Source organism: Ascaphus truei, chromosome 6, assembly GCF_040206685.1.
Source record: "Ascaphus truei isolate aAscTru1 chromosome 6, aAscTru1.hap1, whole genome shotgun sequence".
Taxonomy (NCBI): Eukaryota; Metazoa; Chordata; class Amphibia; order Anura; family Ascaphidae; genus Ascaphus; species Ascaphus truei.
The window spans coordinates 110,419,386-110,695,603 of record NC_134488.1 but is presented as its reverse complement, the minus strand read 5'-3'; the positions used below and the strand labels follow the sequence as shown (position 1 = coordinate 110,695,603).

General features: G+C 44.1%; 2 protein-coding genes across 5 annotated transcripts; both read right to left on the bottom strand.

The window, feature by feature from the left end:
- Positions 1-36,668: 36,668 nt before the first annotated feature.
- Positions 36,669-198,808, bottom strand: SYT3 (synaptotagmin 3). 4 transcript variants are annotated; one of them, XM_075605774.1, is made up of 11 exons: positions 198,435-198,808; positions 174,009-174,230; positions 170,057-170,214; positions 168,245-168,420; positions 136,088-136,466; positions 124,065-124,614; positions 107,441-107,561; positions 93,926-94,097; positions 76,312-76,441; positions 70,677-70,806; positions 36,669-38,995 (listed from the first exon to the last, which is right to left on the bottom strand). In XM_075605774.1, exons 4-10 carry the CDS (start codon positions 168,396-168,398, stop codon positions 70,720-70,722), a joined length of 1,593 nt encoding a protein of 530 aa, XP_075461889.1. In that variant the 5' UTR covers positions 168,399-168,420; positions 170,057-170,214; positions 174,009-174,230; positions 198,435-198,808; the 3' UTR covers positions 36,669-38,995; positions 70,677-70,719. The 4 variants fall into 4 exon arrangements, with proteins under 4 accessions (XP_075461889.1, XP_075461891.1, XP_075461892.1 ...); XM_075605776.1 differs by lacking the exon at positions 198,435-198,808 and adding an exon at positions 198,209-198,292; XM_075605777.1 differs by lacking the exon at positions 198,435-198,808 and adding an exon at positions 197,921-198,105.
- Positions 87,761-90,895, bottom strand: LOC142496546 (uncharacterized). The gene is made up of 3 exons (XM_075603215.1): positions 90,657-90,895; positions 89,190-89,267; positions 87,761-88,826 (listed from the first exon to the last, which is right to left on the bottom strand). The coding sequence occupies exons 2-3, from the start codon at positions 89,236-89,238 to the stop codon at positions 87,787-87,789; spliced, it is 1,089 nt and encodes a 362-aa protein (XP_075459330.1). The 5' UTR covers positions 89,239-89,267; positions 90,657-90,895; the 3' UTR covers positions 87,761-87,786.
- Positions 198,809-276,218: the final 77,410 nt, after the last annotated feature.

Below are 276,218 nucleotides of genomic sequence, written 5' to 3'. Positions count from 1 at the left end.
AGGGGGTCCCCGGGCCTGAAATCAAAGCAGTTCTGCTCACGCACACTAGTATTACAATTTTAATAAAAACACTGTGATCGCCTGCGAGAGCTGTGCAGGAGAGGCAGGTCTCCCTGTGCAGCTCAGATTGGGACAAAATCACAGGGGAAGAACTTGGAAAAAATCTTAGCTGACTGCTGCTACGCTGAACAGTTTTGGCATTTTCCTACCTCACGGTTTGATAGGGTTTCAGATTCTTTCTGAATACTGTGATAACACAAATGACAAACCGTTCGGCGGGAACATGCCAAACCTTGTGATGCACTGTAGCAGCAAACTCATCGAAGCTACTAGAATAGACCCCTTAAACTTCAACAACTATCCACACATAATAACTCCTAACAACAACCACCAGGGGAATAAAGATTTAGCTATTTATACTATCTCCCTCCCCCATAATGACATCACTAAGCTGATAGAAGGGGCAGTGTCTGATGACTCCACAATGTAACCCCTTCTGTTAACCCCCCTAGAAGTCCGACTATGAGGGGGCTGCAGTCACTTACCAATTATCTGGGTCTTACTGATCAATAGGGAAAGTTTCCCAGTATTCCTGTCTATAACATGATGATGGAATGTCTGCTATAAGGTTGTGTGGTTGTGGTTTGTCTTGTCCCCTCTGTTATCTTACCACGGAGCACAGTATTAAATAGGCACAGAATGCACAGTGCATGACTAATGCAGCTTAAATTGAATTCTCACTCATGTTTATTTTCAGCCTAGCCACTGAGCGTCAGCTCTCTCCCTCAGGACAGAGAGACCAATATTAATATTTAAAATGCATTCAGGAGATTTGTGCCAGAAAATGAGAGACTGAAAGACACGTCTCAGACATTGAGGGGGAGAGCCTGGAAGCCGCATTATTGATCCACGGCACCTAAAGTTATTTATTTAGTATATTTTCATACCCACATGCAGTACCTGAGTAGGGCAGTACATACAGTACGGGAACAATGCACACATAATTAGTTACTGTCTCAATGAAGAAAAGGAAAATGCACCCCCTCGGTGCTGGACAATATACTACATTGCACAGCAAATAAAACCAATGTAGTAATGCAACTGCAACCAGGATTCATGGGAGGACGACATGTTACAGAATAATACATGGGATGATGAATGTAATGGATACCTTCAACACATCCGGAGAGCAAAGCCCCAGGGGTTTATCTGAACTATAACTGACTTTTTTTTTTGCATCGCATCAGCGATTAAGGGCCTCATGCAGTAAGCCCCGATAAGGCTTTTTCGGCATTTTTTCGCCATTTTTTGCCCTCCAGATTCAGTAAGCGCCGATAAGTGGGAATTATCTGCAAATTTTCATCCCGATAACAAATTACCGTGATCCGGCTGCCGATAAGCCACTTATCGTCACTTTTTGAACCCGGCTGAATTCAGGAAGCCCCGATCAGTTTTTCGGTGCTGATCGGCACTCCGGAATGGAGAGTTTATCGGGAATTCCTCCCGCCAACTAAAGTTGGCAAGTTGGTGGAGGAGAAGCATCGGCACGGGTGACACTTAGAAAAAATCAGCCCTTTTTCCTGTCTGTGATTGATGCCGGGGGTCTCCGGAGCTGATACCCGCACCGGAGGCCCCCGGCATGCGTCCGAGGCAGGAAAAAGGCATGTACAGCCCACTTCATTACCTTAGCGGCTAACCGCTAAGGCAATGAAGGGGTAAACCCACCGTGCCAGCTTTATTGTGGGTAGCGGGGGTGGGTGAAGGGGGTATTTGGCCCTGGGTGTGAGTTTAGGGCTTGCGGGGGGGTTGCGGGTGCACTTAACCCCTTCACGATCGTAGCAGTTAATACCGCTATGGTCATGAAGGGGTTAAGCCCTCCCGATACCCCCCCGCAAGCCCTAAACAACCACCGATGGGGCTAATACCCCCTTCACCCACCCCCACTACACACAATAAAAAATAATCACACACACCAGTCCCACATTAAATAAATAAATATAAATAAATAAATATCACTATATAAATAAATAAATATATATATATATAACCCCAACAACCCCTAACATACACATATATGCACATCAATGATACTATAGGCCGGCGGGGGCCCTCGGGTGTTACCCGCAGGCCTGCAGTACCAATTATGTGCCCCCCCAAATTAATTAAACACATACATACTTATAAAGAAATAACCCCCCCACCTAACATACAGTATAGTAATGGCCACAATTACTATTATCCACAAAGGGATAATAGTGAATGTGCCCATTTTAAATACATAAACAGCAATAAATACATTAAATACATATAGTACTCAACACCCATGTCCGGCTGCCACGATGAAGGCCATCCTCCTCTTCATCCTGCCCATGGCCCCCTCCGCTGCTGCAAAACAGACACAATAATGAAAACATCCAATGTAATGTCTGTCCCATAACCCCTTAATCACCATAGCGGTTATTAACCAATACAGTCATTAAGGGGTTAACCCACCCTCACCCACCACTCGGGACGCCTACATACCCTCCCACACTAACCCCCCACCCCGTGAGGCCTAACCACCCTCACCCAATACCCACAAGGGAGGCCTACCCACATACCGTTGGGGAACCCCCCCCCCCACCCCCAGTACCCACAATAAAAACAATACAGTGATACATAATAAACATCATTATATTTATTAAATACATTACCCACCCCCTGTGCCCCCCCCATAAATACAAGATTTATCCTTTTTCATACAGGGTTCATAACGCAGCCCCACGTGAGTCCCCGGTGGGCTGGCAGGGCACCTGACAGACCTACAGGGTACCAGCAGCCCTTTTCAAACAGGTTCTGGAGGCCTGCTGGTGGGTCCCGCCAGCACCATGGCCCCAAGGTGGTCTCCTTGGGTCACCGTGGGCCACAATTGGGTCCCCACGGTAGGCCCAAAGAAGTCTGGGAGCCCCGGGTCAGACCCACAGGTGTCTGCGGGGCCTCGGGTGGTTCCCACGGGGGTCTGGGGAACTCACGGGTGCTCACTACGGGTCCGCAGTGCCCCCACAGAAGTGGGACCACACATCTTCATCCCCGCACCTACGGGTCGGCGGTGCCCCCACAGAAGTGGGACCACACAGCTTCATCCCCGCAGACTATGGGTCCGTGGTGCCCCCACAGATGTGAGGCCACTGCTTCATCCCCGCATGTGTCACCCATGGAACCACCAGCCTGATACCCGTGGGATACCCGAGGAGACCCAAAGGTGGTCTCCAGAGGTCCCACGCAGAACCACGGAACAAACCCTGAATGTAAAAAAAATAAACCTGGCCTATACATTCAATACATACACACCCCCCCCCCAACACCTACAGTACAATAATGTGCAAAATATCTATTATCCAGATATGCCCATTATTAAAAACATTAACTAGCATATTCAAATAAATAAAGTACTACTGACCTCATCAATAAGAAGTCTCCGTCGCCAGCAACATCCTTGTCTTCCCCACAAAATACATAGCCAAAACAAAGCCAATACATTGCAATTACATTCAGATATCAATTAACCCCTTAAATACCTTATCAGATAATAACTGCAAAGGTAATTAAGGGGTTAAGCCACAATGGCCCGATACCCACCCTTCACCCATGAATTTGTACATTGGCTTCATCATGCAAATATATATATACAGAGTATATATATATACACACACATGATGAACCGATATACAAATAAATGTAGAAGGGTTATCAAACATGCTGTACTCAAATAACAATTCTCCATAAAGACACACTACAATACAATTCATTTCCTTTCATTATCCTAACTGAACTTACAATCACAATCATCAAATGCCAATCAAATACTTCTAATGCCAATCAACACATGGCATTTACATTGCATATATGATGCATACAATCTATGCAGCATATACATTCTGCAAATGAATGTTAACAATAAAATTGCAATCAAAATACAAAGACCTCCAAACAAGTATACTATTTTATCCAATCCAGAAACATAAATCAATTACCATTCATTAATTACATCCCTAAACAATTTATATTCCATCCCTAACAATTAAACAATTAAAAAAAAGCTGTGTGTGCTGTGCACGCGCATAGTAAGTGAAACTTCTTTGACTTTTGTCACAGAAATTGTGTTTGTGATGTTTTAATTAAAAATCAAAATACAATTTCTTTGACAAAATGCAAATAAATTTGGACTTAGAATGTGCGTGCTCGGCACACATCCCCTGTATTAGCTATTTGCACTAAGCGTGAATTCCTCGTGCGTGTGACTGTGTGTGCGTGTGACTGTGTGTGTGTGCGTGTGACTGTGTGTGTGTGCGTGTGACTGTGTGTGTGCGTGTGACTGTGTGTGTGTGCGTGTGACTGTGTGTGTGCGCGTGTGACTGTGTAGTGTGCGCGTGTGACTGTGTGTGTGCGTGTGTGCGTGTGTGATGTATGCGCACCCATCCTGCACCTTGCATATGCCCCTGCACCTTGCCCCTGCACCCTGCACCTCGCATATGCCCCTGCACCTCGCATCACCCCCTGCACCTCGCATATGCCCCTGCACCTTGCATCACCCCCTGCACCTCGCATCACCCCCCTGCACCTCGCATCACCCTCCTGCACCTCGCATCAAACCCCTGCACCTCGCATCAAACCCCTGCACCTCGCATCAACCCCCTGCACCTCGCATCAACCCCCTGCACCTCACATCACCTTACATCATCTCCCTGCACCTCACATCACCCTCCTGCACCTCACATCACCCCCCTTCACCCCCCTGCACCTCACATCACCTCCCTGCACCTTACATCACCCCCCTGCACCTCACATCACCTCCCTGCACCTTACATCACCCCCCTCCACCTCACATCACCCCCCCTGCATCTCACATCACCCCCCTTCACCTCCTCACATCACCCCCCTTCACCTCCTCACATCACCCCCCTTCACCTCCTCACATCACCCCCCTTCACCTCCTCACATCACCCCCCCTTCACCTCCTCACATCACCCCCCCTTCACCTCCTCACATCACCCCCCCTTCACCTCCTCACATCACCCCCCCTTCACCTCCTCACATCACCCCTCCTTCACCTCCTCACATCACCCCCCTTCACCTCCTCACATCACCCCCCTTCACCTCCTCACATCACCCCCCTTCACCTCCTCACATCACCCCCCTTCACCTCCTCACATCACCCCCCTTCACCTCCTCACATCACCCCCCTTCACCTCCTCACCTGCACCTCCCCTCACCCCCTGCACCTCCGATCAGCCCCTGCACCTGCGAGCACGGCGGCAGAGCAGTGTGGTAGGAGGAGGGATGGGCACAGGTTGTGTTGCCCCGCAGTGCCGGGGATCAGGGCAGGGAGGACGGCACATACGGCGAGGAGGCCCATGTGAGTGTGACACCCCCCCCCCCCCCCCCCGGGGAAGAACACCATGATGCCGGTGGGGGGGTATGGGGGGAGGAATAGAGGGGGTAATTGGGGGGAGAGGGGTGGGGGAAGGTTGAGACGCGGCCGCACCGGGTCCGCCGTATGCGTGGGAAGCGGCGCGCTCAAACCCCCCCGCTTCCCACTTTACCCGAGCAGGAGCCAGGAGCCAGGAGTCACTGGCGCCATCGCGCATGCGCGGCACTAGGCAGCGGGCGGGGAACGTTATGAGCGGCTGTGTGGGGGGTGCAGTGGCCATTAGGAGCGGCGCCGCCGCATCTGATTTGTGGAGCGGGTGTGATGTCAGTGTTGGGGTCGGGCTGAGCCAGAACACAGCCCAGCCTCAACTGCCAGCACTGACGTCACATCCGTTTCATTTCTGTCTCCACAATCCTTTTTTGCCCCATCACGAATGAGGTGCCACTAAGGAAGTTTCACTTCAAAAATTCAAGCCTTGAACATAACAATTTAGCCTGAGAAAAAATATATGTACCAACAAGAATACAAAATTGAAAACAAAGGCTAACCCTGACCTCAAGTACACCCTACAATATCAACAATTACATCTATCTAATTGTAAAATACTTTAAACACACAATAAAGCATAGCCGCATAGACAAATTAATTTAAAACACATCAAATCAAGCTTTTAAAACAACATCATTTCTTACCCTGTATGTATATATCTCTCTAGAGATACATACATACATACAGTAGCAAGAAATGATATACCACAAAAAAAAATACACATGTAAAAAAAGCTTTTAAAAAAATGAACAAGTTAAATAAAATACATTTCTTTAATTCACTTACCATTACTTGCCCCCACCGACTCCCGTTGAACTGGTTACTCACGTACAAAACCACCAGGCACAGGAACCCATAAAATAAAAAACCATAAAGAAATTAACATTAATCTAAAAATCCAAATCAATCCACGGGTCTTCTATTTGTAATCAATCTTCATCTGTATTATTCTTTCTACTACCTTCTTCCGGGGTCTTCTTCCCGTCTTCGGCCACGCCCTGGTCTTCTTTCTTCAGTAGGAGGTCCTTCCTCCTCGGCGTCTGGCTTCAAAATGAGACGACATAGGCTTTTAAAGGCCTATGACGTCACATTTTCGTCATGGTTCCCACGGCCCTGATTGGGCCGTGAATACCATGTGTTTTGGCCGAGAAAAAAGAAAAATTATGACGTCACTTAAAGGCAATGAAAGCACAGCCAATCAGAATGGCTTTGCTTCAATTGCCTTTAACATGACATCATGAAAAGAAACATGGCCGGCCTCACATGGTACAGTAGCCAATCAGAGCGTGGGAACTCCATCCCTACTCTGATTGACTCTAGTATACCATGTGACAGAGGCTTGGGGGAGAACGGATGTGACGTCATTGAAAGCCTGTCACATGGTACGGGAGCCAATCAGAGCGTGGGAAGTCTATCCCTACTCTGATTGGCTCTAGTACCATGTGACAGGCTTTCAATGACGTCACATCCTTTCTCCCCCAAGCCTGTCACATGGTATACTAGAGCCAATCAGAGTAGGGATACACTTCCCACGCTCTGATTGGCTACCGTACCATGTGAGGCCGGCCATGTTTCTTTTAATGACGTCATCTTAAAGGCAATTGAAGCAAAGCCATTCTGATTGGCTGTGCTTTCATTGCCTTTAAGTGACGTCATCAATTTTTTTTATTGGCCAAAACACATGGTTTTCGCGGCCCAATCAGGACCGTGGGAACCATGACGAAAATGTGACGTCATAGGCCTTTAAAAGCCTATGTCGTCTCATTTTGAAGCCAGACGCCGAGGAGGAAGGACCTCCTACAGAAGAAGGACAGGGCGTGGCCGCAGACGGGAAGAAGACCCCGGAAGAAGGTAGAAGAAAGAAGAATACAGATGAAGATGGATTACAAGTAGAAGACCCGTGGATTGATTTGGATTTTTAGTGTAATGTTTATTTTTTTATTGTTTTTTATTTTATGGGTTCCTGTGCCTGGTGGTTTTGTACGTGAGTAAGGTGCGCAACGGGAGTCGGTGGGGCCAAGTAATGGTAAGTGAACTAAAGAAATGTATTTTATTTAAATTGTTAATTTTTTTTAAAGCTTTTTTAACATGTGTTTTTTTTTTTGGTGGTATATCATTTCTTGCCACTGTATGTATGTATGTATGTCTAGAGAGATATATACATACAGGGTAAGAAATGATGTTGTTTTAAAAGCTTGATTTGATGTGTTTGTAAATAATTTGTCTATGCTGCTATGCTTTATTGTGTGTTTAAAGTATTTTTCAATTAGATTGATGTAATTGTTGATATTGTATTGTGTTCTTGAGGTCAGGGTTAGGCTTCATTTTGTATTTTGTATTCTTGTTGGTACATATATTTTTTCACAGGCTAAATTGTTATGTTAAAGGCTTGAAATTGTTAATTGTTTAATTGTTAGGGATGGAATGTAAATTGTTTAGGGATGTCATTAATGAATGGTAATTGATTTATGTTTACTGGATTGTATAAAATACTTTACTTGTTTGGAGGTCTTTGTATTTTGCTTGCAATTTTATTGTTAACATTCATTTGCAGAATGTATATGCTGCATAGATTGGATGCATCATATATACTATGTAAATGCAATGTGTTGATTGGCATTAGAGGTATTTGATTGGCATTTGATGATTGTGATTGTAAGATCAGTTAGGATTATGAAAGGAAATTAATTTTATTGTAGTGTGTCTTTATGGAGAATTGTTATTTGTAGTACAGTATGGTTTTGATAACCCTTCTACATTTATTTGTATATTGGTTCATCATGTGTATGTGTATATATATATATATATATATATATATATATATATATATATATATATATATATATATATATCTTTGTATATATATATATATATATATATCTGTCTGTATATATATATATTTGCATGATGAAGCCACTGTACAAATTCATGGGTGAAGGGTGGGTATCGGGCCATTGTGGCTTAACCCCTTAATTACCTTTGCGGTTATTATGCGATAAGGTGTTTAAGGGGTTAATTGATATCTGAATGCATTTACAATGTATTGGCTTTGTTTTGGCTATGTATTTTGTGGGCAAGACAAGGATGTTGCTGGCGACGGAGACTTCTTATTGATGAGGTCAGTAGTACTTTATTTATTTGAATATGCTAGTTAATGTTTTTAATATTGGGCAAATAATCTATTATCCATATCTGGATAATAGTTATTTTGCACATTATTGTACTGTAGGTGTTGGGGGGGGGGGCGGGGGTGTATGTATTGAATGTATAGGCCAGGTTTATTTTTTTTACATTCAGGGTTTGTTCCGTGGTTCTGCGTGGGACCTCTAGAGACCACCTGTGGGTCTCATCGGGTATCCCACGGGTATCAGGCTGGTGGTTCCACGGGTGACACATGCGGGGATGAAGCGGTGGCCTCACATCTGTGGGGGCACCGCGGACCCATAGTCTGCGGGGATGAAGCTGTGTGGTCCCACTTCTGTGGGGGCACCGCCGACCCGTAGGTGCGGGGATGAAGATGTGTGGTCCCACTTCTGTGGGGGCACCGCGGACCCATAGTGAGCACCCGTGAGTTCCCCAGACCCCCATGGAAACCACCTGAGGCCCCGCAGACACCTGTGGGTCTGACCCGGGGCTCCCAGACATCCTTGGGCCTACCGTGGGGACCCAATTGTGGCCCACGGTGACCCAAGGAGACCACCTGGGGGCCATGGTGCTGGCGGGACCCACCAGCAGGCCTCCAGAACCTGTTTGAAAAGGGCTGCTGGTACCCTGTAGGTCTGTCAGGTGCCCCGCCAGCCCACCGGGGACATGCGTGGGGCTGCGTTATGAACCCTGTATGTAAAAGGATAAATCTTGTATTTATGGGGGGCACAGGGGGTGGGTAATGTATTTAATAAATATAATGATGTTTATTATGTATCACTGTATTGTTTTTATTGTGGGTACTGGGGGTGGGGTGGTTCCCCAACGGTATGTGGGTAGGCCTCCCTTGTGGGTATTGGGTGAGGGTGGTTAGGCCTCACGGGGTGGGGGGTTAGTGTGGGAGGGTATGTAGGCATCCCGAGTGGTGGGTGAGGGTGGGTTAACCCCTTACTGACTGTAGCGGTTAATAACCGCTATGGTGATTAAGGGGTTAGGGGACATTACATTGGATGTTTTCATTATTGTGTCTGTTTTGCAGCAATGGAGGGGGCCATGGGCAGGATGAAGAGGAGGATGGCCTTCATCGTGGCAGCCGGACATGGGTGGTGAGTACTATATGTATTTAATGTATTTATTGTTTTTTATGTATTTTAAATACACAGGGGGTGTATATTGTTTATTGCAATGTTTATTGGGGGGCAAATGTCCCCAATAAACATGCAATTCTGGCTTAACCCCTTCATTGCCTTAGCGGCTATCCGCTATGGTAATGAAGCAGCATTTATGTATTTTTAATACTATTGTGCGGGAGCAGGGGGCCCCCTGAGCTGAACCGCATTAATTTGTGGCTCAGAGACCCCCTGCTTCCCGAGTTACAGGCCCCGGTTTGGGGCATCGGTTACAGTGTCGCCACCATATTTATAGCGGGCACGTCGCGAATGGGACGCTATAAAGATGGCGGCGACACTGCCACCCGATGACACATTCCGGGTCCTGTAACTCGGGAAGCAGGTACCCGCAAAGGTAAGGAACGTGTCTTTATTGATATGTGTGTTTTATTCATAGTGTAGATGTGCAGAGGGTCTCCGGAGCTGAACCGCTTTGGTTTTAGGTCTGGGGACCCCTTGCTTCCCGAGATACAGGCACCTTTATGGGGTGCCGGTATCCCTCTGCTTGGTTTACATGCCGCAGTCACGTGATCGGGACTTTTAAATGCAGAGGGATTCCGGCACCTCATAAAGGGGATCTCGGGGAGCAGGGGGTCCCCGGACCTGAAATCAATGCGGTTCTGCTCTGGAGACCCCCTGCACATGTACACTATCAGTAAAAGTTGTTTAAAAATACTTTATTTTTTGCCGATGTTTGTGCTAAGAGAGCGGCTTGTCTCTCTCTGCTGCAAATACCTATCGGCACAAAAGGTATATCGGAAGGCTTATCAGGAGCCAGGCTGTATCGGCACAGGCTCATCGGCAGCTTTGCTTTCGCAGTGATTCGGCAGGGATCGGAAGGATTCAGCCCTTACTGAATACTGCGAGGGCAAATCGCCAAAAAAAGGTCTATCCGCCACCTATCCGCCACACTTGCCGAAAAGATTTTATCGGGGCTTACTGCATCGAGCCCTAAATGTTAGTGTGTTGGTTTGTGCAGCTGTTAGCAGTAGACGTGAAAAATGATATCACTGTTAAATTTTATCTACATTTTGTCTTATGGATTCTTCCATAGGCCAATAAATGTGTGTTGCCAAATATTGTAGTAAGTAAGGGGGGGCCAAGCACACCAAAAAATATGAAAAAGGGATTTATTGATCCTTTTGCATGAATCCCGTTTTCATCTTTTTTTGGTGTGCTTGGCCCCCTTGCTTACGACGCTATTCCCTTATTAGGTTTTTTTTTTTTTGCCTGTAGCACCCATTTGTTGCATTTTTGTTTTCCCAGTACCCACTACTTAGGGGCACCCCAAGTTGTTCTGTCCGGAACTCTCTATCTATGTTGCCAAATATTAACAGACTACAGCGGCAAATTTAAATTGTCTGATTCTAAGGGGAAAAACACAAGCCAGTTACGACATAATTATTGGGATTATAAAGAAGCATTACACACATGATCCCAGTAAGCTCAAAAAAAAAAAACGATACATTTGGTCACTTTGGATGTAGCGCTGGACAGCTCTGTCTTTTGTGGATTATTGAAGAAGCACAGTAGTCTTGTTACACTGAACATTTCCCTATAAGGGAAGGACGATGACGCCCATGAGAATGATCTTTTAGTAGCCAGACTCCATCAGTGCACTATAGTTATGTGTTGTGGTGCAGACATATCCTTATAATAATAGTCAGCAATAACAAGCTAGTATATGCTGATTGTTACCAGTATTTAAGTGCAGATTGTGTGCATAAGCAAGATAAATGCCCTATAAAATCCTAGTGTATTACAATATCTCTTAACCTTTAAACACATAATGGTACTCAACAAAGTAACATATTGCTCCACTGTGTCCATTAAGTACTCTTTGTGGTATTGTAATTTCCCAGTACAAATCCATAAAACAATGTCCTCTGCTTTGTCTGCGATTTTAAGTTGCGCATTAACAACTGTATGAGGATGAGAAAAACACTCAATCCTTCATACAGACATATGAGCATATCGGTCCATCTGAACATATTTATGAATGGTAACACACTCCTGGTCAAACACACATACTGTAAAGTCCCTGCAAACATATATTCCTCTTCCCATACAGGAGACGTGGTTATTTTTTTGTAATTTCCTCCTCTGCACACACATAGGTTGTTTGTTACTAAGGACTCCCGGCTGAGAAACTGGAACAAAAATACCATGATATGCTGTAACAAAGAAAAGTAATACCATTGAATTGAGTTTAAATCTGGTGCAGTTCTTTTGCACTGGTTTTACAGACTGGAGAACATAGTAAATAACCATCTTATTATATATATATAATATGAGGGAAGCGTACGCTCCAAAATGTGGTATGTTATGACAAATAAAACTAAACAACCGAAAAACCCAAATGACAGATCAAAAACACATCTAAAAAAAGCAAAAGATGAAATATGTAAGTCCAATGTGGTCATGCAGTGTGAATGGCACAGCAGAATGTCAGATTAATATTGTGACAATCACAAAGTCTGTGTGGGAGTTAAACATCCATATAAAGTCTCATCTATTGAAGAGATATGGTTTAGCTCCGTATAGAAGTCTGGGTAACTGGGTATCCACAGGGAACGTAATATGTGGACATGGGAATCAGTAGTGCTGAAATGTATGTTCTTAGAGGACAGTCAATACCCGATATTTGTAATAAAACGGGACCTGCTCGGGAAAACCTCAGCATGTTATCTATTCAGAGACAGTGTATAAAGTCCCCATCTCCGAAGCACTTTAGAAAATCCCAGACCTTGTCCTCTGGATTACAGGAGTGGAATTCAGATCGCAGCAGATACTGGCATCCCTGACGTCGACCCTATGCATTTCGTCACAGGGCATGACTTCATCTGACCACAAAACCTTTTTCCACATGTCTGCAGTATAATCTATATGTTTTTTCTGAAACAAAAGTTGACTTTTTGGTCTAAATTCCGAGCGTTATGTCTAGCTCAAGCTCAACACCGCACAACACCCAGTTAACACCATCCCAACTGTCAAGCATAGTGGTGGAAACATCATGGTATGGGATCCTTCTCTTCAGCAGGGCCTGGGAAGCTTGTCAGGATAGAGGGGAGAATGGATGGTGCAAAGTACAGGCGAATCCTTGAGGAAAACCTGTTTGAGTTCAGCCAAGACTCCGAAACTGGGGAGGGAATTCCCATTTCAGCAGGGCAATGACCCGAAGCACAAAGCAAAAGCCACACTGGAGTAGTTGAACAAGAAGAGAATTAATGTTCTTGAGTGGCTCAATCAAAGTCCTGACTTTAATCCAATCGAACATTGATGGCAATACTTGAAGATTGCAGTCCATCGACGATCCCCATCAAACTTATCAGAACTGGATACATTTTCCAGTGAAAAATGGGCAAAAATGTCCCCATCCTACGGTGCAAAGCTAGTACAGACCTATCCCAAAAGACTCCGAGCAGTAATTGCTGCAAAAAGTTCTTATACCAAGTACTGACTTGCAGGGCTGAATACTTATGCAACCAGTATTTTTCACTTTTTCTTTCTTTTGCTAACATTTAACCTCCTCTTCATATACCAGTGTTCAGTTTAACCCCTATAGCTCTATAGCATTGAATAAAAATAGTTTGAAAAATGTGCATACAATATTTGTAATTCTACAACTTTTGAGATTATTGGTAAGGGGTGAATACATCTGCAAGCCACTGGGGGAAAAAGTACAAAAATGTAAAGTTAAAAAAAAATATATATATATATATATATATATATATATATATAAAGCAACTGTAAATATTACTGTATGTTCATTTGCATCTTAGACAGGTCTGCAACCCTGTCTTTCCCCATTTCACCCAGCATACAGCGCTTCCACTGCAGCAAGGGATTCTGGGAAATGACATGCAAATGAGCACTCAGTGCCACCTTTTGTCTCAAGCTCGTATTACCCAAGCAAATCCTCAAGCCAATGCATGCTGTTTTAAACACAGCTTTTAGACAGAGGCTGGGATGGGATGCAAAGCCATTAAACCCACTCACAGACATGTTTCAACCTTGATGGGTATCATCAGTGTGAGGTTGGTTATAATGGCTAAGCTGGTTTTGAGACTATAGACTAGGTAATCATCACAATTATTAAGGTTATGGTGGGTAAAAAAAGTGACAAAAACCCGCCACAGTAAAGCATAAAGCAACTGTAAATATTACTGTATGTTCATTTACATGTCTTAGACAGGTCTGCAAAACCAGCTAAGCCATTACAACCAACATCACACTGATGATACCCATCAAGGTTGAAACATGTCTGTGAGTGGGTTTAATGGCTTTGCATCTCATCCCAGCCTCTGTCTAAAAGCTGTGTTTAAAACAACATGCATTGGCTTGAGGATTTGCTTGTGTAATACGAGCTTGAGACAAAAGGTGGCACTGAGTGCTCATTTGCATGTCATTTCCCAGAATCCCTTGCTGCAGTGGAAGCGCTGTATGCTGGGCGATAATGGGGAAAGACAGGGTTGCAGACCTGTCTAAGACATGCAAATGAACATACAGTAATATTTACAGTTGCTTTATGCTTTACTGTGGAGGGTTTTTGTCACTTTTTTTACCCACCATAACCTTAATAATTATATATATGTCTGCAGGCCATATCCCTAAGACCTGGAAAACTGCCAGAGTTGTCCCAATCTTCAAAATTGGGGACAAAAACACTGTCTCAAACTACAGGCCAATCTCACTTCCCCCAATTCTATCCAAAGTCATGGAAAAATGTGTCCACTCCCAATGAAGCGATTTTTATACCAAAACAAATTTCCCTAGCCAATTCCAATCTGGCTTTCGTCCCAAACACTCCACCGTAACTACCCTGCTAAAAGTTTGCAATGAAATCCAGTGTGGAATGGAACGGGGACAACTCACTGGTGCAGTATTCCTAGATTTTGCAAAGACTTTTGACACAGTTGATCATGCTATCCTGCTTAACAAACTCCAGAGCTCTGGAATAGGGAACCATGCTTTAAACTGGTTTCAGTCCTACCTATCAGGAAGATCCCAACATGTGTCCATCTCAGGCTCTAACGCCAACCCCCTGGATATCACCTGTGGTGTCCCGCAAGGCTCTGTTCTGGGGCCCCTACTCTTCTCAGTGTTCATTAATGATCTTCCCACAGCTTGTAAGGAAGCCTCAATACAAATGTATGCAGATGACACAATCCTATATGCACACAGCCATAGCCTCTCTGACCTTCAACACATACTTCAGTCTGACTTTTTGAGACTCGAAAACTGGATTTCTCAAAACAAACTGTTTTTAAACACTGACAAGACTGTAACAATGGTATTTGGGACCAAGACTAAATTTGTAAAGCTTCCAGTGACTGAGCTCCTGATTAGAACCAACGCTAACACCACCCTAACACCTGTCACTAGTTTTAAATACCTGGGCTTATGGTTTGACTCCCACTTAACATTCGGGATGCACATTGATACCCTGACAACCAAGACCTATGCCAAACTAGGGGTACTTTACAGGAACAAATCCTCCCTAAGTCTCCTGGTCAGAAAGCGTATCGCACAGCAGATGCTAATGCCAATTATTGACTATGGAGACATAGTATATGGCTCGGCACCTCAAACCCACCTTAGCAAACTTGACACCCTCTATAATTCAATTTGTCGTTTTGTTCTCCAATGCAACTACAACACACATCACTGCGAAATGCTCAAAGAACTAGATTGGTCAACACTAGAGTCTAGGCGCAAAGTTCACCTTTCCTGTCTTGCCTTTAAATTCTTCATGGGCAAGCTACCCAGCTACCTGAACAAGCTCATCACCCCTACCACTTGCAGCACTTATCACCTGAGATCAGACTCCAAAAGACTGTTCATGATCCCAAGGCTCAACAAAGTATCCGGACGTTCCTCCTTCTCCTACCGTGCACCCCAAAACTGGAACAACCTACCAGAGACTCTCACATCCACCACCAGTCTAAATTCTTTCAAATCTAAGGCTGTCTCACATTTTAACCTGGTCTGTAACTGTTTCATACGCTCATAATATATATTTTCTTTAACTGTGCATGCAATGTCTTGTATATAATGTATACCCTGTTCATTTATGTAACTGTACTTGTAACCATGTATTATTTGTTTTACTCTGTGCCCAGGACATACTTGAAAACGAGAGGTAACTCTCAATGTATTACTTCCTGGTAAAATATTTTATAAAAAAATAAATATATATATATATATATATATATATATATATATATATATATATATAAAATCAAAAACAGATAGTCAATACCATTCTATGGCTAACAAAATGCTTTTTATTAGTGCGAGCTTTCGCGATACTGTGATCTCTTCTTCGGGCCATGTTACAATTGATTAAGCAAAGAAATTTACTTTCAAACAGGACAGCTAGGAATGTTATCCCTGTTGGTGAAGCCTAACCCTCCCCCTGTGCAGTATGTGATTTATGATTTAAGGTGTTAAATGGTCCCTGAATGTTTGCGATGTTAGGGTAAGCATGTACAATATTTATGTGTGTATGTTTGTAAATCTTAATTTATAAAGCGCCCACAGTGTATTCAGAGCTTTACAAAAGGTGTATGTAGAGGGGGAGTGTATAACAATGGTGTGGGTAGGTGTTGAAATGTAAGAGGGTGTTGCATTGCTGTGCATGTGTGTAGATACTATGTGGTCCCTATTGATATAAAGGGATCGAATTACATTGTACATTTGTATGTGTAAGAGGCAGATGTGCGCGCGCATTCATACAGTGCAGTATTCATAGGCATGGGTCTTAGCTCTCGTGGGAAAAGAGTTCTCTTGCGTAGTGGCTCATAGGCAACCGGTGAGTGTCCCAAATAGTTTAATAAATTTATATTCATGCAACAGTCTCTCTTTCGGTGTTCTGAGATTACCCTGATATAATATATAGACAGACAGTAAAGGTATCCTACAAAGCTCTTTATATACTAGACAGTAAAGGTATCCTACAAAGCAATTTTTTTAAACTATTTTTTTATTCTTTATGTGACATCCCAATTAATTTTGTACATGATACTATGGTAAACCTGTGTGCTACACTGTGGGCTTCTTTTTCTTGTTTCTCATATTATCTCTCGCCCAGTCGCACCGCTGACAGGGATAATTTACCCCTATTTTTGTCAGCTTTGTAGGATACCTTTACTGTCTAGTCCGAGTGTATGCGGTTTCAAACCTCTTTTCTATCTCTCGTTCTCTCTCTCTCTCTTTTATATTTGCCATGTTTATTATTTGATTTGGAATGATAATTGTAATGCAAAGTTCTAAAATCTGCAATGGTACTGGAGAAGTGTCTGTGATTTAGGTTCCTCTGTCTGTCTACTTAGTGCTCCTGTCCTCTGTCCTTATAGTTTGTTATTTCTGTTTGTCCTTTGCCTTTGCTTTGTGTTGTGTCCCTGGACTTCTCTTCCACAGCCTGTTCCTGATTATTGTTCCTGTTCTTGTCCTTGCAATTAAAGGCCCTTTCTAGTGTATCTGGCTTGTCCCTGTTTGTTCCCTAGTCTAAGTCCCTAGTCTCAGTTCCTGCTCCCCTGTCCTGCTCCGGCCTTCCTCTTGCCGAACCCCGCGTATGACCCCGATGTTCCCGCTTGCCGCCTGCCTCCGACCTTTGCCTGTGACCCCGACTACGCCTCTCGCTGCCTGCCTCCGACCTCTGCGTGTGACCCCGACATTCCTGTTTGCCGCCTGCCACCAACCTCAGCCCATGACCCCAACAATCTTTGCCTGCTCCCGCTGTTCTGGCCACCGAGGTCCTACTTGCTCCAGGAGTCTCCCCTTGACAGAAAGTAGCATTCACCTGTTTCTCCTTTGGGTCCTGCAGACTTGAACGCAATTCTGGCAGCTGGCTCTGCAGCATATTTTCTGCTTGTGTGCGCTGCTCTAGGGAGACACGTTCTTCTAGCAGCACTCTCTCTGCATTCTTAAAAAACCTTACAAAATCATATTGAGATTTATTAACTTAATAAATAGTTGATTGATTTGACTATGCATATAGTATGGATCCACATTTAGGTATGACGACACACACACACACACACACACACACACACACACACACACACACACACACACACACACACATATATATAACGAAAAGATAACAGCGCAGCTCCCATAGCGTAATATTGTAATTTAATAATTAAAATGTCGTGCAAGTGAATCACAGACACTTACCCTTCCAGGGAAGGAGCTAGTATTGGACTTATTGATTTATTATTCATCATTTGAGAACATTTCGAGTTTACTAGTAACTCGATCGCTTTTGGAGCAAGTACTTGGTTTTACATCACGGTTGATGCAGGAAGTCTGACTGTTGTGTCAGCATCCTGTTACATTGGAGGACACACACTCTCGCGAGATCTATTACCAGGGGGAGATCAGGTGCACGCGCACCCACCTGGCGTTCACGGCAGGAGTGTGCTGGACACTAACTCATCATTTCTCCACGGAGGCTCCACCGGGTGACTACGAAAGACTCTATATTTATGTCTTTATTTTATTTGCACATTGTAAGTGTCCGTGATTCACTTGCACGACATTTTAATTATTAAATTACAATATTACGCTATGGGAGCCGCGCTGTTTTCTTTTCGTTCTGCAGATTGAGAGGAAGGTGGTTTATCCTGAAGACTGGCAGCGACACCCAGTTGCTGTTTAAAGACACTTTTATTTTTATTTTTATCCATTCACCTATCTCTTGGGGCTTTTTTCCTTATCCCTTCACCCACCCCTTTCCCACATCCACCCTCCCCTTCCCTCCCACTTGTTTGTGTTGTATGTTTAATCATGTTTCAATTTTAGCTATCACATTTTTAGATATTGGTGTACTCCTTTGTGTGTATATACTACCACTGTGCATTTATCACCCTTTTTATTTTGTTGTTCCAGCTAGCGCAGCAGTGCCCCCTTTTTCTTTGTTTTATATATAGACTAGCTGAGAGCCCCGGCGTTGCCCGGGATGTTTGTGGTGTGGGTGTGGCATTTGGGTGGGGAGTGGTCCACGCGGCCCATGGCAGTGTGCGGTGGTACTGCTGCTGTGGCTGTACTGATGGTGATTGTATCGGTGTGCTGATTTGGGAGGGTTTGTTGCTGATGTGGGGGTGCGGATGTGGGTGTGCCGATGGGGAGGTGCGAAGGTGCCAATGTGTGGGTGCTGATGGTGTTGATGGGGGCTGGGAATGGTGGGGAGCCGAGAATGCCAGTGTGCTGGGGGGTGGGGGGGGGCATGGGATACCGGTGTGCTGATGTGGTGGTGCTGGGGATAGTGTATGTGTGTGTATACGTGTGTGTGTGTATATATACACACGTGTGTGTATACATGTGTGTATACATGTTTGTGTGTGTGTGTGTGTATACATGTTTGTTTGTATACATTGTGTATGTGTACGTGTGTGTGTGTATACATGTGTGTGTGTGTATACGTGTGTGTGTGTATACACGTGTGTGTGTGTATACACGTGTGTGTGTGTGTATACACGTGTGTGTGTGTGTATACACGTGTGTGTGTGTGTATACACGTGTGTGTGTATACACGTGTGTGTATACGTGTGTGTGTGTATACACGTGTGTGTGTATACACGTGTGTGTGTGTGTGTATACACGTGTGTGTGTGTGTGTGTGTGTGTATACACGTGTGTGTGTGTGTGTATACACGTGTGTGTGTGTGTGTATACACGTGTGTGTGTGTGTGTATACACGTGTGTGTGTATACACGTGTGTGTGTGTGTATACACGTGTGTGTGTGTGTGTATACACGTGTGTGTGTATACACGTGTGTGTGTATACACGTGTGTGTGTGTGTACACGTGTGTGTGTGTGTACACGTGTGTGTGTGTGTGTACACGTGTGTGTGTGTGTGTACACGTGTGTGTGTGTGTGTACACGTGTGTGTGTGTGTGTACATGTGTGTGTGTGTACACGTGTGTGTGTGTACACGTGTGTGTGTGTGTACACGTGCGTGTGTGTCTACGTATACATGTGTGTACGTGTCTGCGTGTGTCTGCGTGTCTACGTGTGCCTGCGTGTCTACGTGTGCCTGCGTGTCTACGTGTGCCTGCGTGTCTACGTGTGCCTGCGTGTCTACGTGTGCCTGCGTGTCTACGTGTGCCTGCGTGTCTACGTGTGCCTGCGTGTCTACGTGTGCCTGCGTGTCTACGTGTGCCTGCGTGTGTATGTGTACGTGTGTGTGTCTACGCGTGTGTGTCTACATGTGTGTGTATACATGTGCCTATGTGTGTGTGTATATACGTGTGTGTGTACGTGTGTATACGTGTGTGTACGTGTGTGTACGTGTAGGGCAGGGAGGGTGGGGGCGAAGGGCAGGGAGGGTGGGGGTGAGGGCAGGGAGGGTGGGGGCGAAGGGCAGGGAGGGTGGGGGCGAAGGGCAGGGAGGGTGGGGGCGAAGGGCAGGGAGGGTGGGGGCGAAGGGAAGGGAGGGTGGGGGCGAAGGGCAGGGAGCGAAGGGCAGGGAGGGTGGGGGCGAAGGGCGGGAGCGAAGGGCAGGGGTGAAGGGCAGGGACCGGGGGGGTGAAGGGCAGGGCCGGGGGGGGGGGGGCGAAGGGCAGGGCCGGGGGCGAAGGGCAGGGCCGGGGGCGAAGGGCAGGGCCGGGGGGGGGGGTGAAGTGCAGGGCCGGGGGGGGGGAGGGTGAAGGGCAGGGCCGGGGGGGGGGGGGGTGAAGGGCAGGGTCGGGGGGGGGGTGAAGGGCAGGGCCGGGGGGGGTGAAGGGCAGGGCCGGAGGGGGGGGGGGGTGAAGGGCAGGGCCGGAGGGGGGGGGGGGTGAAGGGCAGGGCCGGGGGGGGGGGTGAAGGGCAGGGCCGGAGGGGGGGGGGTGAAGGGCAGGGCCGGAGGGGGGGGGGTGAAGGGCAGGGCCGGGGGGGGGGGTGAAGGGCAGGGACGGGGGGGGGTGAAGGGCAGGGCCGGGGGGGGGGGTGAAGGGCAGGGCCGGGGAGTGGGGGGGGTGAAGGGCAGGGAGGGGGGGGGTGAAGGGCAGGGCCGGGGGGGGGTGAAGGGCAGGGCCGGGGGGGGGGTGAAGGGCAGGGCCAGGGGGGGGGTGAAGGGCAGGGCCGGGGGGGGGTGAAAGGCAGGGCCAGGGGGGCTGAAGGGCAGGGCCGGGGGGGTGAAGGGCAGGGCCGGGGGGGGGTGAAGGGCAGGGCCGGGGGGGGGTGAAGGGCAGGGGGGGGGGGTGAAGAACAGGGCCGGGGGGGAGGGTGAAGGGCAGGGCCGGGGGGGGCAGGGCCGGGGGGGGTGAAGGGCAGGGGGGGGGGTGAAGGGCAGGGCCGGAGGGGGGGGGGGTGAAGGGCAGGGCCGGGGGGGGGGGTGAAGGGCAGGGACGGGGGGGGGTGAAGGGCAGGGCCGGGGGGGGGGGGTGAAGGGCAGGGCCGGGGGGGGGTGAAGGGCAGGGCCGGGGTGGGGGGGGGGGTGAAGGGCAGGTCCGGGGGGGGGCAGGGCTGGGGGGGTGAAGGACAGGGCCGGGGGGGGGGGGTGAAGGGCAGGGCCGGGGGGGGGGTGAAGGGCAGGGCCGGGGGGGGGGTGAAGGGCAGGGCCGGGGGGGGGGGGTGAAGGGCCGGGGGGGGGTGAAGGGCAGGGGGGGGTGAAGGGCAGGGGGGGGCTGAAGGGCAGGGCCGGGTGAAGGGCCAGGGCGGGTGAAGGGCCAGGGGGGGGGTGAAGGGCCAGGGCGGGGGGGGTGTGAAGGGCCAGGGCGGGGGGAGGGGGGGTGAAGGGCCAGGGTGGGGGGGGGGGGGTGAAGGGCCGGCCCGGGTGAAGCGCCGGGCCGGGTGAAGCGCCAGGCCGGGTGGGGTGAAGCGCCGGGTGGGGTGAAGGGCCGGGCCGGGGGTGAAAGATCTCTTCCCGTGCGGTTACTTACCTCGCACCGGGCCGCGTTCCTCCTCGGGTTCCTCGGCGGTTCCCTCCGGCGATGCGGAGCTGAGACGCTCAGGTGAGGGGGTGTGTGGGCCGCGGCCCGTGCAGCTCCCGACAGAGACAGCTAGGCCTGAGAGCCGGAGCAGCGCGCGCGGGGATGGGGAGCTGGGGGCGCGGCCTCTAGGCCTGAAGGTGAGAGCGGCGACAGCGTGCTCTGGGGGGGGGGAGCACTGGGAGAGCGGGTGAGCACCGGGAGAGAGGGTGCTCTGGGGGGGGGGAGGGAGGGTGTTCTGGGGGGGGGGGAGGGGGGGGAGCACCGGGGGAGCGGGTGAGCACCGTGAGAGAGGGTGCTCTGGGGGGGGGGGGGGGGGGGAGGGGGGAGCACCGGGGGAGAGGGTGCTCCGGAGAGCGGGTGATGTTGAGGTCCCGCGGAGTGGTGATAGGGGGTAGTTCCGTTGTTGCGGGCCAGCGGGCCAGGAAAGGGGGGGGGGCGGACAGAGGGTGAGGAGGGGGGTGAGGGGCTCCGGAGCAGCATCGTGCGGTGGATGTTCGGGTGAGTGGGGGGGGGGGGTGAGGGGCTCCGGAGCAGCATCGTGCGGTGGATGGTGGGGTGGGGGGGTGAGGGGCTCCGGAGGAGCATCGTGCGGTGGATGTATGGGTGAGGGGGGTGGGGTAGTTTTGGGTGTGCTCCGGGGATGTTCGGGTGAGGGGGGGGGGGTGATGGAGCATCGTGCGTTGTATGTTCAGCAGCGTGCGTTTGCTGTTGGTGTGAGGGGGGGGGGTGATGGAGCATCGTGCGTTGTATGTTTGGGTGAGGGGGGTTGGTGATGGGCTGCAGTAGCGGGAGAGCTGTGGCGTGCGTTTGTAGTGTGCATGAGGTTGGGGGGGGGTGATGGTGGAGGGGGGTGCATGAGGTTGAGGGGGGTGGTGGTGGAGGGGGGTGCATGAGGTTGGGGGGGTGTTGGGGAGGGGGGTGTTTGTAAGAGGCAGTGCGGTGAGTGTTAGGTGCTAGAAGCATTCCCAAAGGTCACTGAGGGGTGGGACAATGTGGCAGTGGTGTTGGCCAAAGGCCAATGAGAGTCAGTGAGGGGTGGGACAGTGGGGTGAGGGGTGGGACAGTGTGGCAGTGGTGTTGGCCAAAGGCCAATGAGAGTCAGTGAGGGGTGGGACAGTGGGGTGAGGGGTGGGACAGTGTGGCAGTGGTGTTGGCCGAAGGCCAATGAGAGTCAGTGAGGGGTGGGACAGTGTGGTGAGGGGTGGGACAGTGTTGAGGTGGAGTGACAGGCCAAAGGTGCAATGCGATTGGCCCTAGGGACACAGGGCATGCAGACAAACATACAGACATTTCAGAAATATATAGTAGATATACACACCACACATACATATATACACACCACACATTATATATATATATATATATATATATATATATATATATATATATATATATATATATATATATACACAGCACACATACACCCACATATATACATATATACACACACACACACACACACCACACATATATACACACACACCACACATATATACACACACACACACACCCTGCAGCCCGTTTTTCACACACACACACACACACACACACACACACACACACACACACACACACACACACACACACACACACACACACACACACACACACACACACACACACACACACACACCCTGCAGCCCGTTTTTCACACACACACACACACACACACACACACACACAACACACACACACACACAACACACACACACCCTGCAGCCCGTTTTTCACACACACACACACACACACACACACACACACACACACACACACACACACACACACACACACACACACACACACACACCTTGGTGCTGTCTGGTGGCTCTGCAGTTGCAATGCCGGGCAGGCTGCAGCCCCATTGGATGGGAGCGGTCACGTGACCGCTCCTCTGCTTCCCCTCAGAGGTTTTTTTTTTTTTTTAAATGAGCTAGCAGCCCTTGTTTCCCGCTGCTGGCGGCCCTGATCGCGGCGCCCCTCTAGCCAAGCCGCGGCGCACCAGGGCGCCGCGGCGCACAGTTTGGGAAACACTGCTGTACCTGATTCGGCAGTCTGTGGTAGCAGACGTGAAGGTTTTGATAGCTGTGAAGCGTGGCCCCAGAGCAGGTTGAGGATTAGAGGATTAGGTGTTGCAAAAGCAAAGCGTGAGGGGTGGGACAGTGTGGAAGTAATAGGGCATTGGTGTTGGACGCAGGCCAATGAGAGGTGTGCGGGGGCGGGCATTGGACGCAGGCCAATGAGAGTCAGTGAGGGGTGGGACGCAGGCCAATGAGAGGTGTGCGGGGGCGGGCATTGGACGCAGGCCAATGAGAGTCAGTGAGGGGTGGGACACAGGCCAATGAGAGGTGTGCGGGGGCGGGCATTGGACGCAGGCCAATGAGAGTCAGTGAGGGGTGGGACAGTGTGGCATTGGTGTTGGACGTAGGCCAATGAGAGGTGTGCGGGGGCGGGCATGGCCTGAGCAGGAGTGACAGGCCCAAGGTCCAATGCGATTGACCCTTGGGACGCAGACATACAGTGATTTCACAAATATATAGTAGATATATATATATATATATATATATATATATATATAAAATTTATTTTCCTTTATGAACTGTGTAAATTGTATACTTATAAGTGTTTCAATGAATTGTTATCTTTTGAAGCATGAGGATTTTTATTGAATGTTGATACATAATATATTATCTGATTCTGGGATTTAGATTGGTATGTTTCTGTGATTATACACAGTCATTTATACTTTATATAGATATGTGGGAAATTGGGATTTCTGTGGATGTTCCCTTCTTTATGTGTACCAATGCAATTTTTTATCTATCTGGTTGATCTCACAATTTATAATATAATATATATATCTATCTATGACATTCATATATTGGTAACATAGGAGATTAATCAACTTTGCCTTCAGAGTAGCTGCTGTAGGTTTATACATTGACGTTGTGAGTATTTAATATGTTATTAATTAGATACATGTATATAGAATATGTCCTATAATCCTTTCTGTTACTCATGCCTGTGTCTGAAGAGGTAGAGTTTATTTTAGGATACCTGTTTTTAATCCTATTGCATTATAGAAATTGTTTATGTCTTTGTCTATGTTTGCTAAAGTTTTGAGCAGTTGAAGTTTATTATAATACATATCCACACACTGTTTGTCACCGCAACAACGGGTGATGTTCACGGGGGGTGGGGCTTGTGCTCGCATTCACATTGGGCGTGGGAGCTCAACTAAGGGCAGACTGGGAGTTCCTGAAGCTGCCCTCATGTAACCAGCAACAATTGGAGGCGCGGTTGATGTGATGTTAGTATGCAGTGTGTGGGATGCCGTGACTCCATGACATCACCATGGTTTTGGTACGAAACGGGGTATTTTGAATGTGTACTTAAGGTATGTGTTTTGGTTTTACTCACTGACTCTTTGATAAAGAGCAACGCGCATGAAACGCATAGGTGGTCTGTTATAACTCCTTTTTTTTTAAAGGACCTAATAAAATAACCTTTTTATATAATTCTTGGACCCACTCTCTTGGTTGTACTCTGCACCTTCTATTTTTGCATATGTCAGCGGGGAGTGCCTCTGATTGGCATCCCAGGGAGTTCACCACTCGGAGTTCAGAGAAGGCTACGTTTCCCTCTAGAATAGCAGCCTTGGCGAACATAGCCTGAATCCTGGGGCCAGGGATCTATTCACACACTGTCATCAGGTACTGGGCTCAAACCGGGCCTTGTGGACAGTGTCAGCACCCACGTTCAAGGGACCCGGTGTAAGGAATCCACACCTGAGTTAACTGGTTACCTTTGCCTTGCAGACCTGGGCAGTCCTGGAACACTCCCCCTGGTATCTACAGCAGCTGTGCATGCTATTTACTGCAGCTCCAGTCTGTGCTCTCTCATTGGAAGAATGCTCTTACACTCCCCCTTCTGAGATTGGCCTGCTGACCTTTAAATACTGCATTCCCACAATCCCTCTCTGCCGAGCATAATCCTTCTTGGATGTTACCTGTGTTTTGCCACAAGCCGCTGGCTTGTTATCCCTCGTTACTTATCTCTCTTGTTATTGTTCTAGTTCGTTGTACTCGTTCCAGTTTCCACCAGGCCTGCTGCTGCTACGCTGAGGCCTGAGTTCCTGGTTCACAGAGGCCTGTTTTTTGCCTGCCTGGATTCTAGTACCTGCTGCATTCACCCCCATGCGAGGTATTGTTTGGATGCCGTGGCCTGCTGCTCTCTCTCCCTTTGCAGAGGCCTGCTTGAACTTTTGCACTGAAGCACGGGGTTACCAGTGCTGCCTGGCAGTGTGCCCTCTCCGGTCAGTCTTCCTTCTCCTAGACCGGCACCATGGGCCGTGGACGCCACTCGCACAAACCCCATTCCCGACCTGCAGCGATTATGCTGAAGCAGTAGGACCAGCTTGATTTCCTGTTGCCGACTCCCTGCTTGGACTACGACTATCCGAATATCTCCTACCCCGACTCTGGCTAATCCAACAACTACGCTGTTCTCTCCAGCCCTGAACCCGGCCTGTTTGACTATGAACTTCGCACTCCAGACCAGTCTGCGTGGTCTAAGGTCGGTGAATATATAACCCCACCTCAGCCCCGCGGTCTGGCCTCGGTTTGTGGCGAGCACAACCGTAACAGTATGCTCGGCCACACAAACCCGAACTTCCCTGTGGTGAGGGTTGGTATGTTTCTATCTGAAATCGTGTCCCGGCTTGCGGACCAGTCCCAGTTTGAAAATCAGTACTTGTATGAAAGACTGCCCCCGCCTGAAAGTCACTTCATGTTTGAAGGTTTAACCCCTTCTCAAAGACAGCTCCGTAAAGAACTCCTTACCATGTCCCAGCGCCTTCGAGAGTCAAAATAAACCCTGGCCTCCCATCTTCATACCCTAAACTGGGGCACTGTAGATCCTATGGTACTGGTTCAGGCTCAAGATACGATTCATAAACTGTCCCAAGATTTGGACAATTCCATAAGAGTACAGAACCCTCTCCTCGCTGGCTACGCTCTTTTTAATCAATTCCCCTGTGTTCCCAGTCCTGTTGCTAAACCCTTAAGGGTACTGCCCTCTCCTGAGTATTGCCAGACTGATTTTGTGTCTCTAAAGCCAAAAGAGGTGTCTCTCACGGTCCCTAGTACTGATTGCACCTCCTATTGCTCTGACTCAAAGGATATTGTGACGATAGCTTATGACAGGTTGTAATTTACACCAAAAAACTGTGTTTGAACTGAACGAGGGTTAGATATAATAAAGTATATTTATTCCTTTGGATAGGTGAACTTACAATATAGTACAGTAACAGGCAAGAAGTACACTTACTTTGGGGATGGTGGATGAGAAGTATGTTGCATAGCAATTCTCTCGCAATCAGGTACAATCAAGATGATATCAGAAGACAATGGGGATAGGGATTACCACAGTTTATACACTGGCGACACACTTTATTGAAGTGTGGCCAGTTCCGCAAGCCGGGAGATTTCCCGGCTTGCAAGTGGCATCCCCTCGGCGTGCCGCGCGTCACCGATGCGCGGTCACGCGTCATCGGGTGCCTGCGCCCCCTGCACGCGCGTCCAGGGCTCCCCGAGGGAGCCCTGGTGTCCCGCGATGTGGGGGACGGCGGCAGGGGGTTCCGGGGGACCCGGCGGACCCGGAGAGGAGAGGGGGAAGCCGCGATCGGCGGGCCTCTCCTCCGCTGCTTCGGCGCGCGCCCCGCACCCTCCGGCGCGCGCCAGGTAACTGCTGCGGCCGAGAACGGGCAAATGCTCGAATAAACTCGGCCGCAGCAGTATATCTTTTGTAACCCTATCCTTAACATTAAGTACAGGTGATTGGTTTTCAATTATCTGTAGCCACTCTCTAACGTGGGAACACATTTTGATACATGCCCCCCTGCTAGTTGGCACATGCGCATTAGAACTCTGGGGTCTCATTTCTGTAGTCCCACATTTGCATCAGGAATGCCAGCCAGTATACTAAATGGAATTTCTGGCAGGATACTCTTTGTTGTAAGGTGTGAAATGGGACACTTACAGACTGATCTGGCTTGAGTCATCTCCGCCCTCCTGTAAACAGTGTAGGTGATAAACCCCTTTGAACAGCACTTAAATTCTAGACATTAGGGCACTTCCCTGGCCATCTGCTGCCTTATGGCTGAAGGAATTTCCTCTGGCTCCTGTCCATACCTTGGGACACAGTATTAAAGATAAAACACAAACATATTAAAATATCCGGTTCCGTTTGGTCCAGCGGGTCCAAACTTCCCAGTTCTCAATGCCGGAACTGGGACACCCTAGGGTCCAATTTGAGACTTGCTACGACCCTCGGAACCGGAGTTACACAAATACACCTTAAACCGTTTCCTATTTTAATACAATAAACTCTGCTGTAAATTAAATCACGGTTTTTCACTAAATCCCCATTGAAAACAACGGGCTTCGCCGCCATAGACTTTCAATAGCAAACCGCCGCCATTGGCGGCTATGGGAATCCGCCGCCATAGACTTTCAACGGGGCAACGCCGCCGTTTAAGTCAATGGGGTTTTCCGCCATAGCCGGTCAATGGAGATTGGCCGCCATTGGAGTCTATGGGAAAAGTCCCGAACTTTCAAGGGTGTCCATACGCCGCTGGGTTGGTCCAAGAGGGTCAAGGATGGTTCTGCAGCGATGCCGGAGCAGTGACTATAGGTACCCCAAACCCTGGCCCTCTGGACCCTCCAGAACCGGAGATATGGATTCCTAAATTTCAGCTTTTTACACTTAGTCGTTTTCTTGAGCTGTTTCTGCCGCCGCCATTGGAACCTATGGCGCTACCCGCTCTTCTCGGTTCGACCTTTATCGGGGGTCCAGGATTCGGGGACCCGGTTGTGGTCGAGTGGGGGGAGGTCTAGGAACTGGGGCAAAAATAATTTTATTTCTAGGTGCTCTAGAACTGTTTATTCCCACGCCACTTGTTGTTGAACTTGACTGCTAAGTGATCAAAGCTCTCTTATAGAAAAAGTATCCGCTTTGCGGTTTTGCGGTTTGGACGGCAGCCAACTCGTTCTTGGAAAACGCCGTAGAGGAATCTCCATTGAAGTCAATGGGCCCATTGACTTACAATGGGAAACCGCCGCTCCTCCTCTCGGACGCCACTTGCTGGTCTTCACAGGAAACAGGACCAAAACAGCAAGATTCGCCATTGAAACGCATGGAGCTCCAATGGCGGCCTATGGGACCCTGCAAAATGGTGCCTGAAAAGGCGGGAAAATTACACAAAGGGCAATAATCACTAAAGAACTATTAACCCTTGTACTCCCGGATGGATCCTAGTGTGTGTGTAATGCAGACACTGATTAAACCAGATATTACAATAAAGCATGGGAACAGGGGAATATACATTTTCATGTCATAACAAGGGTTAAATCACATTTCTGGACCTCAGCCCAGTTAACCCCTTGTCTCCCTGGTGAGGTCAGGGGATGGCCAAATGGGGTGCAACCCCTTTAATACCGGGCCACCCCCTTTCTCCCTCCACAGATATGTCTCCTTTAACCCCTGCCAGTCAGGCCTGTGAGGTTCCCGTGGAGTATACTTGTATTTCCCAAGCCAAAGCTCAAGTGCCTGAGAATGAACCCCTTCTACCCTCACTTTCTAACTCAGAATCTCCAATTCCTGCCCTTGAGGTTTTTCCTGCTTTAACCCCTGCTAGGCAGCTCTGCATGCTCCCCACGTCAGAGAAGGAACCCCTTCAACTTCCACTTTCTAAGTTAGAATCCCTAAGCTCTGTTCCCAAGGTCATTCCTGTATTAACCCCTGCAGGTCAGCCCAATGAGTCTCCTTTTGTAATTCCCTGTTGTTCACCAGCTCAGGCCACGTCCTTGGCTCCAGAGGAGGAACTCCTTGTGTCCTCAATTTCAGAGGCAAATCTCCCTCTTTTTGACTCCCAGGTACTATCCGCATTGACTCATGTAAATCCTTGCTGCTCCCAGGCTAATGCATCCTTTTTAGCATCAGAGAATGAATTCCCAAGTCTGAGAGCAGAGGTTGCACTGAATGACTACCCTAAGGTTGCAGAGTCCTTGGATATTCTTTGCTATAATCCCCCTGCTTCAGCTCAAGTTTCCGCTGCCGTGTCCCCTGAAACTTCTGCTAAAATACTGGTTCCAGTTAAATGTATTCAGGAACCGTGTTTTTCCCTAAGCCTGTTCGCAGAATCCCCACTCCCAGGTATTTCGCTGACCCCGTCTGTCACTCAGAGAGCTGAGATCCCTGCATCAGCACATAGTTCCCTTGTCATGGAATCTGTAGTCTTTTCTGATTTCCCAGACACTCCTTCCCAAGCATCACCTCTGTGATCCCAAGTATCTGTCGTCACCCCCTTATTAGTCAGAGACCACCCTGTCTACATTACAAATTCAGGTGTTTAAATCTGAGCTATTTTGTCTTCCTTCCCTTGCTAAACCTCAGTCCTTTAGCACTGCATCTAAATGTGCTCCAGAAACCGCTGGGTTATTCAGGGCTAAGATTAAAACTCCTGTGTTAAAGGGTACCTTCTCACACATGTCCAGCAGACCTAGAACTTCTGTGATTGCTTCTAAGTCACTTAACACTGTATCTGATTTTCTCACTAGTGAAATCCAGACACCCACATCACTAACTAGTAGTTTCATTATCAGAATTTTTGCACTAGTAAACATACCCATTTCTGATTTTGTCATGACAAGTACCCCTGTTGTTAGGGCCCTTGCAGTTTTGGATAAGACTCTTTTTTTCTTCTAAGGTTTCTGCTATTAAGAGTTTCCCCGGTTCCAACTTACCGCTTATTGTTTCTCTAACTCCCATCATTACTCCCCCACTACCCGTCACTGATTCCCAGGCACCAGCTCCAGACGCTAGTTCTCCTCCTACCAGTGCCCCTGCAGTGCTAGATGTTCCCGTAATAGATTCTGAGTCTCCAGCTCCGGATTCTATTCCTCTTCTCACTGCTGCTCTTGTAGTCTCTCAGGTCCCTGTTACTGAAGTACCGACTTCAGCTCCAGATGCTAGCTCCCCTCCCTCCGCTGCCCCTGCACTGCCTGATTCTCAAGTTCCAGATTTTAAAGCCCCAGAGCCTATTCCTACTCCCACTCCTATGACAAGTATGATGCCCTTGGAGTTCATTGCAGCACGTAGTCCGCCCCATGCGGTTGTTCTAATCTCGGCAAGGACCAGCATACCTTCCCCGGACTCTGATGCCATATCTGAAGTAACCCTTGCCACGCTCCAAATCCCCAGTGCGGGAGGGCAGTTTCTTTTCACTGACAATTCGGTGGTCCCTGAAGTACCCCAGAATGACTTTTAGTATGGGGTTTCTCTCCCTATTGTCTCTAGAACTTTACACGCTGCCATTGATTTTGTGATCTCCACTCCCCAGACAATACTATCTCTCACTGAGGGTTCTACAGTATTTGGGAGCTCCATTGCTGATTGCTTCTCTGCCGCTGCGAACTCATGGTTGTCTCTCTCGGAACCTTCTATAGTACCTATTGTTTTCCCTGTGTTGGAAATCCCCCGTTCGTACCCCAAGATTTCGGTCTCTAAACCTGGATTACCGCTCGACTTGTTATCTACCATACCTATACCTGGCACTGTACCCACCCACCCTATACCCCCGCTAAGCATTACCCGGAAAATCGTTGGAGGAAAGGATCCTCTCAAAATCCTACGTGCAGATTTCAGCAAAACTTAGCCTGTCCGGAGGGTCTCCCTGTTATACCTGATCAATTATTGGTGCCTCTAGGCCCGCACTTTGGTAAGACTTCTAGGGACCGGGCACCCAGCTGGGGTCCCTCTGACGTTTCTATTCTGGAAACGCCTACTTCTCCACAGCTCTGGATTTACAAGTCATTTCGCGTGGCGAGCCCCGTACCAAAAATGTCTGTGCCACCACTCTCATATCCTAGAACGGTGCTCGCCAATGAACTGCTCGTTTATGGATCCCCTTCCCGCCTAAAGCACTTTAGGAACAACTCAATATCCCCGAGACCAGGGATGGCCCTGTCTGGCCGCAGTTCTCACCGGGGGGTGGGGGTATGCTAAGGAGTGCCCACGAGTCTCTGGACCACGACTCTACCCCCAATCCTAGACAGTTCAGGAACAATTCCAGGTCCCCCAACTCTGAGTGGTCATATTCGCCCGGAGGTATCACCTGAAGGGGGGGGGGTACTGTAAGGAATCCACACCTGAGTTAACTGGTTACCTTTGCCTTGCAGACCTGGGCAGTCCTGGAACACCCCCCTGGTATGTATAGCAGCTGTGTAAGCTATTTACTGCAGCTCCAGCCTGATTCTCTCTCATTGGAAGAATGCTCTTACACTCCCCCTTCTGAGATTGGCCCGCTGACCTTTAAATACTGCATTCCCACAATCTCTCTCTGCCGAGCATAATCCTTCTTGGATGTTACCTGTGTTTTGCCACAAGCCGCTGGCTTGTTATCCCTCGTTACTTATCTCTCTTGTTATTGTTCTAGTTCGTTGTTCCAGTTTCCACCAGGCCTGCTGCTGCTACGCTGAGGCCTGAGTTCCTGGTTTACAGAGGCCTGTGTTTTGCCTGCCTGGATTCTACTACCTGCTGTATTCCCCCCCAGCAGAGGTATTGTTTGGATGCCGTGGCCTGCTGCTCTCTCTCCCTTTGCAGAGGCCTGCTTGAACTTTTGTGCTGAAGCACGGGGTTACCAGTGCTGCCTGGCAAGGTGCCCATTCCGGTCAGCGTTCCCTCTCCTAAACCGGCACCATGGGCCGTGGACGCCACTCACGCAAACCCCGTTCCCGACCTGCAACGATTACGACTAACCACCTGTGGCCAGTGGCATCCAATTTGGCAGCAGTCAGGATGTAGGTAAGCAGATTGTTTCCGTTCTTACCTCAAAGGATACCTTATAGAGGTAGTTATGCAGCTTGCCTACGATGACCTACTTTAAGGCTAGAAACTCCAGTTTATGGACCGGATAATTCTTCTCGCTCAGAGTTAGAATGCGACTCACGTTGGAGACAGGCTGAAGCTCGGTAGGATACTTCTGATGGAGTACTGCTCCCAGTCCATCAAAGCTGGCATCCATGTGCAACATGTACGGGTGATCCGGGTCAGCATAGGCCAAAATAGGAGCTTCGGTGAGCTTTTTTTTTTTTGGTTTTAGAAAGGCCTCCTCAAAGGAAGGAGTCCATTTCTCACGAACGGTGTTCTTGGATTCACGGCTTTCTGACGAGGATCCTCAGGATAGATCTTCAGCAAGTTATTCAAATTTTGGCAATACATGAATATCCTTCCACAAATCTCAGATAGTAGCCGCAGAACCTTAGGAAAGAGCGGAGCTCCATCACATTCTCAGGCCGAGGCCAGTTCACCACTGCTTCCACCTTGGCAGGGTCAGTTGCTACTCCATCTGTGGATACAATATGGCCCACATAGGTGACCGAGGTCCGGCAGAATTTGCACTTGTTGAGAGACAACTTCAAGCCACTCCAGGACCTTCAGGAGACGCTCCTCATGTTTCTACAGGGTACGACAGAAGACGATAATGTCATCCAGGTAAACCAGACACTCTCTGGAGATCATGTCCCTGATGGTCTTCTCCATCAACCGCTGGAACGTGGCGGGTGCTCCACAGATGCCTTGAGGCATCCGGGTGAACTAATAGAATCATAGCGGGAAGAAGAATGTGGTCTGGGCTCCTGGGAATTTGATAGTATCCAGAACACAGATCCAATACACTGAACCACTGACTGCCGGACAGTGCACTGAGGATCATCTCGATTTGGGGTAGCGGATATTAGTCAGGAACCGTGCGGTGATTCAAGGTGTGATAGTCAACATATAGACGCACAGAACCATTCTTCTTCTGCACCACCACAATGTGTGATGCATAGGGGCTGCAGGACTCAGTCACGATGCCAGTGGTCTCCATCTCTTTTAGGATGTCCCTAACATCGTCCACATATCTCGGAGCTCAATTGAATTGTGTGTTGAGCACTTTTGCTACAATCCACATCCATTTCACTGGTGGAGAATACCTCTGCGCTCAGCCAGTTTATCACCAAGCCGCTTCTTCCACTCTGGTGGTAAGGACGGTTGTCCAAAGTCGAATTGTAATTCAGACAGAGCTTTCCACACTGAAGTAGCGTTTACATGAACCAGAGGTTCTACGTGGGTGACAGGGTATATTCGGCCCAGTACTTGGCTGACATCCAACCGAACAGGGTGAGGCGAAATATTTTGGATAGACACGGTAAACCGCCGAGGAAGTGTAGATTTATTCTCCTTCACTTTGGGCACCAACTTCTATCCTCTTATCTTGTCCTCTGTGGATGTGGTTTCCAGTGAGAAGTACCAGTCTTTCGCAACATGAGCAGGGTAGCTGGGCCAAGCCATCATATGTCTCACTCCCCCTGGTGGAATCTCTGTCAACCCCTTCCCGTTCCTGAGCAGACATTCGGTAGCACTCGTCCTTGAAAGCTTGATGAATCTTCAGTGAAGACAATGGCAATTCCTCTGCCTCTTTCAGGAAGCCCTGATCAAGGATCGCACAACATCAGCATTGGTTCCTAGTATGATGGTGGAGTTCGGATGTTCCCTTAGTTCAGGACACACCAGCGCTTCCACTTCCATGGGATGAGTCATATTCATGTTAAGTTGCGTTATGTCCATCCGCACTCGAATCACTCCATCTATGGGGTATTCTTGACTACTGAGGCCCCATAATATAATTTTCTCCGCCGACTGCAGAGGCAGATGCTGGAGGTGAAGATCATAGAAAGATCAGTAGAATATCATTACTTGAGAGCCGGTGTCTAGCAGAGCGGATGCATAGATCCCCTCGATTAGTACCTGTACTATGGCCGCAGGGCCTACTCGACGATAGGCCTCATGCGAATGTAACTTTTCGGGGCTAGCCGAAGGATTGCTTTCTGTGGAGGTGGCCAGCCGCTCCACTGGGTGATGTGACGAACATCAGGGCAGTTGGAGTGGAGGTTGCCGACTGATTGCAGTCCCTCGCCAGGCGACCTTCTTTTTTGCAGGTATAACAGCGCATACCTCTGGTCGCTCCTGGGCTGGGATTAGGGACCGGGCTCCGGGGCACCTAGGGGGCATATGCGGGAGGCTCCTGAGGATATCTTCAGAACCCTCCATCTTGTTAGGCTTCTGGGACGAGGTTCCCTTTATCTCTCCCTTACAAGAATCCTTATGTTTCTTGGGAGTGTGTAGCCGTGTGTGAGCCTCATTCCCTAGAAGAGAACACCATAGCATGCGGGATATAGGATGGGTAGGGAGCGATCCTCTCAGGAACTGTTTGTGACGAAATCCATCCACATCAGAAACTGAAATGAATTGGTGGGAGAGTAGAGCCCAATATACTAGTTGTATGCGGTGGATGAATGCAGACAGCTCCTATCCTTCTTTCTGCCGCAGGGTGAATAATTTAGACCAAAGTTCACTTTCGTCATCCTCCATGCCATAGACCAAGTTAAGAAGTCTACTAATATCCGCATTCTGCTCCCAGTGCATTCTTACCATAATTGAGGCATTTTACTATCTGCTGCTTCTTGACAACTTCGGAACAGGACCACTGTTCCAGCACTTGCAGAGTGTTTTCCTTCCTGTCCTCAAACGATTCTTCCCCCGTGGGTGTTAGAGATACCCCGGAAAAGGCTATTAACTTGCAATAGTGCTGTGCCGGGGATGACTGGGCTAGGTTGTCAGCCAGTTGTTGTATCACTTCAGCGAGCACCTGGTCTCCTGGCGAACTGCGGCTGCTGCGGCCAGACCATCTGCTACGAATGGACTCTGGGCTAGCCTGGCTCCTACTGGGACTGCCTGGGGGCCGAGAAGGCTCAACCGCCGAGGGCACTTTTGGTGTAGAGCCAGAGTTAGAGTCCTCCGCTTTTACTATTAGTTCTGGGTATATGAGGGGACACCTGCAGGGTAGTGCTCCAGGGAGATGCAGCGCCGGTGGCCCTTCATTCCCCTGCAGATCACCGCCGGCGTTAACTAGCACTATGCTCCACAGAGACGTGGGGTCCCATTTTCAGCCTAAAGGTCGGGCAGTAGTTAACCCTGGGAACTGCCTCAGAGCTAGACACAAGTTGTGGGAGTGGACGTCGGCCAGGACATTCCCCGCGGCGACCACGTGGTGGAAAGGTACCTGGAAGTCTATCAACCACAACATGGCCGATGCAACTCCACTGCTTCTCCCAGGCTACGGAGCTAATCCCCCCCCCAGGAGGTAAGAAGCGGGAACCTTGCTACACAAGTTCATGTTGGTTTGTCCATTAGCTACTGTAATGATGGGCAGGTACTGTATGCAGGTTGAAATCAGAACTTTGTGAACTTCAAGGTTTGTTCAGAAGTTTGAGACCAACTTCGAAAAGAACTTTCAAGTTAGAGCTAAATTCTAATCAAGACCCAAAAAAGGGTCATCATTTGATTATTTTATTTACGACTAAAAACACATTTTTGATCAAATGTTACTGTTATTTTGAGGTTTTTTTTATTTACAGTAATGTTTAAAAAAATCTCAAACCAAATCCAATTTAGTTCCAGCAAAAACCATGAAATATTTTTAGAACCCTAACCAGAACACCAGTGAAAGTGTCCACCTTTAATTCTAAGTCCTACTGTATGTCAAACCCCATTCCCAAAATGCTACCCAATTCGTTGTGCCTTTGATCCTCGGAAACCGTGCATTGCAATGTACTTCATGTTATCACTTGGATGGCCGATTCAGGTTGCTGTTTTGGTTAACCAGTTTGCATTCATTTTTTAGAGATTCCCCCCAGCGTTGGGATGACGAGCCCCCCATATGCTGCACACTAGTTGCCTTAATTATGTCACTTGTAACAAAGGATTCATTCTGGCTTTCACAGAGGTACCTTAAATATATATCTCTCATACACTGTTCCAGTGAAGTACAAAATGTTACATAAACCAAAATAAACGTCTTTCTTTTTTAATTTCACATATTTTTCTTTTATTTAATTTTTTTTTTCTTTTTGCATTTTTTTGGTATGGCTTTACAGTCAGCGACTGTACAGAAATGAACATTTTTCTCACACACTATAAACAGACAAATGTTATTTTTTTTTTGTTCAACAAAATACATACGTGCATCTGGTTCAATTTTTTTTTTTGTTAATGTTTCATTTTGTGAGAGTCAACTTTATTTTCATTTTTTTTTTTACTCGGTAGACAGAAAGACAACAGGTGGGTTTCCCAAGGAGTGTTTCTGTTCCCCGCATAACTGTTACAATTTTTGAGCATGCTATGAAGTCCATGCAGTCCTTGGTGAATCCAATTAGAGAAAAGGAATGCGGAGAAAGATCACCGGCACCTGAGGCATGGCACAACCAGAAAGGAACTGACTAATATGTAGAGATCTTTTACCCCCCCTTTCAAGTTGCCAAAACTGTAAGCATGTGGTTCGTACTTATGAACAAGAGCTTCTATAAATAGTTATTACAACAAAATCCCATAATGGCAATTCAGGATTTCAGGTCTTCAGTTGATCATATCGGGACAGTATGATATATAAGTTTGACCACATTCAGACGTGCCCCATTGCTTTCAAGCTCAGGGTACTGAGAAAGCGGCGTCAAGTTCATTATAAAACTCAGTGCTGACTGTGTTCACAAGAAGACAAAGGGTAGAGAACATTCTGAGAAAGGAGACGCCCAAGGTTCTGCAGCCCCTATAGTCTGCCCAGAGGTGACACTTCCTTGAGGACAATGGTCAAGACACAATGAATGACACTGACGTGTGGCTATGATATGACTCATTCTCTTCAATGCATTGTTATTGTGATCAAAAGATCATTCTTTAATCAGACTTTACATTTTATCTACACAAAGACAATACCAGGTGCCTGGCCACTATGTAGTGGTCATTTATTTGTATGTGTGCACACTGAGTTTGCCTGCTCTGTTCCAAAGTTTGCATGTAGTGTAGTTGTTTCGGCATGGCTATATTTATTCCTTAGTCTTCAGATAATATACAAAGAGATATTGTTGTGAACCCTTTATTCTTGGCACATTGATAGTTTTAGAAGGAAATCTTGCAGGCAGCAATCTGCTTCTACCAGGAAAAATGTTGCACAGTTTTTACAAACACTGTAGCATAGCCCCACTATTCCTAAGCAGCGCCCAAGGTGTCCTTTCAACCTCTAAGCTATAAAGTTAATGGAAGTCTGGGGAAGGCAGGTGCTCTGATTATAAAGTATGCTTACTTTCTCGTGTTGTTTCTAGCTATAGTACCATTTAGCAGCCTATTCACTGCATCTGAGCTGCTAAACAGGAATTATGCATATCCTGCTCCATGTAAGAGCTGGAAGACAAAATCCTCCAAATGATTATGATAACCATCATAAACATATAACTGTTGGCCATATTCATAACCCTTGCTCACCTTAATAACAATGTTATATTTTCCTTAGTATAGGAAGGAGGGAACCACCAAATACCACTCAACTGAACATATTTATCAGTCACACACACAGAATGTACAGTATTACATGTATCAATAGAAAGACAGTCAACGGAAAAGTGCCTACATCTTGCTTCAAGAGAATGGGGTCTTATACGTTCAATTTTGAATTGTCACTAACTTCTCTATATACTGTAACAACTCAGCCCTCAACAACCCTTCTCCCCATAACGTCAGTGTTCTTGGTGGCGTAGATGAGTGTGATTTGTTCAGAACAGTCTTCCTTAATCTGTTCCATTTACAGTTGCAGTGTTCTCTCATCTCACTATCCCAATGATATGTGGTTTAAACATAGTCACCCAAGGGATGAAGGGATCATTCAATTATGACAGAGGCAGCAAGAACAAGGAGTGAGTCTAAAGACCAAGGTGGAATTACTTCTCAAGCCAAGCGCTGTCCTCTCTGCCCGGAGAGGTCAGATGAGGCCTGGAGAAAGGGCTTTTCCATAACATGCAAATCACTCAGATTCTAAAAATGTAGTGCTGTTCCATATACTCTTCTTCTTCCTACCCCATGCTGCTTTTAGTGCATTGCTGGAGTTTGATATGGTGACTGACAATTCAGCAGTATCCTCTCTGCACAAGGAGTGTCAGATAGGCCTTTTGCAGTTCACCCTGGCTCAGTGGGGTTATTCCAAAATGTACATGCGTACTGTATGGCTTTGAGGACATCAAAATGCTTCTTCTATCATCTAGTGCATTTTTACAGCCTTTCGTCACTCCATCTGTCTCAGGAGCCTTGTCACCACCCCATGAACAAAAGATACGGTGAAGAGGAAACAGATAAAGAGAAGCACATGGCTTGGAAACCTGAGGAGAGATAGAAAGGACATGGTATCATTAAACTTGTAGAGAAGTTACACAATTTTATATAATCTAACAACCAGCCTTATTGGACTACTTCACAATTCCTTTATTCCTCATGATTCCAAGCAGAAGAAAAAAAATTGCATTTAAAAAGCTATACATGAATCAAGACGTCTAATTAGAATTGTCATCAGACCCAATCTGTTGCTTTATCACCGTCAGAGCACTGCTTCTTTATGATACCTTTTTGCTAGCTACTGAGAATACCAATATACATGGTGAGGAAGAAGAATTTCTGTTGGGGCACTGGCTTTTGAAGTGACATTTTCTAGTTTAAAGTCTGTTATGAATTAGTTTGAAGAAAAAAACACGTTACAATATATCACGTACATGTGCACGTGACTTGTATATGTGAAAAGGGGTAATGCACACGGCTTTCCAGCTGACCCACTTTTCACCCCCGCAGGGTCCCTCAAATGAGTAATATCCCCCACAATGCAATATTACCATATAGCTACAATATATATCTTAAATCGCTTCCACCACCTCAGATACAAAAAAAGGTCTAAATCGCTAGGGTCCTTGGTCCCCGTTTACTGATCAAAATATATCATTAGCACACAAAAATCTATTGTGATAAACCGTGTTCGAAAATGGAATTACTCTTCAAAGCATGCAGAGTTCAATTAAAGCCCAAAGACAATGCTTATGAAGTTTTAGATTTAATATACAAAAATAGTGCAGTGCTTTGTTTTACAGGAAAAAATAATATTTCAAGAAATGTACAGTGCAATGTATGACAGTTTCATAAAAATAAACAGAAGTCCCTTACATACATCACCATATATTTGGGTTCCCTCAAAAGGTCTCGAGTGGAAAACTGGAGATTTCACATGTCATACAGTAGCATTGACACTCCCTTGGTTGAAAATCTGAATTCATATTCTAAATGCATAGTTTTTATCCTAAACGTCCTACATTGGAAACTGGACCCACATTCTGGGCCCGTCTTTAAACCCCCTCATCAATCTCTCATAGTAGTTACATAGTAGATGAGGTTCGAAAAAAGACATGCGTCCATCAAGTTCAACCCATGCTAAATTTAGATAGCTTAATAGCTGTATATTAAGAAACACAAAATACATTTTTGTCATGAATTTGAACATGCGTATATACATTAGTTAAACAAGCTTCATGGCACCCATTTTCCCCTATGTCAGGATCTGATTTACGCAGTAATTTTAGGAGGAGTAGGGAAGAAATTAGCCAACACAGATATCATGTACTGTACCAAACTTTACATCTGTATGTACGTATGTATGTCTATCTTTATTTATATAGCACCATACAGGTACATAGCGCTTTACAATAAATGTGATAACCCCCTGGATATCACTTGTGGTGTCCCGCAAGGCTCTGTTCTGGGGCCCCTACTCTTCTCAGTGTTCATTAATGACCTTCCCACAGCTTGTAAGGAAGCCTCAATACACATGTATGCAGATGACACAATCCTATATGCACACAGCCATAGCCTCTCTGACCTTCAACACATACTTCAGTCTGACTTTTTGAGACTCGAAAACTGGATTTCTCAAAACAAACTGTTTTTAAACACTGACAAGACTGTAACAATGGTATTTGGGACCAAGACTAAATTTGTAAAGCTTCCAGTGACTGAGCTCCTGATTAGAACCAACACTAACACCACCCTAACACCTAGTTTTAAATACCTGGGCTTATGGTTTGACTCCCACTTAACATTCGGGATGCACATTGATACCCTGACAACCAAGACCTATGCCAAACTAGGGGTACTTTACAGGAACAAATCTAAGTCTCCTGGTCAGAAAGCGTATCGCACAGCAGATGCTAATGCCAATTATTGACTATGGAGACATAGTATATGGCTCGGCTCCTCAAACCCACCTTAGCAAACTTGACACCCTCTACAATTCAATTTGTCGTTTTGTTCTCCAATGCAACTACAACACACATCACTGCGAAATGCTCAAAGAACTAGATTGGTCAACACTAGAGTATAGGCGCAAAGTTCGCCTTTCCTGTCTTGCCTTTAAGTTCTTCATGGGCAAGCTACCCAGCTATCTGAACAAGCTCCTCATCCCTACCACATGCAGCACTTATCACCTGAGATCAGACTCCAAAAGACTATTCATGGTCCCAAGGCTCAACAAAGTATCCGGACGTTCCTCCTTCTCCTTCCGTGCACCCCAAAACTGGAACATCCTACCAGAGACTCTCACATCCACCACCAGTTTAAGTTCTTTCAAATCTAAGGCTGTCTCACATTTTAACCTGGTCTGTAACTGTTTCATACGCTCATAATATATATTATCTTTAACTGTGCACGCAATGTCTTGTATATAATGTATACCCTGCTCATTTATGTAACTGTACTTGTAACCATGTATTATTTGTTTTACTCTGTGCCCAGGACATACTTGAAAACGAGAGGTAACTCTCAATGTATTACTTCCTGGTAAAATATTTTCTAAATAAATAAATAATATTATAACACAATGGGAATAAGCACTTCAGACAAAACAATAGGAAAAGGAGTCCCTGTCCAGAAGATCTTACAATCTATGTGGTAAGGAGAGAATTTAGAGACAGTTCGAGGGCATTCTGATAAGTGTGTCTGCAATGGGCCATGGTCAGTGCATATGAGCTGTATAGTCTCAGCCAGCGGAGCTACCCATATGCTTCGTTAAAGAAATGTGTTTTAAATAAGGTCGTAAAGGTGGAAAGAGGTGGTGCCAGTCGAATATTGAAAGGAAGGGTGTTCCAGAAGTTTGCGGCAGGGAGTGAGAAAGGTTTTAGATGGGAGAGGGCTTTAGATACAAGAGAGTTAGACAGAAGACATCCTTGGGCAGAACACAAGAGTCGGGATGGTGTATAGTGAGAAATTAGGGCTGAGATGAGTATATAGCCTTAAAAGAGAGGAGGAGAATATTGTACAGTAAGTAATACAGGATTTAATAGGAAGCCAGGAGAAATGGGATTTCAGCAGGAGAGACACTGAGAAAGATTTAGGAGAAAAGTGATTCTAGGAGCAGCATTTAGGATAGATTGTAGTGGAGACAGGTGAGAGGCAGAAAGGTTACAATAGTCGAGACGGGAGAGAATGAGGGCCTGTGTTAGAGTTTTAGCAGTAGAGCAACAGAGAAAAGGGTGTATCTTTGCAATGTTACGGAAGACAAAACTACAGGTTTTAGCTACATTGTGAATGTGAGGGAGGAGTCAAATGTGACACCTAGGCAGCGTACTTGTGATACTGCGTATATGATAGTGCTGCCCACAATAATGTAGAAGGGGCAACGTGTAAGGTCAGGGGTTGAAAAGCAAATTTGTGTGTCATCAGCATAGAGGTGATATTTGAACCCAAGAGATGTGATTAGGGCACCTAGAGAGAGTGTGTAAAGAGAAAAGAGAAGGGGTCCCAGGACAGAGCCCTGGGATACCCCCACAGAGAGATTGACAGAGGAGGAGAAGGAGTTAGGAAGAGAGACACTGAAAGTACGATGAGAGATGTAAGAGGAAATCCAGGTTAGAGCTCTGTTACGGATACCAAGAGTATGGAGAATGTGAAGGAAAAGAGAGTGGTCCACAGTATCAAGCACTACAATGAGGTCGAGTAGTATGAGAAGAGTGACTATCCTTTTGTGTCTTTGTCTGAACCCTAAACCCTCTGGATAAAGATATGAGAAGTGAAGCAATTTTGCAACAAAGAAAAGTTAATTCATAGACCGAATTTTTTGAGAAAATAACGAAGTAAACAAATAAATATTGATAGGAATTGCTTTCAATCTCTTTTTTGTATCTGGTGCTGCTTTTTAAAACAGTTTTGAATCCGGGCGACTGATAAATAATCAATTAACAGTTTGAAAAACATGCCAGGATCAACTGCTTTTCGACATACTGTGATAACTGACTGTAACAGGGCAAGCCTGTTTAGGATAGCTAGAGCTGTTGGGCGTTGGCCAGACAGTGGTTAATTCCTGCCTGGGGAAAAACAGGATTACAGTACTAACGAGCTCAGCTGAGTCTTGAAAGGGGTTTAAGGCAGCGATTATACAGCCGAACTGCAGGGCACATTAGCGACGTTGCAGAGAGATATGTGCACAAGCACATGCTACTGCGCGCACGGCTGCAATCTGTTTTTTGATTGGACGGCCGCGTCACGTGACGTGGTCGTCGCAATCAGAAAACAAATTTGCAAAATGCTTACAATGTTGCCCGCATTGCGGTAGCAAGCGGTGCTACAGTCGCGCTTGGTATAAGCGCTTTGCGGGTATGTATAATTCTTGTTTTGGCGGTGCGCTGCGCCACGCGTGTTTTTATGTATAATCCCGGCCTAAAGGACAGTGAACGGAACTGTTTGGCTGGCTCTCCCTGGTCTGTGTTCTGACCACATGTGCGTGTCCTTGATCTGTAGGGACACCAGGGTGTGCATGCCATATCCCTGTCCTTGAACGGGCAAAAGACGTCTATAGACATATATGGATTTTCATACGCTAGGGAAGATGAGCTTTGGCCTAGGATACCCTTATACTTTATAGTGTCCTGTATTTTGCTGCACCTTGGCTGAGGAAAATAACATGTTTTTTTGTTGATGCACTTTGGCGAAATAAAAGCCTACCTTTATTTTCCCAAAGCAAGCCTCCAGTCTCCACCTCTGAACGCATCGCCTACACTGACGTTATTACAATGGCCGTTTCTCCCTCTGGCGCAACTACAACATGCCAGCGGGAGAAAAGGCCATTGTTTTTATTTAGCCACATACGTAAAGGGGGCAGAGCTAATACACCACTAGCTGCAATAACAGCTCCTACATCTGTATGCTAACAAACATAGCCATTTCCATGCAAATATTTGACTCTGAACATACAGTACTAAACATTGCTTAGTGTTAATACCAGGGCATGTGTATTCATGAAAAAAATTATTACATGCAACTGCATTTTTCTATTTTCAGAATCTGGTGATATTTATTTTCACCGTTAAAGCATGACTTCCAGATTCCTTCACTTTCTGTGCCTTGGGCACGTATCACTGTATCATCTAAAGGTTAGCCCAAGGCTATCGACATTGGTACTACCTTACCATGCCCCAACAGGGGACTAAGACCATGTAAAAAAACAACTTTAGCTGGCAAGCAACATCCCGCATGCTGTGACAATAAAAATCAACCCCCAACATATACACCAGGCCTACACAACTCCAATCCTCGAGGGCCGCAAACAGGCCAGGTTTTCAGGATATCCCTACTTTAGCACAGCTGGCTCAATTAGTGGGTCTAATTGACTGAGACACTAATTGAAACAGCTGTGCTGATTTAGGGATATCCTGAAAACCTGGCCTGTTTGCGGCCCTCGAGGACTGGAGTTGTGCAGGCCTGATATACACATTATATCCCCTACTCTCTAAACAAGGGTGGGAGGGCATGAAACCTTTCCCTTGTGCTTGCTAAAATGGCTCACCCCTGTTCAGTGCAGCCTGTCTTTTTTCTCTACAGCTTATCCCACCCACCAACACGTGCCCAGCAACTGATTACTTGAAACATTGAACCTTTTAACCACCAATGCCGGGTGTTGTGCCTGTAGTCCTGGGCCCTTTTCTTTTTAGACTTAATTCTGATCCAGGGAATCTACAGTGTGACCCACACATTGTACGTTACAAACGCTGCTTGTGAACAAAGTGAATTCTTTAACAAAAGAGATTACAGCATAAATGCTTCCAATGCAGCTTGAACCCAGGCCAGATATTAAAGTTGGGCTGCGTCCACAGTAGATTCGACGGCGCGACTAATGTTACAAACAAATGGATGCCAACGTGCTTGTGCATAGATCGCACGTGCATGAGCGTGATGGGGCGACCAGTACTTTGCGCGACAAACTGGTTTGAATTTGCCATGCGATGGCCCGGTTGCGATGCGTGGCGTGGTTCAGCCGACGTCACAGGCACACCCCCGGCACGCCCTCACCACGCAAACCTGCAGGACACAGATTGCGGCAAGTACAGGTGTGCGCGAAGCCACATGCGCGCTCGCACCAGTACTACTGTATGTACGCGGCCTAACACTACCAGCTGCCCCACCAAAGCAGCTGGAATATAGACTATTGAAAGGCACATATTGCTCCTATTTATGGGGCTAGTTGTACTATAGGTGTGAGCTGTAATTGTTTATAGTTGACCCTTTCAGTGCTTGAAGACCAGTGATCCTGCAATGCCCTACAGGTAGGACATTTCTAATAGTAATAGAGACAGCTACATAAAATAACTGTGGGTAATACTCTGGGTAGCTAGATATGTCTGCTGCATTAGCTACTGTAAGACTGTTAATTAATATGCAAGCACTGCAGCAGTGACGGGGGTTAGGTGGCTGGGAATGTAGCAGTGTTTATTCATACATGAGAACTAATCAAGGCATTTGCAGCAGCAGAATTTCTAATTAGCAGTGCTCATTAAAGTCAACAGACAGGCCATTAATAAAGCATGGAACAGCTTTTTCAATCACTAGGATTTAAAAAAATTGTATTAATAATGCCTCACACTATTTGTGTTTAAGCAATGTCGGAGTCCACAATTTATTTCCACCTTTACTCCTGGTAGGGTGTATAATGTAATATGAATATAATGGTGATCCTGGGCTTTAACTTGCTTTGAAAAATGTCACATATGTTTATTATGGCAATAAGCCACTGCATGATTGTGAAAATGAGCAGGAGATCAAAACATTGACTCTGGCAGGATACCAATTTTAGGGTAATCTTGATTACAGAGCAACTTTTATAATGTGTGCAACGTAATTTTTGTATAGTAATTATATAGTCAATATTTACACTAATCCTATACAGAAAAATAATAAATCCTCGCCTTAAACAGAAACGGCTTATTACCCAAATGCAATCCCTATGGCACGTAAAAGTGAGAAACCCAAGACCACCAAAAGTGTCCATGAGATTGGAAATGACTACATACTGTACAGTACGGGTCTAAGGTTTTCAGACATCGCATGAGAATATGGGGGAGATTTACAAAGCTCCAATATGGGATACTGCACAGCAATGGCAGATAACACGGGTTCGCTGTGTGATAACCTATATCCCAGCATAAGGACCATATTTACTAAGCCGTGCTTAAGAGATAATAAGTAATAATCCCCAAAGAACAGGGCAGTCAGTATAAGTCAATAAATGTCCTGGCTGGAGGAGTTGAATCCAACCAGGGCATTATTGGCCAGTAATGTCATGTTATTCAAGGATTATTACTATTATAGTCTACATTTTTGTTTTTTTAATGCTTTTTTTCATCTTATATCATATCCATGCCCCCCATTACTCAACACTCAACCCACAAGTGGCGAATTGGCCATGAAAGTGTGGCGAATGAGAGTTTGCCAGCTCCCACAGTAAAATAAACTTTTTCCTGACGACGTGTACTGGTTTCTGGTCTCTGAATGAGTCAACAAAGTGAACCAGCCTATTTTGATCTGGTTTAATACTGATTGGCCGGCAAAGCCGGCCAATTCAGTTAAACAGCAATTCTACTTGTTGCCAAGTAGAACAAAGAAAAACCAGTCAAACAAATATATAAAGGGAACTAACAAGTGCACTGTGAAAAGTGCACTTATAAAGAAGGGTTAACTCAAAAGAACCCATGATGGGGGATACCGAGCAGAGCACCCCGCCTAACGCCCACTGGGAGGCAAACCCCCGAAACCGTCCCAGCGGACTCGGTGTACGTGAACTCTGCCCGAATACGGAGTTGCACCAGCGCCCGGAATACTGCCACAATGTTCGTTGGGACCCCCCTCTCCAAACACTGCTTCCTGGTCTTGTAAATGGCTACCTTAGCCACTGCTAGGAGCAGGTTGACTAGGAGATCCCTAGGCTTATTGTCTCGGGACACTGGGCACCCAAAAATAAAAAGATGAGGGGAAAACCCCAGCCAGAACTGCAGAAGAAGGCTCCTCAAGGTGGATAAGAGGGGCTGCAGTCTGCCGCAGCTCAGATAAATGTGGAATACGGACTCCCGCTCGCCACAGAAAGGACAGGCGGCGGGGAGTCCGTGAAGTGTGCCAAGTACTCTCCTGTGCTCAGTGCACCGTGGAGGACCCTCCAACTCAAATCCCCGGCGGGACGGGGAACCAAAGCTGAATAGAGCTCTCTCCACCGGGGTCTCTCGTCCTCGTTCGCAGGGAATACCCGCCTCCAGATGGTATCTGGGCGGGTGACAAGGGCGAGGTAGTGCACTATATGGAGCACCAGAGAATACAGGACTTTCCTCGGCATGCCGCGAAAACATGCCGGGGACATATCCCCCAACCTGCTGAGGTTGGGGGAGATGGGAGCCCGAGGGGGTTGCCGTGGTTTGGGTTCTATGCAAAGATCCGGAGAGCTGAAGTTGATAGGTTGACAATGCTCTCCGGTCTGGAAAACCCCCTCGATGAAGGTGCATGAGACAGGGTGGATTGCATCTTTAATCTACCGGATCAAACGACGAGGGACACAGGCAGTAAGCATACCCATACGGGGCGCAAGCACCTCTGCGCTTACCCAGTCTCGCCGCTCATAGTCCAGGAGATCCCCGACTCTTGTCACCTGCTCCAGGATTAGCCGGCGGCAAATAGAGGGTGAATCCAACATCCGAGCCCCCACTGCCGGATTATACAGCAGGGGCTCGGCGAGAAAATCAACCCCCACCGCCTGTTCCTTCCTGGTCGTGGAGACCAGTTTCCAGGCCTTTAATAAGTCCCGGTAGTATGCCGGCAGCTCCGAGAGGTTTCTTCCTAAACCCTCGGGCCTGATGATAAACAGTTGCCGGTCATACCTCATACTGCGCAGCTGGCAAAAGAAACTGGTCGCCAGCTGGCACCACTGCGGAGACGGATCCGCAAATAGGTATCTTTGCAGGTATTGGAGGCGGAAAGTGTGTAACTGGGAGCGGACACACACCACTCCCTGTCCACCCTCCTCCAAAGGAAGGCACGCAACCCCCACAGAGACCCAATGCTTCCCCATCCAGAGAAAATCCATCAATCTCCTCTGGATCTTGTTGATAAATTCGGGGGGGCGTACCCATGGCTATAAGCCGGTGCCAAAGCTGACTGGCCACCAGCTGGTTGATCACCAGGGTTCTTCCCCTAAGGGAAAGCATTCTCGACAGATACACCCATGACCCCAGACGAGCAATGACTCGTTCTTCAAGCTCACTGAAGTTTTCTGGGGCTGGGTCCTCCGCAGCAGACAGGTAGACTCCCAGATATTTGAGAGTATCGCTCCCCCACGAGACATTACGAAATGCAGGGGGCAAAGAGTCCACCTGTAAGGGACCCACCAAAATGCCGGAGCACTTGGACCAGTTGATCCGAGCAGAAGAGGCCACGGTGTAGACCTCTTGGCCAAGCTTGTGCCCGCTCCAGATCATCTATGTCCTGGGCCACGAGGAGCACGTCATCGGCATAAGCCGACAGGACTACCCGCATGCTGGGCTCCCGCAGCACCAGCCCGGTGAGCCTCCTCCTCAGTAGGCAGAGGAAGGGCTCGATGGCCAGCGCGTATAGTTGCCCAGACAGGGGACACCCCTGACGTACTCCCCGACCAAACACAAAAGGTGCCATCAGGGACCAATTAATTTTTACCAGACACTCTGCAGAGGCGTACAGCATCCGGAGAAAGCTCACAAATTGTGGGCCAAAGCCAAATTCCCTCAAGGTCTGCATGAGGTAACGGTGATCCACCCTGTCAAACGCCTTCTCCTGATCTAGGGACAGGAGGGCGAGTGACAGACCAGTCCTCTGCGCGTGGTGTAGCAGATCCCGGCCCAGAAAAATTTTGTCATGAATGCTCCAGCCCGGGACAGTATAGGACTGGTCGGGGTGAATCACCTCTGCCAGCACGGACTTGAGCCTCAGCGAGAGCGCTTTGGCTACGATCTTATAATCCGTGCTGAGCAGTGAGACCGGTCGCCAGTTAGAGATCTGGCGGAGATCCCCCTTCTTCGGCAGCAGAGACAGTATTGCCCGCCGACATGAAGGGGGCATCTCACCAGTCTCCAGGGCTTCGGCCAGGACCTCGGTGAAATCAGGTCCCAGCATCTCCCAAAAAAACGGAAGAACTCCACAGTCAGCCCATCTAGCCCCGGCGCTTTTCCGTGGGACATGAGATTAAGAGCTTCAGAGAGCTCGGCTAGAGTCAAAGGTAACTCAAGCCGCTCTCTTCCACCCTCGCCGACCGTGGGAACCCCCTCCCATAAGACCCTGCATGCATCCGGCTGGATGGACTCCGGAGAGAAAAGATCTACGTAAAACCTCCGGGTTCTGTCCCGGATGCTCTCCGAGTCAGTCAGAGGGGTACCGTCCTCTGCTATCAAGCAGGTGATATGTTTACGGTTTCCCCTCTTTTTCTCCAGCGCGTAGAAGAGGCGCGACCCGCGACCCTCCTCCCGAAGGAAGTGGATACGGGATCGCACATACGCCCCTTGAGCTCTCCGATCTTCCAAGTCCCGGAGAGCGCACTTCCTCTCCACGTACGCACACTGCAGGAATTGGTCTCCTGCCACAGACAGCCGCCTCTCGAGATCGAGCATCTCCTCCCTAAGGGTCTCGATCTCAGCATCGCGCCACCCGCTGGCACCTTTAGTGTGCTCTTGACAAACGAGGCGCAGATGAACCTTGCCCACGTCCCACCACTGCTCTAACGTGGCAAAGTCTGACCTGCAACCTCTCCAGGCCATCCAAAAGTCTCGGACCGACGTCGCAAACCCCTTGTCCTCCAACAACGTATTGTTGAAATGCCAATAGGCGGCCGAGGGCGCTGCTGATATTAGCGCCACCATCACGGACACACAATTGTGGTCCGAAAACGGCGCTAGCCTAATGGTACTGGACTGAGCTCGCGACAGGCTGTGGCTGGATATGTACAGCCTATCGATCCGGGACCAGGATATCCGTCCACCTCTAAACACTCTAACATAGGTGAACTCAGTGGATACCCCGGGATGTTGTTCTCGCCAGACGTCTACCAAGGAGTAGCGGGTGATGACCTCCCGCAAGGCCGACGCAGAACTATGGTGTGGCTCCAGACCATTCCGGTCCCTCAGAGCCTCGAGGGTGCAGTTAAAATCACCACCGAGCACCACGTGTTCGTCCGCGTCGACTGTCTCCAGATATTCGGACAATCTGACGAAGAACTGCCTTCTCAGGGGTCCGGTGGCAGGAGCATACACGTTCAAGAAATTAAACGTGTAGTCCTCGTACCGGACCCTGAGATGCAACAGGCGACCTGGAACAACAGTTTTGGCAAACAGCAGCTCAGGTTGAAAGGATTCGGAGAACAGGGTCACCACCCCACAAGATGTCGAATTGAGGTGGCTGAAAAAGACCTTGCCTCGCCACTCCAGATGCCAGCTGGCTTCAGCATCTGGAGTGGTATGGGTTTCCTGCAGGAAACTCACAGAGTACTTTCCCTTTTGTAAAAAGGAGAGTACCTGGAACCTGCGAAACCCGTCCTTACATCCATTTACGTTTAGCGTACCGATGCTCAAAGCCATTGGTAATCAAGAGCCTTGCTTCCCATAGGCGCTCAGGGTACTATACCCCGAGAAGCCTTACGTGCTATCGCAACACTTTGTTAAACTTTAGGACCCGAGCATGTTCGATAGTCCCGGAAAGTTTGGCCTTGTGGTTAGCCTTGATATATACTCTGAGAGAGTGGAGAATGACCGAAGCATCCTTCCACCTCTCAAGGGCCAACTGCACCTTCGTATGTCCGTGTCTACAGAGGGTATCATCCAGGAAACTATTTATCTCCCGGGCAGGGATAACGGGGATCGAGGAGTCCACCGACTCCATGGTGTCAGAGGACTCCCCTCTGAGCCCCAACTCCCCAGGCTCCTCTTGGCTGGAGAATTCAAGACCCCCGTCCTTCTCTGCGGGGGCCTCTCTCAGCCCTAGATTGGATGCCCTCCTTCGTGTTTCCACGAGGGGGTCCACTGTGCTCTCCACCTCCATCCCCGAGTCAGGATGTTCAGGGGCAGCTGGTGGTGACATGGCAGAGGCAGTAGACTCCCGAGAGTCCTCGGGGGCCACAGAAGCACATATGCCACGGGTGTTCGCATCACCTGCGGGAGAGCACTCACCAACCGCGGGAGGCCCCTCACCATCCGCGGGAGGGCCCCCACCATCCGCGGGAGGCCCCTCACCATCCGCGGGAGGGCCCTCACCATCCGCGGGAGGGCCCTCACCATCTGCGGGAGGGCCCTCACCATCCGCGGGAGGGCACTCACCCACCATGGGAGGGCACTCATTAGCAAGGACCTAAAAGGGAGGGTCTATCCCAGCATTCACTCCCAATAAAGTGCCTGCCCAAAACTCCGCACTAAGAGGGTTCAGGTCAGACAACTCCCAGATGTAATCGGAAGTGCTCACCAAAACACCCTCCAAACCCCCACCCACGGGGGTCAGTCCTAGCCCATCTCCTTCCTCAGGTGACGCAAACCGGGGCTTTTTTTCCTTAGTTGCGTCACCTGAAGGCGGTACAACCAGAAGGGGATCCCGGTCGACCCCCGGGTCCCCGAAGACTGGTATCTTTTTTGTGTCCGGCGGGGTAAATTCACCGAAGCACAAGTCTCCGGGGGATTCTCTCCAACCCAGAGGGGCGTTGGGAGGCTCCCCAACATCTATTTCTAGGGGTAAGGCCTCATGCTGTTGAGCACCTTGGCCTTCCACCCCAGAGATGTCGGGTACCTCCTCCTGCATTCCCTCCAGATCTTCGAGGGGGGGGCTATTCATTTATGAGATCCGGCTCATACTGGTCAATCCCAACCAGTGGGCCGGATGGAGCCAACTCATGTGGAACTGATGTTCCGTTCCCTTTAGGAGACATCCACGGGTGAACGTAATCCGGTTCACCCACCTCGACCTCCTCAAACGCCCTCTTGTGTTTATTTTTAAATTTGCTCTTCCTGGGGATTGATTCCCCAGGAGAGGGTGCCGCTGCCTCCCCAGCAGGAGCTCCCCCGCACCCTGTACGGTGCTTATAATGCGGGTAAGGTGTTCTTGGGGGGGGACAGCAACAACAGAGGGTGGCTGTTCCAGGGTGGCTTTTACATTCTCTCTCTGATCTTTAGGGAGAGGTTCAGATGTCACCGCCCGAGATGGGGCAGCGACATCTTCTGCGGTCCCAGGGGGACCTGGGCCCTCGAGGGCTTTACCTTCTCCCTCTGTTCTTTTGGGAGAGGTGCAGATGTCGGTCTCAGGGGGGACCTGGGCTCTCGAGGGCCCCGCTGTGGTAGGCACAGCGGTACCGGGTGTCTTGGCAGAGGGAGGGGCGGGTGCAGGAGCTGAGGTGGGATTTCTGTTCCCTTTGGGGCAACTTCTACGAGTGTGCCCCAGCTCCTTGCACAGATAACACCTAACCCCCTCCGTGCCATAGAAAAAAATATATTGAATGCCCTCGTAGGGCACCCTAAAGGAACCCTCCACAGATTCTGTGCTCCCCGGCAGCAGCAGTTGTACCTGCCGCCTAAATGAGAGCACATGCCTCAGCGCCCTATCCCTGCAGCCCAAAGGCAATTTTGTTATAGGAGACTTAATGTCTCCCAGGGTTTGCAGGTGTGGCCGCAAGAGGCTGTCTGGGATGAAGGGGGGCACATTTGAAAGGATGACCTTTGTGCCTAACCCCTCCATGGGTTCTATAGGGATGTAGATCCCCCCTACATTGATGCCTTTCTGCACAAGGGTGTGGGTGGCAGCCAGTGTACGGAGGAAGAAAATGCCCCTCCCATACATCTTGCTGGCCGCCACCACAGCAGAGGGACCCACAACGTCTGCCACAGCCCTTACATAAATCTCCATGTTCAGGCCAGGTGACATTGGGCATCTCACCCCAAGCTTCCTGCTCACACTGGGCGTGGCCCCAGCATTGTTGTTGCTGGGGTTGACGCCTGCAGCTGTTATCTGCGCCCATGTTTGAACTGGGGCCGCAGGGCCACGCTACTAACAGGCGCTGGGGGAGGCGTGGCCAGGGCACTGGAAGGACCAGGCCAAGGGCTGTGACTAAGATTATTGCTCCTAGGGGCCACAGTTTTTGGTGTCCTGTATCCGGGTGTGGTCCCCGTTGCCACACTAGTCCTACCTCCCTTAGGCATGATAATATTAAGCCTTTTAGTCAGGGGAGGAGGTAATGTTTAGAGAGAAAGGTGCAAAGAGGAACTGTCCTTTTAAGAACCAATTAACCTCTGCAAAGGGAGGGGGGGAAAAGACAGCTTTTAAACCCTGCTGTAGTTCTCTCTTTCCCCTTATTACTCTCTCTCTGTTGTAATAAGCCACACAATGTATAAGTCTTTAAAGAAAAGACACAGAGCTCTTAATTGCAGGTGAGAAAAGAGGAATCAGGCTTAAGAAAAAAAAGTGAAATTAGAAGTAAAACAACCAGTAAAACAACCAGTGTTTGGGAGAGGAGAGGGGTTGAGAACTACAGTTTCCATCCAGGCAAAATGCAGCTTTTGCTGGGTTGAAAAACACTGCAGTCCCTGGGTGAAAAACCAAAAAACGTTTTTTAAAACCCCCAAAACAACCTTTAAACCTCTTCAAAACACACAGTCCCCCACAGTTTCACTCCAAAATATAACAATAAGAAATAAAGTGAAATTGGAAGTAAAAACAGCCAGTAAAACTACCAGTGTTTGGGGAGGGGAGAGGGGTTGAAAGCTACAGTACCAGCCAGCCAAAGTGCAGCTTTTGCTGGGTTGAAAAACACTGCAGTCCCTGGGTGAAAAACTAAAAACGGTTTTTAAACCCCAGAAGCAACCTTTAAACCTCTACAAAACACACAGTCCCCCACAGTTTCACTCCAAAATAACACAAATGAAAAGAAGAATACAACCTGATTCCACAATGCCTGGGAGCTCTGTACATACACTTCTGAGGGAAGCAGCAGCAGGTGATAGTGCTGAGGGGAAGGAAGCAGACGAACAGTGTGTGTTGTTTTAAATGTTCGATTGAGCAACCTAATTTCTAAATTTTTACATGGTGTGGCGATATTAACTTCTCATTCGCCATACCTGTGGTTACATTGAAAAATAGGTTGCCCACCTCTGCGTTTGACCCTAAGCCTCATTGGTGCCCTTTTATTTTCTAGACAGTCCATTTTAATTATCCAAGTCCTGGTATACTACCTGACCTGCAGAGAGAACACTTGTCATGGTTAATACCCAGAGGGGTTTTTATTGACATTAGTAGCATGTCTGTGAACCATGCTCGTCTAAGCTAGTATGGAACTGTGACAGGGTAAATAAAAGCCACCAGCTATATGCCTGGCAGATATATGTTTAGTCTGCAGTGCAGCAGTGATGAGGTTAACTTCAGCTGGGAAGCTCAGGACAATTAGTTGAATCCCAGCTGCCTAATCAAGGTGTGTTAAAAACCCCAGGATGTGCACCCATGCCTGGCTGGTCAGGAGAGGAGTGAGTTACTGAAGAGATTACTGCTAGAAGGTCTGTCTTTTTGTATGCTGTCTGAAGCAGGGAAATACCCCGAAACTCTGGAGAGAGAACAGCTTGATTTAAGGTCTGTTTTGCAAAGTACATGTTTTATGGACTGTTGTGTTTACCACGCTGAAGAGAAGCTATTTTGTTTTCCATGCTGACGACAAGGAATTTTGTTTTGTCTGCTGAAGAAAAGCTATTTTTGTTTTGTGTGCTGTACAATTTAAGGCTAAATAAATAAGCCTTATCAAAAAAAACCCGCGTGTGTAGTTGCATGTACCTTGCAACAGGAACTATTTCTATAACACAGTTACATAGTTATATACCCTAGTAGTTGAGGTTGAAAAAAGACATACAGTACCAGTATGTCCATCAAGTTCAACCTAAATTTAGACAACAGAGATACTTATGGTTTACTTATATTTACGGTATTTTGATCCAAAGGAAGGCCAACATAAAAACCAGGGAAACGTTATCCAAGTATGTATCATAAGAGCAAAAATAAATTCCTTCCTGACTCCAGTAACGGCAATCAGATTTCTCCTTACATCAACATCCTTCCTACGTTTACTTATTTGGTATGCCCCGATATACCTTTTCTTTAGAAAAAAAAAGTCAAATCTTTTCTTAAAGATATCTATTGTATCTGCCACCACAGTCTCCATTTGTTAATAAATTCCACATTTCAACTCCCTTTACTTTAAATATAGTAATATTTTTTTCTTCTTTTAGATGCATCTTTTCTAATATAAACAAATCTAATTTAGCTAACCTTTTCTCATAAATCAGACCTGCCACCCTTTAATTAATTTGGTGGCTCTTCTCTGTACCCTTTACAGTTCCATAATGTCTTTTTCATGGAGTGGTGCCAAAAACTGTATTCCATATTCAGGGTGTGGTCTTACTAAGGATTTAAACAGTGGCAAAATTATGCTGTCTTCTCTTCCATCCACATCTCGTTGTATGCAAGATATACTATTTACCTTTGCAGCCACTGTCTGACATTGAGCACATTGGGCTTTGTCCTGTTTTATTTCCATCAGTAACGAAACAATATTCTCTACTGTTGGAAAAATATAGGCCAACCTGAAGTTTCAATCCAAGGCAATGGTACTCACGTGGTTTGGATTTTCCCTAATGGGAATATTATCTTGGAATTTTGTTGTGTTGCTATTAAATCCATTTCTGGCACACCCAACGGCTGTGTAATTGTCTCAAAGATGTGTGGACGAAGAGACCATTCTTGCAGGATTATGCACCTGCTGGGTAAATCTGCCCATAGTTTGTTTTCCTCTGATGATGTATTGCTGATAATGCTAGAAAATGAATATCTACCAAATAAAATATGCTAAGAGAGCAACCGTTTGTTCCATCTTGATTGTTGAGGTACGCCTTTCCCCTCAGATTATTCTGCATAGATAGGGTGGCCTTATAAATGCCATTAAGACTCTGTGAGGGAGTGAAGGGGTTAACTCCCTGTGACGGGAGACGCACTTAATAACACATTTATATTTTGTGGATCCTGATTGAGCAGAACAGGTGTTGAGCAAAATAAACTGAGATTTATTCCCTTGATAGGCAAACACACGACAACTGCAGAATACACTTAATAATTATACTTACGGGTATAGGAACAGGGGATAATGTCCAGAAAGGTGCAAAGCACCAGAAGATTGTCTTACCGGCTGACAAGGGGGGGGGGGGAGGGGTTGGTAATCATGGATAAATCCTATTATATCCAAGAGTCACTCAGAATCTTAAGTGACAGGTCCACTTACCAACTCCTCCCCTCTGACCCTACTACACAGTACCAACAACAACTCTTTAACTATTTAACATTAGGTTTAGATCAACATATAATTACCAAACAGGAATTTGATTTTCTTTACAATACTTACCCCAAATTACCTCTGTTTTATATAATACCCAAAATACATAAAAATATACAATTTCACCCCGGTCGCCCTATCATTTCTGGCATTCAGTCCTTAACATCTCACTTATCCCAGTATATTGATAGACAGTTACAACAGTATGTTATTCAACTACCTTCATATTTAAGGGACACTACCCACATACTGCAGACCCTACAGGACATTCAATGGCAACCTCATTATTATTTTGTAACAGCAGACGTTAATTCTTTATATACAATCATAAATCATGAACAAGGATGTGAAGCTATTTTGAATACTTTAAATAATGATCCGTCTATTTCTAGGGAACATAACGATTTTCTTATTTTAGGTAATAAATTTATACTTTCTCACAATTTCTTTTACTTTAATAAATCATATTATTTACAGGTATGTGGCACCGCCATGGGCACAAAATTTGCACCTAGCTATGCTAATTTATTTATGGGCAGCTGGGAACAACAACATATATGGTCCGGCTGTCCATACGTTGCAAATTTGGTGCTCTGGCGGCGCTACATCGACGATATTATTTTTATTTGGTCAGGCACATTAGTACAGTTACAAGAATTTAAAATATATATGAACAATAACAATAATAATCTTAAATTTACATTCGTCACCAGCCCCACCAAAATAGAATACCTAGATTTGGAAATATCAGTTGTAGATAATTGTATTCACACTAGCACATATTTTAAACCTGTACAATCTAATAATTATCTCCATGCACAAAGTCACCACAACCCTACATGGGTTAGAAATATACCGAAGGGTCAATTCATTCGATTAAAAAGAAATAGCTCACACATAGACATGTTCAATATTCAAGCAGAGGATCTTAAAAACAAATTCATAGAAAGGAAGTATTCCCCACAGGATTTAGATAATGTGATCACTGAAGTTGCAGGGATGGCCAGAACCAATCTTTTGAAATATAAAAAGAAAAATATCAACAGAACAGCCAATTTGGCATTTATAACCCAGTTTAACCAAATGGCACCCATTATACGTAAGATTTTCAAAAAGTACTGTCCGATATTAAAAAAAAGATAAGGAATTAGAAGGTATATTACCAGAACATCCCCAAATTATATTCACCAAAGCCCCCAATATAGGACAAAGATTGGCACCAAGCTGTCCATCACTGCAACCTATTCATCGGAAGATGGCCTCCTGTGGGGGATACTTCATCTGCAATAGATGCACTGCTTGCAAATACAGCACCAAAAAATCAGAATTTACATCAAACAACACCCTGAAAAATTATAAAATAAAACAACATATCACGTGCAATAGTTCTTTTGTTATTTATTTGCTTGAATGTCCATGTGGTCTGCAGTATGTGGGTATGACCACCAGATCTGTCAAAAGACGTCTGTACGAACATATATATAATATCAAAACTGGTTTAGTTACACACTGTGTCGAATCATTTTCTTCAAGTGCACAGTCAGAACCCTAAAGGTTTAAAATGTATTGCAATAGAAAGTATCACTCCACATTGGAGAGGAGGAAACGTCGTGAGCCTACTGGGGAGGAGAGAATCCTTTTGGATTTACGAATTACGCACTCTGTCCCCACTAGGCCTAAACGTGGACTTTGATCTGAAGGCCTTCCTGGTTGGCAAAACCTGCACTGCACCCACATATCATACCTATATAGTATCTACCTTTGCAATTTGTCCATATGTCTGTTCAGGAACCCATTGCTATTGTATATTTGTTATATTTGGCAACCCTTTTGTACATATATAATATTAAGCTTAATATAGTTAATGTATTTTTTCCTTGAAAATAATTCATGTATGCTTATTTTTATGTTCATAACACTAATCACTCCCATTTCAATTATATAAATTAATTCACATATATCACCTTACATTATCACATTCAGTTTTTTAGTATTTTAGTAATCATTCCACCCAAGTTTATACATTACTTCAAGCATATAGTGTTATATCATTTTATGGTTTGTATGCACCACACATTTGTTTAATATTATAGTAGACACACACATTAGTAGTTCGTATTTCTTCTCCACGTGGTCATATATATAAGGCCATATATTAACACTTAAGTAATCACACTTTCACATTATCATCATGTTATTTTGTACTAGGAATTTATGTATTAGTTTTTTGCATGTCTTGTTTGTAAATCCAGCTGAGCTATCAGACCCCAGCAGCACGATTAAATACTGGCATGAACTATCTAATGCGCATGTGACCGAGCACACAGCATGACTACGAACTATCCAATTTGCCCATATGCGCATGTGCACAAGTCTGCAGGTGAAAATTATTTAATTAATTATGGACGCTCTATTTAAAGGACCTTCATGGACTTTATTATCATATACCCCTGAGGAAGAAAGCGGTTAGCTTTCGAAACGCGTAGGGTGGCGAACTAAGCACTTCTGCATCATTGTGTTTGGTGATTTCCCCTCCACGACAAGATGAATCAGCGTTTGCTGACAGTCAGATAGCTGGTCGTCCGTGACATTGAGTCGAATCTGCTGCTGCCGATCTGGAATAGCTGTACGTCCTCTCCAGTGTGCTGAGTGAGACCATCTGCCCACACGCCGGCTGGCGTGCACATCTTCACGGAGATGCACAGGAGCAGCAAGCAGTTACCACCACCGAGAGGGGATACTCTCTAATATATCCACCGCTTGCCTATATCATCCATCTGGTGAGTGGGCATTACATCTGAATCCACCGGTGCTGCAATGTGCTTATACTAATCATTTATTATCCATATTCATTTTATGTCTATGTATGCAATATGAATTGTGTTATTAAATGTTTTTATCTTAAAGTTTTCACCCATCTGATCTCTCAGCTGATCCACGTTGTTTTAAGTGTTGTTTGTCTTTATACCAAACAGTATTATGCTATGTATTGTGCTTTCTTTCTTTTAAGCACACCCAGAGGAGCCATTTCCTGATCGTCCAACAGGCTTGCTTTTTATATCCTTTTTGTATATCATTGTTCTCATAGGCGCCTCTAGATACATATTCCCTTTCCTTTTGCAAATTGCCAAATAAATAGCCAGTCCAATCCTTCTGTGAAAGTGCAAAGTCTTTTCTGGTTCTTTGGGGTTCGTTCTGGAATCCCCAGGGCTAACGAAATCCTGAAGCAGGGCAAGTTTCCTTGTTGCGATGTTTTTAACCCCTTGCGTTCTGGAATCGTAGCCGCTGTACTTAGATCTTATCCGCTTGAAGAAATCATGTAACAGCAACAACAACAACACAGGAATGAGGGTTACAGGCCTTTTTAAGGATAAGGGCCTGTGGGGTTTACATTAGCCTCATCCCATTGGCAAGGAATTATCTTCCTCCTATCAGAACCTGCCATATCACATGGGCAAATCCTACAGCCAGCCCAGGTAACTATGAGCATGCTCAGTAAGCAGCTTGGTAGCACTGCTAAGTAAAAAGGGGCCACTCATTTCTGGGGACGCAACGTCTGGAGTTTGGTCCCAAGGTGTGAAATATCCAGGATGAGTAACAGGATCTGCTACTCAGAAACATCCTGATTAAGTGACACTTTAAGACTCTGGGGTCTTTCATCCCATAGACGCATCGGCATCTCACCAACAGGGGGCTCATGGATGCATAACATTTGTTCCTTAATGCATTACAAAGGCAGGTAGAAAAAAATAGCATCCTGCCGGTACATTTTAAAACTGCAACAGAAAGTCACTTCATCACAAATATATGTTTCCCTTATGACAATGTTATATTTTTAATATATGTGTTCTTGGGGGGTTACACTGAGGCTGCACACCAAAAATCAGGGTGCTGGCTCACTCCGTTCCTAAATTAGCAGTCTTAATGGAACGGCTCCTGTTATTCAGCACTGCAGGTAGGGACAACAATGCATAGAGGGGAGAATGGTACATGGGAACCGCATATAAAATTAACCCCTTCATCCCCAATACGAAATAGGGGTAACCAGCTGAGCACACTGCCTTTATTAATGCGCTGATTGCCCCCATTTTCGCCACATCTCCCCCACTCAAAGCCCAAGGTTTGCCCTGGCCACCTCCTCTGGTGGTTGGGCTGACCGGAGGGTTTTTGAAGTCATTAGGTCTTGGGGATTGTCCTGCCGGGAGAGGCCATCAGCGTTCCCATGCTCACTGCCTTTCTTGTGCTGAATGGTGAAATCAAACTCCTGCCAGGCAAGGCTCCTGCGCAAGAGCTTGGCATTCTCTCCCGACACCCGCTGTAACCAACTTAGGGGGTTATGGTCAGTGATAACAGTGAAGGTTCTGCCATACAGAGAGGGCTGTAGCTTCTTTAGAGCCCATACTATGGCCAGACACTCCTTCTCAATAGTGGCATATGCCACTTCTCTGGGCAGCCGCTTGCGGCCCAGAAACATCATTGGAGGTTCCCTGACCTCCTCCCCCACCTGGCTGAGCACAGCACCAATGCCAATGTCTTAGGCATCAGTCTGCACCAGAAACTTCTTGGAATAATCTGGAGCGGCCAGTATAGGAGCGCTGGCTAGTGCAGTCTTCAAAGCCTGAAATGCTCTTTCACAGGCTGGAGACCAAACTACCAGCACAGACAGACGCTTCTGGGTCAAGTCAGTCAGGGGTTTAGCAATGGCACTATACTGGGGAACAAACTTCCTATAGTAGCCTGCGGTGCCTAGGAAAGCCATGACCTGCTTCTTGGTTTTGGGAGTGGGCCACTGCACTACTGCCTCTACCTTAGCTGGTTCTGGCTTGAGGTGCCCTCCACCCACCCTATGCCCTAGGTATAAGACTTCAGCCATCCATACTAAGCACTTGGTGGGTTTTAAGGTGAGACCTGCCTCCCTAATCCTGGCTAGCACCGCAGCTACATGAATTAAGTGTGATTCCAGGAGTTACTGAACACAGCAATATCATCCAGATAAGGCCTTGCAAACCCTTGCATACCCTCTAGCAAACGATTGACCAGGCGTTGGAAGGTAGCCGGTGCATTCTTCATCCCAAATGGCATCACTAAGAACTCATAGAGGCCACTTGGGGTGATGAATGCCGACTTCTCCCTAGCCTCCTGGGTCAAAGGGATCTGCCAGTACCCTTTACTGAGATCCATGGTGGTCAGATACCTTGCCCCCGCGAGTTCATCCAGGAACTCATCCATGCGGGGCATGGAGTAGGCATCTGAAACCGTCCCTGCATTGAGCTGCAAGGGCTCTGGGATGGTACAATTACCCCTAGGGCCAGCATCTCCTCCATCTCCCTCTCTATACTGCCCTTCACCTCTGCTGACACTCTAAAAGTGTGCTTGTGCAGAGGTCTCAGATCCCCTGTAAGCACTGGGGGCTCAGTGATGTGTGTCCTCCCTGGCTTGTCCATGAACAGAGCCCTACACTGCTCTATCATAGCCCTAGCATCTGTTCTCTGCCTGACACTCAGCTGAGCCCCTATCTGCACCTGCTCTATGGTACCTTCCTGCCTAGCCTCCCCTAGGAGATCTGGTAGAGCTATGTACTCCTTGAGCATATTGATGTGATAGACTTTGGTCCTCCCTGTCTCCCTAACCCTGGCTAGCAGTGCTGCTACCTGTCCTGGATACAAACCCCAGATCTGCCTGAAGCCAACTATCCTCTCCCTGTATGTCCCTACATACCTCTGCACTCTCTCTAGTGCCCTCCTGACCAGGCGGTGGGAGGTAGCCAGAGCATTCCTCATCTGGAATGGCACCCTGAAAAACTCACAGAGGCCATTCCGAAGGCTGAAGACTGACTCCCCCTTTGCCTTCCTCTCTACACTGTCTGCCACCTCTGCTGATACTCCATAGGTATTCTTATGCAGAGGATGCAGATCACCTGGGAGCACAGGCTGATCCGTACTACTACTGCGGCCGAGTTTATTCGAGCATTTGCCCGGTCTCGGCCGCAGCAGTAACCTGGCGCACGCCGGAGGGTGCCGGGCGCGCGCCGAAGCCCCGGAGGAGCGCCCTCCGATCTGGGCTTTCTCCCTCCGCTCGCCGGGTCCGCCGGGTCCCCCGGAACCCCCTGCCGCCGTCCCCCACATCACGGGACACCAGGGCTCCCTCGGGGAGCCCTGGACGCCCGTGCAGGGGGCGCAGGCTCCCGATGACGCGTGACCGCGCGTCACCGAGGGAGTGGGGCTAGCAAGCCGGGACATGTCCCGGCTTGCGGTACTAGCCCTACTCAAATTAAACGTGTCGCCAGTGTATGTGCCCTGCCCAGCTTGTCTGAGAACAGGACCCTAGGCTGCCCTACCCTATCCCTGGCTTCTGCCCCTGCCTACCTAACTCCCAGGGCCCCTAGCTCAACTAGGACCCCCCTAGGAAACCCTATCCTACCTAAGAGGCCTGGCACTGCCTGAGCTACTTCCTGAAACATGTTCCCCATTCCTGGTAACAGGTTCAGGAGCATCTGCACATAATCACCCACTTTACCCTCTGGCTGGCAGGCGTCCTAGGGGTGGCCAAAGTCTGCCACTGCCCCTGCTGCCTCCGGCCAGAAGTAAGGATGCAACAGCTGGATTCTCATGTGAGTGACCCCCTGATGCCCCACTAGCGGACTGGGGAAGGCTACCTGCAACACTTGCTGCCTACCCTCCCCGGGTCCCACTAACCGTCTTCTACCTGTCCAGCCCCTGGCTAACCCGGTAGAACCTGACTCCCTACCCCAGAGCCCGCGGTGCCACAGCCAGTGGTCTGACCCCCCGCTTTCCCAGGACTCGGACGCCAGCAGTCCCATACCATCTAAGCTGGGGTCAGCTGTCACCGCACCGCATTGGGGTGATGAATGCCGACTTCTCCCTAGCCTCCTGGGTCAAAGGGACCTGCCAGTACCCTTTACTGAGATCCATGGTGGTCAGATACCTTACCCCCGCGAGTACCTTCTAAGCTGGGGTCAGCTGTCACCGCATCCCTATCTGCTGTCCCTAATTCTAACCACCCACCCTTAGTCTCTAAGTCAGGGGTAACAGGAACAGGTAAAGGGAACAGTAAGTCAGTCACTGGTCGCGACTCAGTAGTCTGGCTTACCTGTCTGGTCTCCGCAGAGGCCACTGGAACCGTTGGTCCCAAATGCAGGGGGACAGAGGTTGATTCTGCTGTGATTCCTGATGACAGGCTCTTAGGAATCGCCGCAACAGCAGGCAATTCTGCAGCAACCACAAAGATCACAGGCTCCAGGTTATTGCTAAGGCGCACCTCAGCAGTTACCCTGGACAAAACCCCCACCTCCCTCATGCCATGATTGGCACCCCCATCCAAAACGATCTGGGCACAATGGAAGCACCGCAGCCCTCCATCAGGCATGGTTCTTTGCACCCCGGTGCCCGGGAGCAAATCTTCTGGCTGCACCAGAATAACAGCAGCACCCAAATCTGGCAAGCTCCCTGCTTGCCGGGCACCAAAGGTAACCCTCCATGGGTGCCTGCTCAGGACATCAGCAGGCTGCATCTTGACTGGTGCCCTTGGATATCCTCTGCTCACTGCTGCTGGCTCTGAGGTGACAAAAGCAGCATCTGCCTGGGACATCCCTCTTGGTTGTGGCTCCATGGCTGTGCTCTGTTCCTCTGTGTGGGCCAGCCCAATCTGGGTTACTGGCCCTGCAGCTTGTGAACGTTGCCCCTGATGGGGTCCCCCAGACTGCTCACGGTCCGGGCAATGTGGCCGGATGTGGCCCACCTTGTGGCAATGATAGCACCGTCTCTCAAGCTTGAACTCCCCAGTATAGGGCGTGTTGCTACCCACTGTATGTTTGGGAGTCCGCTGAGGTGCAGACTTGTCCCCCCTAGACAGAATGGCTGCCTCTCTGGGGACTGCTGTGTTGCTCACCAAGGCTCTGCTGGTTACATATTGATTTGCTGGCTCTGCTGCTTCCACAGCAGTTACTCTGGGAACGTCCTGTTCCCCGCTGACAAGGTGGGAGTGAGGGGGCCTTCCAAGTGCTGTCGACAGGAGCTGGAGTCGCTGTTCACAGCTGAGCCCTTCTCCCCAGGTGGTGAGGAGTGCAATGAGCTCAGAGGTAGCAAGTCCGGTCGCCGCATTGACTGATCCATCTGCACCCCCTGGCACCCCGCCACCCTCTTCCAGGAGGTCACTGACATCCTCCCGCTGTCCTTGCAGCCCCGGAGCTAGAGGGACCTCCTGCACTCCGGGCTGAGTACTGTCTGCTGCCACAGCAGCTGGTGGGCCCATCCTGCCCTCATATTCTTCTAAATCCTCCTCCAGCTGACTCTTTGAACGATCGTCTGTCGTGAACCCGTACCCCACACATCTGTCCACTATCTGCGACCGGTTCCAGGTACAAAACCTTCCTGAGCGTGGACTCATGGTGCCACTGGGGTATGGGTCCAGAGACCAGTGAATTATCTCGTGCTCTTTGGAAGTGTGTGTAAGTTGCCACTTGTCTGAGGAGCTTGCAATCTACAAGGTCCTCACTATATTACAGAGCCCCACAGGAAACTGGAATATAGGCTCAATCAGTATCTCACCTGCTGCCACCAGTTTTAAACGCTTGTGATGGGAGACGCACTTAATAACACATTTATATTTCGTGGATCCTGATTGAGTAGAACAGGTTAAGCAAAATAAACTGAGATTTATTCCCTTGATAGGCAAACACACGACAACTGCAGAATACACTTAATAATTACACTTACGGGAATAGGAACAGGGGATAATGTCCAGAAAGGTGCAAAGCACCAGAAGATTGTCTTTTAAAATGTAGTCCTTTTGCAAATTGCCAAATAAATAGCCAGTCCAATCCTTCTGTGAAAGTGCAAAGTCTTTTCTGGTTCTTTGGGGTTCGTTCTGGAATCCCCAGGGCTAACGAAATCCTGAAGCAGGGCAAGTTTCCTTGTTGTGATGTTTTTAACCCCTTGCGTTCTGGAATCGTAGCCGCTGTACTTAGATCTTATCCGCTTAAAGAAATCAAGTAACAACAGCAACAACAACAACACAGGAATGAGGGTTACAGGCCTTTTTAAGGATAAGGGCCTGTGGGGTTTACATTAGCCTCATCCCATTGGCATGGAATTATCTTCCTCCTATCAGAACCTGCCATGTCACATGGGCAAATCCTACAGCCAGCCCAGGTAACTCTGAGCATGCTCAGTAAGCAGCTTGGTAGCACTGCTAAGTAAAAAGGGGCCACTCATTTCTGGGGACGCAACGTCTGGAGTTTGGTCCCAAGGTGTGAAATATCTAGGATGAGTAACAGGATCTGCTACTCAGAAACATCCTGATTAAGTGACACTTTAAGACTCTGGGGTCTTTCATCCCATAGACGCATCGGCATCTCCCCAACAGGGGGCTCATGGATGCATAACATTTGTTCCTTAATGCATTACAAAGGCAGGCAGAAAAAAATTGCATCCTGCCGGTACATTTTAAAACTGCAACAGAAAGGCACTTCATCACAAATATATGTTTCCCTTATGACAAAGTTATATTTTTAATATATGTGTTCTTGGGGGGTTACACTGAGGCTGCACACCAAAAATCAGGGTGCTGGCTCACTCCGTTCCTAAATTAGCAGTCTTAATGGAATGGCTCCTGTTATTCAGCACTGCAGGTAGGGACAACAATGCATAGAGGGGAGAATGGTACATGGGAACAGCATATAAAATTAACCCCTTCATCCCCAATATGAAATAGGGATAACCAGCTGAGCACACTGCCTTTATTAATGCGCTGATTGCCCTCATTTTTGCCACACTCCCTCACTTTGCTAGGATCAAGAGACAGCACCCTAGCTGTCAGATCTGCCAGGGTGTTTTCAGTCAACTTCTGATTAAAGCAGGGTTTTAAAGACAGGCAGTGCTCCAGAATGGCATGGTTCATATTTCCAGAGGACTTTCCTGGGAGCAGCTGGGACTCACACCCAACCAGAACCAAAACTTCACAAGCCTACAAGGATGCAGGGCTTGCCTGGGAGCAGCTGGGATTCACACCTAACATCAGAACCAAAATTCACCAGCCTGCTAAGGAAGCAGAGTGGCACTACCTGTGAGGAAGCAGGTCTTCATAACCTGCATGGAGGCAGGGATCTCCTCCGATGTGAACGACGGTTGGCATGCTCCTGCTGGTAGACAGTATGCAGATGAAAGGATAGAATGGTGGTGCACAGCTGAAAAAAATCACCAGGGGTTGGAGATCAAAGCAGTACAAAAATGTATTTGCACTTTGGTAACAGGATAAAAAACACTCTCTCATTTCGCACACGATGGCGCTTTATTTGATAAAGTGCCACTGTGCTCGAAACGCGTAAGAGTGTTTTTTATTCTGTTACCAATGTGCCACTACATGTTTGTACTGCTTTGATCTCAGACCCCTGGTGATTTTTTTCAGCTGTGCATCGCCATTCTATCCTTTCATCAGTTCCCAGAAGGATTGCCTGGGAGAGCTGGGACTCTTCCCCTGCATCCAAAGTAAGGACATTTAAGACTGCTGATGTTATTCTGCACTGCTACTTAAGCGCCCTGATAAACTGTTTTCTCTTGTCTTAGAAAGAACAGGATGTTTAGTGTTGAAATACATGGTGTGAGGAGTCCTTACTAGGCCACCCTGTTGCAAACTCTCGTGTCTTGTCTGATAGGCACTTTTTGGAAAGGTTCTCAGAAATATTACTTGTTTGATAATGTTTATAGATTTTCCACTGGTAGATATAAATGTCTTGTGGGTGTCAAAAATGAGGCCTTTCTTTTTATACTATATCAACTGTAGTTGTCTACGTAAGACTGTAATGCTTGGTTCCCTGAGAAAGGCTAGTACCACGACCATCAACGTTGTAAACACCCGGGGTGCAGAACACAGATCGAATGGAAGAGCTGTGAATTGGTAATAAGATATCTGGCTGTGCTTGAATGCTGGATATCAGAGGAACGTTTGATGAGAGTAACATATTGGAATGTGTAGATCTGTGTCTTGCAGATCAATATATTTATCACAAGTCTGATGGACTCTATCTTAAAATGTTCCACTTTGACAATTTGGTTGATGGACATTAGGTCTAACAAGCCCATAAAACCCCTGTTTGCTTAGAGAAAGAAAACAAAATACTGAATATGTCCCATTGTCTCTCTTCTTTTTTGTGGACCTGAACTCTCTTCGCTGGGGATCAAGGAGATGATGTGCTAACAAATTACCTTGGTGGGTAGGAGATTCATTCTATTAAGCAACCTCTGTGAATGACTTGTAGAACCCAGGGATCTGAAGAAGTATTTTCCTAGTGAGGGAGAAAATGAAAAGCCTGCCTCTTACTTGCACACGGTTTCCTTGACATTTGGCGTCAGAAGGAAGGTGTTTGGAATGAGAATGCCTGGCTCCTGTCTGGATTATTCAGTCTGCCTCTGTAAATTGAAAATATTGTATCCCTCGAGCCATAAAAAAAAAGGGGGGGAAGTAGCTTGTACATTGCCAGTTGAGATTGCTGGTGGATACACAGAGAAGAACTCTGGGTCTCAACACTGCGGCGAAAGACAGAGCAAACACTGTTCCACTCCGAGGGGAAGCGTCCCTGACATGCTGCCTCTGTTTCAAACCACCGAGGTCCCTTGAGGTGGTATGAGCATCCAACGCATGCTAGTAACTTCATGAGCTTCACAAGAGAGGAGGGCACACCGGACTTTAGACTACTGTCGGGTGCGCCCTCCTCTTCTGAAGTGTATAGATACTATATTGGCAACTGCTGTTTTAGCCAGGACTGAGCATCCAGCTTATTTTTGTTTGTTTATGTGTGCATCCCCACTCTCCTTTACAGTGACTTAATGCAAGGGTGCTCAACTCCAGTCCTCAAGCCTCCCCATCAGGTCAGGTTTTCAGGATATCTCTGCTTCAGCAGAGTAGGCTCAACCAGTCTCTGCTTCAGCAGGTGGCTCAATCAGATGCTCAGTCTTTGACCTATGCTGAAGATGGAATATCCTGAAAACCTGGCCTGTTGGTGTGGCACTTGAGCCCCCCTCACTTAAATCACCAATGCTAAATGCAGAGGACGTGAAGTACATCACTATGATGCCTATTCACTAAACTTCGATAAATTCATGGATCGGGCTGGCATGTTCCTACCGAACGCAATGACATTTGTGGAAAAACAGTATTCACTAAGAAAAAGCGCATTTTGTTTAGTGTTTGGTATAAAAAAAGGCCACATCGCACTAGTTTGTATTTGCTTAACGAGCAAAATTAACTTAACATTCCATTTCACTCCCGCAGTCTGGAAGATCTGCACAGAAACAAGCTGCATCTCGCTGCACAGCTCTTATAGGCGATCGTGCAGTTTTAATGTTAATTTTTAACAACATAGTATAGAAGCAGGGGGTCTCCAGGGCTGAACCGCATTAATTTCAGGTCCAGGGACCCCCTGCTTCCCGAGGTACCGACCTCAATACTGTAGGTGGTGCCTGTATCTGCGGCAAGTTTAAATGTCCCGGTCACATGATGCGGGAGATGTAAGCTTGCAGGAGATACCGGCACCCCATTCTGGGGCCTGTACCTTGGGAAACATGGGGTCCCCGGACCTGAAATTAATGCGGTTAAACCCCCGAGATGCCCTGCTTCAATACTATGTTATTAAAATTAAATTACACCTTCTTCATTACATTAGCAGCTAACCGCTAAGGTAATAAAGGAGTTAAATAGCTCTACCCGGTTTGTTGGTGGTAGAGGGGGAGAGTGAAGCTTGTAGTTGCCTAAGGGTGAGTGGTTACCCCTCCTGGAAGGGTTGCGGGAGGAGTTAACCCCTTCAGTAACTTAGCAGTTACAACCGCTAAGGTAATGAACGGGTTAAGCCCTCCCGCAAGGACTAAACAGCGGCCCCCAGGGACAACTACTGCTTTCACCCCCCACCCCTCTACCACCAACACCACCGCATAGGAATGGGAAAAAGTGCTATTAGCCAAAAATGGCAAATAGTTATTTTGCCCATTCAAATATAAAATTTAGTGCAATAAAATATAATATACAATACTATATAAAAAAAATACACTAGCCATTTTATCCTTTGATTGTCACTGTGGTTACATATGCCCTCAACGTGACATGCTCAGACCAATTACTGAGGGAGAAGAAGGAAACGGTCATGGGAGCAGAAAGGAAATTGTCAGTCGGCCTGCAGGGACCAAGGTGTGAGGAGGTGACTCAAGAGAGACAAGACTATTCCCATAGAAGGAGGCAGCATCTAAATCTTAACCGCAGGCGCAGAGATTCCCACAAGGACCGCTAAACAGACACCTTTGCATGCTACCCCTGCTGAGAGGGACAGATTTACTAGCAGTATGGAACCGCAGGTTGTCCGCTCCCCACGGAACTGAACCACACCGAGCCCACAAAGAGGAAGAGAATCATGAGTAACTTGATTCAAGGGAGCGATCTATGCAAATACAATTGCCTACGGGGACCCCAGCATATAAGCTGCCGACCCCTCTCCATCACAACACATGCCTGCAATGTTTACTCATCACACATTGGTGCTACCCGATAACTGGGGCACCATGATATCGAAGGGACACTACTGGGACAATCTCACAAGCACTGGGAACCGGGAAGTGTTATTGTATAAATTGTGTTTAAAATCTGTAAAGGTTAGGCTGCGCTTATAGTGCCGGCGACAGCGACATCGCGGCAAAACAAATGCATTGCCGCCGTCGCATGCGCTTATAGTAAGCGCGGCACGATGGATTGGTCGCAATCGCTGGAAGTCATCTCCATTTTATTTTCCAGTGACCGTTGCGTCGCCGGCACTATAAGCGTAGCCTTAGAGGGCAGTGGCCTCTCACCCGTTACACCAGGGGTACGGCCTGGCCCTCCTTTTCCAGTTTTCCTATATAAAAGAAAGGTTAACTCCCCAACGTCTGTGTCTGGTGAGTTGTTTGATTTTAGTGCACTGTTACAGCAAGATAGTTAAGGGGAGGTGGACTCAGGCCCCCGCTCTCAATTGGACACTTTCTCCAATGAAAAATGGACATGTATATGTCTGGTATTGCCTTGCTGGACATAGGGACCTGACCGGCTTGGGGGTTGCAGAATTTCCCGAAGCAGGACAGTTGCTAAGGGGCTAGGCAGCTTCCTCCAGCCTGGAGGTGGGGTCAAGGAGAGGAGGAAACAGCATGGAGCGGAGAGAGATGAGAGGCTTGTGTGTCTCGAGCATGTCGCACCTTTCACCAATGTGTCCAGTATTTTTAGAGAAACCACCTGACAACCCTACTTGATGCAGATAACTAAAAGTAAGGACATAACATTGAGTTAACTGTGTTCACGTATTTGTGAATACTTACAGCTCTTCCGATTTGTTTCTTTCTTCCTAGGTAGTAGAAGTAGCTAGTCAGACTGTGTATTGTCCACTACTATGCTCGGCTTCTCTCGAGGTGGCGGTGACTTAGACATAAAGTTATTCAGGGCTTTCTCCTGCACAAATCAACAAGAGGCAATTTACTTACAGTAATTGTACATAATGCAGGGGGATATGTGGGTCATAAGCCTGACAGGGGCAGAAAAGTTTTACGTGCTTGTAAATGTTAGGAACACGCATTTTATTCAGTTCTAAGTGGACTGAAATTATTATGCCAGTTATTTACAAAAGCTTACAAAAAAAACAGCTTTTGGTGTTAAATTACCCTTAACAGAGTCCTACCTGTGACAATGTAACAAAGTACTGTACTTTGCTCCTCAATTTGCAATACAGAGAGAGGGAGAGTGGGAGATGGAGGGAGAGAGAGAGGGGAGGGGAATGGGAGACAGAGAGAGGGAAGGAGGGAAAGAGACGGAGGGCCTTATTCAGAAAGCCTCGATAAGGCCCTTATCGAGCACTTATCGACCAAAATGGCTACTTCTATTCAGATAGCCTCGATAAGTGCTCGATAACGGCCTGTATCGACGCAAAATTGTATCGCTATCCGAAATTCGCCGACTGAGCAGCGATCAGCCCCTTATCGACCATTTTCGGATGGTTGATAAACTCGCGCGATTCAGAGACCCGCGAGTCGGCTGTCGCGGCATATTGCAGCCCATCGCAGCCCTAAAAGGCGGTCTTCTCCCCAAATCCAATTCACCACAATTTTTTTGGTCAATTGGTGGGGAGATACCTCGATGAGCAGCGAAGTGTCGGGACTTAGAAAAAATGAGGCCCCTTCCCTGCCTCGGATTGATGCCCGGGGTCTCCGGAGTGGATAGCCATTATTAGCAGCTCCGGACCCCCCCGGCATGCATCCGAGGCAGGAAACATGCATGTACAGCAACTTCATTACCTTAGCGGCTAACCGCTAAGGCAATGAAGGGGCTAAACACCCGTGCCAAGCTTACTGTAAGAAACATACAATACAATACAATACAGTGGCTAGTGGGGGTGGGTGAAGGGGGAATTTGGCCCTTAGTGGCTGTTTAGGCATTGCGGGGGGGTTGCGGGGGGAGTTAACCCCTTCATTACCTTAGCGGTTTATACCGCTAAGGTAATAAAGGGGTTAACCCAACCGCTACCCACCCGCAAGGTCTAAACACCCATCCTTAGGGCTAATACCCCCTTCACCCACCCGTGAGGCCTAAACACCCACCCCTGACTGACTATACCCACCCTATACCCATTGAGTAGTATAGTGGTACATCATACCCATATAATAATAATATGGGCATGAAAAGCCTCTATAGCACTCAATGGGCACCCTAATGACAATACAGTAATACACAAGACACACAATAATAAAATGTAACTAAACTCCAAAAAATCACACGTCACTAAATACAATCAGTAGCCAGCTAATCCAATCAATACAATCAATAGCAACAATGAATTAATTAAACCATTAACCAATCTAAACAATTAATTCCGAAACCAACTAAAAATGAATAGTAACACTAACCAATGTAAACAATGAATTACTCCAACATTAATGAATTTAAAGAGTTAAATAGAAAGAAATTCTAACAATCTCTGAAGTAACCATAAAACACATTAGCTAACATAATATACACTGGCGACACACTTTATTCGAGCTCGGCTAGTCCCACGAATTCGGGTATACCCAGGTGTATTGAGGTTTGTGACTGTTTTCTGCCCGAGTGCATTGGGTTATTTTCCAGGCAGGGATTGAAGCATTTTATTCCCGCTGGCTGCAATACTGCACAGTATATATATATATATACTGCATTACAATTCATGAATTTATGCCATCTGGTAGACACGAGAAGCATTGCAGCCTATTAAATCCTAATCATTATCATTTAACAGATCAGCCGCCCGTCAGCCAGGCATGAACCCAGGCTGGGAAGGCAAATGCAACGGGGCTTGTCAGAGGTGAGGAGCGGCGCATTCCAGGTATCTGCCAGGTACATACTGGGTATTTGCTCGAATAAAGTGTGTCGGTGCAGTAACATTAAATACAAACGAACACCAATCGCAAACCTTTAATGACATTAAGCATGAAAAAACAAACAATGGCATCCACATAATACATGAAATGCCAAAAAGCAACACCAATACCAAGCGAGAAATGCCCCCCAAATATTGTCATAATAATGTATTAATCTGTACCCTAAACAGGTACCGATTAATATATTATCAGTCAATGTGCCTTCCCCCAAAAAATAAAAAAACACATCCAAGATTAAACCCGTAAAAAGAGACATTTACAAACATTGAATATATTACTTACCATTAGAAGCGGTGGCCCTCCGACTCCCGGGTAAACAGGAAGCTCACGTACGTTGAAGGCCTCCAACAGCATCCGATGCCATCCGCCATGAAGATCCGGCTCAGGTACCCCAATCTTCTTTTTTCTTTCTTTAATCACCTTCTTCTATCTTCATCTGTAACCATTTCTTGTTCTTCTTTATCTTCTTTCTTCATCTGTCAATCCAAAATACCCCATGTTAAATCCCAGCCGATTCTGTCTCGTCGGCTTCTTGGGCTCAAATGAGGCGTCACGGCCTTAAATATGGCTTGTGACGTCACATTTACCCTCAAAATGGTTAACAGCCCCCTGATTGGCTGTTAAAACCATGTGCAGACTTTAATTTTTTTTTTTTTTGCCGTGACGTCACTTAAAGGGAATGATGCCAGCCAATCAGAATGGCTGTGCTTAATTTCCCTTTAACATGACGTCACTAAATCCAAGATGGCCGCTGTGTCACAAGGTAGTTCAGCCAATTAGAGTGTGGGATTTGTTCCCACGATCTGATTGGCTGAAATACCATCTGACGCCGGCTTCGTGACATCATCTTAAAGGCAAATGCAGCACAGCCATTCTGATTGGCTGGCATCATTCCCTTTAAGTGACGTCACAGCAAAAAAAAAAATTCAAGTCTGCACATGGTTTTAACAGCCAATCAGGTGGCTGTTAACCATTTTGAGGGTTTAAGGCCGTGACGCCTCATTTGAGCCCAAGAAGCCGACGAGACAGCATCGGCTGGGATTTAACATGGTGTATTTTGGATTGACAGATGAAGAAAGAAGATAGAGAAGAACAAGAAATGGTTACAGATGAAGATAGAAGAAGGTGATTAAAGAAAGAAAAAAGAAGATTGGGGTACCTGAGCCGGATCTTCATGGCGGATGGCATCGGATGCTGTTGGAGGCCTTCAAGGTACGTGAGCTTCCTGTTTCCCCGGGAGTCGGAGGGCCACCGCTTCTAATGGTAAGTAAGATATTCTATGTTTGTAAATGTCTCTTTATACAGGTTTAATCTTTGGATGTGTTTTTTGATTTTTTTGGGGGAGGCACATTGACTGATAATATATTAATCGGTACCTCTTTAGGGTACAGATTAATACATTATTATGACAATATTTGGGGGGCATTTCTCGCTTGGTAGTGGTGTTGCTTTTGGAATTTCATGTATTATGTGGATGTCATTGTTTGTTTTTTCATGCTTAATGTCATTAAAGGTTTGCGATTGGTGTTCGTTTGTATTTAATGTTATATTATGTTAGCTAATGTGTTTTATGGTTACTTCAGAGATTGTTAGAATTTCTTTCTTTCTATTTAACTGTTTACATTCATTAATGTTGGAGTAATTCATTGTTTACATTGGTTAGTGTTACTATTCATTTTGAGTTGGTTTCGGAATTAATTGTTTAGATTGGTTAATGGTTGAATTAATTAATTGTTGATGTTGCAATTGATTGTATTGATTGGATTAGCTGGCTACTGTTTGTATTTAGTGACGTGTGATTTTTTGGAGTTTAGTTACATTTTATTATTGCGTGTCTTGTGTATTAATTTATTGTCATTAGGGTGCCCATTGAGTGCTATAGAGGCTTATCATGCCCATATTATTATTATTTGGGCATGATGTACCACTATACTACTCAATGGGTATAGGGTGGGTATAGTCAGTCAGGGTGGGAGCTTAGGCCTCCCGGGTTGGTATCGGGTCAGGGTGGGTCAACCCCTTAATGACTAAGGTGATTAAGGGGTTAGGGGCAATTAGAATGTATTTATTTTGTATATATGCTTTCTGGCAACGGAGGACAGAGGGACCTGCTGTTGTGGTAAGTATAACTGTATTTATTTACTTTATTTATGTATGCTAATGCAGTGTTTAATAATGGGCAAATAATCTATTATCCATATCTGGATAATAGTTTTTTTTGCCCATTACTGTACTGTATGGGTTTGGGCGGAGGGGGAGGAGGGCGTGTATTGATGTTTTTTTTAAATATTTATTAATATACATTTCTTTAATAGTGTAGAGGTGCAGGGGGTCTCCGGAGCTGAACCACGTTGGTTTTATGTCCGGGGACCCCCTGCTTCCCGAGATACAGGCACCTTTATGGGGTGCCGGTATCCCTCTGCATTGAAATATCCCGCGTCACGTGACGCGGGACATTTCCTTGCATAGGAGATACCGGCACCCCATAAAGAGGCCTGCATCTCGGGAAGCAGGGGGTCCCCGGACATAAAACCAACGTGGTTCAGCTCCGGAGACACCCTGCACCTCTACACTATTAAAGAAATGTATATTTAAATAAATAATTTTTGGGCGACATTTCAGCTGTGAGAAGCGGCTCTCTCAGAGCAGCTCTCTCTGCAGCAGAAATGAATCGCTGGTTTAGGCCTTTTCAGAGGCTCGATGCTCTCGATGGCAGCAACTTGCCCGTTTTGGGCATTTTGCTATCACTGGTAATCGAGCCTTTCTGAATACCGTGATAGCAACGCCCAAAAAACAGTCATTTTAAATTCCCTGGCGATTTTTTTTATCAACCCTCTCTGAATAAGGCCCAGAGAGAGAGTGAGAAAGAGAGAAAGAAAGAGAGTGAATGCCCATTTACAGGCATACCCCGCATTAACGTGCTCAATGGGTCCAGAGCATGTATGTAAAGCGAAAATGTATTTAAAGTGAAGCACTACCTTTTTTCCACTTATCGATGCATGTACTGTACTGCAATCATCATATATGTACATAGCAATGCATTTGTAACAGGCTCTAAAGTGTCCCCGCTTGCGCACAGCTTCGGTACAGGTAGGGAGGTGGTATTGCTATTCAGGACGTGCTGACAGGCGCATGCGCGAGCTGCCGTTTGCCTATTGGGCGAAATGTCCATACTCGCGAGTGTACTTAAAGCGAGTGTCCTTAAACCGGGGTATGCCTGTACTTACAGTATATATCTCGAAATGAACACACCTAAGATAACTATGAAATAAGCTAATTTAAATATGCAAAAGATATTTAGATTAGCACATTTCCCACGTCTCTCCCTCCCTCTCTCCCTCTTGAATAAGCCTAATATCAAGGTCTGGATGAAAAATGCTTGGCACGGGAAAAGGGACATTTCCCCTGGTTTACGACCTTCAGGGAAAATATTGCATATACTGTATCTACAAGCTTTGCACTTTTTTGTGAAACCAGTGGCAAATGTTGAATTGAAGTAATGAAGTCAGACAGTTTACAAACTGATTTACAAGGGCTTGCTATTTACCTCTACAAGCTGATGCCAGTGCTCTATAGGCTTTCTAGGATTTCCCAACATCTCAGTCCAGTGCTCTCTGCCAGGAGTATCAGCATCACTTCCCACACGGCACATGCCAATAACCTCATTGTGCCCTATACTGTAAAAGAAAAAGAAAACACACCAACAATAAGTAGGTTTATTCCTCTCGATGTCAACGTCTATGTCAGTGTTTTTCAACAGGGTTTCCAAGGAACACTCCACACAAGGTAGTCAATTTATGATCGAGACCATATATATGATATTTCTATAACCCAACACAATAACTACTTGGGGGGTGCATGATCAAGGACTAGTATGAACTATAAACCAACATAGAAAAAGAAATTCCCACAGATATGCACTCTTCATTTATCTGTAGTATTCAAAAATATTTAAATAACAATATAATTCATTAAAATAGTTGCATGCGAATGGAAATATATTCTCAGCGGAGACCGACACTTATTAGCCTATACACAATTGCTACTAGATAAAGTGATTCTGGGCTACAGCATGAGGTGAGAGAAAACGCAAATGAATTTTTATAAAGTGCCTGTTGAAAATATTTATCAACAGTATAAATTTCTATTATCATAATAGTAGCATACAGTAGGTTTGCAAATCTAAAAAGGGTCCTTTTGGTCCCTTTTTAATATACCTCAAGGATGTAACATTGTCACTATAATAGCATAATAGGCACACATATACTGGACAAACAAACTTGAAGAAGATAAACGTATATGCTACCACTTGCCATCACAGATTAATAATTCAAAGTAAACTAGTGTATGAAGCACATTTTAATATGCTTAGACACCAACATATTGTGGCAGGATTTGGTTACTGGTGTACAGTATATAGTTACCAGAAACCTATGTTGGAATCAAGTCTAGTGGGTGAAATAATCCTCCAAACTGTGGTGTACAGTACGTATCAGGGCCCTTCAGTATGCCTCGGCTTTTAAGACACTGCTGCTGTTTACTCCAAGCCAGAAATCCGAAATTGCAGGTCGGTGAAGGAAACGCCACAAGTTCAGCTGAGCCTCAGCTGTTGGTGCTCTCTCCTCACTCAGACTGCTGCATGGGTGTCTCCACTATGACGTCACCCAGGTCCTTCCCCTTAGGTAAACACTAATAAAGACGCCTCCCCCCACCTCCAAATAAAAGTCCCCCCTCAAAAAAAACAATCCCCACATCCCCCCCGCCCCCCCTTGGTAGGAAGCAGGGAGTCTCTAGAGTTGAACTGTAATAATTTCAGCTCCGGGGACCCCTGCTTCCTGAAATATTTACCTCCTTTAGGGGGTGCTAGAATCTCAGCTCAGGTTTAGCTGTTCCATCACATGGGCCAATAGGAAACCAAAACATCATAGGCAGCTTCCTATTAGCCCACGTGACCAGTGGTTTTAAACCTGAGCAGGAGATACCGGCTACCCCTAAAGGGGTAAGTATCTCAGGAAGCAGGGGGTCCGCAGAGCTGAAATTAATGTGATTCAGCTCCAGAGACCCCCTGCCTCAATCCTACATATGTTAAAAAAAAAAAAAAATAAGGGAAAGCAGCAGTGCTTCTAAATTTTTCCTCTCGCCACCCTTTGAGACCTGAAACCCAAGATATGCCTAGGGACGGGTCAGACGTCACCCAACAAGCGTTTCATACCACGTGATTCTTCCAGGGTGAGTCACACCGGAAGAAGCAGGTGGTATGAAACGCACGTAGGGTAACTATATACACCAGTAACCAAATCCTGCCATTAAGCATTTTCAAATGTACTTTATACACCAGTCCACTTGGAATGATCAATGTGTGATGGGAAGTGGTAACATATATGTTTAGCTCATTAAAGTTTGTTTGTCCAATTTATGTGTGCCTGTTATGCTATTATAGTGACATTGCATTGATTACATCCTTGAGCTATAGTAAAAAGGTATGTAGAAATGAATACTGCTGCTAAATATTTTCAACAAGCACTTTATGGAAATGTATTTGCATTTTCTCTCACCTCATGCTGTAACCCAGAATCACTTTATCTAGTAGCAATTGTGTATAGGCTAATAAGTGTCGGTCTCCGCTGAGAATATATTTCAATTTGCATGCCACTATTTTAATTAATTATATTGTTATTTAAATAATTTTGCATAAAAACGATAAATGAAGAGTGCATATCTGTGGGAATTTCTTTTTCTACGTTGGTTTATAGTTCCTGAGAACACTTGGGTTTCCCCGGGCATCCCTAAAGGGTTCCCTGCAATTTTCTGGTCATTTAAAAAAATGATACCGAATACAGAAGAATTTACAATGCGCTATTAGAGAGGGTTGGGGTTCCTTACAATGCATCTGATCTCAGACATGCTATTAGAGAGGGTTGGGGTTCCTTACAATGCATCTGATATCAGGCGCGCTATTAGAGAGGGTTGGGATTCCATACAATGCATCTGATCTCAGGCGCATTATTAGAGAGGGTTGGGTTCCTTACAATGCATCTGATCTCAGACGTGCTATTAGAGACGGTTGGGGTTCCTTACAATGTATCTGATGTCAGACGCGCTATTAGAGAGGGTTGGGGTTCCTTACAATGAATCTGATCAGGCGCGCTAGGGTTCGGGTTCATCAGAATCTCACAATATAATTATAGGGTTCCTTAACAACAAAAAGGTTGAAAAACACTGTTTTATGTGATGATGAAACTTTTTCTTTGGTTACAGGTATTCTTTCCCCCTCAGATTATTCGGCATAAACAGGATCGTGATTTATTTCTTCCTCCCTACTCTCTGTTCTTTGGCACATTAGCTTTTCCCATATGTAGCTATTTCCAAGGTTTGTCTTCATGGTATCCCAGCATCTTAGAAGAAATTCCAAACTTGTCATCTCCTTGGTTAAATAATAATGCAGTTTCTCAGCTCAAAATATTATTGTAAAAAGAGAAATGTAGATATTTGTTAAAGCACACCATGGCCTACATTCACTTAAGATCGACCAATGGAAAAATGGCATTAAATGTATTTAACTCTAATGTTTTATTATCAACCTATTCACTAAAGCCATATTGCCAGAGGTAATGCAGTGAAAAATGGGATTTTTGCTGCGGCGATATTTCAGCGATAGTTTTAACAACAACATATGCAAATGATCATGAATAATGAAAACCTATTTACTCATTCCCATGCTATTTAATAAAGTCCCTACAGCAGGGTCAACCCTTTTAGTACAAGCCTTGGGCTGTTTGGGCAGCTAACAGTGTTAATGATCAACCCGGGTTGAAGCCTTTAAAAACAGGCAGCCTGCAGACCAGTGGGGTTGCTATTCTGGATTGCAGAGGGATGCTTGTTGGGTCTGAGGACTGTGCTATATTTTGACCGATGATTTTTGCCTAGGATCTGTTGTCCAGTTATTCTTTGTACTGCTGAACTTTGGCTGAGAAAAGGATAAATATTCTGTGCTGCTGTACTTTGGCTGAGAAAAATTCATGTTGAACTTTAGCTAAATAAAAGCCTACCTTAATTTCTCCAAAAGAAAAAAGAAATTGAGGGTGCAAATTTAAAAAATAGACTTTATAGAGCAAAATATGCAATCAATAAAAAGTGTAAAGACACTTGACAATAGTAATAGTGCACTCACACAACAATTAAAACTGTTAGATAAAAAAAAGAGAGGTTATATTCGCCTGTATGGACTCTCTAGATACTCTCCTCCTGCTTCAGTGTCAGCTGTACCGTTGTGGGACTATGGGCCTCATGCAGTAAGCGTTGATAAGGGAAATATGGCCATGTTATAGCCAAAATTGGGTTTGAGATTCAGTAAGCGCCGATAAGTGCTTCATATCGCCAGGTTTCGGAGCCGATAATTTGGTTATGGCCAGTCGCCTGCCGATAAGCCTGTTTTCGACACTGATCGCCACTTTTTTAAATCGGCTGGATTCAACAACAAAAAACAGCTTATCGGGGCTGATCGGCACTACGAAATTGAGATGTTATGGCCGATTTCTCCCGCCAACTAAAGTTGGCAGTTTGGACGGGAGAACGATCGCTAAGGCTGCCGGAACGGCACTTAGAAAAAAAACATCTTCTGTACATCAATGGAAGTCAATGGAGCGGGGACGTATAACAGTATAGTACTGTTTACGTTTCATTGCTCACAATACAAGGGGGATTTGCATTACAGTGTGGGGGCATTCCCTGCATTGTGTCACAGCTGATGTGTCTTATTTGCATAACATTCGACTTTTACATGTTTGCAGCATTTGCGGGTCACATTACTCATCATGTGATGATGTGGCAAGGGAAAATACTATACTACACTCTTAAATGAGAACCTCACATCATATCACACATTTTACTCAACTCAGCGACAATTATTTACATGATGTCACACATGTCACACATGTCACTCATACACAGTATATTCATCTTCCTTTACATTACACAATGCTTGTAATGTGACACGCATCTTTAAACGTTCATGTACATCTGTCTTCTCATGTTTACATATACTTTTGGGTCCTCCCTATTTTCATGACGTCACTTATTGGACGCTCAATCACATTGCATGTTTACATTGTAACCGTAGCATTACAAGCACTTCAACCTAACTTATACACACATGTACAGTAATTCATCATTGGGACACCTTGTAAACTCATTCTATACCAACTATCCTCCTTACACAAATGCATGCATATGCACACGACTATTCATTGTTGCCACCATGTCACAATAACATGGATAATTACACATGTTACACAAAACTTTTCCCACGTCAATCTCAGCCTTTTTGTCTCATTACATGACTGACTCTTGCGTTCACAAGTGTTACATGCATTGCACATGCAACTATTTATTTGCAAGCAATCTTTGTACAAAGCTTCACGTCACATCATTGCCAAATATCATCATTCCCTGCAGAATACACACAACAAATACTTAGAACAACAAGTGCACACAGCTTGCCACAGAAGTACTTTATTATGTTAATGTAACACCTTGCATTTTACTATGTCACCTGACATCATCACATACCTATTTAAAGGACGCACATTACCTGCTCATTCACAGCTACTCATTTCAAAATGTTGCGAATGTTTAGGAGACGGAGGAACATTCTTTTCTATGACATGCTTGATGATGAAGACAATCATATAGGGCAAGGGAGGGACACACCGAGGGACAGTGACAGTGACGCGGATACGACAGGGACAGGGAGAGGGACAGGCCGAGGGACAGGTAGAGGGACAGGAGATCAGAGGAGAAGACAGAGGAGACAACTTGTGCCTCGTCCGCGTCTGTACAGGGAGAGAACCCTGTTAGATGGGATGAGTGAGGAGGAGATTGTAAGTCGCTATCGTTTGAGTTCAGCAGCAATCTTAGCTCTTTATGAGGAGATAAGGGGGGATTTAGATTTTTTCACAGCCAGAGGTCGTGCAGTCCCTGGGCTTGTTAAAATGCTGTGCTCATTACATTATCTTGCTTCCGCGTCATACCAGACAACTGTGGGCATAGTGGGCGGGGTCTCGCAATCTACATTCTCGCGGGCCTTGACCCAGTTTCTCTATGCACTCAATAGACGCGCTAGGAATTATATTCATTTTCCTACAGAGGCGACAGAGTGGCTGGAAGTCAGGACTGGCTTTTATAATATAGCAGGGATACCATGTGTGCTGGGTGCAATCGATTGCACACATGTTGCTTTGATTGCACCTAGTCAGAGTGAGCATGTGTACCGCAATCGGAAGCACTACCATTCACTCAATGTACAGGTTTTATGTGATGCCACGATGAGGATAATGCATGTGGTACCCAAGTTCCCTGGTTCCAGTCACGATTCCTCTATCCTGAGGAACTCTTCAGTCTTCCATGCGTTCGAAGAGGGACATTTTGAACCTGGTTGGCTGCTGGGTGAGTACATATTTACATGTTCTAACACAAAACACATGTTGATTTAGGAATGTTGGCATTGTACAATTTGATCACTAATGTCAGCTTATGTGTGCTCCATTCATTATAGGTGACTCAGGATACGGAATTAGGCCGTGGCTCTTGACTCCGGTGCTAAACCCTCAAACTGAAGCAGAGGACAGGTACAATGCAGCCCATATATCTACAAGATCTGTTATAGAGAGGACATTTGGCCTACTCAAGACCAGGTTTAGGTGTCTGGACAGAACTGGTGGGGCTCTTCTATACAAGCCTCAAAAAGTGTCTGATATTATCCTTGCCTGTTGCATTTTGCACAATGTTGCACTCAGGCACAATGTACAGTCAGACCTAGCTGAGGCTTTGGTAGACGAGCATCCCACCCATGTAGCTGCTGAAAATGAACAAACAGCCAGTGGTGGCCAGACACGACAGAATCTCATCAATTCATTTTTTTCTTGTAAGTACAAACTCATATGTTCCTAGTACTACTTTTATAGTTTAATTATGTTATATTAACAATAATGTTTCTTTATATAACCTTCTGTTAGGACACAGATGAATATGGGTTGCACACCTTTCTTTTCTCTGCTGTGTGCACAAAGGGATGTGGCACCGGTATGTTATTGTTGCACAGGTTATATAATCCCTCTTCAATTGTACTTTAGTTGTGTGTATGTGAATACAACTTGGGTAACAAAGCAATAATATTTTAGCATTGTGTTATTCCTTATGCTAAGACAAAACACATATTATGCCCATAATCATTCATGCTTCTAGTATGCTTACATACAATGTTATTGGTGCAGTGTAACATGTACATCCATATGATGTGTACACCAGGCTGATTTACATTTTGAATGTCATGAAATATACATGGTGTTGTACATTTAACACCAAATACACACTTTGCTGTGTTGTTTACGGTACTGAAGATGGCATGTCAATGTTTGCAATTTATATATTGTTCCTTTGCATTATAGGTATATCTCCAGTATGACTGATCATGGTATGTATATTTGCTGACATCTCTCATAAGATGTGGCTACCTCAATCTTCCTATAATTATTGGAACTAAAAACCCAACATATTGGTTTAAACACAAATGTTACATATATGTACTTTCTGTATCATGTATATGCATTTAGCTACTCTTGAGCTTTCATGTGCATTGTATTACAAAATGATTACTCACATTTCATCACATTTTATGTATGTTTCCTTATAATTTCCATTAATGTAATATAGAGGTGGTTGGAGAAAAGGGGATAACTGTACTTATTTGTTTACTTACGGGAGCACATTCATCACTAGCATAGACACACTTTTTAAGACAACTGTTTGTGTCTCTATCAATTGGTGTAGGATCCATGTATAACACCGACAAATGATAACACCAGCTTTATTATGGTAGCTTATATCATCATATTGACTATACTATGTATTTCTAAACGATTAATAAACACAGTAAACTATAGTTAGTTAGGTTAATGAAATATACACAGAAACGTACTTCATAACATGATGGTGATGTCATATTCAGAACATCATGCATTGGAGGGGACCATAACATCTGGCCAGTAACATTATTTGCTACAGTCCCAAACCATTTTATCTACATACCCATGTAACAAGAGATTTTAAAAATAAATGGCTACTTGGTTGTAAGTGTCCTTTACATTGGGAGAAGGAGTGGCTCAGTGAGTAAAGACACACACTGGCACTGATAGTTTGAAGCAGGGGAGTCTGGTTCAATTCCCGGTGTGGGCTCCTTGTGACCTTGGCCAAGTCACTTTATCTCCCTGTGCCTCATGCGGCAAAAAAACATTTGTACGTTCCACGGGCCAGGGACCTCAGGCTGAAACATGTGTCTGTAAATCGCTGCGTACAACTAGCAGCCCTATACATGAACATGCTCATATTATTATTATTATTGTTACATAGTTTCGACAGTCATACGTTCCATTACATATTAGAATACACAAATGTGTTAGCAGAGTGGGAATGGTTGTTATATATAAAACACACCATGTCATAAAATGTTAGTAGTCATTAAAGAACACTCAATAAAAATTCATGAGGCACTCTTTTGCAACATCATTATGTTAATTAAGTGCTTATGCAATATAGGCATAAGGGTATCACATTTTTAATTGTTTGTTAATAAGCGCTGCAAGCAATATAAAATTAGTTCCATATGTAGTATAGTAGTCGGTGGCTCCTCCTCACAATCATCTCATATAAAGGTAGACTCTTCTGAAATCATACATTGATCCGATTGTATCTTCCCCGACATCTCTGAAATACAGCAAACATATGATGGTCAAATATGGCACCTTACTATATATGTATCCGTGACAACGCATTACACAGCTCTATATGATTGTGTACATACACACGTCACTCACTTATATGTTAGAACTACAAGTGTACATCAGTATGTAATGTTTCTTTAAATTTGTAGCAGGCATAACTATGTATATGATGTGAACGTTGCCTGTATACTGAAAAATGTGCGCGCACATCTTAGTGTGCGCACGCACTTCACGCTTGGCTGCACTAACTGTTAGCGCATGCGCAAAACAAAGCGTACGTTGTGCGTTCAATACATCTTGAAAATACCATTAAACATAAAATCTTTCTTTCAAATACAATGAATATGAAACTACATTCGTTCTAAACGAGTACATCTGTATTCTTTTTAAACAGACGTGTTTGGACAGAAAGCACGGCCGATAACACAATGCGCAAATGCAATACGTGTGACGTCATGTTAAGCCAGCGTGAAACGCACGCTAACACTCCTCCCACTCAATTAACATTCGGCTAACGCCCAGGGTACGCCTACAAACACTGAGCCGCACGCATCACACACTGCAGTTACCGTTACTATAACAAAACATGACAGCCAATAGGCTTTGAGGCGCGCACGTCGCTTGGGGGCGGGACTTACATCACTAATCCTTTTTAAGGACGCCTTGGCCCATGACAAGGGTCCCACGTCATACGTGGTGGACCCGGTTTTCAATGTTGTAGATGTTGCATGATAACAAAACAGGTATGTGTTAGAGTAATGGTAAAATGTTGCTAATATGTTTAAAGGGATAGGAAAGTACGTATATTTATTCCGTCAGCAATGTGTACTACTCTTTCAGGTCCTACTATATTGTATTAGGAAACAATTTGTTTGTGATCGCTACATGTTATGCAGTCTGCAATGTTACGCTGTATCCACGCATTGAAAGTGAAAATGGTGGTTACAAAAAAAAAAAAAATTTAAACGCAGAGTCAACGCATAACGATTGTTATATTTACCATTCTTCTAGAATTAACTCTTCGCCTGGCTGCAACTGGTCGCTCCAGAAATGCAAGCCATTTTCATCCACGCTTAACCCAACCGCTGAATCCAGTATGGCACATATCTCCTCCAGGATGCGCTCATAGGAATCGCCACTGCTTTCTTCAAATAATTGGTCGGGAGGTAGGTTCATTTCTTCCGGTTCCCATTCCAATGCAATTTCAGCTGAAAGGCTTGGTACATAATCATAGTACTTTTGTTCTTGTACAATGTGGGTTTCAGGAATGGAGGCTGCAGATATTGCAGCACGTATCGATTCAAAGGGATCAGTAGTAGCGGATACATTGCTATTGCCATTAGGAATAAATATGCCTTTCACGACAATATAAGTGCCGTCTTTCAGGATAAATTGTTTTTCCGGGGCAATCTTCCAGAAACCATAGGTGTGTTGTAGCTTATCCTGGTCACGTTCAAAAAAGTCATTACTTGATAAAGTGAATCTTATTGAGGAATTAAAATTCCGTGCATGCTTACGGTCTTGGTAATAAGGATATTTTGCTCGAATGAAATCATCGATTTGGCGTGTGCTTGCTTTCTGTCCGCGACTGTTCAAGATGGCTTCACAGATCATGTACTTATACCCTAAAAGGGGATTAATATTGTTAACGAATTCATCAGCCATGTCTGAGTAGCACAAAAGCTGTGTGCAGGTCTGTGTTATTTGCTCATCAAAATGAATGTGCTGAATGGCTAACAAACTCCTGTTTTTCCTTGTCAAGGTCAACAAAAGTAACTACTTTGACTCCTTATTTCAAACGTCAATTGGATTTGTTTGTCTAATTGGGTTAACAGTTGTGGTTCGTGATATGGGACTGTGGGAGAAACATTTCTCCTTCTTTTATCTCGTTTGTGAAAAACATCCCTAGACTGTGAATGCGTTCACATAGTGTTTTTTTGAAAACTAACAAAGACCAGTGTGTGAAAATATTTCTTAGCCAGGCATATCAGTAAAAACACACCTGCAAAAAGAAATGTTTTTTCCCCGCTTACATTTCTGTGTGTATGTGAAAGTCTGGTTAACTCCCTGTCTGCATGAGTTTAAATACGTGTGTATATATATATATATATATATATATATATATATATATAAATATATCTCTTATAAAAATATATATATATTTATATATAATATTTTATTTTTTTTTATATTGCAGGAGTACACACAACATTGATGGCATTAAGTATACCTTGTATGAAACCTATTTAAATGGTGAGAAACATGATTGAATTAAGTAATAAACATTTGTTTAAGCACAATACTGTTAGAGTCTCATACTTAGGATATTTCTCAAACATTAGGCCTGTATTATTAAAATAGTGTGCTTTCACAAGGAAGCATGAAGTGTATTAGTTTGTGTATACCAGTTTATATAGTACTATATATATATATATATATATATATATATATATATATATATATATATATATATATATATATACACACATATATACACATATATACATATATATATACACATATATACATATATATATACACATATATACATATATATATACACATATATACATATATATATACACATATATACATATATATATACACATATACACATATATACATACACATATATACATATATATATACACATATATACATATATATATATACACATATATACATATATATATATACACACTCAAACACTCACACTCACACTCACTCAGTGTGTGTGTGTGTGTGTGTGTGTGTGTGTGTGTGTGTATATATATTATTATACATTCTGAGATGTTATAGAAACGAACACACAACTGATTAAAGGACAAAATTACAATGGCCAAGCAAGGCAAAGGTAAGTAATAATTTACACATAATCCTGCTGTACACGTACAAGAAAGATGTTTGCACTTACTTAGGTGTTTTAATAATTGCATGTGACTAATATGCATATGCAATTCTTACATCAATTAACACACCCAAATGCAATGTTTTGCTGCAAAGTCAATGGCAGCTTCTCTAAACTTAGCAACTGGCTCCTGGTGGACCATTACTGAACAGACGATTACAACATAAATATTTATAACACAATTAATTATGAGTGTTAACATTTCCAAAACTTCACGTGTACAAGAACATAGTTGAAAGTTTGGAAACAACACAGTCTTCAGCATACATACAATAGTAATTAGATAATCTGAAGTCAACAAAACAAGGCCAAAGACATATTTTCTGAATTATAACATTTATTTTTTTTGTTCCTTTTGCGAGCGAGTAACAGGCCTGCTTGTTGTCTCTTGAATTTTCCTTTTTCTTTTGCCACCAACTTTAGGCACAACAGAGCCACTTTGAGTGGCCTCTGGCACTTCACGGGCAGGGCTTGTGGCCAGTGACTGTTCACCTACGGGGCTTGTGGCCAGTGACTCACCTACAGGGCTTGTGGCCAGTGACTCACCTACAGGGCTTTTGGGCAGTGATTCACCTACAGGGCTTTTGGGCAGCGATTCACCTACAGGGCTTTTGGGCAGCGACTCACCTACAGGGCTTTTGGGCAGCGATTCACCTACAGGGCTTTTGGGTAGTGACTGTTCACGGACAGGGCTTGTGCCCAGTGACACATGTGAGCAAGTTGGTAGACACTGCACAAGTGATGGTTGGTCTGTTTCATGTGTGTCTTTTGTTGTTTTTGACCAAAAACTGGTCAGTAGTAACTGCTTGTATTTTGTTTTTGTGGGCTCCTTTGTAGGTGTCAGCTGCTGATTTTGTACAGATGGCAGTGGTAGTATGTCGTCAGGAACCTGCACAGCAATCTCTGCTACTTGACCGGTAACATTTGGGCCTGGTGAATGAATATCAGATGAATGTGGTGAAAACTGACCTGCATGAACAGATCCTGGCTGGGAGGTGTTGAATTGTGGTACATTAGTCATTCTCCAGTAATTAGCTTGTGTTTGCTGAACAACTAATGCTTCGAATGAGGTGTTGATTTTTTGCAACTGTTTAGGCACTTCAATGAAGACTCTGTGGAGATGTGCCAATTGTGATACTGTTTCTTCCTGCAGTCCAATCATCCTTTCCAGCACTGTCATCATGTCTGAATGGCGACGATTTTCTGCGTCCACTATTTTTCCCTCTGAAGCTACAATTGCATCGTATGTGGAAGTTGATGGACGATTTGGCGGTACAACAGTTTCTATTGGCACCTCTTCATGGTCACATGATTGTATTTCAGTCTCTTCTGTGGCGTCATCCTCATCATACTCATCATCCTCATCACCATGATGTTCTAAAAAGAAATGTACACATTATTAAATGGCATGTTAATGTATGCTGTGTTACTATGTAATTGTACTATGTCCTAAGTAACACCTAACATGTTAGCATACGTTTTATAACCTCATTAAAAACTACCTTGACTTACGAATAATGTTTGGACTCAGTATGAAATATGAATGAATGAAAAGTTGCTCTAAACTCAGAAGTCCTACATGATAATTAACATCACTAACACAATACATGTTGCCTTACACTTAATTTTCACTGACACTAAGTAATCCTATTTAAAGAAGATGTGCAAAACAAATAATGCACATGACAACATAACATATAGAAGAGCACATATTATATGGCCAGCAAATGATACACTCACCTTCTAGTAGTGTTGAGCTGGCTGACCCAGGTGAAGACACTTGTTCCATCTCAGGTGACACATGTCCTCCAGGGGCAACTATATATAACAATAACATAAGTTTTACATTTACATGTGTAAATATTGAACAAACACTTATTGTATGTTCTGTATTTATGATTAACTAACAACATCAGTTCCTTAACCGAAAATGTGTGTGAAAGTGAACATAAATAGTTGTAATAACACTGTACATGCCTGTGTACTTAGAATTTTTGAGTTCCCTAACATACAACATACTATGTTTCTGCAGTAATGCGTGAGGATAAATAGATTAAATGAGTACATAAAAATCATATGTTGTGTAGTGATATCAGTATCATAATGTACATAACTATCATGAGATGACCATTCACAATGGTTATCATGAAGGTGGTCATATTGCAAAAAGTGTTGTTTTTGGTAGAGGATATGTGTGGTACATTAATCGAAGATGTGGCACACCTGAATGTGGCTGTGACTCAACAAGACAACACATGCAGTGTGTGATAATGTGTCTTTCATAGTAGTTCAACTATAGATATGAGTGAACTAATGTGTGACGTACGCTTTGATAAGTAATGAGTTGTTGGGGCATTTAGTAGCTAGAGTTAAGCTTTCAAATGAGTGTGATTAACTTCAGTTGTGCTATTCAGGTTGTAAGAAAGGTATTCCCTTCCCCAAAAAGCCTAATCAGCCACACCTTTCAATGACTTGAAACAGGTGCAAATGGTGTGAACTAAGTTGACCGTGAAATGAGGCTGTAATTAGTGTGTGTGCTGAACCCCACCCCCTCTGTTGAAGTGTATGCTGTGATGAGATATTAATTGCAGCTGCTTTAACACAATGGTAGATGAGCTAAGTAGTCATCTGCAGTGTTTAAGTTATGAAAACAATGACATAACATATGATACGTGTGCCTCATTATGCTGTCTGTATATGACATAAAGCAAAAATGGACCTTTTCATAAGCAACTATAGATGTGTTAGTGCCAGTGATGTTTGTAGGCCGTTACATGCAATTTCTTTGATGCATGCTTAAAATAGGCAGTAATGTCATGTTTGTCGGAGTAAAATCAATAAAATACACAATAATATGATACATATTTCTGTTCTGTACCTGTAGCTACTAATAATTTCTCATGAACATGTGTTACACGTGTACTACCCTGTTGTTCCCCATCTTCGCCCACCATCAATTGCTTCCACTGCAGCTATGCATTTTGGGAATTCACATGTAAATGAGCACGCAATGGCACGTGCTATATTAGTTACTGCTTTTAGTAGGACTACTACATATATGTCTATTTTGAGATATATATATACAGAATCAGACATATACATATATAGATGCAGGTATGCTTATATTGTGAAGACAGTATAAAAAGCAGTGTAAATATGCAAAATAACTGTAAGCAACGACACGCCTAGTACAGTAATATTTATCACCTGCTGGAAATTGTGACGGATAAATTCCAATGTCACGGTCACCAGCCAAGCCTTCCACGACGACGGTAAGTAATTTTGGCCGAAGCAGCTCCTCCAATGGAGTCAATATGAGACGTTGTGGTGTGGGCCCACCTCCAGTGCCAGTAGCATGCACGCGTTGGTCTTGTATTTTCTTTTTCAATTTGGACCTAATATCATCAAATCTTTTCCGACAATGATACTTGTCCCTGACACTATTCCCACAGGCATTGACACCAATGACTATTGTGTCCCACATTTCTTTTTTGCTTGCTGCACTTGTCCGCCCTTGAAAAACATATAAAAGATATGAGGTAAATTAATAATAATATAAGCACCAGTTTCCTACACTGCTAGCTGTTCCAAGAGATAGCAAACATGCTGTTTTATGTGTAATATGTGCAGCACATGAGCATTCACTACTAAACCTATACATGTAAGCAAGGTTGCATTCATATTGTATGCAGTTCTGGCAAATTGACCGGCTGTGTTTATTTGTCCTTGTAAGGCATGATAAAAAGCTGTGTTTCCACACTAATGAACATAGAAAGATATTGTGTACCCATATTTGCATATGAACAAAACTCAGATGACCTAGGATCACATGTATTTGAATAATAAATGTAAAGTTACACTTACCTACTAAATGTCCATAGAGACTGTCATAGTGCTCCAGAATGCCAGTGACAAGAGCCCTATTTTCCTGGTCATTGAAGCGAGGATTACGTGGCTTCTCCACACGTTTTTTCCGAGCAGGTTTAGGGTCAGAGCTTGGCTGGTGCTGACTGGACTCTCCTTCTTCCAATGGAAGAGCCTCCAAAAGCTGGCCACCAGCAAGCACGCCACCACCAGACACCCCATCAGCAACTGCGCCACCAGCAGCACTCCCAGCACCAGCACTCCCACTCCTAGCACCAGCACTCCCACTCCTAGCACCAGCACTCACACTCCTAGCACCAGCACTCACACTCCTAGCACCAGCACTCCCAGCACCAGCACTCCCACTCACAGCAACAGCACTCCCACTCCCAGCACCAGCACTCCCACTCACAGCAACAGCACTCCCACTCCCAACAACAGCACTCCCACTCCCAACAACAGCACTCCCACTCCCAGCAACACCACTCGCAGCACCAGCACTCCCACTCCCAACAACAGCACTCCCACTCCCAGCAACACCACTCGGTGCACCAGCAACATCACTCCCCTGAACAGAACGTTCACTCCGACGCGTACTCGCACGAGTAGCACTCCCACTCCCACCAGCATCACTCTTCCCACGCTTTGCGGGCATACTTCCAGCACTCACAAAAAACAGACAAGAAATGTACAGGCAATCACACGACCCACTTCCACATATAAAACAAGACAAAGATGTAAACAAAACAACAAAGGACAAAGCTCACCCAATACACAACAAGTCTCTCAGTCAATATGCAAATGTTCAATCGTCCAGCTCTGTGCGTCTCTCTCTCTCTCACTCCCAACAACACAGAGAATGATTAGCAGTACACGTTGCCTTTAAATATGGCGCGCAATCAAAAACATGCTTGTTTCGCCTGATTCAGCAAGATTTGTGATTGTGCAACCTAACAGCACCCCGCCACGCACGCCGATACACCTGTGTGTGATCGGCTCATCATCGTGAGAGTGGGCGGATTTGTTTTCTGGTTGATTTTGAATGTATTCGGCACTTACTGCATACGGAGAGGGAAAAACGCCAATAACATGACTAATCGATAAGCTTGCCGATTTCACATAATCGTCGCTTACTGCATGAGGCCCTATGTCTCCTCCGGTACGCTGACAGAGAGCGGTGATCACTCCCGGCTACATCACGTGATATCCGGAAGAAGCCGGGAGGACCGCGCACCATCGGGTATCACCGCGCAGGCCTAAGGACGCTGGAAACCTCGGTCGACGGGAATACAGTAGTAAACCAAGGAGCAGAGTGGCAAGCGCTGCCAACAAGCAGGGCTCTGCAACCTCCAAGCGGATACACATCTTAACCGGGAGACCAGGAAAGCGTCCAGCAGACAGCAAGGATACATAGTCCCCCAACGGCCCAGCTGACACTGAAGCAGGAAGAGAGTATCTAGAGAGTCCATAAAGGCGAATATAACCACTTTTTAAGTTTTTTTTTGCTTTAACAGTTTTAATCGTTGTGTGAGTGCACTATTACTATTGTCAAGTGTCTTCACACTTTTTATTGATTGCATATTTTGCACTATAAAGTCTATTTCTTCATTTGCACCCTCAATTTCTTTTTATCTTTCTGAGGTTCTGTATGTGGAGATGAGTGGTATCCTCTCATTTGGGGCAGCATCAGCACAACATCTATAGACTATTACACACATTCAAGAGGACTTTTGCCCTACAATATTAAGGCTTTATTTTCCCAATTTACTGGGACTTGGACGCTACTATACCCATTTATTTAGCTGATGGGCGGTCACATTCTGTGCATGCTCTAAGTGTACATCTACAGGGGCACAGCTATCAGTGGTTTTATCACATTTTGATTTTTCAAATAGGTTATTTTATTGTTTTTTTATTGTGTAAATGTAATATGTTATCCTATCTAATGTTTTGTTAAAGGACACCTTTGGATACCCATTGGTGACGATTACACACCAATAGACATTACATCTCATATCTCACTTAAGGATCTTTCCCGTGTCATTTTGAATATTAATTGAATTTTACCCAGCGTACCCCCAAAACTCTCATGTGCACGCACACCAGTTTGAATACTTTTCTCTTAATTTCTCCAAATCACAAGTTTCCTGTCATTCCCTCTGCTAACGTCACCTATAGTTCCATACCTGGCAATATCGGTTTACCGCAATAAACTAGCTCCAACTTTGATCTACCCCAGGCTGTTAGTAGGCCTTTCTTGCCAATGTATATAATAGTCACTATATACATAGACAAGATATCCTAAACCAACCTGATAACAGTACATTTGTAAAAAATGTAACAACTCTCTAATGTATTACCCACTTGGTAACCCAAGTGGTAGTCATCGATGGGTAACCATGAGTAGCTGGTCACTAAGTACAAATGAGTTAATATATACCTATCACTAGACTAATTAATGGTTCACTTAAGGGATAATTCTACAATAATACTTGACCATTCATTGCAGAACTTTGCACTATGGTAGTTAGTCAAAAATATTGAGACCACGTAGCTATTGTATGTTCAGTATGAAGCTACTGCTGTATATATGCAGAACCCTGAATGCTTACCAATCATAGTCCATGACAGCAATTGTTAGGCTTACGTGGTCCATGTTCTCATTGGGGATGTCAAAGACAAGGGCTTCATTATAGGTTGGGTTCAAAGTGTTCTTTTTGATAGACGTTTTCCTCTTCTTCAGCCTCCGCCCCTCGCAGATAAGAGAGGCTTTAACATATGGATCTATAATTGAAATAAACATTTACTGTATAAAGTTAATAAGCAATAACTGCGAGAATTTGTGAAAAAGGGGATTGTTAGGCAAGGGCAAAGTTATGGATATGTTGGATATTTGTATAAAGAGCATCATGTAAGGCTGTGACATCAGAACGTGGGATCCTATCATTATACTGGAGAGCTATGAAGTTGAATGATACATTGATAATTATTAGGTTCAAATCTACATTGGTGAGGGTAGAATAAGGCTCTTCCCCCACAAAAGAACATAAGTAATTTATTTTCAGTTAAATTCCTGTCCATGGTTATAGCCCAGGAATCTACCTCCCTACCCTCCTCCTTCTCCTGCTATGTCCCTTGATTGAGCCCTCATTATTTAGGACATCAAATATTAAAGAAGGATAAGCAAAGCTAATCTCCTGTATACATCTTACATCGCTTCATTTCTTTATGCCCTATGAGCAATTTCACAATAATATTTCTACATCACTTGCCTCATTGCAACAGAATAATGTATTGCTATTAAATTGTACGGTCTTGTACAGAGCAAGTATGCCCAGGACATACTTGAAAACGAGAGGTAACTCTCAATGTATTACTTCCTGGTAAAACATTTTTATAAATAAAATAAATAAGAAGTCCTTGTGTTCACTTTTATATGTACAGTACTACTTCTACCCTCTATTTTACATGTAGGTCCCAACATACATAGTTCCCTCTTGATTCTACCAACGACAGGTGAGTAAATTCTCACAGGGCAACTGTAAGTGTTTGTGGCTGGAGTCTATGAAATAAATATGTGGGTTCAAGAACAGATTTTAAATGGTCTTCAAATGTGCAGCACGATCAATGAAGAATTCACATTTGTCCAATACAAGATATCACAAAGTATGTAGTTCCCTGTATTTTAATATATATATATATATATATATATATATATATATATATATATATATCTATAAAATATCAAATAAAAAGATCACTTGTGAGCACATTCACGTGTCTTAGGCAGGTCTGCAACCCTGCCTTTCACCATTACCCAGCATACAGAGCTTCCACTGCAGCAAGGGATTCTAGGAAATGACATGCAAATGAACACACAATGTGTCACCTTTTGTCTGAAAAATCATTGTTACATGGAGCCCATATAAGCTAATGCTCGCTGTTAACACAGCTTTAAAAGCACAGCATGGGAATTAGATGCAAAGCCAGAGAGACCATTCAAAGACATGTTTCAACCTTAATGGGTATCATCAGTGTGGGGTTGTTTATACTTAATGGGTATCATCAGTGTGAAGTTGGTTGTACTGCTGGCTTTGCATTTTCAAGACTGTAGGGTTTACCATCACGTTTTAAGTTGTGGTGGGTGAAAAATAAATAATCTATATATATAATACACAGTTCACACATGCACACACATGTACATACACACACACACACAGTGTATGTATGTATGGTATGTATGCTATGTATGGTATGTATACAGCTCAACCCTGTTATAGCGCGATCCGCTACAACGCGGATCCGCTTAAATGCGGTCTGAGTGTGGCACGTGGACGCAGGGAGAGGAGAGAGCTGCAAATTACGGTAAGTCCTCGCTGATCGTGACAGCCATTTCACGATCCCGGTTATAACGCGATCTCAATATGTGGACCCCGTGCACGCGTTATAACGAGTTCAGCTGTGTGTATGTGTATATTTATATATATATATATATATATATATATATATATATTTCACATGTCTTACACAGGTCTGCAACCCTGCTTTTCACCATTATCACCTAGCATACAGTACTCATTTGTATGTCATTTCCCAGAATGAGAGAGAGAGAGACAGAGAGAGACAGAGAGAGACAGAGAGAGACAGAGAGAGACAGAGAGAGACAGAGAGAGACAGAGAGACAGAGAGACAGAGAGACAGAGAGACAGAGAAAATGAATGCGAACGAACACATGTGTATGTATATTAGTTATACAAAATTAGGAAGTCCCCTCCTTCCACTCCCTGGTTCTAGAGGAGGTGAGGCCAGCGGGAGAGTACTGTACATGGAGCAGTATGAGGCTACGATCAGCAGTTAACCACCTGCATATACAGTACTACCAGAGCACAGGAGGAGGTAGGGATCAATAGGGGGGATGTCTGGCGCACTGAAAATGTTACGGAGGGAAATGCCACGAAAATTAGCATTCTTACAGCATTTCTCGCTAGCCGAAGACAGAAATAGAAACAAGGTTTTGCCTCATTTCAGCCTTGGGCCCAAGCACATCGGATCGAACTGCGGTGAGGATCAATCCAATTTGCCAGAGTTCAACTCGCCCATCTCCAACACTGAGCTCCACATGTTTTTGCTAAAAGAAGGTTAACAGGAATGTTATTATTATTTATTTTATGGTCTTACATAGGTCAGTGTTTTAGTAGACGTATTGATCATGGAGAAGTGTACATTTGTTGTGTTTTAGTAATTATGACAAATGTGCAAAGCCTTAACTCTTATAGAGTTCTTACTCATAGTGTCCAGGATTATAAAAAGCAGCTCCAAAACTGTGGCAACTTGCTTGAATCAACTTGCTTGTATGGTACAGGTAGAAGAACGGCAGTGCACTGCCAGAAAGACCAGGAGGAGGCTCACGGTTGCAGCAGCAAAAAGTGTTTATTGCATAAAAAAAATTGGACTAAATGTCCCCCCTAGCCACAGCAGTGGTCCACCAACCTTGAGAAAGGGCATAGAGCCCGAAATGCGTTGGTGGACCACTGCTGTGGCTAGGGGGGACATTTAGTCCAATTTTTTTATGCAATAAACACTTTTTGCTGCTGCAACATGAGCAGCCTCCTGGTCTTTCTGGCAGTGCACTGCCGTTTTTCTACCTGTTCCTGCTGAATCATCTGGTGGACTGCACGCCCTTTATGCTACTGCTCTGTGAAACTCCTGGATACAAAAAGTGAGTTCTTTCTGTGGGTTGCCATACCCTGTTATTCTCACTGTATGGGACTTTGTCTGTACTAATTATCAGTGGTGCCAGTGGCATTAAGTACTAGTCCCCTAACCCTATTAGGGCAACTTTATTGTGTATATCCAGTATATTGGGAGTTTCTCTTACTGCAGACGTTATAAATATAAGGACTTGTTCTTCTGATCCACTGGCGTCCTATACATGCCTGTATGGTAGTCAGAAGGGGTACACCTCAGTACGAGAACATATACAATAGCGCAGATCAGTAGAAACATTTCTTTATATAAGAATAAAAATATAGAAACCGTACTAAGAATTTGTACGAATTTAAAAAGGCACAGTCACAACAATGGCGACATCGGAGCGGCGAAGAGTCCAAACCACTGACGATGTTGCCATTGTTGTGATTGATAATAAATGTGTATCGAGAGTGATACACCAAAGAATCCCCTTTGGATAGGCGCACTGCAGACCTGAAAATAAAGACGGTCAGGGGTAGGATTGGTGTGTATAAATAAAAAACTTTATTAAATATTTGTGTATAAATAAAAACTTTATTGAATATTAGTGTAATAGTGTACACAAAACAGTATATAGTGCTGTACTATACACTGACTAATAATAGACTGCTGTTGGTCTATGTCAACCTCCGTCAAGCGTCTCACTGTGCTCCCATTAGTTCTGTCTCCCTTGAGGTGTGAAAATCTTGGCAGATGCTCTAAATGTCAATAATCTAGATGGGTTATTGTAACCCTATGACATATTGGTAGGTATAGGCTCTACCGAGACTAACAGAGAAGTTCACGCAGCACATCAACGTAATGTGCACACTGCGCATGCGTCATGTAAGTTAAAACAGTAGAGTCTGTTTATATGCGAGTTGCGCATGCGCCGGGGCAGTGCGTGAAGTAAATGTTTGGACGGCCCGTATAAGGTTGGTAACGGGTAAAGGGAGTACTGGGTATCGAGGAAATGTTCAATAGTGATTACCCATAGTGACACACAGAGCGTAGTGCCTATGGATCACTATAGATCGTAGTTTGATATGAACCCAGTATATATGCGTATTCTTTGTACATTGGTGCGTTCATGTGTCAAAGTTTGTGCTGTATCTGGTATAGTGTGCGTCTCAAATGGGCGTAGGTACGAGGATGCTGTGCACCTTTAGTAGCAGGAGTAGTGAAAAATAGTAAACGCAGGTCTGGGCTGCTTGGTAATATTTTCAACGGGGTTTTTTGGTGCCCATGTGACCGCAGAGCTGCTCACTCGTAAACTGCTGCAATTGAGAAAATGGTATAGCACACGAGACCTAGGTAGTCAGAGCAGCTGTGTCTATACAGGGCTGCATGGAAAAAACATGCACGGTAGTATTTAAAGCAGGCAGGCTATTATGATAGTGAATAGCAAGTGCTGCCCTGTAGCAGCACTAACACCTCTTTAAATGGGTGTATCAAATGAAAGTAAGACACAGGTCAGCGCACTAGAGGAGCTAGTAGAGATAGCTGGCGTGGTAAGGTATGAATCATACAGCTAAAGACCCGACATGCTGCATGTTTCGTCACTTCCTGTGACTTCATCCGGGGTGGGCGTTGCTTGGTTCCCGGTCGCTTCTTTATACCCTGTAGTTGCCATAGCGATCATGGGACGCCAAATGCTGTAAGGTGGTGATGCATGAGTACTGCATCCTAAACTGACCTAAGTTATTGTATGTAATACAAGTAAGAATTAACTTTGCTGGATTTCAAAAAATTGGGTTGGTGGTGACAACACTAAAATGAGTTGAAATGTGACTGTGATCTGACATAGGTTCATAGGAAAGAGTTAAAGACAAAACCTTCGTTTAAGCCAGATGGATAGTGGGTATTGAGCAGATAAATCCACCTGGCCTCCCGTTGCAGGAGTTTCTTATCCCAATTCCCCCTGCGAATGCTGGGGGGAACATGGTCTATGCCTTGAAAGTTAAGCGTATCAAGTTTCCCTGCATGGTGGTCCCTAACATGACGGGAGACCGGGGTGTCCAAAGCATTCCTGATAGATCCTATATGTTCCAGGATGCGTCTCCGGAGTTCTCGCTTTGTCTTGCCAACATACTTTTTTCCACATAGACAAGTTATCAAATAGATGATTCCACTGCTCTTGCAGTTGATAAACTGTTTTATGGTGTATGTTTTATTGTTGTCAGTATTTGTAAAGGTCTTGCTTTCCTTAATATAGCCACAAGCTTTGCAGTGATGGCACTTATATGATCCTTTGACGCTCAACCAAGTTGTACTTTTTCTGTTGTTTCCCAGCGTAAAGTGGCTGTGCACCAACAAATCTTTAATATTTGGTGCCCTTCTCCAGACAATTGATGGATGGCTTCTAAGTACCTTCTTCAGATCTTCGTCGTTCGTCAGGATAGGCCAATGCTTGGTAAGTATCCTGTGGATATCTCTCCACTGATTGTGGTAAGTGGCTATGCATCTGATCTCACTCATTTTCTTGCTGTCATCCGGTGATGGAGATTTTAGTAAATCAATACGTGGTGTGTTGATTGCACGATGATACGCCGTCTTGAGTTGGCGATTAGAGTATCCCCTAGCTAGGAAGTTATCCCGCATTTTTGTGCTTTCTTCTTTAAATGCCATGATATCTGTGCAGTTGCGTCTGATGCGCAAGAATTGTCCTGTGGGGATACCTCGTATGAGGGGTTGAGGATGAAAACTGTCGGCTCTAAGGTAACTATTAGTGGCAGTCTCTTTCTTGTGGTTTGTTGTGGAGAGATAACCATCCTCATTGATAGTGATTCTTAAGTCCAAAAAGGTAATGCTGTTAGGGCTACTTTCCGATGTCAACTTAAGGTTGTGTTCGTTGAGGTTAAGTATTTGCAGAAAGATTTCCAAATCATTCCTTGTGCCCTTCCAAAGTAGTAGGATATCGTCTATGTAGCGTAGCCACAAATCTATGTGTTCTGTGTACATAGACATTCCTTCCGAAAAGACACTGATGGCCTCCCACCAGCCTAGGTATAAATTGGCGTAGGTGGGGGCACATGTTGTACCCATGGCTGTTCCTTGGATTTGTAAATAATATTTGGAATCAAATAAAAAGTAATTGTGTTCCAATACAAACTCTAAAAGCTCGACAATGAAGGCATTATGTTCAGTGTATACACAGCTACGTGATGATAAAAAGTATGCTACCGCCATGAGACCGAACTCGTGTTTTATGCTGGTATACAGTGACTCCACATCGAAGCTTACCAGCAAAGTACCCTGCGTGACTTGTATTCCTTCAAGTCTGTTAAGGACATCCTTGGTGTCCTGGACGAAGGAAGGTAGTGATGTAACAAATCCTCTGAGTACTTTGTCTATATATATACTGATAGGTTCGGTAAGTGAGCCGATGCCCGCTACTATAGGTCGTCCAGGTGGTTTTTTAATGTTTTTATGGACCTTAGGGATGGTATAAAAAGTTGCTATAGTAGGGTCTTTTTGCATCATGAAGTCATGTTCGTTTTTTGATATAACTTTCATCTCCAAACCTTTACGTAATATATTGCCCAAAGTTTTTTGAAATGGTACTGTTGGGTCACCAGAGAGAGTCCTGTAGCATTTTTTATCCTTGAGCAATCTCAAGTTTTCCCTTCTGTAGTCCTCTGTTTTTTGTATCACTAAATTTCCTCCCTTGTCGGCCGGCTTTATAGTGATTTCCTTTAAATCTTTTATTTCTTTTAGTGCCTTTTGTTCTTCTTGGTTCAAATTACTCTGTATCTTGGTCTCTTTCAGGGATTCCAAATCCTTAGTAACCAAGTTAAGGAATGTAGAGATGTTGGCGCAGCTGTCCTGGTGCGGTGTAAATCGGCTTTTAGGTTTCAGTGTTGTGTGGGGTCCATCTCCAGGATCTTTGTCCCCATCTTCCAGGAGGTTGATCAAGTTGACTAGATGTTCTTTATCTTGGGTTTGCAGAAATTCTTCATATAGATTAGGTATCGCATTTCTTCCTCGTCTCTTGAAGAATTTGTGCAGGAGCATTTTGCGTGCGAAGAGGTTAATATCTTTAATGGTCTCAAAAAGGTCAAATTTATTGGAGGGAACGTAGGATAAACCTTTTTCTAGGAGGCTGAGTTGAGCCTCCGTAAGGGTTATTTCAGAGAGATTTATGATTTCACTCTTGTTGTTACATAGGTTCTCCCTGTTTAGTGTCTTCTTTTTCTCTGCCTCCTGTATCCTGACCATCTTCCTCTTCCTCTTCCTCTCCAATACCCCTCCTCTTCTAGTCTTTCTGGGCCATAATCTATTGCCTCCTGGGCCTGGCCTAAAAAATGTTCAGGGTTGTGACTCTCCCCTTGTGCCGGGGTTTTATCCCTTTGTGATTTTGATCTCGTTGTTATCCTGTTTTGATATCCACTACTGTCTTCAGTCTCTGACATTTCCCAGTCAGTGGACGAGTCACTATGATCCTGTATTTTGGCCCTTTCGGCTTGGAAATGGTGCTTATAAATTTTGCCACTCTTGTAATCCCCACTATCTCTCAGGAATTTTACGCGCTTGCGTTCTTTAATTCCTTTCACGTAGTTGTCAGTTGTTTTCTGAAGGATGTTTTCATATTTCTCAAACTGGGGTGATTCCTTCCATTGGACTGCCTCCTTTTTGTTTCTCTCTATGTCAATGTTAACCTTTTTGAGTTCAGCCAGTTCGTTCTCAACTAATAGAATCATTAAATCATGTGAACATTTTGTTATGGTCTCGTCCCATTTTTTAATGAATGTCTCCTGTAAATTATGGTATGGTATGATGGAGAGAGATTAACTCTCAAACCCCTCGGTATCATCTTACTTTTTTGATATTTTTGGAGGCTGCACACCTCCCACCATAGGCGTGATTGTTTCTTATAAAGATGTTCTAGGTTTTGAAAATACGTCCTGATGTTACTAACGGTGGGTTCTTCTCTAGACATTGGGTTTATTGAAAAAATGTTTTCTGAGTCAGCCTCCCAATCGTTGAAATCCATAGTGCGTGAAAGAAAACCTGCCATTTTTGATGATTGTCTCAGGTTTATAATAAGTGTAGCTGAAAGAGGGGAGCTGAGGTGAAAAACAGGTAGAGAAACCAGTTGGTCATTGTCGAGCTTTTAGAGTTTGTATTGGAACACAATTACTTTTTATTTGATTCCAAATATTATTTACAAATCCAAGGAACAGCCATGGGTACAACATGTGCCCCCACCTACGCCAATTTATACCTAGGCTGGTGGGAGGCCATCAGTGTCTTTTCGGAAGGAATGTCTATGTACACAGAACACATAGATTTGTGGCTACGCTACATAGACGATATCCTACTACTTTGGAAGGGCACAAGGAATGATTTGGAAATCTTTCTGCAAATACTTAACCTCAACGAACACAACCTTAAGTTGACATCGGAAAGTAGCCCTAACAGCATTACCTTTTTGGACTTAAGAATCACTATCAATGAGGATGGTTATCTCTCCACAACAAACCACAAGAAAGAGACTGCCACTAATAGTTACCTTAGAGCCGACAGTTTTCATCCTCAACCCCTCATACGAGGTATCCCCACAGGACAATTCTTGCGCATCAGACGCAACTGCACAGATATCATGGCATTTAAAGAAGAAAGCACAAAAATGCGGGATAACTTCCTAGCTAGGGGATACTCTAATCGCCAACTCAAGACGGCGTATCATCGTGCAATCAACACACCACGTATTGATTTACTAAAATCTCCATCACCGGATGACAGCAAGAAAATGAGTGAGATCAGATGCATAGCCACTTACCACAATCAGTGGAGAGATATCCACAGGATACTTACCAAGCATTGGCCTATCCTGACGAACGACGAAGATCTGAAGAAGGTACTTAGAAGCCATCCATCAATTGTCTGGAGAAGGGCACCAAATATTAAAGATTTGTTGGTGCACAGCCACTTTACGCTGGGAAACAACAGAAAAAGTACAACTTGGTTGAGCGTCAAAGGATCATATAAGTGCCATCACTGCAAAGCTTGTGGCTATATTAAGGAAAGCAAGACCTTTACAAATACTGACAACAATAAAACATACACCATAAAACAGTTTATCAACTGCAAGAGCAGTGGAATCATCTATTTGATAACTTGTCTATGTGGAAAAAAGTATGTTGGCAAGACAAAGCGAGAACTCCGGAGACGCATCCTGGAACATATAGGATCTATCAGGAATGCTTTGGACACCCCGGTCTCCCGTCATGTTAGGGACCACCATGCAGGGAAACTTGATACGCTTAACTTTCAAGGCATAGACCATGTTCCCCCCAGCATTCGCAGGGGGAATTGGGATAAGAAACTCCTGCAACGGGAGGCCAGGTGGATTTATCTGCTCAATACCCACTATCCATCTGGCTTAAACGAAGGTTTTGTCTTTAACTCTTTCCTATGAACCTATGTCAGATCACAGTCACATTTCAACTCATTTTAGTGTTGTCACCACCAACCCAATTTTTTGAAATCCAGCAAAGTTAATTCTTACTTGTATTACATACAATAACTTAGGTCAGTTTAGGATGCAGTACTCATGCATCACCACCTTACAGCATTTGGCGTCCCATGATCGCTATGGCAACTACAGGGTATAAAGAAGCGACCGGGAACCAAGCAACGCCCACCCCGGATGAAGTCACAGGAAGTGACGAAACATGCAGCATGTCGGGTCTTTAGCTGTATGATTCATACCTTACCACGCCAGCTATCTCTACTAGCTCCTCTAGTGCGCTGACCTGTGTCTTACTTTCATTTGATACACCCATTTAAAGAGGTGTTAGTGCTGCTACAGGGCAGCACTTGCTATTCACTATCATAATAGCCTGCCTGCTTTAAATACTACCGTGCATGTTTTTTCCATGCAGCCCTGTATAGACACAGCTGCTCTGACTACCTAGGTCTCGTGTGCTATACCATTTTCTCAATTGCAGCAGTTTACGAGTGAGCAGCTCTGCGGTCACATGGGCACCAAAAAACCCCGTTGAAAATATTACCAAGCAGCCCAGACCTGCGTTTACTATTTTTCACTACTCCTGCTACTAAAGGTGCACAGCATCCTCGTACCTACGCCCATTTGAGACGCACACTATACCAGATACAGCACAAACTTTGACACATGAACGCACCAATGTACAAAGAATACGCATATATACTGGGTTCATATCAAACTACGATCTATAGTGATCCATAGGCACTACGCTCTGTGTGTCACTATGGGTAATCACTATTGAACATTTCCTCGATACCCAGTACTCCCTTTACCCGTTACCAACCTTATACGGGCCGTCCAAACATTTACTTCACGCACTGCCCCGGCGCATGCGCAACTCGCATATAAACAGACTCTACTGTTTTAACTTACATGACGCATGCGCAGTGTGCACATTACGTTGATGTGCTGCGTGAACTTCTCTGTTAGTCTCGGTAGAGCCTATACCTACCAATATGTCATAGGGTTACAATAACCCATCTAGATTATTGACATTTAGAGCATCTGCCAAGATTTTCACACCTCAAGGGAGACAGAACTAATGGGAGCACAGTGAGACGCTTGACGGAGGTTGACATAGACCAACAGCAGTCTATTATTAGTCAGTGTATAGTACAGCACTATATACTGTTTTGTGTACACTATTACACTAATATTCAATAAAGTTTTTATTTATACACAAATATTTAATAAAGTTTTTTATTTATACACACCAATCCTACCCCTGACCGTCTTTATTTTCAGGTCTGCAGTGCGCCTATCCAAAGGGGATTCTTTGGTGTATCACTCTCGATACACATTTATTATCTATCTAGCCCATCCCCAGGCAGCACGCCTCTACCTTCTAGGGGTCTGAGCGAGGTCCCTTTCTATAGTTCATTGTTGTGATTGTGTTTTTTTTAATTCGTATAAATTGTTAGTACAGTTTCTATATTTTTACACATAAAGAAATGTTCCTACTGATCTGCGCTATGGTATATGTTCTCTCTTGTATTGAGGTGTACCCCTTCTGACTACCATACAAGCAAGTTGATTCTGTAGGAGCCTATTTGTCATAATTACTAAAACACCTGCACTTAGATACTTCCTTGTTTTCTTTCCGCTGCCTTCTTACCATGCTCCCTCTGGACTTTGAAGACCAATTCAACATTTCTGGGACCAGTGAAGACAATCCCAATTAGGGATTCTGAGCAGGCAGTTGCAACTATGTATATATTTTATATTTAACGTCACATTTTTGAATCACTCTTTATATATATTCTACTGATGCAGCGGACGTTATTCGAACACATCACGGCGCCGATTTTGAGTTCTCTGCTGTTCCTCACGCAGCATGAACGCGGCCAATTGTCCCAGGCAGCCCCGCTTATCGCGGATGTTTTGTTTGAATTTCATGGAGTCTGTTTCTTCTTTTGCAATAAAATGGATGAATTGTAATGTGTACAGCACTGTGCTACTGTGTCACCGTTCTACTGTGCTACTGTGTCACTGTGCTACTGTGCTACTGTGTCACTGTGCTACTGTGCTACTGTGTCACTGTGCTACTGTGTCACTGTGCTACTGTGTCAATTTCATGTTTTTACAAGCCAGAACACGAAATTTCGTTTTTCTGCACTCGCCGCGCTCGCATCTTAGTGCGGGGAGGCTGGAATTCATCCCATGGTTTCAAATCTGGATTCCGATGTACATGACGCGTGAAGTGTTTCGAATAACGGCCGCTGCATCAGTATATACACCAGCACTATATTTTTATGTGTTAAATAATTCACTGTGGGAGCGCCTAATCGGTCACGTTGTGTTCATATATACCGCTTAGGAGAGTTCATCATAAATGAAATTATAGTGAACAGAGCTATCAAAATCTCACAGGTTTCTTCTTCAAGTGAACTTGAAGAATAGCTTTGGAAGGCTTTAAAAAGGCAATACAAGGCGGCAGATTGTTTTGCGAATTTCAATTTTTTTTCTATAGTGTTGAGAATGGGGGTCTCAGGAGCTGAACCCTGTTAATTACCGTTCCGGGGACTCCCTGTTTCCAGAGATGCTAACCAGTGAATTAGGTGAAAGTAGCTGCTCTCCTCTGCCACCTGGGTTCACAATTAGGCCGCTGTTCAGAGATTTGGTGTCCCGCGGGCCAATGGGAAGCTGTGACGTCATTTGTGCAGCTTCCTATTGGCCCATGCGATGCAGGAGCTTTAAACTTTAACGCCCTTCTTGCTGAGCCGGAGCAGCTACCAGCACCTAGTTCTGAGGTAGGTTATTTCCGTAATAAGAGTGTCCCCGGAGCTGACGTTAATGGGGTTCAGCTCCGGAGATGCCCTACTTCTATTCTATATTTTAAAAAAATTGCTGGCTTGGATTGCTCTTTTAAGAGCTCATTTTTATTGTCAGCTATAAGTAATTTTCATATAAGGGGATCACATTCTACAATTAATCGACATGGTCTAACAAAGATTAAACAGATACTCTGGGCCATAATAAAACACCTTTTGGTCATGGAACAATCTTTTTGTCACATTCCCTTGTATAGGATAGGAGGTGTCTTCTGGCACAATGAGGTGTCTTATGGCGTAGCATGGCTTAGTAATTATTAACCTGTGTTTTAGCGGTGGACTGAGAACAGACATGGTTTTGAGCTTCTTTATGTGGGTTATGGTAAGATACAAGGGAATAATTTCCTGTTATAATGCTCTTTTTTGTGTCTGTTCTCAGCTTTAATGCACAGGGGGTCCTATTAAATATGCTGTGAAGTCATCTTACAGTTTCATGGACTCATTGAAAAAACTGGTGCTCATAGCAGGGTTATATTTAATGCATATAGTATATATAGTATATAAATTATTCTTTTAGGAGCAACATACACAGAGCACCTACCCAAGTCCTATATACAGTAGGTGAGTGCTATTGATGAGCTCCAACTCAGAGAGTCCTGGGATCTTCAGTGTTCCAGTTGCAGGCATGCAGTGTAGGCGCAGAATTCTATGCAGTGTTCTGACTGCTGAAGATACTGTATCCAGAGAATGGACAAATGATTGTGAAGCAGCGCACTGCTGCCGTGCACTGCTTCAATATTGTGTTTGTTCCCTTTGCTCGGGAATTTCCATACTTTTACAATGAGCAGAACTATCCCTATGCAAGGGTGAGGTGGCTGCACAACATATTGAATAGAGGCCAAGTAGAGATAGGCTCCTCTAGATTTGTGCTGAACCTAATTCATTATTCTGAACATACTGTATGCTGAGAACTCCAACAATTTGACACTCCCAATTTTTTTTTTTTTACAGTGATAGTTCTTAATGATATTTTGCTCTCCATGGAGGAAAGGAAACCGCTCTCTGTGACGTCTACTGATTTGATGTTCATTCTGGAATGCCTGGGACTAACTCACCTGAGAATCCAGTCAAGTCCATAGCCTTTAAGTTGCTCGCTTTAATGATGGTAACAGTGAGACGGCCAGCAGTCGGGAGGTAACACAGCGAGAAATTTATTTCACCCAAATCAGCTTTCTCCTTAGAAATGAAAAAAAAAAAACAATATCAATGTTTTCAGTATTTTTATTTCAATATCGTTCTTAAGCACATGAACTCATTATTAACATCGATAACGAGTATTGCAAAGCAATCTATTGCAGTCCCCTCTGGCACCTAAAGGGTTTACTTACAGGTTGCCACTGCAACTATAAGGATATCTGCCCTCAAATATTCACAGGGGCAGGCTGGCATGTAGGGCAGGGGGGGGGGATTACCACCCCCCCCCCTCCCCGGTCGATCAGATCCAGAGGCTTCACTTCAGTGAAGAAGTTTGACCCTATCTCCTCCATGGGGCTGGGGGTAGGACATGTTCAATATCATAAAATGGGAAATTCTTTAGACTTCACTTTGGACACAATAAAACATGCTTTGATACACAATGGTTGAGGTCTCTTTTCTTCCATGTCTCATGTGTTGAAATTTCTGTTTTCTTAAAACTATACTTGTCAAACCTATATAGAACTTTGAACACCCACAACCCAAACTATATATTACATGATGTGCATAAAAATTATTGCATTAATGAAAATGATCCACCAATTCTTTTTTATTTTTTGATACGTACTGTATCATCTCCAAACATGTGGGACGGCTTTGGGCACCTTTCTATGCCAACCTTTTCATGGATTAATGGGAAGCCACAAGAAGTTTGGCGGTAAGAACACATTTTGTAATCATATACAGACGTGTTCTACAGATGCTATATACAGTATACTATCTACTGCTTATTTGGAGTGGAATGGTCGGGACCCTGCAGAAATGTATCAATTTGATATTTACATACTGTATGAGTTTCATCGTCATCACATAAACTTCTTGGATATACTTTTGTATGTGGATCTGTCTTTGGGAGTCCGAACAGATGTTTATACAGTAGGAAACCCAATGCAAGCAATTCACTTCTTAGGGCAGACAGTTGCCATCCTAGAGCATTAATTAAGAGAATCCCTCAGGGTCAGTTTATGAGGTTACGTCGTTACTGTTCGAATGATTCTGATTTCACTTTAGGAGCTTCTGATCTCTGTCAGCATTTCAAGGAGAGAGGGTATAATGAATGAGATCTTAGCAGTGCCCTGGAGGATGTTTCTGACATCAGCAGGAACACTTTGATACAGAAGAAAGATATGTCTGTCTCACACTCATAGCAAAACGAAATATGTTGACAAATCATCTGTTCCCTTGTTCATTACTTGATAGAGCAGACAAAGTCAACAAATAGTATCTATAATTGAGAAACACTGGGATAAACTGTCGCTTGACCCTGTCTTGAAAGAAATGTTAGACTTCATATCAAATGTGTATTTAGGAAAGCTCCAACTTTGGGAAATCCGATCTCTCCAAGCGTCTTTTCTTTTGGACAAAAGAAGAGACCAACAAGGTTTCTTTGCATGTGGGAAATGTGAGGCGTGTTCTCTGTGTCTAAATATGACCATTTAACAGATAATCAACAAAAAGTATACAAAATTAAATAATTTATCAACTGTCCTTCAGATCATGTCATATATATGTTGCGCTGTGGATGTTTCAAGTCCTACAGTATATACAGTACTTTAGGTTTGATCAGTAGAGCTTTAAAAATGCAGATATTTGAACATATGAGACTTAGAAGGAAAAAAAGAGACCTGAAGGATCCTTTATCAAAGCATTTTATATTCTGTCCAAAGGGGGTTGTAAAGAATTTCACATTTTAAGATATTGAACATGTCCTACCCAATCCCTGTGGGGGACATAGGGTTAAACTTCTTTATTGTGGAGAAGCCAACTAGATCTGTATATTAAGACTTTTAACCTCTAGAGGGCTCAACTGAGATTGGGACTTGAAGCCTTTTTTTATAAATAATGTTTCTAGGTAACTTTCCTCTCATGGTCACTGTTTTAAAAATGTATTTTCCTATTTTTGTAATAGCCTCAGTATCTCTTATCCTGTGGAAATGTTACATGAATGAATTTGATATGGTGCAGTATTGGGGATTTTAGTTAATTAATGAGTACAAGTTTTTAATTAGTAATTATCATGGTAGTACAGCTGAACCCCATTATAACGCGGTCCTTGGGGGCCACAGAATGAGACCACGTTATAACCGGGATCACGTTAAATTTCGGCGCGCGAGAATTTACCGGCATCTAAATCTCTCTCCTCTTTGCTGTCAGCTCTCTCCTCACTTCATTGGGCTGTGACGCCTCGCACGAGAGCTGACAGCTACAGAGAGGAGAGCACGTGGACACAGCCCTATGAAGTGAGGAGAGAGCTGACAGCAAAGAGGAGAGAGATCTAGATGCCGGTAAGTCCTCGCACGGCAAAATGAAGTTTTTCAAATCTTGGGAGTCATGGTCAGACCACGATATTTGCGGATTCGCGTTGTAGCGGATCACGTTATAATGGGGTTGAGCGGTATAAATTAGCAACATAGTGACTTTTTGGTTACTCCTTGACAAAGAGCCTGCTAGTGCGAAATGTGTAGGAGATTTGGTTCAACCTCGGATTGTCTGGTTCCTTTGGTCCCCGGACTTCACAAATCAGTCTCCAAAAGAACAATTCGTCTTTTCCGGATTTTTTTCTAGCACGAAAATACAATCCGATTGGATTATTAAAATCCACCAGCAGATTGTATCCACATCACTGTGAAATGCTCAAAGAACTAGATTGGTCATCACTTGAGTCTAGGCGCAAAGTTCATCTCTCCTGTCTTGCCTTCAAATACTTTCTGGGCAAGCTACCCGCCTATATGAACAAGCTCCTCACCCCAACCACATGCAGCACTTATTATCTAATAGCTGACTCCAAAAGACTGTTCATGGTCCCAATGTTCAACAAAGTATCCGTCCGCTTCTCCTTCTCTTACGTGCACCCCCCAACTAAACTAAACTAAAGCTGTCTCACATTTTAATCTGGTCTGTAACTGTTACATACGCCTATAACATATTATCTCTTACTGTGCATGCAATGTCTTGTATATAATGTATAACCCTGCTCACTGACAGATATACGACTGCATATGTATCTTGGAAGCCCTGATGCACTGACATTTTTTATATTGTTTTTCAGTTTACAATAACAAAACATATAAAAATTATGCGTTTCTAGCTCCCGTGCCGTAGGAGACATATAGATGTAGAAGCTGTTAACGCTCCTGCTGGCGCGATGCAGCGAGACAGCGGCAGCAGGCGCCATTAAAGGCATTAGCCGCGTGTGAACAAGGGCTGTGGTTAATGCGCTTCTGCACCCGCTGGCGCCCAACGCCTGTTTTCTGTATCTGTAGCCCAGTGTTTTGTCTACGTTCAGACCTGTCCCAATTCCAACCTGATAAATATGTATGTCATGTCAGAGCCAGCGAGCTGTGGCATTACAAATCTATTTATGATGGGAAACACAGTGTCAGAACAATCTAGTCCTGCTCTCCTCGCACATATAGTCATGCACAGACACACATACACACAAACGCACACAGACACAGACACGCACACATGCAGCAGTGTTCTACGCCAATGTTCTTCTAATGAAAAGAGCTGATCAATTCAACAGCATAACACCAGAAGGAGAGGAAGGAAGAATAAAATAGGGAACGGAAAACAAGAATTGAAAACGGTTAATGTTCAAAGAGCTGATTGTATAGCAGCCAAGGAAAGTAAACCAATGAACTCCTGTAGGAATATGTAATGCATTCCAGAACATAGGGTTGTAGAGTCCTCTCACTGTGCAAGGCTTAAAGGAGAAAGTGTGAACGTGTACAGACACTGTCTGCTGTTCTTTCCTTAGGCCAGGTCACTGCTGGCTACTGCAGGGACGAGAGGCGCCTCACAATGGAGCCGGGTCCGCTGCGAGGGGGGGCCGCCGCGCTGCGCTGACAGAAACTCCTGCTCTCAAGAAAATTGAGATCAGGAGTCGCGACGGAGCCACGCCCCCCGGTGGTTCAGCCAATGAGGACAAATCTGCCGGGTGACGTCACGGCCACACCCAGTCACTCGCCCCCCCCTGCAGACCGGGGAATTTGGCTGCACGCGCCACCAGCCTCGCAGGCGCGCATGCAGCAGGGCCGCAGCCTTAGGTGCCAGCGCAGTTGGTGAGATAGTGAATAGCACAGTATCGATGTGCAATGGTAATCCCTATACATAAAAATGCCTAACCAGTGATTACAAAAAAACAACCAGCCAAGCCCCTGGTACTGCACATGCTTTAACAATATTGCAACTGGTGCATTGCAAGACATCTCTGGAAACACTTTTCCTAATTCAACTCATCTAAATTTTAGCTGCAGATCGAGAGAAAAAAACCTGCAAAAATAAAATAAAAAAATCTGTCGATCATATATCCTTTTTTCTTTTAAACACTTAGGGCTCTATGCATCAAATGCACAAATATAAGCATCAAATCGTGCTGAAAAATACCTGTGCCAAGCTGCATCTATGTAGTAGTCTTAGCTGCAGCATTTTTGGGTATGTCTGTGACGAGATGAGGGATTTATGAAGCAGTGTCTTTTTTTTAGCGCAGTATACGCCAAATTATAACGAGAAGAAACACACTTAACAAATATGTCGCCTTTTGGACCTAAACATTTTTTTTTTGTGGCAGCACATTTAATAGTCAATTCAGATAACTGCAAAATTAATTCCTTGGTCACAAATGCAACTGCTGTTATTCCCTACAGCAGTGGTTCCCAACGCCAGTCCTCAAGGAGCGCTAACAATGCAGGTTTAAGGCTGTCCTCATTAGCACAGGTGGCCCATTCATTTTGACTGCACACCTGTGCTCAAGCAGTGGGTATACTTAAACCTTGTGGTCCTGGAGTGGGGAACCTCTGCACTACAGTATTGCAATATCTTGCATTAATATCATGTCCAAACTAGCACAAATCATTATACGCTAAAAACGGTGGATTCCTACAGACTATGAATGCTGGTTAAACTGATTTTCAAATTGGCAAACACTCTTTTCCACTAACATTGCCAAGTTTACCCCTCCCAAAGATAATGAAATGCTAGTTGGGGGTGCCCTTACCAAACATGATTGCAAATGAAAAGCTGAAGTAATCCAATAATTGGCAGTCACTTGTGTGTTTAAAGGAATGCCATGTTAGCTTGATAACAGAAATAATATATATTGTTCTCTATAGCACTGACAATTTAAGCAGCACTGTACATTGAATTATGAGCTTACAGAGATGACTCTGGCATTTGAACTGCGTTGACCGGTCTCAAAGGCAGCGTACCTACCACATAGCTACTTCTTCAGCTTGCTATCGTTCCACCGAATGCCACAGATCCATATTTAGATTTTTTGCAATAGTTTTTTCACTCCATTCCCTCTCTATATTTTTTTTTACCAGACTTTCTACATGTAAAAAAATAAATCTATAAATAAATCAAGAATAGCATCAAAAAATATATATACAGTATATAAAAAGCAGATGTGTCATTATCTCCTTTCGGAACCCAGAACATAGAATTGCTGCTAGAAAAAGCCTTAAAGTTTCAAACCCAAAGATATGTGCAGACTTCAACGTAGCAATGAATACCAACTGAAACTCTAAGGCCTCGGATGTAGTGGGCGCGTGATAGAGCGCCTGGCGTCACGTTCTATTAACATATCTCCCAGGTCTGCTAGTTTTTGATCACAGGAGTCTCTCCACGTGTTGTTTTAAGGTTGGTTTGAAGGGATATACAGTATATAGCACTTGAGACATTAATAAAATAGGTCTCTCTGAAAAACCCACATTTCAGGGCCTATATCAGGCCTGCACAACACGCGTCCCACAACTGTGCAGCCCACGGTGGCTTTCCTCCTCCCTCCCAAGCCCGCTCTCCTCCTCCCTCCCCCCCTGGCGAGCCCGCTCTCCCCCTCCTCCCCCTCTCCTCTCCCGCCGAGCTCGCTCTCAGGACTGCGCTCTAGCAGTGTGGCACTTCCGGTGCCTGCTGCTTGCGTGCGTGCAGTCCTGCCTGCCCTGCCGCTGCCTCCTCCGCCGGCAGCCGCAGGATACCAGCCTCTCCTCCCGCCTGAGATAGGCATATAGGGGGCGGGGGGAGGTAAGTAATGTGAGATGCAGAGGGTGGGGGGGTGATGTGAGGTGCAGGGGGAGTGATGTGAGGTGCAGGGGGGGTGATGTGAGGTAAGAAGTGTGATAAAAAGTGCTCAAGTACCAGGCTGTTCACAATTGCAATAAATCATAGACCATGAATAGATGAATCAATCTTCAATATAAATGAATGAATATGTCCATATAGCCATCACATGAAAACTGCTCCCTGAAAACTGGGGGTAAGTGGAAAACCACCACTCTCAATTTCATTGGGAGTATCAATAAGGCATAAGATAATGGTTGCATTTACTCACAATCATCTTCTGGTCTGGGGAGACGTGCTGCTGCTGATGAAATCCCGGTAAGTGCAAAAGAAGCAGAGCACAGCCAAATAGGAGCAAGGAGAGGATCCAAATGCACAAAAATATATTTATTGGAGTGCCCAAAGCATAAGAAAAAACCTCCTACGCGTTTCGAAAGTAATGTTCTTTGTCAAGGAGTATAATCCCCTTGACAAAGAACATTACGTTCGAAACGAATTGGAGGTTTTTTCTTATGCTTTGGGAACTCCAATAAAGTTATTTGTGTACCTTTTGGATCCTCTCCTTGCTCCTATTTGGTTGTGCTCTACTTCTTTTGCAATTACTGGGGTGATGTGAGGTGCAGGGGGTGATGTGAGGTGCAGGGGGGGAGTTTGATGTGAGGTGCAGGGGGGAGCGTGATGTGTGTGGTGTGCAGGGGGTTATTGTGTGTGATGTAGAGGTGGACTAATATGTGTGTGGGTGTGGGGGAGAGATAGGGGTGTGAGAGATAGAGGGGGAGTCTCGCAAAGGTTGATGATGACGGGTGCTGGGGGAGATATGAGGATGATGAGTGCTGGGGGATATATATGAGGATGATGATGATGAGTGCTGGGGGAGATATGAGGATGATGATGATGATGATGAGGGGTGCTGGGGGAGATGTATGAGGGTGATGAAGGGTTCTGGAAGAGATATATGAGGATGAGGATGATGAGGGGTGCTGGGGAAGAGATGATGATGATGATTATTTTACCCGTGCGGCCCAAATCTGTTTTCCTTGGAGCTCCTTCTCACTTTACAAGTTGTGCGGGCCTGCGCTAGATAGAGCCAACGCCACCTCTAGATATAACCTAAGCAACATCTTGTTACATCCATGTGATAATTATAATGGAGCTGTGTGGATAGGTGTTGATAAAAGAAACACCTCTTTGCATATAATTAAAACTAATGTCCGTTATACTAATGCAAGGGCCCATTATGGCTAAAAACAGCACTTAACACAGCATTAGTGAGCTTTGAAGATAAGAAGTAATGCCTTGTTAAGTCAATACCGGAGCTTTCTGGTCTGGGCCTCAGATGTGTATGTGCGCTCATACGTATCTCTATCACTATTGTATTACACGACAGAGAGAAAGAACCCTATGAGGACGCACACTAAACTCTACTAATAGAAAAATAAATTTTATTAATTAATTACAAAAGATACGGACGTGAACACAGATAAAAAAGCGCGCTAGCCAGCTTGTGACTATCATGCAGACATATACATCTCCAAAGTATGTATAATATAATCTATGCAGATGCATGTGCGTTGTAGTATACAGATAGACTCCTTGTATAGGTCTGCTGTACCTTAATGGCAATATCCAGGTATGCCTGTGTCAGGTGGACTATTCAACTGAATGTTACACCATGTGCATAAAGGTATCTGAAAGATAAACAGGTGTGTCTCAGAAGGACATATATGCACCAATTCAATTGCTGTGCAGGTAAGTGACACTTAAACCTATTGACACACACTCAGACCCTTATACACCCCTGATGTGCAGGTGTGCATATGTACTGTAGTCAATAATGAAGTAAATCCAGGATATACTCAGTAGCCCTATCCATACAGAATCATCCTGACTGGATTACTGAGTAGTTAGACAATAAGACATATTGTGTTTTTACTCAAGACAAGCAAAAAACAGGTTTATGCAATCTCTAAGCCTAATCCATGCAAATGCATACCAAGGACAGGAAAAGGAGATATAGCCACTGAGTCTATAAGGTAGAAAGACTCAGACTGTCCAGTTACGGAGAATTCCGTCTGTGCAGTGAAAAAAGCCCCTTAAATAGAGTGCTAATATCTCAGTGATCAGCACTTCAAAATTGGTATATAATGGGGTAAATGTGGCAATACGTCAGTTGGTACTCTGTGGTCCGAGAGAATCTGAATCTGAAAGATGTAATACAACCTGTCTTGTTCAGTTGCCCTTTGGGAGTAAAGCTTCGACACCTTCACTATGTAAAGGTACAGTCCTGTCTCCACTAGTAGATACCACGTATGGCCCACATCTTAGTTAAATAACTAGGAGTTTAAAGCATGAAGCCGCTGCTGTGCATAGATACCGGAGCTAACGCTCCTGTCGCGCTGATGATGTCAGTGCGAACGTCATCATGTGGGCCATACGTGGTATCCACTAGTGGAGACAGGACTGTACCTTTACATAGTGAAGGTGTCGAAGCTTTACTCACAAAGGGCAACTGAACAAGACAGGTTGTATTACGTATTTCAGATTCAGATTCTCTCGGACCACAGAGTACCAACTGACGTATTGCCACATTTACCCCATTATATACCAATTTTGAAGTGCTGATCAGTGAGATATTAGCACTCTATTTAAGGGGCTATTTTCACTGCACAGACGGAATTCTCCGTAACTGGACAGTCTGAGTCTTTCTACCTTATAGACTCAGTGGCTATATCTCCTTTTCCTGTCCTTGGTATGCATTTGCATGGATTAGGCTTAGAGATTGCATAAACCTGTTTTTTGCTTGTCTTGAGTAAAAACACAATATATCTTATTGTCTAACTACTCAGTAATCCAGTCAGGATGATTCTGTATGGATAGGGCTACTGAGTATATCCTGGATTTACTTCATTATTAACTACATATGCACACCTGCACATCAGGGGTGTATAAGGGTCTGAGTGTGTGTCAATAGGTTTAAGTATCACTTACCTGCACAGCAATTAAATTGGTGCATATATGTCCTTCTGAGACACACCTGTTTATCTTTCAGATACCTTTATGCACATGGTGTAACATTCAGTTGTATAGTCCACCTGACACAGGCATACCTGGATATTGCCACTAAGGTACAGCAGACCTATACAAGGAGTCTATCTGTATACTACAACGCAAATGCATCTGCATAGATTGTATTATACATACTTTGGAGTTGTATATGTCTGCATGATCGAGTCACATGCTGTGCTAGCGCGCTTTTTTATCTGTGTTCACGTCCGTATCTTTTGTAATTAATTAATAAAATGTATTTATTTTTCTATTAGTAGAGTTTAGTGTGCGTCCTCATAGGGTTCTTTCTCTCTGTCGTGTAATCCAATATGTGTATACCCTGATAGCACCACTCTAGAAAGTAAAAGTTCTTTTTCTTTTCGGTAGGCTGAGCAGGCACTCTGTGTGGTTTTTTTTGTGTGTCTATCACTATTGTACTCTGCGTAGAGGTTTTCTTTTACTTTTTTTACTCACCGTAACTTCTTTGTGTACCTGGTATGTAACTTCTAAAGCTGTATTGTTCCTGGGAAAATAGATTCTTTGCAGACTTTCAAGCTGTATCTTTAGTGGACCAGTATAATGATTATATAGAACTGTTGTTCGTGAGCCTTCAACAGCTCCCTCAAAGATTAAACATGCCTCAGATGTATTTCAATCCGCCGTGTGGGAAATCATGGACAACCCATGTAGATATCAAAGTGATCATAAACAGGGCATCTGTTGAAATGTTAACCACACCACTAACAAGCAGACATGCAACACATTGCAGTAAAACAAGCAGATTCATTAGAGTACATTAAAGGTGCAATCTCCCTTTCTATAATCTAAAACAATCTTTATTTTTTTTGCACTATTTAGTACTCTGTGCATGATCCTGTTCATGCTTCAAAAATGCATACAGTATATACTGTAGGTATAAACACCATTCACCCTGGTGGGTGTTTGCTGTTCTATTGTATAGCAAGTGGTCAGTGCAGCAAACGTTTGTTCCAATTTTGAATTGTCTGCTGCTCACCACGTTTGCCTTTGGAAACTGTAACGTAAAGCGGCAATTTCCTCCTCAACAATAACATGTTTGTCCTACTAAAATGAACAGGGGTCCCCGAGGGCAGGAGCAAACTGGGCTCCTTACGCAGAGTTGTCTTATGGAATAGCACCACTTAGTAATTATGGGCCTACATGTAGGGCTGGATACAACCCTGACATGGATGATGATGGAGTACATCATGCACGAGACTGACATGATGGCCTAAGTTTAGACAAGAGAATTCAGGAAGGATTTCAATTGAATAGTTGATTTAATCAACATTCTCTACGATTTTCCATTTACTGTTCCTGGATGAAAGAGAAAGGCTGTTGTACTCCAATGACGTTCAGCATAGACACTTAGGCAGTTTAAATGGGTTTTATTTTGCAGAATAAGGGCACGATTTTCCAGGGAATACCCTTTGTCAGGTTTGATCAATCCGCAGTGTAACATGTCCAGGTGACTTTCCTGAGTGCACCAGGAAGGATTTCTCTTTCATGTATTCCTGGGGCGTCTCTGAGGTTGCCCTTATATCTGCACTCACACCCTAATACTGAGCTGTAAAGAGTGCCACCGCCGCCATTTTGTTCATTATATGAATGTATGTCCGAATGTAAGGATGGGCAACTCCAGTCCTCAAGGGCCACCAACAGGCCAGGTTTTAAGAATATCCCTGCTTCAGCACAGGTGGCTCAGTCAGTGAGTCAAAGGGTTTAACTAAATAACCCTTAACTAAATATCAGCATTGAAGTATTGTACTTCTATATTATTTGTCACATAGGATGTAGCATTGGGCATTTCTGTCTTTTGTTGTCAGTCAGTGAGTCACCTGTGCTGAAGCAGGGATATTCTGAAAACTTGTTGGTGGCCCTTGAGGATGGAATTTGCCCACCCCTGTCCTTATGTGTGAGACAAATGAATGGTCACCATATCATTAATGCTGTCGGACTATTTGTATCCTAATTTATCAGATAAATTGACAAGACCAGCAGTGAAGGGGTGAAATCAATTATATATCTGCTGAAACACTTTGATTTTTTTTTTTGTTTTGCTCCAATCAATAGAATTTATCAATAGGTATTGCAGGAATCTCTCTGCAGGTACACGCAGGTCAGGGGCCTTTGTATGCTAGTGAGGGGCCAGTCTATTGACAGCAAACTTCTAATATCTTTAACAAGCTTTGTATGCGACACAAACATTGCTCTGAACACTACAGTAGCTCAATAAATGAATCACGAGCCGACACTGAAGAAGGGATCTGTGTGGTCTTTAAAGTTTACCTATTTGCGATTTATGCAGAATTGACTGTTTAAAAATATAAAATACAGAAAGGAATACAGATAATTCATTGCAGTGGTCGAACCATCATTAATCTCTGTTAAATGCTAAATAACAATGCCATTATCCACTTGCTCTATGTATAAAACGCTGCACCATCGCAACTGGACAAACACAGCTATTTCTATTTCATTCATGTATAAATCACAAGCTTCAAAAGTACCTGCACACTGTTCTCAGTGTTTAGAGTGATTATTAAATTATGTTTAACAAAGCAGCCAGTAACCCTGCACTCCAACATTCTTTGTAACACCAAGTGTCCGATACAGGCTATTTAAATAAGGGGAGAAAGGGAACGTGTACGGTATGGGCACATCTTATGTGCAGTTGGACAGGGAGGTATATGAGATATTACTATTATTTATGTAGGATGAAATGTCATGAGAGAGACGGTCTGGGGAAAGGGAGAGAGGCTGGGGAGAGGGGGAGAGGCTGGGGAAAGGGAGGGAGGCTGGGGAGAGGAAGAGAGAGGGAGAGGCTGGGGAAAAGGAGAGGCTGGGGAAAGGGAGAGAGAGGCTGGGGAAAGGGAGAGAGAGGCTGGGGAAAGGGAGAGAGAGGCTGGGGAAAGGGAGAGAGAGGATGGGGAAGAGAACGAGGAGAGAGAGAGAGAGAGAGAGAGAGAGAGAGAGAGAGAGAGAGAGAGAGAGAGAGAGAGAGGTGGAGGGAGTAAGGGAGGTGGAGGGAGTAAGGGAGGTGGAGGGAGTGAGGGAGGTGGAGGGAGTAAGGGAGGTGGAGGGAGTAAGGGAGGTGGAGTGAGGTGGAGGGAGTAAGGCCTGGGACCCGCTGCGCCTGGCGGCACGGGCGGCTGCACGGGCTTTCCCCACCAGCAGGGGAATCCTCCCGACCCCGGTCCCCCCTGGCTGCACAGCTACCTACACGCTGTGATGCGTCAGCCGCTAGGGGATACAAGAGAATTGTGATTCCTAGCTTCGACGCGTCACGTGGTGTGACTGTGAGCCAATGAGGAGGGGAGGCTTCGGGAGGAGGGGAGGCTTCAGGGAGCGGGCAGGAGTGTGGAGTGTCTGTGTGTGTGTGTGTGTGTGTGTGTGTGTGTGTGTGTGTGTATGCGCGCGTGTGTGTGTGTGTGTATGTATGTATGTGTATGAGTGCCTGCCTGCGTGTGTGTGTGTGAGAGAGAGTGCCTGCGTGTGAGAGAGTGCCTGCGTGTGTGTATGACAGCCCGAGCCCATGGAGGGAGGGGGGGGGAGTAGCGGGTCCCTCCGCTCAAGCCACGCCCCCCCTCCCGCTCAAGCCTCCCACTCCCGCCCAACTCCCGCTCCGGCTCCCGCTCCCTACAGACCGCATATCGTGGTCTGTGTATGTCAGCGCCCCGCCTGTCTGCAGTGCGGGCGCGCTGACGGAGGGAGCGGGGCCTTAGCCTTAGGGAGGTGGAGTGAGGTGGAGGGAGTAAGGGAGGTGGAGTGAGTAAGGGAGGGAGTAAGGGAGGTGGAGGGATTAAGGGAGGTGGAGGGAGAGAAATAAAGCAATAATACAGCATAATTGGGGATGCCATTAGACTAATACCATTATAATATTTATTTTTAAGTGATGTCATTTGTTTTATAAATATTTTTTTATGGTGTCCCGGGTTTTACTTTCGGAAATCTGGTCACCCTAATAATATTGCCATGAACTACATTTCATTCTAGCGCTGAAGAGATCAGCTACGCATTTTCCTTCATGATATATATCACTCAAAGAGTACAATCCCGTATCTTGCTTTATAATTATGGTACTGTACTTGACTGCAAGAGAACAAACATTTGCTAAAAACAAGGCATGTCTCTTAAGGCGCCATTTTTTATTTTCATTTTTTCCCCCATATTTTTATTTTAGATGAGTTACTACCACCCATGGTAGCAGAAACATGTCAAAGTCTTCTTACCTAGGATCTAAAGGAGAAAGTGTATTTTATAGTGTGTAACTATTCAAATGGGGATTGGTACAGCACTACTGAATAAAAACATGTTCTGTAGGACAGGAGTGGCGAACTCCAGTCCTCAATGGCTCCATTTATAAAGACCGCACTATTTAAAAATCGTGAAGTGCTAGACAAAAGTAACAAAAAATAAATAAAGTATGAATTGAGACACGGGTATTATATTCCCCATGATATTCAAATATTCTCCGTAAGACATCGTTAATTTCACCGTAAAAGAATTATTCCTGCTGGGCAGGCCACCGCTAATTGACACATTACCACCAGAATAGCGGAATTCAATAGCCTCATGATTGATGTTCACATCCACCTATCCTCCTGGGCTTCTAGACATAAACATTAAACAACTTGTGAGAAGAAGATGATTTGTTTGGGGGAAGGAAAAAAAAATACTTAAACATTACAGAGCAAATATTCATCTGGCAGTTAATCGTCAAGAGCTTTTAGTGATAACAGGTGGGCTCTGCACAACTTGGCTCGCTGACATGATCTTATATATTTGGTAGTATGCTCTGCAACGAGTACCATTATATGTGCAAGATGTATGATGTGATCTATTGCCACATGTTGTTCTAGGGTATTTGATCCATGCAATTGGACATCATCAGTATCCAGTATGTCGGTGGTACACAGATATAACAGGCGATTGTCTGAGCGCATGTTCTAGTTAACCCTTTATTTGCTGGTGGGGTTTGCTATTGTATGCCCTTGTGGAAAGGAGAGAGGGAGAGAGGGAGAGAGGGAGAGAGGGGGAGGGAGAGGGGGAGAGAGTGCCCATATTTCTGAGGAGATTCCTCTCTGGTGTAATTCGACAATTGTGTTTGAAATGTCGGATTTCGCTTTGACGTGACAATATTGCATGAACTTTTTGAGCTTGAAAGTTCAAGCGAACCTTTTTGCGATTTTTTCCCCCCTGTTGTTGAAAGTAAGAGTAAAGCATATGGGGAAGCACATTTGGACAAGCTCACACATCTCTATGTATCTCACTTCTTGGATGTAACCTGTGCCGCTTGTGTTGCTGGAGTGATACTGTATGCTGTAATGTAACACTACACTGTGTCAAAATCGCCATTGAATCCTACGGAGAGCTGGTGCTTAATCACTGTAATATGTTGTGCTTGTGGACACAATGACAGATGCCACCTGTACTATGATATTCTGATCAAGGATCATACTATAAATCACAGCGAAGGCAGGATGGAGCAGCTCAGTGAGTAAAGGCCCTGACTCTAAAAACAATTACACTAAGTTTGAAGAAGACCGTGGCCAAGTCACATTATCTCGCTGTGCCTCAGGCACCAAATAATAGATTGTAAGCTCTATGGGACAGTGACTCATTGTGCTTGCATAATTCTATGTACAGCGCTATACAAGAAATAAAATATTCTACTGAATTTATGTGATACTGTGTCATTTGCAGTATGTCATAATACAATCACAAGTAATGTCATGAACCCCATCCACATATTGGCGTTGTGAGCACTTCTAGATTTGGGTAAATCAATAATGTTACTAGGTGAGTGAGGATCTCTGCTTGAAATGCCCCTAGGGTCTCTCTCCCTCCTCAAAACGGCTCACCACTGCATGTTCCTGCAGGGTACACTTTGCCTACACAGTATCTAATTTAAGAGTATTACTGCATCCACAATTACACAATGGGTAGTTCTGCAGCAGCAAGTGGCTGCAGAGCAAGAATAGCGAACAAAAGCTCATTTTGTTTTCCAGTGAAGGTGATTTTGATTAGAGAATTGATTGAATGGCAGGCACTTAAGGAGATTGGGTAGCTGGAAAAATATGGAAGGGAAATAACGTGCGCGACAAGCAATAGAAACAAAAGGAATGGCCAGGAAGTGGGCAATGTTTAAAGACAAAGAGACAAATTTAGGCATCCGTTAAATAGCAAACAGATTATCTGCCAAACACAGATACTGTACACTTGAGAACCGCACACAAACACAGCTGTAGAGACAAAGACAGATTCCAAGAGACATGCAGTCATTCAGGCCAGTTCAAACATCACCAGAGAGCTATGCATTTTAAGAAGGACAAGCACATACTGCACTGGGCTGTCTATGTTAAGAGATATGGAATGCTGTAGGGGAGTAACGCAAATGAAGGAAAGGATGTTGGGACGCTGGGTAGACGTCTGCCATTGACAAGTGAAACCGACTTCAGGTGGCCCAGTCCTTAATAAAGCAAAAAGGAGACTGCCGAGATAGAGAACTGCTCCATATGTGGATGTCCTATGCTCAATATTTCCATCAGGGAGCTAAAGAGTCAAATTCTGACTCCACCAAAAGCACGTGAGTAGAAATATGCCAAAAGAGGACAGATCCCTACAACAGTTTGAGAACTACAAAAATGGATCAGGATCTCCCCCACTTTAATTTAGTAGGCAGCAGAGCTACACCAGGAGATTAAATGCAGTAAATCCTATACCACAACATGTTGTTGAGTAATGTGTTAGATGTCCATCTGGCATCCCATCTATTACAGTTTGGTTAGAGTGACATGAAGATGGCTACGTATAGCAAGAAATTCACCATCTTCAGTTATCTACCTGGAAATGTCTGCAGAATACTATATGATTCGGGTGTTCGGTGTCTCTATTAAAATTGTGTTTTACAGACCTTTCCCCAAAAGTACCTCCACATAGCAAAGTTCCCAACTAATTTCAGTATGATTTTGTAAATCAATAAATTTGATGGTGGACCAGTTTTACACCGGTAAGGTAGCAGGAAGATTTTAATAAATAGCTGCAATAGGATAATAGAAAGTGCTCATTTAATTTTATATCACTATTTGTTTTGCATTAATATACAGTAAGGCCAATTCTTTTCTAGCTGTATACTCCATAAAGAACTTGAATTACACAATGTTACTGCTACTTTTAATTAAAGGGGTAGGTCTGAGCTCACCTAATTCAATCTAGTACAATACGAAAAAAGGCCGAGCTCATTTCATTTTGTATCACTATTTCATTGTCTTCCAACTGCACATGACATAGCGCCTTTATAGGAAGATAACATTCCCAATGATACTCTTAGGGTAGCTGGAGGCCTCTAGCTGCACTTACAGAGCTGGCTTCCAAGATGTCTCGCCAGATGGGGCTCTCCTCGGTAGGATTTGAGAATTCCAGCAAGTTGTCCAGCACCACCTGTCCAATAAGGTCATGCCGGGTGAAGCGGTCAAAGTCATAGATGCTGAAGTGCAATTTCCGGTTCTGCAGCTCATTAAAGGGCACATTAAAGTGGAAAGTCTCATTAAAGATTGGATTAAGAGTCTTGCGGTGAACCTTAGTCTGAAACTTCTTCTTGCGATCAGGCAACAGATACATCTTCACATATGGGTCTGAAAATCCATTAGCATCCTTTGCCGGTAGGTCTAGGGCCTTCAGTATTTTCACCACCAGCTGCTCTGTGTTGTAGGCATAGCGCAAAATGAAGCTGATGCGTCCACAGCTGGTAGCCTCCAGTTTTTTCATCTCTGCATCTGCTGAGCGTTGCTTGTACAACTCTGGCTTGATTTGCCCAATGCTGGTAGCCTGCTCTGGTTTCTCATCCACATGACCTGAGAAATCAGGACTAGACAACTGTTGGGTCATGGGTCGGGGCAGCGTATTATACCTGTGGGTGAAAAGTATAATAAACTTGCATTAATCATTTTTCACTACTTACACATATTGAAAATTGCATTTCAAATTTTCTATAACCCTACAATGTATTAAACCGAAATGTGATGGGTGAAAAGACTGCAGAACTCAGTAATTCATGGAATAGAGAAATCTAGGGACCATTGCTTCTTTCATTCTTATTGTATGTTAAATACTGTTAAAAAAGATTAGCGCTGTAGTTTGAAGGGTTAACTTTAATGTCCTACACATGTTGGGTACTACAACCAAAACTAGCCAAGCTGTAAATAGTTGTTCATGTTTGAAGTCCATCACTAAAAATAACTTATGTCGTCTATTCAAAATATTTAATGTGAATCCACAGAAAGGCCATTCTATTTTCCCAAACATTTTAATGTACCAAACATTTGTGTATACATTTTAGAGGTCACTTATCATATATGAATGTGTGCAGCACAAACTGCTGCAATGTGTACTCATCCGTTTATGTTTTAAACACTTCATCTTGGAATCACATCATGCAATGCTACATTAGCTTCACTTTGTGATGAACCCTTGTCACCTTGTGGTTGCTGTAAAATTACCTTATTAGTGCCAGAGAGGGGGCAATGATTGAGAGAGAACGGACAGGTCGTATTTAATAAAAGTATCAGAAGCTTGTATACTATACACTGGCGACACACTTTATTCGAGCTCGGCTAGTCCCACGAATTCGGGTATACCCGGGTGTATTGAGGTTTGTGACTGTTTTCGGCCCGAGTGCATTGGGTTATTTTCCAGGCAGGGATTTAAGCATTTTATTCCCACTGGCTGCAATACTGCACAGTATATATATATATATACTGCATTACAATTCATGAATTTATGCCATCTGGTAGACACGCGAAGCATTGCAGCCTATTAAATCCTAATCATTATCATTTAACAGATCAGCCGCCCGTCAGCCAGGCATGAACCCAGGCTGGGAAGGCAAACGCAACGGGGCTTGTCAGAGGTGAGGAGCGGCGCATTCCAGGTATCTGCCAGGTACATACTGGGTATTTGCTCGAATAAAGTGTGTCGGTGCAGTACATAACACATTCAATTCCTAAACTATTATACATAAGGCAACACAACATCAAGCTTTCAATGGTTCTAATTGTTCTAACGAAGGTCTTTAAACAGTGTGAAATATACCCGTTTGTCCCTTCTGCTGGCTCAAACCCTGGGAAAGGAAGTTCCTCTGCTACAAAGGTTTGTATTGCAAGGTGGCAAAACTACACAAAATAAACATTGTATAGGCTTCAATTCATATTTGTGTCTCGGAGTTTTTCTGTTGTTTGTGTTCAAACAATATTATACTGTATTTGATGCAGGGAGCTGAAAATATCACATTAACCTCAACTGTATTTTAACAGAAAGGGCTAAAATAAAAAAACACTGTCGTTAGGCACACGTGACACCTGTAATTTGAGGTAATCTTTCCTGACAGCAGCTCCCCACACTGTGACAGGTAACTGGGCAACTCGCACTGGGAGATCTCACAGGTTCAATAATAGACAGATAGATAAAAGCTAAGCTTCCAGCTTTCACCACTTGCCATTTGTAAATGTTCAAACCATTCCCATGCTGGATGCCCAATGGGCTTCCCATACACAGAAGGGATTAAGAGCATCATCACTTTAATGAAATACATCTCCCCTATAAAAGTAGGAACACGTTACGGAGTAGACTAGTCATGGTTTGGTTGAAAACCCAGCACCAACATGTTGTGTCACTAAAAGGTATTTTTACTCAAATTCCTGTGTAATATTTTGTTCTATTGTATAAGCCGCATACTGTACATTAAAAAGTTAAACTCACACTTCTATACCACCACTTTGCTGGCCACATCGGGTTTAAGAGAATCAGCTAATTACATTGTTCTATCATCATAAAGTATTAGTACAAATGTTTGCATATCTTCTCCCGTGTGGGACCGGATTTAAATTACTCTCATAGAGCCACGTTTTTAAACTGGCCCATCCCACAGGTCACTGGAAAGTTTGCCATGTTAATTGTGTGTGGTGTGTACCCCTATATTGTCTTATAAGCGCCAGGAGATTAGTGGTTTCTGCACCGATATTTGGATAGGGTTAGAAAGCATAATGGTTTCAGACAGAAAACTGTGTTGAAGTGGCAGTGATTTCGAATTATAGAGATCTATTTAGACTCCCAGCTGTAAAATTTGGGCATATCCAGGGGGAAAAATCTGTACATATTTATCAAAGAAAAGTAATCTAATTGAAAGCAACTGGAGTTTGTCTTTTGTTCTGGTGCAAGTCTGGTTTCGCCCCAGTTTTGCAGTTGGCAGACTTTAGTTAATAACAAAGTAGTAATGTAACTACTAGTGTAAAAAGGGGTTTAGAGAGCTGGAAGCCAAAGAACTGAATGCTGAGCAAGTGATTGAGGTGGAGTACCAGTCCCTATACTTTACCTTGTTTATTCTGTTGTCATAGTTCACTGTGAATGTGTCACCTAGAAAGTTTTATTGTGGGGATCTTCAAATGCAAGTGCCAGGGCGAATACTTATTATAATGGACCCATTCTACGTATGTTAAATTAAGAAACGTATTGAAAAAGGGCGCTTGAGTTATTTAGTGGTTGAGTGTGCTCACTACATGCCTTTCCAGTTGATAGATGTGGTAGTGGCGCTTTAAATTTGGATAGACATCATGCTAATTGCTTATGATTAAGCTCATTCATAATTTAGCCGATTGGTTAAGTTTCAGTGGGATATGAAGCATGTGATGGAAAATTGGTGAACAATTGTAAGGTGTTTCCATTCGTAGCTTTAATCTTCATTCTCGTCAGCTTTAATAAATTGTCAAGTACTGTATGTGAAACAGCGGCTGAGCCACTGATTGAGCCACCTGTGCTGAAGCAGGGATATCCTTAAAACCTGACACGTTGGTAGCCCTTGAGGACTGGAGTTGGGCACCCCTGATCTACATTATGTCTCCTTGGACCGACAAGGAAGGTCCTTTATGAGTTGGGGAACGTTCTCTATTCTCCTCCTGCGTTAACCTCTTCAATGTTATGAGGGGCCAGCAACACATTCCTGGCACTTCTGGAACTCAAGGAGTTTAAAAAAAGTCCAAGACAAACTAAACACTGATTATAATGACTTTCACATCCTCCCATTTGGGGGGTAAGGTCCTCAGCAGCAGTGATCCATGCCAGACAAACAGCAAGCTGCAGTGTGTGAGTTGAGAAGACAGCTGCTGTGTGCAGCACTACGTGTAGGTGTGGGAAGGTTTGTGCCAGTAACCGCATTATTTATAGCGTAGCTACACTAATTGAATGGAGCTTTATTTCCACCACTTTAACCCAAGACATGTCTCTGGTGGTTTTCGGGCTATCTGGGCTTTTATAGGTCTGAATCACAGCATATTTGTTTTTCCCACAATGACTAAACGGAGCGGAGTTCATTATGGGATTTTCCTATTCATTAGGACATATGAATTTGCTGCTCACCAAAAAAATGCAACCACACTAAGCTGTCATCTTTACTCGGTTTTATCGTATATGGGAAGCAAGGGAATCTGTAGGAAAGGAGAGGGGGTTCCCTGCTCAGCTGTAAATAATTACTAACTAGAAATGGTGCTATCAGGGATAGAAACATATGTATTTATATCAGGGAGGAAGAGAATCCCTAAATGATGCACTCTATTCTACTAATCAAAAATAATAAATCTTTATTCAAAATAAGTAAACATATCAATGAATTAAAACCTAAGAGAGTGCGCTATAAGAGATCAAATATAACGTATCTCTGTGTGTCAAATGGCTTTAGTCTATTGACCCTTACTTTGACTGCCTTAGAATTGTCACAGTTTAGGTAATATATATATATATATATACTAGCTGATATACCCGGCGTTGCCCGGGATGTAATTTTGGGGGGGGGCGGGCGACAGGGTTGGGCTTCCCCCCCCTTGACAGCTAGGTGGGTGACTCAGTTGACTGAGTGGGTGGGTGGATGGGTGACTGAGTGGGTGGGTGGGTTGGTGACTGAGTGGGTGGGTGACTTTGGGTCGGTTTGACTTTGGGTCGCTGGGTGGGTGGGTGACTTTGGGTCGGTAGGTGGGTGAGTGACTGAGTGGGTGGGTGAGTGGGTGGGTGACTGGGTGAAAGTGGGTGACTGGGGGAAAGTGGGTGACTGGGGGAAAGTGGGTGACTGGGGGAAAGTGGGTGAGTGAGTGAAAGTGGGTGAGTGAGTGACTGGGTGGGTGTGTGGGTGGATGTGTGGGTGTGTGGGTGACTGGGTGGGTGACTTTGACTGGGTGACAGTGGGTGGGTGGGAGACGGTGGGTAACTGGGTGACAGTGCGTAAGTGGGAGGCGGTAGGTGACTTACCTTGACCGGGTGGTGTTTCCTGGTGGCAGATGGTTCCCCTCCTGGCACGGATATCCCCGTGGCATCAGGCTGGGGCAGGAGGTGGGTTCGGAAGCTGGTGGGGGGGCAAGAGTGGCAGGCTGGGGCAGGAGACCCGCGCCACGTGAGGGTGAGTGCAGGAGGCCCGGCCTGCGCTTCCCCTCCATCCAGGAGCGCACGTGATAGTGCGTGCAGGAGGCCGGGGGAGTGCAGGAGGCCGGGGGAGTGCAGGAGGCCCGGCCCGCGCTTCCCCTCGTCTGGGAGCGCACGTGATAGTGCGGCTGGGGATGTTGCGGAACGTGCGGGTTTGGGGGAGGTGGGGGAGAGAGTGAGGGGCACCGGGAGAGGGGGGGGGAGAGGGGGGAGGTGGGGGAAGGTGAGCTGCGGTCGACAGGGGAGAGTGAGGCCAAGCAACAGAGAGAGAGAGAGAGAGCGAGAGAGAGCGTGTGTGTGTGTGTGTGTGTGTGTGTGTGTGTGTGTGTGTGTGTGTGTGTGTGTGTGTGTGTGTGTGTGTGTCCTTTGGCCCGTCACTCCACCTCAGGCCAATGAGAGGTGTGCGGGGGCGGGCGGGCCAAGGGACCAATGACATTTCCCCTAGGGACACAGGACATCCAGACAGGCATATAGTGCTGTCACTAATATAGTATAAGATATATATATATATATTGTATTGTATTGTATTGTATGTCTTTATTTATATAGCGCCATAAATGTACATAGCGCTTCACAGTAGTTATACATGTCATATAAATAACAAATAATATAAATAACAGATCTGCGCGATTTCATGCGGAGGGGGAGACTGAGGGAGGCGGGGCAGTGACGTCGCTGGGCCAATCGCCCGCGACACACCGACGTCACGACGCCATGAGGTTGACGCAGCTCCGCACTGATTGGATGTTTTCAGCCGACAGCGTGCTTAAAAACAGCTTGGCTGTCGGATGAAAACTCCAGCGGCTCAGCACACCTGCGGACGCTCGCGTGAACCCCTCTCAAGGCATCCTCATTGAGGATGCAGGGGCTCAGCGCGGAGCATCCGCACGGCTCAGCGCGGCCTGTCCTTCCATGGACTCGGCCTAAGGCTTCGGCCCCAATGCTCCCTGCTGCATGTCCACCTGGCGGCGCGTGCACAGATTATAGCTGAAGGGGAGCGATGGGATGCGCGGGGGGTGCGGCCAAAGACGAGGGTATAGACTGGTTAGATATGTCTAGATTTATGTTTTATTTAGTTAATTTTTTATTTAGTTTATTTGGATGTTACGTTGCTTTCATATTATTGCATACTTGTTGTCACAGCAGGGGGTCCTTGCTAGCTCAGTTATATACCTTACAGATTTGTGGCGTTGGCAATTTTCACCCAAACTTGGGCTAGCAGGTACAGTAGCTACAAGGCCTGTAGCTTACATAGTTTCGGCTGGAGGCTAACCTTCTGTGTGGTTGCGGAAGTGCACATGTCCATTTGGCCCTGGGCTAGTGGCTTGTGTTAGTTACAGTAAATGTATTAGGTGAATGGGTTAGCTTGCAAGGATCAACATGTTTGTGTCATTTATTAAATACAGCTGTGGCTGTTTTCCATTCAAGGAAGAATATTGGGTGGGGGTAGTCTTGTGCAATCTGGTTATGGACAGGTCTGCAGTCATGTACAGTAGCTCAGAGTAGAAAGGGCTTTGTCCACTGGAAAACGTGAAATTGTTATTTTTTTCTATTTAACCCAAAAGATTGAAAATGTGTAAATCTGATAGAAAGTTAGAGAAAAATAGCAAATGAAATGTTGATAGATTCAGTTTATTGTCAGTAGCATAAGAGCAGCGATCCTGTCTAATATTTTTTTTTTAATAGCACTGAAAATAGTGTATTTCAAACAGAGAACCCACTCTTCCTCCTCTCCACCCCTCCCCCACCCCCATTTCAAAAACTATGGGGGGGGGAGGACAGTTTCCAATTTGGCCTGCATTGCTGCTTTAGAATCCTCGACTCGGGGACCTATTAGAACCAATAATATGAGGAAATAACTCTAAGCCACCCAAGTTGTGCAGAGTTACCAGTTGGATACCTCACGCTAATTCATTATCCAAAAGCCTGATGGCCAAGTACAACCAGCTCCTCTTGACTGTTATACCCAACGCATATAACAAGAATCAATTTACGTAAGAAAAATACCATTTAACATGCAATCAGTTTTCCTTCAATGGAGGTATTGCAGAATAACCCAAATTGTAAGGTACCATATTGCTGTTATCTCATTGCAACAGCATTACTAAGGTGCCATATTGCCAATGTAGCTATATGTAAACCATATCAAACACTTCAAAAGCTTAAGTCCCCTAGTGTTTTTAGGTCCGGTGGCACTGACAGTTACATTTTCTTAAGGTACTAGAGAAGTTGAAAAGAAATCAAAGATTATGAAGAAACATGCAGAAATGAGAAATGTAATAGGGACATGAGCCACTAAGAAATTAAATAAAAATGCAATTACTAGTTTAAAAAGGGGTTTAAAGAGCAGGAAGGTTAAAGAATAGATTTCTCAGCAAGTGATTGAAGTGAAGCACCATTTACCTAAACTTTACCTTGTTATTTCAATGTGAAAGTTTTATTGTGGGAATCGTCAAATGCAAATGCCAGGGCGAATACTTATTATAAGGAGGAGAAGGAGAGGCTCAGTGAGTAAAGACACTGACTGACACTGAATTTGAAGCAGGGGAACCTGGTTCAATTTCTGGTGTTGGCTCCTTGTGACCTTGGGCAAGTTACTGTATCTTCCTGTGCCTCAGGCACCAAAAACATAAATTGTAAGCTCCATGGGGCAGGGACCTGTGCATGCAAAATGTCTCTGTAAAGCACTACGTAAAAAACAAGCAGCGCTATACAAGAACATACTATTATTATTATTATTATTATAATGGGCCCATTCTACATATGTTAAATTAAGAAACGTATTGAAAAGGGCACTTGAGTTATTTTGTGGTTGAGTGTGTTCACTACATGCCTTTCCAGTTGATAGTTGTGGGAGTGGCGCTTTAAATTGGGATAGACATCATGCTACGGATGTAGCACAATGGTTGGTCGCGCAGTCGGCGCAGTTTCCACCACGGGTACGGTTTCTGGTCCCCTGTGCTCATGGAATCCCTGCAACCAGACTAATGGCACATCAGGATTAACACAGCGGGGCCACTGCTTCTGAATGGGACTCCCACTGTGTGAATCCTGCTGGGCTGCCTCTGTAAGAGATGCACATTGAGAGTAGACAGAATCCGTCACTCTCCCTGCGTTCCTCTAACAGGCGATAACGTGGCTTTTATTTTATTTTAATAACACAGTATTGAAGCAGGGGGTCTCCGGAGCTGAAGCACATTAATTTCAACCCCGGGGAACCCCTGCTTTCTGAGTTACAGGTATACCTGTAAGTTACATACACCCCGGTCTGGGGTGCCAGTATCTGTCTGCATTGTTTAAATGTCCCAATCAAAAGGGGCGTGACACGGGACATTTAAACATGCCAAGCACTGTGCCGTGAAATCTCGACTCTTGGCCCGCGGTTCACCAGCACATGTCTTGCGGCTGCTGATAGAAGATGCTACACCTGTAATTGCTTATGATTAAGCTCATTCATAATTTAGCAGATTGGTAAAGTTTCAGTGGGATATCGTGAGGATTGGACCTCGGTCGCATCCCGTGACGCGTTGGGTGACACCCCTCACGCAAGCGCCGCAGTACTCCTACCAGGACCGGACCTAGACTCCGCCCCCACGCCGTGGCCCATGATGCAACGGAGGACGTCACTGTTCCCACTTCACATCGGCGCCGCTATACCAGGGGCACTCGAAGGGTTAATGCTGCCAATGACTCCACAGCTGTGATACACTCCACCCCTGCCTATCACTACACAGCCTACCTGTAATTATGCATGACTCATAATATATATATATATATATATATATATGCTCAGCCAGCCCTGAGGCAAATTGGCTGAGCATAAACTTGTGTTTATGTACTTGTGCTTGCCTCAAGCATCCTGCTGCCCTGCCGTTGCTCTGTGCATTCTGCTTTGATCTCTTGTACCTTTGACCCCAGCTCATACCTGGACCTCTACCTTCTCTGAACCCTGGACCTCGGCTACGCACAACGACCATTCTGACCTCTCTACTCCTGGACCCCGGCTACGCACTATGACGATCCGACTTCTCCAATTCCAGACCACGGCGAGTATGACTATTCTGACCTCTCCTACCCTGACCCAGCTACGCGACTACGACTCTGCAATCTGGACGCGGTTGCGCGGTTGTTGGTCGGAGTATTCCAACATCCCCACCTCAGCCCTGCGGTCCTGTCCTGTCCTGTTTGTGGTGAGCACTCGTTACAGATATGAAGCATGTGATGGACAATTGGTGAGCAATTGTCAGGTGTTTCCATTTGTAGCTCCAAGTTTCATTCTCGTCAGCTTTAATAAATGAACAAGTACTGCATGTGAAACCCCCAATCTCCACATTCCTTCCAAACCAGCCGTCAAGCACTGACCAAATCTTTCTTGTTTCGAATCCTCATTATAAACAGACATCTGATGTTTTAAACGCTCTGTATACACGGCACGATATACACAGCTTTTTATTAATCTGCACTGCGGCAGGACCAATACAATTACTAGATCTTCTGGGTCACACCTTTCCTTATGCAGTACTGTATGTGACGATATCTGATCACTTACTTTTAGTAGCTCAATACAGAATTGTGACAGGAGTAGCATTCTTGTCAAGATGGCCTGAGATCGAACATCATATTTCAGATTCAGACAATGATTCAAAGCATCTGGTTATGGAGATTGTAGATCTGCACTGGCTATGTATATCATCACCCAAAGACCTTAATGATGGTACTAGGGAATATAGAGTACTACTATTTTTTATATACATGTTTATAGTGTGGAATAATAGGAATTAAAAAAGGTAATCTGATTACCAAGTCATAGAACAATTGGGGACAGGGGACCATAATAATTGTGTCTATCATTAGTTCAGCCTTCAGTCAATTTACTTTGAGTTAGGACACTTACAGAATTGTGGGGAATTGGTGTTTAAATACCATAAGTGCTAGAATGGTTGCATGGTTATATTCTACAGATGGGTGAAGCAGTGCAAATTATTTTCCCGGGAATTTCCCAGATTTCTTAGACCAAATCCGTCCCGCCCCCCTTCCCTCCCCCAAAAAAATCTTCTTGTATATTGGGCACGAAAGCATCAGTGCGGATGAATCCAAATCCACCATTGGATACAATCTGGGACAGATTTTTAAGGATCCGATCTGCAGATTCCACAATTCGTGGCCGCATTGTCAAGGATCCACACACAAATTAATCCGCGGGGAGAGAGGGATATCTGGAGTTTTAACAATCCGGCCACGGATTTCGAATTGCTCTCTAATATAGAAGAAAAAAAATAAGACACTGGGAATTTGCCTTTTTGAGACTAATCTGCAGAAATCTGCAGACCAAAGGAACCAGTTGATCCGAGGTGGATCCAAATTGGCCCAAATAAAATTGCCCATCACACTTGTAATAAGAATGCACATTGAACATCTCAAAAAAGTACCATTATCTGTATAATTATACCCGATTTATTTTTATATTGAACAACATCATATTTTATGAAAACACAGAGTGCAACAAAAGTAAACAATACTTTCACAAATATATAAACCTAATGAAAATGTATAATCTGTAACAAAAAACAGACAATTATCCAATGAGAAAATTCAAATGAACCGAAACTTTAAATACAACTTCCCAGAGGTATAGTAATATTAGTGTTGTAAATAAAATGTTATGTGTGTGCGGTAAACTTTAAATAGTACCGAACCAAGAATGGAGCCAAAGCACTAAGTAACTCAACAAATAAACCACTATTAAATTATATATGTAAATTAATGCTCTATTGGGAGCTATTTCAGAGTGCAGCACAATGTACTCACAAACATTACTAAATCTAAAACAAGCATTTGTTACAAAAGAGATCCACCCAATGAAGACCCATATTTACTAAACAGGACAATGCCAAATACAGCTTTCCTTGCCGTATCAGAAACCTTACAGTCCATTGAAAAGAAAAGGCCTTAATGGTATCTTCTGGCCGCTGTAGGTTTCTTATTGTATAACATCATTTAGTAAATATGGACTTAAAGTCTTATACTGTATATTCAAATTAGATGTGGGTGAATTTTTGAGGTGGATTTGGATCCGCAGCGAATTGGCTGGTTCCCTTGGTCCGCGGATTTCAGTGGATCAATCCTGGAAAGGGTAATTCGTGCATGGCGGATTTTTTTTTTGCATTATTGCCAATACACGCCGTTGATTCTGCAATCCGGATTTGTAGAATCCAATTCGCAGACTCAGCAATCCGTTGACGGATATTTAAGAATCCACAGAGTTGCTGAATCCGGCGGATTGGATTCTACAAATCCATCAACGGGTTGTATCCAATGGCGTTTTTTAAATCCGCGCAGATTACAACCAATCAAATCCGTTTGTGAATTTTACACTGCAAAACAAATTTTGGGGAAAAGTGCAAATAAATCCTTGAAACCGATTTGGGCGGGCTCACCCATCTCTAATTAAAATGCTGTGATTCATCATAATGGAGGCAATACCATTAAATGATGTGTTAAACCTATCACACAAGACATCATGTTTGGTTCTAATAGATTATACATGCAATATTATTACTGCAGTTAATAGCAAAGATAAATAAAGCTACCCTATTTCTCAAAGGTTCAACCAAGACATGTTTACAAGAGCCAGCAATATATAGGCGATAGAGTAATATTGTGCTCTACAAAATATAATCTGTGATACTTTAGCTACAAGACCACATCGTTTGGGTGATTTTAACAAGCTTTCCATGCAGTCTGCATTTATTCTTCACAGTATGTACAGACATTGGCAAACTGGGACATTTGATAGCTTTCCAGATAATTACATGGATACTACGGGGAACTATAATATAGTATATGCTTCTACAGTATATTTCTTTTTTTAGTCTATCTACAATGAGCTACGAAGGTATAAAATCTTAATTGAGATTTACCTGGCGGTTGGGGCAATGTTGGCAACTTGCTGGTGCGACTGTGTATAAGGTATTTGTGATTCCTTGGCCACAGCCTGGCTCTCCACAGGGATGTCGGGAGACGTCTGACTAATTTTAATGTTGGCTTCTGGGTAAGAGTCCATATCTAAATAGGAACGTTCAGGCATCTCAGGTCCAAGCTCCACACGATCCACCAGCAAGTCCCCATAGTGGGAATGGTGGAGATGGCCGTGATGTCCATGATCTTTGCGTTGAGTCTGGGAAGAGCCTTTGTCTCTCCATGGAATCCAACACAACTTCCAGGAAACAAAGAGCGAGACCCCCAGCAAAACAATCCCACAGAAGGTGACAATAACAGAAAGCAGGCTAACAGAGATATCTGCAAGAGAGAGTAAAATCAAACAAAGAGTGATGCCACAAGAGAAGTAGGTAAGAATAGCCAAGGTACATACTGAAGATGGAAAAGGGACAGGAAAAGACTGACATGTGCATATGAATTAAAAAAAACTACCAGAATTGCATTGAAAAAGGGAAAAAATGTATGCGGAGCCAATACTATAATTTACATGGTACATAGAAATATGTACTGACTTGGGGTACATTTAAAAGTCACAGCTCAGACTGAGCACCGTGCAGCTCCTACGGTAGCTAAAACACTGAGTTTCTTTAAAGCTGCAGACCAAGCAATATCCTACTGTATGTTTTTTTTATTTTTTAATAAATCAGTTCTGTACTATGAGAGAATACTTCTCAAAGAAAAACCTCAATAAGATTTTTAATGTATTATAATGTAACAAGCATTTTTTGTTTCTATAGGAACCATTTACAAAGTCACATCCCCTTCCTCTTATGAAACAGGCTCTGGCACACCACTTTTTGAACCCTACATCTCTCTAGCAGTGCACCAATTGTATCTAGTGACTGCCTGGTCACATGATCTTACCCACAGAACTTTGCATCTTTGGGTCTCTTCTGCTGTACTGACAGTCGTTTAGTGAACCCCCGAGCCAAATCTTCGCTGATCGATAATAGGAGAACGAATTGATCGGCAACTTAAGCTAAGCTAATTACTTATCATTGTGTAGATTGTATTGATGCACATATTAAAGGGGGAAAAATGAAGAAGAAAAAACGCAGCTTGGACTGCTGCTTTGAAATGCTGTAGAAGGTAAAGTTTAACACTTTCAATCCTGTTGAGTAGCAAAAAGCTGTTTTTCCTAGGGCAGCGGTGCGCAAACCGGGGGGCGCTAGATTTTCGGGGGGCGCAGCAGTTATAGAGGTCCCGTGCTCTCCCCCCAGGCATTTAAATTAAATGCCGGGGGACTGCGAGAGGCCTCCATAATACACCTACCTTCCAGCAACGCGTCGTCCTGGTAACCCGGCATCAAATGACGCTGCGGGGTCACGTGATGTCACGTAACCATGGCGACGTGACGTAACATGACCCCGTGAGTTATTTGATACCGGGGTCGAGCGAGGGGGAGGTGAGGCGCAGTGGAGAACAGGCAGGGGTGCGCATGGGGAAAATTTTGTGCACCCCTGTCTTAGGGTATAAAGAAGAAACCTATGAAGGGTTCCTGCAGGTGTTAAAGCACACATGCAGAATATCTCTGTGTGACTACTGACATGTTGGGCAGTGATGGGGTTAAAACAAAGAGAAAGTCATTCTGCAGAAGCCTTTTATCATAACATGGTGCAAAAATGAAAGACAAGGCTGATATTTCAGAGATGAAGAACACTCAGATATGATGAGGCATCACGAGAGAGCAGCCAAGGGGGGCAGTCTGCAGATGAAAATAAAACATGCGTCTTGTATACTGCAGACTGTGCACCCTGGCTCTAATCACTGAGATCCAGCCAGCTTTTGCCTTCTCTTCACTCCCAGCCTGTCACTCTGTACCTGTACGGTATGTCTGTGGATGAGATGTTACTGCAGCGGAAAAGCAGCTGCTACTGTAGCAGAGCCTATGGATAGAAAATCAATGCTGAGGTCACAGGACCTCTTTCCTGTGACAGTGATAACCTATTGATTACATACATTTTGCAGCATACGACAAGCAGCATGGGTAACAATGCACCATCCTCCTGGGGACAGCCATGGGAGTGGCCATCTGAAATTAAGCAGCATATCAACCCCTGCTGACCCAAAAGTCACATTTACATAGTTACATAGTAGATGAGGTTGAAAAAAGACATCCATCCATCAAATTCAACCTACTGTATGCTAAATTTAGACAACAGATACTTTGTCCTATATCTATACTTACTTATTGATCCAGAGGAAGGCAAACAAAAAACCCCAGTGACATATCATCCAATGATATCTCATAAGGGGAAAAATAAGTTCCTTCCTGACTCTTAGAATTGGCAATCGGATTACTCCCTGGGTCAACATTCGTCCAATGTTTACTTATTTGGTATATCCCTGTATACCTTTTCTTTCTAAAAAGATGTCCATCTATTGTATCTGCCATCCCAGTCTCCATGGGTAATGAATTCCACTTTTTAACTGCCCTTACTGTAAAGAACCCTTTCCTTTGTTGCTAGTGAAATCTCCTTGCCTCCAACCTAAAGGGATACCCCCGAGTCCTTTGTACTGCCCTTGGGATGAATAGTCCCCGAATATATTTGTATATAGTTATCATATCCCCTCTTAGACGCCTCTTTTCTAATGTAAATAAATCTAACTTAGCTAGTCTCTCCTCATAAATTAGATTTTCCATCCCCTTTATGAATTTGGTGGCTCATGTCTGCACTCTCTTGCTGAAACAAGACCTCGAAATGTCACATCAAGCGGCATTTGAAATAGCACAAAAGTGGGGAAGACCCACTAAATGCACCCCTGATTGAGGGAATTATCTACGGGTCAGCAACTTCTGCATTGCGTTCTTTCCCTGTATCCCACATATCAGCCCCTTTACTGCATATATGAGAGGCATGATCGAGATCTGTAATCACTGCTTAGGAAACATTAGGTTAAAGGAGCAGTCCCACATTAACCCTTTCATACAGAAAGGAAGCCAGAGATCCCTGGAGCTCAGCCGTAGTTATTTCAGCTCCAGGGACCCCGCGGTTTCAAGACACTTACTGGAGAAGGTGCCACTAGGACTTCATGGTTGCTTAAAATCCCCGCGTCAAGAGGGCCAGTGGGAATCCCCGATTGATGACATTGCTGCTTCCTATTGGCCCACGTGACGAAGCACATTTAAACCTCCATTGTGTTTTCCCGATAGGGGGTCTGCACTGGCGGCACCTTCCACGGTAAGTATCGTGGTGGCCTATTATGCGGTTCAGCTCCAAAGACCCTCCACTTCCTATACACATAAAAAAAAAATCAGTCTAAGCGTAACTGCTCCTTTAAACAAAAACCAAAGGCATCAATATATGATCTAGTTCTTTTTATGTATAAGTGAGAGACAGAGAGAGATCAGACACAGGTGTAATTAACTGGTATAAGAGTACAAGTGATTACCACAGGAAGTCCTGCACATATAATGAGATAACCTTTTTGTTGACCGAGGTGCATGTTACATTTCACAAATCAATTACCCCACAGTCAACAAAGGGCTTACAGAATGCATGATAGGAGATGGAATTCCAAAACGGCTCCCCATGCTCTGCCATTTCATCCTCTCTTCTCTCCTGATGATACTCGGCCGCTAAATAATGGATGGTTTTGTTCTTATGATCTGATAAATTATAAATACCTGTACAGTATACGCATTCCCCCTGAATCAGCAGCAAAAGCTGGTACAATTACTCAGCTCACCCTCACAAAACATGAGCCCTTCGAAAAAGTCAGCAGAACAGCAACGGAATACAAATAAGCACTGTACACGCTGGCAGCACTGAGTAACTACAAATATCAGGACCAGGGAGGCTGCCAGGTGTCTCCCCTCTCCCCCCTCCACCGAACTCACATGGAACGTACAAATAATGACAGGAAACCGGAACTGGAGGTATAAAATGTATTTATAACGGCTATTATAGCGGCTATTTATTTATATTTGCCAGGAGGGGACAGTCAGCCAGCCCTTGCACCGCTGACCTGAGTACCCTTCGCGAGCGGGCTCTCAAAGTCATGTCTAAATGACCCTGCCCACTCGTACTCCCCCTGGGCTCAAACAGCCCAGCTACCAGTCTGGCAAGTACAAGCACCTACCCCCCCAAAGCCGCCGCGACAAAGGCAAACTGGTCAACGCCCCTCCGGCTAGGAACTTCGTTCCTTCCATTTTCTCAAAGTATCAACATTTCACACTGTAACAGAACAAAGAAACATCAATAACACATACAATATACCCGTGTAAACATGACAGGTCATACAATGGCACTGCTTACAGTTCGCTGCCAATTGGTAATATGATTGCCCTGCAGTACTCTTTTTTGAAGGGATGGGTGGGAAATAGCTGCAGGCAGAGAACAGGCCGCGCTCCCCGCCAGCAGAGCCTTAAATATGCCCTCTGTACCTCCTCCCCTGGTTAGGGGAGGGAGTTGCGGGGGGCGGGCCAGAGAGGAGGAGGCCAGCCTCCCGGTCAGGAGACCCCCCTGCCGATGGCCAGGGGGCCGCTTGACCAGGGAGGCTGCCAGGTGACTCCCCTCTCCCCCCTGCCCCGAACCCACATGGAACGTACAAATAAGGACAGGAAAACTGAACTGGAGGTATAAAAGGCTGCAGCTATTTATTTATAACAAATACATCATGGGGTGAAAGCCCCCTGCCAGAGTGCTAATTTGCCAGGAGGGTGAGGTTACGGTCAGCCGGCCCTTGAACCGCTGCCCCATGTCCCCTTCACAAGCGGGCTTTCAAAGTCATGTCTAAATGACCCTGCCCATTCGTACTCCACCGGGCTCAAACAGCCCAGCTCCCAGTCTGGCAAGAACAAGCATACCAGCAAGACCTGTCCCCCGACTATGGCGGGCCTGATGTAGGACCGGTACCTGCTTGATGCCCGATCCTCCGGATAACCTCCCCCGCCAGCCCCGCACGTGCTGCCTCTGTAGCAGCCCCAATCCTGAAAGAGTGGGTCCTTGAAACGTGCCGCCTCCAAACCCAAATGCTCCAGGCATACCCGAAACACCCGCAGGTACTGATACCTAGATAATAATAAGCCATCCACGTACACGAGCAATGTCCCTGCCCCGCAAGGTCTTGATCCCAAATAAGCTCCTAGCGCTAGTACTGGGCAAATCCTGTTCCCTGGCAAGCTTAGCAGCGGGACACATGCTCCCCTACCCTCTTGGTCTGTTTCAGATCAGCGAATGTGAAGCTGCAGCGAGCCGGACCTGAGCACCGCGTCCCCGCCTGCAAACCTCCTCCCCTTTCTTAGTGGCACAGGAAAGCTCCCCTACCCACAATGCCCCAAAGAATGCCAGGGTGAACGCCGCATTATTTATTTTATTTTATTTATTTATTTATAAAATATTTTACCAGGAAGTAATACATTGAGAGTTACCTCTCGTTTTCAAGTATGTCCTGGGCACAGAGTAAAACAAATAATACATGGTTACAAATACAGTTACATAAATGAACAAGGTATACATTTATATACAAGACATTGCATGCACAGTTAAAGAAAATATATATTATGAGCGTATGAAACAGTTACAGACCAGATTAAAGTGTGAGACAGCCTTAGATTTGAAAGAACTTAAGCTGGTGGTGGATATGAGAGTCTCTGGTAGGTTGTTCCAGTTTTGGGGTGCACGGAAGGAGAAGGAGGAACGTCCGGATACTTTGTTGAGTCTTGGGACCATGAATAGTCTTTTGGAGTCTGATCTCAGGTGATAGGTACTGCATGTGGTAGGGGTGAGGAGCTTGTTCAGGTAGCTGGGTAGCTTGCCCAGAAAGTATTTGAGGGTGAGACAGGAAAGGTGAACTTTGCGCCTAGACTCTAGTGATGACCAATCTAGTTCTTTGAGCATTTCGCAGTGATGTGTGTTGTAGTTGCATTGGAGAACAAAACGACAAATTGAATTGTAGAGGGTGTCAAGTTTGCTAAGGTGGGTTTGAGGAGCCGAGCCATATACTATGTCTCCATAGTCAATAATTGGCATTAGCATCTGCTGTGCAATACGCTTTCTGACCAGGAGACTTAGGGAGGATTTGTTCCTGTAAAGTACCCCTAGTTTGGCATAGGTCTTGGTTGTCAGGGTATCAATGTGCATCCCGAATGTTAAGTGGGAGTCAAACCATAAGCCCAGGTATTTAAAACTAGTGACAGGTGTTAGGGTGGTTTTAGCGTTGGTTCTAATCAGGAGCTCAGTCACTGGAAGCTTTACAAATTTAGTCTTGGTCCCAAATACCATTGTTACAGTCTTGTCAGTGTTTAAAAACAGTTTGTTTTGGGAAATCCAGTTTTCGAGTCTCAAAAAGTCAGACTGAAGTATGTGTTGAAGGTCAGAGAGGCTATGGCTGTGTGCATACAGGATTGTGTCATCTGCATACATGTGTATTGAGGCTTCCTTACAAGCTGTGGGAAGATCATTAATGAACACTGAGAAGAGTAGGGGCCCCAGAACAGAGCCTTGCGGGACACCACAGGTGATATCCAGGGGGTTGGAGTTAGAGCCTGAGATGGACACATGTTGGGATCTTCCTGATAGGTAGGACTGAAACCAGTTTAAAGCATGTTTCCCTATTCCAGAGCTCTGGAGTTTGTTAAGCAGGATAGCATGATCAACTGTGTCAAAAGCCTTTGCAAAATCTAGGAATACTGCACCAGTGAGTTGTCCCCGTTCCATTCCACACTGGATTTCATTGCAAACTTTTAGCAGGGTAGTTACGGTGGAGTGTTTGGGACGAAACCCAGACTGGAATTGGCTAGGGAAATTTGTCTTGGTGTAGAAATCGCTTAATTGGGAGTGGACACATTTTTCCATAACTTTGGATAGAATTGGGAGAAGTGAGATTGGCCTGTAGTTTGAGACAGTGTTTTTGTCCCCACTTTTGAAGATTGGGACAACTCTGGCAGTTTTCCAGGTCTTAGGGATATGGCCTGCAGACAGGATAGAGTTGACTATGGACGCAATTGGTTTGGCAATGGCTGGGGCACCAAGTCGTAGGAACCTAGATTGTAGTAAGTCGGGTCCACATTGGCTGCTTAGTTTTAGTTTGAGGAGCGCTTGTGTAATCTCCTCTTCAGATACTGGGCTAAATTGAAAATTGTGGGCAGTGTTGGGAGGGGGTGGGACTATAGGGGTACTCCCAGGATGAGATTCAGGTTTGGGGTTTGGGCTGCGTTTCGCTAATAAGTTAGTGGCACACCCCACAAAGTAATCATTGAATGCATTTGCAATGTCAGTGGGGTTTGTCAGAGTAATATCCCCCTTAGTGATATTACTTGGTTGTTGATGGTTAGGAGGCTGGAATATATTGTTGATAACCTTCCAGAAATTAGCTGGGTTTGATGTATTCTGGAGGAGATTGTCAGAGTAATATTGTGCTTTTGCATGCCTTGTTTGCCTTGTGCACACGTTCCGCAGGCATCTGTAGTGATTGAGATCCTTGGTAGTGCCAGTTACTTTGTAGCTTTTCCACAAGGCATCCCTGAACTGGTAGAGTGCTATAAGGTCAGGTGTAACCCATGGAAGGTGGGCCCCCCGTACCCTTATTTTGCGTAGTGGAGCATGGGTATCGCAGAGTTTTAAGAACTCGGATTGGAAATAGTCGAGCGCAGAATCGGGGTCGGGAATTAAATCGATTCTGTGCCATGGGCAGTTGGTAAGGTCATCCAGAAACTGTTGTGGGTTAAAGTTTTTAAATGTTCTAGTGAGGAGAACTTTGGGGCTTGAATGGGGCGGTTTAATTTTCCTTACACAGTACACTATTGCATGGTCACTGAAAATGTCAGGAAGGATGCCAGAGGATTGGATTCTGCTGGGGTTTGAGGAGAGAATCCAGTCTAGCAAGGAATGGTTATGCGACTTCAGGTTTATTCGTGTGGGTTGGGAAATGAGTTGCGATAGGTTAAGTGACTTGAGTTGTATCTGGATTTTGTGGTTTTTAGGGTCAAGCCAATTGAAGTTGAAATCCCCAAGAACTAGCAGCTCACTCTTCTCATTCAGAGAGGAAATGGAGGCAAGAAATTGGGTGATATCAGTCAAGGATTGTAGAAGGGCATTAAAAAGCCTCGCTTTGAAGACTGAAAAACAAACTAGCTCCGTCATTTGGACTAGCCCTTCTGATATTGCCGGGGTCACCGGCCTCCTGTTGTCGCTAGATGGTGCTCAATTTAGCATTCCCGCTAAGGCCTGCTTGAGGATTCCTCTCCCTCCTCCTGACGAAGCGTGCTGTGTCACGTGAAACGCGCGTCGAGGTTTGATGATGTCACGACGGTGATGCTTGGAAGCGTGGCGCTGCCATCTTGATGCAGCAGGCTCAGCAGCTACAGTTGCAAATACGGCCTGTATTGTGGTTGCTTATATGATACATAGTATTAACGCTGTTAGACCTTCAGTGCGCGACACCTTCCTCTGATTATACTGACTTATGTGTCTGTTTTCTGGCACCACATAAGGTCTGTTTTTGTACTGCTGTTTATATTGGGTGGTTATCTTTACCTTTTATGAGAGAGAGATTTATACCTATATATTTCTAGTATGATACTTTGGGATTTAGCTATGTAGGTTTATTCCTGTATTTTAGTACTGTTTATTTTACTATTGTCTTTAAGTGCTTATATGGGATTACTCCATTTGTGGAGATATATTCTGATTGTATGATCGTAACCTGCATAGCATGGTCCCTTTATAGGTATTCTTAGTTCTCTGGATATAGTGAGACCTTCTCTATGTGATATCCTACCCTTTCACTGCCGCACCACTTACCTCAGGTTGTTGTTGACATATTTACCATTTACCAGTGAAGAAAAATCAATCCGCGCTCATGCTTCCTAAAATGTTGATCTTGAAATAGATCCACTCTCCCCTTTTGCTGCTGCTGTAACGTGAAAGCACCCCTCCTTCACCAAAGTCTGCTGTGTGAAGGCTCCAAAGGCGGATGGTCATGCAAAAAGAAGGCACAGAAGCGCACCAAGGGTCAAGATAAATGTATTAAACATATAAAACGATAGCAAGTAGTAGCTTACATGTATGATAAAATGAGTCCAGTAGAAGACAGTGCACGGACATCTGGCATAAGTAGGTGGTCGACACAGGGGTAAACGCCGAGGCTCACGGATCAGTCCCGCGCGCTGGGACCAACTGGCTCGGCAATACTCGGATGGTACTTCAGGGTTGCGTCCTCTCGCGGGACCCTTAAGGAGTAGTATTTACCATTTACCCTATATCTCCTTCTATAGGATATATATTATACTATATTTAGTTTTTTTGATGTATATGCTAATTGACTTGTAGGTGGCGCCCACTTCCCATGAGGATTTTAGTACATTAAACTTTGTATGTTCATGAGTGATATGCTATATTTATTAAAAGTTTACTTCACTTTTAGTCCTATGTGGATATACATGTATGATACAGTATATGTCAGCTGATGGTTAGCCTCATCTATTTGCTGGGGACATTTATATCCCATTGAGTAATTACTCATTCATTTGTTACCACAGCGAGTGCTAGTTATAGGGATCTTTTCGGGTTCTTTTGAGACCCACCTTGTTAATAAGTGTTAGCTTTTCCTATAGCACCCTGTTACTATATTGTTCATGATATCAGTATTAGGCGAGCAGAAGAGTCTCCTCTTTTTGTTGATTGTAACCTTTTTCTCCAACTTCATCTGAAGAACCTCCTGCTGGGCAGCAGAAGAGTCCAACGTAGCGTCCCACTCAGTCTTTAGAGCCTCGAGCCCCTCACTCGAGCCACGCTTTTGTTTCTCTGCCATCTTGCGGCCGTAATGCTCAGACTCCATGTCTTGAAGCTGTTCTTCTATATTTCTTTTTCCCCCTCAGTGCAGCTGCTAGTTCAGCTTCTTTGGCGTTGAGTCGCGATTCCACGTCTGTCATCTGATTCACAGCAAAGTGTAACTCTATTTCCTTTTCTCTATTCTTGACCTGCATCTACCAGTGCTCCTCCCGGACCTTGCCAGCTACAGCTGAAGCCGGGCCCTCTCATCGGCCGTGTGGTCCAGCAGTTTGCGGGTATCGGTTTCATAGTGCAACATCAGACAGGCCACCTGAGGAACAGACACCTCCTCCCTATTGGCGAGCTGTATCTTGCGCTCAGCAATCTGCAGCTCTTCAATTTGATCCTGCAAGTCCCCTCTCAGGGCCTTCACCTTTTCCCGGTGCATGCTCTGGGTTTGCATCAGAGCCTCCTTCATATTTTGGAGCTCTGCAGTTTTTGTCACTAGGATCCCTGCTGCTTCTGTCTGCCATGCCTCTTTCTCCTGGGTGTACCGACTTTTGGGTATGGAGCAGCCTCTCTGCTTCTCCAGCTCTTGCTCCAGTTTCTGGACCTTCTCCCGCTCCCTCTTATACAGAGTCACCTGGCATCTAAGCTCCGTCTAGCGATACAATGGTGACACGCAGCGTGGCCTTCAGCTCCTCATACTGCTCTGTGGGGGGACACTGGGTACTCAGCCGTTCCTGCAGCACCCGTACCTGGCCAGCAGCCTGGACACCTGCTTCCTGTAGAACTCACTGCTTCTCCTCGGCATCCACCATTTCACTTTGCCTCTTGCAGACTCACACGCAGCTCTTGCAGCTGGCTATGCAGTTTCTGTTCTGCTTGTGTGCGCTGCTCCCGGGAGACACGTTCTTTATGTAGCCTTCTTTCTGCACTCTCCAGTGCTTCCTGCACTTCAAAATGTTCTTGTGTAAATTCTTTCTTTACCTTACCAACCTCTGCTTTGAGCGTGCGAGCCTCTTGCTGAGAAACTTCTAACTGTGATGAAGTTTTGAACGTCTTTCTGGGAAATCTCGTAGTACAGTTTCTAGTCAGCACTCGTTTTCTCTGATTCGCTTGGCTTTCTGTTTTTGGCGGTGTTCTCTGCCTGTGATTTTGTCCATTGCTGCAACTTCTGCCTTAAGGTAGAAGTACTTTCTGTTTTTCTGCGCTGAAGCAATTCCTCCATTTTTCACTTCCCCTGTGTATTCTGTAAGCACAACTGGTCATACACAGTGGGACAGACTTCACTCGCAGAATCTGTTGTTTCACTTCAGTAAGGCGACCATTTTAAATCCCCGCATTTATTTCCAAACCCCTGTTTCCACTGCTCAGTGCCTTTTGAACTGCCCGCATTAAACTCCACCATATTGTGATGCCCACACCACGTTGCAGTCCCTTTTAGTCCCAGATTAAGGTTGGAAACATGGTATTTACAGGATTAAATCATACACCAACAGGCCTTCCGCCCCATTAAGTCAAAACAAAACATAAAAATAACACCTATTCCCTTTAGGGAAAACTACACCATAGCTTTAGCCATGGATGGCCAGCTAAGCTGGTTCCCATCCCAAAATAGGTACTACAGCTGAACCCCGTTATAACGCAGTGCTCAGGAGCCACAGAATGAGACAAGTTATAACCGGGATCACATTTAAAAAAAATGGCCACCACGATCAGGGGTTCTGCGTCCGGCAGAGGGGGAGAGCTGGGATAACTCTCCCAGCTCTCCCTGAACCCGGCGTCGCAGCGACAAACCCAAAGCAGGACTTACCCGCAGCAGCTGATCTGTGTGCTGTGCAAGAGAAACTGGTGAGTCTGCGAGAGGAGGGGAGCGGGAGAAGCCGGGATGTCAGCTGTCTGTGTGTGAGTCGTCCCCCCTCTCTCTCCCCACCCCTAGCGGAGGTACAGTGCGTGTGTGTATATGTGTGTGTGTAACAGTGACAGACAGAGGGAACAGTGGGTGTGTTTCTGCCTCTGTGTGTGTCTGTCTGTCTTTTTTTTTTTAAGGAGGGAGGCGCCGGCAGCAGCACGAACATCCCAGACTCAGAGGTAGGAGATCTTTGTGTGTGTTTTCCATTCTTCTTCCTCTCGTGTTGGAAATACAAAAGAACAAAAGTTCCCTAGTGAATCACTCAATGCTATGATATGTTATTGTGGATTTATTTTAAAACCATTTTATATTCATATAAAAATGTTAAATTGATATTTCAAATCTATAGCCAATTCATAAATATACAGGATCCAGAAGATAAATAAGTAATGTACACTATACCATTATACCATTAGGTTGCTATATTAAATTAGTTTAGTAAATAATATTTAATTAAATTGGTGGTTTTAGTACACTTCACATCAGTACTTGTTTTACAAAAACTCCACACTCACTAGTTGAGAATGGAGCACAAAAATCCCTTTACGTTGGTCAAAAAATAATAGGGATGCACTCAAAAAGGTAGTTGATTACATATTTACACAAATGCGCACATACAAGTTTAAAACACATAGAAACTATTTATGTAGCGATGCCCGAATTAGTAGTTTTATTGCAGGCTACAATATTATCTGGTAGGGAAAAGAAAAGTGGGCATAATAAAGTTGATAGTTGGTATAATTAATTAAATGATGTTACCCAATTTGTTACATCATTTAACCTACAGTGTAATCCTCTTCACTTATTTACTTAGCTCCCTCTTTCCAGTGCCTGCATTAAAACTCATATACTGACAGCTCGAGGCAGTGTGTAAATAGACACACCCCCGTGTGGAGACATCCAAGTGCTGGTCAATAAAGCTATTATATCAAATATTTACAAACAAACCATGTAGCCATACAACAAACAGGTACACAAAGTGTGTTATTATCCTAGGGGCACGACTCAACGGCCGTATCCAATTATGGCCCCCGTTTACGCTCCTGATATAAATTATATCTTTGTTGGCTGTTATAACAATTTCAATGGTTGAATCTCACTTTAAGTGTAGCAGTGCAGCAATTTCTCTTTGTGACTCATATGTCAACAAACCGGGGCAATGCGTAGATAAATACACCTCCATGTAGAAACTCTGAAGTAAAGCTCTATAGAGCTCTGTTTGGGCAACTGTCTGCAGTTTGTTTCACCTTAATTAAACTTCTCATTGCAGGCAAAAATGCCACATCAGCTGTTAGTAACAAAGGCAGTGCTCTAATACTAAGGTGGAGAGTGAGATACAAATGCAATACTAATTCACTTACAGCTTCCCTTTTTATGTTAAGAAATTATTTATTTGTGGAGAGGTGTGGAGATAAAATTGACAGGAATAATTTGTAATGAAGTCTTAGCAGGTTTGATTGATCTAAGTATACGAAGGTGTGTGTGTGTGTGTCCGTCTCTGTCTCCATGTGTCTGTCTCTGTTAGCAATAAAGCATTGAATAGATATTTAAAAATAAAAAAAAACATTTTTTTTAATATGGGAGCCACGCTCAGCCATGCGTTATAATCGGATCTGCGTTGTAGCGGATCGCACTATAACGGGTTTGAGCTGTATTATGTTTAATATACACAGCAATAAAGGGTTTTGCTTATCTGTTAGTCCAGGTTTTGGAGCCCACATCCCTGCTTCAGCGCAGTTTCGCGTCCTTCCTTCCAAGGGAAGCTCGACCCCATGAGAGCACAGAGAATCTCTCCTCTGTAAGTCCAATGTTAAGGACAGGACATCCCCGCTTCAGCACAACCTCTCGTCCTTCCTTCTTCCTGGGATCAACAGCCGAGGCAGTACCAGCAGACTACGCGACCACCACCCAGCAGGTCTATGGGGCTCTGCCAGCTTCCACAGCTGGGAAAGACTCTTCTCTGTACCCTTCTCTGGGAACAGCAGTCAGTCTCTCTTGTTCAGGGTACTTCCTGCCTTTTTAATCCTTCACTTACAGAAGGAGTGCTGTTTTAATTAGTACCAGGTGCAGCAAGCTCCCATAGAGAAATTTAACCTCCTGTACATTGGAACTTATCCATTCTGCTAGCTCTCTAGTCCATAAGGACAGTGCCTCCGTCACACCATATACTAGTGTATATTGTACACAATCCTAATATATATTGGTGCATCATTAGGCACTAACATTCGATAGATAGGGTCCTCTATACATTTATAGGGCCATATCAATAGGAGTTTGTCGTACTTCAATAGTGGTTAACATTGCTTTTTATTATTTTATTAGGACATTTTATATATTAACTAGCTTACATACCCGGGACTTCATTTTCTCATAGGTACTATTTGTTAGAAATATCTTAAGGAAGCTTTACAGTTTTCGGAAAGGCTCCATAAGAAAGGTGAAAAGAAAAATTCAGTAAATGTTTCGATTATTTTTTATTTAAAAAATGTTTTCTTATAAAAACTACAGAACACAATTTGTTGTTCCTGTTAAAAACTTATTCTGAAACTTATAACTGCGCGTGAGAACAACATGGAGATTCCCGAGCAGCATGATGGGTGGCATGATGCCGACGGTGGCAACAACTATGGACCTAAAGTTTAATACGAGCAAAGTACATGTTCATTGTAAGGCTTGTTTGTAAACACCATTTTTTGTTGTTCCAGTTTGAGCAAAGATATACAAGTGATTCGGGGATCCCACTCTACAACACGTTGCCATGGAGACGCTGTGGGTGACCTGACGTCACCTGACCCCGAGGCGACATTTGATGCCACATGGGTGTTGCGGCACAGGGGGAGAGCAGGCAGGGGAGGGGGGGGGGCACAGCTCAGGAAGTTTGCGCACCCCTGTTCTAGATTACACGCCTGAGGCAGCTGAGTCATTTCTCACTTATTTTTAACATCAGAATTCTCGTAGGTTTTGATAGTATCATTGATAGCAATCTAGACTTTTCCATTAAAATAACATACAGATGTGTAGCAAGACTCACTGGCTTCCTAATGGGAATCCATGCAGTGTTAGACCTCCAGTGCCGTGGTCATCGCGGCACAGAGGACCGTTAATTGAGCTACATCTGTATTTCTGCCCTGACGTTGGTCTTTGGAGGTTGGTAGCTCTGCTTTGAGGGGAAGGTTGCTCTCTGGGACACCCCCTAAATAAGGTCAATTGAAACTTCTATTTGAGATGGGCAGGTTCAGAGGGGCACACATTTGCCTCCTGGACCCACCTCTCTCTACAAAAACGACACCGATTCCAAATCATGGTGTACGATCGGGAGCATCAAGTAGCTATTAGAAAATTCCCAAGCATTGCAAAAGTATGTGATCGGGAGGGGAAAAAAAGCAAAACCACTTTACAAATAAATAAATACAGATTTGTACTGAATGAGGCAGAGTAGGGATTTTATATTTAAAGTAAGTGGCTGAAAAAGACAACTAAAAGACCAATGACCCAAGACAGATTGACTCCACAGCATTGCAAGTCTTAACAACTGCTGTTGAGAATGAATCATTACCACACAGGTCTGCCGACAGCTTTCCTGGGGCACAGGGCTGAAGTTTCCACTGGGGTCCCTCTTGCCGGCAGCCTTGCGAGCCCGCCTCCCTCTTTCTCATCTCCTAGCTCCCTCGTCCCCTCTATTTCCTTCAATCCTCCACTGGCCATGCACAATCCCCAAACACACGCACCTCCCCCTCCCCCCCAACATACACACATCCTAACCCCCCTCACAAACACAATTCCTACCCACACACACACAGACACACAATTCCACCACACAATTCCACCCCACACACAAACACATACAATTCCACCTCCCACACACAATTCCACCCCACACATAATTCCACCACACACACAATTCCCATCCTAACACCCATTAAACTGAAGAAAAATAAAGTCCTGTGTATTCTGTTACTAGGCAACTGCTTATGATTTTTTTTGCTCCCACAAATATATTTCTCTTGAGCAATTGTTTGAAAGCAGCATCTTAGGTTTCAGTAGAAATTAGGTTATTAGCAGAAATTGCTAGTAAGCAATATAATATATTGCTTATTGAGGAATATCCAAAACACCTATGGAATTATATATATATATATATATATATATGTGTGTGTGTGTGTATATATATATATATATATATATATATATATATATATATATATATATATATTATATACAGTCATGTGAAAAAGAAAGTACACCCTCTTTGAATTCCATGGTTTTACATATCAGGACATAATAACAATCATCTGTTCCTTAGCAGGTCTTAAAATTAGGTAAATACAACCTATTACATTCTACACAGTGTCATGATTTATTTAACAAAAATAAAGCCAAAATGGAGAAGCCATGTGTGAAAAACTAAGTACACCTTATGATTCAATAGCTTGTAGAACCACCTTTAGCAGCAATAACTTGAAGTAATCGTTTTCTGAATGACTTTATCAGTCTCTCACATCGTTGTGGAGGAATTTTGGCCCACTCTTCTTTACAACATAGCTTCAGTTCATTGAGGTTTGCGGGCATTTGTTTATGCACAGCTCTCTTAAGGTCCTGCCACATCATTTCAATCGGGTTGAGGTCTGGACTTTGACTGGGCCATTGCAACACGTTGAATCTTTTCTTTTTCAGCCATTCTGTTGTAGATTTGCTGGTGTGCTTGGGATCATTGTCCTGTTGCACGACCCAATTTCGGCCAAGCTTTAGCTGTCGAACAGATGGCCTCACATTTGACTCTAGAATACTTTGGTATACAGAGGAGTTCATGGTCGACTCAATGACTGCAAAGTTCCCAGGTCCTGTGGCTGCAAAACAAGCCCAAATCATTACCCCTCCACCACCGTGCTTGGCAGTTGGTATAAGGTGTTTTTGCTGATATGCTGTGTTTGTTTTTCGCCAAACATGGCGCTGTGCATTATGGCCAAACATCTCCACTTTGGTCTCGTCTGTCCAAAGGACATTGTTCCAAAAGTTTTGTGGTTTGTTCAGATGCAACTTTGCAAACCTAAGCCGTGCTGCCATGTTCTTTTCAGAAAGAAGAGGCTTTCTCCTGGCAACCCTTCCAAATAAACCATACTTGTTCTGTCTTTTTCTAATTGTACTGTCATGAACTTTAACATTTAACATGCTAACTGAGGCCTGTAAAGTCTTTGGGGTTTTTTGCAATTTCTCTGAGCATTGGACGGTCTGACCTTGGGGTGAATTTGCTGGGATGTCCACTCCTGCGAAGATTGACAACTGTCTTGAATGTTTTCCACTTTTGAATAATCTTTCTCGCTGTAGAATGATGGACTTTAAATTGTTTGGAAATGGCCTTATAACCCTTCCCAGATTGATGGGCAGCAACAATTGCTTCTCTAAGATCATTGCTGATGTCTTTCCTTCTTGGCATTGTGTTAACACACACCTGAATGCTCCAGACCAGCAAACTGCTAAAACTTTGGCTTTTATAGAGGTGGTCACACTTGCTGATGATCAATTAATTAAGGGCATTTGATTAGCAGCACCTGTCTGCTACTTAGCATCTTAATTCGTATGGGAGCAGTAAGGGTGTACAGGCATACCCCGCATTAACGTACGCAATGGGACCGGAGCATGTATGTAGAGCGCAAATGTACTTAAAGTGAAGCACTACCTTTTTCCCACTTATCGATGCATGTACTGTACTGCAATCGTCATATACGTTTATAACTGATGTAAATAACGCATTTGTAACAGGCTCTATAGTCTCCCCGTGTGCGCACAACTTCAGTACAGGTAGGGAGTCGGTATTGCTATTCAGGACGTGCTGACAGGCGCAAGCGTGAGCTGGCGTTTGCCTATTGGGCGATATGTACTTACTCGCGAGTGTACTTAAAGCGAGTGTACTTAAAGCGGGGTATGCCTGTACTTAGTTTTTCACACATAGCTTCTCCATTTTGGCTTTATTTTTGTTAAATAAATCATGACACAGTGTAATATGTCATGTGTTGTTGTTCATCTGAGGTTGTATTTACCTAATTTTTAGACCTGCTAAGGTACAGATGATTGTTATTATGTCCTGATATGTAAAACCATGGAATTCAAAGTGGGTGTACTTTCTTTTTCACATAACTGTATATATATATATATATATATATATATATATATATATATATATATATATATATATATATATATATATATATATATACATACATACATACATACAGTATATACACATCAACATAGTGGTATTTTATTTAATTCATATGTATAATGTTTTTAGAAATATGAATGACATATTAATTAAATTCATTTCCAGTTGTCATTTAATTTAAATACATTTGCTTGTAAATTTCTATTTAACCTGCTGAGTGTGTGTGTGTGTGTGTGTGTGTGTGTGTGTGTGTGTGTGTGTGTGTGTGTGTGTGTGTGTGTGTGTGTGTGTGTGTGTGTGTGTGTGTGTGTGTATGCACAAAGGGTTAAATATGTACTATATTAAAGCATTAATATTTTAATTAATTTAATATATTTATTTTATGGATTTTTATAGAATATATATTTAACCAAGCTCAGCCGGCCCCTCTTTCCCTGCTGTCTAGCTCAGTCAGACGCCTTCCCTCCCTGTTGCCAAATGGCAGAGGAGAGTACCAAACACTCCCTTAACCCCTTCACTGCCCTTTTGACTTGCATCTGCATGGCCCTCAGAATGTTTATACAGTAAATGTCCTCCTCTTTCATTCTGCTGAACATGTGCCACTTGTGTTGTATTTATCTAACACATACGTACAAAAATTCTAAACGTTAAAAAAAATCTATTTGTTTGGAAAGGGCGGGTGGTATAATCAAAGGTTCCCACCGGCACAATTTCATTCCTACAAATAAATGGGGGCTTTAATTAATAAGGAACATTTTCATTGTCAATCAGACACCCCGGTTTCTCCCACATTTAAAACAATCTACCAGTGCTTGAGGCAGCTGTGGAAATGCACACCCTTGCCACACACAGTGATGGGTCATTACAGTGTGTCTGATAGATCAAACCAACCCTTCTCAGGATTCAGCTTACTTTTATAGAATATATAACTTGTATCTACGTGACTCATTGTTATGTCTATAGGATCAGGAACAGACTCGAGCTACTTTAGGACTGACCCCTCTTTTCTTTTGTAAACCACAATAACCTGCATTGAAAGTTATATTTTCTGAAAGTACACAAAATTACCCTTTTCATGGTTTATAACATGGCTGCCCCCAGACAAAGTCTAGATAGTTATATCCTAGACTACATTGCAAATGTATTTTTTTTTTAAATCCAATATTTTTTGTATACTAATAAGATTGGTACATATAATTTTGAGTACTAAGAACTCAAGGGATGGATTGTACATTTAGGATTTGGGAAATAAATGTATTAATCTAGTCGACACAAATAATTTGAAAGAGGGGATCAAGAATAAAAATAATAAATTAGGAGAGACCAAGGTGGTCTTAGAACTGTTATTTATCAGGAAAGAATATGACAATGAGAAGGTGTCAACACAAAAAGGTGTTGATAAAGAACCATTACATTTGCTGATACATTCTATCACATTGCTATTTGCATTAACGTTGCTAATGTTTAGTATTTTATTATATTATTATTTATCTTACTAATGTTTTAATTTATCAGCACTACCAAGGCTCTAATTGCTGAATCACATGTCCCAGAAAAATCTTATTTTTAAGGGTAATAGCAAAGGAGGGAGAGGGAGTAGCGGGTGTGATACCTTTTATTGGACCAACAAGTAGTTGACATGTTACAAGCTTTCAAACCTTTTTAGGATCCTTCACTGGGTAACACGGCTATCCACCTTCTTTGCCGTTTTTAAGGGGTATTTGTAGATGGGATTCAAGTGATTCAAACTCTATTTTGTCTGTTAGGATCCATGTTCATTTGTCAGATGTGTCAGAAATCCGTTTTGTAAGGATATTGTGAAATCTGCTGACTTGAGAAAAGATAAGAGCGAGGGAATTGTTTATGGGACCCAGGATGGAACAAAAACCCATACGAGGGCTTTTTCTGAGCAGACTTTCTGACAAGTATTTTCAAGGATGAAAATACATTATTGTCTTATTTTCTTTCATTAATGAACACTAACAATGCTACGCAGAGTTTGGCTGATAACCAGTAGGTTTCTTTATTAGGTTTTGCCGAGAACCGTTTTGTCAGAACAAACGATACCATAAGAGGCAACATGTCGTATGTTCTCAGCGTGTATGCCTACTGTATTTTTGCCTGTTACCAGTATATCTGAAGCTTTATTATTTTGCCTCTACGAATAAAGATCAGGAACTGCTAAGAAATCTCTGTCCAATGCTCCAATGCTTCATTTTACTGAATGGATTCACATTCTTCCATCATTTCTTTTCCTCCCAGTAATGTGACCATATATATAAATGGAACCAGATAAGTTAAAGGCTTAGGTTGTTCTGAAATAAAAAAAAAAACAGTATATGGTTTTTCCGGATATGCTTCAAAAAGAGTATGGGGCTTATTTTATACCTGCAGAAGTCAATAGAAAATCTTGTAGAGGAATCCAGGATGGAAAAACGGAGCACAGCAGGCGAAAAATGGGGGCTAAGTACAAGCCAAATGTGTTAAAAACTATTTATTGAAATTGGGGTGACATCATGGAGGGCGGCATGGGGCAGTACCTCTGACGTGTTACGCACTCTGGGAGCTTTGAAGATTATATATTGTATTGTTTTGCATCACTTCTTCTCCTTCTTCATGGGTCTCTTCCAAAGCATCTAATTACAGCTTCAGTCATATGCTGGTTATGCCCAATACTGGGTAGCACTGGTTCAAAAACTTTGTTGTATCTTTCTCAATACAAAATGTTGGTTGAAAACGGCCCAATTGGCCTTTTTGAGGATATTCAATAAACCCCTAAATGTTTTATTGCAAAAATGCGGAAATTCCCTTGGCCATACGATTGGCAACTATGTTGACAGTGAAAGGGTTAAGAAACATGAGAGCAAGCAGTATTGCACATGAGCCCGAATGAGAAGAGGAAATTAGGTTTTGCCTCGGCACATTGGCAGAGACGTGGTTCAGATTGTTCCACACACCGGGAAGTTCAGGAGTTACATGTTGCCCGCCCCAACTCACCCATCTCTACTGAAAACTCACTTCTTCAAGGAAGCATATGCTTTATCCTCCAAATACTCTGAGTTCTCTTCCTCCTGCCTCTGCGTACTTACCTATCATCTGTGACTAAGCTAAAAGTATCCCAGCTGTTAGCTTCATGTAGCTTTTAGAAACACAAGTAGGAAATCAGAAGGCACTCAAAACTTCTTGCTAAAAGGTTTATTTCCTCCAACGCATGCCGGTCCAACTCCCAGCTTGATGATGGTCCCAGCTGGGACCAAAACGCTTTGGAAGAAAGATGATGCAAACTATAAAGAAACCTTTTATCAAGACTTTTTGAGCGCAGGACGCAATCCACAGGTGTTTCTGGGTTAAGGGATGCTGCGATCACCTGGTTGAAGACAGCCGCATGGCAGTATTTGGGTGAAACAATAAATTCACAATCTGTTTCATTAATATTGGACATCTACATCATCAAGGGGGCTGGACAGTGTTACGTGTCCTGCCCATCCCCCTTGATGATGTAGATGACCAAATATGGCCATATGGCCTCCCCTTGATGATGTAGACCTCCATATAAAGGCATCTATGTTATCCAGGGGGTAGGAAATACAGCTTGGCATCTTACCTGTGCTGCGGGCACATGACTGCAGACACTACTGGGTCCGATTCAAAAGCATGGACCCAGCAGCATTAAACCTTGCTATCCTTGTGGCCGCGGTTTTCTGCCTTTTTGTTTCTTCTGCGGCCACATGGACAGGAAGTCTTGCTACATCAGTACATATGACGCTGAAATATACCTCTGCCAGGCAGGTAAATGTAGTGATATGATTTTTTTCATTATTAATATTAGGTTTCAGATAGATGCACATTTTTCCCGCAAATGCGTCGGCACAGACCATATTCGCGATACATAGACACCTAAGCGAGTAATTATCACACTTTAATTAGCTTACGTTTTGCCTCTCAAATTGCTTTTGAATACATTATTTTAAAAAGCACTGTATGAGTTATGTGAGCCTCAGGCAATTCTTCCTTATTCTCCTATCCGTGCAGAGTGCAACAAACTGTAACACTTATGGGATGTAAAAGGATTACACACGGGTGATTGAAGGAATAAACCATCTAAGTGACTGCTTAATGCAGGCCGTTAAACTCAGAATAGGTTGGGGGCAGTCTTAACGTAATTGAATAGGGATTGGAAATAAAGAATCGCTAACGTCCAAAAAATGCACCATCAGCTCACCAAGTAGAGGGCTAAAAAAAGTTTAATAAGGCTACATAAAATTGAAAATGGGGACAGAACAAAAAACTAACACATAACAACCCTGCTCCACCATTGACCATGGGGGCAGTCTTAAATCTGACTGCAAGACTCTGGCCGCATCATCAGAGGGGCGGAAGGAGAAAAAGAAAGTAGCTTATGGCCTTACTGACTCGCATAGTCACTATAACTGCTGCTCTCCCACCCCCCCCGCCCTCTCTCTCTCTATCTCTACACCCTCTCTTACCTCTCAACCATTTCTCCCGTTCTCCTCACCTCCTTCACTCCTCTTTTTCCCTCCTTCACACATCTCCCCTCACACCTCTCAAACTGTCCCCCACACCTTTTTCTCTCTCCCCCACCTCTCTCCCCACCAGCTCTCTTTGTTCCCACCTGTTACTTTCCTCACCTCTCCCCCATACCTCACCTCTCTCTCCCCTCCCTCACCTCTCTACCCCTCACACCTCTCAAACTGTCCCCCTACCTCTCTCTCTCTTCTTCCCCCTCTCTCTTTTGCTCCCCCCAACACCTCTCTGTTCCACACCCCCCTACCCCCCACACACCTGTCTCCCCACCTCTCTCTCCCAATAAGGATGTATGGAACCCTCAGAGGTACTGTAGCATGGAAACCCACAAAACAGGAGACCAAAATATATAAAAACTGATAGAATTTAATGCAACAAAAATAAGACAGGGAAAACAAAATGGAGTCTGTAAAATGTGCAGAGCTGCATCCAGAAGCTATGACAACTAGGGAACAGAAAATAGCAAGAGGGGGCACAAAGTGCTACAGGAAAACCTAGACAAACTAAAGTAAACTGCAATGACACATGCAACAGCAATGGTATCGAGGGACTAAAGGTAAAAAATAGAGCAAAGGAAATAATAATAACCTGCCTCCTGACTTGTAAACAGAAAGTTTGACAAACAAAGACCAAATAGGATTGGTGGGGTTTTTCTAGCCAACCTAGGATAGCAGCTGTCCTTATTGACTATTCTAGTTCTAACCGGCCAGAGTAAGAACCTAACTCCTCTGTGTGCCCCTACAGGTCAGCGAGGAGCACTGCGGGCGGGGGGGGGGACTCATGACAGTATTCCCTCCCTTGGGCCTCCCTCTACCACCAAGTTGTTGCCCGAGACCTGCCCAATCCCAAACAGAATGATTCCCCCCCCCATCCCCCCACCCCCCTTATATGCGGAATCAGGCAGTTCCGAACCTCATACTCCAGACAAGAGTGTAAGACCTCAGGCTCGGGGGTATCGTTACAGTAGTTCTCTGCTTGACCCGAAGTATTTTACTGCTGATAGTTTTGTCATCAGATGCTAGTTCATGAGCCTTCTTAAGATCCTCCAGTGCCTGTTCTTAATCCTTCAATCCTAGCCAGTCTTGAGCCAGTCTGTAACGTGCTTTGGTGCTAGATGGATCAATTTCAAGAGCCTCATGACGGCTTTCAATCGCTGCTCTCCAGTCAGACAGCTTCAGTTCACAGGCAACATTGTTCAAATTACAGTTCACAGCTATAGGATTTTACTTCGATATGTTTGCATCTCCCGTGAAAGTTTTGCAGATTTCTACATATCTTAGAGCTTTAGTGTATTTCTTTATTGCCATCTTGCAGTTCTGAGATTTGAAGAAATCATTTCCTATGTTTTTAACGTCTTCAGCAATAGCAATGATGTAACCAACATCATTTATGTCTACATCAGATGAAGAATGGAGCAAAGGAGCACAGCAAATAGAAATAATCCTGAGTGAAAAAATATCACGGGCAAACTCCAAGAATAAAACTGAAGGGTGTTTAATAGATAAGCTCACAGGAAGATGAAAACAGCAAACGCACTAACGCGTTTCGTCCCGTGGGACTTTCTCAAGGTGTGTCTATAAATATATACGCGTTTGTCTATATATATATATATATAGAGAGAGAGAGAGAGAGAGAGAGAGAGAGAGAGAGAGAGAGAGAGAGAGAGAGAGAGAGAGAGAGAGAGCTGTGTTTATTGAAGAAATAAACCACATTACTATTTATTTCAGTCATTGACATCTACACATTTCTAATTTATTTACTATAACTAAATATTGCTTGCGGTGTGCATATTAAAATGCCTTTATTATAAATGAGTAATATGTATTGTCATTGTTATTATTGTTTAATATACTTTGAAGTGTAATGTTCACACTAATTAACCACTCACAAAGCATTTTTTTAGAGTTATTTTCTCTCAGAGGCCTCTTCTGCTTCATTTAAACCGATTCACTACACAAGGTAATAATTAGCATTGTTTGTGGTCACACTACATTCCGGCAATCAATTAAAGGTACGATTGCATTTATAAAGTGCAAGATAAATTCGGGACAAGTGCAGTAGATTATTTAAGTAAAAGGCATGCGTCAGCATGTAGGTGTGGACGCTAAAATCCAGTTTAACTAAATAGCCCCCAATAAATCTGCATATCATTACCCAGAAATCTTGTCTGCAGTTTAACAACTGCATGACATCATACTAAGATGAATGAAGCTGTGTAAGGTCAGACCCTATTAAAACATATTTAAAACATCATTGCCTCTTTCCCATGCAGTTTGTAATTCTTTACAGGGTCAGCTATTACCATCTTGGCTGGACAGCTATAGTGCTAGTGGATAATGAATCCCACTAGCTTTCTATTTTCCAATATACCCCGTACAAATTTCACATTTTACTTAAGTATATAGGGATCTATGTACCAACATAGAGAAAAGTGAGTTTAGAGACCCAGTTTCTTACATCTGATGCAGAATTTCAGACTTAAGCCACTTCAGATATGGAAGCTTTTGTGGGGCAAATAAAAGGCTCTGTGATACCTGAACATCTGATCATAATATGTGCACCAACTAATTCCTCCCCAATTCCTCCTACTAATACTCCCCTAAAGTGCAAACTAAGGCAGATGGGGCAAAATGCTTTGATATATACTGTAGGTGTAGGGTTAAAATGCTTTGATATATACTGTAGGTGTAGGGTTAAAATGCTTTGATATATACTGTAGGTGTAGGGTTAAAATGCTTTGATATATACTGTAGGTGTAGGGTTAAAATGCTTTGGTTTTGCTCAAACATCGACTGGATACATAGACCTTATTGGGGTTTATTTTAAAAGGCCTTTATCCCCGCCTGTTCTGGCAGCAAAAATATTTCTTAAATCTTCATCAAATGCATTCTTCAGAGCTGTGCCCCAATGTTTCGTTAATGTAGACTTTTTTTTTATATATCCGGCATGGTACCACAACTTCTTTGAGCCACTTTGACCACTGTGAAATAATCTTTAAAATGGTATTATATGGCTGCGTGCTTTCATATTATTGCACCGTGTTAAGTGGAAATTCAACATAGGGATGATATATATAACTTGTGGAAAACGTATAAGTCTGTGACCTTCAAGGAAACAATGCCGGACGAAGACAATGCGGTCTGGGCTCCCTCCCAAGTCCCTCGTCTGTCTGTGTTTCTCTGATTATTTCATATTTCTCCGGCACACCTTTATTCACTGTTGCCCGTGCAGCTCCTTGCCTTTGTTACTGGTAAATAATTCAGTGTGTTCAGACACTGACTTTTCTTCACTCTATTTGTAACAAACAGGCTACAAGCACGCTCTATTGATTTCCCTTCCTGGGCCGCGTGTCTCCGCTCTCTTCCATAAAGATTTTACAACTACATTCTCTGTGCAAATGCCATTGCTTTCATGAAAACAAACTCAAGTTGTTCCACTCATGGTAGACACAAACACTTTACCAGGGAGGACTTTTCTCCTGGCTGACCCGATCCATGCAACTATAACCTGTAGCACTAAATGGCTTACCATATCCACATACATATACTTCCGTACCAGATTAAGGCCCATATTTATTAAGTAGTGCTATTCCATGAGACACCTTCCAACGCTGGAAGACACCTTATGACCCATTCACTTGAATTAGGTGTAAACTGTCCTCTGGCGCCAGAAAGTGTCCAATGGCCCCGCACCACTTAAGTAAATATGGGCCTATGCCGTAGCATTACAGATCAGTGAATTTTTTGGAGAATTTGTATCCGCAGTGGATCGGCTGGTTCCTTTGGTCAGCGGATTTCAGTGGATCAATCTCTAAAAGGGCGATTCCGCGTGTTGTAGATTTGTTATTATTATATTATTATTATCGCGTTGCCGGCACTATAAGCGTAGCCTTAGCCTATTGCCTCTAAATTGCTTGATAGACATGTGTTAGTTTTTATTGGACAAACTAGCACTGATTCACACCATGTGATATGCTATTTCACTATTCTAAATTGAAGAACACACTTGGGAAGAGCAATGCTAGGGGATAGCACTGAATTATTAATATAATATAATTATTTATAACGTACATCATATTACAGAATAAGTGCATATTTGAAGTGTAATATACGAGGTACTGTAGGCAGGAGATTGGAAAGGGGATTGAGACTTGTATTCGAGTCAACAATTTGATTCAACTGGGCAACCCTACTGTAAGCTTTGACATCCTATATTTCATCTCTATTACAGTAAGGTTTTTTTGGGGGGGGGATGGGGGGTCATACCTTTCTGATAATGCACCTGCTACTTACCTCAACTCTGTTCTTTATTGTGGTCTCATGTAAATGTTACCCTCTCTGTGCACTACAAAATTCTCTTTCCTGTCCCACACCAATATACAGTAACCATACACTCTGGCCTACTCAAAAGCCTTGCATTATCTACTGTTGGTAGATATTAATGATGGTGGAGAACCCTGAAGACCAGCACACCTAACACCACTCAGTCTAATGGCCAACATTGCAGCCCACAAATAATTACTCAAAATTTCTATTTGTACTGTTACTCTTTAACAGGGGATATTGAACTCAATTCAGACCCAGGCCATCCCTCCTCATCTCTGTACCATGCCCTTGTCCAATTAAAAAAAATGGCTATCTGTTGATCATATAAATATTTGGAGCCTGCTGCCCAAACTGGATGAACAAAGGGCATGGTTCCTTTTACATACGCCCAAAGCCATAATTCTCACCGAAACATGGCTAACTTCTAAAACCTTTGATGCATCTATCTCCGCTCAGGGATACTCCATTATAGGAAACATAGGTCAAAGAGAGGAGGAGGGGTGTTATTTTATATTGAAGACAAATTACACTAAAACATTTAAGAACTTTAACCCGCAACTATTTCCAGCTGATCTTACCAACTGCCCTTGGCTGACCCCGATTCTGTCCTTAACTATTTCCAAACAGAGTTCTTAAAACTCTGTGATACCCATGTCCTACTGCCCAGAATAAGAGTACAGGGGGCCCACCTTCCGTGGGTTACAACCGACCTAATTGAGCTTTTACAATTTAGGGATGCCATGTGGAAAAGATGCAAAGAAACTGGCACTACCAAGGATCTTAATAACTACAGATGCATGCAGAAAACATGCACACGGCAAACAAGACTAGCAAAAACCCAATATTACTCTGACAATCTTTACCGAAATACTTCAAGTCCAGCAAATTTCTGTAAGGTCATAAACAATGTATTCCAGCCTTCTTGCCATCAACAACCATCTAATATCATAAAAGACAATACTACTCTGACAAATCCCACTGGCATTGCAAATGCATTCAATTAATATTTTGTGGGGTGTGCTACTTCCCTACTATCAAAGTGCAACCCTAACTACAATCATGACGCGTAATCTGGGAGAAACCCAATAGCTTCACCTCTCCCAACAGTGCTTACAATTTTAAATGTGTCTCAGTATCTAAAGAGGAGATTACACAGGCGCTCCTAACATTAAAGCTAAACAGCCAATTTGGACCTGATCCAGTGCAATCAAAGTTCCAAATCAACTCTTCAGACCATATCCCACAGACCATGAAAACTGCCAGAATTGTTCCAGTCTTCAAAAGTGAGGACAAAAATATTGTCTCCAACTAAAAAACAATCTCTTTACTCCCAATACTATCTTCCAATTCAGCGATTTTACTATACCAATACCAATTTTTCTAGCCAATTCCAATCTGGCTTCTGCCCAAACAATTCCATGGTAACTAAAACGTTTGCAATGAGATTCAGTGTGGAATAGAACTGGAACAACTCACTAGTGCAATATTGCTGATTTTACAAAGGCTTTTGATACTGTTGATCATGTTATCTTGTTAAAGAAGCTTCAGTGCTCTGGAATAGGGCAACATGCTTTAAACTGGTTTCAATCTTACCTATCAGGTAGATCCCAATGTATCCATCTCGGGATATACTGTAACTCCAACTCCTTCAATGTCACCTGTAGGGTCTCCTAAGGCACTGTTCTGGGACCCCAATTCTTTCCAGAGCTTGTAAGGCGGCTTTAATGCACATGTATGCAGACAACACAATGTTATATGTACACAGCCCAGGCTCTGACTTTGGACATCTATTTCAATCTGATTTTTCATGACTTAATATTGGATTTCCCCAAATAAACTTTTTGTTTTTAACCACAGACAAAACCATAATGATGGTATTTGGGACTAAGGCTACATTTCTAAAGCTACCAACGATAGAATTATAAATAAGAACCAACTCTAACACCGTTCTAGTCCGTCACTAGTTTAAATATCTGGGCATATGGCTTGACTCTCATTTAACACTTGGGCTGCATATTGAAACTCTGACATCCAAAACATATGCCAAACTGGGTGTACTTTATAGGAAAAAAAGCCCCCCTACACCCACTGGTCAGAAAGTGCATTGCACAACAGATGCAATTGCCCATTATAGACTATGGGGACATAGTATATGCTACTGCAACCCAACTCACCTTAGAAAACTAGACACCCTCTAAAACTCTATATGCTGCTTTGTCCTACAATGTAACTACCACTGCAAAATGCTCCAAAAACTAGTTTGGCCATCCCTTGTGTCCAGACGCAAAATAATTTTTTCCTATCTTGCGTTCAACTACTCTCTGGGTAAGCCACATCTGAACAAATTTATCATCCCTACCACATGCAACACTTATCATCGGAGATCCGTCTCCGAAAGACTGTTCATGGTCCAAAGGTTCAACAAGGAATCCGGACGTTCCTCCTTCTCTTACCGTGCACCTCACAACTGGAACAATCTACCAGAGACTCTCACTGCCACCACCAGTTTAAGTAATTTCAAGAATTCAGCTGTCTCACATTTTAATCTTGTCTGTAACTGTTACTTAGGCCCATTATCATATTATCTCTAACTGTCCATGAAATGTCTGTAAATTTAATGTATAACCTCTATTCATTTAATATAACCATGTATTGTCATCATAACTCTGTGCACAGCACATACTAGAAAAGGAGAGTTAACTCTCAATGTATTATTTCCTGGTAAAACCTTTTTATAAATAAATAAAAATAAATAAAGGATTATCTTTAATAATTCCTAAAAATAGACAACCCTTAAACTTCAATGCAGTATCACTCCTTAAGTATCACTTAAAAATGATTTCTTCTATTGAATTTTGTATTTATTCATACATGTATTTATTTTATAAATATGGCACAGTTTTATTGCACAATTATTGCCCCGTTCTTGCAAACTTATGTTGATAAATGGCTCTCCTGAGATATTCCATCGAAATACCATGCAGATTATTAACAAACATTTCCTGGCTGAACAAACTGGGGCAAAACCAGTGCCTAAAACTGCACCATATTTATCAAAGAAAAAGAATCATATTGAAATCAATTGGAGTGTTTCCTTCAATAAACCTAGCACAATACTTTTTTATTGGGGTTCACCCAGTTTTGAAGCTGGGACAATGTAGTAAATAACCCCACATCTCCAAAAACTAATTTGGATGCACACACCTCACCAATTACTGCTTAGAGTACACTACTGTAGGTTATTTTTTAACACATTTAGACATATTTTCTACCACTGTGACATATCAGGTTTGTGCTGAGGTTAAACTAATATTACACTGGGCTTGAACTAATGCGGTAGTGAATCCACTAAATGAGGGGTTTCCAACTCAAGTCCTCGAGGATCAGCAACAGGTCAGGTTTTAAGGATATCCCTGCTTCAGCACAGGTGGCTCAATCAGTGGCTCAGTCAACAACTGACAAATCAACGACTCAGTCATTGAGCCACTTGTGCTGAAGAAGGGATATCTTTAAAACCTGGTTTGGTGAGGTAAGGTGCTCAAAGTGTACTATACATAGGAAGGAGGGGAAACACACTCTGGGTATTGAGACATTAATAAATGTAACACTGAGTATAAGTAATGGGGCACCAGATTGCTGGATCGCGGTGCGCTGCACTCTTTTCTACATCTTTAAAACCTGACCTTACCTGAACCTGAAATATACACATATAAAACTAACACCACAAAAAAAAAATATTATTAAAATAACCATCAATAAAATGAGCTCATAAAAACAAATCTTATAAGTAAGATAGATGCAAGGATAGCATATTAATTATTATAGGGGCACCGTGTCATTAATACAACCTGCTTGATATATTGCTCCCAACCTGTCATTATTTGTGTGTGGGTAGAAATCTACAGCAAGAAGAGAAAAAGGGTCTGGTAATGAATAATATCAATCAGATGATAATTCCTTAAAGCAGGGGAGCGCAAAGCAGGGGAGCGCAAACTTCTTTTGCTGTACCCCCGTCTTGTTTGCCCCAGTTCTCCTGCTCCCCCCCCCACACCCCCTACTGGTAGGTTGTGATGTCCCATACCTGGGTTTGGCCATCTCTAATGTTTACTAAGTGGTGATATTTCATAAAACACCTTGGGGGTTATTTACTAAGGCCAGGTCCCCGCTGCCTGCCACAGCGGGCACTGCAGGGACAAGAGCCGCCCCTCAATGGGGCCGGACCCACTGCAAGGGGCGGCCACCGCGCTGCGTGGCCAGTTTTTCCTGCAGACAGGAAAATTGTGATCAATACTAGCGCCGGAGTGCTAGGCCACGCCCCCCGGTGGTTCAGCCAATGAGGGCGAACCTGCCAGGTGACGTCATTGCCGCGCTCCACGTCACGCCCCCCCTGTGTTTCCCCCTGCAGCTCACTGCAGACTGGGGAAGTCGGCTGCATGTGCCACCAGCCTGGCAGCCGCGCATGCAGCGCAGACAGCGGGGCCGCAGCCTTAAACTGCAGTCCAAGCTGTCGTTTTTTGTATTATTTACTTATTTTCTCCCTTTAATATGTGCATCAATACAATCCACACAATGATGTAATTAGCTAAGTTGCCGATCAATCCATTCTCCTGTGACCGATTGGCGAAGATTCGGCTCGGGGGTTCTCTAAATGGCTGCAGAGGAGTATTGACTCAGTATCTGTGACTTTATAAATGCTTGCTATAGAAACAAAAAAGGCTGGTTATATTATAATACATCAAAAATATAATTCAGAGTTGTTTAAAAACAAAAAAAAACTACAATTATTTTCTCATAGTACAGAACTGATTTATAAAAAAAAAAACACACACACGTAGGGTATTGCTTGCAGCTTTAAGGCTCCCAGCTACAAAACTGGGGCAAAATGTGTGCAAAAATAATTGCACCAGATTTATTAAAGGAAAATCTCCCATTACTTTCCATGAGATAGATTCATTTGATAAATATTGCTGGTTTTTTTTTTTTGCCCTGGTTTTTTCCGGCTTTTACAGCCAGGAGACTTTAGTAAATTGACCCCCTTTATAGTCCATTCAAGTGAATAGGTGATTCGGGGGGTTATCAAAGTCTCCCGGGTGAAACACCAGGGCAAAACTAGTGCAAAAACACTGCACCAGATTTACCCATCAAGAAAATCCTATTACGATTCAATGGGAATGTTCTTCCTTAATAAACCTGGGGCCAATTATTTGCAGAAAGATGAAGGGAGACAGTTATTTGCCCCAGTTTTGCAGCCAGTAGACTTGGATAAATAAACCCCACGGTGTCTTCCAGGGCCAGAAAGGGTCTTCTGGAATAGCACTTCTTAGTCAATATGGCTCATAATGCCTGATTCTCTGCCTCGCTCATATGACTGCTTGAAGGCTTGTAATAGCTCGCAATGGGTGTATCTGGAACTCTACCTGCGTCTGTGTGCCGTGGGAGCCCCTGGCTTCGCAGCAAGTCGTAAAACTCCAAGCATTTGTCATTATCTGCATAGCTTTGCATGCTGAAGCATAGGTCTTTCATGAGCGTCATTGTGCTGCGGCAAACATCCTCTTCATAGTCCCCTGACATCTCGCACTACCATCTCTCAGCACTATCAGAAGATAAGAGAGAAAACACAGGAAAGCTCCTCAAACGTCATCACGCAATGATATCAACAACCAGACAATACAACATTGGGGTGAATTTATGCACAAGGACAGATGCACTGCAAGCATGGTCCTATGTGCTAAGATTAATTGATATACAGAATAAGTGCTGTATACACACACCAGTGTATCATTTATATTAAGAATGTAGCACAGACACACATACCAAGGGGGTTAGTTACTACACTCTCCCAAATGTAAAACTAGGTCCAAACTAGTGTAAAAGAACCGAACAAGACTTAGCAAAGGAAATACTTCAATAGCTTTCAATGTACAAGGGAGTAGGCGATATGATACCTTTTATGGACCAACAAGTAGTTGATATGTTACAAGCTTTCAAACCTCTTACTAAGGTAAACCTGATGAAGGACCCTGAGAGGTTCGAAAGATTGTTAAATATCAACTACTTGTTGGTCCAATAAAAGGTATCATACCCCCTACTCCCTCTCCCTCCCCTGTTACTGCATGGAAGAAAGGACCAACACGGCTACTCACCCTTCTTTGCATAGCTCTCAATTGGATTTTTTGATAATTGTGGTGGATATTTTCTGCACTGGTTTTTAATAGCTTCACAGCTAGGAAACGTAAGTAAATAACCCAGTTGCAAACATTTATTCACAATAGGGAGTTATTTACTAAAATCTAGCATGTGCAGAAAACAGCACCATGTGTATGAAAAGAAAAACCCAATTGCTTTTTTTTTTACACTCATTTTGCACTTTAGTAAATATATCCCAAAGAATGTGTATAAACATTAATTCACATGAAACGACAGAACATGCATACTGTATACACAAGTACGTTTACATTTATTCACAAAGATGGCAACAGAAGCATACTGTACATACAATACCAAAGCACTAACAATAATTCATATAAGCAATGCACTAGCAACTACACTGTACACAGATTGTGTCATACAAAAACACACCTGTGCTAATATCCAATAATACACAGGTAGAGATAGGCAAACTTTTGCGCTTTGTAAAACTTGGCAAATATTTACTTGGAATATTGGACAAATTTCGATTTCAACACAGAAGTTCACTTCAGTATAAAAATGTGTGACACATTTTATTAACGCTGATTAGTCAATGGGCGTTGCATGTTTGAAATTCAATCAAACTTGTAAAACAAAAAAAATAAGTCACGGCTCTACTAGTTCGCCATTTTAAAAGGCGGAATAACCATTTTTTTTTTTTTGCAATTTGTGCCAGTTTGGTCGAACTTTTGGCGCCAAAAGTTCAATCACATTTTTCTCAGATTTTTTTTAATTTTTTAAAAGTTGGATCAAAACTGCAGCGATGCGAATCCTGGCAGGTTCATGCATTTCACAAAACACACACACAAGTGACACAGACAATGTTATTTATGAAGATTGCCTAATGCAAAGAAAAATACAATTGAAATCAAATGTTTGTTTTTTGCACTAGCTTTTCAACAAGAAGAATGATATAAATTGCCTGTCTCGTTCAGTCTTTCACATTCATCAGAAGCAATTCCCGTTGTTCAATCACTTGACTCATCACTAATCCTCTGTTCTTGCTTGCCCTACTTTTTGCCACACGTAGATATATGAACCTGTTTTAGAGAAAGCTGGGGAGTAGCCTGTTTTCTCCCTCCATTCACAAGACCAGACTCGGCTGCTCTGTTCTGCTCCAGACGGTATTGGAAACTGCTCTCCGCCCACAGAAGAACAGGGCTATTTCTGGGGAAGTAGTAGCTGTCCGTTTCAGAACCTGGGAAGGTAATAATGAACATGGAGGGGCTCAGTGAGTAAAGACACAGACTCTATAAACTACGCGACAGAGTTTGAATCAGGGAAGCCTGGTTCAATTCCTGCTGTTGACTCCTTGTGACCTTTGACACATCCCTTAATCTCCCTGTGCCTCAAGCACCAAAAACTTTGATTGCAAACTTATATAGATGAGATTTACTCCCAAGGGGGAAGATGGTGGCGGTACACTGCGTACCAACAGGCGCCTTGTGTATTCCGGAAGTAGGAAGAAAAACCGGATGCTGGATCACGATATCAAATGAGTAGTTTAATGAAAAAGCGCAACATCAGTTAAAAACTCTTTGACAAAGTGCAGAAGATGCACAAAACGTCAGAGTTCCTCCTAAGATGGCTTGCTCTTGTTCATTAAACTACTCATTTGATATCGTGATCCAGCATCCGCTTTTCTTCCTACTTCCGGAACACACGAGGCGCTTGTTGGTTACGCAGTGCACCGCCACCACCTTCCCCCTTGGGAGGAAATCTCATCTTGATACACACTGAGAGCATGCTGGAACCAGGGAACTGTATGCAACAGAGGTCGTGAGTACTAAGCAACAATCACAAACTTGTTTCTATTTATGGTCTAGCTCAGTGGTTCCCAAACTTTTTCGGTTCAAGGCTCCCTAAGTCGATCAGAATTTTTTCAAGGCTCCCTAAGGTGATCAAGATTTTTCCACGGCGCCCAAAGTGAAAACAAAGTTGTATATACATACCTAACAGTTGCAGTGCGCAGTTGGTATGTCTCTCACGCAGACTCTCGCTCTCTCAGACACGCTCACGCAGACTCTCTCTCACACACTCTCTCACTCTCTCTCTCACACTCTCTCTCTCTCACACTCTCTCTCTCACACACTCTCTCTCTCTCACACTCTCTCTCTCTCACACTCTCTCTCTCTCACACTCTCTCTCTCTCTCACACACTCTCTCTCACACTCTCTCTCTCTCTCACACTCTCTCTCTCTCACACACTCTCTCTCTCACACTCTCTCTCTCACACTCTCTCTCTCTCACACTCTCTCTCACACTCTCTCTCTCTCACACTCTCTCTCTCTCACACACTCTCTCTCTCACACACTCTCTCTCTCTCACACACACTCTCTCTCACACTCTCTCTCTCACACTCTCTCTCTCACACTCTCTCTCACACTCTCTCTCTCACACTCTCTCTCTCACACGCTCTCTCTCACATTCTCTCTCTCTTATACACACTCTCTCTCACACACACTCTCTCTCACACACACTCTCTCTCACACACACTCTCTCTCACACACTCTGTCTCTCTCACACTCTGTCTCTCTCACACTCTCTCTCTCTCACACTCTCTCTCTCACACTCTCTCTCTCACCCTCCCACCTTGCATGTATTTCTCTCCCCTGCTTCTCACTCTTACTCCCTCTTTTCCTCACTCACCCCCTCTCTCCTCTCCCTCCGTCAATTACCCCACGCTTACTCATTCCATTTCCCCCCCACAAGATATATACCTAAAAACTTCCCACCCCCGAATACATACAAAAAAATCCCCCCCCCCAAATATATACAACCCCCCCAAATGCATACAAAAAAACTACCTAATTGTTATATATATATATATATATATATATATATATATATATATATACACACACATATATATATACACATATATATACACATATACACACAATCACACACCCCCAATACATATAAAAATTACCCCAACACACCCAATACATATACAAATTACCCCAACACCCCCAATACATATACAAATTACCCCAACACCCCCAATACATATACAAATTACCCCAACACCCCAAATACATATAAACATTACCCCAACACCCCCAATACATATACAAATTACCCCAACACATAAAAATTACCCCAACACCCCCAATACATATAAAAATTACCCCAACACCCCCAATACATATAAAAATTACCCCAACACCCCCAATACATATACAAATTACCCCAACACATAAAAATTACCCCAACAACCCCAATACATATAAAAATTACCCCAACACCCCCAATACATATAAAAATTACCCCAACACCCCCAATACATATAAACATTACCCCAACACCCCCAATACATATACAAATTACCCCAACACATAAAAATTACCCCAACACCCCCAATAATATAACAATTACCCCACACCCCCAATACATATATAAACATTACCCCAACAACCCCAATACATATATAAAAATTAACCCAACACCCCCAATACATATAAAAAATTACCCCAATGCCCCCAATACATATAAAAATAACCCCAACACCCCCAATACATATATTTACCTTGGGGATGCTGGTCAGACCGGTGGCTTGTGGGGGGGGGCAGGGGGTGGCATGCCGGTGATGCGTGGGGCCGATGCTGCGGGGGGCTGGGGAGTGGGGAGGGTATGGCTGAACGGCCTGGTCCCTGCACGGGGGAGGTCAGTGCTGCGGGGGCCTGTGCCACGTGGGTGGAGGGCCGGTGTGGTGTGCGGCGGGGAGGGAGGGGTGTGGGGCAGGGAGGGGGGGGGGGGTGTGAGGCTGCAGTGCTGCTGGGAGACATCTGTCTCCCGGTGCTGCTCCTCCAGCGTGCGCGCCAGGCCTCCCTCTCGCTTACTTCCGGCGCTGCCAGGGAGACCCGGCGCCGGCTTCAGAGTGTTTTTTTCAGAGGTATTTTTTTTTTATTAACTAGCAGCCCTTGTTTCCCGCTGCTGGCGGCCCTGATTGCGGCGCCCCTCTAGCCAAGCCGCGGCGCACCAGGGCGCACACTTTGGGAAACTTTTGGTCTAGCTCTAAGGGTGTTCTTTTTGTGATATTATTGAGACAGGGGTCAGGTTTCCTTATATTATATAGGCTTCCTTGACATCCCTTTTGTCCCTTCTATCTATGCACACCTTTATCAATCAGCACTAATGACCCCAGGATTGAAGTACTCACATATACAGACCTGGACATTCCAACAAGAGTGCCTTTATAAAAGATGACTTGCTGAAGACATAATAATACAGCTTTGTACATCAATCCGGATGCATATTATATAACCTTGAGCACTGGTGGAGGACTTGCTTCTCCATTTGTTTGTAAACTTATATATGCAGGGACTCTGTCAACAATTCCTATGTGCTTTGTACTGTGCACTCTACTGTAATTGTGATGTGCTTGGGACAAAAGCACTATATTAAATAAAGTTATTATTAACAAGATCACAGTTCAGACAAATTAAGCAACACAGAAAAGTTGGTCAAATTACCATCTGTTTAACTACTACTAAAGGATCATTTGCACTTTTGTATAATAGCATACCTCCATTCTGAAATACTTTTACTTACCCCTTTTCACCAATTACCCTTCTGGCTTTAAAGAGGTCAGTAAAAATGCACCAGGGAGGTGGCGCCTTTGCAAGCTTGTAGTTGGCCCTATGCCTGATGCTTATTGCTTACATTAAGAAAAGCTATTTCAATCCTTCAAGTTAACTGCAATACCTGCAGTACTAAAGTGTTACATACGAAAACCCCTTCTCTGTTGAAGGGGTTTAAGATCTATCACCCTCCCTCATGTACAGTTTATTGATCAACTATCACAGGGTGCTTATCTATTTGAAACACTAACCAACCGATGCCTACAGCTCCATAATGTACCTTTCTCAATTCACCATCCCAATAATGTGTTCCTTTAAATCCTATGACATAGTTTGACTAGACCTCTCCTGAATCCTCACAGATTTATTACCTTCCTCTCCACGGCTCTCTGCACTTTCTCCAACTCACCTTTAAAAAAGTGTCAGACCGTTTACATGCTTTCTTCTTCCAGCCATGCCAGCTTCTCTGAACTTGTAAGCATTGCCAGTAGCTTCGTATTTCTCTCATGGAGTTCTGCTCAGCTTCCTGCCCTTTTGGCTATGGCGTGGTACTGGGTCAATATTTGATAGGTAGCCAAGATTTCCATCAGTGAGCCAGAACGTTCTTGCAGCTGCTCCCAGACGACTCAAACTATGAGAAAATCAAATAACATTAGCTTACCCAAAAAGTAATGCAAACATACAGTACATGGGGTAGAACATCATATTTATAAAAAATAAAATAAAAATCAATTTCTGGTGGGACCTGTCTGCATTTCATTGTCAAATTTGGAAATCGGTGCAGTCAATTTTGACAAGAAGCATAAAAAAGTAGACCAAAAGTGTGTCCTTTTCTGCTCTTCTCTACAGAACAAAACATCTGGACAGATTCTGATGAAAATATATTATTTATTTTTAAAAATATTCTATCGGCTACTCACTAAGAAACTCACTACTAGAGCGCGTGTAGGAAGTTAGGGAGGACACCCATCCCAAACCTACAACTGGGACCTACAGAAAACATATAGGGGAATGACGAGGAAGACCAACAAAGGGCGGGAGACATGAATGGGAGCAGGGCAGCTGGCTGCCGGGGTATTAGGGCCTGTTTGCAATTGTTTGTTTAAAAAGGACGTTTTTAATTCCTTTTTGAATGGAAGTAAAGCTTCCTGATTTCTTAAAGCTGCAGGGAGCTTATTCCACAGTCTTGGGTCTGTTCTTGTAAAAACTCTTCCACCAGTTTTATTGATTTTAAACCAAGGCTCAATTAGTTGAGAGACAACGGCAGATATAAAGTCCTTATTGGGGGTGTTACTGATTAGGCAGTTCAGTATGTTTCAATGTATTACCTTTAGCAAAACGTACAAATGTAACCAACCTCATTATTCTTGCAGGCACTTTGTAGCGGAACATACTGCACACAACACATCAGCTGGAGAAGCAGCCATTGTTTCCAATTGGCCCCCCTTGAAAAGTGGGGCACTCTGGCATGTGCAATAAAGTTGACTACATCTGTACTCTTCTTTCTTTCCCGTTCTTGAAGATATTTCAGATTTAAAATCATATTCTGTGCAGTATAGAAAAGGAGATTTGGACGGCGGTGCAACTGCCACGAGAGGAACAGATGGAGACCGGACTGCTGGCTTAAGCCAGTAGTCCGGTCTCCATCTGTTCCTCTCGTGGCAGTTGCACCGCCGTCCAAACCTCCTTTTCTATGCTGCATCAACCTGGTAGGAGCACACCGACAGCGCCCGGAATCCCACAGTCCAAACAAGTGAGTAACCAATACATTGGTATAACCTTTAGACATTTGTTTGCTACAATCAAGTCACAATCCAAGAACACCCTTGCTAAAGTTCATACAAGATCTATGTACCTATGTATTAGGCTATTGAACATGCATATGAAGTGGTGTATTACCAGTGGTTGACAACGTGGGATGATATATGAAGGGGTTAATTAAGCTGTCTTTTGAGTAGGATCACGTTACAAGGTGCTACACTTTGCACATTACATGGACATGTCTGGCTAGCATCGCAGGGTTTTTTTTCTCCCATTTGCTCTTGTATACTGTATTCTGTGCAGTGAATGTTTCCGTCAAGCTTTCAAGCAGTTATCTCAGGAAATAATGAATGGTCAAACCTGATACAATTTGGAAATGCAGAATTTTGACGCTCAAACCCATGATGACCATCCTGACAATGCACTATAGTGTTAAATCCCAAATTGCAGTCCAAATGGCATCATCTCACACGCTAAGCATTCTTATTCTCACTGATACCAATACATTATTTCTGATATAATTAGTCATTTCAGGGTAAACCACACAGGTGAAATTTATTATAAAACCCCGTATTAACCTTTATCCTTTTACGCAACCCTACTCATATTTCCAGCTATTTACTCACTTCATTTTAAGACTGTTAAATGGCTCAACAACAAAAAAAATATGTCAAATATCAGTGAGGTACGTAATTGGGGTAATTTATTAGGGCTGTTTACAAATGGATGAAGTATTGAATAACTTTGGCCAAGTGTCATTTAAGGAGGAAGTAAAACACTTTACTCCAGGAAACCTACTGTACAAGGAATTTGCTATGCTACACACAGCAGCTTTGAATGTCTTCAACAGTGAAGGAGTTAAGTAGAGTGGAGCTGGGCAAATCATTGCCTGCTGAGGCCTTAGCTCATTGAACAGCACCTCTGAGAGCTGGGTCCCTTCTGCTGCTAGCCAAGAATCCATTAGTCACCATTTAATAAAGAAAGCATCAAGCAGCTACTGGTATGTAAAGCTTTCTGGACAAAGAGGGGAATGAAATGTCACTCTCAAGTCACAAAACCGTAATCTGCTGTTAAATTGCCCTTCCTTTGAATCACTTAGTGTGTGTTTCTCTATATTTATATATCTTGTCCCTAATGGTATGTCTGGAGATTCTGCTGTTAAGGGACAGCGAGGAGCTACAGGAGAACTAATATGGGTCACTGCATTGGTCTCTACAGATTTACAAGCTTTACCAGTTTCTAGAGTAGGCGTAAGCAAGAAAAATAATGTGGAGCCCATGGTGCAAGATTACATCAGGTAGAGATTATAAACTGACACAGCAGATTTGCGTTCAGTTTCTCCTTTCTACGTTTATCTTGTTTAGAAGTTCCTCTTCATCAATTGACTTAAATTATACAGGGGGTAGACAACAACTGTTGAGTCATTTGATGTCACTTTAAGAACACTGGTAAAACAAAGTGCTAATTACTAGCAATAAATTTTAGCATTCTCCACCAGTCTTCATACCTCCTTCGTGGAAATTAGCACTCTTGCTGTATCTCTCAGTCATATTGTACCTCAGTCAGTCTCACCTATCAATAAAAATTCCTTCATCCAAAAAATACTTTTTCTAAGAATACCTTTTTTCCTTAATTTACATTTCTACGTTTGCCCACCAAACCACACATGTGCTCCCTTATTCCTTACACTTACACACATATATATATATATATATATATATATATATATATATATATATATATATATATATATATATATATACATATATACATACACACACACACACACACTCACACACACACATATATATATATATAGACCATACGATACCGGTTGCAACACGACATCAAGGGACAGCACGCAGGTAAGTAAATCATAATTTTTCTATATTTGATAGAAGACACAAAAACCATATATATATATATATATATATATTGCTTTTTAAAACAATTTTATAATCAAATAAAGGTTTGGAAAAAAAAAAAAACATGCCTTACCAAATTTCAACCAGATTCTCTTTTCCCGGTCGTGGAAACCAAGGCTTAACATTACAGTATATTGCTCAGTGAACCAAAGCTATACGATGCACAACGGCACAGCTCATTATGTAGACGCAGAGTGATTGATGGAATCAAAAGGAGCCGCTGGTTGGGAAAGGCTTTCTTATATTAAAAGTTTTAAACGCTGAAAGCAAAGGGTTCAGAAGTCTCACCCAAGGCCAATTAGATGCTGACGACTATAGAACATTTTATAAATAGAGCAATGAAAAGCAAGCCTGGAGAGTAAGTGAACAGGTCGCTCTCAGGTGTTGTTATTTATAGGGGGAGGATTGATGTTTTGTGTTTTCACGGGTGTTTGGCATCTTAGCTTAGTTGAACTTGAATTATTACGTCAGCGCACAATTATTGGTCGATGTCTGTTCCATGTTAAGCTCCTATTGTCAGACACTTAGAACATTTGACTGAGACGTCGAGTCAGGTAGAATCTTGCCAGTTTTTGTGAGGCTCCGGATCTCTTTTACTTTTGATGACTGCAGGAGCACTACATTTGGAGAATGACACTAATAAACAATGTGAATTTACGCAAAATTCAGACTTATTTATTTTTCTAATTAAATATCATGAATATTCTTAGACTGCCTTTCACCTACATTTATGATGAAAAAGGTTGCCAGTTACAAGCCTTTCACCTCTCAGCCTCCTTGTCATGCACAGTAGCAGTTTTTGTAAATCCCATATCTCTTCATTTATATTTTGTGCAACCATGAGGTCATTTTGGAAAAAGGCAGGCCATTGAACTCGATAATTACACCTTTGTAAATGATACTAAAAAGGTGCAATTAAAAGGCAAAAAAAAGAAGGCACAACAATTTGCTGGTACATAAAATACATGCAAGAAAAATACAAAAGCAATATGTATGTTACAAGAAAGGAGAAAAGAAGAAGCAGGCACACGGTCTTAATCAGCAATGAATAGGTTTCATGTGCCAAGAAATCCAACGTTTCGGCAGTGCAATACTGCCTTTCCCAAGGTGTAGGCCTACACCTTGAAAAAGGCAGTATTGCACTGCCGAAACGTTGGATTGCTGATTAAGACCGTGTGCCTGCTTCTTCTTTTCTACTGGACTATTTTGGGACGTCAGGAGCTCCCCAGAACTAGCGCACCGGCAGCTAAGTACCCCACTATCACCTGTGTGTCTGAGTGCGTGCACAACCCTCTATCTATGTTACAAGAAAGGAAACATATGTGCACTCAACGTACAGTATGGGGCATTCTGATGTGCCCTAGTTTTGTACCTGGAAGATGTTGATGACCCCCCCATGTATTTCTAGAGGTGTGAGGCAGAATAATAACATTATTATTTATTTATTTTTAATTAAGGAATATTTTATGCATTTAAATGCCAACTTCTATATTTTTATTAAGATTACTGCAGTGTAATGGTTTCACTAGAGACGATAAATATGTGTGTATGTTTATGGTGCTAAGCTAAACACTGCGGTTGAACGGAGAAGTACTGTAACTTAAAATGAAACATTAAAAAAAAAAAACTTTTCTTCGTTGCAATTTGTCTGTTTTAATGCTCTGGGTATTTTCGCTCAATATAAATCCAGTAATCTCCTCTCTACAGCGGCACAAATAAAGCTCATCTCCCAAAGTGTGAAGAAGTCAAAATAAATAGGTGAATGAAATGAAATACCATGAGGAAAAGCTTAGTCAGAACATTTCCATTAAAATGATGGTCTTTCCCCATTCTCTCTGCTCAGGAAAGCAATTTTTCTCCCTTTATTGAAAAGAGATTTCAATAATCTATTGAAGGTGCCAAGAAGGTTTTGCTATGAGGCGTATCGCTCCCAATGTGTAAAAGATGAAAGGAAGCCTGTATCTGTCTGCAATGTATTAAAATATCCTTCACTGTTAGAAGTGAAAGCGACCATACAAGAAAAGCAGCAAATCAGAGAGTGGATGCAGGATGCAATGCTAATGACAGCTTGAAAAGAGCAGTGGCAGCTCATATGAAGTCACAGACGATAGCACGGATCCATGTCCTTCGGTACTAAAAAGGGTAATGGCCAATGGAGCTGGCTTGTTTTGGGTAAAGGAGGCCTTGGTTAGAGTTCATCTCATGAATTCTCCATTATGCATTAATGACTTTCAACCATACGAGTCTTCACCGCTTGAGGTTGTATCACAAATCGTACGTTAAAGAAAGAGATCCTAAAATAGTCTGTGGGAGTTTAATTTCTTGCAGCAGGTGATTCCATTGAGAATGGGGGAAGAGAAACATGTAGGCGGGGGAATTTTTCTATAATTAGAATAGCTGCTGCGAGGAGGAGGAGATACAGCATGTGCACAAGGGTCCATCAGGATGTCATTCAATCCTGAATTAATTTAGGGGGTTTTAACAGCTTTCATGGTGAATACCAATAACCATTTTTAAATATAAAAGAACAGGGGAAATTAAGCTGAAGTGCACATAGCATTTTACAGGCAGCTTATGATCTAATGTTGGTATCTGCGGTCTCTTGTGCTGATCATTTTATCTGCTGCAAACACTATGTTGTCTTTTCAGAATGAAATATCTCTATATGCTTTCTCAGTAGCATTTTAATTTGTATATATTAAATTGCATAGGATCCCAACTACTGCCAGTAAGGCCGTGATTATAGTTGATGCACGCTGCGCCACGCACTTACGTCGCTAGCGCGAAACCTGCACTGCAGGCAGGAGGTATCAGGAGGCAACAGGGATGCATAGCAGAGGCGTGGCCATGACATCACGTGAACGCTTCACCCTCATTGGCTGAATCGCTTCACGTGACGCTGACATCACGCGGCCGTCGCTTGGACAGAAAAATTCATTTGTCGCTCCTAGATTCAGCCTCTCCGTCTTGCCTCCACACGGTCATGATCCCGCTCACTATTTGCACCTTCGATGAAATGCAGGTATTTATTTTGGCAGTGCGCACCACCACGGGTGCAGTAATCGCGGCCTAACTGCTGCACAAAAGGTATGTACTGTACAACTCATATTCATAGAAGCAGATTAGACAACAAGGAACCAGACATCTGTCATATGTGTAGCAAAGGAGGGGAGAAAACGGAGCACTAGATCCACGAGGCTATGCCAAAAAATGCAAGGATGCGTTCCCACAGTGCAGGCTTATTTAATGGTCAGATACAAAAAAGATACACACCAACGCGTTTCGGACTACAACAAGTCCTTTCTCAAGGTGAATAAAATACTTACCCCCCTGGAGTGTTATTTATATGAATTACCTGCACCTCTGTGCCAATCGCGGCACTTCCGCATTGATCACGTGATCGGAGCGTCAAGCGTCATTGCGTGGTGGTACGTCATCTCACGCATGGGGTATCGCGCCTGGACACACACAGGACCTAGTCAGGGAACGAGTGAAGCATGAAGACGTGACCACAAGTGCCCTGAACTGTGTCTCATGCCTTGCCTAATGCGAGAGTCCCAGCGCGTGAATGGGTGTGACGTCATCACGTCACGCTAGATGAGGGATGATTGGGAGGTGTGATTGAAAAAAAACTTAAAAAAACTTTATTGGATACACACACTCCAAAGGGGGAACATCAAGGTAAACTTAATGAAAAATTAAAAAGACATGACAAGTGTTATAAAAAGACAAACGTTTAAAAAAACAATAACTGTTTAACATTAATTAAATGAACAACCTTTGATATTGGGTATTGTTATCAAAATATCATGGTAACGATGGGTGTGCGTTACCATGATATTTTGATAACAATACCCAATATCAAAGGTTGTTCATTTAATTAATGTTAAACAGTTATTGTTTTTTTAAACGTTTGTCTTTTTATAACACTTGTCATGTCTTTTTAATTTTTCATTAAGTTTACCTTGATGTTCCCCCTTTGGAGTGTGTGTATCCAATAAAGTTTTTTTAAGTTTTTTTTTCAATCACACCTCCCAATCATCCCTCATCTAGCGTGACGTGATGACGTCACACCCATTCACGCACTGGGACTCTCGCATTGGGCAAGGCATGAGACACAGTTCAGGGCACTTGTGGTCACGTCTTCATGCTTCACTCGTTCCCTGACTAGGTCCTGTGTGTGTCCAGGCGCGATACCCCATGCGTGAGATGATGTACCACCACGCAATGACGCTTGACGCTCCGATCACGTGATCAATGCGGAAGTGCCGCGATTGGCACAGAGGTGCAGGTAATTCATATAAATAACACTCCAGGGGGGTAAGTATTTTATTCACCTTGAGAAAGGACTTGTTGTAGTCCGAAACGCGTTGGTGTGTATCTTTTTTGTATCTGACCATTAAATAAGCCTGCACTGTGGGAACGCATCCTTGCATTTTTTGGCATAGCCTCGTGGATCTAGTGCTCCGTTTTCTCCCCTCCTTTGCTACATTTGCTCTTCAACAGGCGGAGGCACAGTTAACCCGTGGACACCTGGACACCTGAGGACCCACTCTTCATCGTGGACACCTTCCCATGTGGGTCTCTCCAGGATAGTTCTGGACTTTATTCATAATGATTGTTCCTTTATAGATGCTTACCACTCAAACATCCTTACTACCGTGCATTGTGGGATTGTAGTGTTTACATGCATCTTTTGGACATTCCATATCTATATCCGTTATTGGGTTAATCCACTTTTCTACAATCAAGACATGTGTAGTGTTCGCTGTATTCTTTAGAGCACCATACAACGTTTTCATCATTGTATCTGTCATATGTGAACAGTTCTCCAACCTAATACAATTAGCTTGAAACTAGCTGGCAAAACTAGTACAGTAAGTGACAACAATTGAGTTATAAATGGAGTTTGAACCAACGAGAATAGAAAAAGTGGATGTTACATTTCCCAGAATTTAAGGAGAAGGAACTATGAGAAAAACACGACAGTGATAATGAAAATCTTTTAATCCAAGAAGCACAAACATGGAATATTGTGATCAGGGTGATGGCCAAACTATTCTTATCTTTGCATAGTCTCTCTCTAACTGGCAAATATTAATGAGGAAGTGGTGATGTGATGTACATGGAGAAAAATGTATGCAAATTGCTTCAGTGTATCAAGTTCTTTGCTCCACGTTTTGTGCTACAGTATGAGTTTCAGCTTGCGATTTGGGGACTGTCAATAGGAGATATGGAGGAGTTAGACATACAGATTATAATTAGATCAAATTATGTGTCTCTGTGAGTCACTTATTACCTTGTACAGTATTTGCATCAAGAAAAAACAGCCAAGTCTGAGGCGGTGTAAACTTCTCTGGGTAACAATTTACGACACATGTAAGAAATGCCATCTTATGTTTGACGTTAACCCAAACAGAAAATAGAGCAATGACTAAAAATAAATGTATATTCCCACTTCCTTTACTTGATACATGTTCCCCATTATGTATTGAGCTAGATCATGTTTGTATTGCTGGCAGTTGCATGGTAATTTGGGGATGCAAAGAGGTAGTCTGGTTAGGAAGTCCATTATCTTGCAATGTTTTCAATCTTATTTATTTTATATATTTATAAAATGTTTTACCAGGAAATAAAACATTGAGGTTACCTCTCATTTAAGTATGTCCTGGGCACAGAGTTAGGATGACAATACATGGTTACATGAAATGAACAGGGTCATACTTAATATTTAAAGACATTGCATGGACAGTTAGAGATAACATATGTTGTGGGCAGTTACAAGATTAAAATGAAAGACAGCTGAAGACTTAAAATTACTTATACTGGAGGCGGCTTTGAGAGTCTCTGGAGATTGTTCCAGTTGTGAGGTGCACGGTAAGAGAAGGAGGAGCGACCGGGTTCTTTGTTGAACCTTCGAACCGTGAACAGTCTTCTGGAGTCAGATCTCAGAGCTGTGTGTTAGGTTGGGGTGAGGAGCTTGTTCAGATAGGCGGGTAGCTTGCCCAGAAAGTATTTGAAGGCAAGACAAGAAAATGAACTTTTTGCCTGACTCAAGGCATAACCAATATAGTTCTTGAAACATTTCACAGTGATGTGTGATGTAGATATATAGCAGCATATCGAGTTGTAGAGGGTGTCTAGTTTTCTAAGGTGAGTTTGGGGTGCTGTACCATATACTATGTCCCCATAGTCTATAATTGGCATTAGCAACTGTTGTGCGATGTGCTTTTTGACCAGTGGGCTTAGGGAGAATTTGTTCCTATCAAGTATACATAGTTTGACATAAGTTTTGGATGAGTATCAATATTCAACCCAAATGTTAGATGTGAGTAAAGCCATATGACCAGATACTTAAAACTAATGACAGGGGCCAGAATGGTGATAGAGTTGGTTCTGATCTGTAGCTCTGTCCCATTGGTAGCTTTAGAAATGTAGCCTTAGCCCCAAATACCATTGTTACAGTTTAATCAGTGTTTAAAAACAGTTTGTTTTGAGAAATTCAGTATTCAAGTCCTGAAAAATCAGATTGAAGTACGTTTCCAGGCTTCGGCTTTGTGCGCATAAGAGTGTATCATCCACATACATGTGCATAGAAGCTGTCTTACAGGCTGTAGGTAGATCATTAATGAAGACTGAAAAGAGTAGGGGCCCCAGAATAGAGCCTTGTGGGCCATCCAGAAGGTTGGAGTAAGAGACTGAAAGAGACATATTGGGATTTACCCGATAGGTAGGAGTGAAACCAGTTTAAAGCATGTTCCCTTATTCTAGAGCATTGAAGCTTGTTTAACAAGATAGCGTGATCAACAATATCAAAAGCCTTTGCAAAATCTAAGAATATCGCACCATTGCAAACTTTTAAGACACTACTTACCATGGAGTGATTTGAGTGAAAGTCAGATTCGACTTGGCTAACACAATTTGTCTTGGTATAGTAATTGTTTAATTGGGAGTGGACATATTTTTCCATGACTTTGGATAGTATTGGGAGAAGAGAGATTAGTCTGTAGTTGGAGACAATGTTTCTATCCCCAATTTTGAAGACTATGACAACTCAGGCAGTTTTCCAGGTTTTCAGGGATATGGCCTGAAGACAAAATAGTTGATTAGAAAGACAAGCGGTATGGAAATGAATGGGGCACTGAGTCATAGGAACTTTGATTGCACTAGGTCAGGTCCACATGCTTAGTTTTAATGTTAGGAACGCCTGCGTAATCTCCTCTTCAAATACTGAGACAAATTGTATGCACTGTTGGGCGGTGGTGAAGCTGTAGGGATTCTCACAGGTTGAGCTTCACAATTGTAGTTAGGGTTGCGCTTTGATCTTATGCAGCAGAACACTGCATGCTTTTATACTAAATTAATTTGAAGGGAAGAAAAGTATATATTTTTTCTTTTCACCCGATTTTTGTCTTCAAGTTGCTGTTAAAGACACAGCCATCTTTAGGGTTATTGTTAAGTGCAGCATCATATATAAGAAGTATTACACATTCATGTATCTTACATATTATATTTTCGGTAATTTGTAAAATCCTTACACTGAATTTCTACCAGTCCTAAAGGGGCTTACTATATAGGGTTAGACATTAAAGCATCCAAATGTTGATATTATTCAGTGGTACATGCATTTATATCCATAGAATTATAGGTGGAATGTGGCACACTTGTCTCATTTTGCATTTCATCTGTGATTGTACTGTGCATTTTGGATACTTCTGAGATAATACAAGTGGATGAAATTACAAGTAAAATCCCTTTCATGGGAATTTTCTGATGGATCCCCAACTCAAAATTATATTTACTGCAATAAAACTCACAGCAGAAGGGAGAATGCATCAATGTAAAATGAAAATCCCATCCCCTCCATCTATCTGATGTTCTGTAAAACTGTACTTTGCTGGATTTTCATGCAGTGAACGGGTTACTAAGTGACAGACAACCAGGAGTGGAAGGAGCGTCTCTAATCACGATTTTTTGCCTTTCAACATTTGATTTACATCCACATTAACATATGATTGGCTGCATTGTGTAGAACAGGGTGCAAGGATATGCAATCAGAGAAAAACAATGCATGAATAACCAGAGGGAAATTGACAGACCAAACCTCAATAGGAAACCTTTGTCCAACCTAAGCAACTGAGAATAATGATTAAAGAAGTATTACTGTGTCAAAACGCTACTGAGCCTCAAAGACAACAGAAACATGGATTGCATAGCTTTGTCATGCCCAATGTTGTAGCACCATGCTGACTTGGGATCATTACACGTCACATTAAGAACCAGCCAGGAGGAGGCCTGGGACATCTAAATATTTTGGTGCCCACTGTATGCACGAATAAAATATTCAAATTTGCATTGCGGAATAAATGTCACTGCTAAAATGTAATACAAACCTTAAAAATGTACATTTTATGTGTGAAGACTTAATGTATAAGATGCATAATTTGTTGTTTAATATGGTTTTTGACACATCCCTCGTGTCGATTACCTGATGCAATTTAATTTTAAACAGAATAATGTGGATTTTTGTATTCAGAACTAGTATTGTATTTTTAGTGTACTATTATTTATAATAGCCATACTGTCAAAATATTTTGCTAACCTCTAGTTATATAATGGAACATCCCTGTTGTGTCAATTATATTTGTATTTTGATACATACTGTAGCAATTTCATTCTGCGCTAACACTAATAAGAATCTTTCAGGGCTATTGCCAATTTGGACACAAATCAATATTCCTTTTTTTAGTGTGCATTATTTAGCATCTTAAGCGCTGTCCATTTCTGTGCACCAAAACAAATGGAAAAAGATATTTTTGATAGCTGGTGCAGATGGTGAAATTTGAGATTTGAACATAGGGGCGCACAAGTGCCACTGAAATAGAGTTTGACAGACGCCAATTTAGCAGTAATAAAGTTGTTTGCGACACTTTGCACAAACGCCCTTTTGTATCCACATCTGCTTCGATGTATAGCTCTCTTCCTACTCCTCAGGTTCAACTTTCGTGTTATTTACCCATTCCATTAAGTGTACCCTCTTCTATTTACAGTAAGTGAGTAAACTTGTTCATATAGGTTTGTCAAAGGAAGAAACCCAATAGTAAAAGGAAAGGGAGTCCCCTATCGTGTAAAACAGAGTAATCAAAGGGAAGCTGTGCACAAATCTACACCTTCAAAGGGTTACTCACTCTCAGCTCTAGTGCTTATCGTTCTTTTCATTATGTAAAGCACTAATCAAGTTTTCATTTGCTAAATACCTCTCTGTTTGAGTCTCAGTAGGAACGTCTGCTGAATGCTAAGCTGAATCTTGAAAAGACAGCTATGTCGAGCTTCTAAAGGTCAGTGCTCTGTGCTATCTAGTCTTAAATAGAGAAGATACAAGGCACCCTAGCATTGCTAATGCAGAAGGTCAAGTTTTTATCCCAAAGCCAACCTCTACCAAGAGAGAGGGCAAAAAGCAGGAGAAACGTATACAATTAAAGAGGATGGCAAAGGGGAGTCTAGAGAGGACAAACATGGGAGGAGCAAAGGATAATAGGGTGGATATGCATAGTTAGAATACTAGGTTAAAATGGATGAAGGTTAATTAAAACAGTAAAAGAGAGATGTAACAGGGGGGTACTTGGAGACCATGAGAATTATCAACAGATTGCTTCTGTTAATATGACCATGAGAGGCAAGAAGCAACATGTCTTTGTTGTTTCCCCAGAACGAATTAGAGATAAAACAGCAAAATATGTACAGTGGACAAATATCTGAATCCTACTGTGTCCAGAGGCCCTTGTCACACTGTTGATAGTCTGTCAAACTGGACCAAATCACTGGCTGACACCAAGCTGCTAGGTGCCAGCTTACATTAAATAGCCCTGCATTACACGTCCAGTCGCTGCCATAATAGACTGCAGTTTTTTTCTCCACTGCAGTGCAGTTCTTTTCCATTCTCTCATGTGTGCATGGACCTAGCCAACTGACGGGCAAGCATGAGTGAAGCAAGCTCTGTGTAGAGGACAGCTTATTGAAAGGTGGCATCAAACTTTTCCTGAAAATATCAGAAGTCATGTGCTGCAAAAGGCATATCCTTACCATTGCAGAAACAATTAAATAAATGTGTGATGTTCACTTGTACGAACCATGCAGGTATTCCATAACAATTGCATAGTTAGCATGATAGTAAAAAGTAATTCAGGTGAGTTAACCAGCTGTCTTAATGGTATTGATGAATGTGAAATGGTTGCTTTTTTAAAAGCAAGTAGAAACCTTACTGTAAGGGGTGTCAAAGGCTCGGGGTTGTCTTGTAACAGAAATTCCACCATGTGCATATCTAAAATTGACACTCGTTGACACACTAGTCGACAATAAACAGAAAACTAGTACAGTGCATTTAATAGCAAAACAATCTCAACCTCAACTTTTACAGTTGTGCAAAAGCAGACATAAAAAGAAGCTAAGTGCTATCAAACACTGTGCTAATCCACAAGAAATTCTTAATTTAACAACAGCATATAGGTCATAAAACAGAGATCAACAAAGCCTGTGACTTTTCATTAGCAGCATGAGACACAACTGCAATAGTGATGGCTCACACATCTATAAAGTCCATGTAGATGTTTCATGTCCATCAATGATCTGATTGATGTTTCATGTCCAAGCAATTAAAAAAAGAAGCTGACAATATAATGAATGCTGGAGATACCCATGGAGTTTCTTTTTATGATTGTACAGATTTTATTCTGATGCAAACACACACACACACACACACACAAACTCCTACAGATACGTGCAAAGTTGAAAGAAAACTGTCTTTCTAAAGTAAATACCGAGGCATGACTCAGCCAAGGTATATCTGAATGCTTTCTTTTTTTAAATTTGTCAATAAAAAATATAAAAGTTCAACTTTTTGACATCTCTGCGTTTCCCTCCTCCACTCTGTGAATCATTCGGGAAAGAAGCAAAAGAGGAAAAAAAAACACACACAAGGGTATACAACAAAAGACACAAAGCCCAAATGCCACATCCAATGACACATTATATAGTTAAATATGTATCTGTCTTTCTTCTCATAAGTAAGGGTCATTTCATCAAATTCTTTGGCCAACGTATTTTAAAGCATGTAACCATGCCAAGGTATGCCATTATTACAGGTCCTAACACTGCCTGCAAACGTTCTCTTTACCTCTCTGATGGAGGAAGAAGTCTTAATAGACTGGTCACTCACAGGTGCATCCCAACACCTGCTATTTAAAAGTGGTCTGGGCAAACTGAAACCAGGAGGGAGGGGGTCACAAACCTCCAAACTATTGTTTCACCTATTGAAATTTACAAGCTCACACAGTCCTTGCAAGCCCAGAACCCAAACCTACCACAGTGTGTGTGTGTGTGTGTGTGTGTGTGTGTGTGCGTGCGTGCGTGCGTGCGTGCGTGCGTGTGTGTGTGTGTGTGTGTGTGTCAAAAGGAATGCTACTGGGTTTGGGACCTAATGTATACAACAAAAGACAAAAAAAGCCCCAATGCTACACCCAATATGACAATATGGCACACACATCTACAAAGTCCATACTAATGTTTCATGGCCATCAATGTTTGATTTAAAAAATAAGCTAAAAATATAATGAATGGTGGAGATACCCATGGAGTTTTTTTTTTTTATGGTTGTACAGATTATATTCTGATGCAAATACACACACACACACACACACACACACACACACACACACACACACACACACACACACACACACACACACACACACACACACACACACACACACACACACACACAAACTCCTACAGATATGTGCAAAGTTGAAGGAAAATTCTTTCAAAAGTAAATACCGAGGTCTGACTCAGCCAAGGTATTTCTGAATACAGTACTTTCCTTTTTAATCTATCTATAGAAACATAAAGGTTTAACTTCTTGACATCTCTCTGTTTCCTTCCTCCACTCTGTGAATCATTCGGGAAGAAGGCAAAGAAGAAAACACCCCTCACCAGGGAATCCTCCCACACCAGAGTGCACAGCTCACTCCAATACACAAGACTCAATACCTTACAGGAAGCTTTAGGGCTGGCAAGAAGTGCTCAATGCAGTGACATAGGTGTATTCAAACTCATATCTTCTGTCATATATTCTGCTTTATTTAAACACAACATTTTCTTGGAGTCCAGTTGACACCAGAGCTTTATGTACGTCCTCTCATGGGGGCTTGGACTAATAATCTAGTGATAAAATGATAGAGCAAATTGGCCAAAACAGAGCCTTAGCCAACATGTTAGATTTATCAATCTACCTTAACACAAATATTTTCCCAAACAATCACTCTTGTGATAAATCCAGTTGCTGCTGGCTTCTTATGCAAAGCATTACAGGGAAATACTCAAACATCTACAGTATGGAAGGGTCAAAAGTTTCAATCATACTGTAGTAAAACATTGTGATCCATATTTAAGACATTCAGTACATGTAGAAACAATTTCTATGTTTAAACATGCAAAAAATAAAAGACAGACAACTAAGTGGCATGGTAAGAGAGGAGATTTAGTATGAAGGAATATTTTGATAAATACCAGCTGTATTTAAATCTACAGTGCTGTCAGCATAAATGGTGATGAATAAACATGAAGGGAGCAATGTACAAAAGTATCAAAAGCGATACCGACGATACACACTAACATTGCTTCCCGCCTATGTCTGCGTCAAATGTAAGAACGTTGTTAAATAAATGTGGTGTAGATCATAAGTGTAAGAGGAGATTACACCAAGTCAGACTTGGCAAAGAATTTTGATGCACAGAAGATGGGGAAAAGTGACAGACACAACACTGAATTTTGTATGTCTCATTATATTAAGTGCATCATGTAACTCCTCCCTAAATCCTACTATAACTGCTCCCTCCCATTACCAGCTGATGCATATTGGGTAAAAGAAGTAAAAACTTCTGTTATAAAATTACCCTTAGGGAGATATTGTATACTGTCCGGAGCAGCCATTGCACCGCAAAGAGCCGAAACCCCCAATTCGGAGATGATAGAATTACTCCCTTAGGGATATGTTTAAAATGATGTAATTGCATCCACTCATACACTGTAGGCTATATAACGCATGAATAATTGTACAGGACTGCTAACCTTCCTACTGTACATGCAGTATCTCAACATATTTTCAGTATCATAAACTACAGCCACATTCTGTTCATACTGAACTTGGAAACCTATTCTAGAATGACATAAACATTAATTCTGTGTTTCCAATGCCTTGCCCATATCTAATCATTAAAATGTGCTACAATTTAGGTTGTGTAATATATATATATATATATATATATATATATATATATATATATATATATATATATATATACAGTGTTCGACAAACCTATACATTTGCTCACCCCGGGCGAGTGCATTTAACCCCCGGGCGAGTAAATATTGGCCCAAGCAGCACACGTTTGGTACTAGGTGGCGAGTAGATTTTTTTGTGTGGCGAGTAGATTTTTTGGTGATTTGTCAACCACTGTGTGTGTATATATATATATATATATATATATATATATATATATATATATATATATATATATATATATATACTGTACCATATGATAACGGTTGAAGCACGACATCAAGGGACAGCACACAGGTAAGTTGATCCAAAGTTCTTTGTATTGAAAAAGAGACACAAAAACCGACGTTTCGGTCACCAAGTGGGACCTTTCTCAAGGTGGTGCACCACCTTGAGAAAGGTCCCACTGGGGGACCGAAACGTCGTTTTTTACGTCTCTTTTTCAATACAAAGAACTTTGGATCAACTTACCTGTGTACTGTCCCTTGATGTCGTGCTTCAACCGGTATTGTATGGTCTATTATTGTGTTATGGGATAAGCACCAAACTTTGTTTACTTTCAAGTGGAGTGCCGGCTGTTTATGGATTATATATATATATATATTAGATATTTTTACAGAGAGCCGTACTCTACAGCATATCATCAACAATGGATGAAAGCAAAAGCCATTATTAAAGTACTGTATGACAAAACAACACTTTGGGCGTCTAATTCAAATATTAAAACATGATTGCTTAGTTCATATGAAAAGTTTTAAAAGATCTCTAAAGATCTTTAAAACAACCAACAACAATGCCACGTACATATGGACTGTTGAAATTGCCCCTACATACTTTATAATACAATAATCACATGTGCACTGTAATCCCCAAAAGACTGCACAAATTAGTTCAAATGTTTGTTAAAGCATGAATGAAATCCAGGACATTGTCTGGTGAAAAAGAAATAAAGTGCATCTTCGATATAAACCCTTATCTTTAGTGTCAATCAGTTGATTTAGTGATATGAATATGCCATAGGACTCCCATTATTATTTGGGTTCGGAAGATTATATTTAATAGCTGAAGCGTCAGTACTTTGTTTTATTGTAAAGCCATATACTGTATTGTACAATAAGCAGCTAAACTTAATCCTCACATTTCAGTGGCCACACCGGGTTTAATTATAAGAGACCCAGTTCATTGTTCTATGATAACTCACTGGTGCAAATGTTTGCATTTCTTCTCACATATGTGACCTTATCTAAAGTAATCTCTTAGAGCAGGGGTGGCCAACTACAGTCATCAAGGGCCAACAACGGGTCAGGTTTTAAGGATATCCCTGCTTCAGCACAGGTGGCTCAATCACTGGCTCAGTCATAATGACTAAGCCACTGATTGAGGCACCTGTGCTGAAGCAGGGGTATCTTTAAAACCTGACCCGTTGTTGGCCCTTGAGGACTGGGGTTGGCCACCCCGTCTTAGAGCAACATTTTTAGACTACTCCATCACACAGAGCACTGGAAAGTATGCATGATCCTTTTGTGTGGTGCTTACCCCCATCTGATTTCTAAACCCTTTTCAGAAACGAGATTAGTGGTTTCTATGTCTGTGTTCGGGCGGGGTTAAAAAATCTAAGGGATGAATAAAGAAAATTGCCTTTGAAGTGATAAGGATGGGTATGAATCTTGGACTCTGTTTTCTAAATTCTCCCGGCTGCAAAACAGGGGTAAAACTAGTGTGAAACACTAACACACACACACACACAAACTAGCTTTATCAAAGAAAAGGAATCCAATTGAAATCAATAGTTTTCCTTGAATAAATCTGGTGCAATTATTTTGCATTGGGTTTGCCCCCCATATTTCAGCTGGGACATTTTTGTAAATAACCCCCCTGGTTCAGTTTTGCTCGTGATTATGGCCAAGTAATTGTGCCTCAGGCACCAAACAGTATATGGTAATAGACATAGACATAATGGTGCTTGCTAAACTCTATGCACTGTAATGTGTATATTGACAGCACTATATAAGAAATAGCACATTGTGGTTAGTGCATTTTGAGTGTCAGTGGTGGGATCCAATACAGTTATTAGGGTTTGTATACTGTAAGGATAGTAAGAGTCACTGCAATATTATAATGCAGCGTGTCTATGAGAAGATGGGATAAGGGTCACAGCCATAACACCTATTACAAACCTTAATGCATTAACCTTTAATTTGATTGTTTATGCACCTCTTGGGGTGAATTTAGCTTCTGATGGTTAAGAGGTTTTCAATTATCTACAGTACTAATATTAGATTGTGTGCTCAAATAGTGTACAAAATGCTGCAATAATCAATGGAAAAAATGCAATTAATTAAAAAAAAATTACAGTGTATTTATAGTACATGTCAATCCTCTCCTACAAATAATGCTTTGGCTTAAATACAAGCCTACAGGTAAAAGCTACTACCCAGTTCTTCTTATGCTTTACGTTGCACACAGTAACATGTGCAAGTTTGCGCCCCTTGAAGTGCTCTAACTTTATTGATTACTCATTCCGTCTTTATGTCAATAACATTTCTCTTATTTGATCGCCTGAGAACATCTTAACATTGGCATTCCCAGAACAGACCATGTTTATTGTACTATTCCGCAGTATGATTGCTTGATTGCCCCATCAAAAGCTCTGATCAGTGTTACTATCTGCTACTAGTTTGTCCTTGTGATCACATCTCTTCCAGGTTTAGAATATGAGATGCATGAGATGCAGTAGTCTAACAAGCAGTGGTCACACTGGGATGGTATTAGAGGGTTGGGAGTGCTACGGGTAGGTACTGTCATTGGTATTTTAGTTTTGGTCTTAAACATGACGTGTTTTGGTTTTGCAAGAACTCAGCTGGTTTTGAATTTGTAAATAATTGAGAAAAATTTTTAAATAAAAATTACATTCTAATGTAAAATTAAATCCAAAGAGAAGTCGTTTTCGGGTTTTTGACGCACATTTTGTTCAGATTCGTTCTGAAATTCGACTCCGACATCTGAAAGAACTGTGACGTTTTCGATGTTCAGATTTCATACCTACCCGCGACTTTTTCATTTACAGAATTAGAGTATCACTATTTTTTTGTTTACAAGCCTACATTCTTTATAAAGAATCCGATTTATGTTAGAAAGCCGTTCTTCCTTTCCATTAGAGTATAAATGTTGTAGAAGTCTTTCTAACCTTCAGTCCAAGGAGTTCTGCCCCAATTTTAATAAATGTTGATCTTTTTTAAATTATGAATTTCATTAGGCCACTTCAACCACTTCTAATAAGTCATTCAAAGTTCTCATATCCTGGAAAAGCGTAGGTTTGTCACAGTGTGGGGTAACTCTGAATGGCCCAACAAGAGACATGAAGAAGACACCTAAGGGGTTGCAAAGGCTCTGTACACTATGAGTTAATTTACCAAAAAATATTTTTGCATTTTATTCTATTCTGTGAACAAAATGTACCTAAGAGTATTTTTTTTTGCATAGGGTAAATCACACTTAACAAAAAAGATTATTTCTATTTAAAAGCAGGTACATGTACAATGCACTACCATGCCTCAGTTACTTGGTTGCATCCATATCACACATAATTCTATATAATTATTCTGAAATACATTGGCATCTGCAATGTAAAGCTTGTCCACCTAGTAATGATTTTGTTAAACGTCATTTTTCCCCCCAAATAAGCATGTACTGTACTGTTTACATTGTATGCTTTATATTCCCATATTTCTGTTAATTTTCTCTTGGATACCACATTTACTTTTCTTTCTGCATTCCTATAAAATGCCTACTTCTTGTTGCATAGAGAGACGACAGAACCATACAGCTAGAGTGTTGGAACAGATCATTTATTCTCCATCTCAAATCTGCAGTGATTGATTGAGGGTATACTTCAGTTATGACTATGGAAGTCCAGATGTATTCTGGGGCTCAATTAGAGTTAATGAACACTGTAAATATATTTTGAGATACTAAAAGAGGTAGTCCTTTCCAAATCAAAAATGAAATCTTGATTGTAACGGGGCAGTTAGTTTATGTGCTAATAATTTGGAGATAGCATTGGTCTTGATAAACTCTCTGAGAGTGAACTCCCAGGACATGTAGATAATGCAAAATAATACTCCTAAGCCATATATATATATATATATAAACAGTGTTCGACAAACCTATACATTTGCTCGCCCCGGGCGAGTGGATTTAACCCCCGGGCGAGTAAATATTGGCCCAAGCAGCACACGTTTGGTACTAGGTGGCGAGTAGATTTTTTTGTGTGGCGAGTAGATTTTTTGGTGATTTGTCAACCACTGAATATAAATATAGGTATTTCTCTCTGCTGTTGCTGGTAGAACAAGGTTAGGATCCTCCAGTGTGTGGTCCGCTGATATGGCACAAAAACAGGTAAAGTTTGCGTCGCGCCACCAAAACAAAAACGAGGTAGAGAGGGTAACTCCAAAATTAGTTTATTTGACTATACAAAAGGGGCGAAAACGGGCCAACATGTTTCGCGCTGCAAGCGCTTTGTCAAGGTCCCAAGTTATGACTATAGGAGGTCTGGAGAACATGTATACAACAAACACAGTAAAAGTACTATATGTAATACTGAGGGAAACTGTTGGATGCTTTAACATTTCCAATCTTCATTAAAATATGAGGCAGCTGAGGCTTACAGATTGGAATCTGCCAGCACTCTTGTATTTCTACTTATCTGTACTCATGCAATGCAAATACACGACAACTGGATAGGTAAGACAATGGAAATATCTAAAACAAGGACCCCCCCTTGAGCAGGTATGTGTAATCAAGAGAACTTATGATTGATAACTGAAATAAAACCTTACCACGTCACTGCAGTACAAAATGCTACTTGTGGAACTAGTTTAGTGGAATGTTGCTTTTTTACAGCTGGGAAGTGTGCAGGAGGTAGAGCAAATGTCCACAATGTGACATGAATTTTCCAGTTTCCTATTGGGGCAACAGCTGCCACTTGGAGCTGTGGTCAGTGGTAACTCAGGCTAATCTTGTATACACACAATGCTGTGCTTCTCCACAGTGGTTCCTGAGACATATCTATAGTGACAGCACTAGACTGTGATTTGTCTCTGCATAAGATGCCTCTAGCATTAACCCTGTTCTATGAATTGTAAGCTGGTTCCTCCAGTCCTGAGGAGGTTAAAGTCACATAGAAAGCATGTTTGTTTTTGTCATACACAATAAAAACAATTACAGAAAAAGATACGTTGTTAACAAGCATGTTGGTACCTTGTCATTGCATGTTTATTTAATCCATGCATTTTTGTCTTCTAAGGGAGTAATTGCTTAATAGTAAGAAATACACCTTACTGCAAATTCAGCCAATTGTAACATCTTAAAAAAAAAGTAACCACATGTATTAACACAGGGCAGTTGGAAATTGAATGGGAAACCATCAGACATAAAGCAGAATAGCTGCACTAAATGCAATGCAAAGCATAATTAGATGTTGTGACTATACAAGAAAAGCAACTGTAGAAATGTTACATAGCAAATACTTCATTGTAAAATCTGAATAAAACAATTTCTGATTATTATTGGTCAGATAGCAACGTGATTATGCATATGTATTAGAGGAATAGAACAGTGTGTGAATGTATTCTAGCTTAGGGCTACATTTCAAAATAAACCAAACATTATTTACCAAACGTATGCAGCTAGACATGTAGTTGGAGCAAGGAAGTAATCAAAGATATTGACAGATAGGGAATATTAACAGGTATGATTTAATGAACATGCTGATGGGTGCTGTATCTTTTTTACATTGAAATTTGTCACAAGCAAATGAAATCATTATGAATAAGTATTGATGAAAGCATGATAAGACTGATGGAAATTGGGAAAAACTAGACACGTTAGTAAATTAAGTGTTTCTAAATAAAATATACATCCTGATTTAGGATTCAACAATGTGTATATCTATATATGGAATAGGACATTTCTAAATAAATCAGGATTGCAAATACATAAGGCTTTTTGGGGTAATAAAAGATGTGATTAACGGAAGGCAGCTGCTACAGGTAGCTCAAATGTACAGAATACAATATAAAATGCTCACTAGCACAATCTTACCATTGATAGCACTGCCTAATAAAAACAAACAAACAAACAAACACAAGCACCAAACCAGCCTTGTTAATGTGTAGTCTATTTGGTTTAAAGGTAAGGATGCTGGGTCTACAAATACACAATGAGTTTTCAGTACCATGGACAGCAATAAGTTGGAGCAGAGAAGAGGTTGAATTCCATGTAGGAACAAAGTGGTTAAAAAAAGGAAATATAGCACTATGTGTTATGAGGATAGGGAAATGTTTTTTTTTTTTTTTTAGGTGAACAGATGAAGAAGGAAAAGAGGCCCTTAATGCACCAGAACAGTGAAGCTGAACGGGGAAGAAATATATTAATATCACTGAGAACACAGATGAAGATGAACCTTATCATTTCAGGAGGGTTTACACACCTTCCTCACACACAAAACAACAGAAACTGATAAAAGGAAAAGTCCACGGAATAAACACGCCAACGTATCCAATATGCGCATTTGTTGCATGAGTAACGTGACTTGGCATATGCAATGCCACATTTCTTAATTACACACATACAAATACATAAATAACTATATATCTGATGCAGCCATCTTGAAAGAAAATTAAGTAAAAACAAGAAACTTATTGGGGTTCAAAAGAGTATATATCTGCTGACCTCTTGCGTTCCCACTACACATCTATGCAACTCTGCTTCATTATCCCCCCTCCCCCCCCCCCACACACTTGCACGGACCCCCCTCAATCCCCCCCCCTCCCTCCCCCGGACATCCCCTGGTTTCTTTCATATGTCCAGCGAGCAATTAATAAATCAATAGTGTCACAACCTTACCTACCGGACTAAGCATCATACTCACAAGACCAGACCGTACATCTCTTCTTCAATAAGCATATGCAACGTCTTATTGTTGTATGGTATTGTGCACTGTTAGATCCTGTTTCTTGGGGGTTACGTAGAAAATGTCCCCATGGCGTCTACTACAGTATGATTCCAGGCAATCCAAATGTAGGTCATAATAATGTTATATCATTCTATTTATAGGCTGATGGTTAGTGCCTTTAATCTAGAACCTTTAATGGGAATGTGTGATGTTTCCTAATCAGTATGGGTGGGATGTAGTCTGGATCTCCCTGTTAAACCCCTCAATGGAAAAAAAAACAACCCAGTCCGTTATCAATGATATCTCCCCGTAACCTGCCCAGCATGACCTCTCTGTTGTTGTACCTCTCAGTGGAAGCAAAGCCTTTCCTCCTGCTGGACCCTTTTTTATCACAACCGGTGGGAAAAAAAGAGGCAGCACTAGCACCTGAAACCAGACTTGAGAAGCTGCCGGGGATGATCTGCAGATTGTGGATGCGCAGCTGGGATGCCAGCTCCTGCTACACATGCATTGTCTGTGGGTTTCTGCTTTGATTTACATCCTAATTGAATTATACCAGTGTTGGCACAACATGCAGTTGCTGTTCTATTGTTATCCAGCCACTGCAACAACAACACAAAACCAACCCTTACTTATTTCTTCTCCAGCCAAGCTTGTCAGGCTATGGGTATGACTGCCAGCCTCTCTAATTACAGACTGTGTCTCCTAGCTAAATCCCCACAGGATACTTCCCTTGACAGAAGGAAGGTGGGAGCTGTCTGCCCCACCCCTACAACCATTCAGATCCTTATCTTGGATGTCGAGATGGACAAACATAACATTACATCAGGCATAACAATGTTTGCAGTATATCCTTACCTGCCTATGCTTGCATTCTTTCAATGAAGAAGGACTCAAGCAGAGCTGAGAGAGAAAAAAAAACCTTCATCCCCTTCCTGTTATTCATGAGCTGCAATTCGCCGAGTCACAGCTCTTCCAGGCTCACTGTCCCTCCCTCTCTGTGATACTCTGGTTGCAGGTCCAGATGAGTTTCTGGGTCACAAGCCCCCTGGATCCCATCCCTGGATGTCTGTGCTTGCTTCGAGTCTTGGCTTTTCAGAGCCTGTGTAAATCTCTCTTTCTCTCTCTCACTCTCTCTCTCCCTCTCCTCGCTTCCCTGCCTCGCATTACTACTGCATGCTGAGAACAACCGAAGCCTGTCCTGGAATTCACTTTCTGTTCTTTCTGCTTTGCAACAGATAGATGGCAGCCAGGATCCTTCAAAAACCGAATGTAAGGAGAAAAATACTAATAGAGATTATATATCCAGAAGGATTCGGTAGCTGTTTCTTTGAGCTATAGCATTCAATTTGCATGAAAATACCTAATTAGTATTTATAAGGCATGGATGGAGAACAAAATAGCTATGCAGCAGTGCAGAGTATGACTACACCTTCTAACCATCGAAAGGTTTTGTTCTCTTACAAAACACAGTACCAAATGACTTTATTGTTTTTCTCAGCTGTTGTTCATATGCCCCCTGATCCACACTAATTACCTATAGATAAACCACTACAGTTGAGGAAGTTATACAACACAGGGCAGCAGCAGCTTGTATTACACAAAGCAACAGGGCAACATGTTCTGCACAGTATGTTTTCCTTGGAGAATTAGGTACTAAAAGTGTACAGAGATAATTTATAGAAGTAACAAAGCATGATTTTATAACACATTTCTGCCAAACATGATCATTAATTTTGCATTGATTTAGAAACAAAATTTCAGGTAGCTGCCAGCTGCCTACAGTGGTAACAACCGTACCTACATTTCAGGCGCAATCATATGACAAAAATCTAGAGGTCAATTTCTAGAAATTAGGTATGTCCTGAATTATTTTATAGAATCACTTCACTGTAATCACGTATTGAATCCCTTCACTGTGCTTTGATAGCAGAAAAGTGTTATAAAAAAAACCTACTGTACAAATTGCAATCTACTGCAAAATCAGTCTGGACTGTGGCTGCAGGGTCAGACTGTTGACTTACACCTCCTCAGCTTGTTGGGAAATCCTCATAACAATATAAACTTTATTCCCATAGTACTCTTCAGTAAACATAAAAGGTCACCGGTGATCAACAGAGGTCAGTGATACTATACCTACACAAGCAGAAAACAACACAGTGAATGCAATCTGGATACCGTCTGTCACCAACTGAAGGCTCATTGTCTGTATCTCTTATGCTGTGTGGTCTCACTTATTTCTCCCCTTTCCTTTGCTGCACATGCCTGTGCCTCTATCTTTTTTATTTCTGTGCAGCTGCTGAATTGCAGCTCAGAACTAGAGATGGGTGAATTTTGGGGGGGGGTGAATTTGGACCCGCAGCGGATCGATTCAGCAATCCGTTTGCGGATTGTTAAGAAACCGCCATCGGATTGCTGAATTCGCAGGTTGAATTCTACAAATCTGTGCACAGGTTGTATCCAATGGTGGTTTTTGCATGAATCCGCGCGGAATAAAACCAACCAAATCCGTTTGCGGCTTTTACACAGTGAAACTGATTTTGGGTTGAAAATGCGAGAAAATCCAGGAAACGGATTTGGGCAGATTCACCCATTTCTACTCAAGTTTAATAAAGCATGCACTGTTTCTATGGGTAAAAATCAATAGGTGATCCTTCAGCCTAGAGCAGTTGGCTCTCCAGCCCTGTCACAGGAAGGGAGAGAGAGATTGTAAAATCTTAACCATTGTTTTCACTGCTATTAGAAAAGCCATTACTTTTCCTCTTCAGAAAACAAAACACACACCAAAATAATGAAACAAAATGTGCATATCAAAATATTCAATGTGGTGCACGCAAAGCTGAGTATAGGGCTGTGGGTTGTGTACAGCACATCAAGCAGGAGGTAGTAAAAAATAAAATCTAATTGTACGTCTTTAGATCAATAATGTCATTTTAAAAAAAAAGAAGAATGATATGGTCCAAAATACAAGACATGTAATGCTAAAATATGTGAACAAGGAAAACAAGAAACCGGTCCCAAATTAGCCTCGGTAGAAATGCCTTGTGTATTACTTAAATGTTAGATGTGTTTATTATTTAACAGGCTATATTTCCATAGGTGGTCTTGGTGATGTGATTGCTGCAGTGAATGTTGAAGAAATAGCATAGTGTAAATAACTAAAACCACTCAATTCTGAGCGTTTTCACTTTCTCTTCCCTTTTGGAAGTGCTACAGTTTTTTTCAGGCCCGAAGATAGAGATGAAGGTTCTATAGCTGTGAGAAAAGGACTCTTGTGGCTCCGGTAGCATAAGAACATCATAAGATCTCAACGAACCTGCAGAACTATAAACATAGGATAGCTTAAGTCAGGAAACATAGTATTGTTAGGTTCATATGAACTGTGGCTCAATGTAAGAAACATTTGAGATCTTAAGGATATATTGTATGTTCCATCCATCACACCAAAAGGACGAGAGCATACATTTAATGTGGATGCAATCAGGGGTGGAACTTGTCATAGGTTGTCCCTGGTGCTATTTTTTTAAAATTCTATCCGCTGGGTCCTACCTGTGAAGCACATGCAGCGGCGGTGATGGACAGAGCTCACCCAGGTGGTGATGGACAGAGTACACCCAGGTGGTGATGGACAGAGCTCACCCAGGTGGTGATGGACAGAGCTCACCCAGGTGGTGATGGACAGAGCTCACCCAGGTGGCGATGGACAGAGCTCACCCAGGTGGTGATGGACAGAGCTCACCCAGGTGGTGATGGACAGAGTACACCCAGGTGGTGATGGACAGAGCTCACCCAGGTGATGATGGACAGAGCTCACCCAGGTGGTGATGGAGGGAGCTCACCCAGGTGGTGATGGAGGGAGCTCACCCAGGAGGTGATGGAGGGAGCTCACCCAGGTGGTGATAGAGGGAGCTCACCCAGGAGGTGATGGAGGGAGCTCACCCTGGTGGTGATGGACAGAGCTCATCCAGGCAGTGATGGATGGAGCTCACCCAGGCGGTGATGGATGGAGCTCACACAGGCGGTGATGGACGGAGCTCTCCAAGGTGATAAAGGAAGAAGTTAGACCCGACTTCTGGTGGGGCCTAACTTCTATGTTAGGCTTCTAGATGGGCTCCCTCCACTACAACAAAAGATGTTTTGAAGTGCCAGCACAGGGTTTTGGAGAATTGGTCCTTAAGGTGGCAGGCCCTAGTTCAGCTGAACCGGCTACACAAATGGTAGTGCCCCCACTGGATGAAATAACTCCCTCAGCACCAGGCCTTATTTTCTAATTAATTTGCTTATGTTAAACCGGAAAGTCTGCAGCTGTGTCAGTAGCTCCATGGCAGAACAACAAAAATGTGTGTGTGTATATATATATATATATATATATATATATATATATATATATATATATATAGTCCCTTTTGCAGCTTTCTTGTGGCTCTGTAGACAAAGGTTTCTAGCCTAGGTATGTACAGATGTAGCCAATATTATTGCAGCCCATGGCGATCTCCGGCTGGTGAAATGGTGCGATAGCCCCTCACTGGCTGGTTCCAAGCAATGGCTGCTTCTCCCGCTGGTGGGTGGTGTACGTCTCGCTGCGGCATGACACGGGTTGCAGTAACCTTGTGTACTTTAACTTCTATATTTTTTGTCCAGTATTTCCTTAACACATTGCTTTATGTCCAGATCTGCTTGTTTTAGAATTAGGAAAACCTAATATTCCTTAAAACTTCTTATCTAGCTCACAAGACATCTATATCTGCCAAGAGTCCTACCTCTTTATGATGTCACTTAGCTTGATTGCTATTTGCCTTACATTTCACTCATCATTATGACTCTAGCACTTACCCTTGCACTGACATTGTACACCCATTTAACTAATCCTGTATTTCATATTGATACACGTAGGATACAGTATCTGCTTTACACAATAATTACTCATTCAGCTACCCCATCCAGCTGATATCAAGGTGTTGTTTACTAATGAAAAAGGCAATATTAAAGCTCATTGATACATTTTCCAGTTACAGCTTCACTGTGCTACCCAAGATAAAGAAGAAAAGAGGATGGGTGCAACTGTAAAAACAATCTACTTTATTAATTAGCATTACAAATATTAATTCTCCAAGACATCTGTTGTCACACAAAAAAAGTTTGTCAAAAAGTAACCAACCTCTACTTGTGAGAAAAAAATATCTCTACGATTCCTCAAGATTCATCTAACCAAAGAGAGGATTCCAGACTCGGGCAAACTCTTGCTTTTATCTACCTTCCTCTCTTTACAGTTTCAATTATCAAAGTTTACTGTACCAACCAGGTACATCGCCATCATTCACACTGTAAAGTCTCAGTGACGTCAAATAATTTTGTGAAAATGGGCTTTGGACTTTGGATACTCCATTTGGAAAATGGGCTTTGGATACTCTTACTACTAAGTCATGAATCGTGTATTTACTGTACTACTTGTTGAAAAACATTTTTCACTACTTTGTTAAATTGTGTAGTAACACTCACTATGTGTTCTTTCTAGGACTCTAAGCAGACAATGACCTGACAACACAAGCTATTGGGGATTATTTTGTGTAATGATACCAGCTGCAGGGGCAACCCGTGCAAAACCTCTGTAACAAGTGGTTTGCAAGTAAAGTGAAAAGGTGTGGACTGGAAATCATAATCAAGCCAGCTTGATTGCATAATTTTTAACGTGACTTTCATCCAAGGAATCGTACTTTAACAAAATTACAGTATTTCACGGAATTAAGTCCTCACTGCTAAAAGATCTGCCAAGCATTTCAGAATAATGATTTTATGATCCTTAACATAGTAAAGGTATTAATATAATATAATGCACACATTGAAGCTTTCGTATAGGAGGCACCCACAATGACTTGATGAACGCCGAAGCAATGCTGAGGCTTAATGAACCTCAAAGGCTGAAAGCCTGGCTTTAATCTTCTGCTCTCTCTCTGCTTCTGATAGTGTCAAGAGACCAGAGAAAACCCACTTCTAGCGATTTGTCTGTGAAGGGCTCCCCATAACTAGTAACTACGAACTACTGTGTGCTTAGAAAGAAGATATAGTTTAGTTTGATGATAATGATGATGTTCAAAAATGTTTCAAGTTATGTTTTTAATTTCTTTTTTCATATTTCAGAATATTCTCACATTTTCAAATTTTTCCATAATTTTCAAATATTCTCTCTCTCTTTTTTTTTAGCTCCAATGAAGTATTGAAAAATGCGAAGAAAAAAAAAACCCAACGTTTTACACGGAAAATTGATTTTGGTGAAAAATGTGCCCATGTCTACAAAAAAGAATCCAACGCAAATATAGAAACATACTAACTCCTTCAGTGTAAGATGTACAGTTGCACATAGAACTGTCATTACTCTTCATTTACATCTCCCAATATACAGCTCAACCCCGTTATAACGCGATCCGTTACAACGCGAATCCGCTTATAATGCGATGCAAATGTGGCTCCCAATTTTCATGTTTATGAATACTTTACAACACGATTATTGGTGTCTTAAATACTTTATTGTACAATGCATACAATTGTACATTATTTCTAACGCGATCCGCTTATAACGCGATGCGATTCTTTGGACACCAAGCACAGCGTTATAAGGGGTTGAGCTGTATAAATATGGGAATTATATGGATAGGAAAATGAACTTAGCAGCTGCGTACTGTATTTTAAGGGGTCGTTCCTATTCTTTCCTTTCCCTTCTAATAAATGTTTGATTTGAGGGAGAAGAGAAAAGCCAATTACAAAAAATGCTTTGTTTTTATCAGCAAAATGGGATTACCAAGGTTAAGCACAATGTCATTTATCTTTCTTGCTTTTTCCGGATGAGAAAAATAATTCCAAAGAATGGTATATAATGGATCGACATCAAACACGACAAAAGTTTGGAGAGGCTCAGATGAATCATAAGGTTCAGTAAATTGGGAATAAACGGGTAGACTGCATGGAACAATGGTGGAACCATTGTTTTTAATCTGTCATGACACGGGGTCTCATACAGTAATGCTCTATCTTGCTATCAATCTTCAGTTGTCAAGTGCATGGAAAAATTATATTTTTTCTTTTCTCTTTTTTTAATGAAAACAAAAGTGTTTTTCTTCACTATTTAATCTATCTGGCAGCATTCAAGCATTGAATACCACTTAATTGTGCTCTGCATAATTACTATTTTATACCGTGGCAATTAAAAAGAACTGGGTGGACCACTGTTGGAGGAATGGGAACGCTATACCTCTGAATGACCTTTCTGTTCAAAATTGAGCACAGTAAATATTAAATAAAAGACTTTTGGCATCGTATGCAAAATGGGTTGAGGAATCACAGCACAGTGTTCAATATACTGGTATTAACGTTATAAAACCTTATGTGGTACCTCTTTCAATGGAACTTCAAAAGCAGGACGATAGGACCGTTTTTGGATTAAAATCCCCATAGACCCAAGCACCCACTTCAGAGCATATAGAGTGATTAGTGTTTAGCGATCTAGAGTATATATAGTGTTTAGAAATTGTAATGCTCCTGATGTACCCCTACTGAGGGACATCAATGTGAAACATGCACTGCATCGGCTAAGAATACAGAGAGCTACAGAATACTTGTATAAGATACTTGAAATTCTACTTAAGCTCATTAGATACCTTCAGCACTTTTAGAGGAGAAGGGTTTGTCAATGCCTGGCAAGGGATTATTGAATATTGTATTTATGTTCAAAAAATGCAAAGTAGGTTCAATGACAGAGGAAAATGTGAGTATAGTATCACAGTGAAAAGACACATTCAGGCTGGTGGATGTGGCATACCATCTCAGCATAAAGCACAATGAATAATGCAGGACTTCCTTCTGCTGGAGGGATTAACTGGGGCTATGTGCTCCTTTCTATTCATGTAGCTTGTCCCAAACATCTCTGAATCAATGTCAGAAAATTATTAGAATAAGAATATACAGCATGTTACACCTACCTCTTTCACCCTTGTATATGCCATGATGGGCGCATCTGTTAACCCTTCTGTACTGGATATTATGCAGTATTCATAGTACCAGAAAATACTAAAAATAGCAAACATCCAGTCTTGTCATTCAGGTTATTTGTGATACACAAATGGTAGGTCATTGTAAAGCCAATTTAACATGACATGTCCCAATGGGTTTTGTATATAATGAGTGGTGAACCAGTTGTGACAAGTGACTACATTGGTTATTTGATTTAATCATTGTATATTCACATGAAGCAAACAGAATAGGCCTTTTCTTTAGTTTGTTTATGAATTGTGTGCAATATCAATTGCCTGTGATCACATGCTCCGTTTTGTTTAATGAGCATTTTTTCTTGATAGTTGGACTTAAAATCTACTAGTTGTTTTTTTTAAAATAAAGTTTTGCAAGTTTAAGACCTATACAGACACCAAACATTACACCTATAAACCCTATTTCATTTGTAACAAATTGGTAGCTTTAGTAAAATGCTTGCTCTGCCTATAAATATGTACTGTAAGTGAATCAAAACGTTCAGTGCAAGGAAGGCCAGACGACACAATGTAACACTCATCGTAGGAGATGCTAATGATGCTGTGCCATATAAGCTGCACTATTTGTTTTAACATGGATCAATATAGACAAGCACAATACTGGATTTTAAGCCAAACCTTGGCAAAATGCCGCTTCCCAGAAATATTACTGCGGAGAAATATAGAAGCAAGACTTTAATTGGTCAACATTATGTATGGTTTCAAAGCCGAATGAAATAAAAGTTTTGTTTTTTACCATTTCTGCAATATTGTCACTGTTGTTGTTATTATTACCATTCTTCATATTATTATTATAAAAAGTATTATTAATAATAATAGCACACATTGTGTTATGTCTGAGGATGTTGTTATTCAGGAGACGTTGGAGCAGTGATAATTTTCTGCTCAATTTGGTGACCAAGAACTGATGTCGTTTCCTCGCTGTTATGGGATTGAATATTTAGAATGTCCAAGGCAGGTTGTAAGCATATCCCTGCTTCAGCACAGGTGATACAGTCTTCGACTGAGCCACTGATTGAGCCACCTGTGCTGAAGCAGGGATCTCCTTACAATCCGATTTTGTGGTGGCCATCGAGTAGTAAAATAGGTGGAAGAACCAAGCGAGACAGAGCAAAGGAGGCAGGAGACGAATACAAAATAGGAGAAACTGATGCAAATGGTAATAACAAAATGTCAACAAATTATTCGATCAGTGGGTGAAATGTCTGTTTAGAGGAGGTAGGAATATTAAAGATTGTTGATAGCGCTCTACCTTTCCACAAGAAATAAATGAGGATTGTGATCATTATACTTTGTATCAAACTGAGAGCAAGTTTGATATAAAGTCTGACTATCCAAGGAAAAAAACGCATCTTGGGTTGGCATGTGCCATGGTTGGCAATAAAGTTGGCTACAGCTGTAGTTTTTTTTTTAAACTACAACCAAAATATCATGAGGGGGTTAGTTAGGCTGAGTCCCCAGTCAGCACCGTGGCACGCGCGCCCGGCGGGGGGGGGCGGCGCGTGCACAGCGCTACACCGCGATCTGCGGCCTGAGGGGAGAGGGAACGTTTGCGACGGGAGGGGGCGTGGTGGTAGGTTTGCGGGGGCGTGGCAATGACGTCCCGCGGCTGGGTCGCCCTCATTGGTTGAACCGCCGGCGGGGGCGTGGCCATGCCTCCATCGCAAACTTTGCTCTTAAATTTCCCTGCCTGAAAACCTGTCGCACACCGCAGGGGAAAAGTGCGCGACAAGGTAGGAACTGGGACCGGCCTGACTGGGGGGGCGGGGCTTGAATGCACAGCGCACGCCTTGTGTAGAAGTGACTGGGGCCACCCCCTAAGTCTACTGGCTGCAAAACTGGGACAAACTCTGAGCAAAAGAATTTCACCAGCTTTTGCTATGGAAAAACTCAAATTGCTTACAATGAGACTCCCTTTTTTTATCAGTATTGTGCTGGTTTTTTGCACTGATTTTGACCAAGTTTTTCAGTCGAGAAACTTTAGAACATAATACCTTAGGGGGATACTCATGTATCCAAACCGATTCCTTGTCCCAATCGTCTTCTGTTTTAACAGATATTTCTTGTAGGTTGTTTTCTCAACACCCTTTAAACATTTAAGCTCTTCTCACTGTCTCTGTATAAATGTGTTATTGTTGATTGCTTTTAGTTCAGTATTTGTCTTTCTTGAAAAATGTTATGTCTTTGGAGAAAATAAGTCATATATTGAAAGTAACTTAATTACTAGGCACTTGCCATGAGGATCTTTGTACAGTGCCTTGTGTTCTAATGCACAGTAATAACCAACACGAGAGGTATTTCTATTGGTGTTTGAAGGATGATGCTCCTAATTGTTGCCTCAAATAAAAGATTTCATTACCTAAGACTACATTTTAGGTGACTGTAGACCAGAGAAAGACGGAGTATGACTACACATTTTCAAAGAGTTTATTCTCAGGTGGTTGGGGGTTGGATGAACTGAGCAACCATATACGTTAACATTTCATTTAACCTTTAAACACTTGAAGCTTCAGAAGACCTATTTACTGGTTGCATTAGTTTACAAATGTGAATTCTGCAGAGAAGCTATTGAATATACTTGCTATAAAATGAAAAGGTGTTATGAAAAATGAAGTCTGTATGTATAGCTTTCCACTTAACCTGTACCATTCTGCTGACCAGACACAAGCCACATTGAAACACTTTTTCTTGTACTTCAATGCAATTGTCCTTGTATCCAGAAAAAAATAGGATACAGTAGATGTGAATGCATGTATGACATTGGCATCCAGATTGGAAGCACATTCAATTAGAAAGACTCAACCTGGCTTTATTGGTTACTAGCTGAGAAACCCGGCGTTGCCCGGGATGTGAAGTGTGAATAAGTATGTGTAAATGTTGTATGTGAAAGTTGTAAAGTTGTAAAGTTGTAATGTGATGCCAATGTACAATGTACAATTGTACAATGTACAATGTAAATTGATAAAGTGTGACAGTATTGAGGGGTATTTATTTGTGTTTGGTGTGCGTTTGTGTAGGTGTTGAAATGTTGTGTGTGTTTTTGTTTTGTGTTAATGTTGGCTGTGTGTGTGGCAGAATAGTGTGTGTATGTAATTATTGTGTGTGATTGTTGATTGTGTGGGGTGTGTGTGTGGATGAGTGAGTGTGTGGTGTGTGTGTGTGTGTCAGTGTTGGTTAGTTGAGTGTTTGTGTGCAATAAATTAGACAGATGTGTAAATAGTAATGTTTTGTGTAAAATATGTTATTGAAAGGAAGAGGTGATTTATTGTGCTAGGTGTGTTAGTAGCGGAGGTGTTGTGTTGTTGTATATGTTTGTGTGTGGTGGGATGTTGATGTGCAATGGGAGTGGGTGGTGAGACGTGTAAATGTGCATTGTATTCAGTGTAGTGTGTATGGTGAAGGGTAGGTAATTGGAACAGTGGGTTGGGTGTGTGTGTTTGTTTAGTGGTGGTTGTGTTGTGTGTGGTAGTTAAGGTTATGTTGAAGTGTTGTTTTGTGTGTTGTATCAGCAGAGGAGGTTGGTGTGTGTGTGTGAGTACGTGTGTTGCGTGGTTGAGGGCGTGTGGCGTTGTTGAGTGCGTGTGTGTGTGCATGTGTTTGTGTATTTGTGTGTGTGTTGTGTGTGATGGTGTGTGGTGTGTGTGAGAGCATGTGTGTATGTGGCGTGTGTGATGGCATGTGTGTGTATGACGCATGTTGTGTGTGTGACGTGTGTGAGTGCGTGTTGTTGGTCATAGACATGTTGTAAATTGCATGTTTTTGAGTGTAGTGTGTGTATTATGAGGGTGAAGGTGAGGTGTGATTTGTTGTTATGTGTGGCATAGAATGACAGGATGTTTGCGTGTGTGTGTGTGTGTGTGTGTGTGTGTGTATGAGGGGGTTTTGTGTGGGTGAGTGTTGTGTGTGAGTGGTGGTGTGAGAAGTGTTTTAGAATAAATTATACAGACAGTGAAATTGTTAGGAAAACATATTTTATTGTAAGGAACAGCTGAGTTTCAGTGGTAGGTGTTGTCATACAGTGTGTGAGGTAGCGGGAGTGACATTGGTGGCATGCTGTTTGACTGTAGTCCACGGCGTCGCGGTCCGGTTGCGGAGGGAGATGTGTGAGGTGCAGGAGATGTCAGGCGTGCTGGTTGTTCCGCGGGAGGTAGAGTGTGTGAGGTAGCGGGATAGCGGGAGTGACATCGGTGGCATGGTGTGTGGTGTGTGTGAGAGCATGTGTGTGTGTTGCTGGTGTGTGATGGCGTGTGTGTGTGTATGAGGCATGTTGTGTGTGTGACGTGTGTGAGTGCGTGTTGTTGGTCATACACATGTTAAAAATGGCATGTTTTTGAGTGTAGTGTGTGGCATAGAATGACAGGATGTTTGCGTGTGTTTGTGTGTGTATGAGGGGGTTTTGTGTGGGTGAGTGTTGTGTACATTATACAGACAGTAAAATAGTTAGGAAAACATATTTTATTTCAACGAACATCTGATTTCCAGTGGTAGGTGTTGTCATACACTGTGTGAGGTAGCGGGATAGGGGGAGGAACATTGGTGGCATGGTGTGTGAGTGTAGGCCGCGGCCTCGCGGTCCGGTTGCGGTAGGGAGCTGTGTGAGGTGCAGGAGATGAGGCGTGCTGTGCGGTCCGCGGGAGCTACACTGTGTGAGGTAGCGGGATAGGGGGAGGGACATCGTTGCCATGGTGTGTGAGTGTAGGCCGCGGCCTCGCGTTCCGGTTGCGGTAGGGAGCTGTGTGAGGTGCAGGAGATGTGGCGTGCTGTGCGGTCCGCGGGAGCTACACTGTGTGAGGTAGCGGGATAGGGGGAGGGACATCGTTGCCATGGTGTGTGAGTGTAGGCTGCGGCCTCGCGGTCCGGTTGCGGTAGGGAGATGTGTGAGGTGCAGGAGATGTGAGGCATGCTGTGCGGTCCGCGGGAGCTACACTGTGTGAGGTAGCGGGATAGGGGGAGGGACATTGGTGGCATGGTGTAGCGGGGTAGGGGGCCTCGCGGTCCGGTTGCGGTAGGGAGATGTGTGAGGTGCAGGAGATGTGAGGCTTGCTGTGCGGTTCGCGGGAGCTACACTGTGTGAGCTAGCGGGATAGGGGGAGGGACATTGGTGGCATGGTGTAGCGGGGTAGGGGGCCTCGCGGTCTGGTTGCGGTAGGGAGCTGTGTGAGGTGCAGGAGATGAGGCGTGCTGTGCGGTTCGCGGGAGCTACACTGTGTGAGGTAGCGGGATAGCGGGAGGGACATTGGTGGCATGGTGTAGCGGGGTAGGGGGCCTCGTGGTCCGTTGCGGAGGGAGATGTGTGAGGTGCAGGAGATGTGAGGCGTGCTGTGCGGTTCGCGGGAGCTACACTGTGTGAGGTAGCGGGATAGGGGGAGGGACATTGGTGGCATGGTGTAGCGGGGTAGGGGGCCTCGCGGTCCGGTTGCGGTAGGGAGATGTGTGAGGTGCAGGAGATGTGAGGCGTGCTGTGCGGTTCGCGGGAGCTACACTGTGTGAGGTAGCGGGATAGGGGGAGGGACATTGGTGGCATGGTGTAGCGGGGTAGGGGGCCTCGCGGTCCGGTTGCGGAGGGAGATGTGTGAGGTGCAGGAGATGTGAGGCGTGCTGTGCGGTCCGCGGGAGCTACACTGTGTGAGGTAGCGGGATAGGGACATTGGTGGCATGGTGTAGCGGGGTAGGGGGCCTCGCGGTCCGGTTGCGGTAGGGAGATGTGTGAGGTGCAGGAGATGTGAGGCGTGCTGTGCGGTCCGCGGGAGCTACACTGTGTGAGGTAGCGGGATAGGGGGAGGGACATTGGTGGCATGGTGTAGCGGGGTAGGGGGCCTCGCCGTCCGGTTGCGGAGGGAGATGTGTGAGGTGCAGGAGATGTGAGGCGTGCTGTGCGGTCCGCGGGAGCTACACTGTGTGAGGTAGCGGGATAGGGGGAGGGACATTGGTGGCATGGTGTAGCGGGGTAGGGGGCCTCGCGGTCCGGTTGCGGTAGGGAGATGTGTGAGGTGCAGGAGATGTGAGGCGTGCTGTGCGGTTCGCGGGAGCTACACTGTGTGAGCTAGCGGGATAGGGGGAGGGACATTGGTGGCATGGTGTAGCGGGGTAGGGGGCCTCGCGGTCCGGTTGCGGAGGGAGATGTGTGAGGTGCAGGAGATGTGAGGCGTGCTGTGCGGTCCGCGGGAGCTACACTGTGTGAGGTAGCGGGATAGGGGGAGGGACATTGGTGGCATGGTGTAGCGGGGTAGGGGGCCTCGCGGTCCGGTTGCGGTAGGGAGCTGTGTGAGGTGCAGGAGATGTGGCGTGCTGTGCGGTTCGCGGGAGCTACACTGTGTGAGGTAGCGGGATAGGGGGAGGGACATCGTTGCCATGGTGTGTGAGTGGAGGCCGCGGCCTCGCGGTCCGGTTGCGGGAGGGAGATGTGTGGCGTGGAGGGGAGGGGGGGTTTGAAGAGGCAGTCTGCAGTGTTTGGTGTTGTGTGAATGTGTGTGTGTGCTGTGTTTGTGCGTTGTGTGTAGATTCTTTACCTCAGTGGTTCCCAAACTTTTTCGGTTCAAGGCTCCCCAAGGCAATCAGAATTTTTTCAAGGCTCCCCAAGGCGATCAGGATTTTTACGCGGCGCCCAAAGTAAAAACAAAGGTGTATATACATACCTAACAGTTGCAGTGCGTAGTTGGTGTCTCTCTCACACACTCTCACTCTCTCTGACCTCACTCTCTCTCTCTGACCTCACTCTCTCTCTCTGACCTCACTCTCTCTGACCTCACTCTCTCTCTGACCTCACTCTCTCTCTCTCTGACCTCACTCTCTCTCTCTCAGACCTCTCTCTCTCTCTCTGACCTCCCTCTCTCTCTCTCTGACCTCACACTCTCTCTGACCTCCCTCTCTCTCTGACCTCTCTCTCTCTCTGACCTCACTCTCTCTCTCTGACCTCACTCTCTCTCTCTGACCTCACTCTCTCTCTCTGACATCACTCTCTCTCTCTGACCTCACTCTCTCTCTCTGACCTCACTCTCTCTCTCTGACCTCACTCTCTCTCTCTGACCTCACTCTCTCTCTCTGACCTCACTCTCTCTCTCTGACCTCACTCTCTCTCTCTGACCTCACTCTCTCTCTCTGACCTCACTCTCTCTCTCTGACCTCACTCTCTCTCTCTGACCTCACTCTCTCTCTGACCTCACTCTCTCTCTGACCTCACTCTCTGACCTCACTCTCTCTCTCTGACCTCACTCTCTCTCTCTCTGACCTCACTCTCTCTCTCTCTCTGACATCACTCTCTCTCTGACCTCACTCTCTCTCTCAGTCTCCCGGTGCTGCTCCTCCAGCGTGCGCGCCGGGCCTCCCTCTCTCAGCGTCGCTGAGCCGGGCTGAAAAGATGCACAAAGCCCCTGCATCGGTAATCAGCGCTGCTATAGTTCCTCTGGCCTGGGACATAGTAAGCGCTTAGGTGCTGCTGCTCGCTCTTGCTTGCTGCCGCTCGCTCTACCAGGAGCTTTTCGCTGTCCTGGCAGAGGAGACAGCAAGCGCGCACACACCACACACACATCCATATACAGCACCCCCTTGAGAAAGGTCCTATTCCAGGACCGAAACGTCGGATTGGGTGACTTATCTTTTTTATTCAGATGCCCAATACAGTTTTTCATGATTACTGAACCGAGTGCAGTCTTTCTTTACCGGACGAGAGAATGGTAATGTTGTTTTTCTATTATTTGAGACTAGCACCTGTCTATATGAACCAGTACATTGAGTGCAAGCTGTGATGTTTGTTTTTTTTATATACATATATATATATATATATATATATATATATATATATATATATATATATATATATGTAACGGGTTTTGTGGCCCGGCCTGACCCACCCAATCTCACATTGGCCCCTGTGGTCTAACCGGACCCCATTACAGTGTAGATATGCCTGATGGTGCACCTGTTGGCTACAGGACTCCTGAGTCTCCCGCATGATGGTGTATGGGGAGGACCCGTCCAGACAGGCAGCTGGGGTAGTGTGCTGAGTCTCACCTAGTTCCAGTGCAGCGCCTCCACCTCACCAGGGTCCCTGCGTCCGCAAGGGGATGATCCTGGCGAGGAACTCCTCCGTGGTGCTCCTCTCTGTACACTCATTCCAGATAGATACACGAGAGGGTTTCTGGCTGAACTCATCTTTATTGACACGGCAGGGCAGCTGCCCTCCACAAGGAGTATCTTCAGCCGCTCATCTCGCCAGTGCTCCCTTTTGATAGGTATATCACCTAGATCAGGGATTCACTATTCCCGCAGGAATCACTGTCCTGTGCCAGGTCCCTGGACACAGCCTCCCATGGAGTTACTATATCATAACTGACAGAACTCTTCCTCAACTGGACTTGAACTAGACAGCAACTCAGGTAGAACTTTCCAGCAACTGCAACTTTAGAACACAGTGCTGTGCCTTATGTAAGCTTCTGAGGCTGACACACCTCTGACATCACTAACCATGGAGTCAGAGCATGTGACCAGTCCCAGCCATACACAGAGCACCCCACCAGGGTGTGAGGGAAAACCTCCATGATTACTGCTGGCATGCCCACACTTACCAGGCCTTACTGCCAGCAGGAGAGATGACTGTAGGCATTTTACATGAGGCTACATTCTCCCCCTGGTGAATCCCATCGTACTCGCTGGGACCTAAATTTAGATACCTCTTGCCAGGAAGCACTGCAACAGAAACATAATTAGGTTAACATCCATACAAATTTTCAGCATATTGTAAACATGACTTCAGTACATTCCGCCAAGCCCGCCCCGACCAGCAGCCACGAACCCGCGTAATGTCTCAGTACCCCCTTAATAATAGTGATCTGGGTCAGGTTTCCTCACTTCCCGGTTACCCATATCCAGGACCGTGACATAGTAATGCCTAGGCGATCCTCTCTCTGGCATATAGGTCACCCTATGTTTGTGAACATTTCTCCCTATGCTCCACACTCGCATCAGGGTGTCTATCCTTTCTTCCGCCTTCTTACCTACAATGGCGCTCCCCCTATTGACTAAATACAGCTCTATAGTCTCTTGGAGCCACTTTTCCCTAAGGACAGGGGATCACCCCGTATCCAGGAGCACAGCATCCTAGCCACGACAGGATGGTCAGGTGACGCTCCTCTCAGAATTCGATCACAAAAGTACACCTCCACCTCAGTGGCCTTAATACAATCCCCCTTTCGCATCTCCTGTAAGACGGCTCCAATCCGCAGGAGGAACCAAGGTAGATCCTCTCCGTCTTCCTGATAAAGACTGAAGTACCGCTTCATCAATTGTCCCATGCGGTTTCCCTAGCAAGCGGGAACCGCCATTTTGGTTGGTTTTGGCGCCCAAAAAGTCCATTCGTTCGCTCTCCTCACGGGGTTCTCCCCCAATTATTGCAATGTCCTCACACTCTTCAAAGGTGGCCCCTCGCTGTCCCAGGCAGGATAAAAACGGGGCAGCCACGGCCTTTGCTCCGCTCCAGAGCAAACTCGTTAAGGACAATTCAGCGACAGTCTGCTCTTCAGTGGGTTGCACGCCACGGGTGCCCTCCCCATCAGCCTCTGTCCGCCATTTTACGTTCTCCGCGCCACGCGGATCCTCCACTCTCTCATAACAGTTGTCGTACATGAGGCTCCACTCTGCGGGGCAGCCACCACACCAGTACAATAAAGATTGCTCAGATGCACCACCACATATGTACCTGATCTAGGCTGGACTCATGTTGCACTACCTCAGGCTAGGCTCACTCTCTTGGTGTCTGCTGTGACTCCTTCCTCCCAGTCTGTGCTCCCTACGGTGAGTGTCTGGAATGGGCTAGGTACTCTGGCTCTGCCATGCAGTACTTGGGGCGTCTACCTCTCTTGGTCAGCCTAGCGCAGACCCTCTCCAGGATTCCTGACCAAGTTAACAGGCTATCCCTTCTGGCATCCTACCAACTAGCACTGCCTCAAGGTGACTCGGTCAGCTATAGCCCGGCTCCAAACCCCTCACTCCTTTCAGGCCCCTAGGTTGTCCCTGCGAACTGACAATATCCCGTCAGCCCCTGACCACCCCTAGGTCCGTCCCTAGGCAGCACAGAGTGTCAGCAGACACTCTCCCTGTTTCCAAGTGACCTAGCTAAAAGCCTGTCCTGATGACAGATCTTATCTCAGCAGCTCGCCTCCAAATGTAACGGGTTTTGTGGCCCGGCCTGACCCACCCAATCTCACATTGGCCCCTGTGGTCTAACCGGACCCCATTACAGTGTAGATATGCCTGATGGTGCACCTGTTGGCTACAGGACTCCTGAGTCTCCCGCATGATGGTGTATGGGGAGGACCCGTCCAGACAGGCAGCTGGGGTAGTGTGCTGAGTCTCACCTAGTTCCAGTGCAGCGCCTCCACCTCACCAGGGTCCCTGCGTCCGCAAGGGGATGATCCTGGCGAGGAACTCCTCCGTGGTGCTCCTCTCTGTACACTCATTCCAGATAGATACACGAGAGGGTTTCTGGCTGAACTCATCTTTATTGACACGGCAGGGCAGCTGCCCTCCACAAGGAGTATCTTCAGCCGCTCATCTCGCCAGTGCTCCCTTTTGATAGGTATATCACCTAGATCAGGGATTCACTATTCCCGCAGGAATCACTGTCCTGTGCCAGGTCCCTGGACACAGCCTCCCATGGAGTTACTATATCATAACTGACAGAACTCTTCCTCAACTGGACTTGAACTAGACAGCAACTCAGGTAGAACTTTCCAGCAACTGCAACTTTAGAACACAGTGCTGTGCCTTATGTAAGCTTCTGAGGCTGACACACCTCTGACATCACTAACCATGGAGTCAGAGCATGTGACCAGTCCCAGCCATACACAGAGCACCCCACCAGGGTGTGAGGGAAAACCTCCATGATTACTGCTGGCATGCCCACACTTACCAGGCCTTACTGCCAGCAGGAGAGATGACTGTAGGCATTTTACATGACCGCTACATATATATACATACACACACACACACACACACACACCACACATATATATACACCACACATACACATTATATATATATATATATATATATATATATACACCACACATACATATATACACACCACACATTATATATATATATATATATATATATATATATATATATATATATATATATATATATATACAGTGCTCGACAAACCCGGTCGCCAACTCGCCAGCTGCGATCGGATATTGGCTCGTGGCCAGTAACCTTTCCCCTGCTCTGCAAAAAAAAAATCCCGTTCGTAAAAAAAAAAAATTCGTAGTTGATTGGCTGTGACGTGGGATGGAGTTGCCAGGACTTCAAACCGCCCTTTCTGCACGGGTAAGTAATGGGGGGGAGGGGGTTGAGTGCGTGTGTGTCTGCTGCTCCTCCTCCTCCTCATATCCTCCTGTATAATTGTGTCAGCTCCTATAATTTACAATTTACTGATCCGGTCATGGAGGAGTTTGGACAGATTCTTCAGGTGGGGGGAATTTAATGCACTTTAAATATTTATATACTATAGACACTGATACTGTACATCCTTCCCCCTCTCTCCGGTGCTCCCGCTGCCCGCACGGGTTGGAACATACTGTAAAAGCCGGGGGTTTTCCCTCCCCCCCCTCCGGTCCGCGCGGGTCACATACTGTACTGTCCGGGGTGTTTCTCGCCCCCCCCCTCCGGTGTTCCCGCTGCCCGCGCGGGTCACGTAGTGGCCGGGGTGTTTCTCGCCCCCCCCCCCCTCCGGTGTTCCCGCTGCCCGCGCGGGTCACGTAGTGGCCGGGGTGTTTCTCGCCCCCTCCCCCCTCCGGTGTTCCCGCTGCCCGCGCGGGTCACGTAGTGGCCGGGGTGTTTCTCGCCCCCCCCCCCCCTCCGGTGTTCCCGCTGCCCGCGCGGGTCACGTAGTGGCCGGGGTGTTTCTCGCCCCCCCCCCCCTCCGGTGTTCCCGCTACCAGCGCGAGTCACGTAGTGGCCGGGGTGTTTCTCGCCCCCCCTCCGTTGTTCCCCCTGCCCGCGCGGGTCACGTAGTGGCCGGGGTGTTTCTTCGCCCCCTCCCTCTCCTGTGTTCCCGCTGCCCGCGCGGGTCTGCAGATGTTGCAGTTGCCGGTGATTCTCTCCCCTCGGTGCTCCCGTTGCTCGCGCGGGGCGGGAGGAAGTAGCGGGGTGTTTCTCCCCTCCGGTGCACGTCCCTTCCCGTGTGTGTGTGTATGGGTATGAGAGAGAGATTGAGAGAGTGTGTGTGTGAGTGTGTGTGTGTGTGTGTGTGTGAATATATGTGTGTATGGGAGAGAGAGATTGTGTGTGTGTGTGTGTGTGTGTGTGTGTGTGTGTGCGCGCGAGAGAGATGGAGTATTTGTGTTTGTGTGTGTGTATGGGTATGAGAGAGAATGTGTGTGTGCAGGACACCAGAGGTAACCCCCCAGTCAGTCACCCCCCCACCCCCCCAGTCAGTCACCCCCCCACCCCCCCAGTCAGTCACCCCTCCACCCCCCCAGTCAGTCAGTCACTCCCCCACCCCCCCCACTCAGTCAGTCACCCCCTCACCCAGTCACCCAGTAAGTCACCTCACCCCCCCACCCAGTCAGTCACCCCACTCCCCCAGTCAGTCAAAAGTCACCCTGTCAGTCATCCCACCCCCCCACCCAGTCACCCAGTCACCAAGTCAGTCATCCCACCCCCCCACCCAGTCACCAAGTCAGTCATCCCACCCCCCCACCCAGTCACCAAGTCAGTCATCCCACCCCCCCACCCAGTCACCAAGTCAGTCATCCCACCCCCCCACCCAGTCACCAAGTCAGTCATCCCACCCCCCCACCCAGTCACCAAGTCAGTCATCCCACCCCCCCACCCAGTCACCAAGTCAGTCATCCCACCCCCCCACCCAGTCACCAAGTCAGTCATCCCACCCCCCCACCCAGTCACCAGGTCAGTCATCCCACCCCCCCACCCAGTCACCAAGTCAGTCATCCCACCCCCCCACCCAGTCACCAAGTCAGTCATCCCACCCCCCCACCCAGTCACCAAGTCAGTCATCCCACCCCCCCACCCAGTCACCAAGTCAGTCATCCCACCCCCCCACCCAGTCACCCAGTCAGTCATCCCACCCCCCCACCCAGTCACCCAGTAAGTCACCTCACCCCCCCACCCAGTCAGTCACCCCACTCCCCCAGTCAGTCAAAAGTCACCCTGTCAGTCATCCCACCCCCCCACCCAGTCACCAAGTCAGTCATAAAGTCACCCCCCCACCCAGTCACCAAGTCAGTCATCCCACCCCCCACCCAGTCACCAAGTCAGTCATCCCACCCCCCCACCCAGTCACCAAGTCAGTCATCCCACCCCCCCACCCAGTCACCAAGTCAGTCATCCCACCCCCCCACCCAGTCAGTCATCCCACCCCCCACCCAGTCACCAAGTCAGTCATCCCACCCCTCTCTGCCTCTCTCCCCTCTCTGTCTCTCTCCCCTCTCTGTCTCTCTCCCCTCTCTGTCTCTCTGACGCTCTGCCTCACACTCTGGATCTGGATATCTTATTTACCCTGTGTATCTTAACTGCCCTATACTACACCGAAATAACCTATATTCTGCTTTCTTCCAGATCTGACTCAAGCTTCACACGGGAGACATTGGAACCCCCCCTAACCCAGAAGACAGGTAGGAAACACATCCCCTCCAATGTAAAACATTGCGGGAATTAGGGTACCTGGACATTGAGGGACTGCGGATCAGGTAAGATCCCAGGCGGGATTGCTGCTTTAAATATTGTGAAGCGGGGGCATCCAGACACTGGTTAAGGGGTGCAGGAAACTAGTCATTCATTTCTGGCTTTTTTTTCTAGATCCGACATTTATACACACATACACTCAATCTCACACACACATACACACACACACACATACACACACACACACATACACACACACGTAACAAGGACTAATTGTAGTATAATGTAATACAATAAATAAACTTATGTCAAAAACGAATGTTCTTATTCGGGAATTTATTCAATTTATTTTATTTATGTATTTTTTTTAAAGGCGGGGTTGGGGGCGGGACTAGGGGCGGGGTTGGGGGCGGGATTAGGTGGCGAGTAGATTTTTTGGTTCGGCGAGTAGATTTTTGGGTGATTTGTCAAGCACTGTATATATATATATATATATATACACACACCACACATACACACACATATATACATATATACACACACACACACCACACATATATACACACACACCACACATATATACACACACACACACACACACACACCCTGCAGCCCGTTTTTCTCACACACACACACACACACACACACACACACACACACACACACACACACACACACACACACACACACACACACACACACACACACACACACACACACACACACACACACACCCTGCAGCCCGTTTTTCACACACACACACACACAACACACACACACCCTGCAGCCCGTTTTTCACACACACCCTGCAGCCCGTTTTACACACACACACACACACACACACACACACACACACACACACACACACACACACACACACACACACACACACACACACACACACACACACACACACACACACACACACACACACACACACACACACCTTGGTGCTGTCTGGTGGCTGCAGTTGCAATGCCGGGCAGGCTGCAGCCCCATTGGATGGGAGCGGTCACGTGACAGCTCCTCTGCTTCCCCTCAGAGGTTTTTTTTTTTTTTTTTTTTTAAATGAGCTAGCAGCCCTTGTTTCCCGCTGCTGGCGGCCCTGATCGCGGCGCCCCTCTGGCGCACAGTTTGGGAAACACTGCTGTACCTGATTCGGCAGTCTGTGGTAGCAGACGTGAAGGTTTTGATAGCTGTGAAGCGTGGCCCCAGAGCAGGTTGAGGATTAGAGGATTAGGTGTTGCAAAAGCAAAGCGTGAGGGGTGGGACAGTGTGGAAGTATTAGGGCATTGGTGTTGGACGCAGGCCAATGAGAGGTGTGCGGGGGCGGGCATTGGACGCAGGCCAATGAGAGTCAGTGAGGGGTGGGACGCAGGCCAATGAGAGGTGTGCGGGGGCGGGCATTGGACGCAGGCCAATGAGAGTCAGTGAGGGGTGGGACGCAGGCCAATGAGAGGTGTGCGGGGGCGGGCATTGGACGCAGGCCAATGAGAGTCAGTGAGGGGTGGGACAGTGTGGCATTGGTGTTGGACGTAGGCCAATGAGAGGTGTGCGGGGGCGGGCATGGCCTGAGCAGGAGTGACAGGCCCAAGGTCCAATGCGATTGACCCTTGGGACGCAGACATACAGTGATTTCACAAATATATAGTAGATTGGGGGTTTCAGTCCCGCTCCCCACCCCCCCCCCCCCCAGGCCCATGTTTAAAACAATAATTTTTAGAACATTTCAAGAGGGACCATCCATCTATCTTAGGTAATTAGTAACATGTAATTGTGACGGTAGGGATAGATTTGGCTGCTTTGAATAAAGGTTAAGCACACCATTACCCCTACCTGTCAGTAACACATTTGTATTATGTATCTGTATTATGTAGCCTGGTTCCAGCACTTCAGGAACCAGGGGTTAACTCTGTACAGGGGAGAAATGTTGCTAATTCAGGTTGACCTTTCCATGTAACTGTTTTCATGTTACTCTTGTAATGTTGCATGTTAACCCATCTATCAGGGTCTGGGTCATATTGAAGGCACATGGCCTTAACCTCCCTTCATGTATCAATGTTGTGGCATGGGGTATAAAAGGTGGGGAGAGAGGCCCCTAGTTAGTTCTATCTCTTTGGCTATTGCAGAATTAGAGTTTCAGTGTTGGTTCCAGGCATGAAGACCAGTTCCTGTAGGCACTGCAAGGGAGAAGAACAGGGGAAATCTCCTCACAGAGATCCCTGCACCTAGACCTGCAGGGTATTCCCCACTTACCCCAGTTGGGAGTGTGTGTTTTATGTCTGTGGACAGTTGTGGATACTATTTTCCAATAAATTCACTTTTATTAACTCTGTTGTTCTGTCTGGCGAGTTGATCCCTGGTGTGTTAGTCCTTGTCTCCCGTGACTGTAATATCCTTAAAACTCCCACAGTGTTACTGTAGGGTTCCACGTACGAATGATCAAATTCTATGCATTTCTCCGGTTACCTCCAAGACTTATTTGTCCCTTAAAAAATGTACCCAACAACATTGGTTACGTGGCAAGATGGTAAATATTCCACGTGGTCTTTCTCTCAATGAGGACATAATACATGTAAATGCTTTAGCTGCATTGCAGGTGGCTTTTTAAGCACTTGTTTATCACAACTCTTCATGATCTGCCACTTGCTTGGTCTTGAAAGCTACATAAAGTTATTTTTGGTCGAAATAGCAGAGAAAACCAAAGCATTCCCTGGAAACATGGGAGGATAAATTCTTCTTTAGAAGAAATGTAAAGGTTGAATGCAACCCTCACAATAGACCCTCAAAATGTATATATAGCTACATAAGTGGAGAATAGATGATCCAGTAAAGACACATAGTAAAATAATTGGTTTGTCCTTTACCAAGTCATCTTGCATAAGCTGACATGTACTTTCCCTAATTTTTATCATCAGCATCTGATAGACTGTAATGGAGCATCACTGTTAAAAATAAGCACTTTTTCCATAGAATGCCATTTTTGTCCAGCCCCCAAAAGTCTCACTGATTTGGATTCTATTAAGTTGACATATTTGGATATAAGTGCATTGAGATTCTTTGCCAATGCACAGAGCAAGCATTTCCTTCTCTTCTCCACTACCCTTAAAGGAATAAGCAATGAAGCTAAGGGCTGGATCACAATACTCTGGTAAATCAGGGCTTATAATGTGATGGTATCTAAGGCAGGGACGGACGTTACTGTATGTTCCGTGAGGCTAATGCATATCCACAAAGCTAACTATAAGGAAAAACATCTCAATTAGCAAAGGCTTAATGTCACGTGTATTATAGCACCACATTGCGTTAGCTTCCAATAACATGACGTTAAATTGGTGGTGGGTGTTGGTCAAGGATTAGAAGGGGAGGCTCTCATTTTAGTAGATTACCTATTGATTTACATATCTCCCTAAACACTCATCTATACAACTTGTAGAGATATAAAAATGTAGTCAGACTTATTGTTTTCGGCACCAGGGCAAGCTGTGGTCACACGGCCGTGGTGGTCCCGGTACCGGAGGATTAATGCTGCGTGGGGTCCGATCTGGAACCATGGGCCCCCACCCCCCCACCCTCCCCCACCCCCCCCACAGAGTGACCGCTGCAGACACTGACTCGCTACACCTGTAGCAGTGAATACATTTAATATATATGGGAAAAAGGCTAGTCAGAATATGCAAAATATATTCAAATTTGTATATTCGTCAAATATTTGTATATTTGTCAAAGAGTGACAAAGTCCCTGTGCGGACGAATCGCGTCAGAGCGCTGAGGGGGGTCTCATTCTCCCCTTTTTTATCCATGTTTGCCGGGAACCAATAAAGGCTTTTATATTTTTTGCACAGTCCAGCGTTCTTGCCATTTTTTGTCCAAGCAGTGCCCGCTGATTACTTTCCTATGGAGAGGATATCCTGCTACTGCCAAAAATAGCAATTTTTAGGGTCTGCATATGAGTAATGCCAAGGTTAGGTTAGATTTAACAAACATAACATTAAGTTCCTGCATTGACCTTGGCAGACTTTAATGTATATGCGATGTTAGCGTAAACACTTTTTTTGCATCTAATTATCAGTAACAACCATTACAGGTAACACAATGCTCCTTATGGGATTAAACACTTGAAATACACGGGTTACTTCCTAAATAAATACATGAAAGTAGTTCAGCGGCGCAAAGTCCATCAAGAAAAAACAAATGGATAAGTGAAAAAGGCGTAGTGTAATCAGGAGGTCACTGCATCCACATCCTTACATTGCATCGAATCATAGCAGAATAGATTCTCAAATCGGAGTTCTCACCTTTTGGAAAGAATGATAGAAAAAGAGAATGGTGTAAAACCTTTATTGTGTGGTTCACACAGCAGATAAATGAATCGCATGTACAGAATGCCCAAATAAAAAAGACTTTCCCTATATACTGGCACAGTGAGTGTAATACATGCAGAATAGGGCCTGGCGAGGCACTAACCCTATATACTGGCACAGTGAGTGTAATACATGCAGAATAGGGCCTGGCGAGGCACTAACCCTATATACTGGCACAGTGAGTGTAATACATGCAGAATAGGGCCTGGTGAGTCACTAACCCTATATACTGGCACAGCGAGTGTAAAACATGCAGAATAGGGCCTGGCGAGGCACTAACCCTATATACTGGCACAGTGAGTGTAATACATGCATAGTAGGGCCTGGTGAGTCACTAACCCTATATACTGGCACAGCGAGTGTAAAACATGCAGAGTAGGGTCTGGCGAGTCAGTAACCCTATATACTGGCACAGCGAGTGTAAAACATGCAGAGTAGGGCCTGTCGAGTCACTGGCCCTATATACCGGCACATTGAGTGTAATACATGCATAGTAGGGCCTGGTGAGTCACTAACCCTATATACTGGCACAGTGAGTGTAATACATGCAGAATAGGGCCTGGTGAGTCACTAACCCTATATACTGGCACAGCGAGTGTAAATCATGCAGAGTAGGGCCTGGTGAGTCACTAACCCTATATACTGGCACAGCGAGTGTAAAACATGCAGAGTAGGGCCTGGTGAGTCACTAACCCTATATACTGGCACAGTGAGTGTAATACATGCAGAATAGGGCCTGGCGAGGCACTAACCCTATATACTGGCACAGTGAGTGTAATACATGCAGAATAGGGCCTGGCGAGGCACTAACCCTATATACTGGCACAGTGAGTGTAATACATGCAGAATAGGGCCTGGTGAGTCACTAACCCTATATACTGGCACAGCGAGTGTAAAACATGCAGAATAGGGCCTGGCGAGGCACTAACCCTATATACTGGCACAGTGAGTGTAATACATGCATAGTAGGGCCTGGTGAGTCACTAACCCTATATACTGGCACAGCGAGTGTAAAACATGCAGAATAGGGCCTGGCGAGGCACTAACCCTATATACTGGCACAGTGAGTGTAAAACATGCAGAGTAGGGCCTGTCGAGTCACTGGCCCTATATACCGGCACATTGAGTGTAATACATGCATAGTAGGGCCTGGTGAGTCACTAACCCTATATACTGGCACAGTGAGTGTAATACATGCAGAATAGGGCCTGGTGAGTCACTAACCCTATATACTGGCACAGCGAGTGTAAATCATGCAGAGTAGGGCCTGGTGAGTCACTAACCCTATATACTGGCACAGCGAGTGTAAAACATGCAGAGTAGGGCCTGGTGAGTCACTAACCCTATATACTGGCACAGCGAGTGTAAATCATGCAGAGTAGGGCCTGGTGAGTCACTAACCCTATATACTGGCACAGCGAGTGTAAAACATGCAGAGTAGGGCCTGGTGAGTCACTAACCCTATATACTGGCACAGCGAGTGTAAATCATGCAGAATAGGGCCTGGTGAGTCACTAACCCTATATACTGGCACAGCGAGTGTAAAACATGCAGAGTAGGGCCTGGCGAGGCACTAACCCTATATACTGGCACAGCGAGTGTAATACATGCAGAATAGGGCCTGGTGAGTCACTAACCCTATATACTGGCACAGCGAGTGTAAAACATGCAGAATAGGGCCTGGCGAGGCACTAACCCTATATACTGGCACAGTGAGTGTAATACATGCAGAATAGGGCCTGGCGAGGCACTAACCCTATATACTGGCACAGTGAGTGTAATACATGCAGAATAGGGCCTGGCGAGGCACTAACCCTATATACTGGCACAGTGAGTGTAATACATGCAGAATAGGGCCTGGTGAGTCACTAACCCTATATACTGGCACAGCGAGTGTAAAACATGCAGAATAGGGCCTGGCGAGGCACTAACCCTATATACTGGCACAGTGAGTGTAATACATGCATAGTAGGGCCTGGTGAGTCACTAACCCTATATACTGGCACAGCGAGTGTAAAACATGCAGAGTAGGGCCTGGTGAGTCACTAACCCTATATACTGGCACAGCGAGTGTAAAACATGCAGAGTAGGGCCTGGTGAGTCACTAACCCTATATACTGGCACAGCGAGTGTAAATCATGCAGAATAGGGCCTGGTGAGTCACTAACCCTATATACTGGCACGGCGAGTGTAATACATGAAGCACACCACGCAGAAAGAAGCCGTTAATGCTAACATGAACATTTACTAGCAGCAAGATATTCTCAATTGCTAAAAGGAAGGGACGAGGCAAAACGAACAGAAAAAATGGGAAATAGAAGAATAATGGATAAAGCAGTTAATGGTTTGTTACATGAGAATTTACAAGTTTTATTTCATTTGAATGAATGTTTAATGTAAACTTTGTAGTACTGTATTCTATTTACAGAGTAAGTCTCAAGGCAGGACATCTGTCACGCCTGCAACGTAATTAATTGTAAGAGTCTGTACTGCAATTTCTATTGCAGGGGCGCTCAACTCCACTCATCAAGCCCCTCCAACAGGTCAGGTTTTCAGGATATCCCTGCTTCAGCACAGGGGGCTCAATCAGCCCCCTGCTTCAGCACAGGTGGCTCAATCAGTCCCAGCTTCAGCACAGGTGGCTCAACCAGAGGCTCAGTCTATGACTGAGCCTCAGGTTGAACCACCTGGGCTGAAGCTGGGATATCCTGAAAACCTGACCTGTTGGGGGTCTTGAAGCCTGGAGTTGAGCTCCCATTATCTAATGAATTAGTATCTCTCCTGTATTAAGGCCAAATCTGTACAATGAAAAGAATCTAAAAAACATGTACAGTGGCTGATACAGATAGAAACAGATTTACATTTCGAAGGCGCTGCTGCACGGAAAGGTTATATGTGTCTCTCTGTGCCCACTATATTTCCACTCAATGTTTATTTAAGCAGTAATTGCTTCTTTTTGTGCTGTGGGCTTCATGTTTTACACTTTTTTGCATCTTTATGAGAGAAAACGTCACTGAACTTTACGTTATTAGCCTTTAAAGATATGCCTTAAGGCTTAATAGGATGTTAAGATAGGTTACGTCATGTTAAACCATAGTGCGTTTTGTGGATCTGGCCCTAAATGCACAACAGCCTTCTGGTGTTATAAATACAGGGTGTCATTTAGTTGGACAGAGGTAGACAGTTTCCCTCTCCTTCCCCTGCTTCCCAGGCAGGATCATCCTCTATCTCAGAGGTGCTCAACTCAAGTCCTCAAGCCCCCCCCCCCCCCCCCCCTCCCCAACAGGTCAGGTTTTAAGGATATCCCAGCTTCTGCACAGGTGGCTCAATCAGAGGCTCAGTCAAAGACTCTGATTGAGCCACCTGTGCTAAAGCAGGGACTGATTGAGCCACTTGAGCTGAAGCAGGGACTGATTGAGCCACCTATGCTGAAGCAGGGATATCCTTAAAACCTGACCTCTTGGGGAGGCTTGAGAACTGGAGTTGAGCACCCCTGCATCTATCTCTTGCTTTTTGTTAGATGCCTTCAAACCTGGTTATATTATGGCTATAGAAGCAACAATTACATAATATTACATAATATTTCCCAGTGCCTGTGGGCTTCAAACTAGATGACAATAGGTACAGGGTCTGTTTATTCACATACAGTACTAACACTGTGTGCAGCGCTGTATCTTTACATTCTTCAGGCACAATGAGTCCCTGTTTTAAGGAACTTGCAGTCTAATTTAATTCCTGCTTCATAGGGAGGATACATGTATGTAACAAGTATCACATACTGGAAGCATTGCCAATGTTTCTCCACTTGCACGAGTGAGCATTTTGCAGAGTGGTTAGTAGGAGTTAGGGGAGAACATAGTCGGTGTAATACACTAAACATAAAAGGGAACCCGCACACTCGTGGAAAGAGACACTGCTCAAAATGTAAATCAAAATGGAATATTTACTCAAAATATAAATATAATGACACTATATCAAGTAGATCTATACACATAGTGAGTTCGTAATGGTAGCGACAAGCTAAAGAAAATGAGAGCAATAAATACTTAGCTTCAGCGCGTATGAGTAGCTGCAGGACGCAGCAGCAAGGTCAATGTAAAATGTGTGTTGGCAAAGGGGGGGGGGTCACACTGGGGGGAGCACATCAAAAATGAAGAGGAAAAAACACCAAAATGGGGTGGAGGAAGGAAGGTGAATGAGGGGTGGATACAATAAAAGGGGGGGGGGGAAATGGACAGAGGGGGCACACCGGTGTGACCCCCTTTAGCAACACACATTTTACATTGACCTTGCTGCTGCGTCCTGCAGTCTACTCATACGCGCTCAAGCTAAGTATTTATTGCTCTCATTTTCTTTAGCTTTTCTGCCCCTCTTTACATCTCAGCCCTAATTTATCGCTATGCACCATCCCGACTCTTGCGTTCTGCTCAAGGATGTCTTCTCTCTACCCCTTTGTATCTAAAGCCCTCTCCCGCCTTAAACCTTTCTCACTCACTGCCCCTCATCTCTGGAATGCCCTTCCCTCAATACCCGACTAGCACCCTCTCTATCCACCTTTAAGACCCACCTTAAGACACTTTCTTAAAGAAGCATATGAGTAGCACCGTGGCTAATACTAGACACATGATACATAAACCTTGGCCCCTTGCAGATGCACTTACCAGGATGCCCTCCTACTGTCTCTGTACGTTCTCCCTACATACCAATTATATTGTAAGCTCTTCGGAGCAGGGACTCCTCTTCCACAATGTTACTTTTAGCACTTATTCCCATGATCTGTTATTTGTAGTTATTTGTTATTTATATGATTGTCACATGAAGCGCTATGTACATTAATGGCGCTATATAAAGACAAACTCATTTATTGAGCCAACACGACGTTTCGACCATAATGGTCTTTATCAAGTGACAATGCCATTGTCACTTGATAAAGACCATTATGGTCGAAACGTCGTGTTGGCTTAATAAATGAGTTTGATTTGCTAAATCCGTTGTGCCCTATGTTCCTTTGTTCATCTGTTCAGGATCGATTGCAGGCTTTCGTGCAAACACTGGAGCACCGGTAACTGTATTACTATTTTTCTTTTTGAGGTGTGCAGCATTTCTCTTATATTGTCTGGGCTATATAAAGACATACATACATATTATTATGAGCTCACTATGTGTATAGATCTACTTGACATAGTCTTATTATTTTTATATTTTCAGTAAATATTCCTTTTTGATTGACATTTTGTGCAGTGTCTCTTTCCACGAGTGTGCGGGTTCCCTTTAATGTTTATCGTATTACTATTATCTATGGCCTCAGGGGCCCTAGTGAGTTCCATGCACCTCTTAATCTGCTTTGCAATTTTTTTCCATTGGTGCGCTGATTCTCACCTCTATATCACTGTAGTCAGTGTAATATTCTGATGCATCAAAATTATACCTACAGTATAACTAGTACACTTTTCTTTTCTCTTTGCCTCAAATGAATCCACCAGGTCCGAGGTCTCGTCAACGTTTGCTCCTAAAAGATCTGTGCTACTAGAAGCAAGATTAACAAGCTTCATACTGTACATACTGTATGCCACTGGCATCAATTGATGTAGATGAACATATTTGGAGCACAGATCCCCTTTCTGGCTTGCCAAATATTACAAAGAAAGTAAAAACTAGGATTTGAACCAGATTATCCTGATTCAAAGGCATTATTACCAATATTAAGCTATTTTTTCACCCCTGCTTGTGCTGCCTACTTATCCCCAGTAGGTAGAAAAGCCTGTTTTGCCTGGATTTTAAATGATCGAATAACATTTTTCATTTTTGGAAGTCACCCTCCCTCTCTCATTTTCATTGGTGTGCATCGCAGGTTTTCCTCTCTTCTACTTATCCCCAGTAGGGGGGTTTTGATGTTTGGGTACATTTAAGGCATGAACATGAAATGCCGTTTTAGTTGCTCTTTTCCTTTGAGTCTGACTCTCTTCCTCCTTGTGACCCCCGTCTCACATTAAGATCTTTTCAGTTAACATTTTTTTATTTTGTAATGTCTTCTGTTTGAAATAAGAATCAGCCATATCCCATAATAAAGCCTTTTTCCAGTGCCAGTCAATTGTAGCTGTGGGTAAAATTGTTAAAGAAGCCTGTGTCACGTTCTTTCACCAAGTCTCATCTGTTAAACATTTGCCTCTAACCTACTTTAACTTTAATCAATGCAAACATCTGTCAGCTTTCTTCAACCAGTCTGATTCTGTGTATTTCTCGGCTGATAAGAGTTCACTGTGTCCCATCCTGTCTAGTTAGGAATCACTTTTCCTCCATCAGATAGCTCAAATATCAACCTCATGACAGCTTGAATAGGCTTAAGGGACTCGACCGTCCACAATAACGCCACCTCCCCAATATCCAGATACAGTTGTACATATAATAAGGGAACTTTTCACATCCCTTTCCTCCATTGTATCCATGAGGATATCACATTAATCATTCCGGAAATCTTCCAATTCCCGAAACAGTCACAGCAAAGAACAGTCCTACCAAGAGGAAAATAAATCAGGTTTATATATCAAGAGCAGATGCAGCACAGTATTAGAAACATCCCTGAGAACAACACCTGTAGTATCTCTGCTGCTGAGCTTTCTTCTTGCAGCAAAGGACAAACTTTGTGTTTGATTTATAATATTTAATAGCAAACAGAACAAATTACTGCTAACACATAGCAGCTCAGACATACTGTAGAGACTGCAATATCTAAACACGCAATATTCAAGAAACCCAAGTATTGTTTAGGCCCCATAGTGACACCAAAACAACTGCCTGGTTCTGAAAATGTGATTTGTGTGGTACAGTACTTTCTGTCATGTTGGTTTGTGTGTGTGTGTCTTCCCACTCTTGAGAAGTTTTTTGTCCTATTCAAATACATTGAAGGTGTCTTATGACATAGCTAGTAAAAATGAGCCAAGATGGCTAATGAACAATGATATCCATTGCTAATTCCTCACTCTACTACTTCTTCTGTCATAGAACAAACCTGTCCTGTTCTATGTTGCTGTCATATAAATCAGCAGTTGAAGGAGAGGGGGGTTTGACATGTCCATGCAGTTCTAGGAGAATCAGAAGTTAGAGGTATTAGCTCTGAGTCTTCATGTACTCATGATCAGACACGTAGAGATAGGGGGGTCAGTGACTTGTGGATCTGAGTGTGGGGTGGGGGGTTCAGTGGTGGGGACTGGCGGGACCTCTGGGGGTGTAATGAGAGGTGTGGAGGGAAAGAAAAAGGAGGGTGAGGGAGGGATTGAGGATGCTAGTTTCAGGGTTGCTTACTTATGATTGACTAGTCCACCAGGAATGCATTTGGTAGAGATGGTTAAGGAGTGGGTATGGAAAGGGGAATACAGTATGTGGATCTGCTGACATTATTGACAGACTATAAGGAGCTGATAATGTAAGAGAAGAATGATGCTAAGGAGGAGGAGGCAGAAGAGGAGAGGAGGCAGTCCAACTAATTTGGCGACTGGTTGCAGGCCTTTCCGAAATTGCCAGTATAATTGGGGAGAAGCGAGCATTGTTTTGGCACTTTTCAAGTGCGTGGATTCTATTTGGGAGGCCTGTAAGTTTTATGGGGGATCGGGTTGGTGCAAGTACAATCAGGATTTTATGCAGAAAATGTTGTTCTGGAAACATTTGAGGTGGGATGTGAAGGACATGGACCTGTGGATATCACAAATCATGCCACAGAAGACTGCTCCCTTTCAGAGAGGGGCCGTCAGTTCACAGTGCTCTGGGCAGTCGTCCGGGGCTAGTAAAGGTATATGTTGGCTATTTATTGAGAGAAAATGTAAGTGGGGGGGTGTCACTTTAGGCATAAGTGCAGTAGCTGCGGGGTAAGACACCTCACTTTCAAATGCTTTTAAAAGGGCAAGGGAGGGTTTAGAAAGGGAGCAGGTGGAAAGGCTGGGACGACTGGTGAAAGCCGATGAAATGGCACCATGGCTCTTCCGCTACCCAAAGAGGGGACGGCGGAGATACTGGAGGTAGGCTTCAAAAGTGGTTTCTGGATCCGCTTCATTAATGTCCCCCTGTGTAGGCAGAACCTGAAATCACTGGAGATTCATGAGGATATAGCAAGGGCAAAGTTGGAGAAGGAAGTAAGTGTGGGTAGGATGGTGGGCCCATTTTCTCATCCTCCGTTGCCTGGATTGAGGGTGTCTCCGCTCAGGGTAGTCTCGAAGAAGGAGCTGGGCTATTTTAGTCTCATTCATTACCTGTCATACCCGTATGGAATTGATAAGGAGTTGCGTAGTGTCCAGTATATGTCATCTGACAGGGCCAGAGGACTGGTAAGGGAAGCAAGGCCAGGGCGTGGATGGTAAAAGTTGGATTAGTCAACTTTCTGGTTACTGCCCATGAATCTGGTGTGTTTTCATCTGTTAGGGGGGGGGGTAGTTCTTTGTGGATCTCTACCTCTCAATGGTATTTTCAAACTCACATTTTTATTTTGAAGTGCATTAGGGCGGTATGTTTTCGGGCTTTCTTTCAGGGCCGCTGGTGTGTGGAGCATAGAGTGGCAGATGGGTGCATGAGGGGTTTATGGGGAAACTGACTTTTCTGGAGTTGCTTCCTCTGGTGGCAGTGAAACTCTTGGGAACAGATCTGGCTATCTGGGAAGTTATTTTTAGGACAGATAATATTGGGGTGATGACAACTGCAATCAGGATATCGGCAGCCTCCACGGTGGTGATCCGGGTATTCAGGTTGTTGGTCTTTAAATGTTTGGACCAGAATATATGGTTCTGAGCAAAGCATATCCCGGGGTTAGAAAACAGGGTAGCAGATGCTCTTTCTCGTTTTCAGTATGCTGCTTTTTGGGTGAAAAAAACACTGTGTGGTGCTCAAATTACGTAACAGAAAACAGTGATTGTCACTTCATAATTGAATAGAAGTCTTCAATGGATTACCTCTCCAATTACTTGATTGATAGACATATATGAACGTCCCAATACAGATTTATAACTGGAAAATCCCACAAAGCAATGAGAATGAACCACCTTCTGGTGTCCAGTACTAGATGAACATCTATACTGTATATATATATATATATATATATATATATATATATATATATGTATCTATATATATATATATATATGGGTATCATAATAACAAATAGCCAATATAAATGGACTCACATTTACAGTATGAACTTTGTCTTGATGGTGAAGTCCACTTCTCCTGGGGTACTGCGTGTGCTTCAGTCTGTTGCTGCCAATGAGTAACAACAAAGAGGAAGACAGAGCACTACTCCAAAGCTTAAAAAGGATTACAGAGAGTGCGTTCCCATGGTAGAAAAAATATGAAAATTTATTGGATCATAAAAAAGACAAACAACAAGGACAAAATGCCCACACCTACGTGTTTAGGCTACAGTCCCTTTATTAAAGTGAATAAAACGTTACTTACCGGAGTGTGTTAAATAGCAGGTTAGTGCGCTGTAGACACCAATCCCCACCACTTCCTGGTGTGTCAAATGACACGTGGCGTATGACGTCAGCGGGCTTGAGCCGTATTGAAAACAACAAAAGCTTTATTATGCCACAAATGGACAAATAGACACTCCGGTAATAAACAAACCCACGAACATTAAAACATAAAAAACATTACCAAAAATGATAAATCTGCAAGAGAATTGAATGATAAGATTATATTTAACACTCAATACAAAAAACTCTTTAATCGAAGGGTATAAAAATCCAAAAACCAGAGGAAGAAAATATGTCTGTATCTTTTAAATACCTATTCATAAGTGAAACGAAATGTGTATGAAAACACTAAATAGTTCATTTGTAATGTAATCCAATCTATCTGAATTATAACTAAATAATAAGTAAATCCATATATTAAATGACATTCCAAATCCATATATGTATAGATATTTAAAAGATAGACATATTTTCAGATATATTTTCTGCGGGCTTCCCTCACTAACACTGTCCCATGCTGAGCTTCTGACGTCAGTGCACGCCGGGTCTCTCTGACGTCGCCGCGCACCGGAAGCAAGCTCAGCTTCCGGCACGCACCAGCATGAGAGAGAGGTCCAGAGTGCACCAGCATCAGAAGCTCGGCGTGGGACAGTGTTAGTGGCGAGAGCCGGGGTCCGGCCCCAATGAGAGGACCAACAGCTGGGACCAGTCGGAGGCCTGACACCATCCCCAAGTTAAGTCTGTATGCATTTGTTTTTTTTTTGTATGTATTTGGTGGGGGGTTGTCTGTACTTGGGGGGTGGGGAGGTTGTATGTATTTGGGGGGTGGTTTTTTTTTGTATGTATTTGGGGTTGGGAGGTTGTGTGTGTGGGTCCGGGGGGGGGGGGGAGGTGGAGGGAATGAGTGTGAGGGGATTTTGAGTAAGAGTGGGGTAATTGATGGAGTTGGGGGGAGAGTTGGAAGAGAGAGGAGCTGTAGGACAGGAGGCAAGAGTGAGATGAAGGGAAGAGAAATAATGGGAAGAGGGATGGAAAGAGGGGAGAGACAGAGGGGGCTTGCAAGGTGTGAAAAGGGGGGACTCACAAAACTGCCAACACGGAGGGGAGAGGGGGCAGTCGTAACTATAGTCCTGGGCCCTAAGAAATATGTCTGCAAGTATGACTCTGTGGTGACGTGTATGTTCATTGGCCGGGAAAGTGAGCAGCTCAAAGGCTAGGGGAGAGACAAGTGACAGTTGGGGTTGAAGGGGGACTTGCTCAGGATGTTATGGGCTGGTATTAGGCATACTATATGACGTGGGACCAGTTGCTACCCAAGATGTTGGGATATCTTGATCCTGGCATGGCATGGTAGAGAAAGCAGTGACGCTGGTGCTGGCTCTCTTGGCCAGCTTAAGGTCGGTTAAATAACCTTGCTGGTGGTGGGAATACTGTAACATGGGAGGGGGGGTGTTACTAGATCAGTATTGGCTCCTTGTGGTGAGGTGTTGGACCTCTCAATTTCAAGTCCTCAAGTCTGAGGTTACATTTTGGTTGCTTTTTGGGTGCTCTATACTGAGATGTCAGCTTTTTATACTGCTGCTAGACCCATTTCTCTGCCACACTCATTTTGATGATCTATTCCCTGGCTATTATTGTATTGACTGTACACCCTGCTTACCAGTTTCTGTTACAGCAGCTGGTCTTTTTCTCACATTGTGCAGCAATTATTTACCTACCTGATGCATGTTGCATACAACTGACTGGCAAAATTTGCAGGGTGAGCATATGAGGTGGTTCCATATCACTTTTGGAAAAAAGTACTGCTCTGTGGTTTTTTCCTATCCGGGCAGAACTTATCTGTCCCTTGTACTGAGAATCGGATTAAGGGCCAGCGGAGGTCGAGACTAGGGTATCTTCCTGGTCCATTCGCTTGCCACACCCTCCCTTCATTATTTTGACCCCTCCCACCCACCCCTATCCTCTGTGTGTAGGGGTATGTACCTGGAGTCAGTTATTTAATTGTCCGACTCCTATTCCACTGGACAATTCTGCTTGGTGGTCTCCTACAAGCTATTGTATTCTCAAAGCCATTTATACTTTTGTCATTTGAGCTAGATATTTATGGCTTTGTAGCTTTCATTTGTTGATTTTTAGCTTTTGGTCCCCATCTTTTTAATGCACAACTATTAATAAATTTGCTTTTAATACAATAATTTTTCACACCATTGCTTTTGGACATTTGTCCGGCTTCATTGCTTGTGAACCTCTACGGCTCAGCCTTGGTTACTGCTGTAGTTACAGCCATGCTCATGCAAACGGGTTAATCTCGCACATATACATTTCCATTGAGCATTGAGTGCATGCTATTTGGATGTTTCTGTTGTTGCCCCACTCTGCTGGGGTAATCTTATCTTCAGGATCCTCTCTTTTGTTCTTGGTCCCACTTTCCTGTTTGTGATCATTTGTTGCTGAGTTACACTGACTGAAGGATTGATTGAAACTGAAAGGCGGCCATTTAGTGAGCCCTGGGAAGCAGGATCTTTGCTGATCGAACAAGGGAGAACCAATCAATCAGCAGGTTAGGTAAAAAAAATATTTAAAGTGCTGCTGGGATTGCCTTTTTAAGAGAGTGGACATGTTCAGCTGTAATCTGTCTTTAATCACAAATATTTCACCTGTTCCTTTCATGTCTATATTTTCCGCTTTTAGTGTGAGCAATAACTGATATATATTTGTGTATACTGCAGGAGCTTATAATACTCATGCTTTCATTTTGGAAATCATAGTAAAAATAGCGTGCCCGACTTGTACAAAACTTCATAACAACAAAACAAAGGGCTATTTACCAGTAAAATAGAAAATCAAGCATATCTTCATCAATTAGTCTAAGAATAAAGGTTTTATCTTCTAATAGGTACTTAGCCTTTAGACCTCAGCTGATTGAATGTTTTAACAGGCTAATGGATTTTTCCTCACAATGGTCTATATATGTACAGACAGTCCTCGTTTTACAACGCTTCGTTTTACAACGAATGGCTTATCCAACGCTCTGCAATGCATACCTATGTTCATTTTTACAATGCCAAAACGGCTTATCCAACGCTCTTACGACGCTTTGCAACGTTGTTTGTGTATACAATATATATATTATACTATATTATACTATATTATATATTATATTTTTATATTATATATTATGTTATATTATATATATAATACAATATATGCACTATATAATTTATGTGTGTGCTGCATATCTTATTGTCTGCGTAAAATATTTTGTGTATTTTAGCATTTAAAATGCCTTCAGGAACGGAACCTTTCATTTAAACAGTGTTCCTATGGGAAAACGTGATACACGTTACAACGTTTCGCTATCCAATGCCATTTTGAGTAACGCATTGTGTTGGATAACCGAAGACTGCCTCTATATACACACAAATACACACACATACTCTTACATTACTAACATTCAGGGACCATTTAACACCTTAAGTCATAAATCGCATACTGCACAGGGGGGAGGGATAGGCTTCAGTCACAGATACATTCCAAGATGCACTGTTTTTTTTTTTTCAACTTCAAATTTTTCTTTATTGGGGTCACATAATCATACATTATATCACATCCCATTGTGTTACTTCCCCCCAATAATATTTTTTAAACATTTATCAGGCTACGATAACTGCCACAGTACAGGACAAGGACATCACATACAGGACAGACAAGACAAACCAGACGACGGGCAGGGGAGGGGGGGGGGAGGGAGGGGGAGGGAGAGGGTCGACCCAGGGTGTTCCTGCTGACGTGGTGTCTCTTACGGGCCTCCTGTCGTGCTGGTTGGCCCTCCTTGCTTCTATCTCTGGCGTAAAATGTTTTCTCCGTTGATTTGTTTTGGGGGGCTACTACTCCGGGGGCTGTCCACTAACTGTTCGTCGCTATTTGTCGTTCAGTCTCTGACCCCCAAAGGAGAACGCGCCTGAACCTATTAACGCAAGATTGCGGTGGCATCCACCCCGGGGATATCTGTCTGAGTCAGCCAAGGCGACCAGACTTTTAAAAAGTTTGTGCCGGTGTCATTAACCAAACTCGTTAATTGCTCCATCCGGCAAACGTGCCAAATCCTATTTCGAATCTTGGGGATAATTGGGACTTCTTGTTGCTTCCATAATGCTGCAATCTCGCATCTAGTGGCTGTTGCAAAATGCGCGATTCATTTGTGCGTCGCATTTGACATACCCTGGATCCGTCTGCCCAGCAGGAACAACCACGGGTCCAGGGGGATCTCCCAATCGAGCATCCGCTGTAACCAATCTCTAATCTGTTCCCAAATCGGGACCACTTTCGTGCACGACCACAGCATGTGTCGCAGGTCGGCCACCTCCCCGCACTGTTTTGGGCAGAGCGGAGAGTAGCCCTTAACAAATTTAGCCAATCTAGCTGGGGTGTAGTACCACCGCATCAGGACCTTATACACGTTCTCCTTCAGTGTGGTACATATGGAGCTTTTAGCTACTGCTTGTGTGATCTGCTCCCATTCTCTGTCCTCTAGCGTCTCCCCTAGGTCAGTCTCCCACTGTTGAATGCAGCTTAACCGTGTCGCGCTTGTTGTCTCCGGACAGACCACTTCCCTGTACATTCTAGATGTGAGTCCCCTTGTGTCCACGTCTCTGGAACACAGCTGCTCAAAATTGGTGCGTGCTGGTCTAATTGGGGTTTGGTTGTAAAAATCTCTGATCTGGAGATACCTAAAAAAAATCTGCGTTTGGGATATCCTTTGCGGATTTAATTTGCTCAAATGTTTGAATGTGTATCCTACCCTCCAGATCCTTCAGACGGGTTATGCCCGCTTGTATCCAGTACGTCAAATTTTTACTGTTCAGTCCTGGAGCGAAATCTGGGTTGCCAATGATTGGCGTCATAAGAGAAGCTTTTGTAGTTAATTTACATTTAAATTTAGTGGCCTCCCACACTCGTAGCGAATTGTCAATGGCCTGAAGCGGTGTGCCTATTTGGCGTGCCCTACGTTTGGGCAGCCAGATTAGCTTCTGGATGTCAATCGGTGCACAGCACTTTCTCTCCAACTCTACCCATCTCCGTAGGCTTGGGTCCGTGTGCCATTGGAGAATTTGAGCCAATTGGGCCGCTTTGTGGTAAGCAAACAAACAAGGTACCGCTAATCCTCCTCTCACTGTGGGTCTCTTTAATATACCCTTAGCAATTCGTGGGTTTTTCTTATTCCATATAAAATTCATAATAGTTGACTGCAGGGAGAGGATGTCAGAGTGAACCACCGGTATAGGTAGGCTCTGGAAAAGATATAACATCCTTGGGAGGAGATTCATCTTCACGCAGTGTATCCTTCCAATCCATGAGATGCCCCCTTTTGCCCACACCCTGAGATCCTCTCTCAGCGCCTTTATTAACCTGGGAAAGTTTGCCTTATATAGAGTTTTGTAGTCCCGTGTAAGATATACCCCTAAATATTTGATAGCGGAGGGTTGCCATTTAAAATTGAAGTTGAGATCAATCAGTTTTTCCACTTCTTTGGGAAGGTTTATATTGAGGGCTTCTGATTTGGACTGATTGATCTTAAAGCCGGAAATGCGGTTAAATTTGCTCAGGATTCCAAATACATTAGGGAGGGACGTGAGCGGTTTGGACAGCGTTAGGATAACATCGTCCGCATACAGAGCGGCCTTATACTCGTGCTCTCCATCTGAGATGCCTGTGATATCTGGGCTGTTGCGTATGTGCGCCGCCAGTGGCTCTATACAAAGGGCAAACAGCAACGGCGACAGCGGGCATCCCTGTCTCGTTCCACTTTTTATGTGAAATTGCTCAGAGGGAAAGCCCTGGTGCTTCACTCTCGCCGTTGGGCCCTCATACAGTGCCATGATGGCCCTCAGTAGACGTCCCTTAAAGCCAAATGCTCCCAGAGTTTCCGTTAGATAGGGCCAGTCTATTCTATCGAAGGCTTTCTCTGCGTCCAGACTTAGCACCATGGAATGTGTTTTTTTCTTTTGGGCCAGATCGATCAGATCATTAATTCTTCTGGTGTTGTCTGCCGCTTGCCTGCCTCCGATAAACCCTACCTGATCCGCATGGATTAACCTGGGAAGGACACTACCCACCCTGTTTGCTATGAGTTTAGAATAGATTTTGATATCGGAATTGATCAGTGAAATGGGCCGGTAGCTCTTGCAGTCTGCCGGGTCCTTTCCAGGTTTGTGGATCACAGAGATGGAAGCCTGAAGCATTTGTGCTGGAAAGGAGGCCCCTTCCAAAATATCGTTAAATAGTTTTAGCATATGTGGGGCTAGAATTTTAGCGTATTTCTTATAATATAGATTAGAAAAGCCATCGGGCCCCGGCGCCTTGGCCGGTTTTAATGCTTTGATGACTTCCAATATTTCCTCAAGAGTAAAGTCCGCCGGCAGCGCCTCTCTCTCGTCCCTTCTCAATGTTGGTAAATTTGCCTCTTTTAGGAAGGTGTTCAATAACTCTCCCGTTTTAGTGTTATGAATGACCTTGTCTCCATTATATAGTTCTTCGTAGTAGGTTTTAAAAGCCTCTACGATTTTCCCAGGTATGGAGGTAAGGTCCCCCTGTTGGTTCCGAATTGCGTGAATAGAGTAATTTTGAAGCTTCTTTTTTAGCTTATTGACAAGTAGTGTATCAGGTTTGTTTGCTTTTTCATAAAATTTACGCTTCGACCAAGCCATTTCCTTCTCAGCCTGGGAGGTGAGGAGAAGATTAAGTTTAATTTTGGCGTCTAAAAGTTGTTTAACCGTTTTTTCCCTCTTATTAGTTTTATGCAGGGCAGAGAGCTCAACTATTTGTGTTTCTAAGTCTTTAGTTTTTTTCTCTCTTTCCCGTTTCCGCTTGGCGGCCAGATTCATCAATATTCCCCTGAGGGTTGCCTTATGAGCTTCCTACAGTGTGGCTTGTGACGCCACGCTCCCCTCATTCTCCTCAAAATATTCTGTAATTTTTTCACCTACCTCCCGCCCGAGATCCGGGATCTTTAAGAGGATCTCGTTTAGCTTCCAATTCGCTCTAGGTCTGTCCAGCGGAACTAATGTGCACCGCAGCTCTATAGGTGCATGGTCAGACCATGAAATATCATGGATCTCTGAACGAGAGACCCCAGGGACCAATCTGTTGGACACAAGGAAGTAATCTATCCGGCTGTATGTATTATGGGGGTGAGAGTAGAAAGTGTACTCACGTACTCCTTGGTGTTACTCTCTCCATACGTCTATAAGCTGACAACTTGTTAGGCCTTTTGTCAAAGTTAATACGTCCTGTCTGTGTGGTTTGTTAGTGGTCGTGCAACGGTCTAGGCTTGGGTTGAGGACTCTATTCAGGTCACCCGCTACTATAATGTTCCCCTTTGCAACTTTACTTAGCTTATTAAAGAAACTACTAAAAAAAGATGTCGCATTGTCATTCGGGGCATATATTGTAGCCAATGTTATTGGATACTCCCTGATGGAGCCTGTGATTATTAGGTATCTCCCCTCTCTGTCACTATATGATTTGTCATGCCTGAATGGTATACGGTTATGGAGTAGGATAGCGACCCCTCTTTTTTTTACTCGAGCTGAAGCTAGGAAGTGAGTCCGAAAGTCCTTATCAAAGTACTTGGGAAAGTTGGTTTGGGAAAAGTGGGTCTCCTGTAAGAAGAGCACCTCCGCACCTTTGCGTCTGTAGTCTCTAAATGCGACTCTCCTTTTAGCCGGACTATTGAGGCCCTTAACATTATGGGATACTAACACTATGTCCTTACTCATTAGTAGATCTGTGCTGGGCCATCTGACGTAGCTTCATCCTGTCTTTTCGAGTTTGTCTTGTCATGGGTCTCTTGCTTTTTCCACCCGCTCGAATCTCTCCGGGCCCCTCTGCAAGGATACGGGAAAGGGAACAAACACCAAGGGACAGGGGGGTAGACAAATACACAACACAACATACAATAACAATTAACATTTCTCGGCGTATTCTTGCATCTCTCCTTTCTCCGAAACTTCTGCCTCTGGGTTTTTGGTTCTTGTCCAGTCCAGTCTTGTCCAGTCTTGGGGCGTGATGTTTAACACCCCTCCCTGACCATCTAACCCCAAAGGTCGCGCCAGTGCACCTCGGGGCTTTTCTCCCCCGCCCTAGCGCCAGGTCCATGTAGACTTCGGAGCAGGCTTCCCCCCTCTGCTCCCCCCCGCTTCCCTTAAACTACTAAGTCTTCCTATCTACCAAACTTTGGCTAAACCCAACAGGTCCCGTTCGCCTCGTTGCCCCTTCTATTGAGGCTTCGTCTAAATCCTCGTGAAGAGACCCCCTGATATGTCTCTAATTTGTCCCTCCCCATAATGTCCCCTTCTGATATTTCTTTATTTTTGATCTTCCTAGCTTCGGGCCCTACGACTGTCTCTCTCCACCTTCTACTCACGTCTCTCTCCTTGTCCCTTTTTCTTCTTTAGCTCACGCTCCCTTATCCACCCTGTCACTTCCTTTGTTCTCATCACTCCTGGTCCCCGCCTCTCTACCTTTCCTAGTACGACCTGCTTGTACCTTCCACATCCCACTATCCCTCTACCTCTCTCTTATCCACCTCCTCCTTCCTGTTCTATCACATTCATTCTCCTTCTTCTTAAGGTGCCCCCCTCGGATGACTCCCCCCTCTATCTACATACTTGAACCTTCTACTTCCTTCGTTATCCTAATCCCTTCCCTGCGTTCTATCTATTCTTCATCCTGCCTACTTACTCCCTCTCTCTGTCTCCTGCCTTATCCCACCCTAATCCTACCTTCCTCTTTCCCTCTATTATCCATTAACCTCCTATCATCCCTTTCTGATCCTACCTGCATCTTCCTTCGTCTCCGTCGCTTCTGTGCTGCCCTCCTCATCTCCCCCCTTTCCTTTAAACTATCTGGGACCCCCCTTTTCCCCTCCTTTCCATTCCTCTTATGCCCTTGTCCCTCTCTCCACCTTCCTCCTCCGCCCCGCTACCTCCCAAACCTTCTCCTCTTGTCAGTTGCCGTCTTTTGCTTTCCTCCGCATCTTTGACCTGTTTAAATTTGCCCGCCGAGAGCTGGGACTGTCTAAATCATGCCGGTGAGGGCCTTTTCGTTTTCCCCGCTCCGGCGCGTCTTGGCCACCTCTCGGGTCCTTCTGTTACTCCTTGCCTCCTCCAAGATGGCGTCTGTTTTGCCGGTTCCGTCCCCTTCATGCTGACGTCTTTCCGGGCCGCCGCCATTTTGGATCCAGTTTTCTCCTGATGCAGAGGTGCTTGCGCGCTCTCCCGGCTCCCGCCCAAACCTGCCATCCGGCTCCTGCGTGTCACCGTGGACTCCATCAGCCTCGTGTTGCACCGCCGTCTTCTGCGACGAGCTCCATCTTGGACGCCATGGGGAAATCTGCTTTTTCTTCCTCTCCACGATCCGGACTCTCAGGGGGTAAGTGAGTTCGTAGCTTATTAACTAGCCACTTTCAACAGTCTATTAGGGCGTAGATCAACGATGTCTTTTTCATCTGTGAGCATTGGGACCTGTTGTAGTTAACTTCGCAGCGCAACCAAACAGCTGCATAACTCTAGAACTTTAGTTTTAACTCAAATTTTTAGGTTTTATCTTTCTGCGCTCGGGGGGACTTTGGGGTCTGTGACCAGATGGGGTCCGGGGTTGGACTCGCCGGGTCAGCAGCTACGGGGCCTTCTCCCAGTCCCAGCTTGCCCAAGAAAGAGTGTCCATCTTCCGGGACCTTGATGGTGAAGGTTCTGCCTCCCCGAGCTACTAGTAAGCCGAAGGGGAAGGTCCACCGGTATCTGACTCCTTTCTCCCTCAGGGTTCTGGTGATGGGCAGCAGGTTTCTCCGGCGGGCCAGTGTCAATGGGGACAGGTTCTGGAACACCGAGAGCCGCACTCCTTCATGTTCCACAACAGGTAAGGGCCTGGTTTTATTAAGTATAGTTTCTTTTGTTTTGTAATAGTGTAAACGTATTACTATGTCCCTCGGTTGCTCGTTTTGTAAAGGTTTAGCCCTCAGTGCCCTGTGGCATCTGTCCATTGCCAGGGTGTCTTTCGGATTTTCAGGGAGCAGTGTCTCCATCCAGTGCATAATATATTCCTCACAGTCCAAGACACTCTCCAGGACCCCTCTTATCCTGAGGTTATTTCGCCTGTCGCGATTTTCAGCGTCTTCTTGACGCTCCTTTAATTCATTAATTTGTTCTTGTAAGTCAATAGATTTTTTATCTTGTCTCCGGATGGCTCTTATGGATTGGTCCACCTTTGTTTCCAGAACTCCTGTCCTTTCACCCAGTCCGGACACTTCCCTTTTCAGCTCTTTTATTTCAGCTTGAAAGAAAGCTTTAAGATCAGTGCAAAGTCTAGTTATGTCGCATTGTCTTGCCGGCAGTTGTTCCTGCAGGGTTAATTCCTCCTCCTCCCCGTCGGGTTCAGTTTCTGAGCCGGCGTTTGAAACCGGCGCCATTTCTGAGCCTGCACCGCGCGGCCCCGGTCTGGCAAAATATTCTGGTAGCCCTCGTTTTTTCGTCGTTTTGGGGGTCTTCCGCGACATCCTGGTTAATTGTTTAATCTTTATATGAGTTTGTGTGCCGTTTGGTGTGAAATTTGGTAGATTTTGCGCGATATATTGGGAAGCGAGGCAGGGAGCTCTCAGACTAGGCTGCCATACTCCTTGCCGTCGCGCATGCGCCTCTCCAAGATGCACTGTTTTTAAGTAAAAACCTTTCTTGCTTTATTCATTGTAACATCGCTGGAAGAAGAGATCACTGGATCTAGAAAGCTCGCACAAATAAAAGCATTTCGTTAGCCACAGAACGGTATCGTCTATTCGTTTTTTATTTGAGATATATATATATCTATACTATAATTCTAAGTTGGATTCCTGTTTTCCATTTATTTGTATGTCAGCAGCATTGAAATCTCACAAACGGCACCACGAAACTTTCACTGTACATTTTGCTGCGGATTTGTAGGTCAACACAACTATTTAGAGCTTCTAATGTGACTCACCCCCCAAAGTTATGGACATTCTAAGTTTCACTCTGCTGGACAGCAGTAATGTTAGAGTGAGAGCAGGGGCGGGAGCGTGGCTACTAAGGGAGGGGGGGTGTCCTTGCCCTGATCGGAGCTGTGTATCTCATGTGCAAGTGATTCTCAGCCAGGGCTCCGCGGAGCAGTCCCAGGGTTTCGCCTGGCTGCCCGCACTCACTGCTGCCCCTGCACCTCCACTCTCCTCCTCCTTCCCTCCCCTCCCCTAGGAGCGCGCTGCAGTCCTCGCTGCCTCAAGCTTCCTGGTGCCTGAAGTCTGTGAGCTATGAGGGGGAAGGAAGGGGGGGTGAGGTGAGGTGAGGTGAGGGGGATCCGTGGTGTCCGCGGAGAGTACAGGCTGCTGCTGCTGCTGCTTTTCTGTAATCTTTGCATAGGAGGGGAGGGGGGAGAGGCTGCTTCTGCTTTTCCTGCTTCTGTAAACGTGTGTGTGTTTGACAGTGTGACAATGTGACTGGGTGTGTGTGTGTGTGACTGTGTGTTTGACAGTGTGACAATGTGTGTGACAGTGTGTGACTGTGTGTGTTTGACAGTGTGACAATGTGTGTGACTGTGTGTGTGTGTCACTGTGTGTGTTTGACACTGTGACAGTGTGACAATGTGTGTGTGTGTGTGTGTGTGTGTGTGTGTGTGTGTGTGTGTGTGTGTGTGTGTGTGTGTGTGTGTGTGTGTGTCAGTGTGACAATGTGTGTGTGACTGTGTGTTTGACAGAGTGACAATGTGTGTGACAGTGTGTGTGTGTGTTTGACAGTGTGACTGTGTGTGTGTGTGTGACGCGTGTGCGTGTGTGCATGTGTGCATGTGTGCGTGATGTACGTGCGTGTGTGTGACATGCGTGTGTGTGGGACGTGCGTGTGTGACACGTGAGTGTGTGACACGTGAGTGTGTGACGTGTGTGAGACGTGTGTGTGACGTGTGTGTCGTGTGTGTGTGACGTATGTGTGTGTGTGTGTGACGTGTGTGTGACGTGTGTGTCGTGTGTGTGAAATGTGAGAGAGAAACGTGACGTGCGAGAGAGAACATGTGTCATCCAGATAGGGGTTCCCCGAAATTTTACGAAATACTTTAAGGGTTCCTCGAAACAAAAAAGGTTGGGAATCACTGGTGTGTGTGATGTGAGATGTGCGGGGAAGAAGTGTCAGCGGGGGGAGGAAGAGGGGAGATGTGCTAGATAGCGGGGGGAGATATATCAGAGGGGGGGGTGGAAGAGGTGTGCCACCAGCGAGGGGAGATGTACCAACGGGGGGGGAGCAGGGAGATGTGCCGGCAGCGAGGGGACATGCCACAGCAGCGCGGGAAGGTGTAACGCCAGCAAGGGGTGGGGGGACATGTTCCGGCAGCGGGGGGAGACAAACACACACAGACACACACATATTCACACAGACACACACAAATCTCACCCCGCACTACATCCAGCAGTGGGGGAGGGGGGGCCGGGGAGATGTGCCGGCAGCAGGAGGGGGGGTCATGTATTCAATATTTCATTCCCCGGGTGAAGCCGGGTACAAAAGCTAGTGTATATATATATACAGGCATACCCCGCATTAACGTACACAATCGGACCGGAGCATGTATGTATAGCGAAAATGTACTTAAAGTGAAGCACTACCTTTTCCCCACTTATGGATGCATGTACTGTACTGCAATCGTTATATACGTGCATAACTGATGTAAATAGCACATGTGTAACAGGCTCTATAAAGTCCACGCTTGTGCACAGCGTCGGTACAGGTAGGGAGCCGGTATTGCTGTTCAGGACGCGCTGCCAGGCGCATGCGTGAGCTGCCGTTTGCCTATTGAGCAAGATGTACTTACTCGCGAGTGTACTTAAAGTGAGTGTCCTTAAACCGGGGTATGCCTGTATATAGACAGATATATTTTGAAAAAAATCAAACTAGATTAATAAATGTTTCGTTTTGCACTTACTCACCACATCAGTACTGGATAAGGAAGAAAAGTAATTACAATTGTGTTCAATACGTTATGGGAAAATCTTACACAACAAGAATTAATCCCATTCATTGCCAAGAAGTATTTGTGTGAAATGAGTTACCAATGAGATAACGCCTTTGGCTTTTGCATAAACCTTTCACGGGTCACATTTAGGTGTGGTGGCAACATGGCACTTTGGAGTTTGGGGTTCCCTGATATCATCTGGTGGCAATTTTTCCTACTAAAATAATCAAGAATTTGTTAGTCATATCCCCATTTGAGGGTCCGTAACAGGGTTCCCGGGTTCCTAAAGTCAATTGGGTTCCCCAGGCCTCCCTAAAGGATTATGAAAGAAGTGTTGTGTGTGGTGCATGCACAGCAGCAAGAAGCAGGTCATGTGGCAATAAAAAAATATTTATTCAAGTTGCATTAAAATACGGTAAAGAGTACAACAAGGAGTGTTGAAGAGTAAAGAGTACAACAAGGAGTGTTGAAGAGTAAAGAGTACAACAAGGAGTGTTGAAGATTAAAGAGTACAACAAGGAGTGTTGAAGAGTAAAGAGTACAACAAGGAGTGTTGTACTCTTTACCGTTTTTTAATGCAGCTTGAATAAATATTTTTTTATTGCCACATGACCTGCTTGTTGCTGCTGTGCACTAAACACAACACTTCTTTCATACTCTTGGACTCCGGATGTGGCTGCACGCCTGGGGACCTGCAGGGGAGCAACAGTGAGTACCCTTATATGATATGGAACTCCCTAAGGAGAGGAGTATGGATGATACCCTCATCAACACGTCCAGGGATTAATGTGTTAATTCAAATTACACTGGTACTTGAGAATTGCATCTTTAATTATCATATCTCCCCTGTATGGTTTCCTCTGTACATATGATTGGACGCTAAGGGACATAGCATTGGAGCTCCTACAGGACTCTCTATATATACTCCCTAAAGGATTCCCTGCAATTTTCAGGTCATTTAAAAATTGTACCAAATACAGAAGAATTTACAATGCATCTGATCTCAGACATGTTATTAAAGCGTGTTGGAGTACCTTACAATGCATCTGATCTCAGACACGCTATTAGAGAGGGTTGGGGTACCTTACAATACATCTGATCTCAGACGCACCATTAAAGAGGGTTGGGGTTTACTTACAATGCATCTCATCTCTGACGCGCTATTAGAGAGGGTTGGGGTTCCACAGAATTTCACATAGGGTTCCTTAACCAAAAAAAGGCTGGAAACCACTGGTTCAGAACATAAAATTGGTGATTTATATTAAGAATGTGAAACTTGACAATTTTGTTGATCACGATCTCTTTCAGTTTACAGTATATTAGTAATGCATTCATTTGAACAAAATGCCTAATATAAGTTACTTATTTCCAGGACTATGAAAATGAAGATAGACATATGCACACACACAGAATATTCCTTAAAGCCTTTTCCAGATCAGGACAGATGTTTCATCTCAACCCTTTTTTCCCCTGCTGTCACAAGTCCTTCTTTTTCCTTCAGGGGAACAGAAGAAGATCAAGGACAGCAGTGATATGCAGAACTCCGCTCACTGTAAATGGAATAGAGACATTCAACAATATAATTAGTATCTCTTTTTATCTAGTATTGGCAATGGGAATGGAAAACTGAAGAGGCCAAATAAAACAGGCACATGAAACTCATGCAAAAAAAGAGCTCTGAATTTATGTTTTTAATCTCCGGAGAGTGTTTCATGGTACCGAAAAGTGTGTCTTATGACTTAGCACTGCTTTGTAACTGAATATGAATCACTAATGCTAGGCTACAATGCAAGGTTTAAGACAGACTCCTGTATGCTTTAATGTAACCTCTAAATATACAGATAAAGGCTTTATGCGCCGCCCCTCCTTTGTGACGCTAAACCAAATAATGGAGACCACACAATGTTGGAAGAAAAGGTCTCAGCTTTATTTTAACATCCGCTGTTAAAATCCTACCAGCCTGCCCGCCAGCCAAGTATGCTCCATGCAAAATGGGGGGGAGATCCTTGCCCAGACAGCCAGCAATTGGCCCGCTCCCTCCCTCCCCCCGCCCGTAGCATGTGAATGGGGGGGAGATCCTTGCCCAGACAGCCAGCAATTGGCCCGCTCCCTCCCCCCGCCCGTAGAATGTGCATGGGGGGGAGATCCTTGCCCAGACAGCCAGCAATTGGCCCGCTCCCTCACCCCGCCCAAAAGCACTGTAAAATGGGAGGGGGAGATCCTCATTCAGCCGATGTTGGGCTGCTTCCCTCCCCCTCCCGCCCCTAGGGTCAGCTTAGGCCCAGCCCTAAAGCTGGCGCCCAGCCTTTTACCAGCGTTGATTGGGCATAGGCCGGCCCGGCCCTACAGCCGGTGCCTCCAGCCTGCCGTGCTGTTCTAGGGGCTCAAGCTGAGGGACAGACCCTAAAGTCCTTGCCCTTTCTCCGTCTCGTGAGCTTGGCTTGCGCGGCAGCTCTGCTGTGACGAGGACACAAACTGCTCCTGTGTGATACAAATCATGTTAATATAACATTCCAACAGTTTAATACAATAGCCAAACATTGGGGATGGGTGGGTGGGAATTCCGTTAGCTCTGTCTCTCTCCCCTGGGGCCCCACTCTTTATACCCTCTCCCCCCTCCCCCTGTATGGGAGGGGACAAGCAGCCTTCCCACTCCGTGTGGGAAGGGGGAGGGGGGTTAGCCGACCCCCCCACTACCAGCTCTCGCCAATCAGGACGTCGCAGCCCATGCTGGGGCCTCGGCCTAGGGTCAGCTTAGGCCCAGCCCTAAAGCTGGCGCCCAGCCTTTTACCAGCGTTGATTGGGCATAGGCCGGCCCGGCCCTACAGCCGGCGCCTCCAGCCTGCCGTGCTGTTCTAGGGGCTCCAGCTGAGGGACAGACCCTAAAGTCCTCGCCCTTTCTCTGTCTCGTGAGCTTGGCTGGCGCGGCAGCTCCGCCACCCGGAGGCCCCTCTGCCGGGCACTGGCTACCCTGGGGCCGACACGCCCACCCAAAGCTGCGACCTCTGATCTTAAATTCTTCCCGCAAAAAACCTATGATGTTACTTAAGAACACCTCCAACCCCTTTGGTGATAGATGCACACAGTCCTTCTGTGCCAGCTGCACTCCTTGGTGTCAGTCTCTCTGCGCTTTAAGAGTTTTACCGCCGCTATAGGATGAATTTTGCCCATGGCCTTATTTACCTTCCTCCTAGCTTTCTCTTTCCGTGGCCCTTTTAAAATTTGCTTTGGACTAATTACAGACCAAATGATTAAAACCTCACTCCACAGCGCCTTCAAGCGGGTGCATTCCTGCTGTAACCGATAAATCAACTCTAGTGTTTTGTTGTTGGCTGGGTCATTCCCCACGATGTGTAGCAAAATAACATACGGTTTCACCTGAAATTCTGCTCACGCCTTGTCCAGAGCCTGTTACAGATCAACCAAGCACCTTCCTCTCTTCCCAAGCCAACGCCAATTCACCCCCTCCCCCGTACACCACCGCTGCTGGCCGCACCGCTGATCATTCGCGCATACGTGCGCCCACTGAACGAAGGAATGACCCATGATCCACACTTCCAGGGTCCTTGTGCAGCTGTCTACTGAGAGGGAAAAAACATGTTAATCTTCTTGCATCCGCACGTTGCTGTGCCCTTTGGCCCTGATGTAACCCCCTATAGGCGCTGGGTTTCCACCTCCCCGGTTTCCACATTTGGTCCGGCATACATCCGTTCTCAGCTGCCGCTGTAGCGGCACCAATTCTAAAGCAATGGGTACCAAATACACTAGGATCCATCCCCCCTAGCAGCAAGGCACCGTCTAAAATGCTTTGAAATTGGTACCTTGTGAGTGGTGTTGTGTCCTGATGAATGATGAAATTGCCCCCTACCTTGGGCCTGTGCCTTACGTACCCCTTACTCAACGCCACTGGGCAAACTTCTGTTATCCTCTATAGTGAGGTGGACCCACGCTCCCCTTCCCGCTTGGTCGGTTTTAGACCTGTGAATCTTGCATGCCACCGACGTAGCATTTAGAATCCTGCTCGCGAAAAACAAGCCCGAACCCTGGATTGTTTAAGATGCCGCCACTAGCTCGCCAACCCTGGAGGCACCAAGAAAGCCACGGCAAATACTACTCTGAACAGTTCCCTTTTCCGCTGTACTGAAACATAGCTCTTTTGCTACCATCATCAATACCTTGAAAAAGAACGCTGTGACGTTCGAAACGCGTTGTATAGGTCTTTTGTCACATTAAAGTGCCCTTTTATTTATTTATTTTTGAATCTGGGTCCTTCCTGCTCCGTTTTTGCTATTGCCCTTTTGTTCTCCATTTTCCTGTTATACTGCATATCTGTAGCCGCACAGCCTGCCTACCACTCCTAGGATGTGAGTATTGCTTATGTTCAGGGGAACCTGCCAATGAGACTGAGGGTGAGTGGGCTTCTACCCTCTACCACCTGTCTTCAGGAGGATAGTACCCATACTATTGCACATTAAGTACTATATATACTCATTTTATATACCTTGGCTTAGTGGTTTGGCTCACTTTATTTCATTATACCTGCATAGAGCGCTTTAGCCTATTTTACTATCATCAATACCTGAAGCCTGTCTGGCGTTATCGGCTCCCTACTGTCAGTTCACTTGGCTTCACCCCTATCTCAGCCTATTATTAGTGTTCTCCTAACTATGAAATCCTTAGTTATGTCCTTGCAGATGTGCTATTTCAGAAAAACAGACAGTCCTGCCATCATGGCCCCAACCCTGGTCTGCGTCGCCCCAGCTGCCTTCTGGGCCTGTAGGAAGCTAATGATCCACGCGCTGCTACCTCGCTTACCCTCGACTCTGTCCTTTTGCTTGAATACTAGCCATGTGTGCCAAGCCTGGAGGTAGGTTCTCCAAGTGCGTGGGGCTAGCGACTTCTGGATCAGGTCCGTAAGTCCGCTATCCCCATCTGCCCAAGGTGACGTGGGCATGTTTAGTGTAACCTTCCTAGCACCCTAGCATTCCTGAATAAGGCCCCTCAGTGTATGGGCAGTGAGTGAAACGGTCCAGCCATGCGTCCCAGGCATCCTCCTTGGTCATTTTCTCCCGTATGACATGCGGGTATACAGAGGCGAATTTAAGATTGCGACTTGCGAGTGTGGTTACCAAATTCTAAACATATTCTTACTGCGATGTTCCCCCATATGTTTTATATGTGTCGCATCTAAGGTCTATGTATTTAAGGACATTCAGACCCTCTTCTGGGTGCTTCTCCAGCAGGCAGCTGGCTAACACAAGGTAACCTCTTAGCCAGTTTCCCTGGTTTTATACTTCTTTCCTCACCTGTAGCCTTTGCTTTTTCCCTGGCCTGAAACCCATCAGCAAAACGTTGTGTATGTCCGTGAACTTTCCCTTTTATTATCTCACTTTGGGTGTAGATAGAAGAATCCGTCTAGCTACTTCCAGAGCAAGCAGGTAAATACTGTAGTGGCTGAACCAGCCTGGGTGGTGAAGGATTGATACTGGTCCCCCCGCGCCCCCTGCTTGGCGTCGCACCCAGAGCGGGTGTGTGGCTTCCCTCCTCGGCGTCCGTCCGATCGTAGTGGTACGGGATAGAATTGATCAGCAGTACTGCCGCTCCTATCTAGATCAAAACTCACCAGTGAAGGAATGAACAAATAATTTATTAAACTACCTAAAACGGATACACCAACAAACAGAAAAGAGAACCTCCTCCCACGCGTTTCAATTTAAATGGTCTTTCTCAAGGCGTGTAAACCGACTGGAGGGACGTCCTAGCGCCGGCGTAAGTGTCCTTCCCTTTACATTAAAGTGTAAGCTCTTCGGGGCAGGGACTCTTCCTTAATGTTACTTTAATGCCTAAAGCACTTATTCCCATGATCTGTTATTTATATGATCTGTTATTTATTTGATTACCACGTGTATTACTACTGTGAAGCGCTATGTACCTTAATGGCGCTATATAAATAAAGACATACAATACAATACAATTGCTGGCGCTTACACCGTTGTCCTTAATTTTTGGGGCCTTGCTCTCCCGCGCTGCCCCCTGCGTTGCACCGCTTGGCCTAGCCTTAAGTGACCGGTTAATCACCGCTGTCTCTTTAGGAATTTATACATACAGGTTTTGTGAAATTGCGCTGCGCTCTCAGACGCTGAAATGTCGCTGTCACTATCTGAATCGCTATTACCCGCACTAGACTAGGATTTATTTCCTTACCTGGAAACTCGTTGCTCGGGTTAGTACCCTGCGCTGACCTGGACCTGGAGCGTGGCGACTGGCCTTGGCGTCTCTCCCCCTCCTCGCCTTGCGTCGATGAAGGTGAGTAGGGGTCCTGGTCCACATTCCATGCGTGCAATGACGAGTCATTGGCCGTCGCTTCCTGCGAAAACTGAGAGGACCCCATGCAGGATCCCGGGGCTGGGTCGCCTTAAATCCTCTCCCCCCACTCCCGCCGGTGACAGAGCAGAACGCCCGTCTCTGCGCTGCAGTTAATCTGCCCGACACAGTGTGGCCCATGGGTGGGAGGGGCAGGGGACCCCGGTGGCTGGGGCGGTTATACACTAGACCGCCCGCGCCACGGCCTGCTGGAGGTAAGTAGGTGGGGTGGTTGGGTATGGCGTGTGGTTATATAATATGTTGGTGCTTCACGGTAGTAACCCCGCTCACAGTCTGTCCTGTACTGTGAGGGGTAAGGTTGAGGTCGCCCTGAGGAGTGAACTTGAGGTCGCCCTGCAGTACTGCTAGGGGCCTCCTGGTGGCGCTGCTGCAGAGGAGGGCCAAGGTAACAGCCTGCCTCTGCAGACCTGCCTGTGAACTCCTGTCTCTTTAATAAACATGGGGAGGGAAACCCCCCTCCCCCTGCTCATAGAAGCCTGGGAGCCCGCGCGGGAGAAGAGCGCCCCTCCCTCCCCTGCTGCAGCACATGGGAGGGAGGTGAGTAATGGCGCCGAGGAGCCAGCAGCACTGCACGCAGGTCGGAGGGGGGAGTGGGATGGGGGGAGTGGGATGGGGGGAGTGGGATGGGGGGAGTGGGATGGGGGGAGTGGGATGGGGGAGTGGGATGTGGGCGCGGGACGGAGCCAAATTGTCCCTGTGGTGGAGGGGTGAGGAGGCTGTTTGGTGGGAGCCGGCGCGTGGCCACCCCCAGCAGAGGGGTAAGCGGCCTGTTGCAGTGGGAGCCGACAGGCGCGCTCCCCGGCCGGCGCACGCGGTGCCTGATAGCCCCCGCGGTCGGGAGAGATGGTAGGGGGGGACCTGGGCATCGGGCGCCCTGCTCGGCGCGTGCCCATCACCTGCAGAGTGGTGAGCGGGCTGGCGGCGGCAGCACAGGAGCGAACCCCCCCCCACCCCCTCCCTGCCGGGACTGCGCTTGGGCAGAGTGAGTAGAGCGCGGGTGGCGGGGCCTCGCCGAAGCGCGAACTGGGAGGGGGGACATGGCCTGGGAGCGGGGGAAGGAGAAGGTGCGGGAATAGAGGCCGGGAGGCGCCGTGGCCCGGCGGGGTATCAGTAGTGAGGCGGAGGGACCTTGCCGGGGAAAAAGCCGAGAGGTGGCGGGGCACAGGCTGGGGGGTGGGGGGCGGATAGGGGGGCATAAGGCTGGAGGGGGCCCCAGGGTGGGCGCGGGAGCGTGGTGGGCTGCAAGCAGGTGCTTGCACTTGGCGGGGGAGGTGTGAGGGCTGTGGGATGGGGAATGGGGATACCTACCTGCACCTCAGCGCTGGGATCTGCGCAGGGCAGGGACACTTACCGGCTCCTCTGGTGCCGCAGCATCAGCGGGCTCCTCAAGCTCATTGGTGAGGCTGGCAGGACTCGGGGTCTTCATACAGCGGAGAGCTGCTGTAGTCACTGCGGCCTTCCCTCGCGGACTTGAAATGGCAGCTCAGCAGCAGCAAGCGTTCCTGCAAGGTAAAGGGAAAATTCCGTTAGCTCTGTCTCTCTCCCCTGGGGCCCCACTCTTTATACCCTCTCCCCCCTCCCCCTGCATGGGAGGGGACAAGCAGCCTTCCCACTCCGTGTGGGAAGGGGGAGGGGGGTTAGCCGACCCCCCCCCCCCCCCTACCAGCTCTCGCCAATCAGGACGTCGCAGCCCTTAAGGAGCCTACAACCCCATGCTGGGGCCTCTGCCTATTCATTTTCTTTACCTCTGGTTCAACAGATTTTCGTATCCATTCACCCCAACATTTTCATCAGAATAATATGGCCTGAGCCAATGCATTAGGAGTAAGTTACTAAATGAGGCACAACATACTCTATCATACTCTAGAAGAGGGGTGGCCAACTGCAGTCCTCAAGGGCCACCAAGAGGTCAGGTTTTCAGGATATCCCTGCTTCAGCACAGGTGGCTCAATCAGTGGCTCAGTGATAATGAATGTGCTCAACCTGTGCTGAAGCAGGGATATCCTGAAAACTGGACCTGTTGCTGGCCCTTGAGGACTGGAGTTGGCCACTCCTGTTCTAGAATATTTTATGTTCTCAAATAAACCATACATTCTCTGGGCTGTGAAAGCTATGATGATGAATGATACTGTAAGGGTAAGGGGTTACTAAGAAGCAATACTATGAAAGTATGACTGACATTGAGAAATAATGGAATATTCACCAAGTATATAATGGTAAAATGTGCTTGTTACATATGGTATTTTCCTGCAGATATTTCTCTACTCGCTCCCTTTAAAGTATGCTTCTTCATTTCAGTGCTAAAGCTATTCCTATTTGTCTCATTTATAGTTCCTGTTACATGAAAAAGTATTTACTTAATGCATCATAAAGTCTGCAATATTAACCGTTTCATATTTCTTAGTAGAATAGCGTTATAACTCCCACCCCGACACACCCACACAATTGCATCACTAGTGCTGATTAACCCTTTGGCTGCTCCATGATGGGACCTGGCACCCCTGCAGTTTCTGTGGGGCGCTGAATGTCATCTGGCCAGGAGTGTAATGGAAAAGGAGGACGCCTCATCTTCTGTTCACGACATCAGGGTGGCACTGCAATCTTATCGTCGCTCTGAGCAGCGGTCACGTGAGCGTGGTTTGCCAGATAGACGTGGCACTCTGCTACCACTGCCCTTCGAGCAATTAAAAACACGGATAGGGATGAGTTATCGCTTACTTCTCTCTCCAGCGTTATGTACAGCAGGGTTAACGCATTTTTCATGCCTGAAAATGAGCTCCATGTGGCAATCCAATCATTGTTGGCGAATACGGTGGTCATTGCAAATAGTCACTGATTATGATGGAGCCAGTAAAAAAAAAGTTTCAAAATCTCAACCAAAGCACATAGGGGTCTATTCACAAAGCAGTGATAGAATCAGTGCTTTTGCGTTCGACAATGCGTTTTGTTATCGTGCTATAAGACATGAAGCCAAAAGCGGGATTTACTAAGAAGTGAAGGCCATTTTTTTAAGTCCGATAAAAAAATGCACTATCGTGCGATCTGTTTTTTCTATCAGTGCAAACGTGCTATAAATTCTATAGCGCGACAGCTGATAGAAAAACATGCAGCCAGTAAGAGCTGAATGGAGATGCTGCGTCTCCATGCACGGCTCTTACAGGCGATCGTGCAGTAAAAATATTGATTTTAATAAAAGTGTACATGAGCAGGGGGTCTCCTGAGCTGAACCGCATTGGTTTCAGCCTCGGGGACCCCCTACTTCCCGAGATACAGGCCCCGTTATGGGGTGCCTGTATCCCCTGTGCTTTTAAATCTCCTGCGTCACGTGACTGGGGGATTTAAATCCTGCACTGGGATACCGGCACCCCATAATGGGGCCTGTATCTCAGGAAGTATCAAAACCCCAATAACAATTTTTAAAAACTCATTACTGTAGCGGCTATCTGGCCTCGAGGACCCCCTGCTTCCCGAGTTACAGACCCTGGTATTGGGTGCCGGTATCTCCTCCAGTATTTAAATCCCACTGTCACATGACGCGGCGATTTAAAAATGGTGGCGAGACTGGCACCTGATGTCCCATACCAGGGCCTGTAACTCGGGAACCAGGGGGTCCCTGAGGCAGAAATCAAAGCGATTCAACTCAGGAGACCCCCTGCTCCCGCACTCTATTAATAAAATTTACATTAAAGCAGCTTCATTACCTTAGCTGATAGCCGCAAAAGCAATGAAGGGGTTAAGGCACAATAGCAGGTTTATTGGGGGCAATTATTTCGTGTAAAGGGAGGGGTATCCCCAATCCTGAATGGTTGTAGTAGACCATGTGACTCCCTTTGGATCACACATCCTTTCCAAAAATGGACTCTGTCACATGGTCTACTACAACCAATCAGATTGGGGATATACATCTCACAATCTGATTGGCTGAAATAACATGTGACTGTGGCCATGTGGGTTTGGTGACATCATGTTAAAGGGAAAGGAAGCACATCCTTTCTGATTAATTGGCTTCCCTCCTGTGACGTCACAGTCTAAAAAAAAAAATTGTCACATGGTTATCCCAGCTAATCAGATGGCGTGGGAACCATTTGCCACTCAAATGTGACGTCACAGGCCGTATAAAAGTCTGTGCAGTCTCATTTGACGGCAAGAAGCTGGAGAGTGAAGACCTACTCCCCAAAAGGATTACAATGGCGTTACAGATGAAGATGGATGAAGATAAAGATACAGAAGATGAAGATACAGATACAGAAGAAGAAAGATGACGCCCAAATGGATTACAATTAACAGATGAAGAAAAAGAAAGAAGAAAAAAGAAAGAAGAAAAAGGCCTTTGGACTTTACCTGAGGCCCGTTGCTATTTTGGACCGTGGATTTGTTCGAGAGCTTGCTGAGACCCCTGTAATCGGAGGGTGAAGACATCTAAAAGGTAAGAAAAAACATTGAATATGTTATTTTTATTTTACAGGTTTTTTCATTGTATTTTTTTTTATTGTAATTGTTTTATTGCCCATTGATTGCCAATGTATTTATGTATGCCCCTTAAGGGTTATACCTACATACAGTGACAAGCAATGCTTTTTTGGCAAATCCTTGCTTATATTTCTTTTAAATGTATTTTTGTTCTTTGTTTTAATTATTAATTCAGGTGTTTATTTGGTATTTGCTTAATTGATTGCTGATAATTTTGTGGTGTTTACTTGTTTATTGTTGGTTATTGGGTGATTGTTTTGATTGCATTGGATATAATAATAATAATAATAATAATAATAATAATAATAATAATAATATATTGTTGGTGGTTGTTTATTTTTTAGGTTGACCATTGACTGCCATAGTGTTAAATAACGCCCATATTATATGGGCATGATGTACCCACTGTGCCAATAAATTGGTTTATTGGCATTTGTAATGTGTTTATTTTTCTATGTAATGTGTTTTATTTTGGGCCTGGTTTTTTTTTTTGCTGTACCAATGAATGGGTGGAGAGTGGGGGGTAGTTGCCGGGGGAGGGTAGTTAGGCCTCCTGCGTGAGTAGTGGGGGAGTGGGGGTTAACCCCTTATTTACTATAGCTGTTACATACCGCAAAAGTGATTCATGTGTTATGGTCCATTAGATTGTATTTTCTATTGTATTGTTGATGCCCACGGAGGACATGAACAGTGATGAGGATGGCCTTCATCATGTCAGGCTGGCAGGGTTAAGTGCAAGTTTTATTTACTTTATTTCTGCTGGTTAATGTTTTATTTTAAATGGGCAAATGCTCTATTATCCGTATCTGGATAATAGTAATTTTGCCCATTACTGTACTGTATGTATTTGGGGGGGTGGGGGGGGGTGAGTGTTTTTATTTGAATGTATGCATGTTTTTTTTTTTTTGGCATTGGATTGGTAACACAGGCCAGCGGGGACGGCCGGGACACCTGTGGGGACCACCTGAGGACTCCCAGACACACGCGGGGACCACACAAGGACCCCCGGATACCCGCGGGGATGACCCCTGGACACCACCTGAGGACCCTCAGACACACGCGGGGACCACTCGAGGGCTCCCAGACACCCATGGGGACCACCCGAGGACCCCTGGACACCCACAGGGACTACCCAGAGACCCCCGGAGACCCCTGGATACCGGCAGGGACCAACCAGAGACCTCCACACACCCGCAGGAACCACCCTGAGACCCCAGCCGGCCTCTTATATTAATGCTGTGCAGACAAAAAAATGCTTCTATGTCTCCATCTCTTTTGCACCAGTCTTTAGCTGCTGAAAATAAATGACGAGCTTTTACAGTACGATAAACGTATCTCTGCTTTGTGACTAGCAGTTACATACAAAAAACTGTGGATTTGCCATTTTTGGACCAATCATAAAACTGTTTTTTTCACCGACTGTTTATTTTTATTTATATTATAGCGCGATATTGTACTGTATCACTGCTTTGTGAATAGCAGAGCAGGCAGTATCACGCTATAAGGGCATGTATCTTACTTAAAACCACTTACCACTGCTTTGTGAATGAGCCCCATAGTCATTATAAACTTCATACTTGACTTTTTGTTGGAGTAATGTTGGGATGTGATCTTATATGTGACAGCAAAATTAAACATCATACCAGCCCACATGTTTTTATGCATCCCTGTTTTTTTATGTAATGCTGGATAGAAGTGTACAATACTTTATTAAATATTTATTCTCTATAACCTGCTGGATAAAGCGTGCATTAAATATACATATATTTTTAATCAAATTTTGGCACCCTTGTTGGGATCTACTAGTTTAGGATTTTTTATTAAATATCTCTCCTACTGTCTCTGTAAGTTCTCCCTAATTACCACTTAGATTGTAAGCTCTTCGGGACAGGGATTATTTCCTATTGTTACTTTTATGTCGGAAGTGCTTATTCCAATTGTGTGTTACATTATTATGTCACGTGTATTACTGCTGTGAATCCTATGGACATGGATGGCGCTATATAAATAAAGATATATACATACAGTACATACATAGCAGACAATAAAACAAAAAAAGTGCGCAACCCAAAAAGCACTAAATCAAATTGTAGACAATGTCTAATTCATACACCATATATTAGGTCCTGAGTGATAAAAGTTAACAACTTATAATCACACAAGGAACAACCCCACTGTGGAAGTGACAAATGAAACCATACAAAACCGTTGGTGTAGCGTCTGCTGCTAAAATAAAGAGTGGCTCAAGACACTCCCACGAACTAAGAGATAAAGACACAAAAAACAGCGCAAAACGTTTTGCGCTGTTTTTTGTGTCTTTATCTCTTAATACATAGCAGAGCAGCCAAGGACAACTGACAATCAGCTCATAATGAAAGTAAAGAGGCTAATAGCGGCCTTAGACGCATTTTTTTGCTGAGGGTATCATGGGGATTCCCAAAATGGAACACCAGTATTCTAATACTCAAATGTAAAAGTAAAACAAATGTCATATAGTATGTTTTATATTTTAATGACTCAGTCAATTGAAAAACAGGTCTCTGTAAACTAGGAGTGAACAGAGTAAGAATACTGTGTATCAGTAGATAGATATGTGCTTTGTTTCCCCATTAGACAAATTTAGCCTCTTCACCTCTCAGGACAAAAATTGTGCCATGATCAGTGCATGATCTATCAATATGGACAATTTCATTAGCTGTTGCAGTATTGTACTGTATTGTATGTCTGTATTTATATAGCGCCATTAATGTACATAGCGCTTCACAGTAGTAATACATGTGGTAATCAAATAAATTACAGATAATATAAATAACAGATCATGGGAATAAGTGCTTTAGGCATAAAAGTAACATTAAGAAGAGGAGTCCCTGCCCCGAGGAGCTTACAGTCTAATTGGTAGGTAGGGAGAACGTACAGAGACAGTAGGAGGGAGTTCTGGTAAGTGCGTCTGCAGGGGGCCAAGCTTTATGGATCATGTGTTCAGAATATCTACAGTGCTATTCATATGCTTCTTTAAGCAAGTGTGTCTTAAGGTGGGTCTTAAAGGTGTATAGAGAGGGTGCTAGTCTGGTACTGAGGGGAAGGGCATTCCAGAGGTGTGGGGCAGTCAGTGAAAAAGGTTTAAGGCGGGAGAGGGCTTTAGATACAAAGGGGGTAGAAAGAAGTTATCCTTGAGAAGAACGCAAGAGTCTGGATGGTGCATAACGAGAAATTAGGGCTGAGATGTAAGGAGGGGCAGAAGAGTGTAAAGCTTTAAAAGTGAGAAGAATGGAGTGTGAGATACGGGATTTGATCGGAAGCCAGGAGAGGGATTTCATGAGGGGAGATGCTGAGACAGATCTAGGAAAGAGTAGAGTGATTCTGGCAGCAGCATTTAGGATCGATTGTAGGGGAGACAGGTGAGAGGCAGGAAGGCCGGATAGCAGGAGGTTACAGTAATCAAGACGGGAGAGAATGAGGGCCTGAGTCAGGGTTTTAGCAGTCGAGCAACAGAGGAAAGGGCATATCTTTGTTATATTGCGGAGGAAAAAGCGACAAGTTTTAGAAATGTTTTGAATGTGAGGGGCGAATGTGAGAGAGGAGTCGAGTGTGACCCCTAGGCAGCGTGCTTGGGCTGCTGGGTGAATGATTGTAGTTCCAACAGTAATGTGGAAGGAGGTAGTAGGGCCAGGTTTGGGAGGAAGTATGAGGAGCTCTGTTTTAGCCATATTTAGTTTAAGGTGGCGGAGGGCCATCCAGGATGATATAGCATTGAGACATTCAGAAACTTTGGTTTGCACAGCAGGTGTAAGGTCGGGTGTTGAAAAGTATATGTGTGTGTCGTCGGCATAGAGGTGATAATTTAACCCAAAAGATGTTATTAGGTCACCTAGAGAGAGTGTGTACAGAGAAAAGAGAAGAGGTCCCAGGACAGAGCCCTGGGGTACCCCCACAGAGAGATCAATAGAGGAGGAGGAGGTGTTAGCAGAAGATACACTGAAAGTACGATGGGAGAGGTAGGATGAGATCCAGGATAGAGCTTTGTTCCGAATACCAAGGAGAATGTGTAGGAGAAGAGGGTTGTCCACTGTGTCAAATGCTGCAGAGAGGTCGAGTAATATGAGCAGAGTGTAATGACCTCTGTCTTTGGCCGCATGGAGGTCGTCAGTTATTTTAGTGAGGGCTGTTTCCGTGGAGTGAGTAGTGCGGAAGCCAGATTGTAGAGGGTCTAGGAGAGAATAGGTGTTGAGAAAATGGAGCAAGCGAGAGAATACAAGACGTTCAAGGAGTTTAGAGGCAAAAGGCAGGAGGGAGACAGGTCGACAGGAGACAGGAGACAGTGAGACAGTGTCTGGTGGGACTCCACTGGCAGCAATGTGTTTAATTACAATGAAAATACCAGTGCCTCAAAGCTAAAAGTAACTCATTTATTACCATGGTTAGAGCTTATATAATGGTGGCATAATTCCTGGAGAAAATAATGTCCGTAATCGATATTTATAGAAGAGGTTAATGACATTGCACATGTCGCCATAACAGCTGTAAAGAGCCCCGCATACAGTGAAATGAAAAGACCAGCAACACATGGAAAGCAATGTCTGTTTATACTGGAGCTCCTTTTGCTGGTCGTGGTTTCTTGTTCTGTTGCAACACGTCAATCTGAAAGATGGGATTAAAGCCCCAGTACTAGTTTCATTTTAATGCATTAATAACATGCTCTATTTTTACTGCTGGGATTTAGTTCTGTATCTATGATCCGTGGAATTTGTATAATATAATTGTATTTTTATTTCATTTGACCGGTGCAACTACCCAGTGTTTATTTTCTGTCCACTGTCAACATCCTCTGGACCCATTCACATACACTGTAATATTGAAACATTATGACATACAAAGCTGGACCATTCAAGAGAACTGGGAGACAGGAGTCGTGCTATCAAACCTGGGGAAACTGTTAACACAACACAGATGATAAAAATGACATCATCCAATCAGAATGCTCTATTCTTAAAAACTCATTGTGATAGGCTCAGAAAAGTGGCATGGGTGCACCCACCTGCTGCCTACCCAGCTATCCAAAGCGCTTACCGTATTTATCTTACTGTATATTTTAACTTAATCTAATGACACGATTACATGGTTGAATTGGCTAACATCATGAAGGCTGTGTATAGCACCGCACTGTATTGCAGAGTAAGGTGCACACGCATTATAGGTAATGATACACAAAAACAATATCCCTGTACACCGGGGCTCCAGGTTCGTGTTCCAGTAACATACATTATATTAGTGCTGACGTCTTCCCAAGCAAGCTGAATACATCTTCACAGCATATTAAATAGATCCAATGGGATCATTCACCAGATGATTACCTTCTGGCTCCAATTTTCTAAAAGAATAAAAAAAAATCAAAATGGAAAAAGGACAGAAGAACCGCCTTTAATCATATTGTGTGATTAGGCGAGTTGAAAGCTTTGGAAAGAAACAATATACAGTACATCAGTTTAGGAGCTGCATCTACGCCTTTAATGGATATATTTTTTTTTATATGTGATATCCATGCAGATGTTCTCTGCTTCAAGAGTAGAGGCAGAGCGACAGCGAATGACAGTAAATTATACCTAAACATGCATACTGCTGCCCTGTCTCTGTTACTGCCAGCAGGGCATGCTTTGATCTTCAATTCAACAACACTGACTAAATGAATGTCATCTTTCTACATTCCTGTACGCTGGATGAGCCACTGCAGATGTCCGGTTTCATTTGAGCAGGTTAAGATGGGGAGATAGCACTGACCTGGGAAGAGAGAGGTAACACATCAAAGTCAATACTGCCTCTGCTCCAATCAATCTTGGACAAATCATGGAATGGGTGATATATCTATTAATGCCTGCCAACTACGAATCTGGGGACCAAACAATGCAAGAATACAGAATCTGATTTAGCAAAGGAATGAAGCTCATTGTTGTCAGTGGGAATTTTTGATTTGATAACTCTGGTGCATTTCTTTGCCCCGGTATTTCAGCCAGGAGACTTTGATAAATAGTGGCATTAGCATTTACGATTGTAGCCTACTTTATACGGGAATGAAATGTACTGTAACTATACCATGCACACATTGCATTACTGAACCAAAAAGAACAACCACATCACTGAACCTAGGACCTTTTCAGTACTTAGCAATGTATTGCAGCATCTTCTGGCGCTGAAGTGGTTAAAGATAGCTGCGCAGGTGCAGCACCAGCTAACTCCCACCAAATAATGTATCCATAAGTTAAAACATTTGTATAAATAAATTATAAATAAAAATGCTGCTCATCTCCGGCACTGATGCCCTCCAGGTAGATACCTGGACCTACCTACCATAGCTGTATAGACCTTTACATTTTAAATCATGAAATAGTCAATACTCTATGTGCCCAAAAATACTTATTTAATAATCATGGGCACTGAAGGGGTTACAAACATATAGATGGTATTAATGGGCACAGTTCCACTCTTTCGTTCTGATTTGATCAGAACGCCCTGCTATTCCCACCTGTGTTTTTACATTTCATTCTGCGCACACCAGATGAACTGCTACAGCTTTGACAAATACTGTAGTTTCTTGTTTCTCCTTTAGCAGTGAAAAAAAAAAACCAGTCCAAAATAATGAGGATTTAGAAAGAAAATACAGCACTTCTAGCATGTGCTACCTGTGGTCATTGATCTGGTAACTATATTTAGTGCAGCCACCTGACTCCAAATTATTATCAGGGAATGGCTCGGCCAATTTCAAATCCTTGCGGAACGCGTTGTTTCCAATGGAGAAACAATCTCTTTCAATGGCTGAGTTCTTACAAATCTGGAGCCAGATGGTTACTCTCCCATAATTCCTGATTGATTAGGGTCGCCGTGTGAATCCAGGTGTACAAGATACAGTATAAAGGATCCACTGACTATTTTTAGCTACTTTCTTGAAAGCCAATGGATATTTAAAGCCTTTTATCTCCCAGTGAAAGAAACAAACTTATATTGACAGGATTGCATCCGCTTATACACACAAAGATGAACATATCTGAAAGCAGCAATACCACATTCCCCCTCCCCCTTTATTTCTTTTTCTTAGTTGTATATGTAAAGCACGTGACAATGTATCATTCTACATTCTTGCCTAAGCTGGCAATACTGATTGTGTGACTAACATAATGGCTGCTTTTCAGTTTCAATGAATCCTTAAAATCAGCGTACTGTAACTCAGCAGTTACAATCTATCCTTATATTACTACATTAACTTTATCTATTGTTACAGCTCAAACTGCTGGGAAATTTGGCAACAAATTATCCCAAATAGGAAAGTGTTGTAAAGATCTTGCTCTGCTTGGGAGGTGGGCTAAAACCTGCTATAGAAATCAAAGGATGCTTTAAAAAATTAAATGTGGCATTAAGAGTTGAATAATAATTTTAAAAAATGCAGTACGTATAATACTACGGCACTGATTTATTAAAAAACAAAAAACAGATCAGATATCACGTTTTGCTGCTTGAAAACCTTATTTGTACCATACATATTTTGAGAGATCTAGGATAAAGGCCGGGTTACTTCTGTGCTTAGTTATTACCAAGCTAATATTGGGTCAATTTGCAGGTAAAGATGTAGCAAAGCTGGCACGGTGTGTGGGATATGCTGTTGTATTCTGCGTTATCACTGCCATTGAATCTTCTATATACTGTATAATAATTCAGCAGGTAAAATAAAGCCGGCTATATCTGTATAAATCATTAGCTTTTCCCATCCCCTCTATTAGTGCAGGATTTTTTTTACAGGGTTGTAAATATAAATCATATGTGTGATGCTTTGGATGTGCCAGATGTTGTTACTGCAGTAACCATTAGTATTAGCCATATCGTTTTTTCTTTACTAGCTTGCTATTCTAGTACTCTATGTCCCCGCGTACCAAATAACAATTCCAGGACAGGGAATTCCAGTGCTGACTGCGGGATGTACTGAGGTGGCTATAAAAATGAACTTTACACGAAATGTAACTATGTATTATATAGATCTATTTCTCAGACTTTCTATTCATATACAGTACGTGTGTGTATACTAATCTACGTACAGTATATACTGTAGATATAGATATAATTTTAGTATAGTCAAGATTTGCAAACTCAATTGTTATAACCCCATACAGTATATGCATATGAAACAAAAACACAAGGTATTGACATCTTAACCCTAAAGTCACAAACTCCTGTCACAAGTTCCTTCTTTGTTCTAAATTGGTGGAAAGTAGGAAAAAATTCAGTTCTCTTTGATAAAGGGCAGACGCCTGAAACGCGTAAGAGATTTTACTTGTCCACTACCATGATGTCGATCATGTAATAAAGGATTTTATTCACCCTGGTGTATAGCCCCTGCATTTGCTCTGCTGTGCTCCGCTTACCTCCTGAAGGATTTCTCTATTTGTTCTAAATTGTATGAAAAACCTTGCAATTATGGTCTTTGAAATGTCACCAGTAAGGAACAGGTTAATTCTTCCAAAATATACATACATATACATACATACACACACACAGACTTTTTTTTTAATACAGAAAAACAAGGCACCCTAAAATATTCAACTTTCTGGTTTGATTATCTTTCCTTCTACTTAGAAATAGAAATGCATGTACACAGCCCACCCCCATACTGCAAAGGGTCAAACTGTCTGTCACTAACAATGTAACATTGAAACGTCAAGAGAAAGCAATCCTTCAGATTTATCGTCTTATCCGTAATGAGCAACCGTTGTGTGTTCGGTCTATAAATGCGCTGAAAACCATAGCCTTGTTGAATTCTGCCTTGCAATGTAATGTCCAAGGCTGAGGAGTATAGAAATAAGATTCACAGGGGCCTGTGCATTAAGCATCGGCAAAAAAAAAAATCGCCGGGCTGTTTAAATTGCCAGTTTTGACGGTGTTGCTATCACGGTATGCAGAAAGCCCAGAATACCTGTGAGAGCAACATTTGCAAAACTGGCGAGTAGTCGGCGACGTGATGATCGCCTCTCTGAGAAGGGCTCACCCGGCTATTTCTTTCTGCTGCAGAGAGAGCCGCCTCTCCCTGTGCAAATCTCGCCGGAGATCAAACCTTTTTGATATAAAATGTAATACTAGTGTATTGTAGCAGGGGGTCTCCGGAGCAGAACCTTGTTGATTTGAGGTCCGGGGTCCTGCTTCCCGAGATACAGGCCCCGTTATGGGGTGATGGTATTTCCTATGCATTTTATTCCCACGTTCACGTGATGCGGGACATTTAAATGCATAGGAGATACCGGCACACCATAACAGGGCCTATATCTCGGGAAGCAGGGGGTCCCCGGACCTCAAATCAATGAGTTTCTGCACCGGAGAACCCCTGCTACAATACACTAGTATTAAAACACAAATAAAAAATGTAACTAATTTGTTACCGTAGCGGCTATCTGCTATGGTAATGAAGCGCTGCTTTAATGTAATTGTTATTAATAGTGAACGGGAGCAAGGGGTCTCCTGAGATGAACCGCATTGATTTCAGCCTCGGGGACCCCCTGTTCCCGAGTTACAGGCCCTGGAATGGGGTGCCGGTATCTCCTCCAGTATTTAAATCCCATGGTCACATAACGCGGAAGATTTAAAAATGGCGGCAATACCGGCACCCGATGCCCCATACCTGGGCCTGTAACTCGGGAAGCAGGGGGTCCCTGAGGCAGAATCCAAAGCGGTTCAGCTCCGGAGACCCCCTGCTCTCGCACACTATAGATAAAAATTATATTAAAGCAGCTTCATTACCATAACAGATAGCCGCTAAGACAATGAAGGGGTTAAGGCCCAATAGCAGGTTTATTGAGGGCAGAGGGGGTGAGTGAAGTGGGTACTTGGCCCTTCACTGACCCCCTATGCCCCCAATAAACATTACAATATGTACTAACCACCAATACACAACCCCTGTGCCAACACATAAAAACATTTTTATTTTTTTTCTGCACAGGATTGATGCCAGAGGCACGCGGGGCTCCCTGAGTGGTCCCTGCGAGTGTCTGTGGGCCTCCAGGTGGTCCCCACGGGTGTCTGGGGGCCCTCGGGTGGTCCTCGGCGGACCTGCGGTACCAATCCTGTTGGGAAAAAAAAGTGGAATACATTGCAATAAATACAACTCTCCCCTAACCCCACCCCACACCTCCCAACATATATAGAACAGTAATGGGCAAAATAACTATTATCCAGATATGGCTAATAGCTCATTTGCCCATTATTAAATAAAACATTACCCAGCCAGCATAAGTAAAGTAAATAAACCTTTCTACTTACCCCTGCCATCATGAAGGGCATCCTCGTCAGCATACTCCAGGTCCCTGTCCTTTGATGCCAGAAAGAATACAAGAAAATATACAATCTAATGGCCCCTAAACCCTTAATCACCTTAGCGATTAATAACCACTATAGTAATTAAGGGGTTAAGCCACCCTCCCCCGCTACCCACCCAGGAGGCCTAACCACCCACCCCGGGCCCATTATACCCACTGATTGGCATAGTGGTACATCATATCCATATAATATAGGCATGATAAGGCACTATAGCAGCCAATGGTCACCCTAATCAAAAGCACGAAGGGCAAAAATACACAGTAATAAAACATATACACAAGCACCTCAACACCACAATTAAATACATAAAAGTACTAGCTAACCAATTAAATAAATAAAAGCACTAGCCAACCAATCAATTAATTTTAAACGCTAGCCAATTAAACAATTAATGAATTTAAACCACTAGCCAACAAATCAATTAATTAATAAAACCACTAGGCAACACATTAATTAAAACCAGTAGCCAACAATGAAATTATTAGAAGAAAACGGTAGACAATCGGAAAATTGAATTAAAACAAGCCATCCAAATTACAAACAATTTAAGCCAAACAATAAACAGAAAAATAAAAAACAACAATCAATAGAAAAAATGCTTTTGCCAAAAAATGCATTGACTGTCATTGTATGTATCTGCACCCTAAACGGTCACAGATTAATACATTATCAGTCATTGGGCAATAAAAAACATTAAAAAAAAAAATATATACAATAAAAAAACCTGAAAAAAAGACATTCACATACATTCAATATTTTTCTTACCTTTAAAAGCGTTGACCCTCCGATTCTCGGTGTTTCTGCAAGCTCTCGTACCGTGGCGTCATCAAAGTCAATCCAATGCCATCCACCTGGAAGATCCAGAACAGGTAACAAAATTCTTCTCTCTTTTATCTTCTATCTACTGTACTTCTGTAATTCTGACACCCACAGGGACCAAGTACCCAATTCATTCATTCACCCTCTCTGCCCCCAATAAAGCTGCTGTTGTTCCTTAACCCTTTCATTGCCTTAGTGGTTAGCCGGTCTCCGTTGCTGATATTAATGGGTATCATCTCCAGAGAGTCCTGGCATCAATCCGATGCAGGAAAAATGCATTTGTTTTCTAACTCCCCCCTCGCCGCTTATCGGCAGCTTCTCACCTACCTTCCTGCTAACATTTCCTGGCGGGAGGATTTTGAGAGGAAATCTCTATTCCAGAGCCGCAATTAGCCTCGACAAGATAATCGGGGCTACTAGAATTGCACGAGTTTGAAAACCTGCAGCTAAGTGGCTTCTCGCCGCTCATTTGGCCTTTTATTTTTCCCCTCGGAAAATCGGGGCTTACTGAATAGCAGTAGGCTTTTTTGGCGAAGAGGCCTTGATAAGTAGCTTATCGGCACTTAATGCATAGGCCCCACAGTTTGATTTGCAAAGAGCCTTGCAATTCTTTACAATGCTGCAAAAACTTTCACATACTTCGCACATGTTACAAATATGGTACTTCTGTCCTATTTATAGTCCGAGGAAAATAAGAGGAATGTGAGCAAATTTCACAGTCAGGAAAGATGTGAGAGAATTTCATCTGTGTTAAATAACAAAGAAAAGAAACACACGACTGCATCTTCCAATCCTCAGAGCCTGCCGTCTTCACCCCAATGTCACATATTATTCAGTGGTTACACTGCAGAAAGAATTCCAGTTGCTGACATACAAATGAGCGCTGCAAGTGAAATTGTGTAGCTTTGAGTCAATTTTAAACATGGGCATTTCCCAAATGTTTGTACAGCAAAGCCAGGGTGAAACAGCAATCTGTGCTGCTTGTTTGTTTTAGTTTTAATATACCTTATTTGAAAAAAAAGAGTTTACGCATGGAGCTGTACTGTGGCCCTCCAAGATACAGGGGCCTCCCATTTTGACATTTTCCATACTGTACAAGAATTCGTGTCCAGGAGAAACAAAATGGCCAATGTGATCAGCCTTACTCTGGCGGTCAATAGAAAGTCGTGACATCATAGTGAGATAACATTGCAGCTTCCAAACTGTTTATTCATGCCATCTTTGATTGTTTTGTCTTGCAAGTATTGGCGAAAGTTAAAAAGAAAACTAAATATCTCAGCAATTAGGGGTTCCTTGGAGCTTTAAGTGCTGCAGTTAATTCACCCATTTACACTCATCCCCAGGTTATTTCTACATTGTGGAGCTGGCACTGGTTTTAAGGTTATGGTGGATAAAAGCATTATAAAAATCCTTTGCCATACAACAAGAAACTAATGATAAATACATGTGCATGTAATTTACAGGAATCTAAGCTAAACCCTATGGCATGTATGTCTCATGGAAGAGCACCTCCTGGTATATGGCCCATACTGTTTTCTGTTATGGATTTTTTTTTTCATTAACGTGAATGCAATATAACTATGTGAGATGTACAAAAGTACAGGAATCTAAGAAGTGATATTGTTATTTTGCTTATCATTACCCAGAATCCTTGTCTGCAGTTTAACTACTGTATAACATGAGACAATAGGATGAATGAAGCAGATTATGGAGATCTGTGGAGGACACGCAAATACACTATTGAGTTCCTTAATATCTACTTCCTCTGCGAGTTTCCGGCATACTGTATGCTGGCTAGCTAGTAAAGTGAGTCAAAAGCATTGAAACTTAGAAAGATAAGGGGGCCTATTCTAGTAGCCTCGATAACCAACTTATCGAGGATTTTGAGAGATAGTCCGAATCTTTCTGAATACCGTGATAACTCAACTGACAAACCATTCGGCGAGAACATGCCAAACCGTTCGAGATAACTTTGCCGCTATCAAACCTACTAGAATAGGTCCCAAGGTGTCTACATTTTGGGAAATTTTGCTGTCCTAACCAATTTGAGCTGGGTGTGGGACATTCCATACAATTTTGGAACAGTCCCACTAAATTCAGGACAGCTAGATTGTATGTGGAGTGAGCAGGCAAAAAAAAAAAAGGAAACTTTTTCAGCAAGTACACAAACGACTGAAGATTCCTTGTAACGAGCAGCCATTCCACCCAAGTCCCCAATAAGACACAGACACCTCATTTGAATGTAAATGACCACAGCATGTATTAGACAAAACCTTGCCAGATTCCATAACACATCAACATAAACCAACTTTTTAAATGTAAGTGGCAGCGACTGACCCAAAAGGCAAGTGGGCACATAAAACCACAACTAACAAGACGCTGTGTGACGTTTGCGGCGTCATTTGACACTGGGATTCCAAAGGAGCAGAAGGGCGGCAGAAAGGAGGCAGCTGACATGGGCAAGTGCACTCCCATTAGGCCCGATAGGCCTGAGAGTGCGGCAAAAGCATATGGGGGCGACAACTGACTAAACCCCTAATCCCTCTCCACTTTATCCAGCTTGTCCTCATTCCGAGATTTGTACTATAAGCTCTCCTTTCCGCTTGCTATGTTGCCCAATATATGTACGAATGTCTAAAAATTAAATCTGCCAGAACCATTCTTGCTAAAAAACAAACAAATACATACCACAAAGTAATTACAACAGATTATGGCAAACGTAGAACTTGTAACGTCAAGATTCTCAACAACCGATCTGCATTAACTCACTTTCAATCTCTTTCACACCCCAAATCATATTCCTAAGAAATGCCAATTTCTGCATTAACTGCTCATCACACGTCCACCACACAAGCCCTCGATATACCTTATACGCCCCCCTAAAATATCTATGTAACAAAACAAGGCTGATCAAACCTGGAGAGGTTTTTCTCCAATAACGCTCGTCAAAATTGCAATACCCTTGCAACCAATTACTGAATGTCTTTGGCAACTGTTTATTTGTACGCAAACCATCTACCATAAATTCACCTCTCCTATCTAACCTGTCTAATATTTCCCCATCTACAGAACAGGCAACAACATCAAAACATACACAAAATCACCTCTCCAAATCTTCTCTTTTACCTCACTTGTTAAATGCATTCCTTATGGACGGACACTGCATAAATATAGTTCCCTTTGGGCTGATTCAGATCCTTGGTCCAGTAGCCGGGGTTGCTACTCTGGGTCCTTCCTAAGCCCACCTAACCAATGCTCTGTTCCCTCACTGTCTCCACCACAGGACTCCTCTCTTCTCACACCAACCATCACAGCAATGCCTTTAACACATCAACCAAATAACCTATGTCCCCCCTGTCTCCATGCTGTTGCACCCTACCCACACGTACATTATCTAAGCTATTATCCCAATTTTCACCACTCCATAACCTAGATGCATTATACTCACCAGCCAGGGTTACAATTCTTCTGACAGGCATCACCTCTCTCCTTCTGCTGTGCTGCCATGTAGCGCCAAACGTCCCAGGCCAGTTCAGTCTTCCGTCTTCCGTTTTCCATTTACCTTCAGAAACATCAACTCCTCTTGTAGCCTTTCGCATGTGGCACCACCGAGCTGCCATAGTCCTCCTGCAAACGCAGTGTGCATTCTCTCTATTGCTTTTCACTGCCTCTCCTCTCGGCCGATTACCTGCTTCCTCGGTCATGGCCCAGTTCCGGTCTGATCCGATCCTACTCACCCGCTCTTGTGGAGCTAGCTCATGCCAGGCGAGCCACTCCTTCATGCTCCAATACCCCGCCAATGTGACTGCAGCCCCCATCCAGCAGGGTCACCCTATGCTCGTCTGAACTGGGGATCTACTGTAAATCTATGATGCCATTTTTTTGCCCTAATCCAGCCTCGTCCTCCACTACCACTATAGCTCCCTGCTCTTTCCTAACCTCCAGACTCCTCTTCATCCTCCCTAACTTGCCCCCTAAGCCAGCCCCCCAACTAACTAGCACACACTAACGCACTAAACTTACTCTACCAACGTTTTGACTTAAATGGATGACCGCCCTACTCAAGCTTCCTCCTATTCACTCTCATGTTATCGCCCACTAGGACCCAACCCAAATCACACTTGATTCATTTGAATTCTAAACAGCCCCTAGCTGCAGTTAACCCTTATTCTTGCCAGACTCGTCACTGCAGTCATGTGTCCCATTCACGATTAATCCATTGAACTGGAAAGACAGTAGTCTTCACATTCCACGAAAGGTTAAAAAAGGTGCCCATCACTACATTGCAGGTCACTGGAGCAGTGATGGGGTTAACCCACATTAAACACTGACCTCAGAAGGCTAGGTTCTCATAACTCTCCTCAGCTTGCAGCAGTTCCTTCTAATTGTTTTCTCCTCCATCAGAGCTCTGACAAGCATAGAAAATAACGGTATTGCCTGGGGACACGGCCTGGCATTTCCGCAAAGGAGCAATTAGCCATACAATAGGCTGTTACCAAAACAGGAACCCCCTGGGATTTTTACATTCACTGCCTGAAAGGTAGCAAAGGAATGAGCTAAAATCAGCAGCATGTGCACACAGTTTGTGCATACTGTTTTGTAGAAAGATGTCACCATCATTACACGGGCAGCACACACAAATGACCTCTCATCAGCCCTGATTCATAACAATATTGCTCAGCTGGCGTTGCTTCACCATAAATGCTCGGCCACTTAGCATGTACCTTGTATCAAGGGTGCTCAACCCCAGTCCTCAAAACCCTCCAACAGGTCAGGTTTTAAGGATATCCCTGCTTCAGCGCAGGTGGCTCAATCAGTGGCTCCGCTCCAATGAGCCAGAGTGCGTTTTTTTTCATTGATTTTGCACCAGTTTTGCAGCCAGCAGCATTTAGTAAATACACTTGTTTGCTCATACCCTAAAAAAATAGCTGTACACATATGCCACTGCACCGGGCCCGGCGCATACAGAGGCCCCGCGCTCTTCCCCACAACATTTAAACTGATTGCAGCGGGAGAGCGCTGGGCCTCTTACCTTCTCTCTGGATTCTCGGGCCTCTGTAAGCGCCTGTTACCTTCTCTCCGGCTTTTCCCCCTGTTCCTCATCTGTTCGGCGTCGCGTCGCCATGACCACGTGACGTCGCAATGTTATATGGCGCCGCATAGATAAGAAATGGAAGGAGATGCCTGGAGAAGGTAAGAGGCCGCGCGCTCACCCCCGGCACCGAGCCCAGCCAAATTCCAAACCCGGCCCTATACTGTAAGACTTCCTATATAGGACTGCATCTCTTAATCCCTTTTCTGCCACAGGGGCACATCAATGCATTTGCTGGCCGCTCTAAAAGCAAAGGGGTTAATTAGGGTTGTATTTGGGGGTGATTATTTTGTCTCTTGCTGGTTGACTAATAAAGGTTTTTAAAGAACCCCAAAAAATGAACCTCTCCTACAAAAAGAAACTGCATGTGTGGATTTCTCCAAATCTTGGGCACTTTTTAAAAAGTTAACATTTAAAAAAAATGTAAAAAAAACAATGCATTTATTCTTGCTCTTTTCTTGAGATTGCTCCCAAGTTTCTAAGAAGAATAAAAAAAAAAAATTAGTGGCAGCAGGGGGTGAGGACATATGTCTCCATGGCAACGGTTTCCTAGGCAACTGGCCAATTCAGCAGTCGCCCCCATTAAGGGAACCAGTCGGAGCTGGACGATCTGAGAAGAATGATAGAGAGAGTGGCCTGCGGAGCACTGAGCACATTTTACGCTGTTTCTTTTGTTTTTCATTCATTCATTTTTTTTTTATTATTTATTTCCTGAGAACCTTCCCAGCAAAACAGAAGATTCATGAGAGCGCTTAGTTAATTCAGTGCCAGAGCTCAGCAGACTGCAAAATAAGGGCCTTCCTATGAGGGATTGAGCATGTTCTACATTAGATTGGCAAGTGTCCAGTGGCCGTGGCAGGCTACAGGGGTGTATGCAAGTGCAAGCTCCCCCACCCCCCCCCCCCCATTGTTCATCTTGGGGGAATATCCATGTACTGTAAACTTTGAAAGACACACAAAAAATTGACTTTATTGTGAATTTGTGAACTTTTTGTATAGTCCTGCTACTCTGCAACCTTGCAAGTCTCTCATCACTGCAAGAGCTGGTATGACTTGGAGCTACTGCTCCAATATATTTTGCAAGTCTGCGCTTCAGTTGACGCTTGTGTGTGCATTATCACAGTTTAATAAATACCCCCCATCCCCACCCCTCCTTTAATCGCTTCAATGTTGGTGAGCCAACTAATGCGTAACAATAGAGATGTCAACCTCCAAGGAACGAAATCAGTGGCGTTTTGCGGCTTAAGACCAAAAAGGGTATTTTAACGGAAATGTAATAAATTCTGTCACGGAGATTCCACTGATGTCCATGAGGCTGCATGCAGTATGCTGAATAAATCATTGAGATTACAAGAAAATCAGTAGGAGCGGATAGATCTGTAACAGCAGCTTGTACACCACTTTTGGCTGCAAAACGGTGTTGTTCATAAAAAGTTAAATGCTAGAAAGAGCTCTCGTGTAGTAGGAGGTGCGTGGAATACCCCACAACAGCAGTATTACAAATAGTGTGCTCACTATAATAACCAAGTCCCTTGACCTGTGTTTTATAAACCCTAAACAAAATGAGTATATAAGCAGACCATGATGGCAGGATGAGGTGCAGTACAATGCTTTTGGTGAGCCCTTGTGTAAACCATTATCAAAATGTACAATAACCCACTTCCTAGTAAATGGCCTTCAGGATTCCAAAAAGCTTCGATGAGACCATTCTCTCCAAACCTTTTAAGAGAAACACAGATGTGACACTATTCCCTGTGCATACTGTGGTCTCATCTTTTCTATACACTTATCACTAGACTTGCTATTTAAGTGTTCAAAACTGTGCTTAACATGTACAGTGGTTGCCTAGCAACTAATGCACATGCCTAGCCCATTTTGCAGCTGGGAGCTGCTTTGTACTGGGGCAATTTGAACGCAGAAACATTACGGTGGCTCTCAAACAAATGATAACCAATGATCCACATCGCCGGTTTCTAATGCCATCTCTAACCCCCTTGAAACAAAAACAGACAATCTTCCGTAATGTGGGACGAACAATGTACAAAAGACAATTTGAAGCAGACTGATGCTGTACAGATTTCAAATGCTTTAAGTAGCTAAAGTGAGAAGAGTATAGAAATACTCAATATTACATATGCACCATGTTCATTGTCATGGGTAAAAGGCTAACACCGACATCCTATTTCTGCCTCCCTTACATGTAATTCACATTTAAATTAGCTTTTTTTTTATCAAGCACAGGTGTAAACCTCAATGATAAAATGTTAATTTAAAAGTTGCTCCCCCACCTGTGCATTGGTGTCCAGATGGGCACTTCTTCCACCTTGTTAGAGTTACATAGTTACATAGTAGATGAGGTTGAAAAAAGACATACATCCATCAAGTTCAACCTATGCTAAATTTAGACAACAGATACTTTATCCTATATCTATACTTGCTTATTAATCCAGAGGAAGGCAAACAAAAAACCCCAGTGTCATATCATTCAATGATATCTCATATGGGGGAAAATAAATTCCTTCCTGACTCCAAAAATTGGCAATCGGATTAATCCCTGGATTAACATTCTTCCCATGTTTACTTATTTGGTATATCCCTGGATACCTTTGCTTTCTAAAAAGTTGTCCCACCTTTTTTTGAACAAATCTATTGTATCTGCAAATCATCACTGCAGGTTTTAATTGTACTTGTGTTGAAAATGCACAATGATTTATCACTTGGTCAAATCCAAGAGAAGCCCATAAATATAGAATGTTTTTGCCAATTAACCTTCTCGTTTCACTTTAAAGAAAGACTAGGCTTCAAATAGTAACTATGCAGCAGTGAAAAGGTTAAGTGCAACAAAACAAAAAAAAAAGCGTTTGAGGGTCTCTGTAGAAAAGATTTTTTGAACAAATCTATTGTATCTGCCATCACAGTCTCCATGGGTAATGAATTCAACATTTTAACTGCCCTTACTGTAAAGAACTCTTTCCTTTGTTTCTGGTGAAATCTCATTTCCTCCAACCTTAAGGGTTGGC

Coding starts and splice junctions, on each gene's coding strand:
- SYT3 (XM_075605774.1), bottom strand. CDS start 168,398: ATGTCAGGGGACTATGAAGAGGATGTTTGCCGCAGCACAATGACGCTC. Junction 124,615..136,087: donor AACATTGCCCCAACCGCCAG/GTAAATCTCAAT, acceptor TTTCACCCACAG/GTATAATACGCTGCCCCGAC. Junction 70,807..76,311: donor ACTGGCATCAGCTTGTAGAG/GTAAATAGCAAG, acceptor TGATTTGTGCAG/GAGAAAGCCCTGAATAACTT.
- LOC142496546 (XM_075603215.1), bottom strand. CDS start 89,238: ATGGAACAAGTGTCTTCACCTGGGTCAGCCAGCTCAACACTACTAGAA. Junction 88,827..89,189: donor CAGCTCAACACTACTAGAAG/GTGAGTGTATCA, acceptor ATTTCTTTTTAG/AACATCATGGTGATGAGGAT.